At 42.5% G+C, this 288,358-nt stretch overlaps 3 protein-coding genes across 8 annotated transcripts; all 3 read right to left on the bottom strand.

Annotated features, from left to right (window-relative positions):
- Nucleotides 1-58,664: 58,664 nt before the first annotated feature.
- On the bottom strand, nt 58,665-169,022 carry LOC120304141 (lethal(3)malignant brain tumor-like protein 4). 4 transcript variants are annotated; one of them, XM_039334356.1, is made up of 21 exons: nt 168,935-169,022; nt 168,074-168,179; nt 118,309-118,406; nt 115,636-115,783; nt 115,000-115,054; nt 111,539-111,627; nt 108,142-108,246; nt 107,489-107,624; nt 106,318-106,409; nt 99,582-99,733; nt 98,713-98,789; nt 95,231-95,316; nt 94,580-94,690; nt 93,264-93,378; nt 93,043-93,142; nt 91,486-91,650; nt 90,474-90,608; nt 83,906-83,970; nt 81,691-81,857; nt 77,773-77,835; nt 58,665-61,031 (listed from the first exon to the last, which is right to left on the bottom strand). In XM_039334356.1, the coding sequence occupies exons 1-21, from the start codon at nt 168,967-168,969 to the stop codon at nt 60,903-60,905; spliced, it is 2,229 nt and encodes a 742-aa protein (XP_039190290.1). In that variant the 5' UTR covers nt 168,970-169,022; the 3' UTR covers nt 58,665-60,902. The 4 variants fall into 4 exon arrangements, 3 of the variants coding, with proteins under 3 accessions (XP_039190290.1, XP_039190291.1, XP_039190292.1); XM_039334357.1 differs by lacking the exons at nt 168,074-168,179; nt 168,935-169,022 and adding an exon at nt 167,815-167,972; XM_039334358.1 differs by lacking the exons at nt 168,074-168,179; nt 168,935-169,022 and adding an exon at nt 135,521-135,545.
- Nucleotides 169,023-195,619: 26,597 nt separating this feature from the next.
- SRSF4 (serine and arginine rich splicing factor 4) lies at nt 195,620-209,925 on the bottom strand. Of its 2 annotated transcripts, XM_039334359.1 has the most exons (6): nt 209,608-209,925; nt 204,107-204,249; nt 203,127-203,239; nt 199,206-199,420; nt 197,329-197,418; nt 195,620-197,005 (listed from the first exon to the last, which is right to left on the bottom strand). In XM_039334359.1, exons 1-6 carry the CDS (start codon nt 209,712-209,714, stop codon nt 196,219-196,221), a joined length of 1,455 nt encoding a protein of 484 aa, XP_039190293.1. In that variant the 5' UTR covers nt 209,715-209,925; the 3' UTR covers nt 195,620-196,218. The 2 variants fall into 2 exon arrangements, with proteins under 2 accessions (XP_039190293.1, XP_039190294.1); XM_039334360.1 differs by lacking the exons at nt 204,107-204,249; nt 209,608-209,925 and adding an exon at nt 203,590-203,790.
- A 24,653-nt stretch (nt 209,926-234,578) lies between these two features.
- MECR (mitochondrial trans-2-enoyl-CoA reductase) lies at nt 234,579-275,577 on the bottom strand. Of its 2 annotated transcripts, XM_039334361.1 has the most exons (11): nt 275,390-275,577; nt 255,504-255,601; nt 254,396-254,527; nt 253,715-253,858; nt 250,551-250,742; nt 245,926-246,028; nt 243,082-243,184; nt 240,098-240,171; nt 239,047-239,107; nt 238,391-238,463; nt 234,579-236,472 (listed from the first exon to the last, which is right to left on the bottom strand). In XM_039334361.1, exons 1-11 carry the CDS (start codon nt 275,533-275,535, stop codon nt 236,309-236,311), a joined length of 1,290 nt encoding a protein of 429 aa, XP_039190295.1. In that variant the 5' UTR covers nt 275,536-275,577; the 3' UTR covers nt 234,579-236,308. The 2 variants fall into 2 exon arrangements, with proteins under 2 accessions (XP_039190295.1, XP_039190297.1); XM_039334363.1 differs by lacking the exon at nt 250,551-250,742 and having other exon boundaries at nt 275,390-275,574.
- Nucleotides 275,578-288,358: the final 12,781 nt, after the last annotated feature.

Below are 288,358 nucleotides of genomic sequence, written 5' to 3' on the forward strand. Positions count from 1 at the left end.
GGGTGGAAATGTAACGTCTGGGATTGTCGCTGGAAAGATGGTGGGGTTTGGTGGAGCATCTGGGGACCCCTTAAAATCTTGAACCATAGGGCTTGGGCCCCAGGTCCTGTCCAGAACGCCTGCAACCATTTTCTCTTAATAAAGGATGCCTGTTGGAAGAAATATTCTAAGAGTTCTGTCTTCTTAAGATGCAAAGTGGGGTGGGTCCTTACAGGTGGTGAGACTCTCAAGCGTCAGCGTGTCTTTGTCAACATGAAATTCAGGATTTTGTGGGCTATGCCAATCATGCATTCCCACTCTCCTCCCATGTGGGATGCATGGGGAAGATTGAATGTCATACACAGTTTTGGGCCTTTAGGTATTTGTCAATTGCTGAATCGAGGTGAGTGCCTTCGTTAATTTGTAATGCCTTGCAGGCTCTTACAAAGTTAGTTCCGCAGTCAGATCTAAATGCCTTAACTGGGCCTCTATAGGCTTGGAACCTTAGAGCATTGATGAAGTAAGAGGTGTCCATGGATTTGATGATTTCAATGTGAACGGCTTGAATGCTAAGACATGTGAAGAGGACGGCCCAATGTTTGCTGTTGAATTGACCACCTCTGGTCTGACGAACAGTCAAGGACCAAGGGCCAAAGATGTCTAGGCCCACGTTGGTGAATGGCAGTTCGGGACTAAGACGCTCAGGTGGCAGGTCAGCCATCAGCTGGTGGTGTGTCGTGCCCCGTTGTTTGCGACAATGCAAGCACCTGTACAAGATGGTAGCGATGCACCTTTTGGCTCCCACAATCCAGAATCCAGCAGCTCTGATGGCACTTTCTGTGAAGTGCCGGCCTTGATGGTGTATGGTTTCATGGTAGTGTTGGAACAGCAGGTGCGTTACATGTTGACGAGTGGGAAGAATGATAGGGTGTTTCATGTTTGGGGCTATTTTAGCCTTATCTAGATGCCCCCCTATTCGAAGTGAGTCATGGCTATCAAGGAATGGGTTCAAGTTCAGCAGTGAACTAGACCCCGGGATAAGCTTCTTAGCTTTCAGACACTCAAATACTACCGGGTATGCATCTTGTTGCACACTTCGTAGAATCCCTCTCTCGGCTTGGAGATAGCTGTCTGAGAAGCTTATCTCACAATGCAGGAAACTGCTACACCCAATACGACAGGTCTCTATCTGGAGAAGTGTTCGAAGCAGGCTGGTTCTAGGTAATGGTTAAAGGGCAGTTTCTTTGTCTCCTTAATCATTGTTGACAAACAGATTGCCTGGACGATCATTTTCTTGTCCTGTCTGAGCAGTTTACTGGGTGCTTGAGGTCGAACGTTGGCATCTTGATCTGGATCTAGAAGCTCATAGTATTCTGCTCTCTGTGACATCAGACTGTCTGGACGAGTCAAGAACTCAGGGCCCTTTAACCAGATTGATTCTGCCAACTGTGATGCAGGAATGGACCACGTAGCCTGGTCCGCAGGGTTCTGATCTGTTGGCACATACTGCCACTGCTCAGGACTTGAAGATCTTCTAATCCTTTGCTTACATAGACCTAGAAGTGCCTGCTTTGGTTGTGAATGTAGCCCAACACCACCTTGCTGTCTGTGTAGAAGGTGATGGATTGTAGCTCCAGGTCTATCATTTTCGTTATCAGGTCTGCAAGTTCTACAGCCAATACGGCACCGCAGAGTTCCAATCTTGGCATGGTGTGACCTTGTTGAGGTGCTAGTTTCGCCTTTCCCATGACAAAACTGACGTGAACGTCGCTCTCTGTGCCGTGGACTCTGATGTATTCTACAGCTGCTATTGCCTTCATCAACGCATCTGAGAAGACATGTAATTCTTTCTTTGGTGCGGTGGCAGGTGAGATGGAGATATGTGCATTGCATGCAGATGATTTGGAGACAACTTTGGGATGTACGCCACGTCTCCCAGTCTTGCTTCTGTTCTAGTGGAAGCAGATCATCCCAGTCTGTGGTGCTTTGGGAGAGCGCACGTAGAAGGAACCTCCCTTGGGCTGTTACTAGTGTGGCAAACCCTAGAGGGTCAAGCAGGCTATTCACTGTGGATAGGACTCCTCTTCTTGTGAAGACGGTGTTCTGTGCTGGAGCTCTAAAAGTAAAGACATTTTTCTTCAAGTTCCAACACAGACCGAGACTGTGTTGGATAAAAGGAACATCGGTGCCAAAATCGAGGTCCTGTAACCCCTTAGTGTGGTCTTTGGGATTGAAGGCTTCCAACACTTCTTCACTATTGGATGCAATTTTGTGCAGCCTGAGGTTGGCTTTCACTAACATCTGATGTGTCCTTTTTAATAGGTCTATGGGTTCTGCTGGAGTGGGTATAGATTTCAGGCTGTCGTCAACGTAGAAATCCCGTTCTACAAGGCATCTGGCGTCTGCACCATATTTGGCTTTGCCCCCATGAGTGGTGTGTTGCAGGCCATAGTTAACAATTGCAGGGGAAGAACCATTTCCGAAAATGTGCACTCGCATTTTGTATTCTGTTATCTCCTGGTTGTGCTGTTCATCACTGAACCACAGGAAGCTCAGGTAATTGCAATGATCTTCCCTGACATAGAATGAATAAAACATCTGTTGAATGTCAGCCATGACTGCTATAGCTTCCTTTCTGAAGTAGATAAGCATGCCGAGCAGACTGTTGGTAAGGTCAGGCCCTGTAAGAAGGACTTTCCTCAATGAGATGCCTTGAAACTGCATGCTGGCATCAAAGACTACACGTATCTGACCTGGCTTTTGTGGATGGTACACTCCAAGGAATGGTAGATACCAGCATTCTTCATCTTTCCTCAGGGGTGGGGCAAGCTCAGCATGTCCGTTCTGGATCATCTTGTCCATGAACTCCACTAGATGAGCTTTCATTTTGGGCTTCCTGTTCAAGATACTCCTCAGACTGTTGAGGTGAGAAAGAGCTTGCTCATTGTTGTTTGGCAGGTGTTGCCTGGGTGTGCGAAAGGGTAGTGGGGCTACCCACTCCCAGTGGCATCCTGTAGAAATTCCTTATTCATGAGCTGCAGAAATTGTCCTCTATCAACAAGACCAAGTCTTTGTCCTCTTTGCTGGTCTGGAACACTGTCGCTCCTAAAGCGGGTTTGATTGTCGAAAGCATGAAGTGTTCTTGGCATGGTTTCAAATGGGATGCTCTCCCATTACTAAGAATGGAAGTTGCTGAGACATTCATCTGGGTTGGAGCTTGCAGCCGATCAAGACAGACCATTCCTGAGATGCCCCATCCAAGTTCCGTCTTAAAGGCAATTGGGGAGCCTGTTGGGCCTCTAACCATTCCATGGCAAGCAAAGGTGTCAGGGGCGTCTACTCCCAACATAAGCAGGATTTCAGCTTCAGGATCTAGGGCAGGAAAGTGATCAGCCATGTGCTTCAGATGAGGTATGGTGCTTGCTACTTCTGGTGTTGAAATCTGACTGCCATTATCTGGTAAAGCGTCCCATTCTAGCAATAGCAGCAGTGGGAACTGTGAACTCCCATCTAATGACTCTATGCAGAGTCCAGTGACTTTCCTCCCCACCGTGCTCTGGGGCCCAGTGCACGGTGATATTGTGAAAGGCGTTTCTTCACTTTGGACATCAAAGAGGTCGAAGAATGCTGACCTAGCTAATGAGCGATAGCTTTGTGTGTCCAATATTACATACATCTTCACGGCTTCTTCTGGGCGTCTGACAGGGTAGACTTTAGTTAAGCAGATTTGGAGGCATGAACAAGGGAATGGTGAGTCACCACATACTGATGTGCAGTTGACACACGCGGTCACCTCTTGGTGCGCTTTAGAGCCATGCTGACCATGCTAAGGCTCCTTGGTCGAAGGAGGAGTAGAAGTTGCTTGTGTAGCTGCTCAGAGTCTGGATGCAGGGCTCCCAGGTGCTTGTCACTCTTGCATAGGTGGCATTTCACCTTAACTGCGCAGGCTTTGGCCATGTGTTTCGTAGACTTACAGACCTTGTACTCCCTGATCAAAGCTTTCCTTTCATCCAGGGACTTCTTTCCAAATTCTCTGCACTTGTTCAGAGAATGTGAGGACTTATGAAATGGACAGATCAGGTCTTTCTTTATTTGCAGAGCTTTAGGTTGAGCTTTCTTCGACAGCTGCTCGTCTGAATTCTTCCTGGGCAAGGTAGCGACCTCTGTTTTATGCATGGATACAAGGGTTTTTCCCTTTGCAGTTTGTAATGGACCCTTCTGCATCAAGCAAGAGGCAGATTAACTCCACGGAAGGGTTTCATGCAGACTGCTTTAATTCATCAGGAATTCTCAAAACATTACAGTTACTGAAGATACATTTGAAATTCATTGCATAATCTGTACCCATCACATAGGTAAAAAAGGATAGCTTCTTCCATGCTAACAAAACAAACAGATCTCATGGCTGGACTTCATAGAGACCTCACTGACTGGCACGTAGCCAGGAAATCCGGTAATTAAACAGAAGTCCCTCCCAGTGGCCAGTCCGAACACAGATATGACCAGGTAACATAAACTACATTTCCCAGAAGGCTATCCCTTAAGAGGACAGTTCTTAATTCCTAAGATAGCTATATACTCTGATCAGCACACTGAATTCAGCGATGTTGCAGAACTTTCTTGAAATTTGGCGTTTTCTCGGATGAAATGTGGGCAATTTTTCCAGACTTGTAGGAAGAGGTTGAGAAAGGTTGATTGGTTGAAAATCTGTATCAAGTTGGATTCTCCTGGGGTGAAATTAAGGTTTGTGTGAAACACTTCCTTTTGAAAGTTTTTAAAAACAACCAGCCTGAAAAATGATGGGATTTATGTAAGCAAACAACTCTTTGATAGAGCCAGGACTTTGTATCATGGAGAAAGAATGTGTTCCTAGACAAACTGCCCAATTTGGAGTAGGCAGACCAGGCAACTGCTAGTCTGTTGTGGCTAAATTTCTGGAAAGCAACAGAGATCTTTCTTAGAAGAACCCCTTGTTCTGTTCTCACAGTTAAGTAACCAGGTTTATTCTCTGCTGAAATAGATAGTTTATTGATTGCTCAGTCTTACAACCGTATGAAAAATACAGAAGAAATATAAAATACAGGATACAGTATATGTCCAGGGTAAAATAAATGAAAGAAAAATACAGAGATAAAATACATATGTGAGGTGCTTGGCGCTCTCTGAGCTTGGTAGTTTTTTTTTTTTTTGCAGAAGTTTCATTACCAAACTAGGTAATATCATCAGTACTGATAATGTTACCTTTTATTGCAAACATTTGGCAATGAAACGTCTGCAAGAAAACCATCAAGTTCAGAGAGCACCAAGTTCAACCCTGAGCTACAAATATTCTTTCTATAAATACATATGTGGTACAAGGAATCAGCATCCAGATAAATTCATTGCATTTACAGGATACCCCCACTCTGTTCAATATAATGGGTTCTTAGATCAAATGCCTTAGTTATAATCTTAGCTGTTCTGCTCAGACTTATAGATTAGAATCCAGGAGATAAGACAATAGGAAGACTCAGTTCCCGTGGGCTGTTTTTTCAAGTAGCAATGTTAAGTATCTAAGCTTAAGAAAAGCATATAGTTGATAATCAAACAAACATGAGCAATATCTTGGATGGCTGGAGACCCCACATACGTGGCATGATATGGCAAGTGGTGGAAGCATCCATATTTAGCCATGAAATACAACCACTCAAATCTGGCTCTGTGCCGAAATAGAAAGGAAAATGTGGTGTAGAGGTGCAGGTGCGGAACTGTTCCAAGTAGGGAAACCTAGATTTAGCAGGATCCAATCTGGGTTGGTCATCGGGACCAGAGGTTTAGTCTTCCAAGCTTTAGCCTTCATGCTGGAGCCCATCCTGAGGGAACACCACATTCTGGTGAGAGAGAAGTTCCCTGAGGATGGGTTCCAGCATGAATCCAAAAGCTTGGAAAACTAAACCCCAGGTCCCGGTGACCAACCCAGATTGGATCCTGCAACATTATCCTGGGACAAGTATATTTGCCTTCATCTGTGACCTAGATTTAAGTCAACTTTCAACCATGGAGTCACACTGGATGATTTGGGACCACTGAGCCATGGAGTCATGCTGGCTGACTTGGGGACACTGTCTACCAATCCATCCTACCTGACAGAGTTGTTGCCATGGTGGGGGGGAGGAAACCCTGCTGTGTATATGATCATCTCCATTCTCTGTAGAATGTCAGATCCACAAGGATCCACATCAAATGTTGTGTGAATACACTATAAGAAAGACATCTGGGGACTTCACAGTGTGGGGGTGCTTCAGCCCAAATCCTCAAACTGTTTTTCATGCATATTTCCATTCATTAAAACTGTTATCTTTCCCTGTCACTGAGAGAATAATTATCTCTAAATATTTTAATACATCCTGGGAACTGACCCAGGAACCTGAATTTGAAAGATATTGAGGCTGAGGGAGAGTTATTACATATTTCCCAGCTTAACTAGGTTTCCCTAAAAGCACAAACATCACCTCTGCTTTTAATCTGAAACCCAAACGTGGAAATAGTGTGGTTCCCCCCCTTTGATTAGATTGTAATATACTTCAAATCCTGCCTTTTGTAATCCCAGTTAATTTTGTAGAGCGAAGTGGACATTAGTGTAGATGGTGGAATATCTGGACTTTGTAGACCCCCAGGTTTTGCCCCATTTTACAACCTTTCTTGCCACGGTTTTTAAGTGAATCGTTGCAGTTGTTACATTAATGGTTATTAAGTGAATCTGGCTTCCCTACTGATTTTGTTTGTCGGAAGGTCACAAGAGGTGATCACATGACCCTGGAACACTGCAACCATCGTAAATATGAGTCAGTTGCCAAGCATCCAAATTTTGAATACGTAACTGTGGGGATGCTGCAACAGTCGTAAGTGTGAAAAAGGGTGATAAGTTACTTTTTTCAGTGCCGTTGTAACTTGGGACAGTCATTAAATGAACTGTTGTAAGTCGAGGACTATCTGTAGTAAAATCAAAGTAAAATATTTTAAGATGCTGTGGCTCTTTAGAGTAGAGATGTCCAACCTTGACAACTTTCAGACCTGTGGACTTCAACTCACAGCCTTGCTGTTTTGAAGTCTTATAGTTGCCAAGGTTGGCTACCCCTGCTTTAGAGCTCAGGAGTCCTTCTGTCTCAGGGACCTTGTTCCCCCATGCCTTTCAGCTCTGGAACTTTTGGTCCTTCAAGAGGAAAGATAGCTTGAAACCTTTTAGCTTCCTCTCTCGTGATCTGCTGGGATTTTTTCTTTCTTTTGCATGCAATCTGCCTCAAGGAGAAAGTTAAAGGGGTAAGTCAAACCATTTATTTTGTATGGAGTGGAATTGAGGTGAATGTCTTGTTTCTGCAAGACTCAAGAAATTTGGGACAGTGATATTGTGTCTGGAGAATTTGGAGTCAGCAAAACGGAAGGCCACCTGGGAACGGGCAGTGGAGCATGGTGGCTGTCAGAATCCAATTATATTTCATCTTTAATTATCAAATATAGAAACTCCCAATTCTGCCTTCTCTGGATTCTGCCATAAGAGGGAGAGAAGGGGGAGAACAAAGGGGCTTTATGGCCCTCACTTCCTTCAGTATACTTCTAAGGAGCTGAATGCTGAATGTGTGTTTATTGCAACCTCAAGGAGTTAGCACCAAAGAACCTTACCATAACAAAGAAGGTTATTTGCCTTTCATGTAGTTTATCTGAAGTCTCCATCCAGATGGAAGAAAGAAAAAAGGGGATGGAATTGTGATACCTGAAACTATCACTGGAAGGGGGGGGGTGATTTGGTGGACTACTGGGGAACCCCTTAAAACCTTGAATGGGAGAGCTTGGACCCCAAGTCCTGTCTAGCACGCCTGCAACCACTTCTTCTTAATAAAGGATTCCTGTTGGAAGAATTATTCCAAGAGTTCTGTCTTCTTAAGATGCAAAGTGGGGTGGTCCTTACATTAGACAGGACTTGCAAAATTAATCCACCTGGAAGGGAGACCCTTGCCGGGGGATTTTGCAAAAATTTTACCATGTCAGACAATGGAGCAAGAGAGGGGGAAAACTCCCTGGAAAGAGAGCCGCTGACCCAGTTGGAACCTTGCCAGATGTTGGGATCCAAGAGGTCAGATTCCTCAGGAGAAGAAGTGGTGGAGACACGGGACCACAAGCCTCGCTGGTCAATGGGCGTTGGAAAGAAAAGTGAGTGGGGAAAGGAATCAAGAAAGGTGACCCTGAGACGGGGGACCAAGCAACCAGAATGGAAGCAGGAGATGGAGAAATCCCTGCACGCAAGTGCAGAGGGAGGAAGCTGGGCACCGTACTCAGACTGGATCCTAGAGAAAGCTATTGACCTGATGAAGAGAACTCTCAGCTCCCTAAGAGAGGAGAATCCTGAGCCCTACGGCCGCCCCAGCTCCTGGAGCCGCAAAGGGAGAGACACCGAGGGGGACGTGGAACCTTCAACCCCGGGGACATCTGCTGATCCAGTAGTCCCCACCCCCTACCGGACCACAGATGGCAATCTGACGGAAGACACTACCACCAACAACGGAGGCACCAATCCATTCCAAGACGTCTGCCGTTGGAGGTGAAATTCAAAGGGGAGCCAACACGCTTGGGGTTTTTCCTAACCCAAGTCCTCAGCTACATGGAGGAATACGGGCAGGACATTCCCAGCAACAAAGCCCGCATCCGGATCATGCAATCTGCCCTGGATGGACCGGCTGCAGATTGGGTGGTGAACTTGCATGACTCTAATGCCCCAGAACTCAGTAACTTCAACCGTTTCATGTCCTCTCTGAGAAGGCGATTTGAAGACCCCCTGGCTGATCGCAAACCCCGCGAAAGGATAAAAACGATGAGGCAAGGCAAACGCCCGGTGGCTGAATATACACAAGAATTCCGGGCCATTGCCAGCAAACTGAATTGGCCAGAAGACATCCTCCTTAGCCATTTCAAAGACGGACTAAATTATGATCTATATGACGCTTGCCTTCCCCGAGGGGACCCACACCGACTTGAGGAATGGTACGTCTTGGCAGAGGAAGCAGAGATCGACATATTGAAGAGGCACCGCCGAGGAAAACAATGGAGCCGCCCCCTGCCTGAGCTGACACACGGACCGGTGAAATCATCGGCTACAGCCAAGAAGCAAATGGGGTGTTTCAAGTGCGGAAGAGAAGGGCATCGAGCTGTAGAATGCCGCTCCAAAGCCCCCCAGCACAACCCAGACAGATCCCCAATCAACAAATCCGGAAAGTCTTTAGCTAAGCCAAAAGAAACGGCCATGAGAATGATGGAAATTGCAGAACCCCCCACTTCTGCTCACCAAGGGGAAAGAACTCCAGCCTACACCACAGGGCGGTGGATGCGTCAGATGACAGCTCGGAGGGCAAAACCCTGGTAAGTGGATGCATCACACCCATCTTCAAAACAGTGACTATATTAATCCCCCCCATGCCCGAAGCTGTGAAGGTGAAAGCCTTAATAGACTCTGGCTGCACCTGCTGCCTCATTAGCCCAACACTAGTGGGAAATCTGGGCATCCCATCCAGGAGACTGGAACAACCAATCTCATTTGGCCAGTTAGATGGATCCATAGCAGGGGGGGTGCCAGCTACCCTAGCCACTCTACCAATACACCTCTCCCTGGGCAAACATGAAGAGGACATAACGTTTGTGGTGACCCCAGGTATGGAATGCCCAATGATTCTAGGGATGGAATGGTTAAAAAAATGGAACCCCTGGGTAAATTGGAGGACGACAGAAATCAAATTCCCGAAGGGGGACCCTATGGACTTAAAACCCCAAGGGAGGCTACCACAATCAAGAATAGAAAAAGCATCCATAGGAGAGGAATACCAGAGGAATACCGAGACCTTGCTGAAGTCTTCAGTGAGGAGAGGGTGAATGAGCTTCCCCCCCCCACCGACCCACAGACTTTACCATTGAATTCAAGCCTGGGGCAAAACTCCTGAAGCCCAGATTATACTCCATGAGCCCAAAGGAGAAGGAGGAAATGGAAAGATTTATAAAAAAAAAACCCAGAGAGAGGTTTCATTGAGCCAGCCAAGCCTAAAGTGGCTGCCCCGGTACTCTTTAGAGAGAAGAAGGATGGCTCTTTACGCTTATGCATGGATTACAGGGCCCTGAATACAATCAGTGAAAGCAACCTATACCCTCTGCCCCTCATGAAAGACATGCTGTCACACCTATCGAAAGGGAAAAATTTTTCTAAACTAGATCTAAGGGAAGCTTACTATCGCGTGAGAATTAAGGAAGGGCACGAATAGAAGACTGCATTTAACTGCCCCATGGGGTGCTATCAATTCAAAGTCTTGCCATTTGGATTACAAGGGGGCCCTGCAGTCTTTATGCAATTAATCAATGATGTTCTAAGTGAGCACCTGTTTAAGGGGGTCCTTGTTTACTTGGACGACATTCTTATCTTCACCGAAACAAAAGAGGAACATGTCAACCTTGTCAGAGCAGTTTTAAAGAAGCTGCGAGCCACCCACCTATATGCCAAACTCTCAAAATGCGAATTCCACCAGGAAAGGATAGACTACCTAGGTTATCGCATATCCCCCCCCCGGGCATTGAAATGGACCCAGAGAAGGTCAAAGCAGTATTAGATTGGGCACAAGAAAGCAACTGCAAAGTTTCCTGGGCTTTGCAAACTTTTACCGCCAATTCATCCCCTCATTTGCCCAGATAGCCTTGCCCCTCACTAACTTACTAAAAATGAGGGAGCATCCTCAGTAAAACCTAGCCAGCCACTAACATGGACAATGGAGTGCCAAGCAGCATTTGAGAGACTAAAGAGACTTTTTTCTGCCGAACCAGTACTAAGGCACCCAGACATGGACAAGCCCTTCGTAATACAGGCAGATGCAAGTGATGTGGCAGTGGGGGCTGTGCTATTACAAGAAAATGATGATGCAGTATTGCAACCCTGTGCATATACATCCAAGAAACGCACGGAAACAGAACAGCGCTGGCCCGTATGGGAGAAGGAGGCTTATGGGATACGTTGGGCATTACTCACGTGGTGACAATTCCTGGAAGGCAACAAAATCCCCTTCCAGGTGTGGACCGATCACAAAAATTTAGAAGCCCTGAAAACGTCCAGGAAACTCAATCCCAAACAAGCCCGCTGGTCTCAGCATTTTCACCAATTCCAGTTTAAGCTCAAACATTTACCAGGGAGAAAGACCTTCCTGGCAGATGCTCTATCTCGCATGCCTCAATATAACAGCGCACGAACCACAGACTCTAGACCAATAATGGCAGAGTCACAACTGGCAGCACCAGTAACCACAATAACCCAAGCCAAATTAAAACCACAACTGGACAGCCAAACTGGAATTGAATTCAGAAAAAGTTTGGAAACAGATGAATGGTTCCAGAAAAACAAAAATGTGTGCACAATGAGAGACGGGTTGCCTTGGGTAGGGGAAAAGTTATACATACCAACAACCCAAAGAATCACGTTCATGCAGCTTTGCCATGACACAAAATCAGCAGGGCATTTTGGATTTGTAAAAACTTTACACTTAATTAAACGGCAATTTTGGTGGCCATCAATAAAAAAGGACATAGACAGTTATGTTGCCAGCTGCCCAACCTGTGCATCGGCAAAGAGGTTGCAAGGGAAATCGCCAGGGCTATTACAACCAGTGGCAAGTCCCTCAGCCCCCTGGAGGGACATAGAGAAATATAGTGGAATTGCCAGAAAGCAATGGGAATACTGTGGTCTGGACGGTCACGGACTTGTTTTCCAAACAGGTGCACTTTATCCCTTGCCAAAAGATTCCCACTGCAAAAGCCTTAGCAAAACTTTTCATCCAGCACATTTACAGATTGCATGGGGCACCCCAACGCATCATCTCTGACGGGGGTGCAATTTACGTCTGCATTTTGGAAGGAATTTTTATCCCTCTTAGGAACCACTCAGGGACTGACATCTAGCCACCACCCACAAGGAAATGGATCGGCTGAAAAAATGAACTCCGTACTTAAGCAATATTTAAGATGTTTTCTTAGTTTCCAGCAGACTGAGTGGGCAGACTTACTCCCTTTTGCAGAAGTGGCCTACAATAATGCAGTCCACTCCAGCACAGGTTACACTCCTTTTCAAATAGCCACCGGTCAAAGTTTCAACCCCATGCCAGAGTTAACCCCAAACGAACCAACGATCCCTTCACTGAAAGAATGGATGAAAAAATTACAAAACACCTGGCCAATAGTTAGAAAAGCACTAGATGAAGCTAGGCAGGCATACAAAGCACAAGCCGATAAAAAAAGGGTTGAGCCTACACCATTCATTATAGGAGAAATGTTGTACTTATCTACAAAATACCTAAAGTCCCTACAGCCCTGTAAAAAACTTGGACCAAAATATATAGGACCTTTTCCAATTAAAAGAATCATAAATCCAGTAACAGTAGAATTAGAATTACCCAAAAATCTCAGGCAAATACACCCAATTTTTCATTGCAGCTTGCTGAAAAGAGAGCATCAGTCACCTCTACGGCAAAAAATCCCCCCACCACCACCTCCACTCATGGTGGAGGGTGAACAACACTTCGAAATAAAGGAAATCCTTGATTCTAGGAGATATCATGGAGCAACTCAGTACCTAGTTGCCTGGAAACACCTCCCTCCCTCACAAAACGAGTGGGTCCATAAACGTCATGTCAGAGCCCCGAAGCTATTGAAGAAGTTTCACACAGAGTATTCTAACAAGCCTGACTAAATTTTATACTTGTTTTGGTTTCTTTCAGGTGGATCTCTCTTATTTTTAAGAGGGGCCGGATGTCAGAATCCAATTATATTTCATCTTTAATTATCAAATATAGAAACTCCCAATTCTGCCTTCTCTGGATTCTGCCATAAGAGGGAGAGAAGGGGGAGAACAAAGGGGCTTTATGGCCCTCACTTCCTTCAGGATACTTCTAAGGAGCTGAATGCTGAATGTGTGTTTATTGTAACCTCAAAGCGTTAGCACCAAAGAACCTTACCATAACAAAGAAGGTTATTTGCCTTTCATGTAGTTTATCTGAAGTCTCCATCCAGATGGAAGAAAGAAAAAAGGGGGTGGAATTGTGATACCTGAAACTATCACTGGAAGGGGGGGTGATTTGGTGGGACTACTGGGGAACCCCTTAAAATCTTGAATGGAAGAGCTTGGACCCCAAGTCCTGTCTAGCACGCCTGCAACCACTTCTTCTTAATAAAGGATTCCTGTTGGAAGAATTATTCCAAGAGTTCTGTCTTCTTAAGATGCAAAGTGGGGTGGGTCCTTCCAGTGGCCGTGTAAAAGTGTCCTTTGCATTCTAATTGCTTCAATCTGGTGGATTTCTGGATTCTCCATCCTTGCCTCCATCCCTCCCTCAAATAGCAAGAAAAGGGACAGTTCTGCCCTTTGGAATTTACTACCCCAAATGTCTCTTTCAGGAAAGATGTCTCCTCCAGTGTCTTTAACAAAGTTGGTTTTAATTGCTGTTTTATTCCTCATTTTAACTGTTCTGGAAAATATTGGTGGGAGGCAAGGAAGGAAAGCCACAAGGCACTTGCTTTGGCAAGGTGACAGGAGTAGAAAATCAGCAGTTTTTGACCCATAAAGCCTCTGGAAAGAAAAGATTAATCTTTCTCTTGTAATCCATCAATATTTGCATGACAAACAAATCTTCCTGCTTCCTTTCCTCATCACTGACTGGAGGATTTGTCTCAGAATAAATAACAGAATGCTGTAAAGCCAAACATGCATGACAGACCTTAGGCTGCCCAGATTTTAAAAAAACATACAGCTCAATTACACCTCTTTTTAATAATATAGGTTTTCTATCTAGGCTGCTATTTTCTTCTGGGTGGGGTAGCTATATCTTCCCAAATGATTTTCCCACAGATAAATCTCGATAGCAGAGACTGGATTCCTGTGGGCTGGGAGATTTTTAAATGCACTGGGGTTTCAGAAATGCCAGGAAAGGCTCCAATCAATTTTCTTAGGGGGCAACCATAAATTGCAACTTCCAACTCAAGGTGTCAGCTGAGCCCTTACTTTCCATACAGGTGTCTAATGGAGATTCTCAGTCATCCAGGTCACGGTCGTCCCAAAAGTGCTTTTCCAAAAGGCAACTGGACTTTCTGTTTCTCTTGAAGATGTTTCACTTCTCATCCAAAAATCTTCTTCAGTTCAGTTCTTCAGATGAACTGAAGAAAATTCTTAGATGAGAAGCAAAATGTCTTCAAGAGAAAAAACATAGAAAGTCCAGTTGCCTTTTGAAAAAAACCACCTTTGGGATTTCCGTGCAGCTGTTTTGTCCACATTTACTATGAAGCTCCATTTGATATAGTGCTGATACGCATTATTCACACTTTTGGGGATGTTTAGGAGGAGACAACCTTCAGCTTGACCCAAACACAATACAGATGTATGGTAGAGATGTACATATGCCTACAGATTCAGAAGGAATTTGGTAATACATCATGTGAGCAGAGGCCATTTTTGTATCTTTACTTAACATTATGGCAGAATTCACCTAATAAACTTGATTAGACTACCTTAGACGGGGGATGGAGAGTCCACAATTCAGTGTTTTTGACTTCTTAGAGCAGGGGTGTCAAACTCAATTTCATTGAGGGCCGCATCAGCATTGCGGTTGCCCTTGGGGGGGGGTGGCCAGGGTGGGTGCAGCCTACTGGGTGGGTGTGGATGGAATGGGTGTGGCCTACTGGGTGGGCATGGCCAACTCTACATTGTTTGCGTCAAGGGTGCCTGTGGGGGCCTGGGCAGGAGTGGGACAGATCTGAGGGTCTCTGGCAGAAGGGGGCGGGACCAGGGCAAGTGCCAAGGCATGATCCACTGGAGGAGCCTCACTGCCTGCTGAAACCTTCCCCCCGGAGCCCATCAAGCCAGATAGGTGAAGTAGGCGAGGGCCATTTGCTGGCCACTTCCAGGCGATGGTGCATTTCTTCATTCCTCACAAAGGGTGACACCTCCCCAGCATGCCCCAGGGGGTGGGGCCGACACGGCAGGGCTGGTTCCTCGCTGTTTCCAGATGGCCTTGTGGAGGTAAGACTGAATGCATTTCAGCATAGATGGCCACCACAAAATTGTACATTGGCTCCCTCCTGGCCAGCCTGGGCCAGGGCCAAGGCAGTGGGGGCCATTCTCTCACTGTTTCCAGGATGGCTTCACGGGCCACATGAAAACACTTCACGGGCCGCATCTGGCCCCTGGGTCAGGTCGTCCTGGATTGGTGCTCCACAAACCAGCCGGCAAACAGGTACAATCGACAATGGTAGTTTTATTCACTCCATCTGGAACAAAGTCAGCACTGGGAGTGGTTTGCTCCCAGTGCTGTATATAGGCCACGACCGCACCCCACACCCTCAATTCACACCCCACCCACCAAACCAGCATCCGGTCTATTAATTGCCTGTGCCCCGCCCCCACCAGTCCGTCCATTGGCGTGAACCGTCCCATATGGCCAGCAAGCTGACCGCCGCAATCATCCAGCTCCTTCACGTTCATTTAGTGTTGGCCTGGCGAGGCGCATGTTGATGACGTCATCGGGAGGCGAGGCGCACGTTACTGATGTCATACGGTGGCCTGTAGCATAGCCATCACAGTACAGCCTCCGAGGCCGCTCCCGGATGCCGAAGGGACACGCGGTTGAGCCAGGAAGCAGTGCAGAGACCGGGTGAGCTTGTTCCCTGAGTCCCCGTACGGATCGGCCTTGCTAGGCACGACATGCAGCTCCCCCTACCAGGGGTCCCCTGGAACAGAAGCAAAACAGGTTTAATAATCCTAACCCACTAGGTCCCCCCTGACAGCCCCTGGCTTGCCGGGATGTTTGCGATGGTACCTCTTAAGTAGTCGGGGGGCATGTACATCCGTACCCAATACCCACGAAGCCTCTGATAATGGATACTCCTTCCACAGTACAAGGTAATACACTCTGCCTTTCTGTTACTATGAATCCAGGATATCCTGGACCTCATAATGACCAGGCACCACAGGGCCTGGTGCATCCACTAAATGGTCGTCAATTACAGGTTTTAGCAAACTGCTGTGAAAGACAGGGTGTATTTTACCAAGAAATCGAGGGAGGTGAAGCCTCACTGTCACTGGATTGATTACTTGGGCTATGCGGAAGGGGCCGATGTACTTCGGTGCCAGCTTCCTACAGAGAACCTGCAGTTGGATATACTTGGTAGATAGGTATACTCGATCACCCACCCTCCATTTTTTGTCTGCTTGTATTTTAACGGCATCCCTCACTTTTGTCAGGGCTTTCCTAACCGCCCCCCACACCCCAGTAAGCTGGGTGATCCAGTCCCCTGGCTGACAGGGGTGAGTATCAGGACTGCTACACTCTGGCATAGGCACAAACTCCCTACCCGAAACCACCCTGAAAGGGGTAAACCTAGTACTATTGTGGACAGCATTATTGTAGGCAACCTCAGCAAACACTATCAGGTCAGCCCAGTCTGTCTGCTGATATGATACATAGCTCCGTAAATATCGTTCCACCGCAGCAGTGGCCCTTTCTGCAGCTCCGTTGGTACTCGGGTGGTACGCCGAACTCAGTCCCTGGAATGCTCCGAGGAGCCGTATGAAATCCCGCCAAAACTGAGCGGTAAACTGGACCCCCCCGGTCCAAAATGATCCAACATGGGGCACCGTGAATTCTATATATCTGTAATAGAAACATGCGGGCCAATTTCCGGGCAGATGGTAGTCCTTTACAGGGAACAAAATGGGCTTGTTTGGAGAAATATGTCCACCACAGTCCAAACCACTGTATATCCCTGGCTGTTGGGTAGGTCCATGATAAAATCCATGGCTATGTCTTGCCAGGGCTGGTCGGGATCAGCCACCAACTGTAACAAACCTAAAGGCTTTCCCGGACTGGTTTTTGATGATGCACACACCGGACAGTGCCCCACATATCGTTCCACATCTTTCCTTATGTGGAGCCACCAGAATTGGCGCCTAGCCAGATGTAGAGTCTTTAGGTAACCAAAATGGCCTGCAGTTTTTGAATCATGACAACGGTAAAGCACCTGATTCCGCAGTGGTTGCGGGATATACAGTTTACCACCAAACCACGCCAGTCCTGCACATCGGGTTAAGAATCTACTATTCTCACGCAACCAGGGTCATCGGTAAGTGCTGTCCTCAGTGTATTCTCAAACGTTTCCACTTCTGAATGGGAAAGACCCTTTGCCTCATCCTGTCTATATGGAGGCATAATAGCCTGTACCACCTGCTCACGTTTGCTATCATACTGCGGCAGTCGAGATAACGCATCTGCGAGGAAGTTCTTGCCGTCTGGTACATACTTCAGACAGAACCGAAAGCGACGGAAGTACTGAGCCCAGCAAACATGCTTCGGGGATAGTCTCCTGGGTGTCTGCAGGACTTCTAGATTTTTATGATCTGTCCAGACCTTGAACTGATGTTTGGCGCCCTCCAACAAATGTTGCCAGGTAGACAAAGCCCATTTTACCGCAAAAGCCTCCTTTTCCCAGATTGCCCAGGCTTGCTCAATTTCCGGGATGTATAGGCACATGGTTGTAACTCACCTTGCTGATTGCGCTGCAGTAACACAGCCCCAACTGCTACATCACTGGTGTCCGCTTGCACCACGAACGGAAATTCTGGGTCTGGATGCAATAGTACCAGTTCCCTTGCAAACAGCCCCTTCAACGACTTGAAAGCTGTCTGGCACTCTGTTGTCCAGGCCAATGATTGGCTGGGACGGGGTTTTGTTGCAGACATCCATGTTCGTAGCAAATTAGTGAGAGGCAATGCCACCGCCACAAAGGATGGAATAAAGTGTCTATAAAAGTTAGCAAACCCTAGAAAACTTTGCAGCTGGCGGCGTGTTTGGGGAGCTTGCCACTCTAATACACTTTGTACCTTTTTCGGATCCATCTCCACCCCTCTCGCTGATATCCGGTATCCCAAGTAGTCTATACAGGAACGATGGAACTCACATTTTGAGAGTTTTACATACAATTGGGCATCCAACAGTTTCTGCAATATCTCACGCACAAGGCTAACATGCTCTTCCATGTTCTTTGTATAAATGAGTATATCGTCAAGATATACGAGCACCCCACGATATAGGTGTTCATGCAGAACCCCATTAATAAGCTGCATGAATACTGCAGGGGCCCCCTGTAGACCAAAGGGCATTACCCTAAATTGATAGCTACCAAGAGGGCAGTTGAACGCTGTTTTCCACTCATCCCCAGACTTGATCCACACCCGATAATAGGCCTCACATAAATCTAGCTTCGTAAAGACCCTTCCCCGGGCCAAATGGGCCAGGAGGTCTTTCATTAATGGGAGGGGATACATATGTTCTACACAAACAGCATTAAGCCCCCTGAAATCAACACAAAGGCGTAGGCCCCCATCTTTCTTTTCTTGAAACAACACTGGAACAGCTATCCGAGACTGTGCTGGCTGTATAAACCCCCTCGCCAGGTTTTTATCTATATATTGGCGCAGTTCCTCCAACTCCCAGGGAGTCATGGGGTACATACGCGGCTTCGGTAGCTTAGCACCTGGTAATATATCTATAGCACAGTCGGTTAGTCTGTGAGGTGGAAGGGTGTCGCATTCCCGTTCACTAAACACCTCGGCAAGGTCAGCGTATGCAGCCAGAAAGCCTAACTCTCCATCTCCTGATTCTGCTGCTATCTTAGATCCTCCAACTGCCTTATCCTTCTCCTCCGTCTCTGTCCTTAAGGGCCGGGGACCCACACTTAAATGCTTTTGCCTACATCCCCCTTCCCACCAAATAGTTGGACCCCACTTGTCCAACCAGGCCAAACCTAGAATTACATCCTCCGTCATAGAGGGAACTACAATAAATCTGAGCATTTCCCAATGGTCGTTCATATTGAGCCTCACCGGCTCTGTCACTACTGTTGCAGGTACCCCTTCAAAAGGGAGCCATCAACCTGTTCAAATCGTATCGGACGAGCTAGCCGATGAACCTTAATGCCCAGTTTCTTAACAACCCCCCTGCTAACCAAACAGTGGGTGCAGCCCAAATCAATTAATGCCTGGAATTCACCGGTATGGCCGGTCGTGGGGCTCGTCAGTGAGATCGGGATGGCAAAAGGGCAGATCGGCTGGCTTACCATAGGATCTTCATCAGGGTCGGCATTGTTGTACTCTACCAGTGATTCATCAGGACTGGTCGGTGATGTTGTGATTGGCACCTGTTGGGGAATGCTTTCCTCTGTCTGACGTGCAGCCCGTGACTGTTCTGGGGTTTTCTTTTGCATAGGACTTGGTTTCTCCTGACTTCTTGGGGTCAATTCTGGGACTGGACATTCCGCCACACGGTGCCCTGGCCGGTTGCACCTGAAACATCTAAAGGTAGACCTCACAGAGGGTGTAGACATTTTTGGTTGTCCACTTACCTCTGTGGGCCGGGGTCCAGTCCGTCCGATAAAGGACTGGTCACTCAAAGATACCCGGAACTCCTGCATAACTTCGGTTATGACACGGAATCAGTCTTGGAGCCGAGATGGCACACCCCTCATGACACAGGCCTGTTGCATGTCCTTGTCCAATCCCCAGTGAAAATGATGTACCAGGAGACATTCCGGCCACGTACGTAACCAACCAGCAACCCGTTGAAACTCCCGTACGTACTCTCGTACAGGTTGCCCCTTCTGACGCAGGCCCAGGATCTCTGCTTCAGCTAGCTGAACTCAGGAAGGGTCCTCGAACCGTGCCCACAAAGCTTCCAGAAAAAATCCCACGTCACCCAATTCCCTGGCATGGTCGCTAAATAAATCAGCGGCCCAGGCTGCCACTTCACCTTGTAAACTTGCAGTGATGGCTACCACCATTGCCCAGGGAGATGAATACTGCAACGTAAACCTGTCCAAATGACTCAGAACGTGTCCTAGAAACATGGCCAAGTGGTCCGGATCGCCATCAAAAGTCACTTCAATGGGCAGTGGCATCCACATGGCACTGGGCGACCATGTAGCCCCAGCCTGTCCGGTCCATTGACTGCCCTCCACTGTACCACGTCCACCTCCTCTCTGCCCTGACACCCAAGACCCTGACACCCCAGACCGAGGTGCAGGTTGGGCAGCGTACGTAGCCGTTGAGGCCCCTCCAGTCTGGTCCTCACCAATGGGTAACTTAAGCCTTGGACTGGCCAATCGGAATTTGGAGGTACTAACATGAGGCTGGGAAGATTGGGTGCTGCCTGACCTGGATGGGGGATAGACATATCCAGGCTCCCCAAACATGTCCCGAAGCACATCTAACGTATACTGCCCAGGAGCTGTTGAATAGCTCCAGTCTTCCTCATCATCACCGGTAACCCTCCTTTCTCTCCAGCCAGTCAGAATGTCCCCACTACTAGTCACCCCTGTCCCACCAGCGTCTGAACGCCTCAAGGCTGGACTCAGCCACCAGTCCCCTGAAACAGCCGAGGGGGCTTGCTGGCTTGACCCTTGTCCTTCCTCTGCCAGTTGGGTCCTTTCTTTAGGCCTCACCGAGGCCGAACGTCCCCTTCCTCTTGCACAATCGGCATCACCGGTTCCACTGCTGTCTCAGTAATCCCTTCTGCTGGCACGGCCTCCTCTTGGACTCCCTCAGCCATCGTTCTAAGCAGCCACCTCCAACCAACAGGAACAAACAAGAGACAATTTTGAAAGCAGAAAGTGTGAGTGCTGACTTACTGTCAAGTCCTGGATTGGTGCTCCACAAACCAGCCGGCAAACAGGTACGATCGACAATGGTAGTTTTATTCACTCCATCTGGAACAAAGTCAGCACTGGAAGTGGTTTGCTCCCAGTGCTGTATATAGGTCACGACCGCACCCCACACCCTCAATTCACATCCCACCCACCAAACCAGCATCCAGTCCATTAATTGCCTGCGCCCCGCCCCACCAGTCTGTCCGGTGGCGTGGAACCGTCCCATACGGCCAGCAAGCTGACCGCCGCAATCATCCAGCTCCTTCACGTTCATTGAGTGTCGGCCTGGCGAGGCGCATGTTGATGACATTATCGGGAGGTGAGGCGCACATTACTGACATCAGACGGCAGCCTGTAGCATAGCCATCACAGCACAGCCTCCGAGGCCGCTCCCGGACGCCAAAGGGACACGCGGTTGAGCCAGGAAGCGGCGTTCCCTGAGTCCCCATACGGATCGGCCTTGCTGGGCACGACATCTGTCTTAGAGCATCTTTAAACCTGAAGGTTCCTGTGAACAAGCTGGAACATCTGTGTGATTTTCTTGGGCAACCACACAGAAAAGATTGCCCATACTCTATGTCTGAGAATTTTTTTAAAAATATTATATTGTATTCTAATGTTGCTCCACTTTGTCCTGCTGAGGAATTCCATACATGTTACATTCCACACATCTTAAAGTTGCAGAGGTTGAAAAACATAGACTAGCCCAGGGGTAGGCAACCCAAAACACTCAAAGAGCCACTTGGACCCGTTTCCCACCAAAAACAAAACACCGGGAGCCGCAAAACCCTTTTGATATCTAAAATGAAGATAACACTGCATATATCCTTTTTTACCTTTATTATAGGTGTGTGTGTGTGTGTGTTTGTGTATGTATGTGTGTGTGTGTGTATGTATACACACACACACACACACACACACATTAAAAATAAAAGTAAAAATATCACTCTTGGGAATATCCATACTATTAAAACAATGATCACCAAGAGAATGCTTTAAGAGAATAAAATTACATACACACACAGGGGATATATGCAGTGTTATCTTCATTTTAGATGTCAAAAGGGTATCTGCTCTCTCCTGCCCTTTCCTGCTTCCTGCTTCCTGCAGAGATGCAGCAAAGGGAGGAGCTCTGCCCAGTAAGTTTTTCAGCTCCTCGGAGAACACTGTGAGTGCACTCTCTTTTACACACACACACACACACACACACAGAGAGAGAGAGAGAGAGAGAGAGAGAAAAGCAGGGAAGTGCAATTGCCTCTCTCTGTCTCTGTCTCTCTCTGCAAAGGCAGAGGAGGCTGGGAGCCACAGGGGAAGGCTCAAAGAGCCACATGCGGCTCTGGAGCCGCAGGTTGCCGACCTGTGGACTAGCCTATAATCCTCAGGCAAGCAGCTCTCACTAGCTCTCAAGGCCTTCAAAGAGCCACATGCGGCTCTGGAGCCGCAGGTTGCCGACCTGTGGACTAGCCTATAATCCTCAGCTTTCTTGGTAATTAGTTTCAATTTTACTTAAAAGCATTTTTTTAGCTGAGCTCAGAAGGTGGGTTGGTGCTAGAGAAGGACTCTCAAGGAAAGTTTAGAGGAGTTGTTGTTATTAAATTTATATTGCACCTTAATTTTCTACAGTTCAAAATGGTGTATGTCATGATCTCACCTACTCTTTTCTCCAAAACAACAAGTGGACTGAGCAAAGGGAAAGTACCCTTCTGACTTCCATGGCTGTGGTGGATGTAGTCTGGATTCCCAGGAGGGAGGGGCCTGCATTCCAGAGGGCAAAGAGGCAGCAAAGGTTAGATAGTTTGGTGAGAGAGAGTTAAGAAAGTTCCTCTGAAGCATTTGACAACCATATGTGGTACTGATAGAAGAGAATATTTGTAGCTCAGGATTGAACTGTAGGATCCTTGGTTCTTTCTGAGCTTGATTGTTTTCTTGCAGACATTTCATTACCCAACTAGGTAACATCATCAGTGCTAGTAAGGAGTGGGATTTTCTCCCTGCTAGCACCAAGGACCTCACAGAAGGCCCCCCGTTAGCAATTCTCATTAGTTACTTTAGTATGGCAAGGTTTGTGTCTATAGCAATAGACAATAAAGAAAACTGCTCAAAAGTAACTCCCTGTGTCTTTCTTGGTTCTTGGGGCCTAACATTAAGTAAGGGAGGATTAGAACTCACAGTCTCCTAGTTCCTAATTCAGCATCTTTACCACTGCATCAAACTGGCTTGCATTCTTTGCCCTTATTTTTGGGGTGGCCTTAAAAAAACGAGGAAGGGATTTTATTAGTTTTCCACCTGAACATTTTCACAGGCTACCAGCAGGCTTTGACTGTGTGAAGAGCAGATTCCTTCTTCTCCCATTAGCTCCATTGGGATGAATTTGTGACTGTTTCAGCTGTCACTTCATATTGGCAAATGCAGAAAAGCTTCAGAAACTGCTTCTGTCATTTGATTAATTAGTGGAAGGAGCTGGTATAATAGTGATGCACTGATTGCTGAAAATGCATTGATTATTTCTCGAGGGAAAGGACAGAGCTGTCATACTAGCTAGCATCTGACTAAATACAGTGGTTATGGTACTTGATCATTAGAATGGTTATTGTTTAATCCACTTAATAATGGATGTTCTCTGGGAAGATTTTCAGACAATGCCTTAATACTATGTGAACTGCAAAACCCCAAAACAGGGCAAGCAACTAGCATATAAAAATAACAAACCCCACTCCCTTCTAGCACTGATGGTGTTACTTAGTTTGGTAATGAAACATCTGCAAGAAAACCCCCAAACTCAGAGAGCACCAAGGACCCTACAATTCCCTTTTTACAGGTGTTCTTAAAAGGGGTGGGGCTTCAATTACATTTCTATGGCAACCATGTTAACTATTTTGACTTTCCTCCCCTCTGGCTGTGACATTTTACTTGATATTTTACTCTCATTATGACAATCTGTTACTTGTCTAAGACAAGACACAGTCTGGGCATAGCATGAAGCTTTTAGCATAATGTGATGGGTAAAGCCAGCCAGCCAATAGTGACTTCTCCAGCAAATTATAATTAAAACATATTATTCAAATTATCTGGATCTAGCCAGAGCAGTGACTGGATACAGTTCCCAATAATTCATTAACAGACTATATACAGTATTATGGTTAAATTTACAAAGCAAGCCAATTTTTGTGCACAGAAAGTATAAGACAAAGGGTGAACAATTATGGCAAATTTTTGACCGGTGGACTTCAATTCCCAGAATTCCTGAGCCAGCATGATTGAAGTTCACAGGCTATAAAGTTGTCATAGTTGCTCAACCTTGATATAAGATCATACTTTAATGACCTTACAGAGGTCCCCTCTTTAGATGGAAACATCTGCAGATATGCTTAAACATTTCAGTTGTATTGGGGTGAGGCAGAGATTTTACATTGAAATAAATGGCAGCATCCCTGAATTGAAGAATAAACATCCTTTGAAGTTCAGTGCTTTAATAAAAGTGCTTGTGTAGAGTTTATTTTCACACAGTGTCAGAATCCAATTATATTTCATCTTTAGTTATCAACTATAGAAAACCCCATTTCTGCCTTCCCGGGATTCTGCCATATGGTGAAGGGAAGGGGGTGAACAAAGGGGTTTTATGGCCCTCACTTCCTTCAGTACACTTCAAAGTGACTGAATGTGGATATCGCCAAAAGGACTAACCATAAGAATGGGGCTATTACCTTTCATGTAGTTCTCTCTGAAGTCTCCCTCCAGCCGGCAGTAAGGAAAAGGGGGTGGGAGTGCAATGCCTGAGACTGTCGCTGGAAGAAGGGGGTGATTGGGTTGGGCTACCCCTTAAAACCTTGAATGGGAGAGCTTGGACCCCAAGTCCTGTCTAGCACGCCTGCAACCATTTTCTCTTAATAAAGGATGCCTGTTGGAAGAACTATTCCAAGAGTTCTGTCTTTTTAAGATGCAAAGTGGGGTGGGTCCTTACATTAGACAGGACTTGCAAAATTAATCCACCTGGAAGGGAGACTCTTGCCAGGGGATTTTGCAAAAAATTACCATGTCAGACAATGGAGCAAGAAAGGGGGAAAACTCCCTGGAAAGAGAGCCACTGCCCCAACTGGAACATTGCCAGATGTTGGGATCCGAGAGGTCAGATTCCTCAGGAGAAGAAGTGGTGAAGACACGGGACCACAAACCTCGCTGGTCAATGGGCGTTGGAAAGAAAAGCGAGTGGGGAAAGGAATCAAGAAAGGTGACCCTGAGACAGGGGGCCAAGCAACCAGAATGGAAGCAGGAGATGGAGAAATCCCTGCACACAAGTGAAGAGGGAGAAAGCTGGGCACCGTACTCAGACTGGATCCTAGAGAAAGCTATTGACCTGATGAAGAGAACTCTCAGCTCCCTAGGAGAGGAGAATCCTGAGCCCTACGGCCGCCCCAGCGCCTGGAGCCCCGGGGACATCTGCTGATCCAGTAGTCCCCACCCCCTACCGATCCACAGATGGCGATCTGGATGGAAGACACTACCACCAACAACGGAGGCACCGATCCATTCCAAGACATCCACCGTTGGAGGTGAAATTCAAAGGGGAGCCAACACGCTTGGGGTTTTTCCTAACCCAAGTCCTCAGCTACATGGAGGAATACAGGTGGGACATCCCCAGTGACAAAGCCCGCATCTGGATCGTGCAATCTGCCCTGGACGGACCGGCTGCAGATTGGGTGGTGGACTTGCACGACTCCAATGCCCCAGAACTCAACGACTTCAACCGTTTCATGTCCTCTCTGAGAAGACGATTTGAAGACCCCCTGGCTGATCGCAAAGCCCACGAAAGGATAAAAACGATGAGGCAAGGCAAACGCCTGGTGGCTGAATGTACACAAGAATTCCGGGCCATTGCCAGCAAACTGAACTGGCCAGAAGACATCCTCCTTAGCCATTTCAAAGACGGACTAAATTATGACCTGTATGACGCTTGCCTGCCCCGAGGGGACTCACACCAACTTGAGGAATGGTACGTCTTGGCAGAGGAAGCAGAGATCAACATATTGAAGAGACACCACCAAGGAAAACAATGGAGCCGCTCCCCGCCTGAGTTGACACACGAACCAGTGAAACAATCGGCTAAAGCCAAGAAGCAAATGGGGTGTTTCAAGTGCAGAAGAGAAGGGCACCGAGCTGTAGAATGACTCTCCAAAGCCCCCCAGCACAACCCAGACAGATCCCCAATCAGCAAATCCGGAAAGTCTTCAGCTAAGCCAAAAGAAACTGCCATGAGAATGATGGAAATTGCGGAACCCCCCACCCCTGCTCATCAGGGGGAAAGAACTCCAGCCTACACCGCAGGGCTGGTGGGCGCCTCAGATGACAGCTCGGAGGGTGAACCCCTGGTAAGTGGACGCATCACACCATCTTCAAGACAGTGACGATATTAATTCCCCCCATGCCCGAAGCCGTGAAGGTGAAAGCCTTAATAGACTCTGGCTGCACCCGCTGCCTCATTATCCCAACACTAGTGGGGAATCTGGGAATTCCATCGAGGAGACTGGAACAACCAATCTCATTTGGCCAGTTAAATGGATCCATAGCGGGGGGGGGGGTGCCAGCTACTCTAGCCACTCTACCAATACATCTCTCCCTGGGCAAACATGAGAAGGACATAATGTTTGTGGTGACCCCAGGCATGGAATGCCCAATGATCCTAGGGATGGAATGGTTTAAAAAATGGAACCCCTGGGTAAATTGGAGGATGACAGAAATCAAATTCCCGAAGGGGGACCCTATGGACTTAAAATCCCAACGGGGGTTACCAGAATCAAGAATAGAAAAAGCATCCATGGGAGAAGAAAAGGGACTAACAGAAATACCAGAGGAATACAGAGACCTTGCTGAAGTTTTCAGTGAGGAGAGGGCAGATGAGCTCCCCCCCCTCCTACCGACCTACAGACTATGCCATTGAATTCAAGCCTGGGGCAAAACTCCCGAAGCCCAGATTATACTCCATGAGCCCAAAGGAGAAGGAGGAAATGGAAAGATTCATAAAAAAATACCTAGCGAGGGGTTTCATTGAGCCAGCCAAGCCTAAAGTGGCTGCCCCGGTCCTCTTTAGAGAGAAAAAGGAGGGCTCTTTTCGCTTATGCATGGATTATAGGTCCCTGAATACAATCAGTGAAAGCAACCTATACCCTCTGCCCCTCATGAAAGACATGCTATCACATCTCTCGAAAGGGATTTTTTTTTTCTAAACTAGACCTAAGGGAAGCTTACTATCGCGTGAGAATTAAGGAAGGGAACGAATGGAAGACCGCATTTAACTGCCCCATGGGGTGCTATCAATTCAAAGTCTTGCCATTTGGATTACAAGGGGGCCCTGCAGTCTTTATGCAATTAATCAATGATGTTCTAAGGGAGCACCTGTTTAAGGGGGTCCTTGTTTACTTGGACGACATTCTTATCTTCACCGAAACAAAAGAGGAACATGTCAACCTTGTTAGAGCAGTTTTAAAGAAACTGCGAGCCGCCCACCTATATGCCAAACTCTCAAAATGTGAATTCCACCAGGAAAGGATAGACTACCTAGGTTATCGCATATCCCCACAGGGCATTGAAATGGACCGAGAAAAGGTCAGAGCAGTATTAGATTGGGCACCACCCCGCACAAGAAAGCAACTACAAAGTTTCCTGGGCTTTGCAAACTTTTACCGCCAATTCATCCCCTCATTTGCCCAGATAGCCTTGCCCCTCACTAACTTACTAAAAACGAAGGGAGCATCCTCAGTAAAACGTAGCCAGCCACTAATATGGACAATGGAGTGCCAAGCAGCGTTTGAGAGACTAAAGAGACTTTTTTCTGCCGAACCAGTACTAAGACACCCAGACATGGACAAGCCCTTCGTAATACAGGCAGATGCAAGTGATGTGGCAGTGGGGGCTGTTCTATTACAAGAAAACGATGATGGGGTATTGCAACCCTGTGCATATACATCCAAGAAACTCACGGAAACAGAACAGCGCTGGCCCGTATGGGAGAAGGAGGCATACGGGATACGTTGGGCATTACTCACGTGGCGACAGTTCCTGGAAGGCAACAAAATCCCCTTCCAGGTGTGGACTGAGACTGTCGCTGGAAGAAGGGGGTGATTGGGTAGGGCTACTGGGGAACCCCTTAAAACCTTGAATGGGAGAGCTTGGACCCCAAGTCCTGTCTAGAACGCCTGCAACCATTTTCTCTTAATAAAGGACGCCTGTTGGAAGAATTATTCCAAGAGTTCTGTCTTCTTAAGATGCAAAGTGGGGTGGGTCCTTACACACAGGTCACTTTTCTGGAAAGGTTACATCCCATGGGAGTTTCAGGACAAATTGGATCCTTGTGTACCAAATTCTTTAGTTATTATTGATGAGGTTTTTTTTCCAGCTGCTATACCTCCAGTTACTAAATGAAAGTATTTCTTTCAGGATGAACTATCTGAAAAGATGCTACGGTGTAAAAACTACAGGATAGCTTCATGAAACAAGTTCAAATCCATACTAGGGCTGAGAACATAGAACTGCTGTATTCACACAGCACGATGCCCAAATATAGAATTTTAAGCCTTAATCGTGGCTTGGTTCATGCAAGATGCTAAGACAGGGGCTGGGTTTCTCCGACATGATAAAATACAAAGTATTCTACTCCAGTTTATCTTACTTTAGGACTGGTAGGAAGCAACCAACCCTAGAGTTTTTCTGCCTTGCAGAACAGAAAAAGAAGCTGAGATGAATTTCCATACTTCTATTCATTTCAACAGATGCCCTCTGGAAATGGTCAGATGTTCACAATGGAAAAAAAAATTGGAAAAAAAGGGGGGGGGGCAGAAGAGCAACTTAGCCCCAACCATTAGCTGAAATGACTTTGGAGAAAACTATCCAGTAGTGCTCTGCCCTAAGACCAGACTGGCATCTGGCAGTTAGAAGTTGGTGGTGATTGTGAAATAAGGTGACTTTAAATCATAAGTTTCAGATCTTGAAGGATTAAGGAAATTTCAGCTTTCTTATCTCTTGTAGGCAAAGCTCACCCTCCTCAGATGTTCAAGGGGGATCACATTAGGGAAGGGGTGTCAAACTCGCAACGTCATGTATCGCAACTTTTTTTCCAGTGCCAGCAATGGGCTGGGTACGGTTTTGCCATTATGTATCCGGCCATGGGCCAGCAGTTTGATACCCCTGCATTAGCAGGAAATCTTCTTCTCCTTCCCCTTCCCCTTCCTCTCCTTCTTTTCCTCCACCACCACCACCACCTCCTCCTCCTCTTCTTTTTTTCCCCCTCTTCTTCCTTCTTTCTTCCTCCTCCTCCTCCTTCTTTCCTCCTCCTCCTCCTCCTCCTCCTCCTCCTCCTTTTTGTTCTTTGCTTGGATACCAACATCCCCTCCCTCCCCCATCCCTTCTCACAGCCTACATCATGGAAAATGCTTCCAGGCGCCAACCACGTCCACTGGCCAGCCTCCATCCCACCGCAGATTCACTGATGCTCTTGCCAGAGGCTGCCTGTCAACCACACAGAGTGTTCTTTCTGCCATCTCCTCCTCTGCAAGCTCCTCTGGCTCAAAGGCCCCTCCTGGTCCCTTTCTCCTCTCCCACCCCACTGCTTAGGAAACCTCAGCAGTTCCTTGAAGGGGAGGTTTTCAGCAAGGGTTATTCCTTGTCCATGTTTTGAACAGATTAGCCTTTTATTTTGTCATTTTAAAAACGTCAGAAGTAGTTATGGGAAAACATGAAAGGATTCCTAATGTCAGCTGAATGTTAGAAAATGTCATGAATAAAGCAGGAATGTAGCTGTAATCAAAGTCTGGTTGATGTAGTTTTGTTTTGCAATAATTTGGAAGTCATTTGGCGCTTTCCTTTTCCAACTTCTCAGTCTGGTCTACAATCTTGAGACTTCCAAGTGGTCACTCATCCAGGTAATAACCAAGTCAGGGAACAACCAGTTCCAATGATAACTGACTCGGTTAGCCCTTCCAAATGAGACATACTGAAGCAGTTAACTATCAGGGTGCTAACGTCCCCAATTAGGATATGTTGAAGAAATCCAGCTGATCAATTTGTTGAGTTTCTTTACTGGGTTGGTTTGACTTGGATTAGGTTTTTGTCCTCCAGTAATTCTTTGGCTTTTGAATGTGTTATATGGTGTCCAATTGTGGTTCGGCCTTTGTCTGTGGGAAGATGGGGATGGTTTGGTTTTTGAGGACTGCTCTATCCTCTGCTTTGAGTTGGTTCTGCTTCTGTATTCTACTGGTCTGTGGTATGATTGTCTGCCTTATGTTTCCTTGGGTTTCTTGGTAAATCCTGTGATTTTCAACGCTGTTTCGAAAGCTGCAAAGAATTCTGATTGATTAACTATACCATGACTATAACATATATAGTTATAGTTCCTTGGAATATATAGTCCTTGACTTACAACCATAGTGGAGCCTAAAATTTCCATCATATGTCATGATGGTTGTAAGTCGAGGCACCCACATGACAAGATCTGATTTTGCACTTTTTTTTGTAGCAGACATTAAGTCGATGCTGCAGTTATTAAGCAAATCAAAGGGCATTTTGTACCAAAAACCATCTGAAAAGACCAAAACCCAACAAAAACCATCATAAATCATGGTTATGTGGGGCAAGCCAGTTGCCAAGCACCCGAAATGCAATCATGTGACTGCAGGAAAGATGTGTGCAGCTGTCGTAACTCTGGAAATGGGCCATAAGTAGCATCTGAAAGTCTATTATAACTCTAAACGGTCACTAAATGAGTGATTGTAAGTCAAATACTGTATAGTTGCCCATCTCAGCATCATGACTGTGAGCATTGAATAACAGTTCAAGACACAGTTACATTAATACAGGTAGTCCTCAACTTACAACAGTTCATTTAGTGACTGTTCAAAGTTACAACTGCACTGAAAAAAGTGATTTATGACCATTTTTCACATTTATGACCATTGCAGCATCCCCAGGGTCACATGATCAAAATTCAGACTCTTGGCAACTGACTCATATTTATGACAGTTGCAGTGTCCCCAGATCATGCGATCTCCTTTGCAACCTTCTGACAAGCAAAGTCAATGGGGAAGCCAGATTCACTTAACAACTATGTCACTAACTTGACAAGTGCAATGATTCACTTAACAACTGTGGCAAGAAAGGTCGTACAATGGAGCAAAATTCACTTAACAAATGTCTCACTTAACAAGAGAAAATCTGGGCTCAACTGTGATTGTAAGTCAAGGACTACCTGTAGCATGGTGTATGTATATGTATGTGTATGTGTCTACATACATACATATACACATTGCTTACTTCTAGGATATTTTCCCCAGGTCCATTAGTAATAAAAGGCCTATGTGGTGAAAGTCAGGGAAAAATCTTATGTTAATTAGAGGCACCCAAGCACCCCAAACCACCTTAGGGAAAATATCATGAGAATCTCATAAAGAGATAATGTCTATTTGTAGGCACGGCACATGATGCCCTAAATACTGAAGATGCATTATGCAGAATATATGGCTAATCCATCAACTGTCCGGAAGCTGCATCATCTTCCCTGTTTGATGTTGCCTCAGAGTCAGACATGAGAAGAACTGACAATGCCTCCAAAATGTCACAGCAATGACATACCCTGAGCCTACCCTTCTTTTATACTTGTGCAGATTAACCAAATATGGATCACGTGTGGAAAAGCCACATGGGGTTAAGTTTGTGGAGACCTCACATGTGTACTAGGCCACAGAGTTGCATGGAGGGGACTTCCAGGGCAGGATCTTGCAGCTCTGCGTAGAACATGCCAGACCTAATACAGAATGCAGAGTTGGAAAGGACCTTGCAGATCTTTTGCCCCCATCTCTGCTCAAGCAGGAAACCCTATACCAGGGGTCTTCAAATTTGGCGCTGGCTGAGGAATTCTGGGAATTGAAATCCACAAGTCATAAAAGGGCCAAGTTTGAAGACCCCTGGCCTATACCACTCTGGACAAATGGTGGTCCAATCTCTTCTTAAAAACTTCCTGTGATGGAACATCCATATAATTCAGGTTTCTCTATGGCCCCATGAAGAATTCTTCTCATGTTTCCCCTAACATAGGAATTTCAGTTAGCAGGGTCTAGGAAAAGAGCCTTCTCTGTTGTGGCCCCTGCCCTCTGGAGCGTCTCCGGAGGTGAGATCCTCCCCTGGCCTTCCAGAAGGGCCTTAGCATCTGGCTCTGCCAATTGGTTTGGGGCCTCAGTGGGGATCTGCTATGCTGGAGGTGGTTGATTGAGTGAAAGACAAAATCCGCCCCTTTACTCCCACTGCACATCCCTGTGCTCTTGGTTTGACCCTTTTATTAATTGTTACTAATTTTTAATACTATTAATGTTTTTATATTCAGACTTTTATGCTATTGTAACCTGCCCATTTGAGACAGTGAGGCAGGCAGCATATAATTTAAATATAAATAATAAGCAAACATATAAATACATAAACTTGATTCCCTGCCTATGACTAGATTATTCTGACATTCTATGTCATTGCATTCTCATTGCTTGAGTTCACAGAATAGGCTAGACTCAATTGGGATTGCATTGTTGGTGATTAAGTGTATTGCGGGAAACACAGCTGTTATTTTACCACAGTGGTTCTCAACCTGTGGGTCGGGACCCCATTTGGGGTCGAACGACCATTTCACGGGGGTCGCCAAACAACGCAGTCCGCCATTTTTCCCCCTTTTCCTTAGCTGTGCTACTCCCTTTTATTCTATTGGCTTTCAAAAGCCAATAGGAATTGTCCAGGCTGTCTCTGCCCTGCTGAGTCCTCCAAAAGTCCCATTCTGCAAACGGTGCTGCACCAGTTGAGTAGTGCTTGACTTACGACCAGTTAAGTAGTCCTTGACTTACGACCGGTTGGGGGTGGCAGCATTAAAAAGGTTGAGAACCACTGTTTTATCACATTGTGTGAACCAGGCTTTCACACTGATCCATGATAGGGAGGTGGCTTGTTATGAGAACACAGCAACTGTGCTTTCTTCATCTGGTTGAGAGTTTAAACCCAATCTCTTGGCATAGAGTTAGATTTCACCTTTCTCTGTGTTGGGCAGCTTCCTTGTATTGAGAGAAAAATCTTCACCAGGGTCCAGTCCAAGCCAGGAATAAACAAGATGGAGACTGCTTTAGAAAGAAGGTTGCAGTTTATTGAAGAGGAGACCACATGTAGTAGGGAGTTGGTTTTTATTATAGACAAGATTATCACATCTGCATTTCTGTAGAACTGGTTTCTGTTTGGGACAGAGAGATTTGAGGGGGGGTGGTTTCTGCCTTTAAAATCCTTTGGGGAAAAATTTCCTCAAAATTTCCCAAAATATTTCTTTCTCTGGATTAGCGGTTCTCAACCTGTGGGTCGCGACCCCATTTGGGGTCAAACAACCATTTCACGTGGGTCGCCAAACAATGCAGTCTGCCATTTTTCTGCCATTTTTCCCCCTTTCCTTAGCTGTGCTACTCACTCTTATTCTATTGGCTTTTGCTATGCCTTGGCTGGCACAGGGGGCGGCACCACGCATGCGTGGCGCTCCCGGGCCGGGAAATACAGGTAGTCCTCGACTTACGACCGGGGTCGCAGCTATAAAAAGGTTGAGAACCACTGCTCTGGATTCTTCCCACACTTGGGTTGAGGTGCTCAACAGTTCAAGGGACAGTGATGACAGAACTTATTATTAACCTGTATCCACCTTTCTCCAAGGGGCACTGAAAAATGTCATCCTCCCATCTGTAACCTTACAACAGCCCTGTAAACAGATGAGGGCAGAAATGTCAATGACTAAGCAAAGGCCTCTCAGGAAAATAGATAGCAGAATGGATATTACCAGCACATAGCAGTACAGGTTGCCCTTGACTTATGACCAAACGTGAGCCCAAAATCTCCATTGGTAAGCAAGATATTAAGTGAGTTTTGCCCTGTTTTACAACCTTTCTTGCATAATTGTTAAACGAATCACTGCTGTTGTTAAGTTAGTAACATGGTTGGTAAGTAAATCTGACTTCCTCATTGACTTTGCTTGTTAAACGGTCATAAAGGAGATCACGTGATCCTGGGATGCTGCAACCATCATAAGTACATACATGCCTGTTGCCAAGAGTCCAAATTCTGACCACGTGACCGTGGGGATGCTGCAATGGTCGTAAGTGTGAAAAAAGGTCATAAGTCACTCTTTTTCAGTGCTGTTGTAACTCTGGATGATCACAAAACAAATGGCTGCAAATCAAAGATTATAAAGGTTACAGACATTGTAATGTTACTGATGTTTTTCAGAATTGTGGCACAACTCCACCCATGGAAAACAACTTACATTTTGACTGTTTTTCATTCAGTCCTGGATCCTCTGACTATCCCCGTAGGAAACCAATCGCTTTCTCCCTTGGGTGGCAAGTTGACAAAAACCTGGTCCTGCTTGGCTGGACTGGCTCTGCCTGGCGACAGTTTCTCCTCTCCAGAACCAGCTACGTTGTCTTAAGTGGGCACCACAATACAACTGCAGAATCCTATAGTAGCAAAAGCTTGACCATCTTTTATTAATTGAGCTATTTCATTTAGCTTTCAAGTGTTATTGAATACAATTGTGCTGAAAAATCTCTCCAATTTATGGTCAGCAAATTAATTTTAATGCATATTGATGTGCTTCCTCTGCTACTGATGTAGCTGCCAGTTTTAAGATGCAAGAAGTCCTCAACTTACAAACACAATTGGGACCAGACTTTCCTTTGCTAAGCAAGGCAGTTGTTAAGCGAGTTGTGTCCAATTATTTTACAATCTTCTTTGCCATGGTTGCTAAGTGAATCTCTGCAGTTGTTCATTAAACAAATCCAGCTTCCCCTGTTGCCTTTGCTTGTCAGAAGATGGCTGGGAGGGTTGCAAATGACATTCACATGACTTGGGACACTGCAATGGTTATAAATACATGCCAGTTGACAAGCATTTTGATTGTGTGACTATAGGGAGCATGCAACAACTGTAAGTGTGAGAATCAGTTGTAGGTCAATTTTTTCAGGACTGTTGCAATTTTGAAGTCTCTAAACCAGAGGTCCCCAACCCCCAGTCTGTGGACCAGTACTGGGCTGCAGCATGCCAGCAACCAGTCCACACAAACAAGCGAATCCCCATTTGCAGGATGCAGGCAGCACACAAAACCATGCACTCTCTGGTCCGTGGAAAAACCTTTCTCCACGGAACAGGTCCCTGGTGCCCAAAAGGTTGGGGACCTCTGCTCTAAATGAATGGTTGCTAATCAGGGTCTACTTGTATCATACTAAGCATTGTAAAAAACAACAACAGGTCCATTTAAAGGGGTAGGGCTTGTGTTGTAATGACACAATGCTGCTTTTGTTTAAAACAGGGGTCTTCAAACTTGGCCGTTTTAAGACTTGTGGACTTCAACTCCCAGAATTCCTCAGCCAGGCATGCTGGCTGAGGAATTCTGGGAGTTGAAGTCCACAAGTCATAAAAGGGCCAAGTTTGAAGACCCATAGTTTAAAAGCAACTACCGATCAAAGCCACTGGGTTAATTTGTTGGGAAAGACCAATAAACATTGAGTCCAACTTTCTAACTGACTGTTCTGGAAGGAAAATTTGTGTTGAAAACCACACCAATCCCCAGTGGCCTTCTCTTGTCTGGGCAGCAGCTGCCGTACACCAGATTCAAAAATAGAAAATTCTCCATGGCAAACCCACACAAACTACCTCGATGCCTCATCTTACAGGCTGTCTCACCTATTGGGGGGGGGCACTATTCCAATACCTGTATTCAGGTACAATTTAGTTGCCAGCTTTAATATACAGGTAGTCCTCAACTTACAACAGTTCATTTAATGACCGTTCAAAGTTACAACTGTACTGAGAAAAGTTACTTATAACCATTTTTCACATTTCTGATCATGTGATCAAAATTCAGATGCTTGGCAACTGACTCATACTTATGACGGTTGCAGTGTCTCTGGATCATGTGGTCCCCTTTTGCGACCTTCTGACAAGCAAAGTCAATGGGGAAGGCAGATTCACTTAACAACCATACTACTAACTTAACAACTACAGTGATTCACTTAACAACTGTGGCAAGAAAGGTTGTAAAAAGGGGGAACTGTCATGCTTAGCAACAGAAATTTTGGGCTCAATTGTGATCGTAAGTTGAGGATTATCTGCATAGAGTACAGCAGAGTGTATATCTTAGATGCAGAGAGATACAGAACTAGATTCCTTAAGAAATAATGATGATTTGTGGTGAAGCATAGCAACTGGCTAGACTGGTTTAAAGTGAGATTGGATAGTTTGTGGCCCATCCTGTTATGAGAACCTGACTACCATTTTAGGGGGTTGTGTGAATTAGGCCATTGCGGTAAGCCATGCTATGTCATCACAGCAATTTTGGTTTATTAGCTGGATTCTGCACTTAGCATGTGGTCTGAATCCCACCACACTCTTTTTCTTTTCTTTCAAATTGGAGGTAATCAAAATTGAACTGGACTGTTTTTTCCCCTTGAAGAAGGGGAAGAAGATGTTTCGCTTCTCCTCCAAGAAGCTTCATCAGTTTGGCTCAGTTCAGTTGGATCAGTTCAGCCAAACTGATGAAGCTTCTTGGAGGAGATGCAAAACATCTTCTTCCTCCTCAAGGGGGAAAAAAAATAAGTTCAGTTGCCTTTTGTAAAAAGCACCTTTGAGACATGACTTGGATGACTGAGAGTCTCCATAGACCAGGGGTCTTCAAACGTGGCAACTTTAAGACTTGTGGACTTCAACTCCCAGAATTCCTCAGTCAGCATGGCTGGGAGTTGAAGTCCACAAGTCTTAAAATTGCTAAGTTTGGCTGGCTGAGGAATTCTGGGAGTTGAAGTCCACAAGTCTTAAAGTTGCCAAGTTTGAAGACTCCTGCCATAGACAATCAAAACTGAACTTTTTCTCCTGAGCGAAGGCCATGTAACAAAAAAAAAAAAAAAAAAAAAAATCCCACTAGGCAAACAATGAGCAAAGGAGGCCTTTATCTCACTGCAAACATGCTTGTTATCGTTGTTCTTTCCTTTAGTTCCAGCCCCTATCTCTAGCCACTACTTGGAGATGTGCCCAAATCCTTCAGGCAAGGCAACCTCCAAAGGAAAAGTGGACCCACATGGCAGCAGTTTTGAGCTGCTTGTACAGTTTGAAATTCCCCCATTGCCATGTGCAGCACCTTGAGTTGACTAATGAGCTGCATATGTGTGGTCTTAATAAATGGCTTTACTAATTCATGTTACTAGCTGCCTAATTCCCTAGCAGAATCTATGGATTCTTTTAGCAAACGCAGGTGGATGGTGGAAGACTGACAATCTTGGCATTCACCTTGAATAGGGTTATAGAAACACACTGAGGGCATCTCTTAGTATGAAGTTTCCAGATCGATTGATATAGATTTACCATCTGGAATAGAGGTAGAAATGAAATACTCCAGATTTTTCCCCTGGAACTATTTGAAAGGGTTCATCAGCTGCATGGTGAGCAATGAGGCATGATGGGTAGGAGCCACCTGTACACAATCTCTAAGATGTCCAGGTTGTGTAAAGATTCGTGACTAAAGCCTTCCAGAAAGTCTTTGACAGCTATTGTTACAATGATTGCATGATGCATCCCACTGAACAAAGATTTTTTTTTTATTGTGAGCTGTGGAATAAGCTGAGTTCCATGAAGTTCCACTAAATGGTAATCATGGTTTATAAGCTGCAATGGCTGTGTTCGGGTAGGAGTGGCAGAACCTGGAAGTGGAATCTACCTAGACTAGAATCTCTACATAACCATAAATGGACCAAGTCCAATCCCTCTTGAATTCCATTGACCCTTATCTAGCACCAAAATAGTGTTAACAGTTGAGTAGATTGCTATGCATAGGCAAAAGTAATAATAAATCACTTTAATTGGAACTTCATGCATGGTTGTAGACTTTCAGACCTGACCATTTGTGCAGCATATTAAACCAAAACTGACTAAGCCACATACAGTAATGGATGAATGTGATGTGTTATTTCTGGCAATATATAAGAAATAAAGTCTACTCTGAGTCAAGCTTAATTCCCAATGAATTAATGGACCCAGTATTGTAATTTTCTTGGTAAAAACACAAAAATGGTTTACCAATGCCTTCTTTCAGGATGGTTATTTTTTTTCAGGCAGTGGACAGCAAAATGCCATAATATATCTGTACCTACAAAGATCACAATCATGCAAGCTGTGGTACTCCCTGTGACCCTCAATGGAAGTGAAAGTTGGACTTTAAAGAAGCAGAATAGGAAGAGGGTTGATGAGAAGATTCATAGAACAGAGAATAAAACAGTTGGAAAAGACCTCAGAAGTCTTCTAGTCCAACTCACTGCTTGAGCACAAGACCCTATATTATTTCAGACAAATGGTTGTCCAGTCTCTTTTTGAAAGCTTTCAGTAATAGAATACCCACAACTTCTGAAGGCAAGCTATTCCATTGGTTAACTGTTAGGAAATTTCTCCTTAGTTCTAGGTTGCTTCACTCCTTTGTTAGTTTCCAACCATTGTTTCTTGTCTTGCTTTTTGGTGCTTTGGAAAAGAGTTTGAACCCCTCATCTTTGTAGGAGACCCTCAAATATTGGAACACAGCTATCATGTTCCCCTAAGTCCTTCTTTTCACTAGACTAGACAGACCCAATTCCCATAACCATTCTTTATATGTTTTAGCCTCCAGGCTCCAGCCCCCAATCATTTTCATTCCTCAGAACACCATGCTTAGGACAGCCAAGAAAACGATGGATGGATCATTGAACAAATTAATCCAGAGTTCTCACTCAAAGCACAAATGAACAGGCTCGAATTATCCAGTTTAGACCTATTATGTGAAGACTCAGATCTTCAGAGAAAGCTGTAATTCTGAGAAAGATGAAGGAAAAGATGATGATCACCAGAAGCAAGCTGGATGAAATCGGTTATGGTGGTGATGAGTGCCCCATTGGGAGACTTGAAAGAACAAGTTTAGAGGCATATCATGTGGAGAAAGTCTATCTGTGTGTTCTCTAGGAATTGAAAATGACTTGATAGTACTTAATCAGTCAAGACAGCAACTTCACACTCTGCCATTTCATCCCTAGGTGAAAGGTTCTCCAGCTGTGGATAGATCAGAGAGCAAGTGATGGGAAGGCAACCACAATCCCTGCTTAAATGAACCGTACATAATCCAATGGAGATCAGGGCATTAAAAACCAGCATGTGCCAATTGCCAAGCAAAAGAGAAAGGGAAACCTTATTAGACTGGAACAAAAGTGGGTCAAGGCAAGATTTACAGGTAAGCATTATGTGCAAAGAATACCAAACGAGGACACAGTCTTGGGGATGGGGGAGGAGAGCCTTTTCTACTGCATTTTTTTTATTACTCATCTGTCTCTTTTTTAAAAAAATATATTTTATTGGTTTTATAGTTTTAACAAAAAGTGTTTAAGACACACCGTGGTGTTTGGGTAAACAAAGATTCCAACATAAAGTCACACAATAACAGCTCAACTTAATACATTCGCTATCATCTCTCTATTTCCCTCAAGTAACATAGTAAATTTAATATATTTTATTTCTATCCTAAATATCTATTACTACTAAACCTGTTTATTAAAACTTTAAATCAATTTCAATTACCATAATCAGATAGTGTTTTACATCAACATATTATCACTTCAAATACCTCTTGCAAGTATATTCAAGTTCTTAATCCCTCTCATCCCTTTTTTATCACTAATCTTATTTATTTTTTCTTCCAATAATAACTAGTTTAATTAAAAAAGCAATATTATCATATCTTATCAAATCATATTATTATACACAAACATCTCTTAAGTAATTAAACATTACACATGTATATAGTTATAGTTTTTTTTTTTTGAAAGTTTTATAAATTTTACAAAAAGACAAAAACAATACAAAACAAAAGGCAACATATACAAAAAAGAAACTAAACATTACATATATATAAACCCCCCCATCCCCCACCCCTCACAAAAACCCTCCCTTCCCCCCCCCTGAGCTTCCCAGAGCAGAATATAGGCTTAATTAAAAATTAAGAAATAAAAATAAAAAATTAAATTAAAAAATTATATTTATATATATATATATAAAAAATATCTATATATATATATAAAAATAAAACTTATAAAAAAGCTATGTGATATTTTTGTATACCCAATCTAAATTGTATAAATTTTATCCATTTGTCCCAAACAGCAAGGAACTTCTCTTGCGTTTGTTGCTTTAAGAAAGCCGAAATCTTTGCCATTTCCGCCAGATAAGCTACTTTAAGAAACCATTCCTGCAATGTAGGCAAAGATTCCTTCTTCCAATATTGTCCTACTAACAGCCTAGCGGCTGTAATCAAATTTAACATCAATACAACCTCCTTTGTATCACAATCTGTAACAATGCCTAACAAAAATAATTGCGGAGTAAATTTTACCCTCCTTCTAAAAATTCTCTGGATATTCCACCATATTTTGATCCAAAATGCTTTTATCTCTCTGCATGACCACCAAATATGATAATAGGAAGCATCCTTATAACCACATCTCCAACATTTGGGTTGCACGTCAGGGTACATAAGAGACATTTTTTGTGGATCAAGGTGCCATCTATAAAACATTTTATAAAAATTCTCCCTAAGGTTCTGTGCTTGTGTAAATTTGACATTTCTCACCCAAATGGTTTCCCAAATGTCCAATGAGACTGGGACACCAAAATTCTGCGCCCATCTAATCATACAATCTTTAATTAATTCCGTTTCTGAGTCCATTTCAACTAATACCCCATAAATTCTCTTGATATGGGTTTGTCTTTGATCCTTGACTTGCTTAATAAGATTTCCATCTTCTCTAAGAAAACCCAATTTACAATCCACCTTCCATTTATCTACTAGTTGCCTATATTGAAACCAAGAATAAATAATATTTTCTTGCGCTAAATCTTCCCGTAATCTTAACTGCCAGTTTTGCCCATCCCATCTAAGTAACTGACTATAAGACACCATGTCCATTTTTACTCCTCTTTTTATTCCTTCTATCGCATGCCAAGGTATAGCCCATAATGGAACTTTAAAATCACTTTTATAATATTTTCTCCAAATCCTAAGTAAAGAAATTCTTAAAATATGAGATTTAAAAACCCAGTCCATTTTTTTATTAAATATTAAATAGGCATGCCACCCATAAAGTAAATCCCATCCCTCTAAATGAAGTATCTCAGGATTTGTCAAATTTACCCAATCACTGATTAGTGTTAAGACCACCGCATCGTAATATAATTTCAAATGACTTAATTCAAATTAAGTCCACCCCTCTCACGGAAGTCTTGCATAATTTTAAACTTAACCCTTGGCTTTTTCCCTGCCCAAATAAATTTATTAAGACCCTTCTGCCACTCACTTAAATTAATCTCATTTTTCAAAATCGGTAACATTTGAAACAAAAAAAGAAACTTGGGTAGAATATTCATTTTTATCACTGCAATTCTTCCCATGAGGGATAATTGCAACTTCTCCCAATTCTTCAAGTCCTTCTGTACCCTGACCCACAACCTTTCATAATTATTTTTAAATAATTTTACATTAGAAACAGACAACATCACCCCCAAATATTTTACCTTATTAACAATCTCAAAACCCGTCAAGTTAGCCAAAATCTGCTTCTCCTGACTAGACATATTTTTAGGTAAGATTTTAGTCTTATTTACATTAATCTTGAAACCCGAAACCAAACCATAATGATGAATCAACTGTAATAAGTTTACTGCAGAATAATCAGGTTGCGACAAAGTAACAACCAAGTCATCCGCAAAAGCTCTCAACTTATATTCTTTTTTGTTAACTTCTATTCCTTTAATTTCCTGAGACTCTCGAATTTTGATCAATAATATTTCCAGTGTTAAAACAAACAACAATGGCGATAAAGGACACCCCTGTCTAGTACCTTTCTCTATTGTAAAAACCTCCGACAAACCTCCATTAACAATAAGTTGTGCCATTTGTTTTTGATATATTACCGTAAGAGCTTGTAATATCTTTTCGCCAAAATTCATTTCTTCCATTACTCTTAGCATAAAATGCCAATTCAATTGATCAAATGCTTTTTCAGCATCTAAAAATATGAGCCCTGCAGGAACTTGGTTGTTCTTGTCTAAATATTCTAATAGATTAATAATTTGTCTAACATTATTTTTCATATACCTTCCTGTTATAAACCCTGATTGATCTTTATGCACAAGATGATGCGCCACCCTCATAAGCCTATTTACCAAGATTTTTACAAATATCTTATAATCCACATTTAAAAGAGATATAGGCCTATAATTTTTTGGTAAAGTAAGATCTTGATCCTCCTTTGGAATCAATGATATAAAAGCACTACGCCATGAAGGAGGAATCTCTAAACCCTGTAAGATACCATTAAAAAGATCATTTAATGGTTGGATCATCTCCTCCATTAAAGCTTTATAATAAACAGCTGTTAACCCATCCGTACCCGGTGCTTTCCCTAGTTTCAATTGTTGAATTGCTGAGGCAATTTCCTCCTTAGTAATTAAGCCATTAATTTCATGTTTCTGATCCTCAGTCAGTTTAGGAAAACTTGCCTCAGCTAGATATTTATTTATATCTAGCAGTTGCACATTAGTAGATTTGTATAACTTTTGATAATAATCCAAAAAAGATTTTTTAATCAATTCCTTCTGAGAAACTAATTTACCCTTGTAATTTATTTTCTCTATTATTCTCTGTCTCTGTTTCTTTCTTAATTGATAAGCCAACCATCTCCCAGGCTTATTAGCATTACAAAATGTATTTTGTTTCATAAACAATAAATTGGTTGCCGCTTGATCTGCTATCAACATATTAAATTGTGACCTTAGTAACTTTACAGATTCTTTAATACTTTCATCAGAAGGATTTAGAATCAAGGCCCTTTCTTTTGATTTAATTTCATCTTCAAGTTCTCTACGTTTCTGAATCTGCTTCCGCTTATGACAATTATTCATTTTTATCAAAACACCACGCATAAATGCTTTACCTGCATCCCATACCATTGACATTGAAGTCCCCTTATACATGTTCAAAGCAAAATAGTCCTTTAAACACTCCTTTAACTTTTGAACATTCTTCTCTTGTCTGAACAAATTTTCATTAACTCTCCAGGATCTCCTTTCCTCTTTCTCTTGAGTCAGCTCCATCCAAACTGGGCTATGATCCGTCAGTGATCTAGGAAAAATCTTTACATTCTTTACTTTATTATACAAATCCGTAGTAATCAAAAAAAAGTCAATTCTTGAAAAAGATTGGTGTTTATCAGAAAAAAAAGTGAAATCTCTCTCCTCTTGATTACATTCCCGCCAATAATCCCTTAATTCCCAGTCTTCCTTCATATCAAAAAAAGCTTTAGGTAACCTTGCTTGTTTAAGAAAAGGAGAGGAACCTTTCTTGTCCCTTTGTATATCTAAGACACCATTCCAATCACCCATTAATACCACTGATCTATAGTCAAGCAATGTTATTTTTTGATGTAACTGCTTATAAAATTGTTCCTGTTGTTGATTTGGAGCATAAAGTCCCACTATAAGTACTTTCTTACCATATATACCAAGTTCAATCATCACATATCTCCCCTGGGGATCTGATTCTACCAGACAAGCTGGTAGGTTTTGTTTAACATATATAACAACTCCCCCTTTCTTCCCAGGAGCAGAAGATATAAAATGAGATCCCAAACGAGCATTGACTAAATATTTCTGATCTTTAAGTAAAATATGAGTTTCCTGTAAGCAAATAACATCATTGGTATGTTGCTTCAAATAATAAAAGATTTTTTTCCGTTTCTGAGGAGAATTCAATCCATTAACATTCCAGGTCAAAAACTTTGCCATCTCCCTTGGCACGCAGCCTGGAGAAGACACCATCAAGATCTGAAAGAGCTGCATGTGTTGCATAACTCTTGGGTCTTGCTCCTCCCACCGGCGATGATGCACTTCCAGAAGAATTCTCTTTAGGCTCTTTTTTACGTTGCTCCTTCTCTTTACGCTTATAAGCTGCACGAGTCATCCTCTGCTCTTTAACCTCCATCTGGCGTTGCCTTTCAGCTTGTATCATCCCAGCGGAAACCAAACCTAATGCCTCAGATTGCTGCTCGACTTCCTTGCCACTCGGAGATTTCTGACCAGATGGAGTTGAGCCTGCACCCAGGACCGAAGTATAAAACTCTCTAGCTTTGTCAACTGTATTCAATCTGTAGCGTGTCCCCGCATGGCTCAAAACAATACCCATCGGAATTTCCCATCTAAATGGCATCAATCTAGCTTTGAGCTCATTGGTTAAAAAAGCGAAGTCTTTCCTGCTTCTTAAAATTTTGGATGGGATTTCCTTTAGAATGATAACATCTTGGGCAGCAATCTGAAATCTTTTGTTGTAAAAGGCTTGTATAATCTCATTCCGCAGGGACTTCTTTGTAAAATAAATCACCACATCTCTAGGCAAATTCTTCTGCTTAGCAATCCAGGAGTTAAGTCTATAAATTTTTTCCACTTCTCTATGTAATTCTCCTTTATCCATATCCAAGGCCACTGCCAGATCAGTAAGGACCACCTCCACCAAATCTTGATTCATATCTTCCTTGAGGCCTCTAATCCTCAGGGCATACTCCATCTGTCTGTACTGAAACATCAAAATATCTTCTTGTGAGGACTCCACCTTCCTTTCCACATCTTGAATTTTATCATCAAAGGAATCAACTTTGTTTTCCACTTCCTCAAGCCTTGCATCGAGCTTAACCACCACAGTAGCCAAGCCTGAAACTGCTGCAAGTATATCTTGTCGTAAATCATTATTATTTTCTTGCAATTTAGTCTTTATCCCCGTTATCTCTTCTTTAAGATCAGATTTAATTTCTGATTTAATCTGTGAGGCAAATTGCTTCATTTCCTCTCTCATTTGAACTACAATCTCTCCCATTATGCCTCTGACCTCTTGTGCTGAAAGTCCAGGCAGAGGGGGGGAGGGTGGTGGCTGAGCCGGTGGTACATGTTTAGATTGTTGTTGTAATTGTGCAGTGGAAGTTATAGGAGAAGAAACAACCTTAGGTATTGAAGCAGGCTGCTGTCTCTTTGAAGCCATTTTAAAAAGCGCAGTTCTCACTTCCCTTTCCCCTCCACACAAGAAGGGAGGAGGAAAGAAAAAGAAAAAGAATTTAAAAAGAGACAAACTATAGTCCTTGAAAATCCAGAGAAAATCCAAAGAATAAAAGATAAAAGAGCAAACAATTCAAAAGAAAAAATTCTAAGCCAAAAGCAAAAGCAAAAGCCAGTCCTTAAAAAGGGAAAGTAAAACAAAAGGGAAAGGAAAAAAAAACTCCGACACTTTCAAAACGCCATCTTAAATCCTTTCACTAATATAACAAAGAAAAGGAGGAAAAATAGTAAAAATCAAATAATAAAAAAAATAAACACCTAAAGTATATAACAAAAATCCTTTAAACTGCTCCGTCCGTTTAAAAATTACTCACCAAAATACTATAAACACGGAGATAGAAGCGGCGGTTTCTTTTGCTTCCTAGGAAGCAAAAACAGCTGGGAGGCGGAGATCAGCAGGAGCTCCGAGGGAACACTCCTTTCACCCCCTCTAGAAATAAATCCAGAGGGGGTTTAGGGGTTCTACCTCTATTCCTGCGTTCTCTGTCCCTTCCCTTTGCCCGGGAAGGGAATTCCGAGCCGCGGGCCAGCTGATGCGCGCTGTGCTCCGCGGCTCTGACACTTCCCCAGCTGGACGGCTAAAAGATAGCCGCCATCGCCGTCGCCTCGTACCGGAAGCCAGTCCTATAGTTATAGTTTTCTTACTTCTAAATCTAAATCATTATCCCTTACCTTTCAGCCAATAGATCCATTTTTGTTACTTATAGTAGTCTTTGACTTAATTTATTTCCATTCATTAAAGAAACCAAATTCCATCCAATTAATTATCATACCATATCAAGACGTATTATTATACACAAAAATCTAATTAAGCATTTCAAAATTCCAGTCTAAATCAATCTATTATTCCAAGGAATGCATTCTTAGTCTCTATAAAGCCAAGTTTCTTTTTTCACTCCCCATTTAACTTTCATATTTCCATATCAAATTTCCATAAAACAAAAAAGTCATCAAAGTAAATTAAACACACATAAATATAATTGTAGATTTCTTACTTCTAAATCTAAATCATAATCCTTAAAACAATCCATAGAACCAACATTGCCTTTTAAATCCATTAAACAGTTTTTACTAAATTAAACACGCACATATATAATTGCATTTTTCCGTTCTAGATCATTATCCTTAAAACAATCCATGAAGTCAATATTGTCTTTTACTCCATTAAAGATTTTTAAATTTGTTTTTCAATCTAATTCTGGGTTTCTTTCTATGCCACACAGGCTTCTATAAAAACGCTTCCCTTTCAACCAATAAGTCCATTCTCAATGCTTGTAATAATCTTTGAGCAAATGTACGTCTCTTTCTCTGCAGTAAACGTCTTTTTTCTCTTTCAACCAATAGATCAGTTCTTATTGCTTGTAGTAGTCTTTGAGAGAGTATAGATCTCTTCCTCTGCAGTAAACGTCTTTTTCTGTTCTCTTTGCAATATAGTTGCTTTGTATTTTGAAGTCTTAGTCTTTGCTTCTTCTGGTTCTCTAAGTTGCTGAAGAGGGGATTGTCAGATAAAGTAAATTCCACTTCTATCTCTGAAGATTCCTCTTCTGGTACATTTTGATTTATGACATGATCAGTTGTAACCTGGACATCAGTTTGAGCAAATGTAGTAGAGTCTCTGGATCTTAATTCTAAAGTACAGTTTTTAAATGTAGCACAAATTTCTGCAGTGGCCTCATGGATCTTTTCCAATATAAGTGCACAGTTCAGTTGTATCTGAGGTTTCTCCATTTTAATACTCTTAAAAGGAAATCTCTTTTTCTTTTTTGTAGAGGCTTTGTTTAATGTAAAAACATCCACCCCCACAGCATCACAGGTGCACAGCTTATCTTTAATGGTTGAAGTTCATAAAAAAAGTAAGCAAAGTTACAATATTAAATTTTTGCCACTAGATGTCCCTAGTGAGTTAGGAAAGTCTTTTCCAAAAATCAATTCTTTTTTTTTTCTATCTTTTAAGGTATAATATGTATATATATATATATAAAAAAGTAGAAATAATAACGTTCTTAAAAATAGAGGAGAGAGGAAACCTTTTCCTTCTTTTTTTTCCTTTTTCGTGTCCAGTTTATAGCCTTTCAGTGTTTGTAAAATGCCTTTCTTCCCCCCCAAAAAGCAGAAGCTGCCTTTCCAAGCCAGGGAAATAATTTCAAAAGCTCTTTACAGGCACACATACAAAGAACAAAGCAGAATAGAGAGAAAAATAAGAAAAAATTCTCACCCGGATTCACCACGGGGGCACTAAAAGCTTAGATGTTTTCTGACTTACGGTCTGAAGCGGCAGGGCGATCGGCCATTTTCATGGCCTATCTTCTTCTCTGTCGGACAGCTGGAGGAGCCGCCACCCCTCCGTAACTGGACCGCAGCCTCCTCGACAAAAGTCGCACCCTCCAGGGCGACTTTGAACCCGTATCAAGGTCCACCGACGAAGGGAAACCTAGTCGACGAGGGGAGGAGTCTCTCCGTATGACTAGTGACACCGCGAACCGGAACTGGAAGTCACTCATCCGTCTCTTATGGTGGATGAATAACATGCGTACAAAATGTTCTAGTTTTAAGCCGTGGGATTTCTAGCTAAAAGGGATCTACTGATGGGAAAAATGCAACAAAAATCCCTAGCAGGGAACTGCAGCTTGTCATAGAAGATGTATAATTCCTAGGTAAGAGGGGGATTATACCTTCACCCTCGGTGCTGTTGGTCTTTGCCAAGATATCTGGAGTTGGTAAGACAGCCCAGAGGTTTAGAGAGCTTACCATCTCTCTTGTCCAATATTTGCACCTGTTCTGAGGCAAATGTTTGAGAGGATTGGAAATGTAAGTCTTTCACTCTTGCTCTGCATTGTACCAGAATAGGAAGATGAAAGATTGAGCAATGTGTTGCACCAGAAAATTCTGCTATCTTCTTAAACTATACATTATATTCCTTTGGGGCAATCCCTCCCTATGCTTATCTGCAATGCTTAAACTGTAATGGTGCAATGATTAGAATGCAGTATTGCAGGCTAATTCTGCTGGCTGCCAGGGGTTTGATCCTCACCGGCTCCAAGTTGACTTCCATCCTTCTGAGGTTGGTAAAATGAGGACCCAGATTGTTGGGGGCGATATGTTGACTCTGTAAACTGCTTAGAGAGGGTTGTAAAGCACTGTGAAGTATTATATAAGTCTAAGTGCTATTGCAATTAAACAGCTTCCCTGGGAAGAGGGAGGACTAAACCAGGACATGGGACAAGACTGAGCCAAGGTATTGTGCTCCCTGGCAAAAGGCAAACACGGGTCTTGGATGGCACAAGAATAGTATCGATAGAAGAGAATATTTGTAGATGCGGGTTGAACTGTGGGGTCCTTGATTCTCTCTGAGCTTGTTGGTTTTCTTGCAGATGTTTCATTACCCAGCTAGATAACCTCATCAGTGTTAGTTGGGTAATGAAATGTCTGCAAGAAAACCACCAAGCTCAGAGAGCACCAAGGACCCCACAAATATCTTAAGTGCACCCAATACCTCTTGTACCTACCTTCTCCCAAAGTCAGGTAGGTGGAGGAACAAACTTTTGAATGTTGCAGAACATAAAAGCTGCTTCCTGGGGGAGTGAGATCTCTTTGGCTGTTTGCATAATAAAGAAGGATCCTGCTTTCCCTGACATGGTTTCAATTATATAATAGGTTTTTTAAAAAGGAAAAGAAAAAAATGGGATATAATTATGTCAGCATTGTGGTATTGTGGAAAAAAAAATGTAATTATGTGTGCTTTGCATTCTTAAGGGAAATATTTTAAAACAAATGCAAACAACTTGTCTAGGCAACTTAAGCTCCAGGCTATATTTTTACCTGTTTTGATTTCAGGGTTTTCCTAATAGTGTTTTAAATTTATAGTGGTGATTCTGGCTAGGAATATGACTTTGAGCATGAAAGGACAAAGCCCTTTGCCAAATATCTACAAATGGAGGGAAATTTGTGCCTTGCTCCATTTGTTGGATGCGAAATTATGTGCATAAATCCATGGGGTGCATATGCTTGTTTTTATTGTACATATATCTATCTCCTTTCTGTTGAATGCAATGACAAATGGCTAGAAACCTGTAATTATGTGAACATTTGGTTTTGGATCCAATTTACATCCATAATTGTATTTTTTTTCTCAATCTCAAATTCTATGGATTAGATCTTCCAGAGGCTAACAACTGAGTGCAAATTCAATCAGCTACAGCAGTGGTGGCAAACCTATGGCACGGGTGCCAAAGGCGGCACTTAGAGCCCTCTCTGTAGGCACGCGCGTCGTCGCCCCAGTCCTAGGCCTTCAGCTGGGTTTTAGAAAACCTTTTCGCTTTAGGCCGCCGCTGCCATGTGCAAAAAAAAAAAAAAAAAGCTTCAATCAGTCAATTTCAGCTCACAAGGGAAAAAAAGATCTTGCAAAGTTGGAATTGATTGATTGAACTTTTTAGTCCTACCCAGTCTGCCATTACCACTGCAGCCACACCCACCCAATTGGCCAAGCCCAGCCAATGGGCCACACCCACCCGGCACTCGACGATGCATAAATGGGTTTTGGGTTGTAGTTTGGGCACTTGGTCTCTAATAGGTTCGCCATCACTGAGCTACAGCATACTCAACGTGATTATAGCCAAGAATTATGCCAATTAACAGTCAAAGCATCTGGAAAGCTACAGGTGCTGCATCCTTCCTATAATCTAATACACCTCTATTTACTTATTAGATTTTTATCCTGCCTTTATTACTTTTAAGTAACTCAAGGCAGCCAACATTCCTAACCTCCTCCTATTCTCTCCACAACAAAACCCTGTGAGATGGGTTGGGCTGAGAGAGAACTGGCCCAAAGTCACCCAGTTGGTTTTCATGGCTGAGGCAGGATTAGAACCCACAGTCTCCTGGTTTCTAGGCTAAGCACCTTAACCACTAGGCCAAATTATATGGCAAACTATGAGCTGGGCATCTTCCAGAGATCAGATTTCAAGTTGCAGGATTTTCTTCAATGGCTATGATGCAGTGGTGGGAGTCAGCCGGTTCGCACCACTTTGGCAGAACCACTAGCTAATTTTTTGTTACCCAAGCCCAGAATGGACTTCTGGAAGCGGCATCCACACAGAGAACCGGTTTTTTACATATTTGAATCCCACCACTGTTATAATGGTAATGGAATTCAGGAACTGAAACGCTAGATTTAATTTGAGCATAGTGACAGTCAACGAAGCACAAAGAGCTGAGTTTGAATTTCTAAAATCTACCTATGGTGACATGATGGGCTTTGGTCACCTGTGCCTCTCTTAACACTTTATTTATATATTTGTAAAAAATTGCAAACATCTCAAAATCCCAATCACCTTGTTGTGTGATCTGTTTTCAAATTTTCTTGAGATTGTTGGTATTTGAAAACTTGGTGATCTTGGTTATAAACAAAGTACATTTCATTTGGAACCTGGCCTTCTAGAAAACCAAATTACAACCAGGTTAGAGGAAAAGAACACGATGCTACTTCTGTGGCATTTAGATGAAAACCAAAAAAATATATCAGCAAAGGAGAATATTTCTAGCTCAGAGTTGAATTGAGAGACCCTTGGTGCTCTCTGAGCTTGGTGGTTTTCTTGCAGATGTTTCATTACCCAAATTAGGTAACATTATCAGTACAAGCACTGATGATGTTACCTAGTTGGGTAATGAAATGTTTGCAAGAAATCCACCAAGCTCAGAGAGCATCAAGGACCCCTCATTTCAACCATGAGTTACAAATGTTCTCTTTTATAAAACGTTGAGAATTCTAGGATTCAGCATATGAAGAATGATCTGGATAGGGCACTTAGCTCTTTATAATTTGGACCCCAAAAAAGAGTCTATTGACAAAATTGCTCAGAGCTTCTCGATGTACTTACTTCAGTAAAAACAAAACATTTAAAGATTTATAATTAGCATTCTGTTCCATAACCAAAATTTAGGGATCAAAGAAGCAATAGCTGAATGGAAAACTTCCCTGATTTACTTCAAGATAATAATATTGCTGCAGTAGTAAAGGAAATTATAATGATGGGGAAAGAAACAATTCCCTGTGCTACTTACATAATGCTCTCATCTAAATTTTATAAGGGAAATATAAAATTGCCTGTGCACTTAAAAAAAAAAAGCTTCACCATCAAATTGATAATATTGAACTTTGTAATGTTTTGATCCAAAGCCAAGCTTCTTCTCTTATTGGAAATGTAAATTATCCTTTTATCTAACATGAGTTCCTTGGGAATTTATAGTCCCATACTACTCTAAACAGACCTATAATTAAAAAGAAAAAATGTACAATTTTTTCCAAACCAGCTGTTACTACCAATTGGCAAATCCTACCTTTCTTATTCATTTCCTAGTTTAAATCATTGTGTTGCTGTGAAATGTTTGCAAGCATTCTGTAGATGGTAAAATTAAGAATAATTACAATAATCAGTATACAAGAGACAATACGATTAATTTAAACTAATCTCTTAACGGTAGCTTTCTGAACAATCCCACCCCCAAAGTTACCACAGAACTGTTGAATTAAACCCTTAACTTTAATTAATTTTAGAAAAATCAAAATTAAATGTGGGGTTTGTTCTTTGCCAGACCTTCCAATCATTGAGATTGTAGATCCCATCAAATCTCTCAAAGGTCAAGTAGGACTCTTGGCTTTGCAAAAAAATAAAAATAAAAATCAGGCTGTCCTGAATTATAGGTAGTCCTTGACTTACAACTATTCATTTAATGACTGTTCAAAGTTACAACGGCACTGAAAAAAAATGACTTGGGACCAATGTTCACAGTTATGATCATTGCAGCATTCCCACAAGCACAAGTATTTGCAATGGTTGCAGCATCCCAGAATTGTGTAATTGTCATTTGCAATCTTCTTAGGGAGTTTCTGATAAGCAAAACCACTGTGTGTGTGTGTGTGTGTGTGTGTGTGTGTGTGTGTGTGTGTGCCAGATTTATGTAACGACTGCATGATTCACTTTACAACTTCAGTGACTGCTTAACAAGCATGACAAAAAAGGTTGTAAAATGTGGTATGACTCATTTAACAACTGTCTTGCTTAGCAATGGAAATTTTGGGCTCAAATCAAGGACGACCTGTAATACTGGCCAATATCCCATTTTGGACAAAAATGTTTGACCGATGTGCTTTTTTACAGATTTGAAAGGGAGCGAACTGCACAAGGAAAATTCTGACTACCGGGAAGCAGGTTGGAGAAGGATCTGTATAAGAATACAGTTTATGTGCACTGAGTTAGACATCCAGTCTGAGCAGAGAAGAGACTAAACTCCTTAATTAGGAGGACTATATACAAGTTAGCAGAAGCAGCAGCCCTCATTAGTCTGGGGCACTGGCTGATCTGGAGTGTTAGGGATTCATTGGAAGTAATCCTCAACTTATGACCACAACTGAACCCAACATTTCTGTTGCTAAGTGAGACAGTTCTTAAGTGAGTTTTGCCCCATTTTCGACTTTTCTTGCTACAATTGTTAAATGAATCATTGCAGATGCTAATTAATAACACAGTTGTTAAATGAATCTGACTTCCTCGTTGATCTTGCCAGTCAGAAGCTGATCACATAAACCCGGACATTGCAATTGGCATAAATACGAACCAATTGCCAAGCTGGTCTGAATTTTGATCACCTGACCAAATGGGGATGCTGAAATGATCATACACGTGAAAAACAGTCATTAGGTCACTTTTTTTCCAGTGCCGTTGTGACTTCGAACAGTCACTAAATGAACTGTTGCAAGCAGAGGACTACCTGTACAAAAATACAACTGACATGCATTGAGTTAAGACTCCGATCTGGGATACCGAAGAGACTGAACCCCTTAATTAAAAGAACTATACAAGTTAGCAGAAGCAGCAGCCCTCATCAATCTGGAGCAGTGGCTGATCAGGAGTGGTAATAATTAAGCCAGATGCTGACCACTTCCCCAGGCCCTGCTGCTCCTCACAAGAAGAACATGGTCCTGTTTCAGGGACGAAGGAGATCAAGGACATCCCAGGCAGGAAGCCTAGAGCAAGGCCAGTCAAAGCTGGCCCTTGCAAAGGAACCGCCACATCTGCCTCTTCTGAGAAGACTTCAGGGCATAGAACAGGATATGTTTTCAAGGTCCACTTTTCAGGGCAGGAAAAGAGCAAGCTGATGTCCATCACTGAAACCCAAACTTCCTCTGACAGCTGCTTCTTGTTCTGCATGTATCTCAAATTGAAGTAATAGGACATTTCAGAAATGGACTCGCTCATCATCACATAGTGAAGAGACTGTCAAACACTTAAAGCTTTTTCTAGATGAGATCTCTTCCCCTGGGCACGGAATGAGCATGCCTGAAGTCTCACGGCCAGCTCGCTTCTCCCTCAGGCTGTTTTTTTTTCTCCTTTAAAAACTTTCCCTATAAAGTTTTCGGCTACTGCTGTTATTCCATGCAGATCTTGACATGAAGCATCTCCCAGAGCTGAAATTTACTAATGTCAGATGATGTCAATGATAGTTTCTGATAGAACAGAAAATTTTAATCAAGGCTCCTTGCTGAGAGGAAATTGGAGGGAAGGGTGAATCTAAATTTAGAATGTAATGCATTCGGAATAGAGATTTCTTCTTGTTTTTCTCATTGGAGAACAGCAAGCCTTAACCAAATCCAAAGTGTCAGAGCTAATGCATAAGAAACAAAAGTAGCTACAGGTAGCCCTCAACTTACAACCATTCGTTTAGTGACCATTCAAAGTTATGACAACACTGAAAAAGTGACTTATGACAATTTTTCACACTTCTGTATGTTGCAGTATCCCTATTTGGTCAGGTGATCAAAATTCGGATGCTTGGCAAATGGTTCATATTTAGGATGGTTGCAGTGGCCCGGGGTCACGTGTTCAACTTTTGCAAATTCTGAAAGCAAAGTTAATGAGGAAACCAGATTCACTTAACAATCGTGTTACTAACTTAATAATTGCAGTCATTCATTTAACAACTGTGGCAAGAAAGGTTGTAAAATGGGGCAAAACTCACTTAATAATTGTCTTGCTTAGCAAAAAAATTTTGGGCTCAATTGTGGTCATTAGTCAAGGATTAAAAAAAGCAAGTAAATCCAAGTCCAATAGTCAACTTTTTTTAAAAAAGCTTTCTTATCCCCTTTTCTATGTCCTTCACTTGCAGTCTCAATACAGATAGAAATGCTAGACAAGCAGAAACATTGAAGCCTTTGCAGAAGATTGATGCTGTGTAAATGCAGTAGGAATAAAGTTTTACTATATATGCATCACACAAAAAAGTGCATGTTGGCACATGGGAGAATCCAGAATAAGTCAAGATCTTAAGCTCTTTTCCACCCACTCATATATAAGAATAATTTTATTATAACTGGCCAAAATGTCATCCAAACATGGGTTTAGCTTTCAAGTTCTCCAGAGTTCTCCATCATGCAAAAAAACACAACATCATTTGGGGAAAAATAAAAATCTCCATTTTCTCTAGAGCAGGGCTTTTCAGTCTTTTCACCCATTGTACCACTTTTAGGATATGGCAACATCCGAGTGCCACCAATCACCTAGCAAGGTGTCAAAAACTTGTTGACAAAAAAAAGGAAAAAAGGGATAAAGTACAGGTAGTCCTTGACTTACAACAGTTCACTTATGCCAAACTCTCAAAATGCTAATTCCACCAGGAAAGGATAGACTACCTACGTTATCGCATATCCTCCCAGGGCATTGAAATGGACCCAGAGAAGGTCAGAGCAGTATTAGATTGGGCACCACCCCGCACAAGAAAGCAACTACGAAGTTTCCTGGGTTTTGCAAACTTTTACCGCCAATTCATCCCCTCATTTGCCCAGATAGCCTTGCCCCTCACTAACTTACTAAAAACGAAGGGAGCATCCGCAGTAAAACCTAGCCAGCCACTAACATGGACAATGGAGTGCCAAGCAGCGTTTGAGAGACTAAAGAGACTTTTTTCTGCCGAACCAGTACTAAGGCACCCAGACATGGACAAGCCCTTCGTAATACAGGCAGATGCAAGTGATGTGGTAGTGGGGGCTGTTCTATTACAAGAAAACGATGATGGAGTATTGCAACCCTGTGCATATACATCCAAGAAACTCACGGAAACAGAACAGCGCTGGCCCGTATGGGAGGAGGCATACGGGATACGTTGGGCATTACTCACGTGGCGACAGTGCCTGGAAGGTAACAAAATCCCCTTTCAGGTGTGGACTGATCACAAAAATTTGGAAGCCCTGAAAACGCCCAGGAAACTCAATCCCAAACAAGCCCGCTGGTCCCAGCGTTTTCACCATTTTCACTTCCTGGCAGATGCACTATCTCGCATGCCCCAATATAACAGCGCATGAACCACAGACTCTAAACCAATAATGGCAGAGTCACAACTGGCAGCACCAGTAACCAAAAGAACCCAAGCTAAATTAAAACCACAACTGGACAGCCAAACTGGAATTGAATTCAGAAAAAGTTTGGAAACAGACGAATGGTTCCAGAAAAACAAAAATGTGTGCACAATGAGAGATGGGTTGCCTTGGGTAGGGGAAAAGTTATATATACCAATAACCCAAAGAGTCACTTTCATGAAGCTTTGCCATGACACAAAATCAGCAGGGCATTTTGGATTTGTAAAAACTTTACACTTAATTAAACGGCAATTTTGGTGGCCATCAATAAAAAAGGACATAGAAAGTTACGTAGCCAGTTGCCCAAAATGTGCGACTGCAAAGAGGTTGCAAGGGAAATCGCCAGGACTATTACAAACAGCGGCATATCCCTCAGCCCCCTGGAGGGAAATAGCCATGGATTTTATAGTGGAATTGCCAGAAAGCAATGGGAATACTGTGGTCTGGACGGTCACGGACTTGTTTTCCAAACAGGTGCATTTTATCCCTTGCCAAAAGATTCCCACCGCAAAAGCCTTAGCAAAACTTTTCATCCAGCACATTTACAGATTGCATGGGATACCCCAACGCATCATCTCTGACAGGGGGGTTGCAATTTATGTCTGCATTTTGGAAGGAATTTTTATCCCTCTTAGGAACCACTCAGGACTGGCATCTAGCCATCATCCACAATCAAATGGGGGGGCTGAAAAAATGAACTTTGTACTTAAGCAATATTTAAGATGTTTTCTTAGTTTCCAGCAGACCGAGTGGGAGGACTTACTCCCTTTTGCAGAAGTTGCCTACAATAATGCAGTTCATTCCAGCACAGGTTACACTCCTTTTCAAATAGCCACCGGTCAAAGTTTCAACCCCATGCCAGAATTAACCCCAAACGAACCATCGATCCCATCACTGAAAGAATGGATGGAAAAACTACAAAACACCTGGCCTATAGTTAGAAAAGCACTAGATGAAGCTAGGCAGGCATACAAAGCACAAGCCGATAAAAAAAGGGTTGAGCCTGCACCATTCATTATAGGTGAAATGGTGTACTTATCTACAAAATACCTAAAGTCCTTACAGCCCTGTAAAAAACTTGGACCAAAATATATGGGATCTTTTCCAATTAAAAGAATCATAAATTCAGTAACAGTAGAATTAGAATTACCAAAAAATCTCAGGCAAATACACCCAATTTTTCATTGCAGCTTGTTGAAAAGAGAGCATCAGTCAGCTTTACGGCCAAAAATCTCCCCCCCACCTCCAATCATGGTGAAGGGCGAACAGCACTTTGAAATAAAGGAAATCCTAGACTCTAGGAAATATCACGGAGCGACTCAGTACCTAGTTGCCTGGAAACACCTTCCTGCCTCACAAAACGAGTGGGTCCATAAACGTCATGTCAGAGCCCCAAAGCTTTTAAAAAAGTTTCACACAGAATATCCTAACAAGCCTAACTTTTATACCTGTTTTGTTTTCTTTCAGGTGGATCTGTCTTATATTTGAGGGGGCAGGATGTCAGAATCCAATTATATTTCATCTCTAATTATCAACTATAAAAAACCCCATTTCTGCCTTCTCGGGATTCTGTCATACGATGAAGGGAAGGGGGTGAACAAAGGGGCTTTATGGACCTCACTTCCTTCAGTACACTTCAAAGGAACTGAATGTGGATAGCACCAAAAGGCCTAATCAATACAAAGGGGACTATTACCTTTCATGTAGTTTTCTCTGAAGTCTCCATCCAGCCGGCAGTAAGGAAAAGGGGATGGGAGTGTAATGCCTGAGACTGTCACTGGAAGTAGGGGATGATTGGGTGGGGCTACTGGGAAACCCCTTAAAACCTTGAATGGGAGAGCTTGGACCCCAAGTCCTGTCTAGAACGCCTGCAACCATTTTCTCTTAATAAAGGATGCCTGTTGGAAGAATTATTCCAAGAGTTCTGTCTTCTTAAGATGCAAAGTGGAGTGGTCCTTACAGCCTAATTGCTTGTGGAATAATCCACCAATGGAGATTGTACTTGCCTGGAGCCAAGCTTTCAACGTCTGACCAGTGGGCAAGATCAGTCAAGACTGGGATCTCGTGGTTCAGGACGGGCGTGGCAACTTTGGCTGACTGATCTGATTGGGCAGGAATACAGTCTCAACCCATTGTTGGATTATCCATCTCCAGTGCTGGAGAATAGGAGAAAGGTGTATTGGATATGTTCATTGTCCTGGGTTGCTTGTAAAAATAATAAAAGTGAGATAAAACTAAATAGATAAATAGTATTGCTGTGGGGTGTCATTTGGAAGGCTGCAAACAGCATATGGTCTGCATGCTTCAGATTCCTCTTTAGGAAATGACTCCTACCCCAGCTCTTCTGCCAGGAGAGACCAACCAAGCTTCATTGTTCCATCAATACCCCCAACCCTTCCCATTGGTCAGATGGCAACAGGAACCTAGGCTTGACTACTACAGCAGAGTCTGGAGCGTGGATTCTGGGAGTTCCAGGTTTAGGAAGCAAGTTTACTACTGTTTTTGCAGATGCTCTTTCTTTCTAGTTTTTTTTTTCTTAGTGGACTAAATAGGCAATCAGGCTTAGATGTCCTCAAGGCAGAATTAACTCCAGAGGAACCGAAGTAACATTGCACATGGCTGGGTATATGCTGATTTAAATGTAAATCCCCGGGGATAGCAACCGATCAAGTCAACCATCCTTTTTTTGTGTGTTTCCTCAACTACTAACCCTTCCATTGACCACGTGCTACAAGAGGGATAGGGGAAGCTTGATAATCTGTTTTGTTAGCAACCATCATTTTAATCTCACATAGCCACAAACAACCATTAGAGTATTCCTACATTTAAAAACCTAATTAGCAAAATTGTCCTAGAAGTCAGTTTAGTGAAAAGAAACTCACTTATGACGGTTCTTTTTAAAAAATACTGCTTTGTAAAAGAATTCTGAAAAACATAATTCTTAAACATTTGTTTTTTTTTTCAAATAAATATGGCTAGAGAATATTAAAAGGAATACCTTCTACAATTCTTCTCTCACATCACTTTAACAGTTTTTTTTTAAAATGTTCTCCTAGTAGAAGAGAAGCTATATAGGGCTACTGTTCAATGCATTTGTCTAGGGCAGTGTTTCTCAACCTCAGCAACTTTAAGATGTGTGGACTTCAACTCCCAGGATTCCCCAGCTAGCATCTTAAAGCTGCCAAGGTTGAGGAATATTGCTCTATGGCATATCAGCATCTTCTTGTTGAGCCTCTCTATTCTTGTCCTTAAGTGATGGGTGTAGGTAAGGCTTATATTCTTTAATGATTTATATACAAATAGAAAGTTACGAGACATATTGCCACTGCAGATTTATTCAATATTGTTCAGATTCAGCAGCCTGGATTGTGCAACAGTTACACATTTTTGTGTCACCTTGATTTTAGGAAGGGAATCTTACAAATTTGGAAAATCAGAAGCAGAGATAGCTGTGAAGAGGCTGTAACTCAAATGCCAACATCATTCCTGTTTTCTCTCAAATTCATTTATAAGGCTGGTTTCATATTCACTTGTAAAGCCAATGATAAATTATCAAAAGTGCACTGCCACTAACACACCAGAATACATGCATCCCTTGTTAGCTCATGCTTTAGAAAGGGATAGTGACACTTACAGTAGAACACCATCATTTTTATGCCACCCAAAACCTTTTTGAGACTGATATTCACCCAACCAACAAGTGGCCTCTATAAAATAAATAAAAGACCTCATTTGATTAGTTCAAGAATTTTTGTTTGCAAAAAACCAGATCAATTAATGTACAGATCATAGGAAGAGCAGGCTATGTGCCAGTAACAAAGAATGCCTTGTTCCCAAGTTATGCTTAGGTGGTTAATGAAAAAAAATCTCTGTCTAGTGTTAGATGTAAAGGATACTTATTCAGTCATCACTTGCACAAGACTAACATCATTACAAACAAATCAGTTGTCAAAATTATGGTGTCCTTTTATAAGACCATGGAAGACTTCTGCCAGATTGGTCCATTTCCATGTTCTGCTGAAGCCTTATGTTTCAGTTTTCATTTTCTCATCCAACCAAATGGCTCTGCTCTATCAAAATCTCCCATAGAGTATTCTCTAGCATAGAGGTCTCCAAACTTGGCAACTTGAAGACTTTTGGACTTCAATTCCCAGAATTCCCCAGCCAGCATGAAATATAAAATGTATTCCATTCAGTATGGATGGCTAGAGAATTCTGGAAGGTAGAAGTCTTCAAGTTGCCAAGTTTGGAGACCTTGCAGAATAAAATATTTGGATTTTGTTCTCAAGACTGAGAAAATGATAGCAATTGTGTTAAATATTTCCATTTTTTTTCTGCACTGTGGCACAAATGCTTCGTTAGAACCATAGGTCATCGGAAGGACAAATATGAAGGGATTAGGCCTAGGACAACTGGCCCTACTGCTATGCAGGTGGAATATATTTTATATTTCAGCAAGACCTGAGAAACTCTGTCAAAAGCCCAACTGAAATGACAGGCAATGCTCTGTAGCTGGTATGCTTAGCTCTTTCTGACTTAAAATGAGAATATGTGCAAGCTAATATACCTGTTCGTAAAACAATAGTACTTTCAACAACAAAGAAATAAAGACTGTTAGTATTTGTTTTACGAAACCTCCCATAAATCTTGCCAGAAATACATATCATGACAAAGCTGGATGTGCCTCTTTATATATCTCACTCTACCTTGCACTGACCTGCAGGAAGATAGAAACTTAAAAAAAAAAAAAAAACTAAACAAAACACATAGTCTCATAGTTTTGTTACTCTGATCCTATACCTAAATAGTTGGTCTACCTTCCAGTGGAACCATATCCAGTGGTCTTCATTAAACAGTTTTAATTTAATATTTTGAACTCTGAAATAGTGCAGTGTGCAAAACAGGCATAATAACCTGAAAATTCATGTACTTGGAGATGGAACTCATTTCTCCAATTCATCAAATATTAATTCTCAATATTTAAATAGCTAAACAAGATAGATACGAGGACAAGGATTAAAACTAACTGGCTACAAACAAAGGACTTTGATGAGTAATTCATCTGCACTGCTTTGAAATATCTCACTCTTCCCTTACTCTCTTAAACCCAAAGTTGTAAGTTTAGAAGCACATCAATGGTGAGCTGGACTCTCTGTTAGGCACTACAATAGGTAAGTGAGTTTGTTTGAACATAGCTTCCCATCAATAGAAATACTCAGGATTCCTCTTATAACTAGAGGCATCATCAAGATCTTTACAAAAGATCAATATAACCATATCCAAATTCAATTAGGAAAAAATAAATAAACATCTCTTCCTAGAAGGGAAGCCATCGCATCCGTTCCAAGCTGCCAACCAGACTGAATTTCAGAACGCTTTTAGTATTCTCTATCCACAACTGTGTGAAATATGATCTGGCCACTTTCTTTCCGAGTTTCTAATCAATTCAGTCTTTAGGAACAAACAGGAGACTGGGCGCTTTGCTGTTGAGCTGCACTTGGAGGTCATTCACAGCTCTGTCCCCCTGACCCAGTCTGGCCCAGGGGAAATTTCTCCATCAGTCTTCTTCTGCTGTTTTAAACATGAGGATTGCATTATATATTTTCAATGCGGGCCCCAGTTTGATGCTAAGGATTTTAACGATGTCTGACTGATTCAGGAGAAGAAAGGCTTCACCGTCAATTTGCTGTAGAATGGAAAAAAGAACAATGGAATTAGTGTGTTGATTAAGGGAACCCAGCTCCTGCATCCTTAAAGTTAACAGCAAGTGAAGGACATAAGTAGTTACGGTAGTTATGATTGCCTGGTTCATATATTACAATAAACCCTAATTTGGGAAGATGTTTTAAAAAGTGAACTGAATCACTAAGGATGATAAACATTCTATGTTTAGAGTAACATATGAAGCCACTTGCATCTTTTAATATCTTCCCTTTCCACATTAATATCTTCAAATGTATTTCAATTCTTTGATGATAACCCCTTTGCATAAATGGATTACAGGATTCTTGGTAGAAAATATAGAAGTCTTTTGATTTGCTTGTTTTGTCTAACAGAGTTAAGTAGGAAAGTAATCCTAGGAAGAAATAATCCACATGGCGAAGAGCTCAAAAATCATTCTGATAATGTTATACATGCTGCCCAAATGACCACAATTAGCACTTACAAAATTGATTAGCATTAGTTATGCATAATTACCAAGAAGCTTTAAATCTCAGAGTCCTAGTGGACAATCACTTAAGTATGAGCCAGCCGTATGTTGCAGCTGTCAAAAAAGCCAACACAGTGCTAGGCTGCATTAACAGAGGGATAGAATCAAGATCATGTGAAGTATTAATACCACTTTACAATGCCTTGGTAAGGCCACACTTGGAATACTGCATCCAGTTTTGGTCACCACGATGTAAAAAAGATGTTGAGACTCTAGAACAGTGGTTCTCAACCTGTGGGTCGGGACCCCATTTGGGGTTGAACGACCATTTCACGGGGGTCGCCAAACAATGCAGTCCGCCATTTTTTTCCACTTTTCCTTAGCTGTGCTACTCCCTTTTATTCTATTGGCTTTTGAAAGGCAATAGAATAGACTCTCTTGAATAGAGTCTAATTCTATTGGCTTTCAAAAGCCAATAGGAATTGTCCAGGCTGTCTCTGCCCTGCTGAGCCCGCCAAAAGTCCCATTCTGCAAACGGTGTTGCACCAGTTGAGTAGTCCTCGACTTACGACCGGTTGAGTAGTCCTCAACTTACGACCGGTTGGGGGTCGCAGCATTAAAAAGGTTGAGAACCACTGCTCTAGAAAGAGTACAGAGAAGAGCAACAAAGATGATGAGGGGACTGGAGGCTAAAACATATAAAGAACGGTTGCTGGAATTGAGTATGTCTAGTTTAATGAAGAGATGGACGAGGGGGGACATGATAGCTGTGTTCCAATATCTCAGGGGCTGCCATAAAGAAGAGGGAGTCAAGCTATTCTCCAAAGCGCCTGAAGGCAGGACAAGAAGCAACGGATGGAAACGAATCAAGGAGAGAAGCAACCTAGAACTAAGGAGAAACTTCCTGACAGTTAGAACAATTAACCAGTGGAACAAGCTGCCTCCAGAAGTGGTGAATGCTCCACTGGAGACTTTTAAGAAGAGACTGGACAGCCATTTGTCTGAAATGGTATAGGGTTTTGTTAGAGAATTTTAATTTCTCTATTGGTGAAAAATAAATCAGAAGCTCTCACAATTGACTGCATTTAGCTGATTCAAAATAACTTCTTTATATTTATATCAAAATATTTACAATACCGTACATTCTTCTTTACAGCAACATAGCTCAATTGAAGACTTCTTACAGAGAGATACAGAGACAAAACCTGAGACTGGAAATCCAGCTCCTAACTCAATACCTTTTTGCACAGACTCAGTAGCACTTTCTTCACATTGGCTGACTGAGTTACCACATGACTCTTCCTGCTCATGAATATTCCAACACTCCTCCCTTCATGACAGGAAGAGACACCAGGCCTATTGACTTAATACATTCTCCATAGTGAACACTACCCAATGGTTTAGTCATCATGTCTGCCAAATTATCCTCAGAAGAACAATGATGTAAACTAATCAAATTTCCTTTTACAGCTTCCTTGACATTACAATACTTAATGTCTACATGTTTACTTCTGTTCTTCACCCTGTCACCAGGTGCCATTTTTATACAGGCAGCATTGTCTTCAAATACCTTTACAGATTCTTTTACATTAATATTTAAATCTTGCAACAACTGTACATCATTATTTGGCAATACCTTTTTCTTATATACCCACTTACAACCCACAGCTTTGGTTCCCTGTGGCAAAGTCACTGATTTAAATACTTCATGGTCTCCCATGGATTTCATCTCTTTATCCATGGCCTCCTTCCATCTTTCTTGTTCAGCTTTTGGTAATGCCAATACCTCTTTATAACTTCTTGGCTCATACCACACATTGCAAACCTTTACCTTGCTGGCAGAAAACCTGTCAGGCGGAATTCCTTTATTACATCACTCTGACCTACGTGGTATTAACTGCTCCTGTGTCTCAAGTCTTTCTGGCTTCATGTCTTGTTCAGCCTCTCCTCCCTGAACACGGACATCTTCAATAATCATTTTTTTATCATTAGATGAGTTATTGTCACTAAACAGATCACTGTCATTAAGTGAGACATACCCAGAATTTGCATTAATTCTGTCCCAATTTTGTTCTGCAAAATTAGCAGACCTTGAAATTACAATTCTTTTACTTCCATCACTAAAGCGATATCCTTTTGACCCTGGCTCATAGCCCACAAACCTGAACTTTCTTGCCTTTTGCTGTCCCTTTCTTCTGATTGCTTTCAGAATATGTACCCATGCAGTACTTCCAAAAATTCTCAAATGTGCCAGTGATGGCTTTCTCCCATATAGAATGGCATATGAAATATTATTAATGGGGGAACTCCACAGCCTGTTAACTATATAATTGGCAGTTAATATGGCTTCTCCCCAATATGACCTGCTCATACCAGAATCCTCTAATAATGAATCTTTCACTGTTTGCAAAACACCATTCCTTCTTTCAGATACACCGTTCTCTGCTGCTGTGTAAGGATTTGTACGTCTGTGTCTTATCCCCAACTGCCCCAACCATTGTTGGAATTCAGTTGACATAAATTCAGTACCTCTGTCAGTTTGCAACTGACACACTTGTTGTCTGTACCTTCTCTTTACAAAACTTACCCACTGTTTGAATTGTTGTAGCACTTCTGTCTTACATCTAAGCAAGTAGCAAAACGAATACCTGCTATACTCATCAACAATTACCAGTGCATATTTTGCTCCTCCCAAACTGGCTTGCATAGGTCCCACCAGATCTGCATGGACCAGCTCTAGAGCTCTTTTTGTTTGTCTTGTGCTATAGTTACTAACTGGGAATGGCTTTGACTTCGATGCTTTACATACTGCACAGTCCAAATATGTTTTGCATTCCTTCAAATTTAGCCCTTCTGCAAAATCTTGCATTTGCTGCAAAACTTTAAAGCTTGCATGGCCAAGTTTTCTATGTAGAAGATGAACACATGAATCATGCTCTGCAACATTCTTAAATATATGGGAACATTGGACCTTTTGTCCCTGCAATACATATAGATTATTTTCCTTTATGCCTTCTGCACAAATATTCCCATTCCTTTTGATGAGACACTTCCCATTTACAAAAATGATCTCAAAACCTTGTTTGTCTAAATTAGACACATTTAACAAATTATGTTCCATCTCAGGTACACAAAGCATACTGGTAAACTTTGATTCCAAATATGGAATTTTTACATTGCCTCTTCCAATGACATTTGCTTTCTGGCCATTTGCCAAAGCCACAGCTTTTTCTGCTACTGAAACAAACCTGCAAAATAATTCAGTCATTAACAATTGTTTGACTTGCCCCACTATCTATTAGCCACTTGTCTCTGTTGTTGCTATAGCAAACTTCTGCCACACCAAAATGTTCCTTTTGCAAATCAGTCCTTTTTGCTTGTACAAATGTCCTTTGCTGCAAATTGTTCCTTTGCAAACAGTTCCTTTTCAGATGGTTGTTTGCTCCACAAATGTAGCAATTCTTTTCTTGCTTAGCTCTCTGCCTGCAAAATGTTTCTTCTTCGGAGACTTGCAGTCTGGACCCCCTCCTCAGGAATTTCACCTCCTCAAGGCTGCTTCTACAATGGCGCTTTTCTTGTTCATTAAGCAAACATGCCTTTAAAGCCTCAAAATTTAATTCTTGCTCTTTACACTCAAATATCGCAGAAACTGTGTCCCAGGTTTTATCTAAACTGTTCAACACCAATAAAACCTTCTGGGACTCAGGGAATTTAATTCCACGTTGTTCTAAGTCCAAAACTAAACTTTGCATTTTATTTAAATGCTGTTCCACATTCACCTGGTTGCAAACAGGCCCTGTAAAGTTTTCTTGACAATTGCACTATATTGCATGCAGAAACATTCACATGCACAACTCTCAACAAATCTCCTTTGCAGTCTTTAAATTTGCAACATTTAGAAATTGTTCATCATCTAAATTCAAGATGAGATAAGCCATTGTTTTATCATGACTTTTCTGATCAACAGCTGCAAATACTTGTGGTGGATTTTCTACAATATACCACAGCTCTTTTGCTTTGAGCAAACATTCCATTTTTGCAGCCCACACAATGTAATTCTTCTGGCCCAAACGAGGCACAGAGTTTTTCTTAAATTCCATTGCAGCCATTCTGCTAATTCTGCCTTGTTCTTATACTTTCTAAACAAAGGCAATTTCTTCCAGCTTTAAATTACAATGCAGTCCTTAGTAAGCTCTGGGCCCATAACCTGTTAGAGAATTTTAATTTTAATTGGTGAAAAATAAATCAGAAGCTCTCACAGTTGACTGCATTTAGCTGATTCAAAATAACTTCTTTATATTTATATCAAAATATTTACAATACCATACATTCTTCTTTACAGCAATATAGCTCAATTGAAGACTTCTTACAGAGAGATACAGAGACAAAACCTGAGACTGGAAATCCAGCTCCTAACTCAATACCTTTTTGCACAGACTCAGTAGCACTTTCTTCACATTGGCTGACTGAGTTACCACATGACTCTTCCTACTCATGAATATTCCAACAGGTTTCCTGCCTGAGCAGGGGGTTGGACTCCAAGGTCCCTTCCAATGGTATTATTATTATTATTATTATTGCCATCATGACAGATGTTTGTACAGTCTCTAAAAATTCCACGACATGTTGCTTGGATTATATCTCCTTCCTGTGATGTTAACTAATTTTGTCTCTCTTGTTTTGATATATAGCATTACTGTAGGAGAAAAATAATGCATTCTTTAAAGCAAAATTTTACCTAGACCTGTTTTTGGCTAAACTGCTGGGCTAACTTCTACTTAAATAATATGGACAAATTCATCACTTTAAAAGTGGTTAAGTTTGCAGTTTTAGGAATTAATCTGGGGGAAAAATGGATAGGAATATAGCATAATAAAACCTCTCTTCTTCAGATCCTTTCCTTTAAATATATATCTTATTCATACTTTGTGACTGGGTACACATATCATGCTGAGCCATGACTTTGAACCAGGATTTTTAAGAAACCTTAATTCTTGATTAAATAATGACCATTGTGCTAATGGCTTTAATGGAGCTTCCAGTCTGAGGCTGCAAAATCAAAATGACCACTAAATGGCAGCAAAAGCACACAGAAAACTAGCTTTTCGCTGCCACCTCATGGTTATCTGATTTGTTTGCTTAACAGAATATGTCCTGCCAGCCTGCATGTTCTATTTTGGGAAAGCTCATTATTTCTCATAATTCACTGACTGGTTGGTTGTATTTATAATTATATTATAAATAATGCAATATAGTCCATTATAAACTACGTGAATTTCCTGCAGGTTATAGCCTTAAAGCATAAATCTACAAAAAATGTTAAAGACAGAGCACTAAAATGTAAAAGGAACAATCAGAAAATAAAACTGCAGACCCCAAAATGGCTTTAGATTGACAAACTGGGAGTCCGGGATCTCTGCCTCTTGTTGCGGTAGGTCTAGGTGCTCAAAGCTCTTAATCACCATGACTTGGATTCCTCTGGTTAGTTTCACCAACATTTCACAACATTTACATTTCCTTTTCCTGCATGTGCCTCAAACCCTCAACATTGTCCACATCTGTCTGAACTCTTATCATTATATTCCCATGTTAAATTTAACAACTTAACAACTCACTTCCTAACCACTACCATCTAACTGCTCAACCATAGGCTTACTGTATTATACCATTTATGCTGATTAATACCAATTCTAGAACTACCTTGGTGGGATAAAGCTGAAATGATGATTACAGAATACCTTTTCATAGTTTCTTTTTACATTCCCAAGATTACACTAGAACTTTTATGAAGGATAATTTTATCTAGCTGTTAAAGACACTGTCCAGTTAAAGACACTGAAGAGCTGACAGCCTGGTTTGAGACCCGAGCTCTGTGTAACAAGATGAGTTCCAATCCCTTGTCCCAGCTCCTGCCCACCTAGCAGTTCAAAAGATGCAAATGCAAATAGATTAATAGGTACCACTTCAGTGGGAAGCTAACAGTGTTCCATGTGCCTTTGGCGTATAGTCATGCCAGCCACATGACCATGGAAAATGTCTTCAGACAATGCTGGTTCCCTCGGCCAAGAGACAGAGATGAGCACCCCACCCCACCTGACTGATAGGGAAATGTTTACCTTTTTAAATCTGATTCTGTTACATTATGACCCATATTGGTGGCAATGGACTGAATTAACACAGGCAATAATAAGACAGTAGAAAAATAGTTGGTTCCTTAGCTGTAACAAGTTCATCAAGAGATTAGCCATGAAATTCATATATAAGGGGTCTGTGCTAGTGCAATAGGCTATTTGGATATCCCCAGATTCTATGATTTTTTTTGTGAGAGCCCTTCCACTCCAAAACACACGTTATCTACTGTTTTATGCTAAAATCTAAATTTCTCTCAGTTCTGAACACTCCTGCAGACCCTAATCATGATAAATGGTCACTGAGCTTAAGGAGTGCAGAGAATGGTTTGTTGTTGTTGTTAATTGTGAAGTCGTGTCTGACCCATCGTAACCCCATGGACAATGTTCCTCTAGGTCTTCCTGTCCTCTACCATTTTCTGGAGTCCATTTAAGCTCACTCCTACTGCTTCAGTGACTCCATCCAGCCACCTCATTCTCTGTTGTCCCGTTCTTCTATTGCCCTCAATCTTTCCCAGCATTAGGCTCTTCTCCAGTGAGTCCTTTCTTCTCATTAGATGGCCAAAGTATTTGAGTTTCAACTTCAGGATCTGGCCTTCTAAAGAGCAGTCAGGGTTGATCTCCTCTAGGACTGACCGGTTTGATCGCCTTGCAATCCAGGGGACTCGCAGGAGTCTTCTCCAGCATCATAGTTCAAAGGCCTCAATTCTTTGGCGCTCAGCCTTTCTTATGGTCCAACTTTCACAGCCATACATTGCAACTGGGAAAACCATGGCATTGACTATACGCACTTTTGTTGGCAGGGTGATGTCTTTGCTTTTTAGTATGCTGTCTAGATTTGCCAGAGGATGGTTAGTTGGCCAAAAAACTATGATATATCAACTCTTTACTGTGGCTCTGTGTAGTTTATTTATTTGAAAAGAAAGAGCAGCAAAGACATCAACCAGATGAAAAATCAGTTGACTTGAGGACAACAGATTTTTCAATGTGGCCATGAAGGGGTCATGGTCTTTACCAAATGACTCTGATTACCCACAAGGCATGACTGCTTAATTAGGTTATAGCATAGCCTAGTAAGGGCTGTGACCCATTTAGCAAAATATTAAGGAGGAATTATGTAATTTGCCTTGACCCAAATAGTAATAGAATGAGCACAAAGGAACCAGCAGAATGGAGATAGAAAGCCATAACCCTCCAAACATCAAGAGCATGGAGAAAACTCTCCAGAGTTGCTTTTAAAAAAGTATAGGAAAAGTAAATTGTTGGTATTCGAAAACTTGGTGATCTTGGTTATAAACAAAGTACATTTCATTTGGAACCTGGCCTTCTAGAAAACCAAATTACAACCATGTTAGAGGAAAAGAACAAGATGCTACTTCTGTGGCATTTAGATGAAAACCGAAAAATATATCAATAAAGAATATTCCTAGCTCAGGGTTGAAATGAGAGGTCCTGGGTGTTCTCTGAGTTTGGTTGCTTTCTTGCAAACGTTTTATTACCCAAACTAGGTAACATCATTAGTGCTAGTAATGAGTGGGGTTTATTCTCAGTTTGTATTCTAGTGGCTTGCCCTGTCACTGTTGACGGGGGTGGTCTTAGAGGTTCTTTGGTTGGGCTTGTTTAGTAGTTCGTTGATTGGGTATTGTTTACTTGATTGCTGATCTGATGATAATCTTGGTGTTAATCTATGCTCATCTGGGTGCTGATTACTAAAGGGAAGGTGTTTTGGATTTTTTGTTCCCTTTTTGGACACAGATTAACCACCAGGCCACAGGCTCTCCTCCCCTCTTTGTCAGCCGAGTCAAGGGAGTATATACAGAAAGTTTCTCAGACAGAAGGTCTGATTGATTGCACCTTTGACATTTTGACTGCTATACTGCAGTTCTACTTTTTATAATCTCTTTTGCCTTGTAGCCCCCCAACTAGAGGCGTTAAGCAGGCTCAATTCACTACTGCAATACATTACAAATTCAGATTTCTTTTTGCTGACAAGAGTTAAAGATTTAAGTGGGAGACCAGTATAGCTATTTCTTTTCACCTGCAATCAATCAGACTGTCTGTCTGAAAAACTTTCTGTATATACTCTCTTGACTCAGCGGACAAAGAGGGGAGGACAGCCTGTGGCCTGGTGGTTAACACAACTGCCTAGCATGTAGACTGCCCAGGTTCGAATCCCATAAAGGGGTGTGGCTAGCTGATGAGGACAAATGAGTCCGAAATAGCTATACTAGTCTCCCACTTAAATCTTCAACTCTTGTCAGCAAAAAGAAATCTGAATTTTTAATGTATAGCAGTAGTGACTTGAGCCTGCTTAATGCCCCTAGTTGGGGGGCTGCAAGGCAAAAGAGATCATAAAAAGTAGAACTGTAGGGCTTCCGGTGGCTTAGTGTTGGTGATGGCGGCTACTTTGTAACTGTCCTCCTGGGAAAGCGTGAGAACCGCGGAGAACAGCAGGCACCAGCTGTTCCACGGCTCAAAACCTCCCTCCTGGGCGAAGGGGGGGAGGGGAGTATCACCCGAATAGAGGTAGAGCCTCTTGAACCCCCCAGGAATCTTTCCCTGGGGGGTGAAAAGAGAGCTCCCTCGGAGTTCGGGTTGCCTCCGCCTCCCAGCTGTCTTTGTTCCTTTGGGAACAAAGCAAAACGCCGCTACCACCTCCACGCTTAAAGGGACTGGGTGAGTTATTTTAAAAAAAGCGGACAGAGTTGGATAAAGGATTTTTTTATTGGATTTCATTTGGACTTTAGCTTGAAAGATTGACTTTTATTTCTTTTCTTTTTCTCTTTTTTCTTCGTTTTTTTTGTGTGGAGAGTGAAAGTAAAATGGCGATTGGAAAGTTTTTTTTTGAAAAAAAAAGTGACTGAAACGGAACATTATGGATTAGATGGTTTTTTTTTTCTTTCTCCTTAAATTTTTTCTTATGGTGGATTTGTGTTTTGGGAAGATTTTTTTTTCTTTTTGTTAAACTCTCCTTTGTTATTTTTCTTTCCCTTTTAAGGGATTTTTTTATTTTTTATTTTTTTTAAAGAGGGAGGAAAGAAGAAATAAGATTTTTTTTTTTTGATAATGGCTTCAAAGAGGCAAGCAACTTCTATAGTCCCTAAGGTGGCTTCTTCTCCTGCGATCTTACCGGCACAACAACCTAAAGCTACACCACCACCGTCTCCTCCTTTGCCAGCAATAACGGTACAAGACATGAAAGATATAATGGGAAATGCTGTAGCCCAAATCAGAGGGGAAATGAAGGAGCTTTTAGTTATATATTATTAAGATAGTTAATAATACTATCTTGAGGCAAGATATAGTTATGGCCTTAACAGGACTTGCTTCTGTGGTTGAGAAGTTGGATTCTAGAGTGGAAGAGGTGGCAGACAAGGTGGATATTCTGGAAGATAAATTTGAAGGCATGGAAAAAAAGATGGAAATTTCACAAGATGACATTGTTATGTCTCAGTACAGAGAGATGGAATATGCTTTAAGAATCAGGGGTCTGAAAGAAGACATGCAGCAAGATTTGAGAGAGATTGTGGTAAATGATTTTGCTGTTATTCTGAATAGAGAGAAAGAGGAAATACGCAGAGAAGTTGAAAAGATATTCAGAGTTAATTCCTGGATTGCAAAACAGAGAAATTTACCAAGAGATGTGGTGATTTATTTTGGAAAGAGATCTCTGCGCAATGAAATATACAAGCTTTTTATAATAAGAGATTTCAGATTGCTGCTCAAGATGTTATTATTTTAAAGGAGATCCCATCCAAAATTTTAAGAAGGAGAAAAGAGTTTGCTTTCTTAGCTAATGAACTTAAAGTTAGGTATTGTTTCTGATTGTGATACTAAAGAGACTACATTGATGTTAAATTTAATCACAGCGGCAAGGTTGTTAGTAGGGCAATGTTGGAAGAAGGAATCTTTACCTACTTTGCAAGAGTGGTTTTTAAAAGTTTCTTATTTGGCGGAAATGGCAAAGATTTCGGCTTTCTTGAAAGACCATTCGCAGGAGAAGTATTTTTTGGTATGGAAAAAATGGATAGACTTTATACAATATAAGTTGGATATAAAAATATTATTTAGCTTTTCAATAACTTATATTTAAAACTTAAGATATTTCATAGATTTTATAGACTTTTTAGACTTTTTCTTTCTTTCTATTTTCTTGTATTTCCTTGTATTTTCGTCTTTATATATATATATTATTGTTAACTATTTTATAATTTGTTTAATTAATTTACCTAGACTTGTTTATGGTTTATATCTGTTTTAAGACTTTTTGAATTTTTTTTAATTAAGCCTGTATTCAGCTCTGGGAAGGATGGGGGAGGGTAGGGGAGGGTTGGGGGGGTTCGGGGAAGGGATTTGTATTGTTTTGTAAAATTTTAAAAATTTTCAATAAAAAAAAAAAGTAGAACTGCAGTATAGCAGTCAAAATGCCAAAGGTGCAATCAATCAGACCGTCTGTCTGAAAAACTTTCTGTATATACTGTATATGTATGTATGTATAACAAATAAAAGAAAAAACAAACACCAGGATATAATAAACCAGCCTATTTAATATAAACAAGCCTGTGGTTAAGAAGAGTCACTAAGCTTTTGTCCGGCCAAAAAACTGCCGGCATCATCAGTTAGAATAGCAGGAGATTGGGAAGGCAGCTCATATAGCCTCCTGCCTCTGCGCCCGGCTCCTTGAGCGTGTCATTGGCCCGTTGATTGTGTTAATCCGTATCGCACAGAGTTGTTCCGCATCAGGCAAACTGTCTTTGACTCCACTGGTTGTTTTATGATCTTCAAGTGCTCTTTTAGAGCGTGTGCAAGCACTTGGAGGGCGGCTGTCAATCCGTCCTTGAACCCAGTCCCCCTCCCTCCCAGGGCCATTATCCTCCCCCACCCCCAAGGCCGTTGTCGTAATTCCTCCGCCCCAGTCCTGCAACAAGCAGCTGTTCCGGCATTCCTGCTCTCTGTATTCCCCCTTCCTCCCCCTCCTTCCAGATTGCCTCAGTGCTTCCGTCCCTGGCTTAGGGCCATTTGGTCCATCATCTCGGTCCATGGGAGTCGTGGTCGTCCCATTTATAGAGCCATTGTCCCAATTATGTAAAACGCTGTCATCTTCTTCCTTAGAGATCGTGCCTGTCTCATCCATCATTCTACCACCCCAATCCTGCCAAGGAAGAGTTAAATGTCTTCTCAGCATGTATGTATGTATGTATGTATGTTGGCCTCTTGCAATGCTTGATACAAAATGGGCAGATTTTCTAACTAAAAACCTAAACTTTGTACTACTATGTATATAGACCAATGTGCAAATCTGTATCCGTATGGACAAAGCAGAGAAACTAGAATGAAGAAACTGCCTTCAGATCCTTTGCTTACCATACTTTTTGGTAATTATAGCACCAAAACTGGGAAATTTAAAACTGATAGTGTGTGACTGAATTTTTTAAGCAGGTCTAACTAAAAACATATTTTAAGTAGCTAACAAAAGCCTCCCATCTGTATATTGCAATATGCTTTTCAGCTTAGATACAGAATATCAAACAAATCAAACAAAAATAACACTCAGCATTACAATCCCTTTTCATTAAAGAACAGAATTTCATAAAGCTAAATAATATGCTTAAGATCACAAACTTAAAACACCCAAAATAATGGATTCTGCAAATGGATGTAAGCAGGGGTGTCAAACTCAATTTCATTGAGGACCGCATCAACATTGCGGTTGCCCTCCGGGGGACAGGTGGGTGCAGCCAGGGTGGGTGTGGCCTACTGGGTGGGTGTGGCCTACTGGGTGGGCATGGCCAGCTTTACATCGTTCGTGTCAAGGGTGCCAGTGGGGGCCTGGGCAGGAGTGGGACAGATCTGAGGGTCTCTGGTAGAAGGGGGTGGGATGGGGGCAAGTGCCAAGGCACGGTCCATTTCTCCATTCCTCACAAGGGTGACACCCCCTCAGCATGCACCCAGGGGACGGGGCCGACACAGCAGGGGCTGGTTCCTCACTGTTTCTAGATGGCCTTGTGGAGCTAAGACTGAATGTGTTTCAGCATAGATGGCCACCACAAAATTGTACATTGGCTCCCGGCCAGCCTGGGCCAGGGCCAAGGCAGCGGGGGCCGTTCCCTCACTGTTTCCAGGATGGCTTTGCGGGCTACATGAAACCACTTCGCAGGCCGCATCTGGCCCCCAGGCCTTGTGTTTGACATGTCTGATGTAAACAGATCAAATCTTTGCAAAGCTCTGATTCTAATGCATGTTAAAAAATAGGAGCCAGCTAAATAAAGCTGATTCTATAAAACAGTATATAGGTAGTCCATGAGTTACATCCAGTGGTGGTATTCAGCCGGTTCGTACCACTTTGGCAGAACCGATGGCTAATTTTTTGTTGTCTGAGCCCAGAATGGACTTCCGAAAGTGGCATCCACACAGAGAACTGGTTGTTCACATATTTGAACCCCACCACTGGTTTACAAGGATTCATTTAGTGAATGTTCAAAGTTACAACTGCATTGAAAAGAGTGGCTTATGGCCATTTTTCACACTTATGACTGGAATTTCTGCATTCACATTATCTTTTCAAAAACCACTTTAAGTTCTTACTTCTTTGTTTTAAATATTTTAAAGGGTACAATTCCCCAGAACTTTTTGGGATGGAATTGCATAGCAAGATGTGATTCTTGGGGTTTGAGGGCAATAATGTGGAAGGCCAGTATGTTTAAATGGTATGCATCAGTCATCACGAGTGCCAATAAAGTCCCATATATCCACACAATACCTACCCACTTCTAATTGCGGGTAATCCTCGACATACAACCACAATTGAGCCCAAAATTTCTGCTGCTAAGTGAGGTATTTGTTAAGTGACTTTTGCTCCATTTTATGACCTTTCTTACCACAACTGTTAAGGGAATCGCTGCAATTAAGTTAGTAACACGGTTGTTAAGTGAATCTGGCTTCCCCATGACTTTGCTTGTCAGAAGGTTGCAAAAGGTGTGCAGCTGTCATAAATATGAGTCAGTTGCCAAGTGTCTGAATTCTGATGATGTGGATGCTGCAATGGTTATAAATGTGAAAAACCATCATAAGTCATTTTCTAAGTGCCATTGTAACTTTGAATGGTCATTAAATGAAGTGCTGTAAGACGAGGATACTTTTATAATAGAACTGGAGAGGGGAGGAAAGAAACCAGATGTACAAAGAGCACATAAGCCTCAAGGGTATGATTTTTTTAATAAAAGGACTGTGCAGCAAATACGGTCCAAGCACCAATCTGTCAAATCAGCAATTCAGTCTCAATATTTGCAGAGCACTTCTATTGTTCCCAGAAGTAAACTGGAAAGGTCTGGACATCTTGAGCTTAAATCTTGCTTAACAACAGACATTTGGGGTTCAATTGTAGTCGTAGGTTGAGGACCATCTGTAACACATATCCCAACACACATCCCATCACCCTTACCCTTGCCTAGACTGTAGTTCTCCCAGTTGCTATAGCATTGGTTGCAAACACAGAAAGAAGGGAACCAATTCATTTTTACAGTATGTAACAGATGTTTACATATTTTGCTTCAGATCTCAAGTTCTAGAAGGGCTGAAGCTTTTGAAAAATAAGAGCAATGTGGGGATTGTGACCTCTTCACTAAGGCTCTCTTTGTCTCTCTGCCAGACACCTCCTTTTATGTATACTCCTATTATACTACATAGGTCCCCAAATTCCAATCATGCAGAGCTAATATTGTAGAAAGTTCACCTTTCAATTTCTTTTTAACCCGACTATCAAGCCCTGCTATTCAGAGACACTATTTCAGAATATGACTTTATATATAAACCTCATTCTCTAGCTAGACCTCACTAGCAATTTTGTCCAATCCCTTTGGATTCCTTTTATCATTTTCACAAATTGTTTTTCCTTCCACTGTTGTCATTTAGGAAATAAAAATAAAAATTAAACTGAAAGCACCACTACCTGTGGTGCCTAAAGTTATTTATTTAAAGATAATATGCCTGGGCAGCTCAATTGCTTCTAATGGGCTATTATAGCAGAGTTCAGTAGTTCTGTCATTTACATCTTAGTCCAAGCCAATTCTCTTTCTTAAAATAGATTTCATTTCAGTCCAACATTTTTAATAGGCTGGTGAGAACTGCATCTACTTCATATAAGGTGTAGAATGAGGTGTGTTCTATAAACCATATTTTTGCTTTGTGAAGCCTGATGTTCAGGATCTGGTTCTACATACACATACCTGTTTCCTTCTTATAAACTCTTCTCTACTTTTATTAATTTATGTTTGAGACCCCCTATAGGTTCAATTCCAGATAGCAAAATATTTTGCAGATTAAGTCCAGCTTTGTACTAATAGCTTTTGATTTGTTATTATAGCTGCTTATCCCTTGAACAATATTTTGTAGTCCTTTTGGCATGGCCTCTGGAATTAGAACTGTGCCCATCCTTTATCATTCCACATACCTTTGCCCCCTTGGAATGCTACAGGTGTCCACTATCAACTGTAAAACCTGAGATCTATCCATTTCAGGATCGCTGAGATAAATTAGACACCACAACCTACAGGTCTGTTCTGGTGTAACTTTCAATGGTATCAGAATAATGTTGCAATTGTCATGCTAGGCCAGTGATGGCGAACCTTTTAGAAACCGAGTGCCCAAACCGCAACCCAAAACCCACTTATTTATCGCAAAATGCCAGGGGCCCATCAGCATTGTGGTGCCCTTGGGGGGGCAGGCAAAAACCAGGGGCACAACAATGGGCCACCGTGCTGCAAGGCGCAAAAACAGCCACCGCTGCACTGCGGGGTGCAGATACAAGGCGCTGCACCAAGCAAGAATGGGGCAGGGCTAGTGAGTATCATGCAGGCACTACCCCCTCTCATTTGCAGTGCGTGCATACTCGCAGCCCCGTGCGTGCATACGCACGTGTAAAATACTTCCCCCTCCCTTTTCTTCCAGTCCGCCAATCAACAATGGTTGGTGACCTCTGCTCTACCACCTCTACTCGAGCTTGATAGTCAGCCACTTCACCTCCTTTGTGGCAGGGCTCTGGGCAGGGCTCTGCTCCGGGCGGTGGTGGTGGCCTGATGGACCTGCTGCTGGCGGCGGCACGTGTGCCAGTAGAGAGGGCTCTGAGTACCGCCTCTGGCACGTGTGCCATAGGTTTGCCACCACTGTGCTAGGCCAAATGTAAACACTGAGCTGAAAGATGAATAATTCCTAAATTATTTTGGTATAATTTTAATTTCTTGAAACAAAACATTTTCCAAATCTGGGTAAGCCATTAATCATGGCAGAGATGCCACTCTATTTTTAGGCTGATACACCATTGTTTATATACAGCCTGTTTCTAGTATGTGGAAATGAATAGTTGAGAACAGTGGTTAACTACATGAATAATGAAAGGTCTCTCCAGTAAATTTGGGAGACTATTCCTGGTTTCTCTAAGAATATGATAATAGATGTACCTTCCTCTTAGAAGGTAGAGAGTAAAAAATATAAATCGATACTCTAAATGGTTCTTAGAGTAAACCATTGATCAACAGTAGATGGTCATAGCCAGGGCTTTTTTTCTCATAGAACGCCCAGAACAGAGTTCTGGCACCTTTTTTGGATGGAAACTTGTAGGGTAGGCAAGGTGGGTTGTATGACGTGTGTGAGTTCCGGCACCTTTTTTTTTTTTTTTTTTTACAAAAAAAGCACTGATCATAGCAATCTACTATTTTAGCATCTTACTTAAAGTTGTAACATTCTAAAAGCACCTATCTTACAAATAAGTTGGTTGTTCTACAAAAGTAGATCACTTTATCCCATTTTTCAAATACAACTCAAGATTAAATGTCCACTGAAAACAATTGAGTATTCTAGAAAGCCAAAGCAAATCCTTTGTACAACAGGTATTAGATGCCAATATAAGTTTCTGTTTGTTCAAAGCAACTGGACATTGACTCTATTCTACATGGCAACTTTTGCCAATGACTACGAAATGAATAAAAGAGTAGGCAGATCCAGTTTGTTTGCAGAATGCAAACAACAAACTTTCTCTGGAACTAAAGCTGGGTTAATTTGGTGCAATTTTTAGTCTCCAATACAATTCTGAGATCATTCCTTGTGCAAGAAGATTTTATGACTCTCCATCAGCCTAAAACAAGATAATTTACCTCTTGTCGGAAGAGTGAGGCCTGTTCTTTGCAACCGGGCAGACGCTGAACAAAGCCAGCCACCTGGACAAATGTCAGAAATAAAAGACAAAAATGTTATAAGGATAACCAGCAACTTTACCATTTCATTAACTTGAGCAAAATATTGTAAACATAAAGGGTTTTCTTTCCTTGTTCCAAAGAATTCTGCAGCTTATAAATAAAAAATATATTATACTTACTATGAAATTGGCAGAAATATGTAAAGGTTAGCTACATGGGACACTAGAACCGTGGCAGGTGGGCAGACAGGCCCAAGGCAGAGCCTAGACTATTAGCCAAATACAGACTGTGTAAGGACCCACCCCACTTTGCATCTTAAGAAGACAGAACTCTTGGAATAATTCTTCCAACAGGCATCCTTTATTAAGAGAAAATGGTTGCAGGTGTTCTAGACAGGACTTGGGGTCCAAGCTCTTCCATTCAAGGTTTTAAGGGGTTCCCCAGTAGCCCCACCCAATCACCCCCCTCTTCCAGCAACAGTCTCAGGCATTACACTCCCACCCCCTTTTCCTTACTGCCGGCTGGATGGAGACTTCAAAGAAAACTACATGAAAGGTAATAGCCCCATTCTTATGGTTAGCTCTTTTGGCAATACACACATCCAATTCCTTTGAAGTGTACCGAAGGAAGTGAGGGCCATAAAGCCCCTTTGTTCACCCCCTTCCCTTCATTGTATGACAGAATCCATAGAAGGCAGAAATGGGTTTTTTTATAATTGATAACTAGAGATGAAATATAATTGGATTTTGACAGACTGTCTGGCTCAGCCTGCATAGCTATTTTGACCACACACTTCAGACAGCAGCAATGGAGCTAGTATTATATTGGCCCCAGAAGGCTAAATATGTTATCCCCTAGAGGAATCATTCTAATCTAAACCACATTTTCCTGAGTTATGACAGGCACAACATTCCTACCACAAATATGATGAGACAAACCATTAAATGTAAAAAAAAAAACAACCCACCACATTTCTTTCCTTTAAAATCCTTGGTTGTGGAGTCTGAACCTGGTGGTTTTCTTGCAGAAATTTCATTACCAAACTAGGTAACATCCTCAGTGCTTTTTCTTGGTTATTTGTTTCCTTGCTTCTGAGAAATCTATCTATTACAGATTCTTAATTCTACTTGCATTGTTCTTTTCTATTTCCTTCAAAAGATTCTACTCATTTTTTAACTTATTTAATTTTCTTTTGGTGCTCAAGAATAAGGCACTCAGGAAGAAGGTCTAATCCTAAGAAGTGGGGAAGACCTGCAAGTTACACTGATTTACGCATGATGATAATGGTAGTTCTTAAATATATGACCCATATGAGGCTCCTTATACTGTCAGATGATTTGTTTAGTTCAATATAGTCTCTACTGTTAGTTGAGGCTTAGAGACAGCAGATCTGAGAGCAGGTAAGTCTGTTACGACAACAGCTCCTTCCACAAAGAAATAACCAACTCACAGTGTGTTAAGGTGGAGGAGAAAGAGACATAAAATATGAAGTTTGGAACTGCTATTGATATAGCCTGATTCTTTTTTTAAAAAACGTAATTATTACTGAAGATGTTTTTCAACAAATTAAAAACAGTACCAATTTTGAAATAAGGAAGAATAAAGTAATAAGAAAATGAAAAATTATAGAAAAAGAAAAAAAAGGACCCTTAAGTTCGCTTCTTATAGATTTCAAAACAATTCAATTCCATGCCAGTATCTCTATTATAAAAAAAAGGTTTCTTGGTCCTTCTAGCAATGTTTCAAATTATGCTAATCGATACCCAACAATATGCCTTTTCTTTTTTTACAAATCTAAGTAGGCTATAGCAGGATTATTCTGAATTTTTACAAAAAGGAACCAGCCTAGTGAAGCTCAGGAGAGGATTTATGCTCCCATATTGTTTCCTGCAGAAGGAATTAAACAAGTTTCAAACAATTAAAACTGTCACATGGGACACAAAGTGTCCTTTCAGAGAGTTGGACAAGACTTTGGAGAAATACGCAAACAAACCTCAAGAGATAGTTCTTGTTTGTGGGAAAAAAGCAAACTATCTCTTATGTTCCCCGTGGGTTGCTAGCACTCTCATTACTACAGCGATTTGTGAAATTTAAAAAAGAAATCCCCTTGCTTTTGTTTAATATAGATATAATTCAAGAGGTTTTCTTTCTCTTTTTTTGAGACAGAGGTGGTGAACTCTTTGGCCAAGGCACTTTTGAATCTACGTCATTCCAGTCAAATTTTGAGTTCATATGTAACAAAACAAGCTATGTCTATATTATGCTCTGGCCAATATATAACATTGATTCTACTATATTAGAAATCTAAAAAATAAAACTAAAGAAACTAATCTTACTTTGTGATGTAATGGTTACAAACCCAGGGACACTTTTTAGAGAATGAGCTCCCTTGAAATCAGTGGAAGTTAATTTTGTGTTGCAGGGCTAAAGGCAATATATTAGTGTGGTCTTAGAAAACCTTTTGTATAATAAATGTTCTTCACTGTCAATGATCCATGTTTTCATTTCCTTTGAAGTAGAAGAAAATTTGTATAAAGGTTTACAAATTGATCATTTGCCCAGAGGACAAGAAACAAGCTGAACACTTATCATTGTGAAAATAAGTTGATTAGCTTAATCCTAATAAATAAGACTGAAGTTACATTGTGATGCATTCAATATCTAAATAAAAGTATGCCCAAAACTGCAGTTTTGTTCTTTACATGCATGTAAGATCTATTGAACTCAATGGGACCACTATTCAAATAAACATGAATAGGGTGAGTTAAATGTAGAAGGGTTTCAAGATATAAATTGAATGTCACTTGTAAAATAATCTCACATATCTCTGCAAAAGTCTACTTTAAAACTCAGAGCAACCGTTCCATATTTGCAACAGGTTTTGTCTATACTCAGAAGAGCCCAGGTACAAAGTAGCTCTGTTAGCAAAGCTGGAAGAGATCACCAGAAACCCTCTCAAAATAAAACAAGCCAACCTCCCCCAGCCTTATGGTCTCTATGTACACAGAGCCGATCACTCTCACTAATCCCTATCAGCAGCAATGTTGATGGTGCCGGTTGGTGATGACAGGTGCTGCACATCTGTATGATATGAAATTGGGGGGGCTTGACCAGCTGGACCCTTGCTCTCACTTCAAGGAGTTTGCATGATGCCTCTAAAAAGTACAAGTCAGAGGTCCGAAAGTGAGCCCGAACTTCACCTTTCTTTCCCCAGCACAACAACAAAGAGCTCCAAAATGTTTGGTTTGGTACTGCCCATAATTTAATATCCAACTGAAGTTGGATTTCCATCTATCACCTGGCTATGCATAGCTCCCCAACAGAACCATTCAGGACCATGTTTAATCCCTCACTCAACCATTTCTAATCCCCAACAAAATTAAAAAGAAATGGACTGTGCATACAGGTAAGGATGCACAGCTAAAGCCAGCTGGAAGGGAAAATACCACATTTTGTGGCCTGGCCCCCAAATAAGCTTTCACTATAAAATGACACTCTTGGCAGAACAAGCCCATGTGTCAGCAATCCCTGTTACACTTTAGGGATGGTTTGTGATGCAGCCATGCAAGCATGCACAGGGCCAATGGCAAGGGAATGTGAGTCAGCAGCCCAGAGAACCACAGCAAAAGCTATTGTCAATGGAGGCCCCCAAAGGGGCAGCTGCTTAAAGGGGAGGGTTCACTGCAACACCAGGATCAATATCTATCATACATTCCAGATCCTGACTGATTAAAAGTTCTGGCTGGCTTAACCCTTATTCCCAAATTTAACCACAGCTGTAAAGCAGAGCAAGGAACAAAATCCCTGGCTGGGGTGGTGGTGGTGGTGGTTTAGGATGCTTTCCCATGAGAGAGAGAGAAGAAAAGCAGAACTTACCTCTTCCACGCTCCATTTGGCCACATTCTTAGCAGTGAGGCCAGAGACCTCCGGCAGCAATTTGCAGTGCTGCTCCCAGCAGAGATGAAGACGGTGGGTCGGATTGGCAGACAGGGAAGGCATGAAGACAGACTGGTGGAGGGCCTGCTGCAGAGCAAAGGCAGTGTCTAGTAGGAAGGCGGGGGGGGGGGGGAAGAGAAAGAAAAATAAGGAAAAATAAATCTGTTAGTCCTGGTTCAGATGCACTTTGGAAATCAAGTCACTTTCTTCAAAATATCCCTCTTCCCCCTCCCCCCCCCAAAATGGAAGATCAGAACCCTTTGCTGTTCTGGCAGCTGTTAGAGATGTCCTGATGCTAACACGGGAGGAGTTGCCAGCCAGAGAGGAGGCGGCTGGGCGACTGCATCTTCAGCTGAAAATTAATGGCACCATTCCAGCTTACGGTCTGTTCCCAGCTGGCTAAGAGTACTCGGCATGCCAGATAATGACAGGCACTGGCCAATTCCCTGGAGACCAGACTCCATGGTCAGGGAGCCTGGCCTTTTCTTCCAGATGTTAGCATCATTCCCCATGAGTGAAATGACTGGAGATGTTAAGAAATGGAAAGCAGTTTGATCTTTTCTCCCTCTGCCCCTCCTTGCCCCTTCCCTCTGATGTGACGTATGTGTAATCCTTCAGTTTTTGCTGTCTCATACTGCGGTAAGAATTGGGGGCCTGACTCTATATAGAAAGAAGAGGAAGTGTTGATTAACACAGCATAGCAACACTTCCTTGATTGACAATATTGGCTAATTAGGCTTTCTGCTTCTCCTCCTCCATGGACAGACAAAAAGGAGGTAATATAACTGAATACTGAGAGGTTTTTTTTCCAGATATGCTTATTGGAAACAGCTCTGGTGACATCTAGCGGCAACAGAAAAGGATTGTTGCTTGTCCCTTCCCTATTCTTAGCTTCACTCCTAGTTTTAAAATAATAAACCTGGCCTGGTTCATAAAATGAGCTGAACCAATACTAAAGAGGTTTTTTTTGTCAGAACTATCCTCAGGGTAAAAACATGAGACATCTTAGTACAGGAAGCCCTCAAGTTACAATCGGAATGGAGCATCTCCATTATGATCGTTAAGTTGTGATATAAACAGAGTCAGATGTGATCAACTTGACTGTACAGTGGTCATTAAGGGAACGCTGCAGTCGTAAGCGAGAATGGCAAGGTTTATTAAGCGAATGCAGGGGTTGTTAAGCAAATCAATTCTTTTCTATGGCAGTTTTGCTGAAATCCGGAACTGCAAAACCATCATAAAATGTGATTATGTGACTATGGGAAGCTGCAAGTGACTGTAAATTTGGCCATTTGCCAAGTGCCCGAAGTGTGATTACAAGGGAGGGGTTGTGGGAACTTTGTATCCGGGTCATATGTCCCAGGTAGATCATAATTTTGAACTATCATTAAGCAAACAGTTGTAAGTTGAGGACTAACTGCATGCTGATTGACAATTTAGGCCTGGATAACTTATTTCAATCGGAAGCACATTTGGGGCGATTTAAAAATCAGGTGAAGAGATTACAATGGGTGATGTGATGGGAAGGATAAAAAAAGAAAAAAGGGGATGTGGTTCACTCAAGTCCAGAATTGGGAATGTTTTTGGAAGAAGGATATTTGATTATGCTAGAAATTGACTGAAGTCCCTAGAACAGTGTTTCTCAACCTTGACAATTTTAAGACATGTGGACTGCAACTCCCAGAATTCCACAGCCAGCAATGCTGGCTGTGGGATTCTGGGAGTTGAAGTCCACATGCCTTAAAATTGTCAAGGTTGAGAAACACTGCCCTAGAAGAATCACTCAGCATTAAAAGCTAGGAATATCCAGCAGCATTTTATTATGGGTCCCACTTTTTTGCTTCCTTACTCCAAACCAAGTTTTAAAAAATTCCCAATTCAAGCAGCAACATCTTTGTAGGAAAGACAAAACTCTCTGGGGATTGAATTTGTTTTTACTGATTCTGGCAGAAACACAGCAATTCCTCTCTGGTGGATCTTCAAGATAATAGTGGCCTTTACAGATCAAGAAAGGAAGAAGCAGCAATGCAAACTTGAACTAACAGGCAAAATAATGGGGCTCTAGTTATTATGGAACCCCCTATTTCAATATTTAGAACTGATCAGCACAGAAATTCACAGTAGATTCAATAGGCACTAAGACAGCTTAACTAACCTCTTCCGCCGTCAGCCTCCTGCTTCACTAGCTGGAGCTTTATATAGCTGTGTGAACAGCCAATTCTAAAAAGTTAAATTGGAGTGTTAATGCAAGAAAATATTAATCAAAGTACATTGCAGTTTGTTTGTCAACACTGCTAACATCAGATGTTTTTGCTTGACAATAGTTGGAGATGCAACCATTTTCTTCTTATGTTTTACTCTTAGAGTTAGAGTTAGAGTTAAATGATGCTGGGGGAGGAATGTGCATGAGAGTTTAGTTAGACATAACAATACTGGACCTAGTGTGTGAACCAAGGTTATTGAAATAAGAGATGACAAGAATTGGCTGAGCTGGAGAACTGGAGGGAAAGCCTGCATTTCAAACTAATTGGAGAATGTGATTTATGACTGTTAATTGGAGGAGAGATTGTGCTTTGATACTATGTGCTCAGGGGAGGAGAATCCAATTTTTGGCTTCGATTATGTTAGTGCTGATGATATGTTTCTCTAATAAAGATCTTTAAGGTAAACAAAGTTCTATGAAGAGTTTCATCTGACATTGACATTGTTAAAAAAAAAGTGAGTTTTTAGCCAGGGTGTACAGGTAGTGCTCCATTTACAACTGTTCATTTAGTGACTGTTCAAAGTTACGACACTGAAAAAAGTGACTTATGATCGATTTTCACATTGTATGACCATTACAGCATCCTCATGATCACATGATCCAAATTTGGACACTTGGCAATGGGCATATATTTATGACGCTTGCAGGGTCCTAGAAAGTCCCAGTTTTGCAACCTTCTGACCAGCAAAATCAATGGGGAAGCAGATTCATTAACAACCATGTTATTAACATAACCACTGCAGTGGTTTATTTAAAATCTGTGGCAAGAAAGTTTGTAAAACGGGGCAAGTTTACTTAACAATTGTCTTGATTGAATGGAAATTTTGTACTCAATTGTGGTCGTAAGTCAAGAACTACCCATATAACCTTTAAAACAGGGGTCCCCAACCACCGGTCCATGGACTGGTACCGGGCTGCGGCATGCCAGCAATTGGGCCGCATAAACAAGCAAAGCCCCATTCACAGGATGTAGGCAGCACACAAAACCACGTACCCTCCAGTCCATGGAAAAACCTCTCTCCACAAAACCAGTCCCTGGTGCCCAAAAGGTTGGGGACTTCTGCATTAAAATATTTCCTGAAGATGATACTTCAAAGAGTAACAGGAATATTTTGGCCTGCAGCTGCATTAAGGCTTATTTTAACCAGCATCTGATCAAAATAAGTACACAAAGGTATAGTCATTTTTACAGGCTTCAAGATTGATGGAAGCAACTGGGGGACTTCCGGTGGTGTCGTTCTGTGCCGATGGCGGCTACATTGTAGCCGTCCTCCTGAGATCGTGTTAAAGCCGCCGTGATAGTGAACATCAGCTGTTCCGCGGCTTCAAGCTTCTCTCCCGGGCAAAGGGAAAGAAGTGAGGTTTTTTGCCTTGTGGATAGTGGTGGAGCCACTAAGATCCCGAGGGTTTTTTTCGGGATCGAAGGGTGAGCTCCCACGGAGTCCTAGGCAAACTCCGCGACTCAGACGCCTTTGTTCCCTTTTTTCTTTGGGGACGAAGCAAGATGCAGCCCCCACCTCTGCTACTTATGTTAATTGGTGAGTTAATCCTGAATACGGACAGAGCTGATCAGGGGAACGGATTTACAGCTTAATTTGAGCTTTAACTCCTGGAAGAAGTTTTTCTTTTGTTCTTGTTATAAGGGGGAAATAAAATGGCGATGAGTTGCTTTTTCTTCTCATGTAACTTTTTTTGATTGAACTCTTGAATTTTTAGTGGCTACATGAGAAGGGTAATTATATTATTTCTTCCCTTTATATATATATATATATATTTAATTATAAGAGGTTTTTTGTCCTCTCTTTTTTCTGCTTTTTTTCTGGTCTTTTGGACTTTTTTTTGGGAGAAAAGTTTTTTCTAAAATGGCTTCAAAGTGTCAAGCAATTTCTGCAGTGCCTAAGGTGGCTTCCTCTCCGGCAATACTTACAGTGCAACAACCTAAAGCTAAATCAAAGGCTAAAGAGTTTTATATGTCAGTCCTGGGAGCACGCTCACCACCATCCTTACGTTTCAAAGTTCATGAAGTGAAAGAGGGAGAACAACTGGTTGAAAATGCTGCTTTAATGAAAGCTGGAAAATCACAGGCTGTGCAGCAGTCTGTTGAGGTGAAAGAGCAGAGAATGACCTGAGCAGCTCACAGACGAAGAGAAAAAGAGCAACATGAGATGGATACAAAAGAGTTTACTCAAGAATCGGTTTCTGAGCCTGTGGGAGGAGCAAGACCTAAGAGATCTTCGATTCGATCCTCGATGTTAGATCTTCAAGCAGTCTTCTCCAGGCTTGCAGCTGGAGGAGATGGCAAAGCTCCTGACCTGGAATGTTAACGGCTTAAATTCTCCTCAGAAACAGAAGAAAATATTTCATTATTTGAAGCAACATAATAATGACATTGTTTGTTTACAGGAAACTCATATTACTTTGAAGGATCAAAAATATTTGATAAATGCCCGATTGGGCTCTCATTTTGCATCTTCTGCTCCAGAGAAAAAAGGGGGTGTTGTTATGTATGTTAAGAACGTGTCAGCTAAATTAATAGATTCAGATTCTCAAGGAAGATATGTTATGATTGAAGTAATGTTATATGGAAAGAAATTGCTTGTAGTGGGTTTGTATGCCCCTAATCAACAACAAGAACAGTTTTATAAGTTTTTACATCAAAAATTAATCTTATTGGATTATAAATCTGTGATTTTGATGGGAGATTGGAATGGTGTTTTGGATACATATAAAGATAAGAAAGGATCTTCCACTTTCTTCAAGCAAGCTAAATTACCAAAGTCTTTTTTTGAACTGAAAGAAGATTTGGAATTGATAGATATTTGGCGGGAGCGTAACATAGATGATAGGGACTTTACTTTCTTTTCTGATAGACACCAATCATTTTCAAGAAATGATTTTTTTTTATTACCACGGATTTATACTTGAGTAAATGTAAAAATTTTTCCAAGGACACTTACTGACCACAGCCCTGTATAGTTGGAACTAACTCCTGAAAAGGAGGAAAGGAGATCATGGAGGTTGAATGAAAATCTATTTAGATATGAAGTGAATGTATTGAAACTTAGAGAATATTTAAAGGAATTTTTTATTTTAAATATGTCTAAGGGAACCTCAATGGCAATGGTTTGGGATGCAAGTAAGGCCTATATGCGGGGGGTTTTGATTCAAATGAATAATTCTTATAGGCGAAAACAAATGCAAAAATGTAAAGAATTAGAGGAGGAGATTAAAATAAAAGAAAAATATTAATTATGAATCCTTCAGATAAGAATGTAAAGGCTTCTATAAATTTGCTTAAATCACAATTTAATATGTTAATGGCTGACCAGGTTGCAGCCAACTTAAGTTTTATGAAACATAATACATTTTGTACTGCAAATAAACCGGGTAGATGGTTAGCTTATCAATTAAGGAAAAAACAGAGGTCGAGAATTATAGATAAAATAAATTATAATGGTAAAGTGGTTTTTCAGAAAGAATGGATAAAAAAATCTTTTTTAGATTTTTATACAAAATTATACATGGGCCAGAAGGTCCAGAGTTTGGATATAGATAAATATTTACAAGACGCTCATTTTCCTAGATTAACAAATGATCAAAGAGAAGAGATTAATGGGCTAATCACTTCACAGGAAATTGTTAAGGCAATTAAACAACTAAAAGTTGGTAAAACTCCTGGCACGGATGGATTGACATCAATTTATTATAAAACTTTAAATGAGGAGATGATTGAGCCCTTAAAGGAACTTTTTAATAGTATCTTATCAGGTTCGGAGGTACCTCCATCTTGGAGAAGGGCTTTTATATCTTTGATTCCAAAAGAGGATCAAGATTTTACTCTACCTAAGAATTATAGACTTATATCTCTTTTGAATACAGATTATAAAATTTTTTCAAAGATTTTGGTGAATAGACTCATGGTTGTACTGAGTCAAATTATACACACAGACCAGACTGGTTTTATAACTGGGAGGTACATGAAGAATAATGTTAGACAAATTATTAACTTAATTGAATATTTGGACAAAAACAACCAGATCCCTGCGGGTTTGATCTTTTTAGATGCGGAAAAAGCTTTTGATCAGTTGAATTGGCAATTTATGTTGAGATTGGTTGAAGAAATGAATTTTGGGGGAAAATTTTTTGCAAGCCTTTAGAAGTATTAATCAAAAACAATCAGTGCAACTTATAATTAATGGAGGCTTATCTGAGGTTTTTCAAATTGAGAAGGGCACAAGACCTTTGTCTCCATTGTTGTTTGTTCTAACATTAGAGATTTTGCTGATTAAAATTCGTGAATCATCTAAAATAAAGGGAATAACGATTAATAAGGGAGAATACAAATTAAAAGCTTTTGCAGATGATCTGGTTGTAACTTTGTCTCAACCAGTTGACTCAGTAGTAGAATTGTTCCAGATTATAAACCAGTATGGGCGAGTTTCTGGTTTTAAAGTCAATAATAATAAGACTAAAATTTTAACAAAAAATATGTCTGATTTGGATAAGGAAATGTTAGTTAATTTGACAGGTTTTGAAATTGTAAAAAAGGTAAAAATACTTGGGGGTTTATATAACTGCTTCTAATGCAAAACTTTATAAAAATAATTATGAAGTATTATGGCTTAAAATGCAGAAGGATTTGAATGATTGGAAGAAATTGCAATTATCTTTATTAGGGAGAATTGCTGCAGTGAAAATGAATCTTCTGCCTAAATTTCTTTTTTTGTTTCAAATGATACCTATTTTAAAGAAAGAGGTAAATTTAGAAGAGTGGCAGAGGGGGATTAATAGATTCATTTGGGCTGGGAAAAAACCAAGATTCAAACTCAAAATTATTCAAGATGTTCGAGAGAGAGGTGGACTCAAGGTGCCGAATTTAAAATTGTATTATGATGCAGTGGTTTTGACTTTGATTAGTGATTAGGTTAACTTAACAAATTTAGATATACTCTCTTTGGAAGGATGGGATTTATTATTTGGATGGCATGCGTATTTAATTTATAATAAAAAGGTGGATAGGGCCTTTAAGTCCCATGTTTTAAGAATTGCTCTACTGCGTGTCTGGAAGAAATATTATAGGGTAAATTCTAGAATACCATTGTGGGGAATTCCTGGACACGCTATAGAAGGGATAAGGAAAGGCGTGAAAATGGATAGGATTTCTTATAAGCAATTGACTAAGTGGGAAGGGAATAAGTGGCAATTAAAATCGATGGAAGATTTATTGCAAGAAAACATTATTTATTCTTGGTTTCAGTATAGGCAGTTATTAGAAAGATGGAGTATAGATCAAAAAATGGGTTTTATTGTGGAAGACGCCAATTTGGTGAAAAAAATCAGAGATCAAAATCGAGCCCATATAAAAAGAGTTTATAATGCTTTGGTGGAATTGGACTCAGAAACAGAATTAGTTAAGGATTATAGGGTAAGTGGGCTCAAAATTTTGAAGAGCCGATTCTATTAGATACCTGGGAGATAATTTGAGTTAGGAATGTTAAGTTTACCCAAGCTCAAAATTTACGAGAAAATTTTTATAAAATGTTTTATAGATGGCACCTTGATCCACAAAAGATGTCTCGTATGTATTCTAATTTACAGCCCAAATGTTGGAGATGTGGTTGTATGGATGCAACTTATTATCATATTTGGTGGTCTTGTAGAAATATAAAGGCTTTTCGGATCAAGATTTGGTGGAATATGCAAAAAATTTTTAATAGAAAGATAAAATTCACACCACAATTATTTTTGTTAGGTATTATTGAAGATTGTGATGGTAAAGAGATTATTTTAATGTTGAATTTTATTACGGCAGCAAGGTTATTGATTGGGCAATATTGAAGAAAAGACTCCTTGCCTACCTTAGAGGAATGGTTTCTTATTTATCAGAAATGGCAAAAATATCGGCTTATCTGAAAGACCATTCACAAGAGAGATACAACTCTGTATGGAAAAGATGGGTAAATTTTGTTCAGAACAAATATGGGATTAGAAAGTATTATTTAGCTTTTGAATAACTTATTGTATAAAGGTGTTATGTTTAGATTTGTTGATTTTATTGTAATGGAGTTAAAGGGGTTTAAAAACTTTTTAGGATTTATGTATAATTGTTTGATGTTTATTTAATTTTTTATGGCTTTTTGTTGTTTTTAGCTCTGTATTCAGCTCCGGGAAGGGGGGGAGGGTTAATGGGAGGGGGGAGGGAGAGAGGTGGGGAGGGATGTAAAATGTTTATAAAAATTTCAATAAAAAAAAAAGATTGATGGAAGCAACTTGAATTTATTTCAAGATTGTTTGCATATAAACCCATTGAAAGTGCTTGAGCCCACTGAATGCATTTGTCTCATTGAATGAACGACTCCATGCATTTGTAAATAAAGTCCTTAACTGCAGCCCATCTATTTCCAAACTTTCTTCAAACTTAACTCCTTGATAGTTAGACTGGTTGAAACATTTTGCTTACCTCTTTGCTTTGATTTTAGTAATAGTAGATGTTTCCCCTTCAGTCCAGTCTTTCTCTTGGCTGGTCTCAGACTGCTCAGAAAAACTATGAACGCTGCTTCTCCCTGACCTCTCTCCTTCTTGCGTAGATGACTTTCTGATAAGAAAAATATGCATTCTATATACACACATCCATATCTGTCACTTTCAACCCATCTATCTATCTACCGTGTTTCTCCAAAAATAAACGCACCTGGAAAATAAGCCCTAGCATGATTTTTCAGGATGCTCGTAATATAAGCCCCACCCCAAAATAAGCCCCAGTTAAGATCTTCAGCCAGACAAGTGCATTCAGTACTGTATTTCCCTGAATATAAGCCCTAACCAGAATATAAGCCCAATGTGTTTTTTGGAGCAAAAATTAATATAAGACCGGGTCAGATTTTCGGGAAAACACAGTAGAGAACAGGACCCAGAAGAGTTTCATGCAAATGGCAAGATTGATAAGGTTTGACTCAGATGTCAGTCTCATCTCATCAAGTTCTTTGAGGCAATCTTGTATTTGGGAAATAACTGGAATAAACAATGGTTCTTAACCTTTCCTTCACCACAGACCCCTTTTAAATGTGGCCATGGACCATGGCCATGGACTCCCAAGGCTTAACTCAAGACTTAAATCATAACATTTGTTCAAGGATTTGCAGACCCTCTGTGACAACATCGCCCCCCCCCAGTGATCTGCAGACCACAGGTTGAGAACCACTGCTTTGCCCCATTTCAGTTTCCTCAGCTAGACTTGTATTATATTTCCTATCATATGTCAGAGAAGCACAGAGAAGAACAGTGCCACAAAAAAAAAAATCCAGCTCAAAGGTATACAAAGTTTTGCCAAACTTTACAAATGAAATTTACAGACATGAGAGAATAAAACCCAGCAAAATGGCGAAAATCTTTTGCAGTAATCAGACCAAATAAAAGCTTAATAAACAAGGCCAACATTAAAACAGGTCTTAGGATGCAATCTACAGCTTCACCTGGACTGTGGAGAATCTTCTTGCAAATCTGTAAGTTGCACAGAAATGTCAGATTTCTTGGGTTTGGGAGCACTGCTACCAGGCAATGGTTTTTCTCCACCAAGGCGATCCTGTAACAAGCCCTCTCGGGTGCGGTTGGTTTCAGAATAAGGGCAGCCAATTAACCTACATCAAAAGCAAAACGTTTTCACAACAAAAACATGTTTCTGATTTTTTTTCTTTTTTACAGAACGCTACATTAAATAGACAAGCTAGTATAACACATCAACCCTAAAAGAGCAAAATAATAGTAGGATTAGTAGGGAAAGGGAGCTTTGGAAGGAAATTTAGAATTTACTAAATAAGAAATTCTACAGAGAGAAGGATGTTTTCAGACCTAGTGAGAAGAAAACAAAACAAATGCTGTTTAGGAACGCTGAGAATCTGGCTGAACTGAAAACAATATTAAATAAAAGCAAAATCTTGCATGGAATAGAGCAGAGGTCACCAGCCTTTGTGGTTTGGCGGCCCAGAAAGGGAGGCAGGCACCGTCACACACGCGCACACATACACACACCAAGAGCGCGTGTGCAAATGGGACTGTGCAAGTGGCGCAAAGCTAGCGCTGGTGGGACGCTCAGGGGTGAGGTGATGCTAGCGCCAGCAGGGTGCTTGAGGCGGTGCTAGTGCCAGTAGGACACTCAATGCAGGGTGATGCTATTACTGGCGGGATGCTCGGGGTGGCGCTAGCCCAAGTGTGTGTTGGGTAAGTGCACACAGCCACATGCATGCACTGGCCATCCCTTTACGTGGTCCAGTGGCCAAGAGGGGCTTAGAGCATCAAAAGGTCTAGCTAGAGGCAGCATGCATGAAGAATGAAGAGAAGAATGATTTAACAAGTGACTTTGAAAAAGTTTAGAAGACAGGAGCAGGAGAATAAAACAATAAATTCTGGTTTTCTCTTCTTCATAGCCATCAGCAAGTTTTCCATGCTGAACATAAAAGGATCCAAGTTCCTCAAAGCTGATCTCTTATCATTCATAGTCATCCATGACACCAGATTTCTTCTGGACCTTTTTAAAAAATTGCTACACAAACTTTGGTGTGTTTTCTCTCTCTGTGTGTACACACAAACACACACCACAGACAATACATACTCAACCAAGATCTGGAATATATATTCCACCTCTAGTATTTCATTGCATATTACCATTATCATGGAAGAATTTGTGACACACAACTTCTTCTCTAAAGCAAGGAACAATTCTCTATTATTTGGCTAGATGGGAAATAAGTATGAGAAGACCACTTTGCAACTTTAAATTTTTAGAGCTAGTAAATAATCACGTGAATCGCTCCAACAAGTAGACAGATTTTGATACTGCTTTTCTATCATGCTAAAAGTATTTGCCTGGTGGTCGAGGGAAGCCAAATACAAAGCACAAGAGGGCACTACAACACAACACTTTAGAACTAAGATCCGTATATGTATTTACAGCTGACTGAAGCTGTGCTGTTTTAAATACAGGAGATAACACTCCTCTGGAAACCTGCCCTATAACTTTCAGAAATACATACGTGTAATGAGTTCCGTATCTGGGTCCCCTGACATGACCCAATCCCTGACAACCAGGAGTAGGGCATACTTTTTCTGCTGGCATTGCTGCATTGACAATCCCTAGAAAAACAAAGTCAGTTCAGGAATATAAATATTATATAACTGACCTTGTTTCGGTCTTTTTTTTTAAAAAAAATTACAAGATCCAGAAGGGGTAAGAAAAGGGTATTTCTCCTCTTACCTGGTGGAAGTTGCAAGGCATGTCCAGTTTTGACAGACCAACCAATGGGATGAATATCTGGACTGTCAGCATCAACCCAAAAATCAAAGGCATGATCCCAACCATCAAAGTGTATCTTAATAAATCAGATTAAAAAGGGATAATAATGTTTACTTAAATAGGTAGTACAATGTACAATCATTTGTTTATTGACAGGTTTGAAGTTACAACAGCACTGAAAAAAGTAATTTATGACCGTTTTTCACACTTATGACCATTGCAGCATCCCCATTCAGTCATGTGAACAAAATTCATATTTATGACAGTTGCAGTGTCCCGGGATCATGTAAACACCTTTCACAACCTTCTGATAAGCAAATCAATGGGGAAGCCAGGTTCACTTAACAACTGTGGCAAGAAAGGCCATAAAATGGGACAAAACTCACTTAACAAATGTCTTACTTAGCAACAAAAATATTGGGACTCAATTGTGGTCATAAACTGAGGACTACCTGTAACTCACATTTACACTCATGATTCTTGTGGAATTGGACCTAACCCATTTTCTAGCAGCTGAATAAAGAGAAGAATCCAACTACTGATAACACAGGAAGATTCCTATTATATTGTAGGTCCAAATAACTCAGTTGGCTCCAGACTAGTCTACCTAAGGTGTCCCTACCTGACTTTGATAATCAATAAATGAATAATAATAAACTATACAAGTAGCTCTTTAGATCACTAGATTTAGCCTTTAGATCATTATAGTTCCATGCCTCCAGATTCCTTCCCATTTGCAACATAGGAACGTCAGAGTTGTCACTGTAACTGAAGGAACGGTATAAATATGTGGGTTTTTTGCACACTGAACCTCATGGCATAGAAATTGTCAGGTGTGAAAAACCAGATCCTCATGTGAAGAGTTCAATTACCTACTATATTGCTCAATGCCTATTTCACAGGAATCTTCCCAAACTGGCAATTTGTTCCTGAACCAGACTAGATAAGGTTCAATGGCATTCAAGGAAGGTTGGACCTTGCCTTTATGTGCTTATGTAATGATTCCAGACTAATTCCCTGCTTGATTACTTCCCTGGCTCAGCAACAGAAATAAACCCAACTTTAAGTTCCTTGGAGAACAAATTCAAAGCAAATTCTACTTTCTTTTCCAGTTCTCAACCCCTACGTCCTCCCCACCCAAAATAACCAAGGCTGATTGGCTTTGACTTTTTACAGTTCACCATCATCTGAAGAATGAAAGTAAAACCAGGTTTCACTTTCCAATTATTAGGATATTTTTATGAGGTTCACTGCTTCTATTTGAATGGGATACATACCTTGACACGATGATCATCCTTTTCAGTTATGGTTGCTACTCTAATTAGCATGGGGTTTCTTTTGTCTACAGCTTCTAGTTTCATGTTAGTCTGAAATCCATGAGCTGGGCGCTATAAAATAAATTATATATGGAGTCAGAGGCAACTAAGGATAATACCTATATTATTTAAAGGGCATATTTGAGGACTTCATTGCATCATAGCATTAATGGAACAAGAAGGGGGCAGTGCCCCACCTCTGCATCACACATTTCAAGAAAAGATTGAAAATGTCCATTTTCTGCTTTAATTTAACTGCAATTTGCTGTTACACGCAATTGGGTTATTTGTGAATATGGGAATTCAATTTTCATTTTTGTATGTCACAACAAATTAGCTTGTTCAACTGCAGAAATCAGCGCTTCCAACTTTCTTTTCTGGCATGTGTGTTATATTAGTATCTGGCATTTAAGGTCAAGATTGCCACCTAATTTATCTAGATATTTTTTAATGTGATAGGGAAATTGATAACAATGATGACAATCATAATCAAAATAAATGTGCCCCAACCATGGTTATCCAGGAGATAGTATAAAAATGCAATTACATCATTCAGTGATACGGTTCATTCAATATAAAGAAGAAAAAAAAACAGAAAAAATATTGACCAACCAGTTTAAATGCTCTTGCTGGTGCTGCCTGAGAACCAGTTTCTTCCAGGTATTTCTCCCATGAGAAGCTTTTGAAATCTTTGTATGCTGTAAAGAGATTTCAGATGGTCCTCAGTCTATTCCTATCCTTGCAAGATTAATTAATTATTGGATGGCTATGATAAGAACTGAGCTTCTGAGATCACATGCATACATTACACATGACTTGGGTTACTTAGCTGAATTGCAGCCATAGAGAAAAACAACTTAAGCAGTAAAATAACGTCATAAAACCACATTCATTATGCAATTGTTCACTTGTTTTAATTACTGTAAGCTTCCACTTTGCAACTACACAAATGAACCTTGTATTCAAACATACTTTCTCCCTCCCTATGCTTCCCCATGTCTCTCTTTTTCTGGCAAACCATTTGCTTGCCATTGCATCTGCAACAGAGGCCAATGGTTCATATTTCCTCCTCCACAGCTGTAAATTATAGTTTGTCAGGAGAGAAATAGAGTGCGAGGTAAAAAGAGAGTAAGAGAGAAAATAAGAACACAAATCAATTCCAATTCTGATATGGAGAGGCCATCTTAGTGTTGCACATTAAGCTGTTGGTTTCTGAAATACATCAGTGAGCAATAACAGAAGTAGCATCATAAATGCTAAGAAGTTGACAAGGAGTTTCCACCACTATCTTTCTCTAACAGCTGGTTTTAAAGGTTGTCTTAAGTAGGTACTCTCTACACCAAACAGTGCAACTAGCAATAGTTTTTAAAGATCTTTTAGGAAGTAATTATATTTAAAACTTCCAAGTGAATTCCCTTTCAAGTTATTCTACGCTCATCATGGCAGGTGGGATGGGGGTCCCGTTTTTGCCTCAGCTCCTGCCAACCTAGCAGTTCAAAAGGATGCAAATGCGAGTTGATAAATAGGTACCACTTTGATGGGAAAGTAACAATGCTCTGTGATGACATGCTGGCCACATGATCACAGAAATGTCTTCAGACAGCGCTGGCTCAATGGCCTTGAAATGGAGATGAATACCAAGACTCACAGTCAGACGAGGAGCCCAGCCCCTCTACTCATGCTCAGGCAGAGACACAGCTGTTTCAGGAGCCTGAGTTGGGCAGTGATCGGGAACAGTGGGGCCAATCCCAGATGCGTGGATGCGCAGAGAGGAGAGGCGAGCAAGACAGAGGAAGGCAGTAGGGCAGCTCCAGAGGCAAAAGAAAAGTCATTAAGAAACCACGCCCTGGCAGGACTATAAAAGGAGGAGGTATTGGAGATGCTGGTTGCCAAAGGCAACTGTTCACACTGAGGCTTTGTGTTTTGTTCATTGGGTTGTTTGCCTCCGAAGTCTTGGACATTGAGTCAGGTGTGTAAAAATAAAAAGGGGTTTGTTTTTCTTGTGGATCCTGCCTGGTACAATGAAGAGAGGTTTTTCCTCGTGAATAAAGCAGCTGAGCAAGTACTCACGTAGGCTGAGACAGAACAGTAGGAACATGAAACGTAAGATTCGCTGGGAGTTGGATGCCTTTAAATTGTATCAACCAACCAACCACGCAATCAACCAATAAATCAGCATGAACGTGGAAACGTTCAATATGGTGAAAGATGAAATGAATCAATGGAATATTGACTCTTAGACATCAGCAAATTGAAATGGACTGGAATTGGACGCTTTCCGTTAAAAAGATCATTTATTACTCAAGGGCATGCTTTCCTACTCTGGAAGGGTATCTCAAGGACAGGATTTGGATACTGTGTCCTCAGTGCTTCTATAATACTGTACAGACTTCGGTAGTGAATCTTTGATGCAATTATTATCCAAGTTCATGCTTCACCCACTGAAGCCAAAAAACAGTTTGTTGACAGGTTTTATAATCAAGTTCAATTTGAAATTCACAGAACAAGCAAGATATTTATTTATTTGATTTTTATCCTGCGTTTATTACCTTACAGGTAACTGAAGGAGGCGAATATATATAATACTTCTCCTCCTGTTTTCCTTATAACAACAATCCTGTTATTATATGTTGCTTGTGGTTGGAGACTGGAATGCTAAACTGAGAAAAAGTAAGGAGAAAAATGTATTTGGAGTAAGTGCCTGGGAAATAGAAATGAAACAGGAGAATTTACCAGTTTTTGCCAAGCCAATAATGTATTCATTGCTAATAGTTTTCAATCAATCAAAACAACACGGAGAATAAAATTAACTACAATATTGGTATGAGAAGGTGGAAAAAAATTAACAAAGATACAGTCAGGAGCTGACTGTGGAATAGATCACACTCTGCTCATTTGTAAATTCTAACTCAAGTTAAAGTGGAAGAAGGAAGTTACCTTCCACAGTATGATCTGGAGTTAACATTTTCAAGGAAAACATCAGGAATTACTTTTATAGAAAACCATAGGAATTCACTGAGTGGAAACCAGAACAAATGTGGCATGAAATCAAACAATAAAAGATCAAGAAACAGAAATGAGCAGAGTCAGAACTAAAGACAAGAAAGAGAAATATCTTAGGAAGGAACTTCAAAGAACTGTTAGAAAAGACTAGAAGAATATAATGACATTTGTAAAGATATAAAAAGATGGAAACAAACGTGGAAAATCAAGGAAAATATTCCAAAAGATTTCTGAACTCAGGAGGAGGTTTCAAGCTTGAAGTTCAAAGCTGCCAATGGACAGATAGTAACTGACTGAAAGAAGATCAAACAAAGATGGAAAAGGTATACCAAAATTCTATACAATGAAATAGCAGCATCTAATGTTATCTTAGAAGGAATTCCCTATTTACAAGACCCTATATTAGTAGTTTTAACCATTCAGTCATATCTGACTCTTGGTGATTTTATATAATTTACATCCTATAATTTATAGGCAAGTGCTTTCCATGCTATCTTGTCAAGCACAGCTTCTCTCAATTGTTGGATGTTCATCTTTGTATCAGCTTTGATGGTATCAAGCCAGCGTGTTCTTTGCTTGCCCTTATTCTTGAACCACTAACTATTCCTAGCATCCTTCTAGTATTCTAGTCTTACTAGATTAAGTGAGATTAGCATTCCAGTCATTACCAAATCAGAAACTACAGGATGGAATGATGGAATATCTGCACCAATATGACAAGCAACAAAGTAAGAATCAGTTAAGGTTCTAACCAAACTGTGCCAGGAAATCTGAAGAACTTAATGGAAAAAGTCAGTCTTTCTCTTTGTCCTGCTCTTTAAGAAAATATTCAGGTCCTGCATTCTCCTTGTATAATACTTTTGTTAATCAATTTCTGCTGAAACCCCTGGATAGAATAGTCAAATTCTGTCTAGTATTCCAAGGATTCAGAATTTGGTTGGGACACATAATTTCTAAAAATATTGGTAGAACATGCACTACAAGTAAGTAGGACTTCCTCAGTGTGACTGAAATAAGTCTCATAACATGATAAAATTAATATTCCTTGCAGATATTTTCATACTGCTGAAAATGATGTGTTTTTAACCTACCGGCTGGTGTTGTTAAGGCAGATCCAGTTTCTTGGCAGTAACCAACAGGTCGAATATATGGACTACTTGCATCACACCTGCACCAAAGATATACATGATGAAATATAGCTATGCAAACTTGGCCTAATGTTTCTATACTGAACTTTAATATCAAGGATGCAATAGGGCAGGCCAATAGCATCTCTTTTGCAGCCTTCAAGATCCATAAATGATAATCCAGAGTTGAGGTGATTTTTTTTCTTTTGTATTTATGGAATATAGAGAACTTTAACTGAAAATTAGACTTCCAGAAAGTTAAAACACTCATTTTACCCCTTATACTCCCAAACACAGATTCTTGAGGCAATTTACATTGTATATATAGAATCCTTGATGCTCTCTGCTTAGTGTTTTTCTTGCAGTACATCAATGCACTGATGATATAACCTAGTTTGGTAATGAAATGTCTGCACGAAAAACACCAAGCTCAAAGAGTACTGAGGATCCCACAGTTCAACGCTGAGCTACAAATATTCTCCTCCATCAGTAAATTATATAATCCTGTATTATCTCATACATGGTAAGCTATATGGTTTGAATTTATATTTCTACATTTTACTAAACTAAATTTAGATTTTAATTCTTTATTTGTTACAATTTGTTGACAAGCTACATGGTCCAAATATATATTTACCTGGAGGGAATGCAGCACATATTTCAACATGGGCTTACAATCAGAACTTCAACAAATTGAATTATGAGTAGAGCTGAGTGCAAATGAATATAGAACTGGCTCCAGAGGCTTCCTTATCTCCAAATGATTTTACATTCTGCAGTTCCGGGGCAAATAACTCATTACTCTCACCAATATAATGAATTCTTGTTCTTACCAGTAATCATAGCTTTCACCCCAGTTGTCAAAATGAACTAGCAGTCGATTATCCAACATGTCTGCAATGGTGGCTACACACATCAGGGAAGGATTTTTTTTGTCTACTGCCTCTAACTTCATGCCCACCCGAAAACCAGAAGGTGTGACTGGCTAATGGATAGGAGAAAACAGGGAAAAAAAACATTGCCATTAGATGTATTTAAGTCTGCATTGAGTTGAAGAAAATCTGATCTTGCTGCTGGATTCACATAAGATTCTAAATCAAAATAGGACATGTCTGATTTTGGCTAGATTGTGGGAATTGTGTTTTGTTTAAGAAATCATAATTTAACTATTGGTTCCATGAGATGTGTGACCTTGATCATAAGTCTTCCCAAAGCTGTGAAACTCTGAATGCAAAATTTAAAAAAATCTTTTTAATTCACTGAAATTTAAAGGATTGGCTAAGGTGGTACAGTATATGAGTGAACAAATGTGCCTGCTTAACAGAGCAGACACCAAAGGAATAAAAATACCTGAAAAACACCAGCTGTGCAACTAGAAAAGATATTCAGATGAGCAGCAGGAACATGAATCAATAAATGTTTTCAGCCCAAACACTGAACAAATGCCGGAGGGTCTGTGAACCAGGTTAATGTAAGAGATAAAAAGCAAGCTACTCTGTGCCAGCTGTGCTTGGCTAATTTACTCCTCTGCTCAGATAAATGCAAACCAATAAACTCTGAATTCTAAACAAACAAATACAGGCAATAAACTCTGAATTCTAAATATAACGTGAGAGATAATAGTTCCTATTGTAAGGACCCACCCCACTTTGCATCTTAAGAAGACAGAACTCTTGGAATAGCTCTTCCAACAGGAATCCTTTATTAAGAGAAAATGGTTGCAGGCATGCTAGACAGGACTTGGGGTTCAAGCTCTCCCATTCCAGGTTTTAAGGGGTTCCCCAGTAGTCCCACCCAATCAACCCCCTTTCCAGTGATAGTTTCAAGTATCACAATTCCATCCCCTTTCTTCTTCCGTCTGGATGGATACTTCAGATAACTACATGAAAGGCAATTACTCTTCTTTGATATGTTAACGCTTAGAGGCCACAATAAACACACATTCAGTCCTTTGAAGTGTGCTGAAGGAAGTGAGGGCCATAAAGCCCCTTTGCTCTCCCCCTTTTCTCCCTCTTATGGCAGAATCCAGAGAAGGCAGAATTGGGAGATTCTATGTTTGATAATTAAAGATGAAATATAATTGGATTCTGACATCCGGCCCCTCTTAACAATAAGAGAGATCCACCTGAAAGAAAACACAAGTAAAGAATTTAGTTAGGCTTGTTAGGATACTCTGTGTGAAACTTCTTCAATAGCTTCGGGGCTCTGACGTGATGTTTATGGACCCACTCATTTTGTGAGGCAGGGAGGTGTTTCCAGGCAACTAGGTACTGAGTTGTTCCATGATATCTCCTAGAGTCAAGGATCTCTTTTATTTCGAAGTGTTGTTCCCCCTCCACCATGATTGGAGGTGGTGGTGGGGGGGATTTTTGGCCGTAGAGGTGACTGATGCTCTCTTTTCAGCAAGCTGCAATGAAAAATTGGGTGTATTTGCCTGAGGTTTTTGGGTAATTCTAATTCTACTGTTACTGGATTTATGATCCTTTTAATTGGAAAAGGTCCTATATATTTTGGTCCAATTTTTTTACAGGGCTGTAGGGACTTTAGGTATTTTGTAGATAAGTACACCATTTCTCCTATAATGAATGGTGTAGGCTCAACCCTTTTTTTATCGGCTTGTGCTTTGTATGCCCGCCTAGCTTCATCTATTGATTTTCTGACTATTGGCCAGGTGTTTTGTAGGTTTTCCATCCATTCTTTCCGTGAAGGGATCGTTGGTTCTTTTGGGGTTAACTCTGGCATAGGGTTGAAACTTTGGCCGTTGGCTATTTGAAAAGGAGTGTAGCCTGTGCTGGAGTGGACTGCATTATTGTAGGCAACTTCTGCAAAAGGAAGTAAGTCCGTCCAATCACTCTGTTGGAAATTTAAAAACATCTCAAATATTGCTCAAGTACCGACTGGCACCGTTCCGCTTGTCCATCTCCTTGAGGGTGGTGGCTAGATGTCAATCCCTGAGTGGTCCCTAAGAGGGATAAAAATTCCTTCCAAAATGCGGACGTAAATTGCACTCCCCTATCAGAGATGATGCGTTGGGGTGCCCCGTGCAATCTGTAAATGTGCTGGATAAAAAGTTTTGCTAAGGCCTTTGCAGTGGGAATTTTTGGGCAAGGGATAAAGTGCACCTGTTTGGAAAATAGGTCCGTGACTGTCCAGATAACAGTATTCCCATTGCTTTCAGGCAATTCCACTATAAAATCCATGGCTATTTCCCTCCAGGGGGCTGAGGGCCTTGCCACTGGTTGTAACAGCCCTGGCGATTTCCCTTGCAACCTCTTGGCTGATGCACAGGTTGGGCAGCTGGCAACATAACTTTCTATGTCCTTTTTTATTGATGGCCACCAAAATTGCCGTTTAATTAAGTGTAAAGTTTTTACAAATCCAAAATGCCCGGCTGATTTTGTGTCATGGCAAAGTTGCATGAAAGTTAGTCTTTGAGTTGTTGGTATATATAACTTTTCCCCTACCCAAGGCAATCCGTCTCTCATTGTGCACACATGTTTGTTTTTCTGGAACCAATCATCTGTTTCCAAACTTTTTCTGAATTCAATCCCAGTTTTGCTGTCCAGTTGTGGTTTTATTTTGGCTTGGGTTCTTGTGGTTACTGGCGCTGCCAGTTGTGATTCTGCCATTATTGGTCTAGAGTCTGTGGTTCGTGCGCTGTTATATTGGGGCATGCGAGATAGTGCATCTGCCAGGAAGTTCTTTCTTCCTGGTAAATTTTTGAGCTTAAATTGGAATTGGTGAAAATGCTGGGACCAGCGGGCTTGTTTGGGATTGAGTTTCCTGGAAGTTTTCAGGGCGTCTAAATTTTTGTGATCAGTCCACACCTGGAAGGGGATTTTGTTGCCTTCCAGGAACTGTCGCCACGTGAGTAATGCCCAACGTATCCCATAAGCCTCCTTCTCCCATACTGGCCAGCGCTGTTCTGTTTCCGTGAGTTTCTTGGATGTATATGCACAGGGTTGCAATACTCCATCATCATTTTCTTGTAATAGAACAGCCCCCACTGCCACATCACTTGCATCTGCCTGTATTACGAAGGGCTTGTCCATATCTGGGTGCCTTAGTACTGGTTCGGCAGAAAAAAGTCTCTTTCGTCTCTCAAACGCTGCTTGGCACTCCATTGTCCATGTTAGTGGCTGGCTAGGTTTTACTGAGGATGTTCCCTTCGTTTTTAGTAAGTTGGTGAGGGGCAAGGCTATCTGTGCAAATGAGGGGATGAATTGGCGGTAAAAATTTGCAAAGCCCAGGAAACGTTGTAGTTGCTTTCTTGTGCGGGGTGGTGCCCATTCTAATACTGCTCTGACCTTCTCTGGGTCCATTTCAATGCCCTGTGGGGATATGCGATAGCCTAGGTAGTCTATCCTTTCCTGGTGGAATTCGCATTTTGAGAGTTTGGCATATAGGTTAGCGGCTCGCAGCTTCTTTAAAACCGCTCTGACAAGTTTGACGTGTTCTTCTTTTGTTTCGGTAAAGATAAGAATGTCGTCCAAGTAAACAAGGACCCCCTTAAACAGGTGCTCCTTTAGAACGTCATTGATTAATTGCATAAAGACTGCAGGGCCCCCTTGTAATCCAAATGGCAAGACTTTGAATTGATAGCACCCCATGGGGCAGTTAAATGCAGTTTTCCATTCGTCCCCTTCCTTGATTCTCACTCGATAGTAAGCTTCCCTTAAGTCTAGTTTAGAAAAAATTTTCCCTTTCGATAGGTGTGACAGCATGTCTTTCATGAGGGGCAGCGGGTATAGGTTGCTTTCACTGTTTGTGTTCAGGGCCCTATAATCCACGCATAAACGTAAAGAGCCATCCTTCTTCTCTCTAAAAAGGACCGGGGCAGCCACTTTAGGCTTAGCTGGTTCAATGAAACCTCTCTCCCGGTTTTTTGTTATAAATCTTTCCATTTCCTCCTTCTCCTTTGGGCTCATGGAGTATAATCTGGGCTTCGGGAGTTTTGCCCCAGGCTTGAATTCAATGGTACAGTCTGTGGGTCGGTTGGGGGGAAGCTCATTCGCCCTCTCCTCACTGAAGACTTCAGCAAGGTCCCTATATTCCTCTGGTATTTCTGTTAATCTTTTTTCCTCTCCTATGGATGCCTTTTCTATTCTTGATTCTGGTAGCCTCTCTTGGGGTTTTAAGTCCATAGGGTCCCCCTTCGGGAATTTGATTTCTGTCGTCCTCCAATTTACCCAGGGGTTCCATTTTTTCAACCATTCCATCCCTAGAATCATTGGGCATTCCATACCTGGGGTCACCACAAACGTTATGTCCTCTTCATGTTCGCCCAGGGAGAGGTGTATTGGTAGAGTGGCTAGGGTACTGGCACCCCCCCTGCTATGGATCCGTCTAACTGGCCAAATGAGATTGGTTGTTCCAGTCTCCTGGATGGGATGCCCAGGTTCCCCACTAGTGTTGGGCTAATGAGGCAGCGGGTGCAGCCAGAGTCTATTAAGGCTTTCACCTTCACAGCTTCGGGCATGGGGGGGATTAATATAGTCACTGTTTTGAAGATGGGTGTGATGCGTCCACTTACCAGGCGTTCGCCTTCCGAGCTGTCATCTGAGGCATCCACCGTCCCTGTGGTGTAGGCTGGAGTTCTTTCCCCTTGGTGAGCAGAGGTGGGGTTTTCTGCAATTTCCATCATTTTCATGGCTGTTTCTTTTGGCTTAGCTGAATCCCCTCTGGGTTTGTTGATTGGGGATCTGTCTGGGTTGTGCTGGGGGGCCTTTGAGCGGCATTCTACAGCTCGATGCCCTTCTCTTCCGCACTTGAAACACCCCATCTGCTTCTTGGCTGTATCCGATGATTTCACCGGTTGGTGTGTCAGCTCAGGCGGGGGGCGGCTCCATTGTTTTTCTCGGCGATGCCTCTTCAATATGTCGATCTCTGCTTCCTCTGCCAAGACGTACCATTCCTCAAGTCGATGTGGGTCTCCTCGGGGCAGGCAAGCATCATATAGATCATAGTTTAGTCCTTCTTTGAAACGGCCAAGGAGGATGTCTTCTGGCCAATTCAGTTTGCTGGCAATGGCTCGGAATTCTTGTGTATACTCAGCCACTGGGCGTTTGCCCTGCCTCATCGTTGTTATTCTTTCACTGGCTTTGCGATCAGCCAGGGGGTCTTCAAATCGTCTTCTCAACGAGGACATGAAACGGTTGAAGTTACTGAGTTCTGGGGCATTGGAGTCATGCAGGTTCACCACCCAATCTGCAGCTGGTCCATCCAGGGCAGATTGCCCGATCCGGATGCGGGCTTTGTCGCTGGGGATGTCCTGCCCATATTCCTCCATGTAGCTGAGGACTTGGGTTAGGAAAAACCCCAAGCGTGTTGGCTCCCCTTTGAATTTCACCTCCCACGGTGGACGTCTTGGAATGGATCGGTGCCTCCATTGTGGGTGGTAGTGTCTTCCGTCCAGATTTCCATCTGTGGTCCGGTAGGGGGTGGGAGCTCCTTGATCAGTAAATGTCCCTGGGGTTGCAGGTTCCACGTCCCCCTCGGTGTCTCTCCCTTTGTGGCTCCAGGAACTGGGGCGGGCGTAGGGCTCAGGAAACTCCTCTCCTAGGGAGCTGAGAGTTCTCTTCATCAGGTCAATAGCTCTCTCTAGGATCCAGTCTGAGTACGGCATACAGCTTCCTCCCTCTTCACTTGCTTGCAGGGATTTCTCCATCTCCTGCTTCCATTCTGGTTGCTTGGTCCCCCGTCTCAGGGTCACTTTTCTTGATTCCTTTCCCCACTCGCTTTTCTTTCCACCGCCCATCGACCAGCGAGGCTTGTGGTCCTGTGTCTCCACCACTTCTTCTTCTGAGAAATCTGGCCTCTCGGATCCCAACATCTGGCAAGGTTCCAACTGGGTCAGCGGCTCTCTTTCCAGGGAGTTGTCTCCCTCTCTTGCTTCGTTGTCTGACATGGTAAATTTTTGCAAAATCCCCCGGCAAGGGTCTACCTTCCAGGTGGATTAATTTTGCAAGTCCTGTCTACTGTAAGGACCCACCCCACTTTGCATCTTAAGAAGACAGAACTCTTGGAATAGCTCTTCCAACAGGAATCCTTTATTAAGAGAAAATGGTTGCAGGCATGCTAGACAGGACTTGGGGTTCAAGCTCTCGCATTCAAGGTTTTAAGGGGTTCCCCAGTAGTCCCACCCAATCAACCCCCCTTCCAGTGATAGTTTCAAGTATCACAATTCCATCCCCTTTCTTCTTCCGTCTGGATGGAGACTTCAGATAACTACATGAAAGGCAATTACTCTTTTTTGATATGTTAACGCTTAGAGGCCACAATAAACACACATTCAGTCCTTTGAAGTGTGCTGAAGGAAGTGAGGGCCATAAAGCCCCTTTGCTCTCCCCCTTTTCTCCCTCTTATGGCAGAATCCAGAGAAGGCAGAATTGGGAGTTTCTATGTTTGATAATTAAAGATGAAATATAATTGGATTCTGACACCTATTTCATTTTGCTTCCCTCTTTCTCAGCGGTTTTGTTTCAGTTCTAAGTATTAGCTGAAGGCACCTTGATATCTGTTTTAGAAAGGACTCGAAAGAGACAACTAGAAATTGATGTTGCTACTCACTGTGCTTAGGATCTTGAAAAGATTTTTGGGGGCGGCCTGAGATTTGCAGGTCTTCAAGTATGAAGCCCAGTTAAAGTCCCCATCTTTGTAACCTAGACAAAGAAAGAAAGAAAAAATGATTTTTTGATAAAAAGCCTGTGGGATAGCACAGGCTGCTTTCTCAGAATTAGAAACAGTATGGGAAGTATTTGAAATCTGCACGATAGCTGTGTTTGTTGAATTAGTGTCTCCAGGCTTCTATACATATTTCTCCCTTTTCTTACATATTGGTGCAGTTGTGAGTCATTCATCTGAAAATTCAGAAATCTCTATGAAACAAAATAGCTACTGAATTCATCTGTTAAATTATGTATCATTGAAAGAAGTTCCAATTATTTAACATTTCTAATGATCAACTTTAATGGAAAAACATGCATTACTTCTTAAATAACAGTGTGATGACATGCAAGCTTTACTTCCCATTAGATTCTCCAATATATATTCCTCAGAACAAAACAAAACTAATCGTTTATTTTCATGATAGCACAAATCTAGCTGAGTGACTTTGGGCCAGTCCCTCTCTCTCAACCCTAGGAAGCAGGTAATGGCAAATCATTTCACAAAATCTTGCCAAGAAAACTACAGGGAGTAGTCCAGGAAATCACCAGAAATCAACACTGATTCCAAGGCATGTAAACACAATAGAAAAATGTAGTTAATCTTTCATGAAAAATCTATATTCTGTGGCTATAATGCAAAGTGGGTGTCAGGATCAGCCTCACTTCTTTCCTTTTTAACCAATTCAGTGCTTTAACATTAGGCTAGTCTCTTCATTAAAGCTATTACTTGGTTCAAGCACTATTAGTTAAAATGAAATTTCTCAGAAACAAGCCTTGATCAGATTGTAGTACAAAAAGAGCAGAGCTCCTAGTTTGTAGAAAACGGGAATATACTGTTCTTTGGAAAAAAGGAGCAGATGTGTCCACTCCTTTCATCACAACATGGAGAAAGCTGCATCTCAAGATGATCAACCTAGAAATAAAATTTTCTCCTGAAAGATTTCATTCACAAGAGGCTCTGTAGTTCAAATAGGGAGATTAAGCAAACTGGATTCAGTTCAAAGTTCCATCTCTGATAAGAATGTTTATTAATATAAAACTATATAAACATATACACATACACACACACATACCTTTAGGAGGGAGCAACTTGTGGCCTGTTTTTTCACACCAGCCAACAGGATGGATATCTGTTGAATCAGCATTAACCCAGAAGTCGTAACACTCTGAATAACCATCAAAATGCAGTCGCATTCGGTACCCCTGCACCTACAACCAACCATAAATGCAAGGTTGTTACTTTTGCAAAACACAAAAAAAGCCTGTGTTAAAAAAATTCTGCTCCTATTTCATTTTCAACATGATTAACTTTTAATAGTAGATGCATTAATTATATTAATTATATTAATGTATTGCTGATGCTACAGTTCACAGACACTGTTTTGCACCCTTTACTTAGTAGAACTCAAGCATCTATATATAATGAAAGTAACACTAGAATGCACAAGGCTCTATAAAAAAAACACAAGAACTGTATAAAAAGCCAATTAAAGATGTTCAGATTGTTGGCCTTACCTGTCAATACCTTTTCAGGTACCAATACTCATTTACCAATGTATATCAACATGGCCAATATGTACAATATATTAAAATGTTTTTAGAAAAGCATGCCTTAGTCAGTCGGCATTTCATTAACTTCAGCCAGAAGTAATTAACTGATTATTGACATGCTTTTCATCCCTTTTCCAGTTATTTTCTTTGTTATTTTAAAAAGTCAAGCCAATACCTCAGCAACAGAAAGAACACAAAATAAAGATGGATGTTCAGGGTCCAGTCCTTCAAGCTTCATTCCAACTTTAAATCCATTTTTGTTTTGTGGAAAGGACTGAGACTACAGTAGAAAGAAATAAAATATTATTGTAGACCTAACAAACTCCTTGTTGCAATGTCAATACTCTGTGGGGAAAATAAGAAAATGAAGCAAGAATATCAAGTGTATAGTATTCCTTTTCTATAATTAAGCTTAATTGACTTTTTTAAATGTTTTCTTGTTTTTTATGTGGGAGTAAGCTGTTTATAGAAATTAAGGATTACTAAAGTTTAATTATCAGTTAGTGCAGTGTTTGAATTGACAGACTTGTGTTTCTAGTCTAAAATAATGACAACCCTTAATGACAACCCTTGGAGTGTTCATTTCTTAACTGATAAACCATAGATTGCTGTTATGACACAGCTAGTCCTTGACTTACAATTACAGTTGAGGCCAACATTTCTGTTGCAAAGCAAGACAGTTGTTAAATGAATTTTGTCCCATGTTATGACCTTTCTTGCCACAGTTCTTAAGTGAATCACTGCAGTTGTTAAGTTAGTAACACGCTTCCCCATTCGCTTTGCTTTTCAGAAGGTCGCAAAAGGGGATCATGTGACCCTGGGATCCTGCAACCAATATAAATATGAACCAACTGCCAACCATCCAAATTTTGATCATTTGGTCACGAGGATACTGCAACAGTAGTGAGTATGAAAAATGGTTCTAAGTCACTTTTTTTCAGTGCTGTTGTAACTTCAAATGGCCACTACATGAACGATTGTAAGTTAAGGACCACCTGTACTCAGAGACTGCTACGCTCTGGAGATGGAAATAAACCTAAGAAGTTAAATAGAACAGGGGAAAATGGAGGCAAATTGCTATAATGCTGAATTTGACTCTTATACACTTGGATACCCTAACTTCATATCCTAAATTTTAGTTAGCGCACAGCATAATATGATATAGTGTCTGAATTGAGCTTCCGAATCTGACCTGGAGAAGCATCAGATCAAGAGACAATATTATTCTGAAATTTAGACTCAGACACAGTAAATAAAACTCTGCTGATAGCTGGAAGACTTTTTAAAATCTTGCCCATTCATTCGTTCATTCATTCAATTTATATACTGCCCATCTCACTATCAAGTGACTCTGGACAGCTTATAATGTCATAAAATAGCAATATAAAACAATTGGAAAGTTAAATATATATATTTTGAAAATTCCTCTAAGAAGCTGAGCTTTACATACAAAACTGGGAGTGAAATATGGTTCAGATCAAGCATCTTCCCATTTTATCTGAAGAAACTGAAATAATTTAACACGGACAGGAAGGATGCTATGTTCACATTTTCTATGATTTGGTTTTGTGCATATTGTTAGAAATGGCAATTGGCTGCTACTTGTACCCTCACTTATAATGATTACTTTTAATAAGATAATCTACAACATGCTAAAAGTCAAGGACCAATTAATGTCAGCACTATGCTAATTACGAAAGCTAAAAACTAGCTTTCCACAGTTGCTGGCTGAGATATGATACTGGTGTTGAGCAATTTCATAGACACAAATTAAAACAGGGGTTGTGGGTAAAACTAAATATGAAGATTAAACTGCTTACAATGGTTAATTCACATATTATCCTTTTAACAAGCCAGATGCACAATAAAGCGCAAGTGCACACACACACACACACACACACACACACACACACACACACACACACACACACACACACACCAGCTCACATTGAATCCCTTTCCAGGCAAAAACTGATAGAGGTTTATCTTATTCCCTCCTTTTGATGCCCAGCATTTCCTCCCAATAAGAAACCTTATCCCTAGTTGCAACTTCTCTCTATCAAACTCAAAGTAAATGTAATGCGAAGATTATAAACATCCATGACTTGTAAGGAGTGCTGAGATGTGTTTCCCTGCTTGGATATCATGAGAAAATTAGTATCTCTCTTTTACAGGCAGTTATGCAAGACAAGAAGAGAGAATGAAGAAGGAGGTGAAGGAATATTCATCTCCACATCAACAAACTCTATTTGGAAAGACGCAAAACCAGCGTGAAACTCCCATATAATAATAATATGATAGACAAGCATATTTGTAAGTTTCTTAGGATTATGACGGACCCAGGTTTGTCTCTCTGCAGCACTGAAGAAGTCACCTTGGTCTTATTGCTTCCAATAAAAGAGCCCTTTTAAGAAGAAGATGTGTAAGATTTCAATGTTTTCAACATATTCCATCTCATTACAATATCTGGTTCTTTGATTTCCCACCCACAAAAGATTCTGGTTCTAAGGCAATACAAACATGTAGTTAGCCTCGACTTATGACCACAATTGAGCCCAACATTTCTGTTGCTAAGCAAGACAGTTGCTGAGTATGTTTTTGTTGTGATTCCTTGCCAGCCTGTGCTCCTGGCAGCTGAGTCCGGGGAATCAGAGGAGGAGGGGCCTGGAGAGCCATCAGAATCGGAGGGAGGGTCTGATGAGCTGCAGGACTTACAAACTAATGAAGAGGCTAGTCCTTTCACTCATGATTGAGCTGAGAGCCAGCTGTGCTGAGAAGCTGAGTCGGACTCGGAGGAACCACTGCTGGAAGACCTCAGAGATGCTCATAAACACAGACAGATCACACAAGTAGGACAGAGGGAGGAAATGGGGCGACTCCAGGGGAAGGGAGAAAGCAGTGAGAAGCCATGCCTTGGGGGCTGCGTAACAAAAAGGGAATGGCAGGGCTGGCTGCTGGAGGCAACCATTTGCAAAGAACTTCAGTGTCAAGAGATCATGGTCTGTTTATTTTGCCTGTGAGTTATTTGGCTCCGTTTTGCTTTTTGGACAAGTTCTCCGTTGGAAAAGTGTTCTATTGCTTTTGTTTTTCTGGGACAACTATCAGGTCTGTAACTCAAATAAAAAGGGTTTATTTTCCAGTCTACTGTTAAAAGAGGGGTTGTCTTTGTGAAGTAACAAGGATGTACTGTACATAGGCTGGGACAGAACAGTTTTGCTCCATTTCACAATCTTTCTAGCCACGGCTGTTAAGTGAAGAACTATAGTTCTTAAGTTAATAATACAGTTGTTAAGTGAATCTGGCTTCCCCATTGACTTTGCTTGTCAGAAGGTCACCAAAGGTGATAACATGACCCTGGGACATTGCAACCGTCATAAATACATGCTAGCTGCCAAGTGGCCAAATTCTGATCATGTGATCATGGGGATGCTGCAATGATTTTAAGTGTGAAAACAGTCATACGTCACTTTTTTAGTGCTATTGTAACTTCAAATAGTCACTAAACAAATAATTGTAAGTCGAGGACTACCTGTATTCAATATCCACAAGAAAACATTTAAGAGATTACAAACCTCTTTGAAAAGTTTTAAGGGAGCAGCTGGCATTCGTTCTTCTTCTAAGTATGTCATCCAGTTCCAAATGTTCTTCTTTGCAGGCACAGCTGAGAAATCAAAGATAGAATAAAAAAACAATTACTCCTTCCATGGATCTTTGTGGTTCCATACTCTGTTGAGTATGGAACCACAAAGATCCATGGAAGGAGTAATGTAGGACAAGTGATAGAACATTTGTCATAATGTACTTACGTGTACATTATGTACATGTAACAATGCATTTTACCGTTTTGGTATTATCATCTTTAAAAGTAAATACCTATGTATTGATCAGAGGGTTATATGTGTCTCTGTGTGTGTGTTTTCTGAGGTTTTCGTGGGTGTTTGTATGTAGGTCTTTGGTTATTCGGGTTTTTTCCCACGTCAAATTGGAAGTATCTTGGTGATGTTTCGACGAAGTCTCATTCATCATCTTCAGGCTGGTGTTTTCAGCTTCGTGCTTCTAGGAGCAATGCTTCCAATTTTACATGGGAGAAAACCCGAATAACCAAAGACCTACATGTGCTCTGATTGGATGGGGGGTTGGCAAACCCAAACCCACACCGATGATGAGGCACAACCACAAACCAGAAGCCAGACCACAGCTGCATCATTAGCCACTTTAAACCCCTCCAATCCATACATGAAGCAAACTGACACCCACCATGAAGATGAGGCATGACCACGAACACAAAGCCAAACAACAGCAATGCAGCTCACCATCTCAAATCCCACTGCAATTCAGACTAACCCGAGCACAACAAAGCCTCTCCCAAACAAAACACTCCTCCAGCCAATCAGAGCACAGCCAATCCCCCATCCAATCAGAGCACAGCCAATCCCCCATCCAATCAGAACACACCTCCACCCAATCAGAACACAGCCAAGCTCCCACCCAATCAGTTCATACCCCCACTGGCAGTCAAAAGGAAGAAACAGATACGATCACACATTGTTCCTAGAAGCATGAAGCTGAAAACACCAGCCTGAAGATGACAAATGGGACTTAGTTGAAATGTTGCCAAGACACTTCCAATTTTACGTGGGAGAAAACCTGAATAACCAAAGATATATATATGTGTGTGTGTGTGTGTGTGTGTGTGTGTGTGTGTCCCCTTAATGGTTGTAAAAATGCGAATCCCGGGCATATTTGTTCAATAATGCAATCTTCGATCTCCGGGAAGAGTATAACCTAGCTGTTTATTGTTAAAACAATATTTAAAACAATAAAAACAGTTATATACAAAGTTAAAAACAACTTAGCTTTCACTGGTCCTCTGCCAGCATCCTCAGAGTGAGGCTCAGGGGGTGGGGAAGTTCTTTTTATCCCCTTGCCGATCTAACTGCTTGCTCATTGCTCGCATGACAGGGCCACTCTTCCTGATTGCCTGTAACTGCCTTAGTTGCCCTGCCCTCTCTTTATTGCACCCCAATTTTGCATTTTTCTGCTCTGTCATCCTTGTCCAGCCTCCTCCTCCCTGTACTGTTGTTACTAATATACTCTCCAATTGCTCTTTCCTACTCATTGCGGGGTACACCTTCTGATCTGGTATTACAAGAATCCTGCCATGGGGTTTTCCCTTTTTATTCTCCTTGTTGGTCTACTGGTCTGCCTGCCGTTTTTGCGTTCCATTATCCGTTCCTATCCCATCTCCCTCCTCCGGTTTTTCTCCTCTCCTGACCTGCCGATGTGTATACCATTTCTGCCGTCATCCATTCTTATCAATCCTCCCTTCTCCAATTTTTCCCCTCCCCTGACCTGCCTACCTATATACCATTCCTGCCTACCATCATTCATTCCTATTGATCCTCCCTTCTCCAGTTTTTCTCTCCTCCTGGTCTGCTGGTCTACCTGCTATTCCTGTTTCCCATCATGCCTTCTTATCAATCCTCCTCTATCCGGTTCCCCCCCCCCCGGTCTGCCGATCTCCCTGCTGTTCCTGTCTTCCATCATCCATTCCTGTCCCTCTTTCCTTCCCCATTTTTTCTCCCTCCCTAGCCTGCTGATCTACCTGCCATTCCTGCCTTCCATCATCCATTCCCATCAATCTTTCTTTCTCCAGTTTTCCTCTATCCCTAACCTGCCAGTCCTGCCTTTCATCATCCATTTCTATCAATCCTCCCTTCTCCCTCTAACCTGCTGATCTACATACTGCTCCTGCCTTCCGTCATCCATTCCTATCGATGTTCCCCTCCTCAGTTTTCTTCCCCTCCTAATCTGCTGCTCTACCTGCTGTTCCTGCTTATCATCATCCATTACTATCCATCTTCCCTTCTCCAACTAGGTTATACTCTTCCCGGAGATCGAAGATTGCATTATTGAATATATGTATATGTATATATATTATTCTACTCAACATGTAAATATTTGATTGGATTGGCTTAACCTTTTTATCACACTAGCTGGATAGGTGATTCCAAAAATCAGAGTTCTGCCACGATCATAACTTTTTTTAAAAGCAATTCACGAATCTTCTCATTTATCACATTTGCAACACAAATTCATAATATATATATTTACTCAGAATTAAATTCTTTGAAATGGAACTTACTCACAAGTAAATAGGAATATGTTACTATACATATAATTTATATATTGTTACACTGCCCATTGTATCTCCCGACTCATAAATCAAATTATCAGAAATTTTAGTTGTCTTTCTGATCAACAAATTACAACCTTCCTTCGGCAACATTTAACCTGGACAACTATTGTAAAATGGGGCCATGTTTCCAGCAATGGCTATCGGTTTCAGGTTTGGATTTTTTTCTGTATTTCAAACTTTGCACTTGTGTTTGATGGACTGAGACCCTAAATAAACAATTCTGGCAACTTGGAGGAGAGGGGAACATAAGACTGCATATATAGTCTTGAGTTCACAGAAGAGACCATGGCTGGATGACATGAAGAGAAATGTTCCAATATTGTGGCCTTTCTGTTTTTAAGTAAAGCAGTTAAGTAAGTTTAGCACCACTTTATGAGCTTTTTTGCCACTGTTGTTGTTAAGTGAACCACTGCAGTTGTTAAGTGAGTAACACAATTGTTAAGTGAATCTGGCTTCCCCATAGACTTTGCTTGTCAAAAGGTCACAAAAGGTGATGACATGATCCTGGGACACTGCAATCATCATAAATATATGCCAGTTGCCAATTGTCTGAATTTTGATCACATGACCATGGGGATGCTGCAATGTGCAATGGTCATAAGGGTGAAATATGGTCATAAGTCACTTTTTTCAATGCCGTAACATTGAATGGCCACTCAACGAATGGTTTTAAGGACTACAAATAATACATTTCACGGACTATAAAGGTAAGTGTAAAATTGATAGAATGTTCTTTGTAACATTAGTACTGGGTCATTATAGAGGTTGCCAAAGTACTGAATTTATAGCAGCATTTTGTCGTGGAACAATTAGAGATCAGTTTTGCACTCTTACCTTGCTTCACTGATTTTGCATTCCTGTGGTTTTTCAGATTCAATTTATTCTTTTCCTAGATAACACAAACTAGATGAAAATACACTGACATTTTTCATATATAGTTGAATGTCACTTTCACTCTTTTGCAATATTTATTTTTTGCTTAGTATTTTAAACTACCAGCAGATATATTGTATATAAATGAAACAAATAAACTAAATATATTATATATATAAAATCTGCCATTTAGAACAAATAACCATTTTAAACTTTCTAGTGCAGTAGTATTCTCTGAATGGTAAATTTCAACATGTCAACTAATTTCTAATTTCCAGTAGTGAAATGGTGGTATGTGTTACTTTTAAAAATCTGATTTTGCAATATTTTTTTCTGATAAAAAGCAAAGCAAGATCTCCAATAATCTTCTTTGTTCCCTTTTGTTTTAATATAAAATCACAATGTTATCATATTTATATGTATACAATGTGTATATTTTGGTTTGGTTTGTTTGACACAATAAATAATAGTTAATAGTTCTAAAAATATTATAAATATGAAAGGATTGATTGAATTGACGTGGCAAATTCTTATCACTAAAAGTTTCATTATAGCCTTCTGGCTACTCTTTCAGTTAAAGAAATCACATTTACTTACCTCTTCCTCATCTGCATTTTCTTCTTCCTCTTCAGAATCTAAAAGCAGCTTTCTTTTCCTTCGAAGCCGCTTGGAGGGTCTATCAGTTTCACACACCTGACTGTTATTTGTCTGTTTTCCACAGTTGGTGGTATTGTCTTTAGACAGTCTACCAAAAGATGCAATTACATGCACTTAGAAAACATGGTCTTTAACAGGGGTCCCCAACCCCCGCGGTCCATGGACCAGGACCAGGCTGCAGCATGCCAGCAACTGGTCTGCACAAACAAGCAAAGCCCCATCTGCGAAATGCAGGAAGCACACAAAACCACGCACCCTCCAGTCTGCAGAAAAACCTCTCTCCATGGAACCGGTCCCTGGTGCCCAAAAGGTTGGGGACCTCTGGTCTTTAAGATGGCATCAAAGGTTAACCTATTTTAAATCTGTATCATTTTCTTCTCTACAAACCTAACAATTTAAATAATATTGTTGAGGCTCTACCTTCTTCGGAGGTAATGTGCATGGCAGTATATATGTGGCTATATCTGATATTACCTGCCTCATACTCTAATTCATTGTTAGATAATTTGAAGTTTTTAAGAAGAGACTGGACAGCCGTTTGTCTGAAATGGTAAAGGGTTTCCTGCCTGAGCAGGGAGTTGGACTAGATAACCTCCAAGTTCCCTTTCAACTTTTTTATTTATATTTATATTATTATTGTTGTTGTTGTTGTTTTAATTAACATTGGTACTTCAGCATGCATTTAGGGCTGTGCTCCATTTATCATTGCTGATTCTTCTGCATTACTGCTCTTTCATTGTTTTATATTATTGATTAGCCACTTTATTGAAGTCTTTTGAATTGGTCTGGCATAGACACCAAGGCTGCAATACGAGTGAATAGTAAGCCGCAAGAATGGTTTAATGTGGAGCATTAACTCAGCTGCTTAGCAAACAGTTGTCATTCTTAGTTCTACATTCCAATCTGATTTTTAAGGCTGTGTTGTCTGTTCAGGAAAATAATGGATATTCTCCATTTTCAAAGCACGTTACATTTACCCTAGTCCATTTACCTTGGCTCTTTTATGACTCGTGGACTTCAACTCCCAGAATTCCTAAGCCAGCAAGGCTGGCTCAGGAATTCTAGGAGTTGAAGTCTACCAGTCATAAAAGAGCCAAGGTTGCCTACCCCTGCCTAGCCTAACTAGAAAACTTAAATAAATCAACAATGAACTGACATATTACTCTGACTAAACACGATATATGAATGTGGTTAATTTGTTCAGTATTAATTCCCCCTAACCAGAAATGTATGGATTTTATGGACACAAAAACCATAGACAAAAATGAAGTCACTTGAAGCATTGGCCCAGAGTTGCACTGATGAGACAGGTGATCATATAAATGGAAATAAATAAATATATACATACATTGTGTAACTGCACACAGAATGTATGATATAATAGCCTACAATGGGGGAAATCCAAGAGGGGCATTGCAAAGTTAAGAAAAGAATTGCATTTTGTATTAATGCCATAAGATGTGGGGCTCCTTTTTCTATTTCCCTCTGAAACAATGTGTCAACGCTGCTAATATTGAATATTCTTGCTTTGACAAAATATGCAGAACTCTCTGGTACTTTTAGAGTTAATTCAGATGAGAATGAGAGAGGAGAGAAAAGCCTGTGGAAGGGAACGGAAGTGAATCTTTGCCCTCCAGATTAATTGGAATATGTGAATCATGACCCCAAAATAGGGGAGGGGAAATGCCTGGAATGTTATGTGCAAGGAAGGGAAATTCAGATCTTGGCATTCTCCATGCCGTGCTGATACTCCTTTACACTAATAAAGGCTTTTTAGGTTAAACCATGCCTGAAAGTTCTTTGAAGTGTTTCATTAGTCAGACACATGACACAATGATCACAATGCACACCTTCAATTTTTAATTAAAAAAATTAATTGAATTAAAGCAAACCGAGATCCCTCTACAAAAGAGGGATCCCACTACTGATATTGATTCTGATGATTGAGTCATTTGCACAGTCCCATTTCTTGCCCTTCTGTTGGTTCTCAATGTCCTTTCCAAAACATGGATATGAGAATCCAGAGGTCACTGTTCAATACTAGCCTTTTAGAAATGATTTGCACAGTTCAAAAACTGTGGATGTGAACCTTTCATGCTCTTATTTCTTTTAAAGAGAACTTTCCAACATAGACGTGCTCTATACTGTTATATGTTGAGGTAGTCCTCAATGTATTGCTACAACTGAGCCCAAAATTTCTGTTGCTAAGTGAGACATTTGTTAGGTGAGTTTTGCCCCATTTTATGACCTTTCTTGCCACAGTTGTTAAGTGAAACACTGCAGTTGTTAAGATAGTAACAAGATTGTTGCAAATCTGGCTTCCCCATTGACTTTGCTTGTCAAAAGATCGCAAAAGGTGATCACATGACCCTGGGACACTGTAACTGTCATAAATATTAACTAATTGCCAAGTGTCTGAATTTTGATCATGTGACCATAGGGATACTGCAATGGTTGTAAGTTTGAAAAATGGTCTTAAGTCTTTTTTTCAGTTTGGTCAGTAAATAAACTGATATAAGTCAAGGACTACCTTTAAATGTAGATTATGCCCAAGACTATATCCATGTTAAGATGTATTTTAATGAAACAAAGAAAACAAGCAAAAGTCATCACCTGTCTTTAATCTCTTGATGAGAATTCTCAAAGCTCTCCATTTGTCCAGGACGGGTGAGTTTTGAGTTCTGGTCTAGAACGATTCCTGTCTTTTGGTTCTGCAAAAACCAACAGTCACCGATGAAAAAAATACTTCAAATATTTATTATGTAACAAACACCCTCTCTGCTTTTTCAGCCTTTCATTAATTGAATCTCACAATCTAGCAACTGAATAAATCACCAGGGATCTTAATGAAAATGCTATGCCACTCATACCTAAGCCCAAACCACAATCAGCTGACGTATCCGATGATATTTTAATTGTGGAAGAACGTCTGAGATGAGGGGTCTGAAAATCTGTTAAACGCCTCAGGACACTCATTTACATTGAAAAATTTCAGAGGAGAAAACTATGCATATTCTTTGCAACTGTCAGAATCCAATTATATTTCATCTCTAGTTATCGACTATGGAAAACCCCATTTCTGCCCTCTCTGGATTCTGTCATACGATGAAGGGAAGGGGGTGAGCAAAGGGGTTTTATGGCCCTCACATCATTCGGTACAACTTCAAAGGGACTGAATGTGGATACCACCAAAAGGACTAAACATAACAATGGGGCAATCAGCTTTCACCTACTCCTCTCTGAAGTCTCCCTTCCACCAACAGTGAGGAAAAAGGGGGTGGAAATGTAACTCCTGGGATTGTCACTGGAAAGATGGTGAGGTGGGGTGGGGCTGCTGGGGACCCCTTAAAACCGTGAACTGTAGGGCTTGGCCCCAGGTCCTGTCTAGCACGCCTGCAACCATTTTCTCTTAATAAAGGATGCCTGTTGGAAGAATTATTCCAAGAGTTCTGTCTTCTTAAGATGCAAAGTGGGGTGGGTCCTTACTTTAGACAGGACCTGCAGAATTAGTCCACCTGGAAGGGAGAACATTGCCGGGGGACATTGCAAAAAATTACCATGTCAGATGACGGAGCAGGGAAGGGAGAAAACTCCCCGGGAAGGGAGCTGCTGCCCCGATTGAAACCCTGCCAGATTTCGGGATCTGAGAGGTCAGATTCCTCAGGAGAAGAGGTGGTGGAGACACAGGACCACAAACCTCGGTGGTCAATGGACGTTGGAAAGAAAGGCAAGTGGGAAAAGAAATCAAGAAAGGTGATCCTGAGACGGGGGGCCAACCAACCAGAATGGAAGCAGGAGATGGAGAAATCCCTGCATGCAAGTGAAGAGGAAGGGAGCTGGGCACTGTACTTGGGCTGGATCCTAAAGAAAGCTATCGATCTGATGAAGAGAACTCTCAGCTCCCTAGGAGTGGAGAATTCTGAGCCCTACGGCCACCCCAGCTCCTGGAGCCGCAAAGGGAGCGACACCGAGGGGGAAGTGGAACCTGCAGCCCCGGAGACATCTGCTGATCCAGTAGCCCCCACTCCCCGCCGACCCGCAGATGGCGATCTGGATGGAAGACACTACCACCGACAACGGAGGCACCAATCCATTCAAAGATTCCCGCTGCTGGATGTGAGATTCAAGGAGGAGCCAACATGCTTGGGGTTTTTCCTAACCCAAGTCCTCAGCTACATGGAGGAATACGGGCGGCACATCCCCAGCGACAAAGCCCATATCCGGATGGTGCAATCTGCCCTGGACGGGCCGGCCGCAGATTGGGTGGTGAACTTGCATGACTCCAATGTCCCAGAGCTCAACGAGTTCAACCGTTTCATGTCCTCTCTGAGAAGGTGATTTGAGGACCCCCTGGCTGATCGCAAAGCCCACAAAAGGATAAAAATCATGAGGCAAGGCAAACGCCCGGTAGCCAAATATACACAAGAATTCCGGGCCATTGCCAGCAAACTGAACTGGCCGGAAGACATCCTCCTTAGCCATTTCAAAGATGGACTAAATTATGACCTATATGAGGCTTGCCTGCCCCGAGGGGACCTACACCAACTTGAGGAATGGTATGTCTTGGCAGAGAAAGCAGAAAATGACATACTGAAGAGGCACTGGCGAGGAAAACAATGGAGCTGCTCACCGCCTGAGCTGACACATGAACCAGTGAAACCATCGGCTATGGCTAAGAAACAAATGGGGTGTTTCAAGTGTGGGAGAGAAGGGCATCGGGCTGTAGAATGCCGCTCAAAAGCCCCCCAGCACAACCCAGACAGATCACCAGCCAGCAAATCCAGAAAGTCTCCGACTAAGCCAAAAGAACCTGCCATGAGAATGATGGAGGCTGTGGAATCCCCCACCTCTGCTCATCAGGGGGAAAGAACTCCAGCCTACACCGCAGGGCCGGTGGATGCCTCAGAGGACAGCTCGGAAGGCGAACCCCTGGTAACTGGACGCATCGCACCCATCCTCAAGACAGTGATTATATTAATTCCCCCCATGCCCGAAGCCGTGAAAGTAAAAGCCTTAATAGACTCTGGCTGCACCCACTGCCTCATTAGCCCGATGCTAGTGGGGAATCTGGGCATTCCGTCAAGGAGACTGGAGCAACCAATCTCATTTGGCCAGTTAGATGGGTCCATAGCAGAGGGTGCCAGCTACCCTAGCCATGTTACCAATACACCTCTCCCTGGGCAAACATGAGGAAGACATAACATTTGTAGTGACCCCAGGCATGGAATGCCCAATGATCCTAGGGATGGAATGGTTAAAAAAATGGAACCCCTGGGTGAATTGGAGGACGACAGAAATCAAATTCCTGAAGGGGGACCCTATGGACCTAAAATCCCAAGGGAGGCTACCAGAATCAAGAACAGAAAAAGCATCCATGGGAGAGGAAAAGGGACTACCAGAAATACCAGAGGAATATAGAGACCTTGCTGAAGTTTTCAGTGAGGAGAGGGCGGATGAGCTCCCCCCCCCCATTGACCCACAGACTGTGCTATTGAATTCAAGCCTGGGGCAAACTCCCGAAGCCCAGATTATACTCCATGAGGAGAAAGAGAAAATGGAAAGATTCATAAAGAAAAACATAGAAATGGGGTTCATTGAGCCAGCCAAGCCTAAAGTGGCTGCCCCAGTCCTCTTTAGAGAGAAAAAGGAGGGCTCTTTACACTTATGCGTGGATTATAGGGCCCTGAATACAATCAGTGAAAGCAACCTATACCCTCTGCCCCTCGTGAAAGACATGTTGTCACACCTGTCGAAAAGGATTTTTTTTTCTAAACTAGACCTAAGGGAAGCTTACTATAGCATGAGAATTAAGGAAGGGGATGAATGGAAGACCGCATTTAACTGCCCAATGGGGTGCTACCAATTCAAAGTCTTGCCATTTGGATTACAAGGGGCCCCCGCAGTATTTATGCAATTAATCAATGACGTTCTAAGGGAGCACCTATTTAAGGAGGTCCTGGTTTACTTAGACGACATTCTTATCTTCACCGAATCAAAAGAGGAACATGTCAACCTAGTCAGAGCGGTTTTAAAGAAACTGCGAGCCGCCTACCTATATGCCAAACTCTCAAAATGCGAATTCCACCAAGAAAGGATAGACTACCTAGGTTATCGCATATCCCCACAGGGCATTGAAATGGACCCAGAGAAGGTCAGAGCAGTATTAGAATGGGCACCACCCCGCACAAGAAAGCAACTGCAAAGTTTCTTGGGCTTCGCAAACTTTTACCGCCAATTCAACCCCTCATTTGCCCAGATAGCCCTGCCCCTCACAAACTTACTAAAAACGAAGGGAGCATCCTCAATAAAACCTAGCCAGCCACTAACATGGACAATGGAGTGCCAAGCAGCATTTGAGAGACTTAAGAGACTTTTCTCTGTCGAACCAGTACTGAGGCACCCAGACATGGATTAGCCCTTCATAAAACAGGCGGATGCAAGTTATATGGCAGTGGGGGCTGTACTATTACAAGAAAACGAAGGGGTATTGCAACCCTGTGCATATACATCCAAGAAACTAACGGAAATGGAACAGCGCTGGCCTATGTGGGAGAAAGAGGCATATGGGATACGTTGGTCATTGCTCATGTGGCGCCAGTTCCTTGAAGGCAACAAAATCTCTTTCCAGATGTGGACTGACCACAAAAATTTGGAAGCCCTGAAAACACCCAGGAAGCTCAACCCCAAGCAAGCCCACTGGTCCCAGCATTTTCATCAATTCCAATTTACGCTCAAGCATTTGCCAGGGAGAAAGAACTTCTCGCATGCCCCAATATAACAGCACGCGAGCCAACGACTCTAAACCAATGGTAGAATCACAACTGACAGCGCCAGTAACCACCAGAACCCAAGCTTAATTAAAATCACAGCTGGGCAGCCAAACTGGGATTGAATTCTGGAAAAGTTTGGAAACAGATGAATGGTTCCAGAAAAACAAAAATGTGTGCACAATGAGAGACGGTCTGCCTTGGGTGGGGGAAAAGTTATATATACCAACAACCCAAAGAGTCACATTCATGCAGCTTTGCCACGACACAAAATCAGCAGGGCATTTTGGATTTGTAAAAACATTACACTTAATTAAATGGTAATTTTGGTGGCCATCCATAAAAAAGGACATAGAAAGTTACGTGGTCAGCTGCCCAAAGTGTGCAACTGCAAACAGGTTGCAAGGGAAATCGCCCAGAATGTTACAAACAGTGGCAAATCCCTCAGCCCCCTGGAGGGAATAGCCATGGATTTTTTAAAAAATATTTTTTATCGAATAACAAAAATTAAAAACATTGAACATGGTAAATCAGATTTGACATACATCACAGTTCATATTCACAATTAACTACTAATATATGAAAAAACCTTTACAATAACATCACTCTAATCTCAATCTTAACTTATCTCATTACAATGACTTCCATATTTTTCCCTCACCATCTATAAAATGTATTCCAAATTTGGTAAAAATCCATTTCATCCTGATTTTTGAGTCTCTCAGTTAACCTATCTAATTCTGCGCAGTGCATAATTTTATGAATTAAAATTTCCTCACTAGGTATAGCCATAGCTTTCCAATTGTGAGCGAATACAATTCTTGCCGCTGTAACCACATGAGTGAATAAATACATATCTTCTTTACTAACATTATTTTCAAGAATTCCTAACAACGTCTCAGGTTTATACTGGATGTTTTGCATACTCATTTCTGTTACCCATTCCCAAACCATATGCCAATATCTCTGTGCTTCCTTACATAGCCACCAAACATGAAAATATGTGCCCCTTTCTTTTTTACATTTCCAACATAGTGATGAGTATCCTTTGTACATTTTGGCTAATCTTGCTGGGGGGAGATGCCATCTGTAAATCATCTTATACGAATTTTCTTTGTATGATGATGCCAATGTAATTTTATTATTCCACATCCACACCTGCTGCAGGAAATAGCCATGGATTTTATAGTGGAATTACCAGAAAGCAATGGGAATACTGTTGTCTGGACGGTCACAGATTTGATTTCCAAACAGGTGCACTTTATCCCTTGCCAAAAGATTCCCACCGCAAAAGCCTTAGCGAAACTTTTCGTCCAATATATTTACAGATTGCATGGGGCATCCCAACACATCATCTCTGATAGGGGAATGCAATTTACGTCTGCATTTTGGAAGGAATTTTTATCCCTCTTAGGGATCACTCAGGGACTGACATCTAGCCATCATCCACAAGGAAATGGGCAGTTGGAAAAATTGAACTCAGTACTTGAGCAATATTTAAGATGTTTTCTTAGTTTCCAGAGTCTGATTGGGCGGACTTACTCCCTTTTGCAGAAGTTGCCTACAATAATGCAGTCCACTCCAGCACAGGATTTTTTCAAATAGCCACCGGTCAAAGTTTCAACCCCATGCCAGAATTAACCCCAAACGAACCGGCGGTCCCATCACTGAAAGAATGGATGGAAAAATTACAAAACACCTGCCAATAGTTAGAAAAGCACTAGATAAAGTTAGGCAGGCATACAAAGCACAAGCCAATAAAAAAAGGGTTGAGCCTACACCATTCATTATAGGAGAAATGGTGTACTTATCTACAAAATACCTAAAGTCCCTACAGCCCTGTAAAAAACTTGGACCAAAATATATAGGGCCTTTTCCAATTAAAAGAATCATAAACCCAGTAACAGTAGAATTAGAATTACCCAAAAATCTCAGGCAAATACATCCAATTTTTCATTGCAGCTTGCTGAGAGCATCAGTCATCGTTATGGCCAAAAATCCTCCCCCACCTCCAATCATGGTGGAGGGCGAACATGAAGGAAATCCTAGATTCTAGGAGATATCATGGAGTGACTCAGTACGTAGTTGCATGGAAACACCTCCCTGCCTCACAAAACGAGTGGGTCCATAAACGTCATGTCAGAGCCCCGAAGCTATTAAAGAAGTTTCACACAGAGTATCCTAACAAGCCTGACTAATTTTTATACCTGTTTTGTTTTCTTTCAGGTGGATCTATCTTATTTTTAAGGGGGCAGGATGTCAGAATCCAATTATATTTCATCTCTAGTTATCGACTATGGAAAACCCCATTTCTGCCCTCTCTGGATTCTGTCATACGATGAAGGGAAGGGGGGTGAACAAAGGGGTTTTATGGCTCTCACTTCCTTCGGTACAACTTCAAAGGGACTGAATGTGGATACCACCCAAAGGACTAAACATAACAATGGGGCCATCAGCTTTCACCTATTCCTCTCTGAAGTCTCCCTTCCACCGGCAGTGAGGAAAAAGGGGGTGGAAATGTAACACCTGGGATTGTCGCTGGAAAGATGGTGAGGTGGGGTGGGGCTGCTGGAGACCCCCTAAAACCTTGAACCGTAGGGCTGCAACCATTTTCTCTTAATAAAAGATGTCTGTTGGAAGAAATATTCCAAGAGTTCTGTCTTCTTAAGATGCAAAGTGGGGTGGGTCCTTACAGCAATAGTAGGAGGTCTCTAAAGAATAACAAAAGTCTATAACAGTTGTTACAGACACTTCATTAAAAATGCCTTTTAAGGATACATTCAAGAAATGAGTTTATTGAACTAAGTGTGATCACTTAATTGAATTACAGAGCTTCTTTCTAACCAAGATGAATCCTTTAAAATCAAGTAATATTTAATAAAATTGGGAGATACAGTATATTGTAACTATACTGTAACCCCTACAAAAAATGTATTATAGTTACGGGATTTTTTTTTTTACATAAAATACATGTATGGTAGTTGATTTTAGTCTTCTTTTATGCAATAATAATAATATTTGAACTGAAGAGTAAATTATATTCAACTAAGCAGAGGTTTCCAACTTGGGTGTAGTGAAGCATTCATTTATGGAAATGTACAGACCCTGGTTGAAGGAGAATATAAATTGGAAGCACAGGCTTGGGGATATAGGAGAAAGGAGAGTTGAGATCAGATTTCATTATTTAGCAATAAAAATATCCTGGAAGATGTCTCATTAATCAAAGCCAAAGATGAAGCCAAAACGAGTTTCCCCAAGAAAAATTAAGTCAGGAATGATCTTCTATATTCAAAAAGAATCTCTCTCTCTCCCTCTCTCTCTCTCCCTCCCTCCCTCCCTCTCTCTCTCTCTCTTTCTCTCCCACACACACACAGAGTAATAATAATAATAATAATGACTATGAGTTCAAGTTCTGCCAGTCACTCTTTCTCAGCCTAGCACATATCACAGAGTTGTGAGAAAAATAGGAGAGATGTGTTGGACATGTTGACCACCTTGAGTAATCTGTAAAAATAATAAAGGTGGGATATAAATAAATAAATAAATAAATGCTCTCTGGCACTACCCATAGTCTTCCTCCAACCTATTTTTTTTTCATGTCTATGCCAGGTCTTGGCTGTGAAAGATTCTGCTGATACCTGAATTGTTATTTTTCTCTGCAGATTCAGGAAAGGTGTTTTTTTTTCAATTTCCTGTCATTTAATTTTCTCTCTACTCAAGAAGAGAGAAACAAGATTTTTCTCAGATAAAAAAAGAGAAATAAGATTTTCTCAGATAAAAAAATTAGCTAAATCTTATGTCTCTTTCCAATCTATTTCCTAAAGTCTCTAAAACCAAAAACATATGGGGAAGGGCAGGGGCGGAGTGGGGTGTGTGTGAAGGGATCTATTATTAATCAACCACCTCCATTATGCTGATTCTCAACAATTTTGGAAGTACAGGAGACATTTATATCAAAGAAATGTAGGGCAAACTTTATTTTAATAACAATTTCTAAAGTATTACCACTATATCATAGACACACAGGGAATGTATATTAATTTTCTTCAGTGTTCGAAGTGCAAATGTTATTGGAATAACATGAACTAAACGACAAAAACATATGCAGGTATAACAGAGAATTCCATACTCATGGCCCTACAAATATAAACACATATTTAAATTTATATTCATATTTGTAGGATCATTTATATGGAATCCAAATCTGGAAAGAGAAAAATGACTGCCAGTATCTGGTGGATTTGAAATGGTCTCAAAAGACCAGGTTGATATATCATGCAACAGAATTCATACAGTTCAAAATGCCACCTTGGACTCTCCAAATGTGTGGGGTTCAGCTCTCAAAATTTTTAAAAAAGACAGAGGCTGAGAAATTCTAAAAATAGAAATCCATACCTCTGTAAATCTTCCAGATTGGGGAAAACTGTTTCAATATATATAGTAATAACCCAAAGAAAAAGAACAATGTTTTTTTGTATTAATCAAATAACAAGTTGTAATTATTTAGCTATCTTTAAATAGTGTAGATAACATTTCTACTGCATAATTTATATTTATACATAGACTCCTTTAAATACTTAATTAGTATCTGCTATTGTCTACCAAGTCATTATTTTTAATCAATGTTAAACATTAAGTTCTAATGATTTTCAGTATGAGAGATTTAAGAAGGTGCATTAATTCCAAGTTGATCTGTTTCAATTGGATGTTACCCCACTTCAGCAATAGACATGTTATCAAGTTTAAAGGACCATATCATATTTTAAAACTCAGAAATAAATGATAGAAAACTAAGTATGCAAACCCCTGAAAAATAAGAGAAGACTTTTTTTTTGTTTTAACCAGATTATAGCAACTAAATATTATTACAGAATTTGTTCCACAATTAAATTGATTCATCCCAGGTTGATATAACGGTGTCCTATTGAAAAATGCAGCCCAGACAACATTAGTCAATAGATATACACTGATGCAATTGTTTTTATTAATGGAACGACAAGAGAATGCACATGGGTGTGCGTGTGTGTGTGTGTGTGTGTTAAAATCTTGACCTCAGCACAATTATGCATAAAGATAAAATAAAATTACATGGAGGAGATGATCATATTATTGAACATTCTTACAATATTATTTTAAGATTATGCTAATCACATCATAAATTAACAAAGTGATTAAATATCTCTGGTATTATGAAAATGTGCCTAAACCAACTTTAAACATCATTCTCTATGGTCTACAAGCTTCAGTCCTGAATATGAGGTCAGAAGAAACACTCTCTAGATATTTTTATTATGGAATTCTTGGTGTTCTTTGAGCTTGCTTGCTTGCTTGCAGAAATCAACCATCAATAGATAACATAGAGATAAACTACATTTACATCCCATTCAAAAAAGAGAATAAAAAAGCTAAGAAGGAAACCAGAACATATCTTCTCCAGCAATCAACACCTAGATAAGCAGGATTAAGACCAGACAAACAATCAAGCAGAAAACAGTAATCTAATCAAAGAACTCACCAAGAAAACCACATCTCCACCAACACTGGCAAAACAAGCTATGGTACTGTATTTAAAAAGGGGGAGCAAACCCCACACTCCATCTCACTGACAATGTTACACAGTGAGTTAATGGAAAGTCTGTAAGCAATCAGCAAAGCTCAGAGAGTACCTTGCAAGGACTCCACAGTTCAATCTGAAGGGGCGTTGACTTACCTGAACGCCTTTTCTCAGCACGGAGATGGATAATCCATCAATGGGTTGAGACTGTATTCCTGCCCAATCAGATTAGTCAGCCAAAGTTGCCACGCCTGTCCTGGACCACGAGATCCCAGTCTTGACACGAGCGAAGCCACTGACTGACAGTAAGACGTTTTGACTCAACTAAATATCACTTACTATCCCTGTCTAGAAGGGTGGGTGTGGATTATCCATCTCCATGCTGAGAAAAGGCGTTCAGGTAAATCAACGCCCCTTCTCCAGCACTGGAGATGGATAATCCACCAATGGGACATACCAAAGCCTATTGTCCCTTGGGTTGGGGAATAGACTGGTCCTGTGTGTAACTTTGGTCTAGCACCTGCTGGAGAACCCTCCTACCGAAGGAAGCCTCTGCAGAGGAGTACTTGTCAATTTTGCAGTGGTGAATAAATGGAAAGGGCGAGGCCCAAGTGGCCACCCTGCAAACCTCTTCAACTGAAGCTTCCATGCTCCATGCTGCTGAGGTGGCAGCGCTCCTTGTGGAGTCAGCCGTGATATGTCTGGGGACCGGTAAGGCCTCCGCCTGGTATGCCCCAGTGATGCATGCCCTAATCCACCTACCAATGGTAGAGGATGAGACCTTCCGACCCCTAGTGGATGGGTGAAAGGATATGAAGAGCGCTTCTGAGTGGCGGAATTCTGCTGTACGTGAAATGTAATACCTTAGTGCCCTGTGTACGTCCAAGGTGTGCCATTGCCGTTCTAGGGCATGGGTTGGGTCTGGACAAAAGTCTGGTAGGACTATCTCCTGCGCTCTGTGAAAAAGAGTGTTGACCTTTGGGATGAAGGAGGGATCTATTCGCAAGACTACCCTGTCCTTGTGGAATTGACATAGGTCCTTCCTCGTTGAGAGAGAAGCTAACTCGGATATACGTCAAGCTGAAGTGATCGCTACTAAGAATGCCACCTTATGGGTCAGGTAGCGAATGTCACAAGTTTGGAGTGGTTCGAAAGGTGCTCTGGTAAGGGCCTGCAGTACTCGTGGCAGTTCCCACGATGGGTATCTGTGCACGGCTGGTGGTCTAATGTTTGCAGCCCCTTTGAGGAAGGATCGTATTAAGGGATGCTTACCCAAGGTTTCTCCAGGGCTGGCCGAAAGTATAGTTGAGGGAAGCGACCTGCCTGCGCAGCGTGTTTGGTGAAAGGCCCTTCTCTAAGCCGCCTAATAGGAATTCTAGGATTTTGGGGATCGTGATCCATTTGAGTGGCAATTCCTGTTTAGAGCACCACGATTGGAAACTTCTCCACCTGGCCTCGTAGATACGGGTTGTGGACGGGCGCCTTGAGGCCTGTATCACTCTAATTACACCCTGTGAGCAAGATCCCTTGGCTAAAATTGACCGCTCAAGTGCCAGACGGCTAGTTGTAGCCATTGTGGCTCTGGATGGAAGATCTCCCCCTGCTTGAGGGAGATTCTCTCCGAAGGAATCCGCCATGGATTTGTGCGGGAGATGTTCTTCAGGTCTGTGAACCAAGGCCTCCTTGGCCAATACGGGGCCACCAGAATTACCTCGGCTCTTTCCCGCAGGATCTTGCGTACTACCGCTGGAAGGAGAGGTAAGGGTGGGAATGCATATAGGAGCTCCCTTGGCCATGGGCTCCATAACGCATCCGCCTGTTCTGCTCCCCTGGATGGGAATCGGGAGAAGAAGCGGATCAGTTGAGCATTGGAAGGAGAGGCAAATAAGTCTACCTGGAGAGGGCCGAAGCGGTGGCAGATCTCCCTGAAGATCCTCGGGTGTAGCTGCCACTCCGAGTGATCTATTGTTGATCTGCTCAACAGATCTGCCTGGATGTTTGTTTCCCCCGATATGTGGTCGGCCTTTATTGAGGCCAGATTTTTCTCCGCCCAGGCTCCCAGTAGGAGAGCCTCGGCCGAGAGAGATCGGGAGTGTGTACCCCCTTGACGGTTTATGTGGGCCTTGGCTGTCACGTTGTCCATCAGGACTAATACGTGACTGCGTGTTAGGTTGCCCCGGAAATGTCTTAACGCTAGGTGGATGGCTCGGAGTTCGAGCCAGTTTATGTTGTGTTGGAGATCCGCTATTGACCAGCGGCCCTGAGTCCAGTTTTACTACTAATTTTAGGTCCACCTGAGCTTGTTGGACGGACGTTGATTGGATTAGAATATCATCCAGGTAACACTGGACTCTGACCGGAATGGTCCTTAGGTGTGCTGCCAGAACCGCCAATATCTTGGTGAACACCCTGGGCACTGATGAAAGACCGAATGGAAGCGCCCTGTATTGGAAGTGATGCCCCCTGTAGGCGAACCGTAGAAACCGTTGATGAGCCGGAGAGATGGGGATGTGCAAGTATGCCTCCGTGAGGTCGATTGATGTCAGAAGATCCCCTTTTCTTACGCTTCCTAGGATGGAGCGTAGTGTTTGCATTTTGAATTTGCGGTATTTTAGATAGAAATTTAGCCTTCTTAAATCCAGAATGGCTCTCCAACCCCCTGAGGGTTTCGGAACCACGAAGAGGATAGAATAAAAGCCCTGGTCTCTCTGGCCCATCGGCACCAGTTCTACGGCCTGTATGCTTAGGAGGTGCTAAACAGCCTCGTTCATGAGTATCCTCTTTTTTGGGTTCACGGGACAGGGACAGGGGCGGAAGCGGTTTGGGGAGGAATTCTAGGGATAGACCGTGACGTATGGTGTCTCTGACCCATACATCCGTGGTGGTCTCTTCCCACTGGAGGGCAAACTCTGCTAGCCTGCCCCCTATGGGAAGGTCTGGGAGGGAGTCATCTGGTACGACGGAAGGGGCGGTTGTTCCCCCGAAAGAGCCGTCTTCCTTGAGTCTGCCTATGTCTTGTGTTCTGTCTATCTGTCTGTCTTTCCTGTCTATCTTGTCTAGGTTGGAAAGGTTGGGAATTTTGGAAATAATTGAACCTGGTTTCCGCGCGAAAGGATTGTTTCCTTCTGAAAAAACCGGGTCTCCTGTCCTGTTTCTTAAGCATGTGTTTGAGGACCTTGCGCTTGTCCTTGTTTTCTGTTAGGTAGGGCGTTAGTGCCTCTCCGAACAGTTTGGCCCCTTGGTATGGAGCTGAGGCCAATTTCCACTTGGATTTGACATCGGCCTGCCAATTTTTTAGCCAGAGCAGGCGTCTGCTCGTGATGTTTGATGCTATTACCTTGGCTGAAAATTTGGTCGCTAAGAGTGTCGCGTCCGACGCATATTCCATGGCTGATACCATCTTGCTGAGCTCCTGGTGAGCATGGATGTCCTCCACAGGAACTCGGCCTTGTAATTCCCGGAGCCAGCAAAATGTGGCTCTGGTGAAAAAAGGAGGCAGAGGTAGCTGCCCTGGTAGCCCATGCTATTGCTTGGTGTGTTCTTCTATAGGCGGACTCACACTTTCGGTTCTCGGCCTTAAGAGCCTCTGCAAAATCCCCTGATATAGCTGTGTCCGATATCAGTGGTCCTATGGGTTCATCCACCGCTGGTACCTCCAACGTTCCCTCCAGCTCCCTGGCTACATTAAACAGCCTCTTCTCCATGTTGCTGGGAAGAGGTAGGGAGGCTGGTGCTGACCACTGTTTCCTTATTGTGTTTAGGAACAGGGTCGGGCATGGTATGCGGTGTTGAGTGGTTACCTTTTCGGCGAACGTTGGATCAGCCACCGTGTCGACTGTGATAGGTTCCACTGCTGTACCTTGCCCAAGGTGGGCTGTGGCCTCAGCCTTGCGTAGAATGGTGACAAAGAGAGAAGGGTTAAAAAGGCCGTTGAAGGAAGGCACCTGAGGTGAGTTGTCCTCCTCCTCCTCGGACATTTGGATCTCCTGTGACGTACCTGGTTGGTCAAGGTAAGATTCTTCGGAGACCGACGAGTCTGAGAGGGAAGAGGGGTCCTGTTTGTCCTTTGTTTCCTCCCGATGCCTCACTCTATGCCTTTGTGGCTTGGGCTTGGGGGCCTGAGCCCTGGCCTCCAACGCGCGGTCTACTGCCTGCGCTATTAAGGTAGCTAGTAGGTCCCCTGTCAGAGCAGGAGGGGTATTCATTACCTGCGACCCTGCCGGTGCTGTACTTAGCATGGTCACTGGAGGCTCTTGTGTTCTACGTGGTGAGGGGGATCGGGAGAGCGATGAAAATTCACCTATCCCGCCTCCTGCAGGAGACTGAGATGAATCCCCAGTAGACCAAACGCCCAATGGGGACAAAGAGAGCCCCAGCGGTAGTTCGGGAACTATTCCCCTGCTCTGACTATTTTCAATTCTGGCCCTTTTCTGGGCCCTGTTGAATTCTTTTTCCAGGGCTTGGTGCCTTCTGATTGCCTGTTTGTCTGCCTTTTTGGATGACTTCCTTGCAGCCTTGATTCTTGGGGCTGCAGAGGCTTCAGAACTCTCTGAAGCGGGTGCTCCAGAGGTTGTGGGCAAGGCTCCAGTAGAGGGAATGATTGCTTCCTCCATTCTCCACTAACACAGGGTCACGATAGGGGAACCCAGGTAGTAGGAGAGCTTCTACTCTGAGTAAGGACAGATGCACTACAGGGGGCACTTGAAACTCAGGAACAGACTCTGCAAGTGGTCTGAATTAGTCACTGTGCACGGATAAGGACAGGCACGCTAATGGGAATGCCTGGAATCCGGCTTCACTGTAGTGGGTAAGGACAGGCACACGACTGGGGATGCCTGGAACCCACCACTAAATCCAGAAAACATACGGGCCACTAATGGGGGGCCCGAAGTCCGGATGGAGCCAGAGGTAACTCAATTCAATTAGTTATGAAGGCCCTTTTAATTAATTTTGGAAGTGAAGACACCAAGTCCTGGAGTAGGAAGCTACTATTGTCTGCTTCCTGTATGATAGAAAAACTCTTTCAAGGTATTTATGTGTAAACAGTAAGGGCTCTAATATTCCTAGGTTCAAACAACTTACTGCTTAATGTCTGAGAGGTTAGGAAGGTCCGCAAGGGGTCCTATGCCTCCTGTCTCCTTCTAGTGGCCGATAAAGGTTGCGGAGAAATTCCTGACCACACGTGCATATACGCTAGCCGCGCACGCTCAGTTGTGTCCCTGACTTCAAAACAAAATGGCCGCTGCAGACCCAGACCTTCTGCGCATGCGCTCAAACTGGCTGTCGCGCCTACGCAGAAAGGTCTCCTCTATTGCCTGATTTCACGTGTGTCAGCAACAAAGGGATCGCGTGTGTGCTAAGTCTCTCCGGTAATGGTGGCTAATTTAAAGCTCCTCGGAGAATGCCCGGCGCTTAAAGGAATGGCGCTCCACTTTGCAGCTGGCTTGCCCGCCTGAAAAAAGGGGGGCTCCGCGGCTGCCTCCCCCCTCACGCGCGCCCCTCCCCCTAGTCCTCCGCTACCTCCGTGAGTTTTAGCCTTTTAGTTTTAAAAGCCTCAACTCAGGAAAAAAGCCTCAACTCAGCCGATCGGCCTTTTCTTTTTTTTTTTTTGAAGCCGTTGGCGAGAAAGCGGGGGAGTGGGGCTTGGTTTAGGGTGAGAGTTTGAGAAAAATCACCCTCCCCCCTTGCTAGTGGAAGAGGATATCCCTCTGGAAACTCTGGATTTCAGTAGGTAATTTGAAAGAATTTTAAATAATTCAGCCAATTAAATCCAATTTGTTTATCTAATCTCAGCTACTGGAAAGAAATAATCCACCAATGGGAGAAACTGTACCTGCCTAGGAGCCAAAGTTGAACATCTGATTCCTGGGCGAGATCAGTCAAGATTGGGATCTCGTGGTCCAGGACAGGCGTGGCAACTTTGGCTGACTGATCTGATTGGGCAGGAATACAGTCTCAACCGATTGGTGGATTATCCATTTCCACGAAGTGATTAAATATCTCTGGTATTATGAAAATGTGCCTAAACCAACTTTAAACATCATTCTCTGTGGTCTACAAGCTTCAGTCCTGAATATGAGGTCAGAAGAAACACTCTCTAGATATTTTTATTATGGAATTCTTGGTGTTCTTTGAGCTTGCTTGCTTGCTGCAGAAATCAACCATCAATAGATAACATAGAGATAAACTACATTTACATCCCATTCAAAAAAGAGAATAAAAAAGCTAAGAAGGAAACCAGAACATATCTTCTCCAGCAATCAACACCCAGATAAGCAGGATTAAGACCAGACAAACAATCAAGCAGAAAACAGTAATCTAATCAAAGAACTCACCAAGAAAACCACATCTCCACCAACACTGGCAAAACAAGCTATGGTACTGTATTTAAAAAGGGGGAGCAAACCCCACACTCCATCTCACTGACAATGTTACACAGTGAGTTAATGGAAAGTCTGTAAGCAATCAGCAAAGCTCAGAGAGTACCTTGCAAGGACTCCACAGTTCAATCTGAATTACATGTATTCTGTTCTATTGTATACTTGTATTTCATAATAGCTAAATGAATTCTGCATCAGATAAAATCTTGTAATGCTACTTAGCACTTAATGACACTATTTTTTAAAAAGCCTTTATCAGAGTAAAATAAATATATAATATAATGCAAGTTGCAGTATATGAAATGCTATCTGTCTATAGGAAGGCACAACTGCCCACTAGGTGACTGCAAAGAAATACAACCCGTCCATCCTCTCACCATCGAGGCTCAACTGTCAGTACCTATCCTTCCATTTCCCCCCAGCCCCCATGACAACTAATGAAGTTTCTTGATTGAGAAACAAAACATTTTGTTCTTCTTCCTCAAGGAAAATAACAGTCCAGCTGGGGTAGTCCTCAGTAGGTGGGGCTGCTAAGAGGTAACACATATGGAACAAGTTCTCAAACCAGATTCTGTGACCTGCTCAGAGCTACAGACTATTCCACAATCCTTCCCACTGTCATACATCCATGAATATCATAAAGCCAAAACTGTGTTTCAAATTTCTACAAATCTATAGTTGAAGGAAAAGTCTTCATCATGGTTCAGTTCAAGCTGGGAATAAACAACATGGTGACTGCTTTAGAAGGAGTATTGTCTTACCTGAACACCTTTTCTCAGCATGGAGATGGAGAATCCACCAATGGGTTAACTCTGCCTTCCTGCCCATTAGACCAAGTCAGTCAAATTTGCCACGCCCGTCCTTGGGTAACCATTCTTGACGAGGGCGAAGTGGCTGACTGCAATTCGACATGTTGGCTCCCGGTATTCCTGATATGAACTAGTTATTCTTAAGGGTGGGAGTGGATTCTCCATCTCCGTGCTGAGAAAAGGTGTTCAGGTAAGACAACGCCCCTTCTCCAGCACCGGAGAATGGAGAATCCACCAATGGGACACACCAAAGCCTCACTGTCCCAATGAGGGAGGGGGAAACGGAGAGACCGCCACCACATTCCCAGTAATTACCTGCTCGTGCAGATGCAAAGCGGTCTATCTTGTAGTGTCGGATGACTGGAGAGGGAGAAGACCATGTCGCCACCCTGCAAACCTCCTCAATAGAGGCCTGTGTGGCCCACGCCGCTGTGCTGTGATCTGCCCTGGTGCTGGTAGGGACAGAGATTGATACACTTCCGCAATGCAAGCCCTGATCCAACCTGTCTACAGTTGATGCAGACATCTTCTGCCCACTAGAGTTATGGTGGAACGAGACAAAGAGGGCCTCCAACTTGCAGAAGGGCGCCGTTCGCTTGATATAGCATCGTAGCGCCCTATGAACATCCAGTGTGCCACTCTCATTCCAGGGCATGGAATGGATTGGGGCAAAAGTCCTGTAGGACGATTTCTTGGGCCCTATGGAATGTGGAGTTGACCTTGGGAATGAAAGTTGGGTCCAAGCGAAGGACCACATGGTTTTGCTGAAAGGAGTAGAGGTCCTCCCTGACCAACAGTGCTGCGAGTTCAGATATGCACCTGGCCGAGGTAATCGCGACCAGGAAAGTGACCTTGAGGGACAAGTCCCTCAGAGTACAAGACTTGATGGGCTTGAATGGTGCCTTGGTGAGGGCCCAGAGGATTCATGGTAATTCCCAGGTGGGGTACCTGTGGACTACAGGTGGTTTTGTGTTGGTGGCTCCCTTAAGGAAAGCGCAGATCCTGGGGTATTGTGCCAAGGGAACTGAATTGGCACATGTAAGTAAAGTGGATAGTGCCGCGAACTGTCTGCGGAGAGTATTGGGAGCAAGTCCCTTGTCCAGGCCATCGAGCAAATATTCTAGGATGTTTGGGACTGTCAGGTTGCCTTTCTCACCAACCGCAGAGGTTCCTCCATGTGAAGTCATAGATGCGGTTTGTCACCGGTCGGCGGGATGCCTGAATCATGGAAATTACTCCTGGCGGGTATGATTCCCCACTCAAGATCCGGGCAGCTAACTGAAGCCATCGGGGTTCTGGATGTTGCAGAGCTCCCTGGCTGAGTGATATTTGGTCCGGGGGAATCCTCCATGGGGGAGAACTGGAGAGATTCACCAGGTCCACGAACCATGGTCTTCGGGGCCAATGTGGGACGAGTATGACCTCCACCCGTTCCTGTAGTATCTTGCGGATGGTTGCCGGGATCAATGGAAGGGGAGGGAATGCGTAAAGCAGACCCCCCCCCGGCCATGGGCATTGCAGGGAGTCTGCTCCCTCTGCTCCTGGCGATGGGAACCTTGAGAAGAACCTCGGTAGTTGGGCGTTCGCCGGGGACGCAAACAGATCTACTACTGGCTGTCTGAACTTCCTCCCTATTTCCGCGAATAGGTCTGGATGCAGATGCCATTCGGAGTGATCCACGGTTGACCTGCTTAGGAAGTCCGCTTGTCTGTTCGCTTCCCCGGAGATGTGTTCGGCCCTGATGGAGGCGAGGTTTGCCTCCACCCAGAATCCCAAGGCATGGGCCTCTGTCATGAGGGATCTGGACTGGGTGCCCCCCTGCCGGTTCACATGTGACTTTGTTAACACGTTGTCTGTGAGGACTAGGACGTGTTGTCTCGTTACCGTTGTGGAAATGGCAAAGGGCCAAGTGTATGGCCCTTAACTCCAACCAATTGATGTTGTATTCCAGATCCGCTTGGGACCATTGTCCCTGTGCCCACTGAGACTACAGATGCACTCCCCAACCAAACAGACTGGCGTCCGTCATAAGTGTAAGCTGGTTGGGTTGCTTGAAATGTGACCCTCTGGTTACTGCTGGTGATGCCCACCATTTGAGAGACCGCAAGGTTTCGGGTGGGACTCTTATTTGCCTGTTGGAAGAGCTGAGTCTCAGCCTCTGGAATGGAAGGAGAAACCATTAGAGTTCCCTGGAGTGTAGCCTGGCCCAAGGAACTATTGCAATGCATGATACCATCTTCTTCAGGAGCTGGGAGAGCATGACCAGTGGAACTGTTTGTTCCCTGCTTACCTTTAGTGCTAGGGACCATATGCTGTCACGATGCTCCTGTGACAGGTAGACCTGCCCCCTGAGGGTGTCTATAATGGCACCCAGGTGTAAGATATGGGTGGATGGGTTGGTCTGTCTTTTTTGAAAGTTGACCAAAAAACCGTGTTCCTGGAGGACCCTCAATGTCAGTGCTAGGTCTGATTGGGCGACCTGAGGAGAGGGGGATTGGATGAGAATGTCATCCAGGTAGTACTGGACATGCACCGGTATCGTTCGAAGGTGTGCTGCCAGCACCACTAGGACCTTGGTGAAGACCCTTGGGGCTGACGAGAGCCCAAACGGAAGAGCCCTGTACTGGTAATGTTGTCCCGCGTAGCAGAACCTGAGGAATCGGCGGTGCCTGGGAGCGATGGGAATGTGGAGGCACGCCCTCCTCCATTTGTTCCGCCTTTCTCCTGGCCTGCTTTTGCGCTTTGGAGAATTCTCTCTCTAGAGCCTGGTGCCTTCTTTTTTTTAAATTATATTTTTAATTAATTTTCTACACAAGCATAAGTCATTCAATAGTTGGTAAACAGTGTGATGTCTGGGTTACATTTGTAAAAACAGTTCTTAACAATTAATTTCTAGTCTGTATTCCATATATTAATTTTGTTTACTTTCTTCTTTCCCCGAAACATCCCTTTTTGCAGACATTGTGTTAATACAATTCTTGTTGTTTTAATAAATGACAATTTAGTATATATTTTTTCCAATATTCCTAAAAAATAATCATCATATTAATACATTTCTTTTCTTTCCATTCATTTAGATTGTCTTATCATCGATCCTGTTACAATCCTTACTTTAGTTTATTTCTCCCACCAAATTCTAAATATTTTTACTGGTAGAGGTTTTCTCAGCGATAAGTTACATTTATATTGACAGATAAGTTACATTTATATTGACAGATAAGTTACATTTATATTTTTTCCATATAAGCCATCTCACATTTTTATGTTTCTGAGAAGAAAGCAGTAAAAACAAAACATAGAAAAGGGGCGTTGTCTTACCTGAACGCCTTTTCTCAGCATGATGATGTAGAATCCACCGGTGGGTAATCTCAGCCTTCCTGCTCAGATGAGACTAAGTCAGAACTTTAGCCACGCCTCCTTCTGGGAGTGTCCTCCAGTTATTGATGAGGCGAAGCATCCATGACGAAGTCTGATGCAATGGCTCCAATTATCATGACACCTGCCTAGACTGCCTTAAGGGAGGGTGTGGATTCTACATCATCATGCTGAGAAAAGGCATTCAGGTAAGACAACGCCCCTTCTCCAGCTTGATGAATGTAGAATCCACCGGTGGGACATAACAAAGCCACTCATGTCCCTATGGGGAGGGAAAAGTCTAGGCTTGTGTCCCCTGAGAAGAAACTACTTGCTGCAGAACTCTTCTACCAAACGAGGCATCCGCCACTGCAAACCTATCAATCTTGTAATGTTTCACAAAAGAAGATGGGGAGGACCAGGTCGCTGCCCTACAAATCTCCTCGACCGATGCCTGAGCGGACCAGGCCGCAGACGCAGCTGCACTGCGCGTCGAGTGAGTGGTGATGTGCGTAGGAACTGGAAGTGACTGAGAAAGATAGGCCCTAGCAACACATGCCCTGATCCATCTACCAATGGTCGAAGAGGATACCTTTTGACCCATGGCAGAAGGCTGAAAGGACACGAATAAGGCCTCTGATTTACAAAAGGCCAAGGTCCGCTTAACATAATGATGCAGAGCCATGCACACGTCTAATTTATGCCATTGTCTCTCCAAACGATGTGACGGATTAAGACAAAAATCTGGAAGAACCAGGTCCTGTGACCTATGAAACCAAGTATTAACCTTTGGAATAAAGGAAGGGTCCAAACGAAGGACCACCCTATCCTCAAAAAAGGTACACAAATCACTCTGAACTGAGAGTGTGGCCAATTCCGAAATCTGCCTAGCCGATGTGATGGCCACCAAGAATGCTACCTTTAAGGAAAGACAATGAAGTGAATAAGACCTGAGGGGCTCAAACGGCGGAGAAGTCAGGGCCTGTAACACCCTAGGCAAGTCCCAAGAGGGATAACGATGGACCACAGGTGGTTTGGCATTAGCCGCCCCTTTCAGAAAAGCACTAACTGCCAGATGATGTGATAAAGGAACCTGGTTGTCACAGGTAAGGACCGTTTGCAAGGCCGCAACCTGTCTGCGGATGGTACTAGGTGATAAACCCTTATTCATACCTTCCAAAAGATATTCCAATATGTTAGGAATGGTGACTGATAATGGCTTGAGCTGCTGCTTAGTGCATCACGTGCAGTTCTTCCACGTGGCATCATAAATCCTATTGCTCAAGGGGTGCCTTGAGGCTTGGATCATCGAGATCACCCCAGACGAATAGGATTGCCTAGCTAAACTTTCCCGCTCAAGTGCCAGGTAGCCAACTGGAGCCACTGTGGATCTGGATGCTGAAGATTCCCTTGGCTGAGAGCCACTCGGTCTGGTGGCAAGAGCGATAGATCCACAAGGTCGGCAAACCACGGACGCCTTGGCCAGTGTGGAGCAATTAAGATTATCTCTGCCCTTTCCTGAATCAGTTTGCGGATGGTTGCCTGCAACAATGGGAGGGGAGGAAAGGCATAGAGCAGCCCCCCCGGCCACTTGCACCGGAGGGCGTCTGTTCCCTCTGCTCCCCTTGTCGGAAACCTGGAGAAGAACCTGGGGAGTTGGGCATTCATCAGGGAGGCAAATAGGTCCAGATGTGGATAGCCAAACCTGACCGAGATTTCCCTGAACAGTGCCGGGTCCAGGCGCCACTCTGAGTGGTCTACTGTGACCCTGCTCAGGGAATCTGCTTGCCGATTTGCTTCCCCCAAGATGTGTTCCGCTCTAATAGAACCCAGAGTGGACTCTGCCCACAGACTCAGCTCCAAGGCCTCCTGCATGAGTGACCAGGACCGGGTCCCTCCCTGTTTGTTGATGTGAGCCTTGGCTGCCACGTTGTCCGTCAGGATCAGGACGTGCTGTCCCGTCATAGGGAGGAAAACCGACGGAGTGCTAAGTGTATGGCTCTGAGTTCGAGCCAATTTATGTTGTGAGCTAGATCCGACCGGGACCACTGTCCCTGAGCCAGATGAGTCTGAAGATGGGCACCGCAACCGAACAGACTGGTGTCTGTAATCAAGGTGAGCCTGAGAGCTCCTTGAAAATCGTCCCCTTGGACATTGAGGATGAAGCTCGCCATAGAAGAGATAACAGAATGTGATGAGGAACCCTGACCTTTCTGGTGGATGAACTGAGGTTCCGATTCTGGAAGGGAAGGAGGAACCACTGAAGGCTTCTGGAGTGAAGCCTGGCCCACGGAACGATCCCCATGCAAGAAACCATCTTTCCCAGGAGTTGAGACAGCTGGACCAGAGGCACTGTTTTCTCTCTCCGAACCTGGAGCATGAGCTGTTGGATGCTGACCCGACGCTCTGTGAAAGAAAAACCTTGCAAAGATCGGAATCTATGATCACCCCTAGATGAAGGAAGGATTCACTGGAGAAGAGCCTAATGTTGGGAAAGATTGAGGGCAATAGAAGAAGGGGACGACAGAGAATGAGATGGCTGGATGGAGTCACTGAAGCAGTAGGTGTGAATTTAAATGGACTCCAGAAGATGGTAGAGGACAGGAAGACCTGGAGGAACGTTGTCCATGGGGTCACGACAGGTCGGACACGACTTCGCAATTAACAACAACAACAAGATGAAGGAGGCGCCTTGTGGGGATCATGTGGCTCTTTTTGAAGTTCACGGAGAACCCGTGAACCTGAAGAATATGTATCGTGATTTCCAGGTCTGACTGAGCCAACTGAAAGGAACTGGACTGTACTAGAATATCGTCCAGATAGCATTGCACGCGCAGCGGCATCTTCCTGAGGTGGGCCACCAATACTGCCAAAACTTTTGTGAAAACCCTTGGGGCTGAAGAGAGACCAAAGGGAAGGGCTCTGTATTGGTAATGCCGGTGTGCGTAACAAAACCGAAGGAACCTGCGGTGGTCTGGAAATATCGGAATGTATAAGTAAGTCTCTGTCAGATCTATGGAGGAAAGTCCCCTTTCCTGATGCTGGCCAGAATGGACTTTAGGGACTGCATCTTGAACCTTCTGTAGGTCAAGAAGTAATTCAGGCCCTTTAAGTCCAGTATCGCCCTCCATCCCCCTGAGGCATTGGGGACCATGAACAGAATGAAATAAAACCCTTCCCCTTCCTGTTCCTGTGGTACAGGCTCTATTGCCCTGATTTCTGCCAAATGGGAGATGGCCGTGGCTACTAATTCTGCCTTGGTTGTGTTTCGAGACACTGGGCATTGTATGAAATGATCTGGAGGAGGTGAATAAAACTCTAGAGCTAGACCGTGTTTTATGGTCTCTCTGACCCAAGAGTCAGTGGTGGTGACCTCCCAAATGTCGCTGAACAGTGCCAAGCGACCCCCTATGGGAGAGTCCTCTTTGGCGTCACTTCAACTGCCTATAGGGACGGCCCCCGGAGCCCCAGAAGGGATGCTTGGACTGGAAATGGCCCTTGGCTGCAAAGCTCTGGCAGTCCTGTTGACGATCCTGCCTGGGGGGAAAGGATCACGAGCCTCTGGGCCAATCCCAGGACTGCCCGGTCCGAAAGGGCTGCCTCCACTCCCAGAAACCACTGGGATGGAAGGCCTGCCTACGGAACTCCTACTAGGGCAGCCTATCCGACCTTTTGGATGGGTGTACCAGGATCTTGCGTTTGTCCTTGCCCTCAATTATGTATGGTTCGAGAACTGAACCGAATAAGTGAGTACCACTGTGTTTGGCCGTCGACAGACGCCACTTGGACCTTAAGTCAGTCCGCCACTGTTTCAGCCACAGTAGTCTGCGAGAAGCAATTGTGGCTGCAATGGATCTAGCGTCTAGCGGAATACTTGGCTGAATAAAGAGAAGCGTCTGCCATGTACTTTGACACTGCCACTAGCTTCCCTAGTGTCTCATGTGTCCAAACCTGATCAGGCGGAACAAGTGCCTGGAGTTCGCAGAGCCACATGACTGATGCCCTTGCGAAAAAGGAAGATGAAGTCGCAGCCCTGATTGCCCAAGCCGAGGATTGGTGAGCTCGGCGAAGAGAGAACTCGAACTTCTTGTTTTCCGCCTTCAGGGCCTCAGCCATATCCCCTGGAATAGCAAATGTGGAAAACAAAGAAGTTAGAGGAGTGTCCACAGAAGGCACATCTAAGAGGGAAGCAAATGAAGAAGAAACATTGAACATGGTTTCTTCTCTGTACTATTGGGAGAAGGTAAAGTGGCCAGAGATGACCACTGTTTCTCCACCGTAGTACGAAACACATGCGGACAAGGAATCTGTTTCTTCTCCTTCACAACCTGTTCTGCAAACAAAGGATTGGCTAGTGGAGGTGGAAGATTTGTCTTCCTGTGAGGTTGGCCGTGGTACAGGCCTTCATAAGTAGAGACCTGAAAAGAGAAGGATCAACTGCATTGCTATTGTTTGGCTTCATATTCGTGCTTGTGCCTCATCATCGGTGTGGTTGTGCCACACCGATGATGAGGCATGACCACAAACCAGAAGCCAGACTACAGCTGCATCATTAGCCACTTTGAACCCCTCCAATCCATACATGAAGCAAACTGACACCCACCATGAAGATGAGGCACGATCACGAACGCGAAGCCAAACAATAGCAATGCAGCTCACCATCTCACATCCCCCTGCAACTCAGACTAACCTGAGCACAACAAAGCCCCCACCCAAACAGAACACTCCCCCAACCAATCAGAGCACAATCAAGCTCCTAACCAATTAGAACACATCTCCATCCAATCAGAACACAGCCAAGCTCTCATCCAATCAGTTCATACCCCCACTGGCAGTTAAAAGGAAGAAACAGCTACGATCACACATTGCTCCTAGAAGCACGAAGCCGAAAACACCAGCATGAAGATGATGAATGAGACTTCGTCGAAACGTCACCAAGACACTTCCAATTTGATGTAGGAGAAAACCCGAATAACCAAAGACCTACAAACACCCGCGAAAACCTCAGAAAACACACACACACACACACACACACACACACACGTATATATTATGTGTGTGTGTGAGAGAGGTTATTTTATATATATGTATATGTATGTATGCAGGTATGTATGTATATATATTAAAATCAATAAATAGTTGAACACCAAGAGAATAAAATTATACAAAAGTTAAAAATGTTAAAATTTTTATTTACTAAACCTAGCTTTCGTCAAGAGTTCTTGACATCATCAGGGTATAAACGGCAGTCGTTGGGAGGGCTTATATGCAGCCTCCAATCATTTGCGCTCGGCTCTTGGATCGTGTCATAGGTCCCAGCTGTGTGCGTTGTAATCCAAGTGTGTGTCCTGCATTGGGGTGTAGTTGTTTCTCACCCTTTCTACGTATGCTGTTATGTGTGTCTTTCTCGCTAGTTCTAAAATTAGATGGGGTATTTCCCCTTTCCTTGCAGTTAGTGCATGTTTCACTAGTTTCCCATTTGAGATTCTGTCTGTCACGGGCAGTAGTTGCTGTTTTCTGCTTCCTTCTAGTTCCTCCAACCATCCCCTCCGAGCCACGTTCCAATCCTCCTGTTCTCTCAGATCGTAGCCCCCGTGTGCCATCCCGTCCTGCACCGCTCTCCCTCCTATTCCTTTCCATCACTCCCTTAGATCTATCATCACTCTCCTCCCTATATTCTTGGGAGGAGTCATTCTGGAGTGTGTGCATGTCAGTAAGGCATTGCCTAGCTCGTAACCGGTCAATCCGTTGCTTACTCCATTTGGGGCTTCTGTCCTCATCCTTCATCGGAGAATCTCTCAGGCATGCTCCGTTCGTAGTCTTCTGTCCTCCCAAGGGATCAATTACCACAGAGCTATTCCCCTCCCTCTCACAAACCAGCCCAACTAGCGTAACGAATGTGTCTGTTTCACTCCCCGGGGGGTAAATCATTCCCCCCGGCATGTGCGATTGTAGTCCGAGCGCTCTATCGTATGCTGTATTTCCTATTCCCCCCCCACAGTTGTTATCTCCGTTCGTATTTCTCCTATTGAACTGATTGGGGGGGCCTTGCTCTCTCTTTCCTGCTGCAATTCAGTTGTCAAAACACCTCCACTCGCTCCGTTCATCGGGAAGTTGTTCCATAATTGACAGTTCCAATTACCCTCCTCCCGCACGTGCTCAAAGCGTTCTTTGCTGTCATCTCATTGGGAGCGCTCCGTTGTTCAGTCCGTTGTCATTGGGCGTCACCTTCCTTCACCCCCAACTCCTGATCGTCACCTTTCTCAGGGCTCTTCTGCCTTGATCGTAGCTGTTGTTTAGTTACCAGACCTCGTGTCAAATGCACTGGAGGGGGGTGTCTTCTTTCATTTAGCCATGACCGAGTCACCATTGCATGCCTAACGATCCCATTGGGGGGAGGGAGTAGCTCATCTTCATCACCTTCCTCCAACTCCACCGTATCCCATCTACTTTCCGATCTCTCTGGTCCCAGGCTGTTATTCCGCATGCCAACTTTCCATTCGAAGGAGGGCTTGATTTCAACGGGTTGCGGCTGGTCCTGCAGGGATTGTATGTTGGGGCCGATCTGTTGTTGGTCCAATGGCAGTTGCCTTTCTAGTAAGTGGGGAGTACCATCCAAGAGTCTGCTAACATGGTGGGACAGGGAGGGATTCCGAGTCGCGTCCTTATTCCGTTCATACCATTCGTAATGAAGCTCCCTTTGGGCGTTAGTATGGTTACCCGCGCTCCACGTTCTTAAGGCTTGATGTGCTGTACATAGATCCATGTGCCGGTTGATGGAATCAACTCCTGAATACCACGCTTCCTTCAACAGGCTTCCTTCAACGGCCTCCGTTTGTAGCATCACTGGCCAAGACTTGGGTGTTCTCAAAATCAAAACGGTGGTCGTACTCGGCCATGTGAGCCCAAATCTGCGAGTATTGTTCGCCTCGTCTGATTGCCAATTTATGTTCGTGTAGGTGAGTTTTTAACCTCTTCGATGTCTCACCTACATAATTACTCTGGCAATCCATACAATTGATCTTGTACCGTTGATCTCTCAGTGGTAGGGACTTGATGCTTAGGGCGCATCACTTTTGCCCGCAGAGTCTGATTAGGCTTATGGGCCACTTTTATATTATGTGGCGCCAGCAACCTGGCGTGGCCTCAGACACATTGCTAATATATGGTAAGGGCCCCCGTGTGGCCCGTGTTGAGGGTTCTTCATCCCGCTGTCTGTTTCGGGGTGCTGGTACCATACTATGCTGTTTGATGAATCTTGAGGGGTATCCATTCATCCGGCAAAAACGGAACAAATGTTTCTTCTCCTCTGCCTTTGACTCAGCCGTGCTGCAGTGAGTGCACCCGTTTGAACAGGGTCCTGATACAGCTGGCTTTATGGGGGGGGCGGATGGTTGCTATAATAGTGGAGGATTCGATCTGTATGGGTGGGCTTCTGATAGACCTTGGTGTTCAAAGCTCCATCCATTGAGCACTGAACTAAAACATCCAGAAAGGCTATCGAGCCCTGGATCTCCTCCACCATGAACTTAATGTCCGGATATATAGAATTCAACACCCTCATAAAGCCGGCCTGATGACATCGTTTGATGACCACAAAAGTGTCATCAACATACCGTGCCCAAAATTTGGCCCAGTAGATGGTCATGGCCTCCCGTTCTAATTGTTGGAGAACCGCTTCTGCTACCACGCTAGATATTGGGGAGCCCATGGATGTGCCCTTTACTTGCTCATATATGACACCCTGAAAAGTAAAATACATAGTTAGGCACAACTCTATGAATTGTACTAAATCCTTGGTTTGCAGGGAATCTCGGTGGCCAGCTCCTCCCTGTTTTTCTAGCTGGTCTTTTAGGACTTTCACCGCTAGATGGATGAAGATTTGAACACCAAAGTCTATTGGAAGCGAGGCGAACAATACTCGCAGATTTGGGCTCACATGGCCGAGTATGACCACCGTTTTGATTTTGAGAACACCCAAGTTTTGGCCAGTGATGCTATAAACGGAGGCCGCCTGTTGAAGGAAGCATGGTATTCAGGAGTTGATTCCATCAACTGGCACGTGGATCTATGTACAGCACATCAAGCCTTAAGAACGTGGAGCATGGGTAACCATACTAACGCCCAAAGGGAGCTTCATTACAAACGGTATGAACGGAATAAGGACGCGACTCGGAATCCCTCCCTGTCCCACCACGTTAGGGGACTCTTGGATGGTACTCCCCACTTACTAGAAAGGCAACTGCCGTTGGACCAACAATAGATCGGCCCTAACATACAACCCCTGCAGGACCAGCCGCAACCCGTTGAAATCAAGCCCTCCTCCGAATGGAAAGTTGGCATGCGGAATAACAGCCTGGGACCAGAGAGATTGGAGAATAGATGGGATACGGTGGAGTTGGAGGAAGGTGATGAAGATGAGCTACCCCCTCCCCCAATGGGATCGTTAGGCATGCAATGGTGACTCGGTCACAGCTAAATGAAAGAAGACACCCCCTTCCAGTGCATTTGACATGAGGTCTGGTAACTAAACAACAGCTACGATCAAGGCAGAAGAGCCCTGAGAAAGGTGACGATCAAGAGTTGGGGGTGAAGGAAGGTGACGCCCAATGACAACGGACTGAACAACGGAGCACTCCCAATGAGATGACAGCAAAGAACGCTTTGAGCACGTGCGGGAGGAGGGTGACTGGAACAGACAGCAGACCCCTCAGTATGGTGCACGGGAAGGAAGATAGAAAGGAGAACAATATCGGGGGGGGAGAAGAATCTGTAATGCATCCCCAAGGGACGAATGAGCAGGACTGAGGTGAATTTGTGACTCAGGGGGATACTGGAGTAAATCCAACCCCCCCACACACCCCTTAGATGCGATTGCATGCAGGGTGATAGAGGAGCTGCACATGGGGGAGGGGGGAAGACCTTAGTCCTGAATCCACTTAATCCTGAAGCTACCGATCGAGTGGTATGTGAGGGAATGCGAGCTAGGAACAAAAGAATGTGTATTAAAGGAGACACGCTTGGGTTACATTCTAAACAGCTGGGGCCTATGATGAGAGGACGGGACACTTGATAATGGTATATGTCTACTCCCTATACTTGCTTTTTAACCCTGACAATGCCAAATGTATTTTGACGAAAGCTTGGTTGATTAATTAAATTTTATTCTCTTAAAGCATTCTCTTGGTGATCACTTTTTAATAGTATGGATATTCCCAAGAGTCATATTTTTACTTTTATTTTTGATATATATATATATACACACACACACATACTTTTCTTGAATTCAGTCACGTTTAAGTATCTAAAACATTTCATCCCTCTTAGAATGGTGTGTTTCAAATTTTTTCTATTTCTTTAACCATATTCAAACACATGTTTCTCTTTTAAATATTCTCTCTGGTATGTCCCATCTTTTTTCTTGGTTTCCATTTTAATCTCTTTTCTTTGCCCAGGATCTTTCTTGATCAATGTACTTTGCTGGATCCAAAGGTTTTCCCATACGATCGTAGGTGTTACTGTAGATGTAGAAAGTAAATCAATATCTCTGTCTTGAGCATTTGCCCTCTTCTTTCCATTTAAATCCCTTCTCTTGTCTTCCAGTTTGTTTTGTGATGTTGAAGTATGAGTTGTCTTTCCTTCCATTTGAATTAAATCATACTCTTCTATTTTGTGAAAGTCCATCCTTAAGTCTTTTCCCTCTAATTTATAATCAATCATCTCTGCTGTGTTCTCCTGGGGATTTTTTTTTTGAAGTGAACTTAAATTGGAGATAAGTTGATTTAGACTTTCAAAGTAATTTTGTATTTCTTTCTGGTTTAAAATCATTGTCCTTTGAATGGATTGCAGCATATCATATATTTCCTCCTGTAAAACATCCATTGTTTCTATAAATATCACTTTATCTGAACAGCTGTGTACTAAGACTTTGAAGGCCAAGCCTGGTGCCTTCTGCTAGCCTGTTTCTCCGCCAACTTGGAAGGTTTCCTTCCAGAAATGGACTTAGCTTTGGCTTTGATCCTGCCTGCCACCTCCTGCTTGGAGGATTTTTGTCTTTTGCGGTTGGTGGGAAGGGAGGCGGTGTTCTTGGGTTGAGACACCATGGGCTCCTCCATCCTGATGTGAGCTTTCTCAGTGAAACCGAGAGGGAGTTCCGGCAGGGGATCAGTTGGGGAGATGGGTACAGGTATAGCATGGAATGGTCATCCCGCTCTTCTGACCACTTGACCGGTGGTAGGAGGTTGTCCGGTCTTGTCTACTGTTGCAGCAATCCTGCTCGCTGTAGACTGCAGGTATGCTTAGCGTGGTCAGGTCAACAACTTGCACCAGATTACTGCGCAGACGTTTCTAAGGATGAATTATGATGTGTATGTCTGAATAATATTTTTTTTTAAATTTTGTTTTAAATTAATTAATTTATTATTACTATTAATTTATTATTTATTGGTTTTTAGTTGGAGATGCTTGCAGGATTCTAGATGAAGAGAGGGAATAAGGGGGGAGGGGAAGGAATGGTTTGGGTGTTAAGGAGAGCACCAGTCACGAGGACCTTGCTGTGCAGCTCTCCCCTCCTTATGGAAGAACGGAAGAAGAGGGATAAGAGCGGATTAGGTTCAATGGTTGAAAAACAAAAAACAAAATGGTTGCCGCGTGTGTTTTGGGATTTAAATGGTGACCAGAGCAGTTCCTGGTAAGGAAGAAGGGTGGTGCTTGCCAGGTTGCTGTTTCTGTGGCGAGAAACTTGAGGTGGAGGAAGAAGAGGCTGCCTCCTGCAGCCGCGGCGTGTTCCAGTTTCCAAAATGGCAACCGGAGCATCCAGAAACAAAGGTGAAGCGATCGCTCCGCTTAATCCAGCGATCGCTCAGAGCAATTCAGCAGACGAAGCCTCTGTGCTTCGCTAGGAAGCCCCACCCCAAGGGAACAAAAAACGCCAGGAGAGAAGAGGGAAATCCCAGGAGAATGGCTTAGCAACGCTTAGCAGCTGATCCGATCTTTCCCCGGCTTTCCCTTTGATCTGGCTGTTACAAGCCCTACCGGCTGCCGCACTGATTCTAGCGCTTAACAGCTGATCAGAGCTTTCCCAGAGGTTTCCCTTTCTTGCGACCAAAGCAGGACTAAAAAGGGGGGGTTCTGCTTCCTAGGAACTCCCTCCGATGGGTCGGCTGCTGTGCTGTTCCCAGCACAGGCAGCTGATCTGGTTCTTTCTTCCACCTCTTTAAAGCTGAAGTCTCAGAAAAGCTTCAGCTCTGTGGATGGAAAAGGAGGGAGAAAAACCCTTTCCCTGTCGTCTATTTCATCCAGCGCTGATCCCAGCGCTGCTGGAAAGGCTGTGAATTAGGAGAGAGAGAATCCACCAATTAATTAATATCTACTACCTGCCTTAAACTGGGAGCCAAATTTGTCACATCCGTCTAGGCGAAGACCAAGTCAAGAATGGGGAGTGGTTACCCAAGGACGGGCATGGCAAATTTGGCTGACTTGGTCTAATGGGCAGGAAGGCAGAGTTAACCCATTGGTGGATTCTTCATCTCCGGTGCTGGAGAAAGAAGGTTGCAGTTTATTGAAGAGAAGAGCCAGACAGAAAGATGGTTCTGGAAGAAAAGCGAGAGAGCACATGTAGGGAGTGGGTTTTTATACCCTCTGGAGCCTTTTGTTTGGAGTTGTTCTTGTGGCATGAACTTTGACCTGAGTCTGAGTGTGCCTTTCTGGTATTCTGATGGTGATGGGTTAATCCTATTATGTCCCAAGAGTCATATCCTGCTTCCCTGAGGCTGGGCTGATGACTCTTAGACTTTTGGTGTGAGAGGTTGTTGATTCTAGGGATCTTTCTTCCTAATTCCAGTTTCCTGATTCCAGTTCTAACAAGATTATCACATCTGCATACTTGGTTTTTGTTTGGGACAGAGAAACTTGGGGGGTGTTTGTTTTTGCCTTTAAAACTTTTAGGGAAATATATTCTGTCTTTTAAATATTTCCAAAAATATTTATTTCTCGGGGGGGGGAGAGAGAGAGAGAGAGACTGACTTCCCACAATATCAATGCAGAAGAAAGCACAGTGGGGGAAGATTGTGTATGCCAGCCAGTCCAAAGGAAAAGAGGCTATAACCCATTTACTACATAGACGGAGCAATGTAAGGACTTATGAGCATTGGTCAGAGACATTTTCGGTCTGACAAATTGCTTTTAGGACACATTTTTTTCTTCTCAGCTATTATTTAAGAACTGGAAAGGTATGAAACAACTTATCTCAGGGTAAAAACCAAAATGCATTTCTTAGGAGAAAACTTGTCTCCAGAAACTTCATATTTGTTGTATAGTGAGCCAACAGTGGACATCCATAAATTCTGTTCCCTTTTGTCTGCAAATTATGAAGGAGGGCAATACATTTTCTCTATTTAGACAAAAGAACATTATGCAACTTGTATCTCTACTACGACTAGACACTATTGGAGAACTGCTATCAGGCAGGATAAATAAAATCTTGCTAGATGGATAGTTGGCTAAGAACGGTCCTTAGATTCATTTCAGAAATTCTAAAGATATATTGTGAAAGTTCATCTGTACTCAAAGCACTGACTCACACACCATACTCTCTACTACAGACATGTCAAACACAGAAGGCCCGGGGGCCGGATGCGGCCCGCGAAGTGGTTTCATGTGGCCCACAAAGCCATTCTGGAAACAGTGAGGGAATGGCCACTGCTGCCTTGGCCGTGGCCCAGGCCAGCCGGAAGCCAATGTACAATTTTGTGGTGGCCATCTATGCTGAAATGTATTCAGTCTTAGCTCCACAAGGCCGTCTGGAAACAGGGAGGACCAGCCCCTGCTGCGTCAGCCCCACCCCCTGGGTGCATGCTGGGGAAGTGTCACCCTTTGTGAGGAATGAAGAAATGCACCATCGCTTGGAAGTGGCCAGCAAATGGCCCTCACCTATTTCACATATCCGGCTTGATGGGCTCTGGGGGAGGGGTTTCAGCAGGCAATGGGGTGCTCTCCTCACAGCGCTGAGAGGCTGAGCTGGGCGGTGCGAATCCAAAAAGAAGCGTGACACCACCCAGCCCTCAGCCTGCCTGGTTTCGGTAGGTAGCAAGGCGCTCTCCTCACAGCGCCTTGCTACCTACTGAGCCGGGCAGCGCAAATCCAAAAAGAAACACAAGGCTGCCCAGCTCCCACCCTGCCCGGTTTCGGCAGGCAGCAAGGCGCTCTCCTCACAGCACCAAGAGCTGAGCCAGTGGCATGAATCTGATGAGAAGTGCAATGCTGCCTAGCCCCCAGCCTGCCCAGTTTCAGCAGGCAGCAAGGTGCAAAGCTGATGAGCTTCGCACCACCCGGCTCAATCTCTCGGCACTGTGAGGAGAGCGCCCTGCTGCCTGCCGGGCACGCTGGGGACTTGGCGGCATTTCGCAGGTAACGTTGACTCTCACACTGCTCATGGCATCCCCTCCCCGAGAGCCCACCAAGCCAGATATGTGAAGTAGGTGAGGGCCAGGTGCTGGCCACTTCCAGGCGATGGTGCATTTCTTCATTCCTCATGAAGGGTGACACCTCCCCAGCTGCATTTCTTGCCTGTTTTTCTCCCTCCCTCATCTCAAATATTTTCCCACCACTCTGTACTTAGGAAGGAAGGAAAGAAGGAAAGGAGAGGGAGGATCTGAGGGAAGTCCTGCCTTAGTCCTACCCTGCTGCCCTTTCATCATCCCCTTGCCCCCTCCTCCTGGCCTATCCTGGGGGTCTCCCATCCTATTGCTAAGGAAGCTTTGGATACAAAGCCGGGTCTTCTCCCATGGAGACGGAATGGGCCTCCCTCTGACTTTGCCCTCGTACCCATCATAAGCAACCTGGGTAAGGAGAGCAAGCACAGCAGCAGCAGCCTTGAGGAGGAGGTAAGTGCAGCTGGGGGCCCCCTTGGGAAAGTGGGGCTGGGCTTGGTGCCGCGGGTGCTCGAAGGCCAGGCTGGGCATTTGACCTCTGCTGCCCAAGACTCTGGGCAACCCATGCCACTATCCAGCCCCCCCCCGCATGGCCTGAGTGGAACAGTGAGGCTCCTCCAGTGGACCATGCCTTGGTGCTTGCCTTGGTCCCACCCCCTTCTGCCAGAGACCCTCAGATCTGTCCCACTCCTGCCCAGACTCCCAGTCATCCTTGACGCGAATGATGTAGAGCTGGCTACACACACCCAGTAGGCCGCACCGACCCTGGCCACACCCACCCGGCCCCTCGAGGGCAACCGCAATGCTGATGCGGCCCTCAATGAAATTGAGTTTGACACCCCTGCTCTACTATGAATAATCCCTGTTCCCGCCTTTTTGGGGAGATGTCACTTCTCATTCCTGGCAACATGTTAACCACTCAAAATTTCTTATCAGTTTGGCTCTGGAAATATTACTTTAAAATTCAGAGGCTCACTCAGAAGTGACCTACAGGTAGTCCTTGACTTATGACCAGTCACTTCATGACTATTCAAAGTTACAATGCACCTTCCCAAAGCTACTTACTATTTTCATAGTTAGGATGGCCCCACAATCATGTGATCACATTTTGGGTGTTTAGCAGCTGGTTCACTTTTATGGCCACTTGCAGTGTTCTACAGTCACAGGACTGCAATTTGCAACATTTTTGCCAATTTCTGGTGTTACCTTCCAGTTTCTGGTCAAAAATGGCCACTGGGGAATATGAATTATCTTAATGTGCAGTAACCACTTAACAACCATAGTAAAAACTAGTCATAATGTGTTCACATGATGCCTCGACTTATGACCCCCAAAACTTATGATTGTAATTATGGTCTCAATCAAGTTGAGGACCAATCAAACCTATCAATCAAGTTTGATAAAAGGTGAATATGTACTCTATTTGAGCAGGACTCCATCCAGCATGGAACACAGGGGTAAGTTGGAATGATAAATGACAACACGTGTATAATGATAAAGCATGTGGGTTGTCATGGCAATTAAATGCTGTTGTCATGCAGTATGCTTGCCAATGCTGCAGATGTTTCCCATTACTTTCTTCTGGTACAATTCAGGCATCGTTTTTTTTAATTACTGACTTTTCAATAATAGACAAGCATGCTTGGTTCAATTTCTCCGGTGTGGTCTCTCCTACAGAAGGTGTGGACATAAGGGCTTATTTATCATAATCTATAAGTGTAAGTCATGGTTGCCATGCTAAACCAACCTTGGGAGGCTTTCTAATTTCCCCATAAGGGGAACCAATTGAATTTGATCAAGCATGAACTGAATTTGATCAAGCATGGTTAATCTATAAGATACTGTTCTAAAGAATACTGAACTCACCTGCCTTTATTTCATTATTGCATGAATATAAAAAAGTAATATAAAAATGTGTGGAGCTAGTTTTCTCTCTATTCAGCTTTGCTAATGGTATAATAGCTGTTTCCTGTCATAATGTTATGAGGACTATTATTGGATTATTGTGGCAAATAATTATGCAACTATTTTCTAGAAAATAACTGAATTGGAAAATATGCCATCTTAAATAACACTGATGAAAAATGACTACCTTCGCACAAATTCTTAATTACGTTTTGGTTGCAAATTGTAATACATTTAATCAAGAGAGGAGGTATGGATAGCCAATTAATTTCACCTGCTAGGTAGAAAAAACCTTGGGGGAATCAGACTGTAATTTCATTTGTATGGGCTCCATGTCTTTTATTGTCTTAAGATAGAACATCATATCACTCACTTTAATTAAAAAGACATCCTTTGAAACACAAAGTCCTCTGGTCTGAAGATCCATACATGATTAGAGATATTCAATCTATGTAACAACTTTGTTCAGTTATCATCAAACAGTTCCTCCAATTAGCTTGTAACACTTAAGAACTGTTGTCTTTAATGACAGCAAAGCATAATTTAAGGTTAACACAGTAGATCCATAAGTTCTATTTTCATTATCCAAACTAGGTAACATCATCAGTGCTTATAAGGAGTGGGGTTTGCTCTCAATTTATATTCTAGTGGCTTGCCCTGTCAATGTTGGTGGGGTGGTGTTGGAGGTTTTTTGCTGGGCTGTTTATTGTTGACTTGTTTGGCAGTTGGGGTATTGTTTACTTGATGGTTGGTCTGATGTTAATCTTGGAGTTAATATATGCTCATCTAGGTGCTGATTGCTGTTGGGGAGATGTTTTGGTCTTTTTGTTCCTTTTTTGCATAGTCTGTAGATATTGTGTCTATTGATGGCTAATTTGTCAGAGTGCCAGGTTTCTAGAAAGTCCCTAGCTTTTTGGATTTGGCTTGGTCTAGGATGGTCAGTTTCTCAATTGAAGCTATGGTCAACTATGTTCATATGTTGTGAAATTAGAGTTTTCATCATGTCTTCTGACTGCTACCTAGTAGACGTTCATAAATGTGTTTTGCCAATTTTCTGCCTGTTTGTCCCATGTAGTGACTGTTGCAGTCATTACACTATAATGTAAATCATTTAGCACTACTTTTTAGTATCAACTATCAAAGACTGACATCACTGTAATATCTTAAATCCAGACAGGTGTGATACGATATCAAGTCCCATGTCCCAAAAGTACTTTTCCAAAAGGCAGCTGGACTTTCTTGGGTTTTTTTTTCCTTGAAAACATTTAGCTTTTTATCCAAAATTTTCTTTAGTTCTGAAAAAGCTTTTTCAATAAGAAGCGAAACCTTTTCAAGGAAAAAAACAAGGAAGTCCAGTTGTCTTTTGGAAAAGCATCTTTGAGAGACAACCATGATCTGGATAATTGAGAATCTCCATAGGCATCAAGTCCTGTGGTTTCAGTTAGTACTGAAAGGTTCTGAAGAATCAAGTTGTAAGGACCCACCCCACTTTGCATCTTAAGAAGACAGAACTCTTGGAATAATTCTTCCAACAGGAATCCTTTATTAAGAAGAAGTGGTTGCAGGCGTGCTAGACAGGACTTGGGGTCCAAGCTCTCCCATTCAAGGTTTTAAGGGGTTCCCCAGAAGTCCCACCCAATCACCCCCCTTCCAGTGATAGTTTCAGGCATCACAATTCCACCCCTTTGTTCCTTTCTTCCGTCTGGATGGAGAGTTCAGATAAACTACATGAAAGGTAAATAGCCCCCTTTGTTATGGTAAGGTTCTTTGGTGCTATTTACATTCAAACTCTTTGAGGTTGCAATAAACACATTCAATTCCTTAGAAGTATACTGAAGGAAGTGAGGGCCATAAAGCCCCTTTGTTCTCCCACTTCTCTCCCTCTTATGGCAGAATCCAGAGAAGGCAGAATTGGGGTTTTCTATATTTGATGATTAAAGATGAAATATAATTGGATTCTGACATCCGGCCCCTCTTAAAAATAAGAGAGATCCACCTGAAAGAAAACAAAACAGATATAAACTTAGTCAGGCTTGTTAGGATACTCTGTGTGAAACCTCTTCAATAGCTTCGGGGCTCTGACATGACGTTTATGGACCCACTCGTTTTGTGAGGGAGGGAGGTGTTTCCAGGCAACTAGGTACTGAGTTGCTCCATGATATCTCCTAGAATCAAGCATTTCCTTTATTTCGAAGTGTTGTTCACCCTCCACCATGACTTGAGGTGGTGGGGGGGGATTTTTGGCCGTAGAGGTGACTGATGCTCTCTTTTCAGCAAGCTGCAATGAAAAATTGGGTGTATTTGCCTGAGATTTTTGGGTAATTCTAATTCTACTGTTACTGAATTTATGATTCTTTTAATTGGAAAAGGTCCTATATATTTTGGTCCAAGTTTTTTACAGGGCTGTAGGGACTTTAGGTATTTTGTGGATAAGTACACCATTTCTCCTATAATGAATGGTGTAGGCTCAACCCTTTTTTTATCGGCTTGTGCTTTGTATGCCTGCATAGCTTAATCTAGTGCTTTTCTAACTATAGGCCAGGTGTTTTGTAGTTTTTCCATCCATTCTTTCAGCGAAGGGATCGTAGCTTCATTTGGGGTTAATTCTGGCATGGGGTTGAAAATTTGACCGGTGGCTATTTGAAAAGGAGTGTAACCTGTGCTGGAGTGGACTGCATTATTGTAGGCAACTTCTGCAAAAGGGAGTAAGTCCGCCCACTCAGTCTGCTGGAAACTAAGAAAACATCTTAAATATTGCTTAAGTACAGAGTTCATTTTTTCAGCCCCCCCCCCATTTCCTTGTGGGTGGTGGCTAGATGTCAGTCCCTGAGTGGTTCCTAAGAGGGATAAAAATTCCTTCCAAAATGCAGACGTAAATTGCACCCCCCTGTCAGAGATGATGCGTTGGGGTGCCCCATGCAATATGTAAATGTGTTGGATGAAAAGTTTTGCTAAGGCTTTTGCAGTGGGAATCTTTTGGCAAGGGATAAAATGCACCTGTTTGGAAAACAAGTCCGTGACCGTCCAGACCACAGTATTCCCATTGCTTTCTGGCAATTCCACTATAAAATCAATGGCTATTTCTCTCCAGGGGGCTGAGGGACTTGCCACTGTTTGCAATAGTCCTGGCACTTTCCCTTGCAACCTCTTTGCCGTGGCACATTTTGGACAACTGGCTATATAACTTTCAATGTCCTTTTTCATGGATGGCCACCAAAATTGCCGTTTAATTAAATGTAAAGTTTTTACAAATCCAAAAAGCCCTGCTGACTTTGTATCATGGCAAAGGTGCATGAAAGTGACTCTTTGGGTTGTTGGTATATATAACTTTTCCCCTACCCAAGGCAACCCGTCTCTCATTTTTGTTTTTCTGGAACCATTCATCTGTTTCCAAACTTTTTCTGAATTCAATTCCAGTTTGGCTGTCCAGTTGTGGTTTTATTTTGGCTTGGGTTCTTGTGGTTACTGGTGCTGCCAGTTGTGACTCTGCCATTATTGGTCTAGAGTCTGTGGTTCGTGCGCTGTTATATTGGGGCATGTGAGATAGTGTATCTCCCAGGAAGTTCTTCCTTCCTGGTAAATGTTTGAGCTTAAATTGGAACTGGTGAAAATGCTGGGACCAGCGGGCTTGTTTGGGATTGAGTTTCCTGGAAGTTTTCAGGGCTTCCAAATTTTTGTGATCAGTCCACACCTGGAAGGGGATTTTGTTGCCTTCCAGGAACTGTCGCCACATGAGTAATGCCCAACGTATCCCATAAGCCTCCTTCTCCCATACGGGCCAGCACTGTTCTGTTTCCGTGAGTTTCTTGGATGTATATGCACAGGGTTGCAATACTGCATCATCATTTTCTTGTAATAGCACAGCCCCCACTGCCACATCACTTGCATCTGCCTGTATTACGACGGGCTTGTCCATGTCTGGGTGCCTTAGTACTGGTTCGGCAGAAAAAAGTCTCTTTAGTCTCTCAAACGCTGCTTGGCACTCCATTGTCCATGTTAGTGGCTGGCTAGGTTTTACTGAGGATGCTCCCTTCATTTTTAGTAAGTTAGTGAGGGGCAAGGCTATCTGGGCAAATGAGGGGATGAATTGGCGGTAAAAGTTTGCAAAGACCAGGAAACTTTGTAGTTGCTTTCTTGTGCGGGGTGGTGCCCAATCTAATACTGCTTTGACCTTCTCTGGGTCCATTTCAATGCCCTGTGGGGATATGCGATAGCCTAGGTAGTCTATCCTTTCCTGGTGGAATCCGCATTTTGAGAGTTTGGCATATAGGTGAGCGGCTCGCAGCTTCTTTAAAACCGCTCTGACAAGTTTGACGTGTTCTTCTTTTGTTTCAGTAAAGATAAGAATGTCGTCCAAGTAAACACGGACCCCCTTAAACAGGTGCTCCCTTAGAACGTCATTGATTAATTGCATAAAGACTGCAGGGCCCCCTTGTAATCCAAATGGCAAGACTTTGAGTTGATAGCACCCCATGGGGCAGTTAAATGCAGTCTTCCATTCGTCCCCTTCCTTAATTCTCACGCAATAGTAAGCTTCCCTTAGGTCTAGTTTAGAAAAAAGTTTCCCTTTCGATAGGTGTGACAGCATGTCTTTCATGAGGGGCAGAGGGTATAGGTTGCTTTCACTGATTGTATTCAGGGCCCTATAATCCACGCATAAACGTAAGGAGCCATCCTTCTTCTCTCTAAAAAGGACCGGGGCAGCCACTTTAGGCTTGGCTGGCTCAATGAAACCTCTCTCTAGGTTTTTTTTTATAAATCTTTCCATTTCCTCCTTCTCCTTTGGGCTCATGGAGTATAATCTGGGCTTCAGGAGTTTTGCCCCAGGCTTGAATTCAATGGTACAGTCTGTGGGTCGGTGGGGGGGGGAGCTCATTCGCCCTCTCCTCACTGAAGAACTTCAGCAAGGTCTCTATATTCCTCTGGTATTTCTGTTAATCTTTTTTCCTCTCCTATGGATGCTTTTTCTATTCTTGATTCTGGTAGCCTCCCTTGGGGTTTTAAGTCCATAGGGTCCCCCTTCGGGAATTTGATTTCTGTCGTCCTCCAATTTACCCAGGGGTTCCATTTTTTCAACCATTCCATCCCTAGAATCATTGGGCATTCCATACCTGGGGTCACCACAAACGTTATGTCCTCTTCGTGTTTGCCCAGGGAGAGGTGTATTGGTAGAGTGGCTAGGGTAGCTGGCACCCCCCCTGCTATGGATCCATCTAACTGGCCAAATGAGATTGGTTGTTCCAGTCTCCTCGATGGGATGCCCAGATTGCCCACTAGTGTTGGGCTAATGAGGCAGCGGGTGCAGCCAGAGTCTATTAAGGCTTTCACCTTCACAGCTTCAGGCATGGGGGGATTAATGTAGTCACTGTTTTGAAGATGGGTGTGATGCATCCACTTACCAGGGGTTCGTCCTCCGACCTGTCATCTGAGGCATCCACCGGCCCTGTGGTGTAGGCTGGAGTTCTTTCCCCTTGGTGAGCAGAAGTGGGGGGTTCTGCAATTTCCATCATTCTCATGGCCGTTTCTTTTGGCTTAGCTGAAGACTTTCCGGATTTGTTGATTGGGGATCTGTCTGGGTTGTGCTGGGGGGCCTTTGAGCGGCATTCTATAGCTCGATGCCCTTCTCTTCCGCACTTGAAACACCCCATTTGCTTCTTGGCTGTAGCCGATGATTTCACCGGTTCGTGTGTCAGCTCAGGCGGGGGGCGGCTCCATTGTTTTCCTCGGCGGTGCCTCTTCAATATGTCGATCTCTGCTTCCTCTGCCAAGACGTACCATTCCTCAAGTCGGTGTGGGTCCCCTCGGGGCAGGCAAGCGTCATATAGATCATAGTTTAGTCCGTCTTTGAAATGGCTAAGGAGGATGTCTTCTGGCCAATTCAGTTTGCTGGCAATGGCCCGGAATTCTTGTGTATATTCAGCCACTGGGCGTTTGCCTTGCCTCATCATTTTTATCCTTTCACGGGCTATGCGATCAGCCAGGGAGTCTTCAAATCATCTTCTCAAAGAGGACATGAAACGGTTGAAGTTACTGAGTTCTGGGGCATTGGAGTCATGCAAGTTCACCACCCAATCTGCAGCCGGTCCATCCAGGGCAGATTGCACGATCCGGATGCGGGCTTTGTCGCTGGGAATGTCCTGCCCATATTCCTCCATGTAGCTGAGGACTTGGGTTAGGAAAAACCCCAAGCGTGTTGGCTCCCCTTTGAATTTCACCTCCAACGGCGGACGTCTTGGGATGGATTGGTGCCTCTGTTGTTGGTGGTAGTGTCTTCCGTCCAGATTGCCATCTGTGGTCCGGTAGGGGGTGGGGGCTACTGGATCAGTAGATGTCCCCGGGGTTGCAGGTTCCACGTCCCCCTCGATGTCTCTCCCTTTGCGGCTCCAGGAGCTGGGGCGGCCGTAGGGCTCAGGATTCTCCTCTCCTAGGGAGCTGAGAGTTCCCTTCATCAGGTCAATAGCTTTCTCTAGGATCCAGTCTGAGTACGGTGCCAGCTTCCTCGCTCTTCACTTGCGTGCAGGTATTTCTCCATCTCCTGCTTCCATTCTGGTTGCTTGGTCCCCCGTCTCAGGGTCACCTTTCTTGATTCCTTTCCCCACTCACTTTTCTTTCCAACGCCCATTGACCAGCGAGGCTTGTGGTCCCGTGTCTCCACCACTTCTTCTCCTGAGGAATCTGACCTCTCAGATCCCAACATCTGGCAAGGTTCCAACTGGGTCAGCGGCTCTCTTTCCAGGGAGTTTTCCCCCTCTCTTGCTCCATTGTCTGACATGGTAAATTTTTGCAAAATCCCCCGGCAAGCGTCTCCCTTCCAGGTGGATTAATTTTGCAAGTCCTGTCTAATGTAAGGACCCACCCCACTTTGCATCTTAAGAAGACAGAACTCTTGAATAATTCTTCCAACAGGAATCCTTTATTAAGATGAAGTGGTTGCAGGCATGCTAGACAGGACTTGGGGTCCAAGCTCTCCCATTCAAGGTTTTAAGGGGTTCCCCAGAAGTCCCACCCAATCACCCCCCTTCCAGTGATAGTTTCAGGCATCACAATTCCACCCCTTTGTTCCTTTCTTCCGTCTGGATGGAGACTTCAGATAAACTACATGAAAGGTAAATAGCCCCCTTTGTTTTGGTAAGGTTCTTTGGTGCTATTTACATTCAAACTCTTTGAGGTTGCAATAAACACATTCAATTCCTTAGAAGTATACTGAAGGAAGTGAGGGCCATAAAGCCCCTTTGTTCTCCCCCTTCTCTCCCTCTTATGGCAGAATCCAGAGAAGGCAGAATTGGGGTTTTCTATACTTGATGATTAAAGATGAAATATAATTGGATTCTGACACAAGTATTCTTTTCATATAGTTCTCAGCAGGTCACCAGGAATAAAACATCTAATACTTTGCAGTGGATGCCAAACCCAAACTGGTTAGCTCTATTCCTATGTAAGTATCAATTTCCCCCAAAGTTATAGAGCTTAGAATCTACTACTCTCTTCAATATTGTTGATGCATCTATTTAAAGTCAAAGTATCTAATAATGGCTCCTTTAGTTCAAGGTGAAATTTAAGACCTTTTGAAGTTCTCACAAATACAGAGGATCAGTGGTAATATATGCAATAGAATGTCACTATGTAGCACAGCGGTTCTCAACCTTTTTAATGCCGTGACCCCCCAACCGGTCATAAGTCGAGGACTACCCAACCGGTCATAAGTCGAGGACTTTCCCTGCCCGGGAGCACCGCGCATGCGTGGTGCCGCCCTCTGTGCCGGCCGAAGCCTAGCTGGCAAGGGGCAGCGACGGCGCAGGGCGACCATCGGCTGGGCCACCAGCTGGCCCAGCCCAGGCAGGTAAGGCACCCACCGGGCCCCACACACTCCAGAAACCCTCCTTGCGCCCACCACTGCTCCGCTAGCCTTACCTTGGCCAGCGCCCATTCGGGGCGGTGGCAGGAAGGCCCAGGTGCTCCTGGGCGGCCACGGCAAGCGGCAGCGACGGCGCAGGGCGACCACTGGCTGGGCCCCCAGCTGGCCCAGCCCAGGCAGGTGAGGCACCCGCCGGGCCCCACGCGCGCCAGCAACCCTCCCCTCGCACCTCCCACCTCCCACCCCTGGCCCTCTTTTACTTATTTTTAGTAGTTGCTCAGCAAGGAGGGAAGCTTTCCAGAAAGTTGCCTTGCAGCACCGTTTGCAGACTGGGGCTTTTGGCGGGCTCAGCAGGGCAGAGACAGCCTGGACAATTCCTATTGGCTTTTGAAAGCCAATAGAATTAGACTCTATTCAAGAGAGTCTATTCTATTGGCTTTCGAAAGCCAATAGATTCTATTGGCTTTTGAACGCCAATAGAATAGAGTCTTTTGAATAGAGTCTATTCTATTGGCTTTCAAAAGCCAATAGAATAAGAGGGAGTAGCACAGCTAAAGAAAAGGGGGAAAATGGTGGACAGCCTTGTTTGGCGACCCCCGTGAAATGGTCGTTTGACCCCAAATGGGGTCACGACCCACAGGTTGAGAACTGCTGATGTAGCACTATGTCAGAAGTGAATATGAAACTAATAAGAATATTTGTAGCTCAGATTTGAAATGAAAGGCCCTTGGTGCTTTCTGAGCTTGGTTGTTTTCTTGCAGACATTTCATTACCCAAACTAGGTAACACCATCTGCTGTTACCCAGTTTGGGTAATTAAACATCTGCAAGAAAACAACAAAGCTCAAAAAGCATCAAGGAACACACAGACCCCAAATGTGAGACTCAGCCCAGAGCAAGAAACATAAACTATGTGAAATTAGGGAGCAGCTAGGAAGAATTGCTAATAGACATACTCATTATTAAGATATCATACATTACTTCCTTCTATATACAAACATTTAAATTTAGAAAATTTGACAATAATATGTAAAATGTTAAAAGACCAATTGACTGCATTTAAAATAATTTCCTCATATGGCTTAAGTTATTATTTATTTAGCGTAAGGCATATGGCTTTAGTGACAGTAGTAAATAAAAATTGGCTTACTTCTGAGTCTACCTTTAAGTAATTACTGTGACTAGGTAATGCTGATACAATACCACATATAATTATTTAACTGACATACTAATTTTTGCATCAACAAGGTACTTTATAAAATGCCCCATATGTCTATTATCTTCCTTTTATTATTGCTAAAAGATTACTAAGATCTAGAGCAATCACAGATAAAAGTAACATTTGTTTATCAGCCTGTACTATAAATTGAAAGGAAACAATAGAAGGTTCTATAGCAGTTGGTTACAGTTAGACATATAAAATGTAACTAATTTGTAATGCTCTGAATAAATGTAGAGCTACAGAGTACAAGTACAGTCTGCTATAAAAAGAAAGTTTTTGTTTTTATACTTATTGAACTGTGATTAAGGTACAATTTATTTGTGAGTGTTCTGACAACCCTGTTATTCTTTTATTTGTAAACACATTATACCAGTATTATCATAGGTATATAATAGCTGTTGAAATAATTTACAGACATTTCTAAAATTCTGTTTTCACTTTGTCATTATGGGGTACTGAGTGTAGATTAATGAGGTGAAAAAATGAGTTTCAACAACTTTAGAATCAGGCTGCAGCATAACAAAATTGACAAAAGTGAAGGGGGTCTGAATACTTTCTGAATACACTGTATTTTAAATTCAGGGTTTTCATAGCTCTATTTGGAAAAGAATCCAAAGTTTCAAAGCAGACTTTGGGAACAGCTTGCAAACTGAATCAACTTTGGTCTCAGGTGTGCTATCTGAGCCTTTACTAGAGCAGCTCATGAGTCTACCTTACCAAGTATCATTACTACCGGTAATCTACATTTTTAAATCTAAGATTGCTCACTACAGTATACAGAGAAAGCCTTTTTTTTTTTTTTGAAAGCCCTAATTAAAACTATTAAGCTATCAGCCTAATTTCCAACGGTGGAGTTTAAACTATTTCCAAATCAAGAAATAAGTAAGATATTAAAAAATTAGAGTAGTGGTAATGTAATATGCTAAAAGCAACACATTTGAGAGAGATATTTACTGCTTGTAAGAATACAGACTGTAATGCTCTGCTGTTCATTAATATTCATTTCATTAAATTTAACAGTGCTGATTGTTATTGCAATGAACTATAATTTCATTCATAAAATGATAAAAGTTTATGCTAATCAGAGTAAATGAAAAGTAATCTTCACCATATATTTTACACTGAAATTCCATATAGCTTCAAATTCAGGTATCTGTTTTGGTACCATTAAATACATTTCCCAAGAAACTAATTTTAGTGTGGAACATTTGCGTAGTGAAGGACTACTCAGTTTATTCATGTGAAAACCTGTCACAGGCATTTTACAATCAAAAGATAAACACTAATTTCCCTGAGTAAACTAACTCCCTCATATTGATGAGTATCATTGACCTGCAAAGCCTTACATTGAATTAATTACCTAGTCATATAATTAGAAACAATTTTCAGTATTTAAAGTCTTAATAAAAAAAGGCTGAAAAAAGATTGTGAAAGGGGAAAAATATGACAATAAACTACCTAGCACTTTACTCAGTGACAGTTTCTACCATTTTATATTCCTTCCACTTTTACTTACAGGTCCTGTAAGTAAAGACAAATTTTACATTAAAAATGCAAACCATAACTTCCATTTAATTTATTTCCTATATATTATCACTATTACTCTACACTAAAGGTAGATAGTAATTTCAATACAAAAATTGCAGCAGAGAAAAATGTCCTTAAAGATATACAATTATTTCTGCTGAAAATGTTCGCATGCACAATTACTGTGGCCAGTATTAACAATACCCCTTATTTATTAAAGAACACAGTAATAAAACTAAATTTAAAGATGTTTTTCATCAAGATGTATGTTAGTTAATACCAGGACTAGAACAGTTTCATCAAAAGAGCAATTTCAATTAAACTAATATTTCTGCTAAACAATTCAATAATATATATATATATATACATATACATATACATATATATATATATATATATATATATATATATATATATATATATATATATATATATATAAAAATAAAAACAAAAATGCGACTCTTGGGGGTATTCATATTGTCAAAATAATGATCACCAAGAGAATATCTATCAAAAATAGAATTTTAATCCACCAAGCTTTCGTCAAATACATTTGACATCGTCAGGGTTAAAAGGCAAACGCCGGGGGAAGTCTTATATACAGTTGTTTAATGCCTGTTTCCGGCTCTTGGAGCGTGTCATCGGCCCCAGCTGATCGAGTTGAGTCTCAAGCGCACGCCCCACATCAGCATCTATCCTCTTTCCATTGCTAATTTGCATTCTGTCATACGTTACTCCATTAGCTGTTTCAGAGTTGGGGGTCAGGATCTTTTTGTCTCCCCTGCTCATAACTCCCCCACCATCCCACACACGCCCTAAGGGAAGCCGTGGGGGAGTTATGAGCAGGGGAGACAAAAAGATCCTGACCCCCAACTCTGAAACAGCTAACGGAGTAACGTATGACAGAATGCAAATTAGCAATGGAAAGAGGATAGATGCTGATGTGGGGCGTGCGCTTGAGACTCAACTCGATCAGCTGGGGCCGATGACACGCTCCAAGAGCCGGAAACAGGCATTAAACAACTGTATATAAGACTTCCCCCGGCGTTTGCCTTTTAACCCTGACGATGTCAAATGTATTTGACGAAAGCTTGGTGGATTAAAATTCTATTTTTGATAGATATTCTCTTGGTGATCATTATTTTGACAATATATATATATATATATATATATATATATATATATATATATATATATACATACACATATATATTATTGAATTGTTTAGCAGATATATATATATATATATATCAAATATCTCTTATGTATAAGATTAATGCATACATGTACATGAATAGGCACATGGATATGTGTATACAGATATTAATGTGAGCTTTGTAGCACTTTATAGGTAAAAAGATTAAGATTTAAAGTTTTACAGATCTCATTTCGTTAAATGTATCAAATTGTACTCTATATGTACAAAAGCACAGGAGGAAACCCAAAACAATTTACTGAATATCATTACTACTAGAATACTTCTTTCAGGGGCAGGCCAGGGGGGAACAAGAGGAGCCCTACAAAAATTCACAATGGGATCACTTTTCAGAATAAGCTTCAAAGTTTTTTGATGTTCAAATACATATTCATATGTAAAGAACATTCTGCAGATGCAAAAAGTAAAACATTTATGCTTATTTTAATTTTGGACACAAAGTTCTGCTATTTATTTTTGTGGTTTGTTTATGATACAGGGATAGACAATCTGTTACCTTCCAGGTACTGTTAGTTTGTAACTAATTCTGGCTACAGCAAATGGGAATGAATTTAGTGAGCTCTAACTATCATCAAGGAAGGGGATTGTACAAAAAAATGCAAAAATTTAATTCCTGGCATCCTACTAAAAATTCTAAGAAAAATATTTTGATGAAACTCCAAATAGCTGGTGCCTGTTGGAATAGATGGTTATAAGACAATTATATAGACACAAAATTATAAATGATGGGGTCATTAGGCCATGAAGTATGGTTTATGAGAGTTCTTTATTAGAGACAGAGATATCCATAAAACATTTCATAACCCATCTGTCCCTCTCTGTGAATGTTTTAGTATGCCAACAGAGAGACAGATCAAATGCAAGTGGAATGCTTGAAGAAGCAAGTGCTAATCCATGCCATCTTTTCTATGAACAGAACAAGAAAATGTTATGCCCCTCTATTCAGAAATAAAATCCAGGGACACATCTCCAAGGATCTCAACCAAGGATCTGGGCTACAAATCTCCAAGCAATCACTGGATGGCAGCCAAGAGATATAACATTTCCCCACTTTGTTGCCACCTGGTGCCTGACTCCATTTTTATAGCCCAACTCTGGATGCTTTATCTCAGATAAGAAATTAATTTTGTTCCATGACCAGATACAGTGTAAAGCCCAACACCTATCAACCAAAGAGAGCAAGAACCATCCTCACAAACATCATGATGCCCCCCCCAACCTTCTCACACCTCATGTGTGAGTGCAACAGCCTTTTTCACACACACCCTTTCCAAATAAATGCTGTGGTTGGGGAATAACAGAGTTGGAAAGGACCCTGAAGGTCTTCTAGTCCAACCCACTTTCAGGCAAATGGTTGTCCTCTCTCGTTTTAAAAACCTTCAGTGCTGGAGCACCCACAACTTCTCGGGATAAGTCGTTCCGCTGAAGATGGGGGTGGGAGCCCATTTTCATCCAACCAAAAGTGGCCATCCAATTCAGGAAGGCCTGAGACTAATCCCGACCATCAGTCGAGCTGGGCTCCTTCCTCTGCCTACATTTGTTTATGTCATAATAATCGCGGAGGGGGGAGGGTAAAAGCAGCTCCTCCCGAGAGAACAACTTGCCACGCTCCCCCAACTTCCCCAGCCGATTTTAGCCCCCCAGGGGTCGCGAACCGGCCCCTGGGGAAGCGTCAAAAGAGCACCCACCGAGCCGGCCAGAAGGGAACCTCCATGGGCTTCCCCGTCTCCTTCCCCACCTGGCTCGTCTTCCCTTGCCTCTGCCCTGAGCCGGGTAGGGGGGCACCATCTCCCCCGAACACCCCCCTCCCGCGTTGGGCTTCTCCCCTCCAAGCACAAAATGGCGGGAGGACGCGCAGCCTAACGGTGAGAGGGGGGCGCTCGGCGGGTGGGGTGGAGGACGGCAAAAAGGTTTTAGGGGGAGAGAAGGCCGAGCAAGTCCTTTTGCACCGCCTCGCACGGAGTCCCTTCTCCATCCCACACCGAAGTTCAAACTCCAAAAAGTTCTGAGACAAAGGGGGAAAGGCGAAGAGCGCTCCCCTGCTTCCCCCACTTGGTACGCTCTAACTTTCCCTGCCAGTCCCCACTTTCTTTTGACTCACCTCCTCCTCCGCCTCCCCTCGGCTCGATTCTTCTTTAAACTCCCACAACAATTTTTTTTTTTAAACGAGCGCAGCTCGGAACAGCCAAGGCGCATGCGCGAAATAACTGGGGCGCGGGCCGTTCCGGCCGGCTTGTGAAAAACCGAAGGGATGAAGAGGCCGGAGGAGGGAGGGGGCGCGCGCCAGCTGAGCGTGGGCGCATGCGCATCGTGGCTGGCGTTCCTTTTGGCGGGCGCGGCTCGGGATGGAGAAGACTCACCTTGAGTGCCGGTCGTGGAGATGCGCGCGGGGAAAAGCGCTGCAACTCGACACGGGAGTTAGGCGCAGAGCGAGCCCTTGGTTTCGATGTAATCCGTCCAGAGAGCCTGCGAGCGGACGAAAAAAGTAATATTAAATAAAAGGCTGGTCGATTCAGTGGTTGCAGGAAAGGACTGTGCTTGTCTGTTGCTTGCAGCAAAAATCCCTATCACCAGGGTTGTTTGCACAATTTATTCCTCCCCCTCATCCTTCTAGGCCTACACCTCCTGCCCTCCCTCTCAAAGGACCCCAAAGCAGTTTGTGAGAGAGCAGTGAAAAAGTCTTGATATAAAACTTGACAAATCAACAACACTTGCAATAAATACATTTTTTAAAGTACTTAAAAAGTCAATAAACAACTGTTGTGAGACTATGGAGTTGATGGTATAAAATACTGAATATAAACACGGATCTGTGGAAATTGTTCTAAGTGCTATAAACAAGTTGATTTCAATATTCTTAATTCTTACTAAGGTCTTTAGGTCAACTACCTACCCTTCAAAGGAAGCAAAATGGGTATATCTTCTAGAGCTGGACATACAAAAGATAGCTCTCCAACTCCCACTGGTAGATTTTGCTTTGCTGTTCAGAAACTTGTCACGTAGGAGCTAAAGATGCACCTATTTATACTATCTTTTAAGTACACTTAAAAATAAGAAAGCATATCCTACTCTTGACTCCATGGATATACTGTATACTACAAATGGCTAGGAACAAGTACCACCATTATAATATCTGAATCCAAGACAATAAAGAATAAAAACAAGCCTAAAAGACAGTTACAAAAAAAGTCTTCATAGAGATGGAAATTGTCTAAAGGTACCTTTGATCAAAGCCTTTGGGATCTTTAAAAGCCATCCTCAAGATACTTAACTCTGCCTGGAATCAACATTTTTGCTGCTGCATCCTGGACATAGTTTCTGAAGACTCTTCAAAAGCAGCCATTTGTCATTCAGTCTGTCACTATAGCCAAAAATGACCTCAACAGTGCATCATTATAAAACATGTTTGGTGCATCAGTATAAGATGAACAAAGCAAGTTGCAATCACCTGAGCTGATATTATTTGCCTGAGATTTTTGAGTAATTCTAATTCTACTGTTACTGGATTTATGATTCTTTTAATTGGAAAAGGTCCTATATATTTTGGACCAAGTTTTTTACAGGGCTCTAGGGACTTTAGGTATTTTGTAGATAAGTACACCATTTCTCCTATAATGAATGGTGTAGGCTCAACCCTTTTTTTATCGGCTTGTGCTTTTTATGCCTGCCTAGCTTCATCTAGTGCTTTTCTAACTATTGGCCAGGTGTCTTGTAATTGTTCCATCCATTCTTTTAGTGATGGGATCATTGCTTTGTTTGGGGTTAATTCTGGCATGGGGTTGAAACTTTGACCGTTGGCTATTTGAAAAGGAGTGTAGCCTGTGCTGGAGTGGACTGCATTATTGTAGGCAACTTCTGCAAAAGGGAGTAAGTCCGTCCAATCACTTTGTTGGAAATTCAAAAAACATCTCAAATATTGCTCAAGTACTGAATGACAACGTTCCGTTTGTCCATCTGTCTGAGAGTGATGGCTAGATGTCAGTCCCTGAGTGGTCCCTAAGAGGGATAAAAATTCCTTCCAAAATGCAGACGTAAATTGCACCCCCCTGTCAGAGATGATGCGTTGGGGTGCCCCGTGCAATCTGTAAATGTGCTGGACGAAACGTTTTGCTAAGGCCTTTGCAGTGGGAATCTTTCGGCAAGGGATAAAGTGCACCTGTTTGGAAAACAAGTCAGTGACAGTCCAGATAACAGTATTCCCATTGCTTTCTAGCAATTCCACTATAAAGTCCATGGCTATTTCCCTCCAGGGGGCTGAAGGATTTGCCACTGGTTGTAATAGTCCTGGTGATTTCCCTTGCAACCTCTTTGCAGATGCACATTTTGGGCAGCTGGCAACATAACTTTCTATGTCCTTTTTTATTGATGGCCACCAAAATTGCCGTTTAATTAAGTGTAAAATTTTTACAAATCCAAAATGCCCTGCTGATTTTGTATCATGGCAAAGGTGCATGAAAGTGACTCTTTGGGTTGTTGGTATATATAACTTTTCTCCTACCCAAGGCAACCCGTCTCTCATTGTGCACACATTTTTGTTTTTCTGGAACCTTTCATCTGTTTCCAAACTTTTTCTGAATTCAAGTCCAGTTTGGCTGTCCAGTTGTGGTTTTAATTTAGCTTGGGTTCTTGTGGTTACTGGTGCTGCCAGTTGTAACTCTGCCATCATTGGTTTAGAGTCTGTGGCTCGTGTGCTGTTATATTGGGGCATGTGAGATAGTGTATCTGCCAGGAAGTTCTTTCTCCCTGGTCAATGTTTGAGCTTAAATTGGAACTGGTGAAAATGCTGGGACCAGCGGGCTTATTTGGGATTGAGTTTCCTGTGCATTTTTAGGGTTTCCAAATTTTTGTGATCAATCCACACCTGGAAGGGGATTTTGTTGCCTTCCAGGTACTGTCGCCATGTGAGAAATGCCCAACGTATCCCGTATGCCTCCTTCTCCCATACAGGCCAGTGCTGTTCTGTTTCTGTGAGTTTCTTGGATGTATATGCACAGGGTTGCAATAGTCCATCATTGTTTTCTTATAATAGAACAGCCCCCACTGCCACATCACTTGCATCTGCCTGTATTACGAAGGGCTTATCCATGTCTGGGTGTCTTAGTACTGGTTCGGCAGAAAAAAGTCTCTTTAGTCTCTCAAACGCTGCTTGGCACTCCATTGTCCATGTTAATGGCTGGCTAGGTTTTACTGAGGATGCTCCCTTCGTTTTTAGTAAGTTAGTGAAGGGCAAGGCTATCTGGGCAAATGAGGGGATGAATTGGCGGTAAAAGTTTGCAAAGCCCAGGAAACTTTGTAGTTGCTTTCTTGTGCGGGGTGGTGCCCAATCTAATACTGCTCTGACCTTCTCTGGGTCCATTTCAATGCCCTGGGGGGATATGCGATAACCTAGATAGTCTATCCTTTCCTGGTGGAATTCACATTTTGAGAGTTTGGCATATAGGTGGGCCGCTCGCAGCTTCTTTAAAACCGCTCTGACAAGGTTGACATGTTCCTCTTTTGTTTCGGTGAAGATAAGAATGTCGTCCAAGTAAACAAGGACCCCCTTAAACAGGTGCTCCCTTAGAACGTCATTGATTAATTGCATAAAGACTGCAGGGCCCCCTTGTAATCCAAATGGCAAGACTTTGAATTGATAGCACCCCATGGGGCAGTTAAATGCAGTCTTCCATTCGTCCCCTTCCTTAATTCTCATGCGATAGTAAGCTTCCCTTAGGTCTAGTTTAGAAAAAATTTTCCCTTTCAAGAGGTGTGACAGCATGTCTTTCATGAGGGGCAGAGGGTATAGGTTGCTTTCACTGATTGTATTCAGGGCCCTATAATCCACGCATAAACGTAAAGAGCCATCCTTCTTCTCTCTAAAAAGGACCGGGGCAGCCACTTTAGGCTTGGCTGGCTCAATGAAACCTCTCTCTAGGTTTTTTTTAATGAATCTTTCCATTTCCTCGTTCTCCTCTGCGCTTTGAGAGTTTTGCCCCAGGCTTGAATTCAATGGTACAGTCTGTGGGTAGGTGGGGGGGGGGAGCTCATTCGCCCTCTCCTCACTGAAAACTTCAGCAAGGTCTCTGTATTCCTCTGGTATTTCTGGTGGTCCCTTTTCCTCTCCCATGGATGCTTTTTCTATTCTTGATTCTGGTAGCCCCCCTTGGGATTTTAAGTCCATAGGGTCCCCCTTCGGGAATTTGATTTCTGTCGTCCTCCAATTTACCCAGGGGTTCCATTTTTTAACCATTCCATCCCTAGAATCATTGGGCATTCTATGCCTGGGGTCACCACAAACGTTATGTCCTCTTCATGTTTGCCCAGGGAGAGGTGTATTGGTAGAGTGGCTAGGGTGGCTGGCATCCCCCCTGCTATGGATCCATCTAACTGGCCAAATGAGATTGGTTGTTCCAGTCTCCTCGATGGGATGCCCAGATTCCCCACTAGTGTTGGGCTAATGAGGCAGCGGGTGCAGCCAGAGTCTACTAAGGCTTTCACCTTCACGGCTTCGGGCATGGTGGGAATTAATATAGTCACTGTCTTGAGGATGGGTGTGATGTGTCCACTTACCAGGGGTTCGCCCTCCGAGCTGTCATCTGAGGCATCCACCGGCCCTGTGGTGTAGGCTGGAGTTCTTTCCCCTTGGTGAGCAGAAGTGGGGGGTTCCGCAATTTCCATCATTCTCATGGCAGTTTCTTTTGGCTTAGCTGAAGACTTTCCGGATTTGTTGGTTGGGGATCTGTCTGGGTTGTGCTGGGGGGCTTTGGAGCGGCATTCTACAGCTCGATGCCCTTCTCTTCCGCACTTGAAACACCCCATTTGCTTCTTGGCTGTAGCCGGTGGTTTCACTGGTTTGTGTGTCAACTCAGGCGGGGAGCGGCTCCATTGTTTTCCTCGGCGGTGTCTTTCAATATGTCGATCTCTGCTTCCTCTGCCAAGATGTACCATTCCTCAAGTTGGTGTGGGTCCCCTCGGGGCAGGCAAGCGTCATATAGATCATAATTTAGTCCGTCTTTGAAATGGCTAAGGAGGATGTCTTCTGGCCAGTTCAGTTTGCTGGCAATGGCCCGGAATTCTTGTGTATATTCAGCCACTGGGCGTTTGCCTTGCCTCATCGTTTTTATCCTTTCGCGGGCTTTGCGATCAGCCAGGGGGTCTTCAAATCGTCTTCTCAAAGAGGACATGAAACGGTTGAAGTTACTGAGTTCTGGGACATTGGAGTCATGCAAGTTCACCACCCAATCTGCAGCCGGTCCATCCAGGGCAGATTGCATGATCCAGATGCGGGCTTTGTCGCTGGGGATGTCCTGCCTGTATTCCTCCATGTAGCTGAGGACTTGGGTTAGAAAAAACCCCAAGCGTGTTGGCTCCCCTTTGAATTTCACCTCCAACGGCGGACGTCTTGGAATGGATCGGTGCCTCCGTTGTTGGTGGTAGTGTCTTCCGTCCAGGTTGCCATCTGTGGTCCGGTAGGGGGTGGGGACTACTGGATCAGCAGATGTCCCCGGGGTTGCAGGTTCCATGTCCCCCTCAGTGTCTCTCCCTTTGCAGCTCCAGGAGCTGGGGCAGCCTAGGGAGCTGAGAGTTCTCTTCATCAGGTCAATAGCTTTCTCTAGGATCCAGTCTGAGTACGGTGCCCAGCTTTCTCCCTCTTCACTTGCGTGCAGGTATTTCTCCATCTCCTGCTTCCATTCTGGTTGCTTGGTCCCCCGTCTCAGGGTCACCTTTCTTGATTCCTTTCTCCACTCACTTTTCTTTCCAACGTCCATTGACCAGCGAGGCTTGTGGTCCCGTGTCTCCACCACTTCTTCTGCTGAGGAATCTGACCTCTCAGATCCCAACATCTGGCAAGGTTCCAATTGGGTCAGCGGCTCTCTTTCCAGGGAGTTTTCCCCTTTTCTTTCTCCATTGTCTGACATGGTAATTTTTTGCAAAATTCCCCGGCAAGGATCTCCCTTCCAGGTGGATTAATTTTGCAAGTCCTGTCTAATGTAAGGACCCACCCCACTTTGCATCTTAAGAAGACAGAACTCTTGGAATAATTCTTCCAACAGGAATCCTTTATTAAGAGAAAATGGTTGCAGGCATTCTAGACAGGACTTGGGGTCCAAGCTCTCCCATTCAAGGTTTTAAGGGGTTCCCCAGTAGTCCCACCCAATCACCCCCCTCTTCCAGCGACAGTTTCAGGCATCACAATCCCATCCCCTTTTCCTTTCTGCCAGCTGGATGGAGACTTCAGAGAAAACTACATGAAAAGTAATAGCCTCCTTTGTTTTGCTAAGGCCTTTTGGTGCTATCCACATTCAATCCCTTTGACGTTGTACCGAAGGAAGTGAGGGCCATAAAGCCCCTTTGTTTACCCCCTTCCCTTTCTTGTATGACAGAATCCAGAGAGGGCAGAAATGGGGTTTTCTATAATTGATAACTGGAGATGAAGTATAATTGGATTCTGACATATTCCCTTGATGAATGACCAGTACTGTATTCCTTATCCAACTTATTACGGTTTCAGATCATTATTATTGCTTTGGAAACAGATGAACAAGAAATATTGCTGTTGGAAAAGTGATTAAAACACCAACAAATTTGGATTGGTAAGAAAAGAGTTTATTCTGCAGAAAATAGAAAAGCGGTATGCAAAGCGCGTGGATCCTGGTGAGAGACTTCAACAGGAAGTTCTAAACCCAGAGACCACACAAAAATATTCAAACTCATAACATTATATACACTCCTATCGTGATGCCCCTGTCCCCTCCCCTTAGGTCCCATTTGAGAGGACCTCTGGGGGCATAATCTGTCCGATCTGCCTAGCCAGAATACATCATCCCTCCCCCTCGGTTACATTGTTCCAAACTTCCCTCTGTCATCCTTTTGTCTTATTAAGTGTATCTTCTAGCCAAGCCTCCTGGAATCTAGTGCCTACTAATTTAAAAATATTTTTTTCCTCAAATGGTTTTAAACTTTCACGGATCTCCTCTGCATTCTCAAAGTCAAGTATTACAGCATGTCCAGTCACCTTGTTTAGCATCAGCATTTGTTCGTCACTCTTATTGGTTGCATTTACCATTCCCTCCACCGTGTTTTATACAATACTTCTTATTATAGGGATCAAGCAGGGTAAGCACATTAACCCAAAAAATACAACTGCTAACATGAATAAAGCTTGTTTCCAGTTTCTAAAAATTCCTCCCAAGAACCCCTCATCATCAAGTATTCCAGTCCAGGTTTGGACCAGTACATGGGCTATTTTCCTCATCCTGTTTGTTATTTCCTCAGTGGCTTTCCTTTCATCGTCTATTTGCAGACAACAGTTGGTTAAATTAAATTTTCCACAGACCCTTCCTTCTGCCAATAAATAATCCAATATATAAATCCAAAATATAAATAATCTATATTTTGCTTTTCCTTATTATCAACTTCAAAGGGTCAGGTTGAGACACATGTTTCCACTTGGTTGGAGCGTCCACTGGTCCTTTCACACGGGTGTAGTGGGTCCAGCCCTTCTCTGCCATTCATACTGCTGTTTCGGATTTCAGCAGCACCTGGAAAGGGCTTTCCCACTTCGGAACCAGCTTTTCCTCCTTCCAACTCCGGATCAGCACCCAATCTCCAATCTGGAATTTGTGGACTGGAAACTCCAAGGGAGGAGTTTGTGCCAGCAATCCTTGTTTCCTGAGAAAATCAAAATATCTGGACAGTTTATGTACGTATTGCTTCAGTACTCTATCTCGAGTCTGGAGTGAATCTATACAAATTTGTCCTGGGGTAAAAGCAACTCCAAATAATAATTCATAGGGTGACAGTCCTATGTCTTTCCGTGGCTGAGTTCTAATTCTCAGCAGTGCCAGTGGCAGACACTTAGTCCAGGGCATGTGGGTCTCTAAAATTAGTTTGGTTAATGATTCCTTTATCTTTGCATTAGCCCTTTCAGATTTTCCACTGCTGGCTGCATGCCAAGGAGTGTGAAATTTCCAATTTATTCCCAAGGCTTCCATAATATTCTGCAACATATTTGCCGTGAAATGGCTCCCTTGATCGCTATCAATTTGAGTGACCATCCCATACTTGGGAATAATTTGATCTAGCAATACCTTGGATACCACCTTGGTAGTGGCATTACTACATGGGTAAGCCTCTACCCATCCGGTTAGATGGTCGATTATAACCAACAAAAACTTTATTTTGCCTATTCTAGGTAACTCTGTGAAATCTACCTGAATGCATTGGAATGGTCTAGGGCAGGTGGCCTTCCTCCTAGTTGCTGTTTTCTCATAGCTTGTCTGTTAGTTTTCTTGCATATGAGACATTTTTCAGTGATTAGTTTGGCCAAGGTATAAATTCCAATGCACCCATAATGTTTCAGGAGTTCATTCACCAATGTCTGAACCCCCCAGTGGCTTCCTTCATGTAATTTCTCCTATAATCCTTGTGCTATGGGTTTATTGATTACCTGCCTCCCATCTGGGAGAAACCATTTACCCTTCTCTCCTTGTTGTCCACCTATGTGCATTATTTCTTTTTCCTCTGTTTCTGAAAACACAGGGATCTCTTCTAGTGTTTCTACAATGGGTATTAAGACATTTATGCTTTCTTTAGTTGCTGCCCTCTTGGCTTCCTCATCCACAATCCTATTTCCCACACTTTCAGAAGGATTGCCCCTCTGATGTGTACTCACATGGATTATGGCAATTCTTTTTGGTAACTGGAGGGATTCCATTATCTGTTTGATCAACCCTTCATGAATCAGTTCTTTTCCTTTGCTGTTAATCATTCCTCTTTCCACCCAAATTTTTTCAAAACTATGGACCACCCCAAAGGCGTACTTTGAATCCATATAAACAGTTCCAGCCTTGTTTTCTAACAATTTTAGGGCCTGATTTAATGCATACAGTTTGCAAGTTTGGGCTGACCAGTTCTTTGGCAGGCTACTGGATTCTACCAGCTCTTTGGTGTGTCCATTTATGATTGCATACCCATTTTTCTTTAACCCATTCTCTACCCGGGAGGAGCCATCTATAAATAATGCCTCCCCATCTTCTAGTGGGTATTCTTCCAGATCCGATCTGATTTTAGTTTGCAAATCAATCACCTCTGTACAATAATGTTCCAAACCCTCTTGATCTATTTGCCTAGTGTTGGCCAGAAACTGGGCAGGGGTTAAATTGTGATCAGTGGTAAGTACCAGATCACTCCTTTGCATTAGTATGGTTTCATATTTTAGAATTCTAGAAACTGTAATCCACCTTCCTGCTTTTTGTTGCAATATTGTCCTGACTTGGTAGGGAGTACTTACAATAAGCACTCCTCCAAAGGTTAGTTTCCTGCTTTCTTGAACCAAAAGCGCAGTGGCTGCTATTGCCTGTATGCATATGGGCCACCCCCTTATTACAGAGTCCATAATTTTTGAGAGGAAGGCGGCTGGCTTCCTTTGTCTAGCCCAGTTTTGGGTCAACACACCTTGTGCTATTCAATCTTCCATATTTACAAACAAATGGAAAAGTTTTTCCAAATTTGGTAGACTTAAAACTGGGGCTTTTACTAAAGCTTGCTTCAGATTTTCAAAGTTTTCTCTTTCGTGGCCCTCCCACTTTAAACCCCATGGTTCAGTATCTATTAATTTAGAATATAAGGATTTAGTTAAATCTGCATACCCATTGATCCACAATCTGCAATATCCCACCAATCCTAGGAATTTTCTCAGTTCCTTTTTGTTTTTGGGTAGGGGTTGTGAGGCCACCCCTTCCATTCTGTCAGAGGTGATTTGCTGACTTCCTTCACTAATTAAATGTTCTAAGTATTTTACCTCCCTTTCCACATATTGCAATTTGGTTTTGGAAACCCTCAGTCCCTGTCGTCCCAGAAAGTTTAGTAATGCATTGGTAGCATCAATAGTTTCCCCTTTCCTTTTCCCAGAGATTAGAAGATCATCCACCTATTGTATTAAACATGTCCCCTTGGGCAACTGCAAGACTTCCAGAACTTGTTCCAAGACCTGTCCGAATAAGTTGGGAGATTCTGTAAACCCCTGAGGGAGTACAGTCCATTGGTATTGTTGTTTCCTTCCTGTATAAGCATTCTCCCATTCAAAGGCAAACATGGGCCTCGACTCATTATCTAGAGGACATGCCGAGAAGGCGTCCTTCAGGTCCACAACACTAAACCATTGGTGGTCTGGGGAATTCTTCCCATTAATGTATAGGGGTTTGGTACGACTGGGTGTCAGGTTTGGATAATTTTATTCAGGAGCCTCAAATCCTGGACAATTCTGAAGCTCCCGTCTGGTTTCTTTACTGGTAATATTGGAGTATTATAAGGTATCATAGAGGATTCCAAAAGACCATCCTTTAAGAGGACATCAATCACTGGCTGTATATCTTTTCTTCCTTCCATTGAAATGGGATATTGTTTTTGCCTAATTATTTTGTTGGGTTCTTTCAAGTGGATTTTTAAGGGGGGGATCTGTAACACCCCTTGGTTCCCCTCCCTCACCCAAACAGATGGGTTGATCTTATCCTCCTCCTTCTGGGTCAGTTTTCTCATGAATGCTTCAGGCTTGAATTCTAATTTTAATTGTAATGCCATCAGAGCATCTCGCCCTAATAGGTTTACTCCAGCCTCAGGAATATATAACATCTCAATATTAATTTTCTGTTCCCCATCTTTTACTCTGATTTCCAGGGGATTGATTTTGGGGACTTCAAATCCTTCCCCCTTTACCCTGGAAACTCTGATCACTTGCCCACTTAATTTCATTTCCAGAGTTAATACAGAAACGGAGTTCGGGCTGCTCTTGTATCTATTAGAAATACTAATTCTTCTTCGCTGGGTCCCACTAATAAATTTATCAAGGGCTGTCTGTGGGATTTAAATATAAAGTGCCCCTGACGTCTCTAATATTGATCCTCATCCTCTTCCATTAACTTGTACACTTGTGTTTCTTTCTGTTGCATGGGACAATCCTTCTTAAAATGTCCAGCTGGCCACACTCAAAGCATCGCCTTATGTGTTCCTCCTGGCCTGTGCTGTTCCTACTTCCCTGTATCCTTCCCCTGAATCCCTGATTCTGACTTCTCCTGTTCCAATCTGCCTTCCCACGTCCTGGTCCTCCTTCCGGAGCTCGAGGAGGTGGGGGTTCTTGCTGCTTTACTCCCTTTCTGCTTTACTTTCTCCGCGTCCCTCTGGACATATACTTTCTGAGCTTCTTTTAATAGGTCATCTATAGGTTTGGTAGTCCAATTATCCGGTCTTTGCAATTTCTTTGAAATATCTGGACAAGCCTTAGTCACGAACTGGATCCTAATGAGCAGCACATTTGCCGCATCGTCAGGCTCCATTCCTGAATACCTTCTCATCGTGTCTTTTAATCTTTGTAAGAAGGCAGCGGGGGATTCCTCTTGTTCAATGCTTAGAGCTTTTGTCATATTTTGTGCTTTTGGGACTGCCTCTTTTATTCCCCTTATAATTATGTTCCTCATATCCTCCATATTTGTCCTATGTGCTTGATTGTTATTATCCGAATTAAGTCTCATAGTGGGAATTTCATCCTCCCCCTTTATATTGTTATTAGTTGGAGGGGGTGATCCCGCTCCCATACTCGTATCGCAGCGGCCCAGATCAATTGCCTTTCTTCCCCGCCAAGAACGTGTTTTGTATAGCCATTAACTCATCCCATATATAAATGTTTGGTCCTAATAAATTGTCTAACTGTTCCGCTGCTCCCAAAGGGTCCTCTATCATATTTTTCATTTCTTTCTTAAAAGATCTCACTTCAGATGCTCAGAGTGGATCCTGTACAAACTTATTATTGGCTGGCCCTGGGCATTTATTCCGTTCGGAACGTCTCAAGGGAAACATTGTATCCCTTTCCTCTATGTGTTTAAACGGAAAGTCTTCTATGTCCTTTTTACATTGTTCCAATTCTTTCTGTAAGGCTTTATACTGATTAACTTTTTGTCTTATTTGAGGGCTCCCTGGGTGTGGCATAACAGGTGGAGCCTGGGCTATGTTAATCAGACCCGGATTATACGGTGAGGGTAAATGCTTTCTCTTCTCATCTTCTTCCTCTTCTTCATCTACTAAGAAGACAGGAGAAGGGATTTTTTCTGATATATTTGCCCATTTGCCTGGATTCCAGACCAGGGCATAATCTAGTTCATTATCGAGAGATTCACAAGCCTTAGTTCTAACGTAATCATATAAGTTTTGGCAAGTGAAATAACTGTTAGTTCCTAATCGGGGCCACTCAATTTTCTCGTCCTCCCACCATATAAAGCAGCACAAATTTACCATGTCTTCTTTTATTAAATTTAACTTAGTAATCAGTTTGTTATATGGTGGTTTCCCCCAGTTTTCTAACCGTTTTCCTAATGGACTGTGGGGATCTATTTTTAGTTTTGGATTTTTCCTAACCTTTTTCACACATTTCTTCTCCTGGGACCCTCCCAAATGGTTAGTTTACAATACAATTCTCTTGTCCTTACCAATCTAATGAGACCACGATTCGCTTCACCAAGCCTCTTTCTCCTTTTACTCAGGAGTCTGCTTTCACTCCGCCTTGCCAGCCCTTATGGCCCTCGGGCGTCTTACACACACCTCTCACAGATCTCAGACTCGAACTGTTCTACCCAACCCTCCGACCGCCTAGGTTTTATTCCTTGGTTTACACCAAGTTTTACTCACCTAGGTTCGTACACGAAGTTGCCCGGTCCTTGTCCTGGTAATTCTCTGGTCCCCTCTCCTCAGTTCTTACCAATCACCATTTGGTCTGTGGGCCTGGCTCTGTTTCGCTTCCTCAACCTGCAGCTGCAACCTTGGACCATTGAAATCAATGGGGCATGCCGTCCTCAGTTGACCTCACCTCCCGAAGATGCAGGAACAGATGTCCAAGGCTCCACGTTGGGCGCCAATTTGTTGGAAAACTGATTAAAACACCAACAAAGTTGGATTGGTAGGAAAAGAGTTTATTCTGCAGAAAATAGAAAAGCAGTTTGCAAAGTGCGGTGGATCCTGGTGAGAGACTTCAACAGGAAGTTCTAACCCCAAAGACCACACAAAAATATTCAAACTCATAAAATTACATACACTCCTATCACGATGCCCCCATCCCCTCCCCTTAGGTCCCATTTGAGAGGACTTCCGGGGGCACAATCTGTCCGATCCACCTAGGCAGAATACATCATCCCCCCCCCCCTCGGTTACATTGTTCTGAACTTCCCTCTGCCATTCTTTTGTCTTATTAAGTGTGTCTTCTAGCCAAGCCTCCTGGAATCTAGTGCCTACGTGCAGGGCTTGGCTAATCCTTCTATTGTTAATCAATTGTAACCATTTTATTTTTAAACTTCTCTGTTTCTCACAATACTGTGACAAGACCTCCACCCACCCCCCAAGCCCCCTGATGATATATCTCAACAGTTTAATGTAGATATTAAATAACCTGGGATATGAGTGAACTTTAAAAACTAAAAAAATATTTCATAATTTTATTAGTTTTTATAATGCCGCAGGTGTCTCTTCTTTTTTGTTTTGTTTTGTTTTCTGCTGTCCCTCTAGAAAAGGAAAGAAAAAGTCAAGAATCATAGTGGGGATTCCATACATTTATTAGGCCAAATTAGTTTTTGAATGGGTTTGAACATTTTTTTTTAATCTTGATTTAGTATTGAAAAAAATCACACTTAGCAGTAGTTGACATGATGTATGGCTTATCTGGGGGTACCAGAAATGGCTGGGTGGCCACTATAAAAGCAGCAACAAACATTTCCCGCATAATTTTGCTACCATGTGAGTGGCTGTCTGGATTCCTACAGTCCAGATCTGGTAGCCCTACTTATCATATTGTATGAAGCTAAATGTTCACTTCTCCATTTACACCCTCTAGAAAGAAGCTCTTCCTGTCTAAAGGACCATTTAGAATGCATGGCTATAGTGGCAGATAGTTTCATCACCTCAGTCTTATTCAATAATTTTCATTACAAGTCCAAATGTTTGTGACATGTTTTAAGTAGTCATCTCATAAGTATGAAAAAAATGCTTTTTTATTTATTGATATCCCTCCTTTATTAGTTATTTGTAAAACTAGGCAAGGCAACAAACATATCCAACACATCTTCCTCCTCCTATCTTCCCCACAATAACAATTCTGGGAGGTGAATTGGGCTGAGAGAGTGAGAATGACTGCCTCAAGGTCACTCAGCAGGCTTTCATGGCTAAGGTTGGACTTGAATTCACATCTCCTGCTTTCTACGACTAGAGTCCAAACTGGCTATGCTTGTAATTCATATGCTGGTGATCAGTTTGATTGCTTTGTCTACAGTTCTCATCTTGACAATCATTTTTGAAACAAGGGCAACTTTCAAACCATTTTTATTTATTTTTATTCAATTTATACATAGGCAGTCTTTGACTTACAACCATTTGTTTTAGTAACCATTCAAAATTACAGTGAACTTATTTCCAGTCCTTACTATTACAACCATCACAGCATCCCCATAATCATGTGATTAACCTTGAGACACTGTAAATACATACATGTATTTACAACAGTTGCAGCATTCCAAAGTCATGTAATTGTCTTTTGCAACTTTCCCAGACAGCTTTCAACAAGTAAAGTCAATGGAGGAAGCTGAATTTACTTAACAACCGTATGATTCGCTTAACAACTGCAATGATTTGCTTAACAACTGTGGCAAAAAAAAGGTCAACATCAGGCACAATTCACTTTACAAAAGTATCTCTTAGTCACAGATGTTCTGATCCCAATTGTGTTCATAAATTGAGGATTACTTGTATTCTTTTTTATTTGGGAAACCTTACTTGGGAAATACAATTTTGTCAAGACTTACTACTTTTGAAGCATCATATTTTTGTCTTTCTACTAATTCAAAATGTTTACCTTCAAAATTGGAAATGTTCTATTCCCCAGTTAAAACAACATTCCCTTCCCTTGGTTAAATGCTGTCCAACTCCATCTCTAAACTTTTGAGTTTTAACAAAGAAAAATAAAACCCTGGGGAGATATGAAGCTGGGGCAATTTAAAAGAAATTGAAGTTACAGAGGAGTTAGTGAGGAGTTAAAGGTTCAACTGAAGTAAATAAAACATATCCTTGATTGCCAGATAATTTTGAAACAGCTATTAACATTCACAAAAATATATTTTGTCTAATTTGCAAGTCTGATTTGAACATAAGATCCTGATTCTGCAAATTATTAGACACATATTTATACAGGTAAATCTCTCCCCATGTACACACATTTAAATAAATAAATATACATTTATTTATTTATATTCCCAACTACGTGGATCTAGGTTTGACCATATATATAGAAAAGTCCCACTGAATTCACTGGAAACTATTTTTTTCTTGTGCAAAAGGTGCTTTTCAAAAGGCAACTGGACCTTCTTGATTTTTTTCCCATAGCAGTCTTGATTATATTCCTTAGCAGTCATCTGGTCATTAGTACTCTTAGCATTCTGAAGGTCGGTCATTAGCTCTCTGAGAATTGTTGAGGTCACTTGGGGATTTATCTGTACTCTCAGAGTTACCTGAATATATCCTTCCATTCCCTACCATTCAGCCAGAACTGAAGAAGCTTCCTGGATGAAAAGTGAAATGTCTTCGAGAGGAAAAAAAACCTATGAAAGTCCAGTTGTCTTCTGAAAAGCATCTTTGAGACAACCATGATCTGGATGATTGATATTCTCCACAGACATTTAGGTTTTCTTACATTCAAACAGCTTCCAACATAGAAAGAAAGAAAATAAAGTCATTTATGTTAACCAGATGAGAAATGTACATATGTGATTGATTTGAAGAGGGGGAGAGGAAGAAGACACATTAAGTTTGTCCAAAGTAATTTATTCAGGATCTTCTCAAATGATCCTTAATTGATAATTGTACTTACCGTCTATATCAGTGGTTCTCAACCTGTGGGTCGGGACCCCATTTGGGGTCGAACGACCATTTCACGGGGGTTGCCAAACAACGCAGTCCATTTTTTCCCCCCTTTTCCTTAGCTGTGCTACTCCCTTTTATTCTATTGGCTTTTGAAAGCCAATAGAATAGACTCTCTTGAATAGAGTCCAATTCTATTGGCTTTCAAAAGCCAATAGGAATTGTCCAGGCTGTCTCTGCCCTGCTGAGCCCGCCAAAAGTCCCATTCTGCAAACGGTGCTGCACCAGTTGAGTAGTCCTCAACTTACGACCGGTTGAGTAGTCCTTGACTTACGACCGGTTGGGGGTCGCAGCATTAAAATGGTTGAGAACCACTGGTCTATATTGTAAGGTGTATCTAGTAAGCTAAAGCCAGCTAATTACTAAAACTACTAATGATATTCAGACATTTACCTTTTAACCTATTAATCTAGTCTCAAAGATACCTTTTCAACTTTGTTTTTTTTTCTTGAGAAAGATGTTTTGCTTCTCATCCAAGAAGCTTTTTCAGTTCTGACTCAATGACTGAGATGACCTGGATGACTGAGAATCTCCATAGACATCTTGTAGTCTAAGTGCTATAAAATTTGCCAGGTGACAGCAGCTAGTTGACCTTGGCTGCTGTCAAAAAACTAAGCACATTTGGACTTGTTTATCATGTGGATGGAAAACAATCCAGAAATTTTTGGGCTGTAGGCTAAATTTGGAAATAAAAAAATCATTTTGGAAGAAAGCAGTGGCAAATTGCTTTTGTATGATTGCCAGGAAAACCACATGAAGTCCTACAAGATTGAACAAAACTACAAGAAGACTGCTGTAAAAATGAATGTTCTACCAAAGTTTCTTTTCTTGTTTCAGATGATACCTATTTTTAAAAAAGATGTAAATTTGGAGGAATGGCAGAAGGGTATCAATAAATTCATTTGGACTGGGAAGAAACCAAGGGTTAAGTTTAAGATTTTGCAAGATGCCCGAGAAAGAGGAGGACTTAAAGCACCTAATTTGAAATTATATTATGATGCAGCCACCTTAACTTGGATAAGTGATTGACTTAATTTAACGAATAAGGATATTCTCTCTCTTGAAGGGTGGGATTTAATGTATGGTTGGCATGCATATTTAATTTTTAACAAGAAAGTTGATCGGGCTTTTAAATCACATATTTTGAGGAATGCTTTACTTCGAGTTTGGAAAAAGTATTATTATAGGTTAAATTATAAAACACCTATCTGGGGGATTCCTGGACATGCAATTGAGGGAACTTCTAAGGGGATGAATTTTGATAAAATCTCGTATAAAGAATTATTAATTTGGTCAGGTTCGGATTGGCATTTAAAATCCTTAGATGTATTAAGGCAAGAAAATATTCTACAGTCATGATTTCAATATTTACAAATAGTGGACAGGTGGACTGTAGATAAGAAAGAGGGAATAACATTAGAAGATGAAAACTTGGTAATTCAGATTAAAGATCAGAATCAGGCTCATATAAAAAGAATTTATAATGTTTTAATAGAATTAGATTCAGAAACAGAATTGGTTAAAGATTGTATGATTAAATGGGCTCAGAATATCCAGGAACCAATCCCATTGGATTTATGGGAGACAATTTGGATTAGAAATGTTAAATTTACACAAGCTCAAAATTTGAGGGAAAATTTTTATAAAATGTTTTATAGGTGGCATTTAGATCCTAAAAAATTATCTTGTATGTATTCTAATTTACAACCCAAATGTTGGAGATGTGGTAATACGGATGCAATTTATTTTCATGTTTGGTGGAATTGTAAAAAGGTAAAGGCTTTTTGGATTATGATTTGGTGGAACATTCAAAAGATTTTTAAAAGGAAGATAAAGTTTACTCCTCAATTATTTTTATTGGGTATTTTTGTGGATTTAGATGATAAAGAAACCACTTTAATGCTGAATTTATTAACTGCAGCAAGGTTACTAGTAGGTTCATATTGGAAGAAAGATTTGTTGCCTACTTTAGAAGAATGGATATTTAAAGTTTCTAATTTAACAGAAATGGCAAAAATTTCTGCTTATTTAAAGGATCATACACAAGAAAGATATATTATTGTATGGAGAAGATGGATAGATTATATTCAGAAGAAGTATGGGACTATAAAGTTTCATTTATTTTATGAATAAATTTTATAAGAGATTTGTTTATGATCATGTAATTTAAGGGGAGTTAAGGGCTAAGTATGATTTTTTTTCTTTCTTTTTCTTTTTTCTTTTTTATTGTATATTGTTAATTTTGCTATTAATAACCCTGTACTCTGCTCTGGGAAGTGAGGGGGGGTTGAGGGTGGGTGGGTGGGTGAGTGGGTGGGTAAATAGGTAGAATAGGATAATATAGATATGGTAATTTATGAGAGAGGTGCTGCTTGGGCGTTTCCCCTATACTGTATTCGAGAGGGATGAGAGGGGAGGAAGGTGAAGGGAGGAAGTAGGATGGTAAGAGGAGAAGGGGAGGGGAAGAGAGTAGTGAGGGGAGGAGAGAAAGAGGAGGGAAGTAAGGAAGGTATTAGGAAGGGTGGATGCAGCTTGGGGGGAACGAGCAAGCGGCACCTGTGGTTATGGTTATGGTTATGGTTATGGTTATGATTATGAATTTATTTTATTTTGTAAAGTGAATTTTGTTGTATAACTATGTTGGATAAATGGAAAATAAAAAAAATTAATAATAAAAAAAACTACAAGAAGACTGGATGTGCTGACTATACAGAATGTCTGTCCTGATGCAGAATATTCTTTCTTGTCCTAATATTGCAAGTACCTGTAGCACCATAAAGGGACTGTGGGAAGAATCCAGAGAAAGAAATATTTTGGGAAATATTAAAAAGGCAGAATATATTTCCCCAAAGCAGAATATATTTCCCCAAAGGACTTTAAAGGCAGAAACCAACCCCACCCCCAAGTCTCTCTACCCCAAACAGAAACCAGGTCTGCAGAAATGCAGATGTGATAATCTTGTCAGAAAGATTGGTGTCAGGAAGCTGGGATTAGAAAGAAAGATCCCTAGAATTAACAATCCCTCACACCAAAAATCCAACAGTCATCAGCCCCAGCCCCAAGAAAGCAGGATATGACCTTTGGGACATAAGAGGTTTAACCCACCATCATCAGAATACCAGAAAGGCACTCAGACTCAGGTCAAAGTTCATGCCACAGGAACAACTCTAAACAAAAGACCAAGAAGGTATAAAAACCCACTCCTTACTACATGTGGTCAGTTTTTTTCCAGAGCCATCTTTCTGTCTGGCTCTCCTCTTCAATAAATTCAACCTTCTTTCTAAAGCAGACGCCATGCTGTTTATTCCTGGCTTGGACTGGACTCTGATGAAGATTTTTCCTTCAATAGGACTATGAAATATTTGGAGAGAAAATTGTAGATGGACTGTTAGTAAAGGGTAAAGCACTAGACAATGACCATCTATTGCAGTGGTTCTCAACCTTTCTAATGCCGCGACCCCTTAATACAGTTCCTCATGTTGTGGTGACCCCCAACCATTTTCGTTGCTATTTCATAACTGTAATTTTGCTACTGTTATGAATCGTAATGTAAATATCTGATATGCAGGGTGTATTTTCATTGTTACGAATTGAACATAATTGAAGCATAGTGATTAATCACAAAAACAATATAGCAATGCTCGATGGAGAAGTTTATTCTTCCTTGCTCAAAAATGTTGGGAGGGAGGGAAGGGGAAGGAAGGAAGGAAGGAAGGAAGGAAGGAAGGAAGGAAGGAAGGAAGGAAGGAAGGAAGGAAGGAAGGAGAGAGATTGAAGGGGAAGGGATGGAGATGGAAGGAAGGAAGGAAGGAAGATTGAAGGGGAAAGGAAGGAGATGGAGAAGGAAGGAGATTGAAGGGGGAGGAAGGAAGGAAGGAAGGAAGGAAGGAAGGAAGGAAGGAAGGAAGGAAGGAAGGAGAGAGATTGAAGGGGAAGGGATGGAGATGGAGATGGAGATGGTAGGAAGGAAGGAAGGAAGGAAGGAAGGAAGGAAGGAAGGAAGGAAGGAGAGAGCGAGATTGAAGGGAAAGGGATGGAGATGGAGATGGAAGGAAGGAAGGAAGATTAAAGGGGAAAGGAAGGAGATGGAGAAAGAAGGAGATTGAAGGGGAAAGGAAGGAAGGAAGGAAGGAAGGAAGGAAGGAAGGAAGGAAGGAAGGAAGGAAGGAGAGGTTGAAGGGGAAGGGATGGAGATGGAAGGAAGGAAGGAAGATTGAAGGGGAAAGGAAGAAGATGGAGAAGGAAGGAGATTGAAGGGGAAGGAAGGAAGGAAGGAAAGAGAGATTGAAGGGGAAGGGATGGAGAAGGAAGGAAAGAAGATTGAAGGGGAAAGGAAGGAAATGGAGAAGGAAGGAGATTGAAGGGGGAAGGAAGGGAGGAAGGAAGGAAGGAAGGAAGGAGAGAGAGATTGAAGGGGAAGGGATGGAGATGGAGATGGAAGGAAGGAAGATTGAAGGGGAAAGGAAGGAGATGGAGAAGGAAGGAGATTGAAGGGGGAAGGAAAGAAGGAAGGAAGGAAGGAAGGAGAGAGATTGAAGGGGAAGGGATGGAGATGGAAGGAAGGAAGGAAGATTGAAGGGGAAAGAAAGGAGATGGAAGAGGAAGGAGATTGAAGGGGGAAGGAAAGAAGGAAGGAAGGAAGGAAGGAAGGAAGGAAGGAAGGAAGGAAGGAAGGAAGGAAGGAAGGAAGGAGAGAGATTGAAGGGGAAGGGATGGAGATGGAAGGAAGGAAGGAAGATTGAAGGGGAAAGAAAGGAGATGGAGGAGGAAGGAGATTGAAGGGGGAAGGAAAGGAAGGAAGGAGAGAGAGAGATTGAAGGGGAAGGGATGGAGATGAAAGGAAGGAAGGAAGGAAGGAAGATTGAAGGGGAAAGAAAGGAGATGGAGGAGGAAGGAGATTGAAGGGGGAAGGAAAGAAGGAAGGAAGGAAGGAAGGAAGGAAGGAAGGAAGGAGAGAGATTGAAGGGGAAGGGATGGAGATGGAAGGAAGGAAGGAAGGAAGATTGAAGGGGAAAGGAAGGAGATGGAGAAGGAAGGAGATTGAAGGGGGGAGGCGCTGCCAAGGACGCACAAGCAGCTCCACACCATTGCCCAGGGAGGGTAGGAGGCTCTGGCAGAGAGCCTGGTGGAGAGCCAAGCTTAGTGATTGTTCAAAATTACAACGGCACTGAAAAAGTGACTTATGACCATTTTTCACACTTATGACTGTTGCAGCATCCCCAGGGTCATGTGATTTACATTTCGATGCTTGGCAATTGATTCATATTTATGGTCACATTGTTCCAGGGTCACGAGATCCCCTTTTGCAACCTTCTGACAAGCAACGTTAATGGGGGAAACTAGATTCACTTAACAACCATGTTACTAATTTAATCTCTCTCTCCCTCTTTCTTTCTCTCTCCCTCTTTCTGTCTCCCTCTTTCTCTCTCTCTCTCCCTCTCTCCCCATTTCTCTCTCCCTCTCCCTTTCTTTCTCTCCCTCTCTCCCTTTCTTTCTCTCTCCCTCTCTTTCTCTCTCCCTCTGTCTTCTTTCTCTCCCTTTCTCTCCCTTTTTCTCCCTTTTTCTCTCTCTCCCTCTCTCCCCCCTCTATTTCTCTACCACCCTCTCTTCCTTTCTTTCTCTCTCCTTCTCCCTCTCTCTCTCCCTCTTTCTCTCCCTCTGTCTCTTTCTTTCTCTCTCTCCCTCTCTCTCTCTCCCTTTCTCTCCCTGTCTCTTTCTTTCTCTCTCCCTTTCTCCCTTTCTCCTTCTCTCTCTCCCTGTCACTCTCTCTTTCTCTCTCTCCCTATTTCTCTCTTTCTCTCCCTCTCTCTATTTCTCTCTCCCTCTCTTCCGCTCAAAGATCCTTAAAATCCTTAAAGGTTATGCTTGGGTGGAAGATTTTTTATTTTACAGATGGGGTGGGTTGGCAGACAAGTACTCAAAAAAAAAAAAAAAAAAAAAAAAAGAAAAGAAAAGAAAAGAAAAGAAAAAAAAAGTGCGAATAGGTGTCTAGTAGCTAGCTTGAAGTTTGAACGACTTCTTTCTCTTGCCACCGGCTTCTAGGAGTAGCGAAAGACATCCAGCATTGCAACCAGGCGCCCTGGACTGGCCATTCTAGGGCTTCCTGTACTGGCTGACTTAGTTGTCTGCAACCTCCTGTTGACGCTTGGGGGGGGGGGAAAGGACATCCGAGGAGGGAAGTTATGTTGGACCATCGACTCTGTGTTGAGCCCCGTGGGCCTGACATTGGCGGGCAGGCAGGAACCCACCCGCCGAGCCGCCATCTCCCCATCGCCCTCCATGCTGGCCGGCTCTGTTGCCAGACCTCCCAGCTGACAAGCTCACATTCAGAGGGTAGCCAGCTCATGGGCGCAGAAGATCAGCGCTGCGGCAGCCTCCCAGCCACCCGCTTCTTCAGCTGGAGCAATTGCCAGGGCTTGCATGGTCGCTGGCGGCGGGGAGCGTGTCAGTGGCTTGGGGACGCCAGCGGTTCGGTGCAGGACACGAAGCAGCGTGGTGCCATGGGAGGCGGCAGGACAGGGGGGAGGGGTTACCTGCATCCTGCTGGCCGAACTCTGGAAGCCTGCCTGAATGAAGAATTTTAGAGGGAGTTTAAAGTGAGACAGGTTCCTAAGAGTATGATGTGTGAGGCATGGGGGGAACGGTGGCGGGCTGCCCCCCAGAGCTGGAGCAGCTGGCGCAGCTGGCGCAGTCACTCCCGCCCCCATACCCCAGCCTGCAGCCGCCCCACCAGCCCTGCCGCCTACCCCGCACAGCCCCGCCGTGTAGAGCAGACCCCACAGCTCCCACAGCACCAGCTGCACACCACACTGATGGTGCAGAGCTTGCGGTTGCTGAGCCAGACGCCAATGCAGGGTGGCGGGAGGGCGTGGGCTGCGGGCAGGCCGAGGTGGCGGCAAGCATCGTGGGCCAGACGCTCCAGGGCAGCCATGTAGGCACACAGGGTGAGGCAGTGACAGCGCAGGTTCAGCACCGGCTAGGCCACCAGCTGGCCCAGCCCAAGGAAGGTCAGCCACCCGCCCCGCCAGCACCACCTCTGCCACCACCTTTCCCGCACAGCCGCGCTGTGTCAAGTGGGCCCCGTGGCTCCCACAGCAGCAGCCGCAATGCACACCGATGGCGCATGAGGTGATCACGAGACAGGCAAGCACATGTTTTCCATGCTTCAGTACCAGGCTCTCCATGTAGCAGCGCAACATGGAGAGCCTGACTGACACGGGTGAGCACGAGGCAGGAATTAAATGCTGCTCCCCACCTCCCACCCTTGGTCCTCTTTTACTTACAAGTAGGAGATGGCATAGTTGCTCAGCAGGGAGGGTTGAAAAGTTCCTGCAAACTTGCTTTTGCTGCAGACAACTTGCATGTGCAACATTTTCGGGCTGGGTCTTTTGGCACGCTCAGCAGTGCAGAGACAGCCATTAACGACCAGGTCTGGATAATTCCTATTGGCTTTCGAAAGCCAGTAGAATAGAGTCTATTCAATAGAATCTATTCTATTGGCTTTCAAAAGCCAATAGAATAAGAGGGAGTAGCACAGCTAAGGAAAAGGGGAAAAAATGGCGGACTGCTTTGTTTGGTGAACCCCATGAAATGGTCGTTTGACCCCAAATGGGGTTACGACCCACAGGTTGAGAACCGCTGATCTATTGGGTTACTAGCATTCTGTTTTATCATATATGTATTTGTTTATTGATTAGATCCTTATGTTTGAAAATATTACAACCTTGCCATATTGAATCAGGAATTGGTGTGGAAGATTTTGTTTGCTCTCAGGCCTTCCTTAGTGGTGAGAGAAAGAAGAAAAAACATCTCAGAATGAGTGGGACATTTCTATTCTTTCACTCGAATTCAGGAGACTCAAAATGCTCCAAAAACATTTTTGCATTTTTGTACATGCTCCTATGATTTGCATTTGCTTATCTTAGAGGTACACTGAGAAACATACCACATTTGTCATCAGCCTGCTGAGGTTTACTGGACTTCAACTACTTCAGAACAATTGGATTATAGAGTTCTGAACAGAATATTGTCTCTATGTATTGCTATCCCATTATTGCTTTTCCTATTCTTTTATTGACTATGAAGGCTACTCCATTTCTTCTGAGGGATTCTTGCCCACAGTATTATACCTGATGGTCATCTGAGTTAAATTCACCCATTCCTGTCCATTTTAGTTCGCTGATTGCTAAGATGTCGATGTTCAGTCTTGTCATCTCTTTTTTGACTACGTCTAGCTTGCCTTGATTCATGGATCTTACATTCCAGGTTCCTATGGAGAAAAAATCTTTACAGCATCGGACTTTCCTTTCACCACCAGATATATCCACAGCTGAGTGTCCTTTCGGCTTTGGCCCAGTCGCTTCATTCTTTCTGGCACTACTAGTACTAGCCCTCTGCTCTTCCCCAGTAGCATATTGGACACCTTCCGACCTGAGGGGCTCATCTTCCAGCGTCATATCTTTTTTCCTTTTAGTACTGTCCATGGGGTTTTCATGGCAAAGATACTGGAGTGGTTTGCCATTTCCTTCTCCAGTGGATCACATTTTGTCAGAACTCTCTGCTATGACCTGTCCGTCTTGGGTGGCCCTACACGGCATAGCTTATAGTTTCATTGAGTTACGCAAGCCCCTTTGCCACGACAAGGCAGTAATCCAATTTGCCAGCAAATTTGGAAAACTCAACAGTGGCCACAGGATTGGAAAAGGTCAGTTTACATTCCAATTCCAAAGAAAGGCAATGCCAAAGAATGTTCAAACTATCACACCATTGCACTCATTTCACATGCTAGTAAAGTTATGCTTAAAATCCTACAGGCTAGACTCCAGCAGTATGTGGATTGAGAACTACCAGAAGTACAGGCAGGATTTCGAAGAGGCAGAGGAACTAGAGATCAAATTGCCAACATACGCTGGATCATGGAGAAAGCTAGGGAGTTCCAGAAAAACATCTACTTCTGCTTCATTGACTATGCAAAAGCCTTTGATTGTGTGGATCACAACAAATTGTGGCAAGTTCTTAAAGAGATGGGAGTACCAGACCATCTCATTTGTCTCTTGAGAAACCTATATGCGGGTCAAGAAGCAACAGTGAGAACGGAACCACTGATTGGTTCAAAATTGGAAAAGGAGTCCAGCAAGGCTGTATACTGTCGCCCTGCCTATTTAACTTATATGCAGAGCACATCATGAGAAAGGCAGGGCTAGATGAATCAAAAGTTGGAATTAACATTGCCGGGAGAGATATCAACAACCTAAAAAATGCAGATGATACCACTCTAATGGCAGAAAGTGAAGAGGAACTAAAGAGCCTCTTGATGCGGGTGAAGAAGGAGAGTGCAAAAGTAGGCTTGAAACTCAACATTAAGAAAACCAAAATCATGGCATCCGGCCCTCTCAATTCCTGGCAAATAGATGGGGAAGAAATGGAGGTAGTGACAGATTTTATTTTTCTGGGCTCAAAGATCACCTCAGATGGGGACTGCAGCCAAGAAATTAAAAGACGCTTGCTCCTGGGGAGGAAAGCTATGGCAAATCTAAACAGCATTCTAAAAAGCAGAGACATCACCCTGCCAACAAAAGTGCGTATAGTCCAGGCCATGGTTTTCCCAGTTGCAATGTATGGCTGTGAAAGTTGGACCATAAGAAAGGCTGAGCGCCAAAGAATTGAGGCCTTTGAACTATGGTGCTGGAGAAGACTCCTGCGAGTCTCTTGGACTGCAAGGCGTTCAAACCGGTCAGTCCTAGAAGAGATCAACCCCGACTGCTCTTTAGAAGGCCAGATCCTGAAGTTGAAACTCAAATACTTTGGCCACCTAATGAGAAGGAAGGACTCACTGGAGAAAGGCTTAATGCTGGGAAAGATTGAGGGCAATAGAAGAAGGGGACGATAGAGAATGAGATGGCTGGATGGAGTCACTGAAGCAGTAGGTGTGAACTTAAATGGACGCCAGAAGATGGTAGAGGACAGGAAGACCTGGAGGAACGTTGTCCATGGGGTCGCGATGGGTCGGACACAACTTCGCAATTAACAACAACATTGCTATTCGAACTTCAAAACTGAACAAGTTGAATTTCTGCACTTTTATCTTCTAATCTACTATACAAAAAACTCCAAATCCAAATCTTACATTTGTGTTGAGTTAATGAAGATATTTTCTCAAATAAATTACCTTGCTCCTGAATGAAAATGGTAATAAAGACAGAATCTTAACTCTATTACATCAAATTATCATTTAATTTTTAGATCATTAAAAGCAATCTTACCTGGTGCTTTTGAATATTGAAGATGCACAAAGTAAACACACATAGTTTTTAAAATGTTGATTAGTTACCACTAGGTGGAAATACGAGCAAAGTATTATTTTCTTGTCTCTTCTACCAAATTTTCTTAGCCATAGGGCAGTGGTTTTCAACCTATGGGTCGGGACCCCATTTGGGGTCGAACGACCATTTCACGGGGGTCGCCAAACAAGGCTGTCCACCATTTTTTCCCCCTTTTCTTTGGCCACGTCCCTAGCACCTGGTGATGTATAAGTGGTTGGGGGTCACCACAACATGGGGAACTGTATTATGGGGTCGCGGCATTAGAAAGGTTGAGAACCACTGATCTAGTCTATCTATTGTCCTATTAAAATCGTTATGTGAAATGTTGGTTATTGGAAGTTAATATTTAGGGATCCAGTAGGTTAGAAGAATGTTGAAAATGGTAAGGCTGCAGGTAAGTAATGGTGTAACTGGAAAAATGTTAAAATATGGGTACGATTTACTTACAGAATAACTTTGCTATGCAATCTTAATGTGTGAAATTTTGAGCCCAATAATCGCAATAATGCTATTATTGGCTTCTTTACAAAGATAGCAAGAGTGAATGCAAAAAGTAGAGGGATTCATTTCATATACAGGCCTGGCACACACAGAAAAATGTTTACACTTTAGTTGTGTTGTTCTTTTAGGTAATGAAGGTAATATTGTAACACTGTTGATAAAACCTGCCAATATTGATGACACTGATCTTGTAGCCAATCCTTGGTGAAGCCAAGACTTGATATAATTCCCATACATCCCCCCATGATGTATCAGTTGGAACTCTGTTCTTCTGAATAGTTTGCTGCTATTACAGCAAAAGCTTTGAACATCTGCAAAAGTCTGTATGTAGCAGCAGTTCCTTCCCAGATATATAAGTCAATAACCATTTGTCCAAATAGTGTATTCCACTTATGGAGAAATCTAATTATGCTTGAAGTTGTCATTTGATTATCACAGTAGGAGGCAGATTTCAGACTTAATTGGAGCAGTTTCCTTTTTGAACCATGTGCAAATGATCCAGGAAAGTGAACACAATCTTCGTTTAGCAACTGCTTTGCACAATGACTGTTCAGTACTACAATGATGAAAAAGTAACTTTGCAGCCACTGCCCACATTTACAATCTTCGCAAATTTGTAAAGCAAAGGAATAGTGCAGTAAGATCGTAAGCACAGTTGTGGTTTCACTTAACAATCACTTTGCTTAACAGAGTTGTGATAGCTAAATAAGGACTACCTGTACTGAATTAAAAAATGGGATGCCTCTGAGAACACCTTCAGACCAGGACTTTGTTTTCAATATCACAACTAGTTGGAAAAGCTGCACAGAAACAAACCTACTTGGGAATCTCAGGGCTGCAATTGGGGAAAAATGTGTAAAAGTCACTTCCATACTATGGCTAAGGAAAATAAATGGACCCATAAGTTGAGAATGATATCAGGGAGACTTCATCAGCACAAATTGTTCCCCAAGTATACTTTCTTATTTTTCCCTTCCCCCAGGTGGCAGAGAAATTTGGGAAGGAAAAAGACAGTTGTAATTTTTTGTTAAATAATTAAATGTCTGAAGTCTTCGTTGCAAACTCTGCCTATAATGGGCTACATGACTGACTTTGAAACTTGTACATTTTTTAAGGGAACAAAGCAGCATAACTTAAAAGCATTACAACCACTGGTCAAGCAAAAATAGTCTTTATTCAAATTTAATGGAAACAGGGGTCACTGTACTTTGCAAGATGGGGAAAAATAAAAAATATAAAACAAAGATATTGTCACAATACCAGAATGTGGAGCTCTACTTTTGTTTCTTCCCTTCCTATAGTTTACTGTAGGTATCTATTTTCCTGACTGTGCTATTCACATACTCTGCAAGTCCAAAATATGAAACAAAAAAAGTATTATGAAATTTAAGACTTTTCACTTTTCACTAAATGGCTTACATCAAAGGGCATCAATTTAAAGGGCAAATTGTTGAAATTACCATACCTACCTAGGAGTCCTCATCCCAATCCTAGAAGCCCAGCAATGCAGTGCTCCTTCTCTATGGCTGTTCTGGAAATCTAGGATGCACCGTACCTGAAGTAAAGCCCTCGGTCTCTAGTACCAGAATGTGCAACAGAGAGGCAGCACTGGATCCAAACACTTACAAACACACCACTGGGGGTATTAAAAATGTACAGCAGTGACATGTGTTCTACTCCAATCACTTATGCTACAACTACCAAACATGTACAAAAGACTTCTCATAGAGCTCTAAATGTGGGTTGCAGCAAGTTTAGGATCTGGAACGAGATCGCGACCTAGATCGAGAATCTGATCTAGAAGCAGATCTCGATCTAGACTTCGACTGGGATCTTGTTTTTGAAACTGATTTGGATCTGGAGCGAGATTCTGATTTGACATTTTGCTTAGACTTGGAATTTGATCTTGATCGAGATTTACATCTGGTGTCCATTTCCTCACCCTCGCCTTTGGCATCTTTTGTGTCAGGTTCTGTTTTTATTCGCTCTTTTTCCTTGGATTGAGACCGAGACCTGGACCTAGACCTGGACAGCTCTTGGTCTTCTCTCTTTTTCTTCTTGCAACTAGATTTGCTGTCACGTTTATTCCTTCTCTTGTTTCTCTCATTTCTGCTGTGACTCCTGCTCCTGCTGGCCTCCCTGCTCCTCTTCCTACCTTTCCTTGTGTCCTTGCTCTTGCTACGGCTTCTACTCCTGCTTTCTTTACTCCTGCTCCTTCCCTTGCTGACACTCTTTTCTCTTTCTTTACTCCGACTCCCCCTAACGCTTCCCCTTTCCTCCCTTTCTGCCCTCTCTTTACTGCCACTCCTACTCCGGCTTTTACTCTTACTCTTTTCCTTGCTGGGACTTCTGCTTTTTGATTGGTGGTCACCATCATTTTCAACTATCTCCTGTGGTTTGTCTTTACTTTTACTTCGAGATTTCTCAGCACTTCTACTGCGGCTCCTGCTTTTGTCATCTTTGCTTGGACTCCTGCTTTTTTCCTTTTGGCCTCTGCTATGACTTTTGCTTCGACTGCGGCTCTTGCTTCTGGAATGAGATCTAGACCCGGTAATCAAAAAGAAAAAAAAAATAGACAGTTTTCAGACGTTCAATGATATAATAATTCATCAGATGTCTCAGACAGCTCAAATTCCAGATTATAAATATGCCAAGTACTTAAATAACACTGTTTAAATTTTCACAACTATGATTTCAATGATATTCTAAATGCTTAATAATCCCCTGTATCAGGCATATATAACTGTTGATTATAATACCATATCCTGAAGAGCAATTACTACAATACTGCCAACTTTGTTAGAATGCATATTACTGGAGCATAAGCTTAAATTATGTCCATTATTAATTAAACTTTACTGTACCTGGATCGTGATCTGCTCTTTGAATGGCTGCTTTTACTACTGCCACTACGACTCCTGCTTTTACGGGAATGTCTGCTTCGAGAGCGAGACCTGGAGGTAATACAATCGTGTTACATTCAAGAGAGCCAGCTGAGCATGGCATAGAAATTCCCTTTCAAACTGCATAAAACAATATAACAGAAGGCGCTATCTCCCTAGAGCATTTCTCAGGCAGCATAGTTCTGGCTATATATTACTAAAAGATTTAACAACTTTTTGCAGATGGGCTCCATAAAGCCTCCTAATGTCAGCGATAAGATTAGTTTAATTAAGTGTCTGAAAAACAAAAGCCAGTTTTGACAAACATAAATAGATAAAATAAAGAGAATGCAATTGTGGTCAGAGGGATCACTGGAATAAGAAAAGAAAGCAGGAGGAAGGAAGTTATTTAGATAATAATTTTGTTATGACAACTCAAACTACAAGACACAAGGCTTTTCCAATAGTTTTACATTGCAGAGAAAGATCCAATCTATTATTTTACTAGCTGTACCCAGCCACGTGTTGCTGTGGCTCAGTCTGGTCAAAAGGAAAAGAAAGAAAAGAGAAAGCGCACGTTTATAATATGTTTAATTTCACAATGCTTGTTCCATTGTCTGTGCAGATATAGATTGTCTGCAATCGTAGCATGTGTTGCTTTTACGTCCAACAGATGGCGCTGTTTTTTAAAAAAGCATGTTTTTACTTGTCACAGGTGTGACATCTATATAATATAGGTATATAAAAACACACGCGTATTCGAATGCAATGTTGTGTTAAAATTTCAAAGCAATCGGTGAAGAACTTTCGGAGATTTAAGATTTTGAACAAACGAACATATACATTTTTATTTATATAATATAGATAGATAGATAGATAGATAGATAGATAGATAGATAGATAGATAGATAGATTTGCTTTTTATCTTCAAGAAAAGTTATGTATTATTTAATAGACAGTTTCTATGCTTGTAGTAAAAACCAATTTTTGTACATTCAAATATTTCTGCATAACCTGGAACCTCCTTCACTATAAGGTTTCCAACTGATATACATGGAGTTAAAAAGCTGCTCAGTACTACTTAAGTGTTGACCTGAACATGTGATGGAAACCCTTGAACAAAACTGAAGTCATTGATCAGCTTAGCTATTATTCTCTGCAATAATTGGTAATAACTTTCCAGGCCATTTTTCAAAATTCTATCTAAACATGCCAGGGAATGATTTTGTGACATTTTACAACCTAAATATATGTTCCGCCAATGAGATACTGCCATTCTTATGTTGGACCCGACTTCTGATTCTAGCTTGCAAAATTATACCATATTTATACGTTTCTAAATAAAAAATAAAATGTATCAACATTTTCAATATATTAAAAGGTGGCTTCAAAACACAGTTGTTCAGTTTCACCAGATTCCAGCTTTTATACAGAGATCCTCAATTAATATAATTTCCCCATATAAAACTCCATTATCTGCTTCTCTATAGAACAGCTTTATAGCAACGCCTCCTGAAAGGATCATACATCCCTTTCCTCAGACAGATGATTTATCTGCTTCCTCAAATGAAAAGACTATGGTTTGCCTCAATGGCAAATGGAGGGTGGAGATATAGATTCCATACATGTAAACGTGACTGTTCTGGTTACTCAACAGTATAATGCCAAGTCATAACTTGCCAAGTCATTGACATTATTCCTGAACCATACTCTATTTCTTTATCATCAGCACAAGTCATTATGATAATTTCAGTTCCTTTAACACTTCAGTGCTTTTCCTGCAAGGGAATATCCTGTTATTTTTCATTGACTACACTGAACTATTGCCCTAGTAAGCATAGTATTATGAACAAACTTACCTTGAATGAGTGCGACTTCTGGAATAAGAACGGCGGCGCCTGGACCCAGGCCTGTCTTCCACTAGTCTTATCTTTCTACCATTTACTTCGGTCCCATCCAGTTTTTCAAGGGCTCTTTTCATGTCTGAATAAGATTTGAATTCAATCACACCTTCATTTTTTCTTCCCTTGTGTGCGTCAGCATATGTCACTTCACCTGCCTGACGCATATAATCCTAAGAACAGATACAGGGTTTCAGTATTTTGTCTAACTCTGATAGTGTCGATGGATCATGTTTTGTTAAAGGCTACAAATGAAAAAATGAGACACACACACACACACACACACCTGGGCATGTACTGATATGAACACATGCGGCATCTATATGTCTAAAACAAATTACTGATTTATTGATCAAGATTTTCTCATTTCTATTATCTCTATCTACCTCTCAATTTCTAGGCATCATAGATAATTGCTAATTAAACCTAAAATATCAACACACTTACTTTTCAGGGCAGCAATTTTTATAGAATTTTAAAAGGAGACGGAACACGACAAGAAATCAATTGGGGGGAGGGCAAAAATGGAGGTAGTTATAAAGGCTGGAGTTTGCAAGGGGGAAACAAGACCCCAACGACTAGATAGTACCACTGGGTATACCAGGGGTAGGCAACCCAAAACACTCAAAGAGCCACTTGGACCCGTTTCCCACCAAAAACAAAACACTGGGAGCCGCAAAACCCTTTGATATCTAAAATGAAGATAACACTACATATATCCTTTTTTACTTTTATTATAGGTGTGTGTGTGTGTGTGTGTGTGTGTGTGTAGGTCTTTGGTTGTTCGGGTTTTCTCCCGCGTAAAATTGGAAGTGTCTTGGCGACGTTTCGACGAAGTCCCATTCGTCATCTTCAGACTGGTGTTTTCAGCTTCGTGCTTCGAGCAGCATTGTGTGGTCTTAGCTGTTTCTTCCTTTTAACTGCCAGTGGGGGTATGAACTGATTGGGTGGAGCTTGGCTGTGTTCTGATTGGGTGGAGGTGTATTCTGATTGGTTAGGGGCTTGGCTCTGCTCTGATTGGCTGGAGGGTTGGCTGTGCTCTGATTGGCTGGGGGGTTGGCTGTGCTCTGATTGGCTGGGGAGTGTTGTGTTTGGTTGTGCTCAGGTTAGTCTGAGTTGCAGGGGGGTTTAAGATTTTGGGCTGCCTTGCTATTTTTTGGCTTCGCGTTCGTGGTCGTGCCTCATCTTCATGGAGGGTGTCAGTTTGCTTCATGTATGGATTGGAGGGTTTAAAGTGGCTAATGATGCAGCTGTGGTCTGGCTTCTGGTTTGTGGTCGTGCCTCATCATCGGTGTGGCTTTGGGTTTGCTTTTTGCGTGGATGTGTCATTTTTTGTGATACCAGACCCACACTCAAAAATGATACACAAAATGATACACAAAAAATGATACCAGACCCACACTCACAAAAACCACACAGGATGTCACCACCACACATCCACGCAAGAAGCAAACCCAAAGCCACACCGATGATGGGGCACGACCACAAACCAGAAGCCAGACCACAGCTGCATCATTAGCCACTTTAAACCCCTCCAATCCATACATGAAGCAAACTGACACCCTCCATGAAGATGAGGCACGACCACGAACGCGAAGCCAAAAAATAGCAAGGCAGCCCAAAATCTTAAACCCCCCTGCAACTCAGACTAACCTGAGCACAACCAAACACAACACTCCCCCAGCCAATCAGAGCACAGCCAACCCCCCAGCCAATCAGAGCACAGCCAACCCTCCAGCCAATCAGAGCACAGCCAAGCCCCTAACCAATCAGAACACACTTCCACCCAATCAGAACACAGCCAAGCTCCCACCCAATCAAATCATACCCCCACTGGTAGTTAAAAGGAAGAAACAGCTAAGACCACACAATGCTGCTCGAAGCACGAAGCTGAAAACACCAGCCTGAAGATGACGAATGGGACTTCGTCGAAACGTCACCAAGACACTTCCAATTTTACGCGGGAGAAAACCCGAACAACCAAAGACCTACATACAAACACCCGCGAAAACCTCAGAAAACAAATATATGTATGTATGTATGTATGTATGTATGTATGTATGTATGTACACACACATTAAAAATAAAAGTAAAAATATCACTCTTGGGAATATCCATACTATTAAAACAACGATCACCAAGAGAATGCTTTAAGAGAATAAAATTACATACACACATAGGTAAAAAAAGGATATATGCAGTGTTATCTTCATTTTAGATGTCAAAAGGGTCTCTCTCTGTGTGTCTCTCTCCCTCCCTCCCTCTCTATCTGCCCTTGGTCTGCCACTCCTCTTCCCCCACTCTCTTCCCCCACTCTCTTTCTCTCTCTCTTTCTCTCTCTCTCTCCCCCCTCCCTCTCTTTCTCTCTCTCTCTTTCTCCCCCCCCCCCCATCTGCTGCTCACCTGGCAAGCTTCAAGCTGTTGTCCAACAAGCTCAGGGGTAAGCAACCTCATCTCTTTTATGACTCATGGACTTCAACTCCCAGAATTCCTGAGTCAGCCTAGCTGGGCTAGCTAGCTCTCTCCTGCCCTTCCTGCTTCCTGCAGAGATGCAGCAAAGGGAGGAGTTCCGCCCAGTAAGCTTTTCAGCTCCTCGGAGAACATTGAGTGCACTCTCTTTTACACACACACACACACACACACACACACACACACACAGAGAGAGAGAGAGAGAGAGAGAGAGAGAGAGAGAGAGAGAGAGAGAGAGAAGCAGGGAAGCACAATTGCCTCTCTCTGTCTCTGTCTCTCTCTGCAAAGGCAGAGGAGGCTGGGAGCCACAGGGGAAGGCTCAAAGAGCCGCATGCAGCTCCGGAGCCGCAGGTTGCCGACCTGTGGGGTATACCATTACAAAAAAGGTATAATCAATAGTCCTACAAGAGAAATGCATTGTAAGCAATCCAAAAACAGTTTACGATTTATAACATGAAGAGGCAGAAAAATACACACATATATGCATAGCTAGTTTTTCTGAGGGCTATCTGTATCTGTAATAAAGATACCAATCTACTCCAGGAAAGTACAGATAGTCCTCAACTTACAATAGTTCATTTAGTGACATTTAAACTTACAATGGAACTGAAAAAAGTGACTTATGATTATTTTTCATATTCGTGTCTGTTGCAGCATCTGAATGGTCATATGATTAAAATTCAGATGTTGGGCAACTGATTCATATTTATAATGGTTGCAGTATTCCGGGTTAATGTGATCACCCTTTTTGACCTTCTGACAAATGAACTCAGGGAAGCCAGATCCACTTAACAACCGTGTCACTAGCTTAACTGCAGTGATTATTTAACAACTGTGGCAAGAAAGGTCGTAAAATGAGGCAACATTCACTTAGCAACAGAAACTTTGAACTCCATCGTGGTCGTAAATTGAGGACTGCTTGTACTTGAGAACAGTTTGAATCCCTAGAGATAAAGAACTATTACAGTGGCCTGTAAGTAACTGTGACAAGTAGTTAGCCAATTCAAATGCCAAACAGTGAACCAATCTTAAACAGAAGGGCAAGCCACTGCAATAAGTGCCTCAAAGAAGCAGTGGTTCTTAGCTTTTCTGAATAGCTTCTAAAACATCAAGGTCATGGATGAAATTTGATATAGAGACTTTTATTCAGTTGAAAACATTTCTCTGTACTTAATAATGTAATATATGTAATAAAAAGAGCATAGACAGTGAACACTTCGTGCTCAATAACCTCACAATTGCACTTAGTATATTGCACTAAGATTTCAAATAAAAACTATAAAGAATTTCTTTGGGAAACAAATATCTATTTCCTTTGGTATGGATCACACAGCAAGAATTAAGGCTTCAATTTATGTTTGCACTATCTATCACTAAATCAGAACTGGCAGAAGTCCAGACACCATTTACCTTCAAATCCTGCCAACTGCAACGGCTTGACAGATTTTCAACGATCAATCTGTATTCAGTACGGGTTGGAGGCCCGTACTTATCTCTTCCACTTCTTCTATAACCATATCCACCTTGAGAGGTGATAAGCAGATGCAGTACTTTAGCTAATAAAGTGGAGTTAGGAATTAAATCTACATTCCCCCCGCCTCCCCCCCCCCAAACAATGTAAGAACTAGTCTATCCAAAAGTTATGTTAACAATTTCCCGCCCCCACCCCTAGGCTAAACTACATTCTCCTTGCTTTAAATATTATACTAATAGAGCCAGCCAGAAATCTATGTACATATGTCTAGAATATTATCATACATTTTACATTAACTACTAATATTGAACATGCATCTACAATTACGTTTTTTAAAAAATAACATTTTTTGAAAACAAAATAACCAAATCACTATAGTCAGTTACTAATGTTACTTACATTGATTTAAAGTTTTCTGAATATCTGACATGAATAATGGTTTTCAGGCACCTATTTCAGATTAATCACATCTGTCTCTAACCCTTGGGGTCCTCACCACCCAGGTCTAATGGGAAAAAGTTGCGGTCGTCACATGGCTTCCTTTTGGTCAGCCAAGGGCCACAAAGGTCAAAGAGCCACTCATGGAAAGGCAACCCAGGGTCAGCAAATGGAACAGGCAGTCATCTTAGCCTCAAAGGACTCTTAATTGAAACATTGAGGTCTTAGTTAAGTCTATGTTAAACAAATATTAACATTACAAATAAGCCATTTAAATATTTACAAAAGTAAGATAACAAAAATTAAATCTCATTTATTTAATTACATTAAAAAAGTTTAATATAAGTTAACATCCAGATATTATTTTAATAGAAACCACAGTAGTCAAACTTTACATTTAAAAAAATTATACAGTTTTAAAAATATTCTATTTTAAATAGAAAGAAGAATCACTGATACAATGGTATGTAGTGCTTACTGCGTCCAGAACCATAACTGCTGTCACGACGAGGGCCTCGAGCATGCTCAACAATTACACGCTCCCCACAAAGATCTTTGCCGTTTAGTTCATAAACAGCATCATCTGCATCACGCACATCATCAAACTCAACAAAGCCATACCTGAGAAGAGAAGAGACTATTCCAGAATCAAATATGTCACCAATTACCTCAGCAAGCGCTGACAGTAGGAAATATTTTGAAACTTAGGGAATGTGGGATACTTATTTCAGAAAGCATCTTCCTCCAAACAAAAACTAAGCCTGTTGGTGGCCACAAAAGCTTTTCCTATCAGGAAGAGCATGATGTAACTATTTAAAAAGGGTACAAAGCATAAACTGGGTTATGGCAGCAGGTATTAATAGCTTAAGAAATCACAAAGAGACAAATCGCTCTTTGGAATTAAAGCTTTTATAACTTTTTCTTTCAAAAAGAAAAAAAAACATTATTTAAAGCACATTATAGATAGGAAGTAGACCACACAATATAACAACACAATTAGGAGGCTGGTAACTTTAAAGAAGCCACTCTGGCTCTTTTGAAATTTTAGGCTACAGATGGAGCTTATGGAAATTCTGTACAAGATCTTCCTGTGTTTCCCCTCAGTTAGAAGACCCTGGGCAATTGGCATTGCTTAAAGGCTAGTAGTCAGCAAAGAAATAAAGGAGGGTCTCTGGGCTGTTGCAAACAGCTTCTGGACAGAAATTCTCACTTGAGTATCTGATAAGTAAGAAATTCTTACAGGGCTGACTGACTAGAGTGAGCTGCTGTTTGCAAATATGAGAAAAGGAAGGAAAGAACAAAAGAAGCAAACTGAGGCAATTTCAGGAAAATATGCCTTCTACATTTCCCTAATTGCTTTCTTCTATTTCCCCAAAGCAGAAGCAAAAAATTAGTGGAATTCTTAAAAAAATGCCTTATTATGAAACATATCTTTTTAAATGAGCAAAATATTTTCCAAATGTATAAATCATCCATTTAAAAAATATTAGAATGTTTAATGGAAGGAAACCTTTTACATTAATATTTCATTACTATTTTTTTTAATTCTAGAACATTTCATAACACTCAAATATGCTTTTTGTTTTTAATACCATGTTTTTGTTTACTAGAGACATATGCTTGGGTAGCATATGGTGAAACAGATTGTAGCATTCTCTAGAATTAAATGATACAAATTACCAAAATCTGTAATTTTGGTTGCAAAAGGTTAAAGCATTTATTCTTTTGAGTCTGTAATCCTATGCTTGTTTAACTGGGAATTAGCTTCACTAACAGACAAACATATAAATATATCATCTAAGTAAATATATAGGCAGGATTCTTTTCTATAAATTATCTTGAGATGGTTCATCCACAAAGGCTTCTAAAAAAGTTTTTATTCTGAACACATTACAAATAAGCCAGATAGTACAAATGTATATGCTAGCTGAAATAATTAATGTAGTTAAAGTAAATATTTGGGTTAATAGCAAAAAAATAATAAAAAAATTACTTTTCTACCAAATGGAGAAAAAATGTTTTTTCAAACTTTCGAATTACCAGAATTATATTTCTAGTTGCAATCCTTCTTCTGCCCGAGATAGATTTTGATGACATTCATCTCCTGAAATCTGAGTTGTTAAAAGGCACTAGTGGTCTTAACCATCAATATCTGACAGAAGTCTAGAAGATGCTTTAGTTGCATAACAGTTGGTATTTTGAATGGTAAACTAGTACAGCAGGAAAACAAGTTTCTACTGCCTTAATATTACTGCCAACCAGAGTAAAACAGTTGTATCTGAGACTATGTTGCCATTTCAAAGCTTCAGAATAAGGTAAGGGATTAGACCCCGGCAAACAAAAATATTATCTGGACATTAAGGCAAGTCAAAAAGTATGGACTTTTTAATGCTGTGACCCCAATTTAGTTTTTCTCCTATATATCCCAACTTGTTTTACCCATATTGCCAATTTCTCACAGAATAAGCAGTTACAATCTATTGGTATATCATCCTCAGTTTGCTAAGCATTACTGTATTAAAATTCACAAACATTAGAACAAAGCCAACAAATTACTTTTCAAAAAGGTATAAAATACTATTTTAGCTACTAAAATTCCAGGCCCTTTAATAACAATTAACAGAAAAATTAAATTTGGCTAATTACTGAAAGTAATTAGTCTCAAATTTAGTGTAATATACAAAACTTCTTAAATAGCCCATGAAGTTTTACTGTCAGTGATAATTTGAAAAAAAAAAACAACTTCTATTTTTAAGCAAACTCTATTTCCTATTAATTTTGAAGTTGGCTTTCTGAAAATTAGCCAGTTACCTTTACTCAATTTGTTCCATTAGACAGCACAGACCTCATTTAATCAAAAGTAAAAGGGGATGCTTCCAAAGCATTATTCTCCAAAGCATCATGTGATATCTGAAGATAGGCAAAGAATAGAAACCACCTTCAGAAATCTATGTTCAAACTGAGATCAACTCGAATGTTGCTTGAATACCAAGAACTGATCCTATCTGAATACTTTTATTAATTGATGACATTGATAAATCTAGATGGCATCACCATTAGTTTATTATTAAGTGCAAGAACTTTGGCTTGTTTGCTAGTTGTTCATATAGTAAAACCTCAGTTTAGCATGCTATTACCGAACATCTGCATCAGCCTGCATCATTTCTATAATTACATTATGCATGATATGTTATAAAATATGACTAATATAATTTTTGTCATTTGTATATCACAAATGTAATAACAGAGATAAATATTAATGCTTGCAATTAAAGACTATTAAATAGGGGGCTTTACAATTAAAGTTTTATCTTATATCCCAGTGATGGCAAACCTTTTAGAGGTTGAGTGCCCAAAAACCACCCCCGCCCCATTCCATCCCATCCCGCCCACTCTGCCTCCACCCCGCCCATCTGCAGGGCCACTCACTGCCATGACCCACCGCAGATCACCCAGGTGGCCCAGCAGTGCCATGGTGGCCATGCCCTCTGCCCTCACCCTGCAGCATCATCTGTACACAATGGAGTGCGAGGGCGGAGTCTTGTCCCAGCTGCCCGGCTCCATGTCCTTGGCTGCGCTGCTCTGCGTGGGCCGCACTCGGGGGTAACTCTCCTCTGGTGGGGCTGCTGGTGAGTAGGGGGCCACGGGGGAAGGCAGGGCTAGGGCGACAACATGTGTGCCCACAGAGAGGGCTCCAAGTGCTGCCTCTGGCACGCATGCCATAGGTTCGCAACCACTGTTATATCATATAAGGAATAACTAACATCTTTTCATCTTCCGATAGCTGTTAGAAGTGTTTGTGCTAAAAAGAACCTGCTCAATCTAAAGAAATCCATGCAAGATTTAGTCATGTATAATTCATACATTCTAGAACATTTATCCCAATGTGGCAATGATTTCCTGGTTAACCAGCTACTAGCAGGGATTATGGACACCTGTCTCCTGTTGTACCACTAGTATTGTTATCAATTTCACAGTGCTCCTTTACCGAAAAAATAGTTCAACTATATAATTATTTTTGTAAAGTTGCCATTTTTTTCAGAAATACTTTAAAATGGGTATGCATATTTACATGAGAATATACCAGAGTAGATTAAATAGTATTTCAAATAAAATACACCTAGTGCTGCTCTATAAATCATGTTGCAATTCTATCATGAAATAATTCTTCATGAAAGGAATGATGCCTACTCCCTTTAAACCCAGGCTTAAGCCCTCTCATGAGGCAATATGTTCTGTAAAAATGCAATGGATTGGTTTTAAAAATGTACACATTTGATTGTACTGTTTTACAAGTGCTAAAAATGCATTTTACATCAGATTTATTTAAATTCTACAATAAGTTAAGACAGCATAGCATTTATTTTCTAACCATTACTTTCCTGATCCAAGTCCAAAATATCAAGCACTATATCATAATTATTAAAATGGCTACTGATTAGATAGAGCACAGTTATCAAACTCACCACGTCACGTGATGTGTCGCTATGTGTTGCGACTTTTTTTGCATTGCTGGAGCTGGGGTGGGTGCAGCCTCCGCATGATGCAACTGGCCCGCGGGCCGGCTATTAAAAAATCTCAGGTGCAACATCTAATATCTCCAGTTAAACCAAAAAAGACAATACTGAAATTAGACTAATGGTCCATGCAAGATGCTGTTTACCCATAGTACAAAATGCCACATCAAAATTGGTTTGCCTACTCTTGGTTTGGCATGTTGCCTGAATTGAATCACTGTGGTTTGTAAACCATAGTTTGTGGCTTACCATATTATTGTGGATCTGGCTGTTAGATGTTAAATAAGCCATGGTCAATCAAAGCACAGCACAATGCATGAACCCAGACAGTACATGGCAACTTCCAGTACTGCTCGTTCATTAAGAAAAGGGCTTCATCCAGGACCCCTTTCAGTTCCAGAAAAGAAAACATTTCATTTTGTCCTATGATAGATTTTAAACACGAGATGAAAGCAAGAGAGCCAGTTTGGTGTATTGGTGAAGGTGCGGACCTTGAGCCTATGAGTTCTAGGCCTCCCTTTGGCATGAAAGTTGGCTGAGTGACTTTGGGCCAGTCACTCTCACAGCCTAACCCACCTCACAAGGCAGTTGTGGGGAAATCAGAAGGCAGAGGTTTAGGTATGCTTGCCTCTGCCAGTTACACGTATTTTAAAAAATGTAATAACATCCAAGCTTTGGGCAAATGTAACAGTTAAAGCAGAGCTAGTTTGATGCAGTGGTTAAGGCATCAGGCTAGAAACTGGGAGATCATTTGTTTTAAGTCCAGCCTTTAACAAGAAGCCAGCTGCATGACTATGGGCCGGTCGCTCTCTCTCTCAGCCCTAGATGGCAAACTAATTCTGAAAAACTTTGCAAGGAAAACTGAACGAACAAGTAAAAAACCGACTCAAAGGCCCCCTGCCCCAAAACACAACATCTCAAATAGTTAAGGTGCTGGAGGGAAGAAATGCAGGTTCAAGTCCATCCTCAGTCATTGAAATTCACAGGGTGACTTTGGGCCAGTCAATCTTTTCAACCCAGAGTTCGAGGAATGAAAACTTTTGCTCTTGCATAAAAGTTGGGCTAGAAACTCAGGGAAGCGCGGCTGGATCATGCGTGACCCAGGTTTCCTCGCCTGCCTTGACCCGGACAGGAGCGCGTGGGTCTCCTCCAACAGCATCGCACGGACCACAAGACGGGTCGACACGGACCTTGGCCCAGAAGCGACTCCAAGGATTCCCCGGAGGGATCTCGGCGAAACGCACGAGTATCGCTTTGGGGGGGGGAGGAGAAGGGGGAGGGCAAGAGGGACTGAGAGGCGCGCGCGGGAAAGGACAGAGAAAGGGCGCGCATGCGCTTTATGGGGACAGGCCGTGCTGACAGGAGGAAACGCGGCATGAAAGTCCGGGCCGGGCCAGGCCCAGAGAGGACCTTCCGGCCCCGGGCAGGCGGAGGAAGGATTAAAGCTGCCGGCACGCCTCACCCGTTTTTGAGATCCACTTCGAGGATTTTTCCGTAGCCCTTGAAGAAGCGCTCCACGTCCCGCTCTCGGGCCTGGTAGCTAAGGCGCCCGATATAGACCCGAGGCATCTCCCCCTCCAAAAAAGAACCAGCACGGGACCCCGCGCCGGGGACGATGACGGAGGGGCGGCGGTGCACGCGCTGAGCTCCACGCGGGGGCAGCCGGGTGAGGGGGGGCGGCGGCAGCGGCAGCGGCGATTATTTTTCGCCCCCCTCCCTCTCGCTGCCTCTCGCTGGCGTAGTACACGCACGCAATGGCGTGCGCGCTGACGTAGCACGTCACATGACACCGCGAGTCGGGGAGCTTCCCAAGCAGTTTTTGCGGCGGCGCTTTCGAAGTTCGCCTGTTTCTTCGGGCACGCGGCGGCGGTCTTAAAGGAGACGTGATCCTTTAACCAGGAGAGAGAGCTCGTCCCAGTGTTGGATTTAATCCGAGGAGGGGGTTGTTTCGTGCCTCCGGTTATGGTACCTTGTAGGTGTGATGGGCTACCACGGGCATGATAAATTATTAAACTTGTAATTTAAGAATTCAAAGATGTCTCGACGACTCCTTTATTATTATTATTATACAGGCAATCCTCGACTTACAACCACAATTGAGCCCAAAATTTCTGTTAAGTGAAACATTTGTTAAGTAAATTTTGCCCCATTTTATAATCCAGAGGTCTTCAAACTTGGCCCTTTTATGACTGGCTGAGGAATTCTGGGAGTTCACAAGTCATTAAAGGGCCGAGTTTGAGGACCCTTTACAACCTTTTGTGCCAGAATTGTTAAGTGGGTCACTGCAATTGTTAAGTTAGCACCACAGTTATTAAGTGAATCTGGCTTTCCCATTGACTTGGTTTGTCAGATGGTCGCAAAACGGAATTGCATGATCCTGATTTAGGACTGTGGCCATCATAAATATGAGTCAGTTGCCAAGCATCTGAATTTTGATCACATGACCATTGTGATCCTATATCAGTGGTAATTGAAATAAGCTCATAAGTCACTTATGTTGCCCTTTGATAGTGTGATTCTGTTTATTTAAAATATTTCAGCACATTTAATTTATTATTTCCCCCAAAAGTAAAGAGTTTACAAACAAATTGAAATACTTGTGATTTGTGGAAAAACATGCAGCGGCAAATCATAGTGAATGCTTCACTGTATGCAGTCCATACAAATGGAATGTAATTCTGATAAAGGGATATATCTACACAGAGAACCTCAAAGACGGAAAGAACTGGAAAAAGTTGGACATCTGATTACCCTGGCAGAATGATAGCTGCTTCACTGGTAGGTTCCATGGCAGTCAAATATTACATCATTGTGAGCTTTCCCCTTAATATCTATCTACCTATCCTGGGTGTAAACAAAGCCTGGAATGAGGTCAAGCAGAGAACTTTTAACCCTGATGTGCAAAGTGATAGATTTAGCATCTCAGCATTCTCCTGTGGTAGGGTCATATATCCACCTTTCAGTATCCCCAAATACTTTATTATATACCTGTGCCTTCCCATAAGTTGACATTAACACATGTTTACGTGCTGTGCCTCATGGTACTGACTAGGAGATTCTATAATAACCTCTATGTAGATCACACACACAGACACACAGATAAGTTCAGATATTGAAACTGAAATAGTTGCATATATACTTGAACTGTCATATTAGTCCTAGAGGAGTAATCACAAATGAGCAGGGCTGATTCCAGCAGGCAATTATGTGTTTCCTATTACCACACTAAGACTGCTCAACTGTTCGAGTAACTAAAAAAAAAACTGTTCAAAGTGGTTCAATTCTGTGCCATAGTAATGTGGAATAATAATAATAATGAAAAAAATCACATCATTAGAATAATAATGATGTCTCTGCATAATTACTAGAATAATGCTGTGTTAGCAATATGTGACTGACCTAATGTGCATTGCACTCGGATACAATGTATGTAGCAAATTCTCCATTGTATGCCCGTGAGAAACTAACCTAATGTATCACAATGTGTGTAGTTCTTTGTTCCTGAGAAAAGGGGTTCAGAATTGTTTGTCTCTATTGCTTTTGAACCTGTGCAATAAATCTCTCTACTAAAGCCTTTGGAATTCGTAAGAGTCCTTGCGTTTTTCCACAAGATTTATGGCAACTCCGCCGGGACATTTAGGAAGAGGCTGTTGACCTTCCAGACGGACTGCCCTGGTGGGTAGCCCCTATCCTAACGACGACTCCTCCAAGCCAGCTCCGTGGCCTTTGTCTACGGGGAGACCTCGACGGGAATGGAGGGGAACTCACCCGCCAGCGAAGCACTCCAGTCAAGGATCCACCGAGGGTAGCAGACGGGTCTTTAATCCGCGGAAGGATCTGGAACGCCTGCAGGCAAGTATTGCAAAAGGGGATACCTGATCCCGTTTGGATCAGAAGAGGGGACTGATCACCCCCTAGAAGACAAGGCAGCGTCTTTAAGTCTTCAAAAGGTAGGATTGTGTGGGTGGTTAAACCATCGCATTTCCTGAAGAGTGACCATTGGAACGTCCGGCACTCCAGGTCAGTGATAGTGTGTTAGGGAGAAATGGGAGGGAACCAGACTAAGAAGGGCATTGGTCAGACGCGCTTCAGTGCATGTTAGGAAATTTCAAAAAGGGTTTTTCTAGGGATTATGGGGACCCACGACCAAATCCAGCCATGTTAAAAAGATTCTGTGAATCTGAATGGGCCACCTTTGGCATAGGGTGGCCCAAAGAGGGATCGGTGAATCCTGAACTTGTGGCACGGGTTCATCAAATTGTGACTGGAAATGGTCATTGGGACCAATATCCCTATATAGACCAGTGGCAGATCAATATTGAAGAAAAACCTTGATGGTTAGCAAAGTGTCAGATAGAATGTGCTAAAATATATTTGGCAAGCCAAAAAGCCAAACCTCAGACAAAGCTAAGATTTTGAGCCAGGAAGAAACGAAGGAAGTTGCCAGGCCCCCACCCTATGTTCCTAGAAGAGAAGAAGGGGGGATACATCAGCAAATTCCACTCCCTCCGGTTGAAAGAAATGAAGTCCATCTTCAACCAGAAGCCGGTGTGAAAAGAAAGATTAAAAAAAGATAAAACTGTTCAGAAGAAAGACCAGGACTTGGATAGCGATGACAGCAAAACATCAGTTTCTAGTCGAACTAGAAGTAAAATGGGGGTCAAAACAGAAGAAATGATAGCCCCTTTAAGAGAAATTTTGGTCCCTGGACCAAATAACACCAATATTCCGATGCTCCAGTATGTTCCCTTTACGACCACTGATCTATTTAATTGGCGTCAGCAATATGGACCATTTTCAGAAAAACCTCAAGAAATAATAGACCTATTCTCCACCATTATTCAGACGCATAACCCCACTTGGGATGATATGCAACAACTTATTTCTACTTTACTAGATATGGAGGGGAGAGAAAAATATAGATTAGGGAAATTAAAAGTGCTTGCCACCCTGAAGGGGGAGTGAATTATCAGGCAAGCAGAGATGCTGAAGCAGTAGAAGAAAGACCAAACTGGAATGCTAACGATGCACAACACCAAACTTTGTTGAGAAGTCGCAATTCATCCAGTTAATTATGCTGCAGTAACTAGTATTTGGCAAGAGAAAAATGAGTCACCAACCGCTTTTCTCAGCTGACTGAAAGAAGCTTATAAAGTGAACACAGGTCTTGATATGGAAGTAGCTCAAAATCGCCCACTCCTAATTGAAAGATTTATCACCCAAAGTGCCCCAGACATAAAGAAAAAGTTACAATGCACAGAAGGGGCCTTAGGGAAAAATGTAGCAGAGATCATGGAAATAGCTCAGAAAGTGTTCCGTAAAGTGAAAAGGAAGAAGAGCGTAAGTCAGATCAGAAAGAGAAAAAGAAGGTTATAATGTTAGCAGTGGCATTGGGGGGAATGCGTATTGGACCCAACCAATGTGCCATCTGTAGACAGGACACAGGCAAAGGGAGTGCCCTCAGAGGACTGGCCAATCTAGGGGACAATATCCAGCATGGAAGAGGATTTAGAGGGACTTTCCAGAGAAGTTGCAAGGGAAGCTTCAGGGGAAGAGGGCGTCCAGCCTATCCCAATCAGACGGAAGAAAGAGAAGAAAACATGATCGGCTTAGCCGACATGGAATGGGGAGACTGAAGAGGACAGGATTCTATGGTCCCACCCCCGGAGCCCATTGTTAAAATATGGGTGGGAGGATAGATTGTCCCAATGTTAGTTGACACGGGAGCCACCAGATCAGTCCTAAATAAATCTATTGGCAAGCCATCAAACCAGACCATCCAAATTCAGGGAGTATCCGGAGAAACTCAATCCTGACCACTCCTGGAACCCCTAACATGCCAAGTGGGACAAGGAATCATTAAACATCAATTTCTATATGTCCCAGACTGTCCGGTCCCATTATTGGGAAGAGACTTGCTTAATAAGTTAAAAGCAACCATTTCCTTTGACAGTGGGAAGCAATTAATTCAAGTACGCCACCCTGTGGAAGAAATATGGTGTTTGATGATAGTGACAGAAAAAGAAGTAGTAAATGGTAATAAGTGGCAGCAGTTTAATGTCCCACTCCTGTGGGCAGAGGATAACCCCCCTGGATTTGCAAAATATGCGACACCCATTGTGGTGGAACTAAGGCCACTGGCATATCCTGTTAGAGTACCCCAACAATATTGTACTCCAGAGGCTGCTACTGCCATTCAAGAATTAATCCAAAAATAGCAAAAATCATTAGAAAAATTCAGTCACCCTGGAATACTGCAATTCTACCTGTTTGTAAGCCTGATGGACAGTGGAGACCAGTGCAAGATCTCCACCCTGTTAATAAATTGACCTTAATCCTATACGCGACTGTTCCTAATCCATATATTCTTTTAAGTACAATACCTGCATCCGCTAAATGGTTTTCAGTTGTGGACTTAAAGGATGCATTTTTCACCATACCTTTAGCTGAGAATTGTCAGCCGATCTTTGCATTTGAATGGGCTAATCCAAAGACACAAGTTAAGACTCAATATACCTGGACTAGACTACCACAAGGCTTCAAGAATTCACCTACGTGTTTTGGTCAAGCGTTAGCCCAAGATCTTGCATATTTGAAGTTAGTCAGACAAGAGGATTGTTGTCTTCAGTATGTGGATGATGTTATGATAACTGGACAAAACAGGGAGGATTGCTTTGAAAACACATCCAGACTGCTCCGATTGTTACAAGACTGTGGCTACAGAGCGTCCAAAAACAAAGCACAATTAGTTCAAATGACTATAATGTATTTAGGCTATGAACTATCACAAGGACAAAGAACTCTGGGCCCCCAGAGAAAGCAAGCTGTGTTACAGATTCCCATCCCCCAAACAAAACAGGAAGTTAGAGCCTTTTGGGGAATTACAGGCTTCTGTAGAATTTGGATTCCTAACTTCATTCTCACAGCTAAACCATTGTACCAAGTTTTAAGGGGACCAGAAAAGGAACCACTTTTGTGGCAACCAGAGCAGACCCGAGCAATGAAACACTTCAACAAGCTCTTACTACAGCACCAGCTCTAGGACTACCTGACATATCTAGGTCGTTTTCACTTTACGTTGATGTGAGACAGAATGTGGCTTTAGAACAGCAGTTCTCAACCTGTGGGTCACGACCCCATTTGGGGTCGAAAGACCATTTCACAGGGGTCGCCAAACAAGGCTGTCCACCATTTCCCCCCCCCCTTTTCTTTAGCTGTGCTACTCCCTGTTATTCTATTGGCTTTAGAATAGACTCTCTTTCAAAAGCCAATAGGAATTATCCAGGCTGTCTCTGCCCTGCTGAGACCGCCAAAAGCCCCAGTCTGCAAACGGTGCTGCAAGGAAAGCTTCCCTCCCTGCTGAGCAACTACTAAAAGTAAGTAAAAGAGGGCCAGGGGTGGGAGGTAGGAGGCCGGCGAGCGCAGGGAGGGTTTCTGGCATGCGTGGGGCCCGGTGGGTGCCTTACCTGCCTCGGCTGGGTCAGCTGGTGACCCAGCTGGTGGTCGCCCTGCGCCATCGCTGCCCCTTGCCATGGCCGCCCAAGAGCGCCTGGGCCTGCCTGCTGCCGCCCCGAATGGGCAGTGGCCAAGGTAAGGCTAACAGGGCAGCGGTGGGCGCAGGGAGGGTTTCTGGTTCACGTGGGGCTTGGCAGGTGCCTTACCTGCCTGGGCTGGGCCAGCTGGTGGCCCAGCTCGTGGTCGCCCTGTGCCATTGCTGCCGCTTGCCATGGCCGCCCAGGAGTGCCTGGGCCTGCCTGCCGTCGCCCCGAATGGGCGGTGGCCAAGGTAAGGCTAGCGGGGCAGCGGCGGGCGCAGGGAGGGTTTCTGGCACGCGTGGGGCCCGGCGGATGCCTTACCTGCCTAGGCTGGGCCAGCTGGTGGCCCAGCCAGTGGTTGCCCTGTGCCATCATTGCCGCTTGATGTGGCCGCCCAGGAGCGCCTGGGCCTGCCTGCCGCTGCCCCGAACAGGCGGTGGCCAAGGTAAGGCTAGCGGGGCAGCGGCAGGTTCAGGGAGGGTTTCTGGCACGTGTGGGGCCCGGCAGGTGCCTTACCTGCCTGGGCTGGGCCAGCTGGTGGCCCAGCCAGTGGTCGCCCTGCGCCATCGCTGCCCCTTGCCAGCTAGGCCTTGGCTGGTGCAGGGGGCAGCACCACGCATGTGCGGCGCTCCCAGGCAGGGAATGTCCTTGACTTGCGACCGGTTGGGTAGTCCTCGACTTACGACCGGTTGGGGGTTGCGGCATTAAAAAGGTTGAGAACCACTGCTTTAGGAGTTCTTACCCAAAAGCAGGGTAATTGGAACCGCCCAGTCGCTTATCTGTCAAAACAATTGGATATGGCCGCTCAAGGTTGGCCACAATGTTTAAAAATTCTAGTGGCAGTTATGCTGTTACTATAAGAGGCAAATAAGTTAACCTTTTCAGCTTTCAGCTGTTTGTACTAGTCATGCCCTGAAAACAATTATTGACAATAAGGGACATTTATGGATTAGCAATCAAAGGATGCATAAGATACAGGCCCTTTTATTAGAAAATCCACAAGTTACACTGCAACCGTGCTCTACTCTCAATCCGGCCACACTTATGACAATACCAGATTCAGTTATGCCCATGCGTAACTGCATGCAAACAATAGAACTACAATATTCTTGCAGACCTGACCTTACGGACCAACCATTGCATAATCTAGACTTTCAGTGGTTTACTGATGGATCCAGCTTTATGGATCAAAGAATTAGATACTCTGGTTATGCAATTGTTTCTCAAACTGCAGCTGTAGAATCAGCACAATTACCTAGCCAAGCAAGTGCACAATTTGCAGAAGTATATGCCTTAACCCGAGCATTAGAAATAGCTGCAGGAATGATTTTAAATGTATATACGGACAATAAATATGCATTTTTGACAATTCATGCACATGCAGCAATCTACAAAGAAAGAGGATATTTGGACTCCACAGGCAAGATCATCCAATATGCAACTTTGATTAAAAGACTTATTAAGGCAGCTCAATTGCTGTCCAAAGTTGCAATTATCCATTGTCCTGGACATCAAGAAGACTCAAGCCTTATTACCCAGAGCAATAGGAAGACAGACAAAGAAGCCAAGAGAGCTGCGTTAGAAGGCCCTCCCCCTCCAGTCAGATGTCACCAGGTTCATGTATTTAGACACTTAGAACAACTTGATCCTACATATACGAAAGAGGAAAGCCAAAAGTTGAAGCAGGATGTACAAGCTGAACTGGTTAAGGGCTGGTACACCCTTCCCAATGGACGCATTGCTGTTCCTCTTGCGCTTGCCCGCCCCCTTATTTTTCAGGCCCATAAGCAACTTCATTTGGGGAAAACTGCATTATTACAGCAGCTTGAACGATTTTTCTATCTTCCCTTTGCTTCTTTGCTAACGGCACAAGTATGTTCTCAATGTTCCATTTGTGCCCAAACCAATGCACGCCAAGGACCGATGGTATCGCATGGTTGACAACCAATCACTTATTTTCCAATGGACTGTGTCATTATTGATTTTATGGATATGCCTAGGAGTAAGAAATATGTAGCCCTGTTAGTTATAATCAATACCTATTCAGGGTGGATCGAGGCCTTTCCAACTGTAAATAAGAAAGCTATACAGGTTGCCAGAATCTTTCTTAAAGAAATTATTCCTAGATTTGGTTGCCCTTCTAGGATTTCATCAGATAATGGCCCTGAGTTTGTACACCCAATTAATAAGGCTTTAGCCCAGGCATTAGGAATTAAGTGGAGATTTCACTGTGCCTTTCACCCCCAATCAGCTGGAAGGGTGGAATGTGCTAATCGCACGATTAAAACCCTTATTACCAAATTTTGTTTGGAAACTCATCTCCATTGGCCAGACGTTTTGCCTATGGTTTTATATGCAATCAGACTGCCCCCCCCGCACTAAATTACAACTTAGCCCTTATGAGCTCATGTTTGGCCATCCCCCTTGTCTATTTAAATCTGACAGTCAGGGCTGGCTGGACTTGGCTCATAAGGGGGGAATAGATCAACAGAAATTGTTACATCAGTTACAGCTTCATAATTTAGCTGTTTCAAATTTGTGCCATTATATAATGGAACAACTACCCCCTCCAGTAGTCACGGCAACACATGGGTTCAAACCAGGAGGTAGAGTATGGGTAAAACACTGGAAATCAGATCTCTTGAGCCCAAGATGGAACTGCTGTCATGTGTTCTCCTTTGTCAGTGAAAACCTTGGAGGGAAAGTCCCGGATCCATTGGAGTAGATTGAAAGCACCTGCCGATCCAGTAACTTACAAGTTGGATAAAACTGACAAACCTTTAGTGTTGAAATTTACACCCTGTCGAACCCTACCAGCAACGGGTTCTCAACACACGGTGTGAACAACAAACCTTGCTGAGACACTCTGGAAGCTGTCTCTCTACGCACGGTGAAAGATATGAGGATTCTACAGCTCATAATATCTGTTAATTATTTAATATGGGGAATATACACACACATTCCTACACAAATCAGTGCAATGGCTACACGAGAGGTCATACCGCAGAAACCTTCTAATAGAAAACTATTGAGCAGTACACACAAAGAAAGAACAAAAACACAGGGAAACCAGGGTTGTCATAACTGCATCAAGATTACAAAACAAGGAAGCCAGATAACTAAGACTTTGGTTTATTATACAATGAAACCAGAAGGGTGCCAAGATAGCTCCCCTAGCTCCTGTACATACAGTAGAACTACATATAAAGTTTGCAGAAAAGGGGTCCAAGATCAGTGTTAAAACCCGAAGTCTGTTCCTGATAGTTGGGCCTTACAAATCCGAACACATAGAACAGATAGGAGCTCTAGGGACCAGGCACTATTAGGGATCTCTCAATGGAAATCCAACCCACACTCCAGTTTTAGCGTCACCTTTGATGTTTGTAAGGCAGCTAATTATTGGGCTGCAATAGATGGTTGCAGAGGGATCAGTTATATCCACAGCTATATCCCAAACCATAAGTACTTGTGCCTACCGGATGGATGTGCAGTCTCCACGGTCAGATGTAAGTGGTGGTCATGTATTAAGTGGCATACCCAAGACCCAAAGGAGATGGAGCACATCTTGTTTGAAAAGAATAATACAAAAGCAGACTCCTGTGGAACGGATAACTGTAATTTGGTGACTCTCACAGTCATGAATGGTAGTTGGTTCCTGGAACAAAATAGATGGGAAAGACAAAACTGGATGTTTCGGAGGAATAGATGCCAACGGCTACGACCCAATATCAGAGGTGGAAATCAAAATTATAGCTGCAACCAAAAGATCAGAACAAAAATCATTATTCTGGTCATATTATGAGGAAATGGAGAAAACAAATATTCCTGAAATACCTAGACAGGTAATCAATACCTTTGTTAAGTTAGCTGAAGATATTGCCCATACTTTAGACATGTCCAACTGTTTTGTGTGTGGTGGAACAAATATGGGAGAAAAATGGCCAGGGGAGGCACAAGAGTTAAATTATACCAAGGTACTAGAAATGTCTGAAAATAGTAGTTTAACCTATACAACTGGGAAAGATGGTGATTGGACTGTCACTTCCAATCTGGTAGGACATGTATGTTACTCAAGGACCAAAACAGAACCTTGCGTAGCAGTAGATGACCTCCTATGCACAGGAACTTGTGAAAATGGTAAATGGTGTCTGGAACCAACGAAACCACTACTATGGATCATTATGCACTTACTAACGTATCTGGGATGCCATATCTAAAAGACCCCACAAATACCAGGCTCCTTTGGCTAGCCCCAGATGGAATGTACTGGATTTGCGGAAAAATGGCATACGGACAACTACCTAAGAACTGGTGTGGCTCTTGTGTATTGGGAATAATTCGACCAGGATTTTTCTTGTTACCATTAAAAACTAAGCAAGTTCTTGGAGTTCCCATCTATGATGAAGTTGGCAATATAAGACAAAGAAGGGAACTAAATGCACACATCCAACGGACAGGAGTCACTTGGCAAGAACATGAATGGCCACCTTGCCACATCATCCTAGTTTATGGTCTGGCTACTTGGGCTGAGGATGGAATATTTGGATACCGTACCCCTATTTATATGCTCAACAAGCTCATTCGGTTACAAGCGGTGGTAGAGTTAATCACTAATGAGACTGTGAGGGGACTAACTGAATTGGCCAAAGAAAATGTGAAATCAAGGACATATATTATGCAAAATAGGTTAGCCTTGGACTATCTGTTGGCCAAAGAAGGAGGGGTATGTGGAAAATTCAACCTAACAAACTGTTGTATCAAAATAGATGAAAGTGGAAAAGTGTTGAAGGACATAACAGACAAAATGGTCAAACTAGCTCATGTTCTGGTGCAAACCTGGAAAGGATTTAACTTGGAAGACATATTTTCGGGATGGTGGCCAAAGTTACCAGGCCTACAAATCATCATAGTTAAAGCAATCTTGTTAATTCTAGGATGTATTTTGATTCTCTGCTTACTCCCCTGTGTTATAGCAATGATTTGAAGACTCTCAGAAAGTACAGCCCAATTAACTGCAAAACATGAAACAATGTTAGCTTTATGGGAATATAAAATGTTGCCCACTAAAGATCCTGAATTGGAGATAGAATGATGGAAGTTTAAGGAAGAAAACTTCCGAAGGGGGGAATAATGTGGAATAATAATAATAATGAAAAAAATCACTTAACTAGAATAATAATGATGTGTCTGCATAATTACTAGAATAATGCTGTGTTAGCAATATGTGACTGACCTAATGCGCATTGCACTTGGATACAATGTATGTAGCAAATTCTCCATCGTATGCCCGTGAGAAACTAACCTAATGTATCACAATGTGTGTAGTTCTTTGTTCCTGAGAAAAGGAATGTATAAAAATGAAGTCTGAACCTGCCCTCAGGGTTCAGAATTGCTTGTCTCTATTGCTTCTGAACCTGCGCAATAAACCTCTCTGCTAAACCCTTTGGAATTTGTAAGAGTCCTTGCATTTTTCCACAAGAATAGCAATGGCAGTCAGAACACACATTCTTCCCTTACTTTATCATTAGGCAAAAATGAAAAACAGAAATAAGATGCACCAAACAACGCAGGGCTGAGTATAAATCTGTATATAAATAAAAATGTGCATTAAAACTTCAGGGACGTTTTGCTTCCGCTTTAATTTCCATGTAACCATTTGTCAAATATTGCTATGTCTCCTCAGTTCTGCATAATGGGGTATATGATGGGGAGCAATCAATGCAGGATATTTAAGACAGGGGTGTGGGTTTTTTGAGAAGATTTATGGATGTTATTCAGACTCCTCTGCCTGTACCTCCCCAAAGTAGTTTTTCTCCAATTGCCCAGGGCAGTTGAGCATGCTTATTCCTATTTTAGGGTACACTTTGGTTGTGGCACAATGATAATTATATCATAGGCCATTAATCACAAATAGCAATCCCATGACCCCAGGATGCTGCAATTTTTGTAAATACATGCCAAGCACCCAAATTTTGCTCATGTGACCATGAAGATACTGCAATGATCCAAAGTGCAAGTACTGGTTATAATGCTACTCTTTTTGGTGCCACTGTATCTTCAAACATTCACTAAATGAATGATTGTAAGTTGAGAATTACTTGTATTTGGCAACCTTAAATTTTTCAATCTTTGATATCTACATATTTAGAAAAAAATAAAGTAATTAAGCAAACGCTTGGATAACATGTGAAGTGTTAATACCACTTTACAATGCCTTGGTAAGGCCACACTAGGAATACTGCATCCAGTTTTGGTCACCACGATATAAAAAAGATGTTGAGACTCTAGAAAGAGTGCAGAGAAGAGCAACAAAGATGATCAGGAGACTGGAGGCTAAAACATATAAGGAACGGTTGCTGGAGTTGGGTATGTCTAGTTTAATGAAGAGAAGGATGAGAGGGGGCATGATAGCAATCTTCCAATATCTCAGGGGCTGCCACAAAGAAGAGGGAGTCAAGCTATTCTCCAAAGCACCTGAAGGCAGGACAAGAAGCAATGGATGGAAACTAACCAAAGAGAGAAGCAACCTAGAACTAAGAAGAAATTTTCTGACAGTTAGAACAATTAATCAGTGGAACAACCTGCCTCCAGAAGCTGTGAATGCTCCAACACTGGAAGTTTTTAAGAAGAGACTGGACAGCCATTTGTCTGAAATGGTGTAGGGTTTCCTGCCTGAGCAGGGGGTTGGACTAGATGACCTCTAAGGTCCCTTCCAACTTTATTATTATTAATAGGGAGCACCCTATGCTGCTTTGTGGGGGCTGTTTGGATGACAGCCCCCGCAGGCCCCTTGTCCCCTGCTCCTGTATCTTGGTGCATTTTATCAAATGATGATGGCTTACCTCAGGAAGTCATGGGTGCTCCATCACTGGAGGTTTTTGAGAAGAGAGCGGACAGCCATTTGGAATGGTATAGGGGAAGGGTGTCCAACCTTAGCAACTAAGATTTGTGGACTTCAACTCCCAGAAATCTCCAGCCAGCATAGGGTCTCCTGTTTGAGCAGGTTAGACTAGAAGACCTCCAAGGTCCCTTCCAACCCTATTGTTATATGTTTTAATTTTCCCTCACTCTTCATAGATCTCTCTCTCTTGTCTCAGGAGTATCAAAAATGGAAACTGTTTTAAAGCAAGTGTAAACACTGCTAAGAAAGTTGTTTTAGATGGGTTTAAAATAGCTTTGGGGGCCATCCCCCCCATTCCCGTCCTTCAGCTACAGCATTGTTCTGTCCCATTAATTCCTGTGCCATGTGGAACCAATTCTTCCTTCCATTGCTGCCATGATGGGTACATCATGGCAGCAATGATAACAGGAAAATGGTACTCATTTCTCTTGCAATACCAATAAAGACAGCCATCACCATCTGTAGCCTGCTGGTGCTAATGGTCTGGAAAGAGACCCACCATAGTTGTCGTCATCCCAACGGCTATATGTTTCTGCCAGACTGTTGTGGGGGGAGAATGTTTATAGAAAACCTAATTGCTTGCCCATAAACAATGCCATTCTGTGAAGAGGGAACACATTGGCTTTTTAGCCCTAGTTGTCAGTGCTCGCACCCCCACCGTCAACCTCGATTAGGGACACCGAATCAGTTTCCCAACTCAGCCATGTTTTGTGTTCACTGGTTCATGTATGATAAACTGCAGCTGCTTCTGTTGCAAAAGCAAAGTACCTGTGCTTACTTTCTCTCTCCAAGTCTCTGGTTAAATGAAGACAAACTCCTGTGTACCAAGATTGAGATTAATGGGCCAAAGGAGTAAGAGGCCATTTAAGAGATGATGGATGAGCTAGAACAAGGAATGTGGAGCAGCTGCAGAAAGAGATGGATGAACTCACAAACAGATAACAAATCCAGTCACCCTGGTTCATCTATGCCAGAATAGCACAGTAGTCATCTACTTTCCTAGCAAACATAGGGACAGCAGCTCAATCTTTCTGTACATTCAGATGGAAGGCAAAAAAACAAAAACAAAGCAAAAATAAAGAAACCAGAAGCTGGCAGTTGGCTTCAAATAGTCCGACCAGCATTAGGTGATTTAATTTTGATGAGATGTGTTTTGGTTGGCAAAAATTTATGGCTTAGCATGTGGGGTGAGCCCAACTAACTGTAATTTATTCAGTAAAGCAAGCAATCCACAGCTCAATAGGATGTGACCCAGTAAATTAAGTAATGGTGCTGTTGGTGTGCTTGTGTTGTGTGAGAGTATGGTTTTAGCACATTGTCATGAAAATTCAATCAAGGCTGGCTTAGCCAAAAAAAAAAAAAAAGTTTAATGCAAGGTGCACTCACTGGGTCTAAGAAAAATAAAATCTTTTGAGTTAAATTCTAATACTTTAAAGACAATTCATATAATTTTCCTGTCCTTGTCATTTAAAATTACTTTACTTTTGCTACTAATTTAATCATTTATCCATTAAAGATTACCCTTTTAGAGGCCTGTTAGAAAAATAGGAGCAACATACAGTGGGGCAAAAAAGTATTTAGTCAGCCACCAATTGTGCAAGTTCTCCCACTTAAAAAGATGAGAGAGGCCTGTAATTGTCATCATAGGTAGACCTCAACTATGAGAGACAAAATGAGAAAACAAATCCAGACAATCACATTGTCTGATTTGGAAAGAATTTATTTGCAAATTATGGTGGAAAATAAGTATGTAATCAATATCAAAAGTTCATCTCAATACTTTGTTATATATCCTTTGTTGGCAATGACAGAGGTCAAACGTTTTCTGTAAGTCTTCACAAGGTTGGCACACACTGTTGCTGGTATGTTGGCCCATTCCTCCATGCAGATCTCCTCTAGAGCAGTGATGTTTTGGGGCTGTCGCTGGGCAACACAGACTTTGAACTCCCTCCAAAGGTTTTCTATGGGGTTGAGATCTGGAGACTGGCTAGGCCACTCCAGGACCTTGAAATGCTTCTTACGAAGCCACTCCTTCATTGCCCAGGTGGTGTGTTTGGGATCATGGTCATGCTGAAAGACTCAGCCACGTTTCATCTTCAATGCCCTTGCTGATGGAAGGAGGTTTGCACTCAAAATCTCACAATACATGGCCCCATTCATTCTTTCCTGTACACGGATCAGTTGTCTTGGTCCCTTTGCAGAGAAACAGCCCCAAAGCATGATGTTGCCACCCCCATGCTTCACAGTAGGTATGGTGTTCTTTGGATGCAACTCAGCATTCTCTCTCCGCCAAACACGACGAGTTGTGTTTCTACCAAACAGTTCTACTTTGGTTTCATCTGACCATATGACATTTTCCCAATCCTCTTCTGGATCATCCAAATGCTCTCTAGCAAACTTCAGACGGGCCCGGATATGTACTGGCTTAAGCAGGGGGACATGTCTGCCACTGCAGGATCTGAGTCCCTGGTGGCGTAGTGTGTTACTGATGGTTGCCTTTGTTACGTTGGTCCCAGTCTCTGCAGGTCATTCACTAGGGATTTTTGCTCACCGTTCTTGTGATCATGTTGACCCCACGGGGTTAGATCTTGCGTGGAGCCCCAGATCGAGGGAGATTATCAGTGGTCTTGTATGTATAATTTTCTAATTATTGCTCCCACAGTTGATTTCTTCACACCAAGTTGCTTGCCTATTGCAGATTCAGTCTTCCCAGCCTGGTGCAGGTCTACAATTTGGTTTCTGGTGTTCTTCGACAGCTTTTTGGTCTTCACCATAGTGGAGTTTGTAGTGTGACTGTTTGAGGTTGTGGACAGGTGTCTTTTATACTGATAACAAGTTCAAACAGGTGCCATTAATACAGGTAATGAGTGGAGGACAGAGGAGCCTCTTGAAGAAGAAGTTACAGGTCTGTGAGAGCCAGAAATCTTGCTTGTTTGTAGGTGACCACATACTTATTTTCCACCATAATTTGCAAATAAATTCTTTCCAAATCAAACAATGTGATTGTCTGGATTTGTTTTCTTATTTTGTCTCTCATAGTTGAGGTCTACCTATGATGACAATTACAGGCCTCTCTCATCTTTTTAAGTGGGAGAACTTGCACAATTGGTGGCTGACTAAATAGTTTTTTGCCCCACTGAATTACAATAAGCAGTACACTGGTGAATAAGTTAGAAAGTATTTTGTACCCTAATTAATGGCAAACTCTTGCTATCAGTGGAAGTACCGAGTTTTAGTATATATATATATATATATATATATATATATATATATATATATATATATATATATATATATATATATATATATAAAAGATATGTAGGTCTTTGGTTATTCAGGTTTTCTCCCGCGTAAAATTGGAAGTGTCTTGGTGATGTCTCGACAAAGTCCCATTCGTCATCTTCAGGCTGGTGTTTTCAGCTTCGTGCTTCGAGGAGCAATGTGTGGTCTTAGCTGTTTCTTCCTTTTAACTGCCAGTGGGGGTATGAACTGATTGGGTAGGAGCTTGGCTGTGTTCTGATTGGGTGGAGGTGTGTTCTGATTGGTTAGGGGTTTGGCTGTGCTCTGATTGGATGGGGGGTTGGCTGTGCTCTGATTGGATGGGGGAGTGTTCTGTTTGGGTAGGGGCTTTGTTGTGCTCAGGTTAGTCTGAGTTGCAGGGGGATTTAAGATGGTGGGCTGCCTTGCTATTTTTTGGCTTCGCGTTCGTGGTCGTGCCTCATCTTCATGGTGGGTGTCAGTTTGCTTCATGTATGGATTGGAGGGGTTTAAAGTGGCTAATGATGCAGCTGTGGTCTGGCTTCTGGTTTGTGGTCATGCCTCATAATCGGTGTGGCTTTGGGTTTGCTTTTTGCGTGGATGTGTGGTGGTGACATCCTGTGTGGTTTTTGTGAGCGTGGGTCTGGTGTCATTCTTTGTGTTAGGGAGTCGTTTGTCAATAAGGGCGGGTTTCCAAATGGCTGGTAGGCGGGAGGTATCATCTCGTTTGTTCATGCTGTATGGGCATTTTTCTATCTCAATGGATTCTCTGATTATTCTGTTATTAAAATGTTCAGTTTTGGCGATAGTTCTGGTATTTTTAAAGTCAATTTCATGTCCTGTGGCTTTAAGGTGTTGGACCAGGGAAGATGTTGGTTCCTCTTTTTTGACTGAGTTCTTAAGTTCTTCAATGCGTGCAAACCAACATAAGAACTCAGTCAAAACTCAGTCAAAACATAAGAACTCAGTCAAACGAACATAAGAACTCAGTCAAAAAAGAGGAACCAACATCTTTATTTATTTTATTTATTTAAAACCGTCTGTTAAATTAAGATTATTCACACAATGACAGAGGAATACGGAAATTCCTACAATGGAGGAACGGGTTATGAAGATGTCAGAAATAGCAAAATTGACTTATTTGATCAGGCATAAAACAAATATTTTTATAAGACTGTAAACCTTTTTATGGACTTTTTACTGAAAATGGGAAAAAAAGTAAGTGATGATGTATGCTTTTGATTATTCCAATAGGACTAAAAAAGAGGAGGAGGCGTAATGAGTTTGTAATTGTTGAAAAGAAGGTTGGAAGCTGTGCATTTTTTCATTTCTTTTTTATTTTTCTTATTTTGCTTTGCTTTTTGCACTTTTACTTTTTTCTTCTTTTCTTCGTTACATTTGCTTTACAGTTGCTTTAAGTTTAAGTAAAATATATATATATTTATATGTAAAAAAAGACCTGAATTGTAGTCCATGTATTAGGGATAGCAATCCAGTATCATAAAACATAGAATGTGATTGGAAAGGATATTGAAGGTCTTCTAGTCCAACTCCATCACCCATGGCAGAATTCCTTATATCATTCCAGACAAACCTCCAGTGTTGGAGCATCCACAACTTCTGGAGGTGAGTCATTCCACTGATTGTTCTCACTGTCAGGAAATTTCTCCTTAGTTCTAGGTTGATTTTCTCTTTATTGATCTTCCACCCTTTACTTCTTGTCATGCTCTTGGGTGCTTTGAAGAATTGATTGCCTCTTCTCTGTGACAGCTCCTCAAGTACTGGAATCACCCCTAGTCCTTCTCTTGATTAGACTAGACCAGGGGTCTTTAAACTTAGCCCTTTTATGACTTGTGGACTTCAACTCCCAGAATTCCTCAGCCAGGCACGCTGGCTGAGGAATTCTGGGAGTTGAAATCCACAAGTCATAAAAGGGCTAAGTTTGAAGTCCCCTGGACTAGACATACCTAATTCCCTCAACCGTTCATCATATGATTAGGCCTCCAGACCCCTTATCATCTTTGTTGCTCTTCTCTACACTTTCTGGAGTGGACTGGATGCAGCATTTCAAGTGTGGACTCACCAGTGAAGTATAAAGTGCAGTATAAAGTGTAAACTGTCGCTTCACATGATCCTGAAACTATATCTGTCAAGGTTCCAACTAATGAAACACTTCAAAGAACTTCCAGGCATGTTTATCCTAAAGTCTTTATTAACAGTGTAACAAATCGACGGCACATCATGGATGTTTATGCCAGAATCTGAATTTCTCTTGCTTGTGTCTAACTTTACTTTCTAAACCCCTCCCTTATTTTACAGTCATAAGTCACATCTTCCAAATAGCCCGGAGGGCAAAGATTCACTTCCATTCCTTTTTCCCGGGCTTTCCTTATGAATCTCCTCCCTCATTCGATCATCTGAATTAACTCTAAAAATACCAGACACTTCTGTATATCTTGTCAAAGCAATAATATCATATATTAACAGCACTGACATCCGGCCCCCCTTACAAAAAGGACAAATCCTGTAATGTAAACAAAAGCATATGTTAATGACTAGTTTTCGGTTTGTTGGGGTATTTCACATGAAATCTTTTGACGAGCCTGTCAGCTTTCACCTCACTGGATTTCACCCAGGTGGCTTCAGACAATGGGTATCCCTTCCATTGTACTAGATATTGCAATTTCCCTTTAAAAATTCTAGAGTCAAGAATACGTTTCACTTCATAGTAGGTGCGTCCTGCAACTACGAGGGGCCCAGGTGTCTTTTTCAGGAGAGGTCTTAAAGTGGAGCCCCGACAAGGTTTCAACAAGCTGCAATGGAAAACTGGGTGAATTCTCCCTAAAAGTCTAGGGAGATTTAGTTCTATGGTGACCGGATTGATGATCCTTACTATGGGGAAAGGCCCCAAGAATTTTGGTCCCAATTTCTTGCTGGGCAATTTGAGGCGTAAATATTTAGTTGACAAATAAACCTTTTCCCCAACTTGGAATTTCTTTGGGGAGCCCTCTTTCTATCAGCCTGCTTTTTATAGGTTTCAAAAGTCTTTTTTAAAGCAGTTTTCGTGTTTCTTCAAACTTCTTCCCACCCCCTCACCCACTGGTCAAGTGTCTGGGAAGTGGGGGGCACCTGAGGGTATTCAGATATTGGGCTGAATTCTTTTCTTGTGGCCACTCTGAAAGGCGTGTAGCCGGTGCTGGTGTGCACAGAATTATTGTATGCCACCTCCGCAAAAGAGAGGAGGTCAGTCCAGTTCGTCTGTTGGTAAGAAACCTAGCATCTAAGATATTGCTCCACCATTTTGTTAGCGGATTCTGCAGCCCCATTGGTGGCCGGATGAAAAGCAGATGATAACCCTTGGGATGATCCAATTAATTTAAGAAAACTCTTCCAGAACTTCGCTGTGAACTGCACACCCCTGTCCAAAATTATTTGTTTAGGGGCTCCATGCAGCCGGTAGATGTGTTTCAGGAACAATTTGGTCAGTCATTGGGCAGATGGGAGTCCTTTGCAGGTGATGAAATGAGCCTGCTTCAAGAACAGGTCTATCACAGTCCAGATGACAGTATTTCCTCTACTTTCAGGTCCATAGCTATTTTTTCCCAGGGTTGAGAAGGGTCTGCCACCGGCTGCAGTAACCTGGGGGTTTTCCCTGGGATTCTTTTCATTGTGGCACATACAGTACAACTTTTTACAAAGTTTTCTACATCCCGTTTCAGCCCCGGCCACCAAAATTGTCGGTGGGTGAGGTATAGGGTTTTCAAATACCCAAAATGTCCAGCTTATTTTACATCATGGCTGTGTTTGAGAGCATTAAGACAGAGGGCTTTGGGCAGATATAGTTCCCCCCCCCTTTGTAAGCCAAGCCATCCCTGCATGTCAGGGAGGTTTGATTGTCTTTGAACCATTGGTCGGTGAGGAGCTCTCGTTTTATTTTCTTTACTCCAGGGGACCCTGCGAAGTGTAAGTTGAGCGGCAGTTTGTGGATTGGGGATAATAGCCTCGTTAATCTCTTCCTGTTCGCTTTTGTATTGGGGTAGCCGGGATAGTGCATCAGCTAGGAAGTTTTTTTCCTCCTGGTATGTACTTTAGAGTGAAGCTGAAGCAATTAAAGTACTGTGCCCATCGCACTTGTTTTGGGGACAATTTACGGGGAGTTTTCAGTGCTTCTAGATTTTTGTGATCTGTCCATACTTCAAATGGCACCTTGCTCCCTTCTAGATAGTGTCCCCAGTTTAATAGCGCCCATCTGATCGCGAAGGCCTCTTTCTCCCAGATTGCCCATCTCCACTCGCTCTCAGTAAATTTCTTAGACGTGTAGGCGCAGGGTTGCAGGACCCCACTTTTGTTCTTTTGCAGTAACACAGCTCCAACTGTTACATCGCTGGCGTCGGCTTGAATTACAAAGGGTTCCCCTGGGCAGGGGTGCTTTAGGACAGGTTCAGCAGCAAATAGTCTCTTTAAATTCTCAAAAGCTGTTTGACAGCCCATTGTCCATGCTAGTGGTTGGCCCGGCCGTGGCGTCCCTCCTCCTTTGCCTGTTTTGAGTAGTTCTGTAAGGGGTAGGGCAATCTTGGCAAAAGAGGGGATGAATTGATGATAAAAGTTGGCAAAACCCAGAAAGTTCTGGAGTTGTTTGAGAGTCCTGGGGGGCTGCCATTTGATTATAGCTTTCACCTTGGCTGGATCCATTTCAATACCTTTGTTGGAAATTCTGTAGCCAAGATAGTCTAATCAGGTCTGGTGAAATTCACATTTTGACAATTTGGCATAAAGCTTGGCATTCATTAGTTTCTTCAATACTTCTCTCACCAACTTTATGTGATCAGTCATATTCGTGCTGTATATCAGGATATCATCAAGATACACTAAAACCCCTTTGTACAAGTGATCATGTAGAACCCCATTAATCAACTGCATAAATACGGCTGGGGCCCCCTGTAGTCCAAATGGCATGACTTTGAACTGATAGCTCCCCATAGGACAGTTGAGGGCAGTTTTCCACTCGTCTCCCTCCTTTATCCTCACCCGGTAATATGCCTCTCTCAGGTCTAATTTAGTGAAGACACTCCCCTTAGCCAGATGGGTTAATAAGTCCTTTAGGAGGGGGAGGGGTATTTGTTTTCCACACTCACAGCATTGAGACCCTTATAGTCTACGCAGAGACGAAGAGACCCATTTTTTTTTCTTTGAACAACACAGGGGCTCCCACGTGGATTTGGCCCGTTCAATGAACCCCCTTGCTAGGTTTTTGTTCATGTATTGCTGCATCTCCTCCATTTCGAGGGGGGACATAGCATACATTCTTGGTTGTGGGAGTTTGGCTCCTGGCACCAGTTCAATGGAGCAGTCATTGGGTCTGTGAGGGGGTAGGGCATCACATTCTTTTTCACTGAATGCCTCTGCCAGGTCCAAGTAGTCATTGGGAATGAGTGGTTCATCTGGTGGCAATGAAGGAGCCATTTGCGCTCATTCATTGGGTGGCCTAAGGTGCCCTGTAACATTTGTTGAATCAATGGGGGATTAGGTCCTATAGGTAGTCTCACGGTTCTCATTCCTTTCTCCCACCAGATAAACGGTTTCCATCTGTCTAACCAGGCTAGCCCTAGGATCACTGCCTCAATCATTTTTGGAGCCACCAGGAAGCGAATAAACTCCCAGTGTGCACCTATTTCTAGGCGTAAGGGCTCAGTTAATTATGTGACAAGAGTCCCTCCCATCAGGGAGCCATCAGCTTGTTCAAACCTCACAGGTTTGGAAAGCTGTTTTGCCCATATGCCTATTTTCATGGCAAACGGCAGACTATTAATGCAGCAGGTGCATCCAGAATCAATTAGCACGTTTAAGTCCATTTGTGCCCAGACGTAGGGATTATAAGTTTGGCGGCCAGTGAAAAACGCGGGATTTGTCGACTCACCATCGGGTTGTTCTCTCCTTCATCGTCGCTGTCAAAGGAGGACAGAGCAGGGACGGATCCACCCGGAGTCTCAGAGTTCTCCTGCGTGGGGGGTGTAATCTGGGCAACAGGTTCCTGCGTGAGCCGGTTGGATTTTTCTCTCGTTAGCCGCTGAGCAGGTTTCTTTCTCATTGCTGGTGCTGGTCTGCTCTGCAGTCAGGGGTAGGGGACTGGACAGGTGGCCGCTCGATGTCCCTCTTGTCCACACCAAAAACAATTGATGGGCCTGTAGGTGGCCTGGGTCTCTCATCCATTGCAGTAGTTGAAGGTTTTTGTGGGGGTGATTGCTGTCCGTGTAGCTCTGGTTGCTGCTCGGGTTCACGTGGGGGAGGCTTCTTATAGCGGGCCAGCCAAATGTCTAGCTTCACTGCTGCCTGGTACCATTCGTGCAGCTGATCAGATATGGCTCGATAGATGCATGCCTGAGAGAGGTGATCGTCTAATCCCTCAATGAAGTGTTGGATCAGGGCTTGCTCAGGCCACCCCTCTATTCAACCTGCTATCTTGAGAAACTCTCGCACATACTCCAGGGCAGGCCTGCTGGCTTGTTTTATTTTGTGGATCTGTTCTGCTACTTTGAGTCCAATGGATGGGTCCTCAAATCTTTTCAGTCCTAGGAGAAAAAGGTGGGGATCTTCCAGTTTGGGGGCTTGCTCACTATGTAAATTATTCAGCCATTCAGATGCTTCTCCGTCTAGGTTGGACACAATAACATCGACCATGGCACCTGGGTCCGGATAGAGATAGGCCCAGTGATTCAAGTGAGAATGCACTTGGTTCAGAAAAAAAATCAGCTTCTCTGGGTCCCTATCGAAAGTTGCTCTGAAAGGTGGTGCAAATACAGGCTGTTGCAGCCCCCACTGGGACTGTTGTTGCTGGCCCCACCCTGGTCGCTGGTTCCACAGCTGCTGGACTCCCCTCTGCGCTTGTGGCTCTCCCAGTTGCTGTTGGCCCCATCCTGCCTGCTGATCCACCGGCTGCTGAGCTTTCTGCTGCTGGCCAGTGGGGGCTGGTGGTGCCCCCTGCTGCTGTAGTCCTCTCAATGGCTGCTGGACGAGTGGGGGTTGTTGCTGGGCCTCCCTCATCTGCGGACCCACTGGCTGTCGCTCTCCTGGCTTTTGCACCACCCCAAGCTGCTGCAAGGCCTCTATTAGCTGTGGTATGCTCAGCTGCTGCTGCCAATCTACCTGTGGAGGGTGCCAATCTACCCATTGCTGCAGAGGCCTCAGTCTGGGACTCCCCGTCTTCAGGACTGCAGTTCCTGGCTGGGGGAACCAGGGTCTGATCTACGAGGGAGGGGTTGTAGGCTTCTCTCTGCAGGAATCGATTTCTGCCTTTTACATCTGGGGTTTGAAATCTGTCCAGTGACTCACGCAAAACTTCGTTATCTCTCCATTTTGCTTTTGAAGTCTTTACTCCCAGCTGGGAGATCTGCCAGAGTTCTTCCTCCCCCGGCTGGCTGGCTGCTGCTCCACTCCCTGGGGAAGCTGCTGCTGCTGAGGGGCTGGCCTCAAGCCATCTCTCCCCTTCCATGAGATCTTCCCCGAATATTTATCAGTCTACCCCTTAGTTTAGGAATAGTGATTGGAGTTCAGGACCCCTTAATTGGTTTGAAAAATTTATGGATTCTAGCATGATGTCAAGGTTCCGACTAATGAAACACTTCAAAGAACTTCCAGGCATGTTTATCCTAAAGTCTTTATTAACAGTGTAACAAATCGACAGCACATCATGGATGTTTATGCCAGAATCTGAATTTCTCTTGCTTGCGTCTAACTTTTCTTTCTAAACCCCTCCCTTATTTTGCAGTCATAAGTCACATCTTCCAAATAGCCCGGAGGGCAAAGATTCACTTCCGTTCCTTTTTCCCGGGCTTTCCTTATGAATCTCCTCCCTCACTCTGTCATCTGAATTAACTCTAAAATTACCAGACACTTCTGTATATCTTGTCAAAGCAATAATATCATATATTAACAGCGTTGACAATATCATTGAGACATATCTAAAATTATTGTGATGAAGCCAAATTCAGGCCTGACCTCCTAGGTTGCCCCTGCAGTTGGCCAAAGAGTACCGTGGGACATTTTCCAGGTTGCCTCAAACTCCCGGAGTGGAAGTCATCCCATTCATTTCTGAGTCTGCAGCATCCCTTCTCCAAGCAACTGGGGGTCCTTACCTTTTGGGGAGGTGAGCAAAAGGATCTTTGGATTTGGACTAGGCTGCCAAGGTCTGCTCATACTCATTTAATTCCTCTTCGAGCTTAGGCTTCTTCTCTTCTTTCTTCTCTGCCTTCCCCTCCCCTCCTTCTTCCCCCCACCCTCCTTGTTGTCTTCTCTTTCTTGGAGGATTCCATTTTAGATTGATTTTTTGCAATCTTCTTGGCTGCAACCCCACAATAAGCCAAATGAAAAAGGAACAGGGTTTCAATGCCAGAGTGTCAATTTCTGGCATCTTGGAGCACTAAAACAGTGCTTCCCAACAGTTTTCTTAGAGTTCTCTCTCCAGCTTCAAAGGGAACATGACCAGGACTGGAGCATTTAAATTTAAAGGAAGAAGTATAACATTGCTTTTTTTCCTTTCAAGTAAGCCCTCAAATAATCTATTTTCAAATGGAGGAATCCCAGATCTGAGTAATATGGCTACAGTCAAGGCATATAAAGCTCTTCCATTTGCCTGCTATCCTTTGAAATGAAGCAAGAGGGTAGATCATTTTCAGAACAGGTCTGCAAGCTATGCAACAATAAATGCAAACCATACTAAAGTAAACCAAAGCCACTCAAAACTAAAATGCACATATGGCTTTATTGTGCTGTGCCACACTTATGTAGGACCAACCTAACATTTCATTATAATCATGCCATGCATTTGTTTAAGTCCAGCACCTTCACTATCTACATTTTGCGCATAAGAGCACAAGACTCCTACATATCAAATCTAATGTCTGAAAACCTGACACTAACAATTAAACCAGTACAGCAGAAGAGATTCGAAACTGATGCAGCAACACTGTGCAATTGAAGGGCTTCAAGGCTGTCATTTGCTATTACTAAGGCCAAGGAAAAATCTCATCGGTGATCAGAGCTAAAACACTTTATTGGAGATGAAAATCACTGACATTTCAACAGCCATTGTATGATTTTGCAAGAACAGGTTTGTAATCAAATGCAATTTGCTTTCATCTCAGTTACAGCCATCATAACCAATTCAAAACTGTTCTTTTTCCGACATTATATCCCAAAGAGGACTTTCGATGCTGCAGGCTACAATTGATCCATCCTGGCTCTCAAATTACACTGCAGCTGTTTAGAAACTCCCCTGCGAGCTGGCTGCTCCAAGGAAAATGCCTTGATGGGCTAATTACTCATCCATCTTTAATAAACTAACATTAGAATGAAAAGGAGCTGCTAAGAAATCTACTAAGTGAAGCTAGTTTCCCTTGTTGCATATTACTGTACAGATCACTCTATTTTTAGCATCTGCTGCTGCTTTTAAAATACATCTCTGAAAATGCATAAGAATGGCTTAGAACAGTGTTTCTCAAGTTTGGCAACTTGAAGATGTGTGAACTTCAACTTGACTTGGATGGACTTGGAAACTTCAATATATGGAATTCTGGGAGTTGAAGTCCATACATCTTCAAGTTGTCAGGGTTGAGAAACACTAGCTTGGAAAACTCTTCTCCATCCCAAATATTTTGGACTTGGTCATATATTTGCCAGCCAGCATGAGGATCAGTTGTGTGGGCCAAGAGTTATGAAAATCAAATACGAAGTTGGGGAAAGTTACCTCAGAAGCCACAGAACTAATTTTGAAGCTGAATGCATTCACCATGATTTTCCTGCTCAATGACTAACTTGTCAAGAGTCATTTCGCTCAGGAAAGAAAAGGATCTGGCTGCAAAGACTGTTGACAGCATCCTATGCCAGTAAAAGAGGAAAATACTAAAAACCTACCTAATTCGTTATAATCTGCAGAATCAGAGAGAGATTTATACAAAGTCTTTAACCCCAGTGGGACCACCATCTGTCCCATCTCATTTCACTCTTGAGGAAGTCTTATCACACTGTATATTAGTAAATATTCTGAGTGTGCACACATACATCAGCATAGATGAAAGAATTTCCAAGATAAGAGCTGTTGCGAACAGATCCTCCATGGGCTGAAATGTCTCTTTGTTTCTCCAGACTTCTATCAAGCTGCCTAAAGTTGTCTCTGGCCTGATGGATGCCATATAAGTTTAATAACAAAACAAAAAATAAAAAGAGAAAGTCTACAAGGATTCCCTGGTTGGGTAGAAACCAAAATTGCTTTAGCTCCCATGCCATCACTGATATTGGATAGTGATTTCCCCTCTATGTTAAGCCTGCACTGTTTGCTCCCCACTCCTCTGTCTGTCCCTGTTGAGCCGGAAGATGGACATGAGGATATAAATCACTTCGGTTCTGTAATGCTGAATCATTCAGGCCTTCTGGGACTGAACATGCTTGTCTGTTATTTTCTCATCAGATGATCTTCACATCCGGAGGATCTGCTTAACTGATACATATGGTTCCTGGGAAATCTTCAAAGCTGCTTGGTAATCTACCAAAGGGACTTCTTGGCAGGCAGGAGCAACCAACTGACCCTTTCGAATGAGAGTGCACAGATCTGCTATCATTGTTTCCAGCTTGTCTTTGCCTGTGTATAGAAAAAAAGGCAGAAAGTAAATCATCAGTTGTTCTTTCTTTCTGAACTACTGAGTTTAGATCAGGGGTCTTCAAACTTGGCCCTTTTATGAGTGTGCCTGGCTGAGTAATTCTGGGAGTTGAAGTCCACAAGTCATAAAAGGGTCAAGTTTGAAGACCCCTGGTTTAGATTTAAGAGAATAATAATCATTGGTACAATAAATTCTGCTGGAATCTCCTCTGCCTGCCCCTCTGGAATGATATTCTCACCAGAGCTTTGTCTTGAACCAACCCTGCCATTTTTTAATCCAGCCTTTTTCTCCAGGCCCTGGTAGTTTTTTTGTATTATTGAGTCTTGTTCTTTTTTGTTTTTTGTTTTTGTTTTTTTGCTACTTTTATTGGATCATGTCATTTTAGTGGAGATTTTTTATCGGTTGTTTTTACTGTAAGATACTGTAAGCCCAGAATCCATTGAATTAGGCAAATCTACATGGTGGATAAAATAAATAAATTGCTCTCATGCAACCTGAAAACAAAAATCAGCAATACCAAAAAGTTCAATACATGATACAATTGGAATTATCTTTTTTAATTAGGAAAGGAATAAACAGACTCCAAGATTATGGGAAGTGCATAATGTGTTTTTGTAATTCACAGAGGCTTAACCCCCTAACCCACAGGTCGGCAACCTGCGGCTCCGGAGCCGCATGCGGCTCTTTGAGCCTTCCCCTGCGGCTCCCAGCCTCCTCTGCCTTTGCAGAGAGAGACAGAGAGAGGAATTGCGCTTCCCTGCTTCTCTCTCTCTCTCTCTCTCTGTGTGTGTGCTTTTCTCTCTCTCTCTCTGTGTTTTTTTTTTTGTGTGTGTGTGTGTGTGTGTGTGTGTGTGTGCCGAGGAGCTGAAAAGCTTACTGGGCGGAGCTCCTCCCTTTGCTGCGTCTCTGCAGGAAGCAGGAAGGGCAGGAGAGAGCCAGCTAGCCCAGCTAGGCTGACCCAGGAATTCTGGGAGTTGAAGTCCATGAGTCATAAAAGAGACGAGGTTGCCTACCCCTGATCTTGTTGGACAACAGCCTGAAGCTTGTCAGGTGAGCAGCAGATAGGAGAGGGGGGGGGAGAAAGAGAGAGAGAGAGAAAGAGAGAGAGGGAGAGAGAGAGAAAGAGAGAGAGAGGAAAGAGAGAGAAAGAAAGAGAGCGGGGGAAGAGGAGTGGCAGACCAAGGGCAGATAGAGAGGGAGAGAGAGAGACAGAGAGAGAGACCCTTTTGACATCTAAAATGAAGGTAACACTGCATATATCCTTTTTTTACCTGTGTGCGTGTGTGTGTGTGTATACATACATACATATACATATATATACACACACACACACACACACACATACATACACACACAAACACACGCACCCCTATAATAAAGGTAAAAAAGGATATATGCAGTGTTATCTTCATTTTAGATATCAAAATGGTTTTGCGGCTCCCAGTGTTTTGTTTTTGGTGGGAAACGGGTCCAAGTGGCTCTTTAAGTGTTTTGGGTTGCCTACCCCTGCCCTAACCCAACATTATAAATTGGCCAGCAGAGTATCATCAAGTATATTTATTTTATCCAGTGTATAGAACTGACTAACTCAATTGATTAAACTCAACCCATATCTCTAACAGTAATATTTCTTTCACTTTTGACTGGAGATGCGTCAGATCACAGATGTTCTGCTATAACCCTTTTCACTAAGCTAAGGAAACAGTGTCTTTTCCCATAGCTTTATTTTTCTAGTATACTCAGCCCTCTTTCAATTGTCATGTATGGAGTTTTGTTTTCATTGGCTGCAGATTATTTCACATGCATTTTAATCCACCGAATGAGAGAGATGAGAAATTTGGAGCTGAAGGCAGATTTCATCAGTTCCTAATATAAAAACAATGCACACATGCCACTTACTCTGGGCATTGGCCCTCTTCCACTGGGTCATCCAAAAGCCACAAAGTTTGACATCCTTAAAGATCAGTGCGCTCTGCAGAGGAATTACAATTCACAACTTCTGAAATTACAGTTTTGGGATGGGGGGAATTTATCACAATAAGGGGATATCAGAATGTGTTTCCTCTTAAGAGATATTGCTCTAACAACTGGGAAACCTAAGGCACAAACAGAAATAGTGTACAGGTAGTCCGCGATTTAAAACAGTTCACTTAGTGACTGTTTGAAGTTACAAAGGCACTGAAAAAAGTGACGACCATTTTTCATACCTATGACCATTATGGCATCCCCACGGTCATATGATCAAAATTCAGATGCTTGGCAACTGACTCCTACTGATGACGGTTGCAGTGTCTTGGTGTCATGTGATCCCCTTTTGTGACCTTCTGACAAGCAAAGTCTATGGAGAAGCCAGGTTCACTTAATAACAGTGTTACTAATTTAACAACTGCACTGATTCATGTAACAACTGTGGCAACAAAGGTCATGAGATGGGGCAAAACTCACTTAGCAACAGAAACGTTGGGCTCAGTTGTGGTCATAAGTTGAGAACTACCTGTGTTATCTCAGGAAAGGGAACATGTGCACTCTGGCCAGAAAACTTTAGGGCTACTCACCACAGGGACTGTCACAGGCTGCTTTGACATCCCACCGTAGGTAACCATGGTCCCACTTTGCCTAATGGAAGAATCAAGGCAACGAAGTAGGAAAACTACCTTCATTCAGACCCTGCTTTACTGTCCAGCTTCCTCAGCCTTTCGGCACCTGGTTAATTTCTGAAACTTTTAATTGGAAACCATGCAGTTCAGAGGTTCAGAGCAAGAAGCAGGACACTGCCCTTTCCTGGAGGGTTCACTGGATTAAAGTGTGGTGAGAAATCCAAAAAGGGCTCTCTTCCAACATCTCACTAAAATCTTCAACATAGCTGTCCTTCACAGAAAACCTTTCCCTGTGGTTCTGATTCAAAACTTCTTGAAATACAACATTAGGGGTGGCTTCATGTTGGGTATCAGGTTTTAAAAGCACTCTCAAGTGAATCCTTTAAATTGTAAAATCCAGATTAATTTTGATCTATTAAAAACCTTGGAATTCTGGGAACTGGCTTAGAATACCATTCTCCTTCTCCTGTTTAATAATGACATTACATTTGCTAAAAACAATATTAATACACAGTAAATTCATATTACTACAGTGAAATGATGATACAAGGATCTATTCTGACTATTCCAGAGCTATGGAGCTGGATTTCACTGAAATTATAAAGTTTAAATATTTTTCAGAAGCAGCACAAAATCCTTCAACCTTCACTGGCATTTGGCAGCTTGCTAGCTGGGCAAATAGGTTTGTCATGAGGTTTTTAAGCGCCTCTTAATTTTTTTCTTCAATGTCACACAAGCAAAATCTTTTGGACAGTATTCAATACAATTGCAAAATTGTCATCTTCAAGACAAGAATTCAGACAGTAAAAAACTGCACTATTAAACAGCAAATCTTTGTACTAATCCATAATAGCAAATTTAAGGGCGTTTGCATGCCATGCTTCAAAAACACTTTTCTTAGGCAACTCATAATCCAAATGAAAATTAAAAACAAATTGCCCAGTAAGCATTTAAATTGAGTGAAACAATTACTATAGATATAATTCAAGCAAACAAAAGCTAAATTTACCGCAAGTGACGCATCAGCTCAGTAGCACTTTTCCCTCCAACACCATTCAGAGCTAACGAGGGTTTAGGAATTTCCTGGAGAACAAAATTGTAAAACAAAACAAAAACAAAAGAGCACAGAAAACAAGTTGCTTCCTGCCTTAAGTCCTCCAAATTATTCATAGAAATAAATGTCTGATTTTGCTAAGTAGTTCTTAGATTTCTGTCTTACAGTCATCTTTTCAGCATAGAATGGGAAGGCAGACATCTGACTGTAACATGGTGTGTTTAGAAACAGCAGAACTAAGAAGGATTATACTGCTAGTCCTTGACTTATAACACTTCATTTAGTGAAGGTTCAAAGTTACGTCACTGGAATAAGTGATTTATGACCGTTTTTCACACTTACAACCATTGCAGCATCCCTAGCATCACGTGATCAAAACTCAAGATGCTTGGGAATTGACTCATATTTATGACAGTTTGCAGTGTCCCCAAGACATTTGATCCCCTTTTGCGACCTTCTTTTTTTATATAAATATTTTATTAGGTTTTATATAGGTAAGGAAAAGATAGGGTCAATACAGGTATGAGGAGAATGGGAATGGGAATTTGGGGTAGGATAAGGGAAGGTACAATAATGGGGTAACCCCCCATAATAATCCCAAGCTTTAACAAAAAAGCTACCATCTGGATCTAAATATTAAATAAACATAGTTTGTATAATACTAAACAATTGTAAAGATAAAGTTAACTATAATCATATAACTAAAATTAGATAAGTAAGTAAAATTCCTCTAAAGTTAACTATAATCATATAACTAAAATTAGATAAGTAAAATTCCTCTAAATAAATATTCATACTTAATAACGTATCAACTAATTCTAGTCACCACCATTAATATTTAAAATCACTAATAATAAAACTATTATTAATCTAAGAAATAACACTTAGCTAAGAGCCTATCATTTATTCTATTCAATTTTAAGATTCAATTCAATTTTAAGTTCTGATTGTATTCTAGCGTATTTCTAACCATCGATAGAATTTTTCCCAAGTTTTGAAATAAATTGAATCTTCCTTCTCCTTCATCTCCAAAGTTAATCTATCCATTTCTGCACAGTCCAAAATTTTCAAAATTATAGCCTGATCAGATGGTAGATTTTCATTTTTCCAAAATTGGGCGAATACTATTCTTGCAGCTGTTAATACATGTAGTATTAAATAGTCATTCTCTTTACCATAATTAGATCCTACTACTCCTAGCAAAAACAATTCCGGTTTAAATTCTATCTGTATTTTTGTCATCTTTTCCAGCCATCTATGAATCTTAAGCCAATATTTCTTTGCGTTAGGGCATATCCACCAGGCATGGTAATAAGTGCCTGGTTTTTGTTTACATTTCCAGCAAGCATTCGACACATTTTTAAACATTTTCGCTAATCGAACTTGTGTCATATGCCATATATAAAACATTTTATATAAATTTTCTTTATATGTTACCCTTTTGCGACCTTCTTATGGGCAAAGTCAATGGGAAAGTCAGATTCATTAATTAATAGCTGCAGTGATTCACTTAACCACTGTGGCAAGAAAAGTCATAAAATGGGACAAAATCCACTTAACAAGTATCTTACATAGCAACATAAATGTTGGGTTCAATTGTGGTCGTTAAGTCGAGGACTGCTAGTACGTGAAATGCCAAAACATATGTGGCTTGGGTTCATATCTGGCAAGGCAAACCAGAAGCATGAGGAAAGTTTTGTTGATTTTGCTCATTAAGCATTTTATTAGGGCCATATCACTGTGTGCCACCTGTAGGTATTGAGCATTTTTATCTGGATTCTGGAAATTATTTCTCTGCAGAGTGGCATAAATAGGGAACAGTCTGAACCAAAGAGGGAAGACAGAGGAGAGTAAATTATGTACTTGCCTCTAATTCCAATCAGTCTGTCTCATTAAAGAGGACTTTAATGTGCAACATATCCTGACATTTTATTGCACAACTCAACATCCATATCTACATCTATTGCCTGTCCATTTTGTATTTCCTTTGAAATTCAATCTATAATTCAAAATGGTAAAACTGAACAGAAAGAACGTTTGTAAAAATAATCAGTAAGGAAACAGCACCCATATGAGTTCTTTTCTGTTGTTTTCCTAAAACACCCATCTGGAGTTTTCATTTCAATCTTTTGCAGTAATAAAAATCTAAAGATTAGAGATTTCTCAGTGTTGTAGATCCAAACACAACTTGGCTCTTAACAAGAAGCATTTCCCTGTGTTTTCTGATACAAACTTGGCAGTTGTTACATCAGAGTTGTGAAGAATTTAATCCATAAACTATTCATGGGAAAGAAGACTGAAAGCCTCATTTCTCAGCTGTATTCAATAGTCATTCTAAAAGGTCTCTTTCTCACTGCCTGTGTGACCTTGTATGTTTCCTTGAGGTTCTACAAGACTGCCTGGGTCCTCATAGCATACTAAGATTCAAATCACAAGGATTAGGGTTAGATAGTCCTCAACTAGTGACCATAATCAAGCCCAACATTTCCACTGCTAAGACAGGAAGTTGTTAAGTGAGTTTTGCTACATTTTATAATTGTTTTGCCACAGTTGTTAAGTGAATCACTACTGTTATTAGATGAATCATGGGGTCCTGGCTTCCCCCATCGACTTTGCTTGTTGGAAGCCAGCTTGGAAGATTACAAATGGTGATCACATAAATACATGCCAGTTGCCAAAGCCTGAATTTTGATCATGTGTCCACAGGGATGCAGTTATAAGTGTGAAAAACAGTCATAAGTCACTTTTTTAAATGCCATTGTCACTCTGAATGGTCACTAAATAAATGGTTGTAAGTCGAGGACTACCTGTATATGCAAAACAGTAGGATCAAACCAAACAAACTAAAATGGCTTTGTGGGAAAGAGGTAACTAACACGATCCAATCGACTGCAGCAATCCTGTTTCCTTGGGCTCATTCATAGCCACAGCATATATACCTTAAACAAATCTTTCATTTCTGGTTTTCTTAGCATCTCCTCTGTGATAACATGGTCTGCTCCAAGGGACTTGAGTCTGTCTATAAGATCCTGGAGATTTGGTCTGTGGAGCCAAAAATAGAATCAAATGAAGCCAATTATTTGATGGGGCACAAAAGGGAAGTGTGAACATTAAATTGATATGGGAATGCACATTATCAATATTCTCACTCTTGCATCACCCGAGTCAATTTTCAGCAATAAAAAAATACCTTTCTTCGTCCTTTTACACTTAGTCATTAAAGAAGCTAGCTTGGAATAAGCTGCTTGAGTCAGGTGATGTACAAGTAACAACATTTGCCAACTGTTGAAGTGGTTCAGGAGACAGCTTGTCATTTGGCTACTTATCAGCCAGATCACTTCTATATGCATGTTCTACAAAAGGAGACTTCTTCTGTGAAGACAACTGCTGATAAGACAGCCCTCGTTCAGAAACAAAGAACGCTTGCAGTCAAGAGTAAATCTATCAATTGCTATGAATAAAAAAATAGCATCAAATAACTCTAAAAGCCTGAAGCTTTTAGATAAAGTTCTCCACAACTGCTGTTCAATTTCAGGGAAAAAAAAATCTCAGCTGTTTTAAGGAACTGCAGACAAGCACTACATTTGTGCCCACACCTACACAAAAGAATATTTTCAGATCAAATCCAAAGCATATTCTCATTTTAAAGGCCTGCATTCAAATTAAAAATACATCATCTCAGATATAAATTGGAGACCTTTATATGTGCCTAATGAAACCCAATGTTCATCATTATCGTGTTGGAAGGGACCTTGGAGGTCTTCTAGTCCAACCACCTGCTCAAGCAGGAGACCCTATACCAGGGGTAGGCAACCCAAAACCTCAAAGAGCCACTTGGACCCGTTTCCCACCAAAAACAAAACACTGCATATATCCTTTTTTACCTTTATTATAGGTGTGTGTGTGTTTGTGTGTGTGTGTATGTATATATGTGTATGTGTGTATATTAAAAATAAAAGTAAAAATATGACATTAAAAATAAAAGTAAAAATATGACTCTTGGGAATATCCATACTATTAAAACAATGATCACCAGGAGAATGCTTTAAGAGAATAAAATTACATATACACATAGGTTAAAAAAAAGGATATATGCCGTGTTATCTTCATTTTAGATGTCAAAAGGGTCTTTCTCTCTCTCTGTTTTTCTCTCTCCCTCCCTCTCTATCTGCCCTTGGTCTGCCACTCCTCTTCCCCCACTCTCTTTCTTTCTCTCTCTCTTTCCTCTCTCTCTCTCTCTCTCTCTCTCTCTCTCTCTCTCTCTCTCTCCCTCCCTCTCTCTATTTCTCTCCCTCTCTTTCTCCCCCCCTCCTATCTGCTGCTCACCTGGCAAGCTTCAAGCTGTTGTCCAACAAGTTCAGGGGTAAGCAACCTCGTCTCTTTTATGACTCATGGACTTCAACTCCCAGAATTCCTGAGTCAGCCTAGCTGGGCTAGTTAGCTCTCTCCTGCCCTTCCTGCTTCCTGCTTCCTGCAGAGACGCAGCAAAGGGAGGAGCTCCACCCAGTGAGCTTTTCAGCTCCTTGGAGAACAGTGCACGCTCTTTTACACACACACACAAAAAAAAACACAAACACACACACACGAGAGAGAGAGAGAAGCAGGGAAGCGCAATTGCCTCTCTCTGTCTCTGTCTCTCTCTGCAAAGGCAGAGGAGGCTGGGAGCCACAGGGGAAGGCTCAAAGAGCCGCATGCGGCTCCGGAGCTGCAGGTTGCCGACCTGTGCCCTATACCAATGATGGTGAACCTTTTAAGAGACTGAGTGCCCAAACTACAACCCAAAACCTACTTATGTATCATCGGGTGCCGGATGGGCGTGGCCCATTGGGTGGGCATGGCCCATTGGGTGGGTGTGGCCCATTGGGTGGGCATAGCTGTGGTGGTAACGGCAGATTGGGTGGGACTAAAAAGTTCAATCAATCAATTCCAACTTTGTGAGATCTTTTTTTTTCCTGTGAGTTGATTGAATCTTTTTTTTTTTTTTTTTGCACACGGCGGCGGAGGCCTAAAGCAAAAAGTTTTTATAAAACCCAGATGAAGGCCTAGGACTGGGGCGATGGGGCGCGTGCCCACAGAGAGGGTCTGCATGCCACCTGTGGCACGTGTGCCATAGATTTGCCATCACAGCCCTATACCCTTTCAGAAAAATGGCTCTTTAGTCCTTTCTTAAAAGCTTCCAATATTGGAGCACTCACAGCTTCTGAAGGCAAGCCATTCCAACTAATTAATTTTTCTCACTGTCAGGAAATTTCTTCTTAGTTCTAGGTTAGTTCTCTCTTTGGTTAGTTTCAATCCATTGCTTCTTGTCCTGCCTTCAGGTGAGTTGAAAAATAAGTTGACCCTCTCTTCTTTGCGGCAGCCATTCAAATATTGGAGGACTGCTATCATGTCTTCCCTATAGTATTTCTTTTCCCTAGGCTAGAGAAACCCAATTCCTGCTACCGTTCTTTATATGTTTTAGCCTTCAGCCCTTAATTATATTAATTGCTCTTCTCTGCACTTTTTCCAGAGTCTCAACATCTTTTTTATATCATACATAGTGACCAAAACTGGATGCAGTATTCCAAGTGTGGTCTTACCAAGGCTTCAAACTAGCAATTTTTTAAAAAAACCTTATAAACATCATATAATACCATTTAGGAGTCATATCATCTCCATCTGAATAAAAGGCATCTGAGAATGTCCTGTTTGTGCAGATTTAGCATAAATGAAAGGGATCGGACTGTGTAAAAGCAACAGAAAAAAAAGAAAAAGAGGGAAAAACAGTTTTATTACACACTCACCTATCTCTTACTACATTTATTGTTTTGATGCCCTTGGCTGCTGCAATCTGGATTACAGCCTGTCCCACTCCACTATTGGCTGCATTTTGGATGATAGACTCCCCTACAGACAAACAGACATATCATCTCTGGCTCCAAAAATATTTATTTCCTGTTCCTTCAAGTGGAAGACACTCTCGTCATTATTGTGTGTTGGAGAAAATAGCACAGCCAATGGAAATTCATATCATCTGACACATTTTATTCCCAATTTAAAAATAGGCCTTAGAAAAAGAGAAGGAAATTCAATTATGAATTGTTGTACAAACTCTTAATGGCATATGAAGCATTTTGTTAGTCTGGTGGTGATGGTTTGGTAATGGACATCTTTGTCAAACCACTATTACACACATGCAATGAAAGCAATCTCAAAAAGAGCCTATATATAGCAAGAAACAGTACTAGAAATACAGCCTAAGTCACAAATTTGCAAGAGGATAAAAAAATATCTTGCAAAAAAAATCAGTGTACAATCCCAGTTACAATTATTTGTCTACTCATATTTCATATTGCCCTTTCTTATTCCTGGCCATCAAGAACCACTTGGATAAAACTTTTTTCTGGATTATGCTCAAACATTGATTCCGGCAGGTTTTCTAAAGGGGCCAAATTAACAATTAATGTATGATATCCTACATACCATTGAACTTTAGATTTCATTAGTCACTAAAATGAACAAATCAAATGAAGACATTATTTGTACTTTATTCCTACTCCGTCAAGCACCATTGTTGGAAATTCCACAGACATTTCAAAAATGGTTAAAACAAGCCTGCTGAGTCAGAATGAAGGCCCCTAAAAAGACTATTCCTGAGGCCAAATATTTCTTGGAAAGGGGCGTTGTCTTACCTGAATGCCTTTTCTCAGCATGATGATGTAGAATCCACCGGTGGTAATCTCAGCCTTCCTGCTCACACGAGACTAAGTCAAATTTAGCCACGCCTCCCTCTGGGTGTGTCTTTCCAGTTTTTGACGAGGCGAAGCATCCATGACGAAGTCTGACACACTGGCTCCAACAATCCTGACACTGGCCTAGACTGCTCTGAGGGAGGGCGTGGATTCTACATCATCATGCTGAGAAAAGGCGTTCAGGTAAGATAACGCCCCTTCTCCAGCATGATGCTTGTAGAATCCACCGGTGGGACATACCAAAGCCATTCATGTCTCCACCGGGAGGGAAAAGTCTAGGCTTGTGTTTCATGAGAAGACACTACCTGCTGCAGAACTCACCTACCAAAAGCGGCATCTGTCGCTGCAAATTGATTAATCTTATAGTGTCTTACAAAGGAGGAAGGGGAGGACCAAGTCACTGCCCTGCAGATCTCTTCAATTAATGCCTGGGTGGACGAGGCCGCGGACGCTGCTGCACTACGCGTGGAATGAGCAGTGATGTGTGCAGGAACTGGAAGGGATTGAGAAGTATAAGCTCGAGCAATGCATGCTCTGATCCATCTACCTACGGTCGAAGAGGAGACCTTCTGACACATGGCAGAAGGTTGGACAGACACAAACAAGGCCTCCGACTTATGGAAAACCGAGGTCCTCTTAATGTAAATACACAGGGCCCTGCGTACATCTAACTTATGCCACTGTCTCTCCAATTGATGAGACGGGTTTGGACAAAAATTTGGAAGAACCAGGTGCTGGGACCTGTGGAACCAAGTATTGACCTTCGGAGTAAATGAAGGGTCCAAGTGAAGGACCACCCTATCCTCAAAAAAGATACATAAATCACTCCTGACCGAGAGTGCCGCCAATTCCGAAATTCATCTAGCAGATGTAATAGCTACCAAAAATGCCACCTTTAAGGAAAGAAATTGAAGGGAACAAGACCTGAGTGGCTCAAAGGGTGGGGAAGTCAGGGCTTGTAAAACCTTAGGTAAATCCCAAGACGGATACCGATGTATAGGTGGTAGTCTGTCATTGACTGCCCCTTTCAGAAACGCGCTGACTGCTGGATGTTGTGCCAAGGGAGCCAGGTTATCGCACGTCAAGACCGTTGATAATGCTGCCACCTGCCTACGGATGGTGTTAGGTGATAATCCCTTATTCAATCCGTCCAAAAGATAGTCTAATATATTAGGGATGGTGACTGAAAGTGGTTTGAGATGTTGCTTAACGCACCATGTGCAGAAATTCCTCCACGTGGCATCATAAATTCTGTTAGTTGAAGGGCATCTTGAAGCCTGAATCATTGAGATCACCCCTGACGAAAAATGTTGCCTAGTTAAACTTTCCCACTCAAGTGCCAGACGGCTAACTGGAGCCACTGTGGATCTGGATGTTGAAGGTTCCCCTGGCTGAGAGCCACTCGGTCTGGGGGAATCTTCCACGGTGGTGAAAGTGATAGATCCACAAGGTCAGCAAACCACGGACGCCGTGGCCAATGTGGAGCAACTAAGACTATCTCGGCCTGTTCCTGAATTAACTTGCGAATTGTTGCCGGTATCAAGGGAAGGGGAGGGAAGGCGTAAAGCAGACCCCCCGGCCACCTGCACCGGAGAGTGTCTGTTCCCTCCGCCCCCCGTGTGGGAAACCTGGAAAAGAACCTGGGGAGCTGCGAGTTTCGTGGAGAGGCAAAGAGATCTAGTTGTGGATGACCGAATCTCATCAAGATCTCCCTGAACAGTTCCGGATCCAGACTCCACTCTGAGTGGTCGACCTGGACCCTGCTCAGGGAATGTGCCTGCTGATTTGCCACCCCCGATATGTGTTCTGCTTTGATGGAGCCCAGATTGGACTCTGCCCACAGACCCAGAGCTAGGGCCTCCAGCATGAGTGACCAAGACCGGGTCCCTCCCTGCTTGTTGATGTGAGCTTCTGCGACCACGTTGTCCGTCAGAATGAGGATGTGTTGTCCCTTCACAACAGAGGAGAACTGACAGAGTGCCAGGCGTATAGCCCTGAGTTCGGGCCAATTTATGTTGTGAGATGACTCTGACCGGGACCACTGACCCTGCGCCAGATGAGTCTGCATATGTGCGCCCCACCTGAACAGACTGGCGTCTGTGGTCAGAACAAGTCTGGGGGGCTCCTTGAAGATGGTCCCCTTGGTCATGGCGGATGAAGCCCACCATAGAAGAAAGAGTGTGGTGAGGAACCTTCACCTTCTTTGCGGATGAACTGAGGTTCTGTTTCTGGAAGGGAAGGAGAAACCATTGAAGGCTTCTGGAATGAAGTCTGGCCCACGGAACGATCCCCACGCAAGAGACCATCTTTCCTAGCAGTTGAGACAGCTGGACCAGGGCAACTAACCTCTCTCTCCGAACTTGATGTACTAGTTTCTGGATGCTGATCCGGCGCTCCTGAGAAAGATAGACCTTGCAAAGATTGGAATCTATTATCACCCCTACATGAAGGAGGTGCCTTGTGGGAGTGGTGTGACTCTTCTTGAAATTTACGGAAAACCCGTGGACTTGCAGGATGTTGATTGTAATTTCCAGGTCTGTCAGAGCCAACCTGAAAGGGCTGGACTGAACCAGAATGTCGTCCAGATAGCATTGCAGGCGCACCGGAATCATCCTGAGGTGGACCGCCAATACGGCCAGGATCTTCGTGAAGACCCTTGGAGCTGAAGAGACGGGAAGAGCCCTGTACTGGTAATGCCGGTGCGCGTAACAAAACCGTAGGAATCTGCGGTGTTCTGGGAGGATTGGGATGTGTAAGTAGGCCTCTGTCAGATCTATGGAGGCTAAGAAATCCCCTTTTCTGATGCTGGCCAGAATGGACCTTAGGGACTGCATTTTGAACCTTTTGTATTTTATGAAGTAATTTAGACCTTTTAGATCCAGTATCACCCTCCAACCTCCTGATGTTTTGGGAACCACAAACAGGATAGAATAAAACCCCTGTCCCACTTGTTCCTTTGGTACCTGTTCTATTGCTCTGATTTCTAACAGGTGGGAGATGGCTGTGGCTACCAATCTTTCCTTTGACGGGTTTCTTGAAACTGGACACCTTATGAATTGGTCCGGGGGATTTGAGATAAATTCTAAGGCAAGACCCTGTTTTATGTTTCCCTGACCCAAGCGTCGGTGGTGGTGACCTCCCAAATGTCACTGAATAGCCCCAACCGACCGCCTATGGGAGACTCGTCCCTGGCGTCACTTAGACCGTCTGAAGGGACAGCCCCCTGCACCCTGGAAGGAACGTTTGGATTGGTATTGGCCCTTGGCTCCAGTGTTCTGGCAGTCCTGCTGGCGATCCTGTTTAGGGAAAAAGGATCGTGAGCCTCTGGGCCATTCCCAGGACTGCCTGGGCCGAAAAGGCTGCCTCCATTCCCAGGAGCCACTGGGGTGGAAGGTCTGTCTACAGAAATCCTGCTGAGGTCATCTATCCGACCTTTTGGAGGGAATTTTGCGTTTGTCTTTACCCTCAATTATGTGTGGTTCAAGGATTGGACCAAACAAATGTGTGCCACTGTACTTGGCTGTCGACAGATGCCACTTAGACTTTTAAGTCTGTCCGCCATTGTTTGAGCCACAGGAATCTTCAAGAGGCAACAGTGGCTGCAATAGATTTGGCGGAATACCTGGCTGAATGAAGCGAGGCGTCTGCCGTATATTCTGATGCTGCCACTAACTTACCCAGAGTTTGATGAGTGCGAACCTGGTCAGGGGGAACGAGGGCCTGAAGTTCGTGGAGCCACATGATAGAAGCTCTTGCAAAGAACGAAGATGAAGTTGCATCCTTAATTGCCCATGCCGAAGCCTGGTGAGCTCGGCGCAGGGAGAACTCAAACTTCTTGTCCTCTGCCTTCAGAGCCTCTGCCATATCCCCTGGAATAGCAGATGTGGAGAATAAAAAGGTTAGTGGAGTGTCCACAGATGGCACCTCTAAGAGAGAAATGAAAGAGGAAGAGACATTGAATAGCTTTTTTTCAGTGCTATTGGGAGGAGGAAAAGTGGCCAGGGATGACCACTGCTTTTCCACCGTAGCCCGAAATACATGCAGGCAGGGGATCTGTTTTTCCTCCACAACCTTGTCTGCAAACAGGGGATTAGATTCCTGATTGGTGGAGGTGGAAGGTTTGTCATCCTGTGACAAAGAAAGGTTAGCTGTAGTAACTGCCTTCATAAGTAGAGATCTAAAAAGAGAAGGATCAAAGAGACCCGAAGTGTGTGCTTGTTCTGGCTCTGCCTCCTCATCCTCTGACATGGGCAGGTTGGCTACCTCCAGGTCCACTGACCCTTCCTCGCCTAATTGTGAAGAGGTCTCAGAGACACCAGAGTCAGGAACCGTGACACGTCCCGTTTGCGAAGGAGGAATGGATGGAGGAGGTGGAGGTTGTAAAGATCTTTGATTCCTAGAAGAAGACATAAATTGTGTAAATGCCTGTTGCATGAAAGCATGAAACTGATCTGACCACAGCTTCTGTTGGTCCTCTGAACTGGCCCCAGCCGCAGTTGAGGCTTGTGTGCCTTCATGACTCTGTTGCATGAAGGAAGAAGAGGATGAGCGGGGGGGGGCAACCTGTTAAGTTTCCCCCTGAGGAGACCATGCCCTAGGGGCATCATGTGAAGGCGCATATGGGGGCTCAAACGGAAAACGGTCCAATGGAACGGGGGGAACCACTTCAGCCTCACTGGACATGAGCCTTTGAGCTTTGGAGAATTCCCTCTCCAGCGCCTGGTGTCTCCTCGAGGCCTCTCGCTCGGCTGCTTTAGAAGTCTCCTTAGATGCCAAATGCTTTGTCTTAGCCTTTTTCTTCCCCCCCCCTTCCAAATCAGCTGATTTGCGTTTTGATTGTGCTTGTGCGGGGGGAATATCAGTGTCTTATGTTGCCTGGGGCGAGGCACTGTCTGCCATTGCAATCAGGATATTCCAAAGGAAATACCCGTAAGTGGAGGGAGCCCAAACACGCAGATCTGGTTGTCAGAGAGGGAAAACAACCCACAGTCTGAACAACAACAATGGCAAGACAGCCAGACAGTTTACTAAAACTGCCTGTCCAGGCCTGTGGCACAGTGCCACAAACTAAGTGGAACAGGTGGATCTAGATAAACCCCTCCCCCACTCAATATATCACTCTAGCAAAAAAGGAGTAAGACCTGAACTTCAGAGAGTAAAAATAGAATAATCAACAATGCAATAAATAGTCACAAGTGACTATGATAATACTCAGGATTCTAGAACGCAATAATATATCTCCCCCCTGTAAGGATCAGCCACAGCAGACCGGTCAATAAAAGTGCAGGCCCAAAGGAACTGCTAAAAAACACGAGGTCCCTGCAAGATGGCGTCAGTGCCTGAGGCAACCAATCAAAATGGCGGCCGCACTCTGAGCACGCGGTGAAATGGCGGCCGTGCTTGTATGTTTAACAATTATGATGGCTTTGAATGGAAAACCCCTTTTACTAGCCAGACTGGGAGGGAAATACTGTAAATCTTCTACCCCCCCTTCTCAAATCAATGACTTGCTGTTCGTCGTGCAGCATCCGCTGCGATCTGTAGAGAGCCTGCTTCCAGGAGGACCTCGTGGCGTCAAAGCACAATTGAAATGGCTGCCGTTGAGAAGAAAGGAAAACCTCTGATAAACCGAGCCTCGTAGAGATTGCAAACCTCCTGAAGCCAGCTGCTCAGCGGTCTCGCTGATCAGCTAGTTGAGGCTAAAAGCCCCGTTTACGATCGGCCTGGAACGGCTCACAAGAGAGCCTGGTAGACTCGCTGGAGCCTAGAGACCAGATCAAATCCTCCAATAAATTGCAATTTGGTTCCAAATTATAGCACAATGATGTAGAATTAGCCAAAAAGAAATCCAATTAAAATTCCAATTAGAAATTCAACTAAGCTACTAATTAACCTAATCTAGCTGAGGAGCCTAAAATCTTGCGTCCAGCGAGCTGAGACTAAGTCAAAAAACTGGAAAGACACACCCAGAGGGAGGCGTGGCTAAATTTGACTTAGTCTCGTGTGAGCAGGAAGGCTGAGATTACCATCGGTGGATTCTACAAGCATCATGCTGGAGAATGTGCTAGAGCTTCTGCTCACTAGCATGCCTATCAAAAGATGAATGACAAAGCCCAGAACAACTTGTGCAAAAAGTTGCATGAAGTAGTGCCAAGTATACAGAACCGACCATTGCTCAAGTATGTAACCTATCTTTGGAATGTTAAATTACCATTAAATCTTGCATTATTAAAAAAAGGCCCAGTTTTTTAAATGAAATAAAAATATATAAATCTCAATCCTTAATTTCCCTTTGCCTAACCAATCATAACTAACACAAATGTTCACATCAGTAAAGGTGAACTAATTCTAGTCAGCTAGAGAAAATATTTCTGGAAGGAGATCATGTAGGTCAGGAAGTGCAAGAAAGGGTGTCTACATCAATCTGAATTGCCCATATTCTTTTCATTTTGGATTCAGCCTAGGATATTGTACTGAGACAGTCTTGGTCACTCTTTTCAATGATCTCTGGTGGCACCAATATGAGGTACTACATCTATTCTGGCTCTCCCTGATGGTTCAGCAGTTTTCAGTGCCGTTGACCACAATATCCTTCTGGCCGTGATCCTACTGGCATTGAAAAAAAGCCCTGCCTTTTTCTTCAAATGTGGGGCTAAGGATGACTGGAGTTGATAATCATATGGAGAATTGTTCATCTATTAATATTTACTGGATTTTAATTGGGATTGTTTACCATGTGGGGTTTTTGTATGTTTCCCTATATGGTGCCCAAAGCTACAATTTTCAAGTTGGGCCATCATACAAATTCTACATATGTACACACACACACTTACATACTTACCTGGATCCAAAGTCTCAAAATCACACAACATCCGATAAGCTGTGCAGGGGTTAACACCCAGTGTGGCAGCACAAGTCAATGGAATATCTGGGGGGATTTTCAGCAGAATTTTCTCATCAAATACTGCTTCTGTTCGCCAAGTTCCTTTTGTAAGAGATTAAAAAAAGACATGATTCCAGTTGTGGAACAGTTAATCACAATTTGGAAGTTCTCAGCTCTCAGAAGAGACCCTAAAATATTGTCAAGAAACACTCAACAGATAAATCATTGAAAAGATTGGGTTAGTACAGCGGCTCCCAACCTATGGGTCGCGACCCCATTTGGGGTCGAACGACCATTTTACGGGGGTCGCCAAACAACGCGATCCGCCATTTTTCCCCCTCAGAGGGCGGCGCCGTGCATGCGTGGCGCGTCCTTGTGACGGGAGTCGCCGTCACACAAACGTTGAGAACCGCTGGGTTAGTACAACATACTAAGTTATAAACTCCGGTTTCCAAACAACCACCATGCTTCACACATTGGGCTATGCTACAAAATGGTTTCCTCAGCTTTGACTTGGCCTTTTGTGATAATCTGGCCATGACAATTTGTAGTCAAAGATTTAAGACTCAGCAGAGGGACTAGACAAAAGGGAAATACGTGTTTTGCTTCAATTCCTTCCCCAAAAAGTTAAAAATTCACCAAGTCCCGCATCAGCTGGAATCACCCAGTCTCCTGGTTTCAAAGTTGTCACAGAATTTCCTGTGTCCATCACTTGCCCAACTCCTTCGTTCCCTCCAACTGCAGGTAAGTTAGCAAGAATGGCATAGGATCCTGTAAGACAACAGGAACAATTTTGGGATATGAATTAATTAATTCAAACTTGCTTTGGCATGTACGTTATTTTCTTATTCTGGAGCAAATTACAATAGCACATAACTTATATAGTCATAAAGTTTTTCAAGGTAGATTTCAACAATGTAATAATACTGAATTAGTTCACTTATCGCTTTAAGCCATGGGTCCACAATCTCTTTGGCCACACTGAAGCTGCATTCTTAAATGGGCAGGTTTTCAATCTTGGAAGAGGGATTTTTAATGGAGTAAATGTTCTATAACTTAGTTAATTAATCCCATTAAGCTAAGCTTTAGATAATTTTACTTCTTAAAACACAATTGAATTGTAACCGTAAGCTATAAACTATAGTTAAAAAAATATAACAGTTCACATATGAAAAATCTAAATCAAGCAAATCGTATTATAGCTCAAGGTAATCTGTGAATCCGGGCATGGAGTGGCTGAAATCTTTCCCTAGGTTTCCTAATTTTCTTAGCCAATTAGATCTGGTGACTGGTTAGCAAAGATCCTGCAGGATCGATAGACAGCTGTATTTCCACAAACAAGAAATAATTCTCTTATCTCTTCTTTAATCTTTGGTATAATAGCCATTTCCAAGTTGATGCAGATAATACCACATTATAGATAGCATGTATATTATTATATAGCTTTGCTATTTAGGTTGCCATCATTATTTTAGAGGCACTCTGCATGCGGCAACTTCCAAATATAGAAACTTAATTAATGATTCTTAGGAATGTTTCCAGAGATTGCACAGTAATATAGCCTAAGCTGAACTGATGAAGATAGCAGCAGCTGTAGGGAAACTAACTCTGTCAATCCTGTGTAGTATCTCACTGGGAATACTATTAAATGTGGACCATCTAGAGGCTTAATTTTCACTTGACAGGACCATATAAAGGAAGAATATGGGAAGCAAAAATTAAACAATGTGCATTATGTCAAGGTTACCTTGAATCATATTGATGTCTGACGGGTTGATAGGAGCTGCAATTATTTTCATGTGGACTCCAAAATCCCCCAGTTTGGCTAAAGCTACATCTTTTAGGCTGCAAGGAAAAGCAGACAGAATAGATTTATTATTCTTAAGCTTCTCTTTGCAAAGACATTTGCAAACATTTCACTTGCAGGTAGTTTGTCAGAAGACAAGCTCCATCAGCTTGTCCATGGCACCAATCTTTTTTTTTTTTTTTTACAGAAAAGGAATCAGACAAAAGGTGCACATACAGATTATACTATAGTATTGTCTGCTTTTATATCATGTGCATCCACTTAAACACCATACCTCCTTTGAAGCCAATGCTGCTATTTATAAATTTTTATTCTTTCACTTGAAAACCAGTTTCATATATAGTTACAGATAGTCCTTGACTTATGACCGGTGGTTTAATGACTATTCAAAGTTATGATGGCCTCAAAAGAGCATTTCCATCTGTTTCTCCTCTCCCCCAGTCACATGACCATATTTTGGGGACCTGGCAACTGACTCTCATTTACAACTATTTGCCAAGTGCCCTGTGGTCATATGACTACCATTTGTCACCAACTGCCAGCTTCCGTAATAAGTCAATATGGAAGCTGGAAAGGACAGTTGCAAGTGAAGGGTATGGAGGAGAGCTGAAATCCTTTGGCAGGCTGCAGGAATGGGGCTGAATTTCAGCTCTATTTTTCCAGTCTTTGAAAGATTCCCCCTCAGAGCACAGAGGAACTCTTCATGAGACCTTAGGAATAGATTCTGAAGATTTCAGTCATTCCTGCAGCCCCCTCAAAGGATTTCCCCTCCATGCATGGAGAGGAGCTGAACTCATGTGGGCTACAGGAATGTTTGAAAGCAAAAGGGCTGCCTGCTGGGAGAGTTTCAGCTCCACATGGACCTGAAATCTTCCAGCAGGCAGCTCTTTCACTCTATTTGCTTAATGTCCTGAGAGATCATTTACTGGCTACAACTGGGGGTGCAGGGACTGCAGTTACTGAGCAAAGCAGTCACATGGGCATCTTGCTTAATGATTGCTTTGCTCAAAGACCAAGATTTCAGTCCCAATTGTACTCATAAATTGAGAATTACTTGTACAGATTTATTAGTGTAAGATGAATTCACTTGATTTTGACAGGCAAACAATCCAGATAATACTGCTGCCCCTTTTTCTAATGTTGCCCTTCCAGTTTTTTTCTTTAGAATTAAATTCCTGATTATTCTTTTCCCCCAGTTCAGTACAATGTCAGTTTATTAAGTGCTACCAAGATACTACTGAAAATGTTTAATTTTGTTTTGTAATAAAGAAATGAAGACTCCAATCTGCAGTAGCAATGTTAACATCACATCTCAGTAGAAATATCAGTTTGAGCATAGAGGACTGGGGAATACTGTTTTAGTATATTTATTTCTCTTAGGTGCTATCTTATTCTATTAAGTGCTAAATTAATTCTATTAGTGCTATAATTATTTTTAAATTCTTAAAAATTGTTATTTGATAGCTGGTTTTATCTTCCTGATTTATTTCCAAAGGAATATCTCCAAAACCAGCCCATTATATTACAAAATAAAAAATAATTCTCAATAAGCCTGGAAATTCACAGGTTGCATTAAAATACCTACTTGTGGGTTTTAATCTCTCAATGCAAAATTCTTAGCCAGAACCAACATATAGAAAGCAATGTATAGAAAGAACACATTCCAGCTCTTTAATCTTAGCATTATTAAACACAATAGGTTGGTAAAATCAATTCAAATCAAACCAGAGGACTCTCTAACCTGCTATCAGATTATAAAGCAATCTAGTTTTAGATTACTATATTTTTCCCTTTCATCACACCAGTTTTTAGACATATGAGATATGCCAGATAACACAAGTCCTATTATTTCTTAGGAGATCTGAACATAGAAAGTATTGTTTCATTTCTTAATAAAGAAAAAAGTCACATACTGCTGGAATTAAAATGACACTGGCAGGTTCAACAGAACAGTCTTGATAACTCAATGTTCAGTTTGAGATAGTTTTAAACTAATTGATCACCAACACAGTTGTTCAGCTTCGATTATTAATGCCATAGGAATGTTTATATAAGCTTTTCAATACAGCAACCCAAAGCCTTTTTTAAATTCCAAGTAACATCTGTGCTGCACTCAATGAGGTTTCATGGCTTACTTCAATCTGGAATTATTGCTCATCTGTTTGAACTTAATTAGAATAGAGTTATCCATCATCCACATGGCTATGGTGTTACTCTTCCTGGACCACAGCCTTGCTCTATCATTAAAATGAGTACTATATATTCCCCTGCTTTTCAATTCTATCCTCTATCATTGTGCAGCTCCAACTTTCCCTTGGGTTGGAGCTGCACAATGAAGGTGACGTGACTAAAAAAATTAATTTTCAACGTCTACCAAATACTTAATATTATACCCACGTCAACTAACATGTCTCTGATACCAATTTTAAACTCAAGGAAGTTTATTTAGTTCCAATAAAAAAAAATCAAGGGTAATAGGTAGGTATAAGATAGGGCAAAAAGTAAGCATGTACGCATGCTAAGTTTTCTAGAAATAAGATAATTTTGAGGTGGGGAATAACACATTTAATTTGTTAGTAGGGTAACATTCAATTATACTAATTTTGATGACTTGCAATATAAAGAGATACAAATACAGGAAACATCTTTAACAAAATCTTATACTGTGGTGGTGCAAATGGTTTGAATGCAGTATTGCAGGCTGGCTCTGCTCACTGCCAGGAGTTCAATCCTAACTGGCTCAAGGTTGACTCAGCTTTCCATTCTTCCAAGGTTGGCAAAATGAGGACCCAGATTGTTGGGGACAATAGGCTGACTCTGTAAACCTCTTAGAGAGGGCTGTAAAGCACTGTAAAGCAGTATATAAGTCTAAGTGCTATTGCTACCCTTCCCACCACTAAACTGTTCTAACCTTCCTCAGAAATTGCTTCTTGTCATCTGAAAATGAGGACCTTCTACTTCTACTCTCCAGAACTGCAGAGAGCAAAGTTGAAGTTTTGTAAATGACTATGAAGCAGTCTACAAGTCTAAGTGCTATTGCTAATGTGTGTCCTAGTGTTAAACTAATAAAGCACATGCTAAATTTTTAAAACTTTTTAAAAAAGTATCTATTCTGCAGTGATAGCTCTCTCTCTCTCTCTCCGTCCCCCCCTCTCTCTCACCACCACCTTCTTAAACATCACAGCCTAAGCATTCCATTGCTAATTGTAGACAGGTTTCACATATTTCACTAATCATGTGCTTTGTTATGAATCTAGTCATTGTTAGCAAACCATAATTTGTAGTTTGTTGTGATAAAACAGTTTTGGCCCATTCAAACCCAGGTCAAGGCAAAGCAATTCACAACTTAATCAAAGACTGCTACAAATGGACATTTTAACCCAGTAATGTTGATTAAGTCTTTTACTTTTGCAGCTTAATTCTACGGTTTTTGTCAGCTACGTTCCAGTCCAGAACAAGTATGTGGCTAATTTCAATGTTCTTAAGAAATGCTGGATGAATAGGTTTTGTGGCTAATGAAGAATTAAATATAATAAAACCAACACAGAGAAAAATTCCATGAGACACATCTCATTATGTTGCACAGACCATCTTTTTTCTTTTTAAAAACACATTTTATTGGTTTTTTAATTCTTAAGAAAAAGTACTCAGGACACACCGTAGTGTTTGGGTAATCAAACATTTAAAAGTGAAAAGATATATAAACAACTCAACTCAATACATTCACTGTCCCCTCTCTATTTCCCTCAAATAGCATAATACGTTTAAAATATTCCATTTCTAATTTAAATTTCTATTACTGCTAAACCTGTTTTAAAACTTTTATCAGTTTACAATTACCATAATCAAATTTAACTTTAAATCAACAAGTTATCAATTCAGGTATCCCTTCCAGATATATTCTAATTCTTAATCTCTCACATCCCTCATTTTATCACCAATCTCATTTATTTCTTCTTCCACTACACAATAGATATCCTAATTAAAATAAAATATTAATCTACCCTATACATATATAATCCCAGTCGATCAATCTCTTTAAGATAACAAAATAATGTTAAACCTTAAACCATTTTAATTCATTAAACAAAATTCAAATTTTATCCAATTGATTATCATGCCTTATCACATCTATGTTATCATACAGAAAGGTCATCTTACTCATTTAAACACTCAGTTAATTATTGAAACCATCCAAATCTAGAAAGTCAACATTTTTTCAATTCCAATGCATAATAATTTTCATCAAAATAAACCTATTATTCCAAAAGGTACATTCTTAATCTATTTAAAATATCTATTCTAATAATCACCCTCCTATATTTTTTTCTTACTTCTAACTCTAAATCTTAATCCTTAAAACAGTCCATAAATCCAACATTGCCTTTTAATCCATTACACAATTTTAAATTTCTCTTTTCAGTCTGATTCTGGCTTTTTTTCTGTGCCAGACAGGTTTCCATAACCAAGCTTCTCTTTCAGCCAGTAGATCTATTTTTGTTGCTTGCAGTGGCCTTCGAAAGGATAGGAATCCCATCCTCTGCATTAGGCATCTATTTCTCTCATCCTTAAAGCATTGTTGCTTTGTAGTTTCAAATCTTAGTCTTTGCTTCTTCTGTTCCTCAAAGTTACAGATAGAAAGTTGATAAGATAAAATAAGTTCCTCTTTTATCTCTGTTGATTCCTCTTCTGATATGTTTTGATTTATAGAATAGTCAGATGTAGTCTGGACATCAGTTTGAATGTTTGAAGTGAGATTTCTGGATCTTAATGCTGTAGTAAACTCTTTCATTGTAGCACATATTTCTGCAGTAGCCTCATAAATCTTTTCCAATATAAGTTTACAGTTTAATTATAACTGAGGTTTCTCCATTTTGATAGTAATTAAAAAGAGTCTCTTTTTTCTTTTTTGTGGCAGCTATATTTAATAAAGGTTAGGCAGTGTCCACCCACACAATTCCCACAGTTGCACAGCCTATCTTTTCTCTTCAAAAATAATTTGAAGGTCAGGTCTATTCCATCTTCAAAGAGTAACCAGAAGTTGCAGTATTAATTTTTCACCACTAGATGTCCTCAGTAGGTTAAAAAAAGATATTTTCCAGACACCATTTCCTTTTTTCTATTTTTTAAAGTATAATGTGAAAAAAGAAATAATCTTCCAGCATAAGATAATAGTACAGTTCTTAGAAAGAGAAAAAAAAAGATTCTGTACCCCAAAAAATATGAAAATAAAATATAGTCTTTAAAATTTTGTTCTATTTTTATACAATGCCTTTCTTTCCAAACATGTAGAAGCTGCTTTTTCAAGCCAGGGAAATAATTCCAACAAGGCTCTTATAGGCACAAAAAACAAGATAGAATAGAGAGAGTAGCAAGGAAAAGTCTCACCCGGATTCACCATGGGGATTCTTACAGCTTAGATGTTCTTTGACTTGCGGTTTGAAGCGGCACTGTTTGAATTGTTCAGTCCCACTTTCTTACCTTAGACTTTATTTACAGCATTTCATTTTGCTGGTTCTTTCTCTCTGGGGACTGGAAGCTAAAACATATGAAAAAATGGCTGTAGGAATTGGGTTTGCCAATCGAATGAAAAGAAGGACTAGGGGTGACATGATAGCAATCTTTCATGTTTCAATGGTTGAGCATCCTGGTTTTGATTGAATATTTCAACCACTACAATGGCTCTCTAGTATACATTGTTTTATCCATCTAGAAGTAATGTATATATACCTCTTGACTCTTTTTACCATTTCTTGAAAAAAGAGCGTTGTCTTACCTGAACGCTTTTTCTCAGCAGGATGGTGTAGACTCCACTAATTGGGTAATTTAATCCCACCTGCTCAGACTAAGACAAAAAAAAAAACTCTGCCACGCCTCCTTCTGGGTGTGGCTTCCCAGTTTTGTCGAGGCGAAGCTTCCAGACGCAAGGCTCCAAACAAAAAAGAAAGACACAGGCCTAGACCAACACTAACAGGGTGGGTGTGGAGTCTACACCATCCTGCTGAGAAAAAGCGTTCAGGTAAGACAACACTCTTTTCTCCATCAGGATGGATGTAGACTCCACTGATTGGGACATACCAAAGCCGCTCATGTCCCTATAGGGAGGGAGTCTAGGCCTGTGACCCCTGAGAACCCACTATTTGCTGTAGGACTCTCCTACCGAAAGCAGCCTCAGCTGCTGCAAATTGATCTATCCTATAATGTTTTATGAATGAGGAAGGAGAGGACCATGTCGCTGCCCTGCAAATCTCCTCGAGTGATGCCTGGGTAGACCAAGCCACTGAGACAGCGGCACTACGTGTAGAGTGAGCGGTAATATGTGAAGGCACCGGAAGGGACTGGGAAATATAAGCCCTGGAAATACATGTCCTAATCCAACGACCAATGGTGGAAGAAGAGACCTTCCGACCCATAGTGGAGGGTTGAAAGGACACGAATAATGCCTCGGACTTCCTGAAGGCCGAGGTTCGTTTAATGTAATGGCGCAGGGCCCTGCGCACGTCCAAGGTATGCCACCGTCTTTCCAGATGGTGGGAAGGGTTAGGACAGAAGTTAGGAAGGACTAGTTCCTGAGAGCGGTGAAACCCCGTATTGACCTTTGGAACAAATGCAGGATCCAACCTGAGGACCACTCTATCCTCATGGAACATGCACAAGTCCTCCCTGACCGACAAGGCCGCCAATTCTGAAATCCTCCTGGCCGACGTGATGGCCACTAGGAAGGCCACCTTCAATGTAAGGAAATGAAGGGAGCAAACTTTCAGAGGTTCAAATGGAGAGGACGTTAAAGCCTGTAACACCTTAGACAGGTCCCAGGATGGATAACGATGAACCGTGGGTGGCCCTACATTTGCCGCACCCTTGAGAAAGGCACTGACTGCTGGATGTTGGGACAGGGAAACCTGGTTGTCACAGGTGAGAACCGTCGACAAGGCTGCTATCTGCCTACGTATGGTGCTGGTTGACAGACCTCTAGTTAACCCCTCAAGTAAGAAATCTAATATGTCTGGGATGGAGACAGCGAGTGGTGAAAGCCACTTTTTGGTACACCAAGAGCAAAAACTTCTCCAAGTGGCGTCATAAATTCTGTTGGTCGAGGGACGCCTTGAGGCCTGGATGACGGAAATAACCCCAGAGGAGAAAGACTGTTTGGTCAGACTCTCCCGCTCAAGTGCCAAGCGGCTAATTGGAGCCACTGTGGATCCGGATGTTGGAGATTCCCCTGGCTGAGAGCTACTCGGTCCGGGGGAATCTTCCATGGAAGTGAAAGTGACAGGTCCACCAGGTCGGCAAACCACGGGCGTCTTGGCCAATATGGAGCCACTAAAATGAGCTCTGCCTGTTCCTGGATGAGCTTGCGGATCGTCGCTTGTATTAGTGGAAGAGGAGGGAATGCATAAAGTATGCCCTCCGGCCATCTGCTCCGGAGGGCGTCCGTTCCCTCCGCCCCCCTTGTCGGAAACCTGGAAAAAAATCTGGGGAGCTGTGTGTTGTTCGGAGAGGCGAAGAGATCTAGGATGGGCTGTCTGAACCTGCATGATATTTCCTGGAACAGGACTGAGTCTAGTTTCCACTCTGAGTGATCCACTGTAACCCTGCTCAGGGAGTCTGCCTGTTGATTCGCCTCCCCTGATATGTGCTCTGCCCTGATGGACCTCAGATTGGACTCTGCCCACAGCCCTATGGCCTGGGCTTCCTGCATGAGTGTCCAAGAATGGGTGCCCCCTTGTTTGTTTACATGAGCCTTGGCCGCGATGTTGTCTGTCAGGATTAATACGTGTTTCCCTGATACAAGGGAGGAGAATCTTTGGAGAGCCAGGTGGATGGCCCTGAGCTCCAGCCAATTTATATTGTGAGCCAGGTCTGAACTGGACCACTGACCCTGGGCTAAGTGGTTCAGAAGATGGGCTCCCCAACCGAACAGACTGGCATCTGTGGTGAGGGTGATTCTGGTGGGTTCCTTGAACAGAGTGCCCTTGGACAAGGTGGACGAGGTCCACCATAGGAGGGAGGACAGAGTGTGATGGGGAACCCTGACCTTCCTGTGGGAGGCGCTGATGTTGCGTTTCTGAAAAGGAAGAAGGAACCACTGGAGGTTCCTGGAGTGCAGTCTGGCCCAAGGAACGATGCCCAAGCAAGAGACCATCTTCCCCAGGAGTTGGGATAATTGTACCAGGGGTACTCTTTTTTCCCTTCGGATCTGCAGTGTCAGCTTCCGGATGCTGACTTGGCGCTCCTGGGAGAGATATACCTTGCATAGGCTGGAATCTATCAGAGCTCCTAGATGGAGCAGACGTCTTGTGGGTGTGATGTGACTCTTTTTGAAATTCACGGAGAACCCGTGATCCTGAAGTGTTTGAATAGTGATTGCCAGGTCCGACTGCCCTGATTGGAAAGATTTGGACTGTATCAGTATGTCGTCCAGGTAGCACTGTACCCGTACGGGTATCATCCTTAGATGAGCCGCCAGCACGGCCAAGATTTTTGTGAAGACCCTCGGGGCCGAGGATAGGCCGAAGGGGAGAGCCCGGTACTGGTAGTGTTTGTGTGCGTAACAGAACCGCAGGAACCTGCGGTGTTCCTGGATGATCGGAATGTGTAAGTAAGCCTCTGTCAGGTCGATGGAGGAAAGGAAATCCCTCTTCCTGATACTTGCCAAGATGGACTTTAGGGTCTGCATCTTGAACCTCTTGTAAATGAGGAAGTAATTTAGACCCTTTAGGTCCAGTATTGCCCTCCAACCGCCTGAGGCTTTGGAAACTACAAACAGGATGGAGTAGAACCCTTCCCCGATCTGTTCCTGAGGAACCCTTTCTATGGCTCTGATCTCTAATAAATGAGCGATGGCTGTTGTGATTAGTTGTGTTTTTGATGTATTGTTTGAAACCGGGCACTGTATAAAACGATCTGGGGGAGAAGATCGAAACTCTAGGGAGAGACCCTGTCTTATGGTCTCTCTGACCCAGGCGTCTGTGGTTGTGTTTTCCCAAACATCGTAAAACAGTGCCAGTCGACCCCCAATGGGGTAGTCCTCCTTGGCGTCACTTGGACCGCCTGTAAGGACGACTGCCCGATCCCCTGAAGGGACGCTTGGTCTGGAACTGACCCCTGGCTGCACTACTCTGGCGGTCCTGTTGCCGGTCCTGTCTGAAAGAATAGGATCGCGAGCCTCTGGGCCAATCCCAGGACTGCCCTGCCCGAAAGGGCTGCCTCCAATCCCAGGAACCGCTGGGACGGAATGATGGCCTACGGAAGTCTTGTTGGGGCTGTCTATCTGGTTTTTTAGAGGGATGGGCCAGCGCCTTGCGCTTATCCTTGCCCTCAATAATATGCGGCTCTAGGACCGGGCCGAAAAGGTGAGTGCCACTGTATCTAGATGTTGCTAAGCGCCACTTTGCCTTTAAATCCGTGCGCCATTGCTTCAACCAGAGCAGCCTACGTGACGCCACCGAGGCTGCAATGGATCTGGCCGAACATCTAGCCGAGTGTAAGGATGCATCCGCAATGTATTCGGATGCTGCCACTATTTTCCCTATTGTTTGGTGCACTCTGACCTGATCTGGTGGAATGAGCGTCTGGAGTTCCTGCAACCACATTATCGCCGAGCGTGCAAAGAAGGAGGATGAGGTTGCCGCCCTTATGGCCCAAGCCGAAGATTGGTGAGCTCTACGAAAGGAGAACTTGAACTTTTTGTCCTCTGCCTTCAAGAATTCAGCCATGTCCCCCGGGACGGCGGTATTGGAGAACAGAGAGGTCAGCGGAGCATCTACAGATGGGACTTCTAGAAGAGAAGCGAAAGAAGAAGAGACATTGTAAAGTTTCTTGTCTAAACTGCTCTGTGAAGGAGTGGTAGCAAGGGATGCCCACTGCTTCTCCACCGTAGACCTGAAGACTAGAGGGCATGGAATCTGCGGTTCCTCCTTGACCTTTTCCGCAAACAGAGGGTTGGCTTCCCGGTTGGATGAGGAAGAAGGTGTCTCCTCCTGGGCTGAGGTAAGTTTTACCGTGTCAATGGCCCTTACGAGGAGTGACCGAAAAATGGACGGATCAAAAAACCCGGAAGAGGTCACCTGTTCAGGAGCTGGATCCTCCTCCTCAGACAAGGGAGTGTCTGCTACTCCCAGTTCCACTGATCCCTCCTCCCCTAATTGTGAGGATGTCTCCGAGACAGCAGAGCTAGGTCTAGTATCATGCTCCACCTGAGGTGGGGGAACAGATGCGGGAGGAGTAGGATGGGACTGCACCTGGCTACTCTCAGTTGATGACATAAACTGCCTGAATGCGTGGTGCATGAAGGCCTGAAATTGAGCCTGGGACCACGTTTCCCCTTGGTCCCTGGAACTGACCCCAACCTCCGTTGAGGCACACCTGGTCTCAGGTGGTTGGTGTGCTGATGAAGGAGAGGAGCGAGGAGGACCTACCTGCTTGGTTTCCCCCCGAGGAGACCAAGGTCTTGGGGCATCCTGAGATGATTCAAATTGAGTTTCTGTCAAGGGAGTATCCAGTGGGGCGGGGGAAACCATTTCAGTCCCACTGGATCGGAGCCTTTGTGCCTTGGAGAATTCTCTCTCCAATGCTAAGTGTCTCCTTGTGGCCTCTCGCTCGGCTGATTTGGAAATATCTTTGGAAGACAGATGTTTGGTTTTAGCTTTTTTCTTCCCCCCCCATGTCCAATTCTTCAGATCTGCGCTTTGCTTGAGCGGGGGGGACACTAGACTGAGAAGCCTGGGGCGAGGAGCTGTCTGCCATTGCCGTCTAGGTATTCCTGGACAGTAGTACCTAGAAATGGGGGGAGGAACCCAACACGCAGATCACAGTCAGAGATGGAAAACCGATCCTCGCTCTGAACAGAAGTCAATGGCAAGAACAGCCAGACAGTGTTCTAATGCTGTCTGTACAGGCCTTGTGACAAAAGGTCACTGGCTAAATTGAGAAACAGGTGGTTAACAAAGGAATCTCTTCGCTCCTCTTTCTAGGCCTTAGGGCCAGTTAATAACACCTTGGTCTGCTCAATGCATCCAAGGCCCACACCTGGAGTAGCCCCCACAAGTTTCACCACAACCACTGTGGATGCAAGAATATCTTCCCCCCTGAACAGGTCTGCTCACAGACCAATTGACACAGGCAACAACTATGAGTCTGCAATAATGCAGGAATAACTGCCAAGGATTTTAGTTAGGCCTCCAAAATGGCGCCCGCCACGTGGGCCCTCCTAGTAGCAGCCGCACTAAACCATGCGGCCAAAATGGCGGCCGCCAGGCCTTTAAGGCCTGGAGAAGCAAAACCCTGTCCTGTTTTAAACAGGAGAATCAATTACGCAGCAGGGGAGCCCAAGGCTGATTTGGGATTCCTCCCCCAGTCCCCAAGCACTTGCGATTAGTAGAGCAGCCTCAGCTGCGATCCGGATAAAGCTGCAGTCAGGAATTCTCCCTCAAGGCCTCGACGCGTGTAAATCACTCAGGAGGTCTCTGAGTCAAAGGCCGACCTCCGCTCCCCAGCTGACTTGGCAGAATTGCGAAGAGGCTACAGATCGTCAGAACGGGAGCTCCCTAACGAACGAGGCCTGCCGCCACCTTTTCAAAGCCCAAAGGGCTGCAGGGGAGGGAGGACAGAGTCCCTATCCCCCCCCAACGCAATCCTCTTAATTTGGAAGTGAAAGCCAAATTAATCTAATTGTTAATCAATTTGAATTTAAAGTGTCCAATTTTAATTTGATTAGCCTAAAAGAAAAAAAGTAAAGAATCAAACTTAGCTAAGGAGCCTTCTGAAAAGCGTCTTGCTGAGCACGAGACTAAGACAAAACTGGGAAGCCACACCCAGAAGGAGGCGTGGCAGTTTTTTTTTTTTGTCTTAGTCTGAGCAGGTGGGATTAAATTACCCAATCAGTGGAGTCTACATCCATCCTGATGGAGAAAGTAACATTTACAACCTTTAAATATCAGTCAAGGCACATAGCAAGCATTCAAATCAAACACAAGCTGTTTAATATAATTTGTTAGACTAAAAAGGTGCTACCAGACTCCTCTTGACTTTGGTTATCCTAAACTCGCATATTCTATAATATCAAAATGTGGCATAATTTCTTTAATTCCCTTTTTATAACTTCAGGCCTTCAAAACTTACTATACTGGATTTAACACCCATTCTCCAAGCAAATGGAGACTTTTGGCAAATTAACAATGGCAACTTAGAATTTCTGCAAAAAATTCCACCCCCCCCCCCAAATGTAGATTCAGATTGGACAGAGAAGAATTACATTCAATATTTGAGCTGAATCAAAAGCTCTATTCAAAAGCTGCAGATGTTTTTATCAAGCCAGAATAATCTATATAGAACATATTTTAATAATATAACAATCAGAATTTAAAATCTCATCAAAGCCAGAGAAAGTTCTGCTGTTTTTTTTAATGTGTTATCTCAACAGAGATTATTACTGTGCACAATATTCCTGGTAATTAAGCTATACCCTTTACATTTTCTGTACAGGAGACCTTTGCAACACAAAAAGAGCAAGAACTACCCAATTCAGTATTATCATGTAAAAATAATACAGGTGGAATACAAATAAATAAACACAATACTACTGTACCCCTTTATGGATTACTGTCTTGTCGTGGCGAAGGGGCTTGTGTAACTCAATGAAGCTATAAGCTATGCCGTGCAGGGCCCCCAAGACGGACAGGTCATAGCAGAGAGTTCTGACAAAATGTGATCCACTGGAGAAGGAAATGGCAAACCACTCCAGTATCTTTGCCATGAAAACCCCATGGACAGTACTAAAAGGCAAAAAGATATGACGCTGGAAGATGAGCCCCTCAGGTCGGAAAGTGTCCAATATGCTACTGGGGAAGAGCAGAGGGCTAGTACTAGTAGCGCCAGAAAGAATGAAGCGACTGGGCCAAAGCCGAAAGGACGCTCAGCTGTGGATATATCTGGTGGTGAAAGGAAAGTCCGATGCTGTAAAGATTTTTTCTCCATAGGAACCTGGAATGTAAGATCCATGAATCAAGGCAAGCTAGATGTAGTCAAAAAAGAGATGACAAGACTGAACATCGACATCTTAGGAATCAGCGAACTAAAATGGACAGGAATGGGTGAATTTAACTCAGATGACCATCAGGTATACTACTGTGGGCAAGAATCCCTCAGAAGAAATGGAGTAGCCTTCATAGTCAATAAAAGAATAGGAAAAGCAATACTGGGATACAATCCCCAAAATGACAGAATGATCTCAATTCGAATCCAAGGCAAACCATTCAATATCACAATAATCCAAATCTATGCCCCAACCACTGGTGCTGAAGAGGATGAAATTGACCAGTTCTATGAAGCCCTACAGCACCTTATAGAATTAACACCAAAAAATGATGTCCTTATCATCATGGGGGATTGGAATGCTAAGGTAGGAAGCCAAAAGATAACCGGAATAACAGGCAAGTTTGGCCTTGGAGTACAAAATGAAGCAGGGCACAGGCTGATAGAATTTTGTCAAGAGAATACGATGGTCATAACAAACACTCTTTTCCAACAACCCAAGAGACGGCTCTACACATGGACATCACCAGATGGTCAACATAGAAATCAGATTGACTATGTGCTCTGCAGCCAAAGATGGAGAAGCTCTATACAGTCAGTAAAAACAAGACCAGGAGCTGACTGTGGCTCAGATCATGAGCTTCTCGTTGCAAAATTTAGGCTTCAATTGAAAAAAGTAGGGAAAAGCACTAGGCCACTCAGGTATGAACTAAATCATATTCCTGATGAATATACAGTAGAGGTGACAAATAGATTTAAGGAATTAGATCAGAGTGCCTGAAGAACTATGGATGGAAGTTCGCAACATTGTACAAGAGGTAGCAACTAAAACCATCCCAAAGAAAAAGAAATGCAAGAAAGCAAAATGGCTGTCTGAGGAAGCTTTGCAAATAGCTGAGGAAAGAAGGGAAGCGAAAGGCAAAGGAGAAAGAGAAAGATACACCCAATTGAATGCAGAATTCCAGAGAGTAGCTAGAAGAGATAAGAATGCCTTCTTAAATGAACAGTGCAAAGAAATAGAAGAAAACAACAGAATAGGGAGGACCAGAGATCTCTTCAAGAAAATTGGAGATATGAAGGGAACGTTTCATGCAAAGATGGGCATGATAAAGGACCAAAATGGCAGGGACCTAACAGAGGCAGAAGAGATTAAGAAGAGATGGCAAAACTACACAGAAGAACTATACAAGAATGAGCTTAACATCCCAGATAACCACAATGAGATGGTCACTGACCTCGAACCAGACATCCTAGAATGTGAAGTGAAATGGGCCTTAGAAAATCTGAGCAACAACAAAGCTAGTGGAGGTGACAGTATTCCAGCTGAGCTATTCAAAATTTTAAAAGACGATGCAGTAAAAGTGCTACACTCAATTTGCCAGCAAATTTGGAAAACCCAACAGTGGCCACAGGATTGGAAAAGGTCAGTTTACATTCCAATTCCAAAGAAAGGCAATGCCAAAGAATGTTCAAACTATCGCACAATTGCACTCATTTCACATGCTAGTAAAGTTATGCTTAAAATCCTATAAGCTAGACTCCAGCAGTATGTAGATCGAGAACTACCAGAAGTACAGGCAGGATTTCGAAGAGGCAGAGGAACTAGAGATCAAATTGCCAACATACGCTGGATCATGGAGAAAGCTAGGGAGTTCCAGAAAAACATCTACTTCTGCTTCATTGACTATGCTAAAGCCTTTGATTGTGTGGATCACAACAAATTGTGGCAAGTTCTTAAAGAGATGGGAATACCAGACCATCTTATTTGTCTCTTGAGAAACCTATATGCGGGTCAAGAAGCAACAGTGAGAACTGGACACGGAACCACTGATTGGTTCAAAATTGGAAAAGGAGTCCGGCAAGGCTGTATACTGTCGCCCTACCTATTTAACTTATATGCAGAGCACATCATGAGAAAGGCAGGGCTAGATGAATCAAAAGTTGGAATTAAGATTGCCGGGAGAAATATCAACAACTTAAGATATGCAGATGATACCACTCTAATGGCAGAAAGTGAAGAGGAACTAAAGAGCCTCTTGATGCGGGTGAAGAAGGAGAGTGCAAAAGTTGGCTTGAAACTCAACATTAAGAAAACCAAAATCATGGCATCCGGCCCTCTCAATTCCTGGCAAATAGATGGGGAAGAAATGGAGGTAGTGACAGATTTTATTTTTCTGGGCTCAAAGATCACCTCAGATGGAGACTGCAGCCAAGAAATTAAAAGACGCTTGCTCCTGGGGAGGAAAGCTATGGCAAATCTAGACAGCATACTAAAAAGCAGAGACATCACCCTGCCAACAAAAGTGCGTATAGTCCAGGCCATGGTTTTCCCAGTTGCAATGTATGGCTGTGAAAGTTGGACCATAAGAAAGGCTGAGCGACAAAGAATTGAGGCCTTTGAACTATGGTGCTGGAGAAGACTCCTGCAAGTCCCTTGGACTGCAAGGCGTTCAAACCGGTCAGTCCTAGAAGAGATCAACCCCGACTGCTCTTTAGAAGGCCAGATCCTGAAGTTGAAACTCAAATACTTTGGCCACCTAATGAGAAGGAAGGACTCACTGGAGAAGGGCCTAATGCTGGGAAAGATTGAGGGCAATAGAAGAAGGGGACGACAGAGAATGAGATAGTTGGATGGAGTCACTGAAGCAGTAGGTGTGAACTTAAATGGACTCCAGAAGATAGTAGAGGACAGGAAGACCTGGAGGAACATTGTCCATGGGGTCGCAATGGGTTGGACACGACTTCGCAATTAACAACAACAACGACAACAATACTACTGTTCAAATACTGTAATCACAATGCTGATTCTCACAATACTGTGGAACTTAAATGCTTAGTTTTCCCTTTACATTATCACAAATCATAAAGCTTCATTTCAATTCACATTATGAATCTAGCCACTGATTAATAAACATTCCCTAAGATTTCAGACATTTTCAAAACTGAACCAAAGGTGCTTTTTCAAAAGGCAGCTGGACTTGCTTTGTTTTTCCTTGAAGATGTTTCGCTTCTCACCCAAGAAGTTTCTTCAGTTCTGACTGAATAGTGGAGAACGGAAGGATTTACTACTACAAGGCTAGCAAAATATCTCCTATGGGTCTATTGAGTTTGAACATTATAGATGGAGAGATGAATAGATGCATATCCAACATCATGCAAAATGGAAGATTCAAGATACCTTTACTCATCTGCCAAGCCATGAAAGAAAGCCCAAAAGCGACTTAAAGCTCTGTTCACCTCCACAGTAAGCCATTTTTGCTTAACTGATTCAACCATAATTTGTCTGTTCATACATATCATCCAACCCTAAGTCATGATTTGCAAACCACGGTTCATGGTTCTCAACTGCAGCAGGTATTACCTCATAATTATAGGAAAAACAACAATATTCTACCCTGAAAGTAAACACACCACAGAACAGCTTAGCAAATTGAGAAACAATCTATGGGACCACCCTATTTTCCTGCTGTAATCCACATCTCTTGAAAGTAATGTTGATCCAGTGATCCTTTGTTCATTTACAGCCTGCTTTCACTACAACTCTAGCTAATATTGAGCCCTGAGGAAAAGGTTAGCAATACAAACAATAGAGAGGCAGTTTGGTGTAGTGATGAAAGTGCTGGCTTAGAAACCAAGACACTTTGAGTTCTAGGCCTCCCTTAGACATGAAAGTCGGCTGGGAGATTTTGGTCCAGTCCCCTCTCTCAATTCAATCCACCTCACAGGGTTCTTGTGAAAAATAGGAGTAAGGAAGGAATATTAGGTATGTTTACTGCCTTGAGATAGGATAGAAAAATCATCAAATTATTCAAAGCGCAACTTGTGCAAAGAAGTAAAATCAACAGATCATATAATCAGCTCATGGAAAAAAGGTGAGCAGCATCAAATTCCTGGGTATGCAACTAACAAGTAGGCTGGCTTGGTCACTCAACAGTGAGAAACTGGTGAAGCGGGCACAGCAGCGCCTGCATTTTCTGTGTCGCATGAGAAAAGCACACCTTCCTTCCCCTGTCCTGACCACTTTCTACAAGGGGACGATCAAGAGCATCCTGTCATATAGCATCACAGTCTGGTTTGGAAGCATCACTGCTTCAGACAGGAAGGCGGTGCACTGAGTGGTGAGAATGGCTGAAAAGATCATTGGCAGTTCCCTCCCTCCCATCCAGGACATAGCACAGAAGTGCTGCTTGAGCAGGGTCCGTAAGATTATCTGGGACATTACACATCCTCTTCACAACCTGTTTTCCTTGTTACCTTCTGGGAGACGGCTTTGTGGTATCCGTAGCAGAACATCCAGATTCAGTCATAGTTTCATTCCATACAGCATTAACCTTGTTAAGCTTCCTCCTTCCATTATATATTCAATATGGACAGTATTTAATATTTATTTGCTATGTATATGTAGGGGTGTGGGTCTATACATATGTTGTACATAGTATGTTTAGGTGTGTGTCATGTATGTGTTTCACTTTGAGAGCGGGCAACTAAATTTCATTTTTGATGTGTGCCGTTGTGCCCACAGTAAAAAAATGACAATAAAGGTTATCTTATCTTACAGTCAACAAACAACATAACACACTAAACTGATTCACTGGAACATCTGTAAAAAAATTCCATGTGCCAATAATGAAAAATTGGTGGGGACATATAGTTGAAAAAGTAGCAAAAAATGAGGTTAAAACATTATGGGATTTCCAAATACAAACAGATAAGTCTTGGCATGTCACACACCAGATGAAACTGTGGCTGAAAAGAAGTGTGGAAACAATGGTGCATTGAAAGATCTGCAAAAAATATCATTTGCCTGTAAGCAAAAACTGGTGGGATCATAAAATAGAGAAAGTCATAGAAAATGATAAAATTAAACTGCTCTGGGACTTCAACTTCAGAATTCAAACAGACAAGCACCTGCAACATAACAATTGTCGATAAGACAGAAAAAAAAGTCTGGATAGTGGACGTGGCAGTGCCTGGAGACAGCAGAATAGACAAGAAAGAACTGGAGAAGATAACACAATACAAAGACCTACAATAGAAAGACTGTGGCAAAAGCAAGCAAGGGTAGTACCAATAGTGATAGGCTCCTTGGGTGCAATCCCAAAACAACTGGAGCACCACTTGAACACCATTGGCATTGACAAATTCGCTATTAGTCAATTGCAAAAGGCGGCCTTACTAGGAACTGCTTCCATCCTGCGACGATATCTGTAATACCATCAAACATCCACATCTGCCTATCCCAGGTCCTGGGTAAGGACTCAATAGGTAAACAAAATGCCAAATCCAGTCTGAACATATGGCTTACTGTGCGATTATCCATAATATTAATATTAATAATAATAATGTTGGAAGGGACCTTGAAGGTCATCAAATCCAACCCCCTGCTCAGGGAGGAAGCCTACACCATTTCAGACAAATGGCTATCCAGTCTCTTCTTAAAAATTTCCAGTGTTGGAGCATTCACCGCTTCTGGAGTCAGGTTGTTCCATTGGTTAATTGTTCTGTCAGGAAGTTTCTCCTTAGTTCTAAGTTGCTTCTCTTGATCAGTTTCCATCCGTTGCTTCTCATCCTGTCTTCAGGCGCCTTGGAGAATAGCTTGACTCCCTCTTCTTTGTGGCAGCCCCTGAGATATTGGAACACTGCTATCATGTCCCCCCTCGTCCTTCTCTTCGTTAAACTAGACACACCCAATTCCAGCAACCTTTCCTTATATATTTTAGCCTCCAGTCCCGATCATCTTTGTTGCTCTTCTCTGTACTCTTTCTAGAGTCTCAGCATCTTTTTTACATCGTGGTGACCAAAACTGGATGCAGTATTCCAAGTGTGGCCTTACCAAGGCATTGTGAAGTGGTATTAATACTTCATGTGATCTTGATTCTATCCCTCTGTTAATGCAGCACAGCACTGTGTTGGCTTTTTTGGCAGATGCAGCACACTGCTGGCTCATATTTAAGTGATTGTCTACTAGGACTCCAAGATCCCTCTCACAGTTACTACTATTGAGCAAGGTACCCCCTATACTATACCTGTACATTTGGTTTTACTTGCCTAAATGTAGAACCTTACTTTTTTCACCATTGAATTTCATTTTGTTAGACAGCGCCCAGTGTTCAAGTCTGTCCAGGTCCTCCTGTATCTTAAGCCTGTCTTCTGGAGTGTTGGCTGTTCCTGCCAGCTTGGTGTCATCTGCAAATTTGATGAGTTCCCCATCTATCCCCTCATCCAAATCATTGATGAAGATGTTGAAAACCAAGAAATGGAGTTTCAAGATCTGAAAACTGAAAGATTATAGCATAAACCAGACAGGGTGGTCCTATTAGCTATCAGCACACTGGGTACCCATACCAAAAAATTTTTGGATGGCACTTAGAAAATCTGCGCATGGACAAAATTCTCATTGTCAATTGCAAAAGGCCACCCTGGCTAGACACGCAAAAATACCACATTGATATATTAGGACAGGGGTCTTCAAACTTGGCCTTTATGACTTGTGGACTTCAACTCCCAGAATTCCTCAGCCAGGCACGCTGGCTGAGGAATTCTGGGAGTTGAAGTTCACAAGTCATAAAAGGGCCAAGTTTGAAGACCCCTGTATTAGAACATTCTGGGTTCTTGGGAAGAACTCCAGACATAGAAGGCCAAACGCCAGCTAAAGAATTGGCAGCTGTGATTTCACACTGTTGTGTATATAATAATAAAAACCATCCTAATCCAATTTGCGACTGATGCCTCAATAACACAGCCCCAGTTCGGGGGCCAAAGGTCGCCAAGCCCAGCCTTTCTCTGCTTACTGTAGGACCTGAGCAGGCTCTCCATGCTGCTCGTAGACCAGTCCTCGAGGCCCCGAGATCGTCGCTGCGACGGCTGACCGAGCGCGGAGGCCGTAACCAAAAAGGAACCGCAGCGCCCGAGTTGGTGACCCTCCGACTGCCGCCATGCTAATAGCAACAAACACTAGAGCCCGCGGCGCGGCGGTGATGACGACACGCCACTTTACTCGGGCGGTTTAAATTATATCATCGTAGTACTAAATGAACGTACTGACTCCGCCCCGATCCCGCCTTCTGCGCAATGGCCCCGCCCCCTCGATGCTAGCAGCGATGGAGAAATTGTGAGGAATGGGAAATACCGTATTGCCCGCACATACATACATACATACATTTATTGTCCGCGCTTGTACGCCTTCATCAAATTCTTGGGCGATTTACAATAACTGTAAAAGAAATCAGTAAAATAATGCAGTCGTAAATCGCAACCTATATCGTCGGGTGTGGGTATCTCCTCGCAGAATGAAAACGGCCTCTTTATACCGCCGCGAGATGTTATTGAAAGGCAACTAAGTTTTATGGTGGGCTCGCAGTAGCAACCTATAATAATAACTGACAAACCTAAAACGGAAATGCAAAGGTAATTGCAAAGGCAAGAATATATACAGCAGCATGCGCGTTTCAGCAGAGAAAAAAACGATCGGTCCGTTTGCAGCGATATTTTAATTAAGTTAAACCAAGTTCCGGGGATGACTTCCCACAGCTGAACAATAAAACGCAGCCATAAAAACAAGAACGTATCAATAGCCGCAGAGAATGAAAACCGCATCCCAGAACAGCAATATGGTTCCAAGCTACTTACCTCGGTGGTGCCCTTTTTTAAAAAATAAACCTTTTAACCTGAGCTTGTTAAAAGCGCCCCTCTCCCGAGTGGTTGCTTTGTGTGGTTACCAGACTTGGGAGTACAAAATAGGCGATTTTTATTTCCAACTCAAAATATCGAAAAAGCAATTTCATAAAGGGTTCTGGACTGTCAGTTGGGGCAACTGACCAAAATCAGAATAAAACTGAAACCAATTTTGATACGGTGGGAGAAGGCAATGAAAGAGAGATTGAGTTCAAACATGGGCAGTCCAGAAAAAGAAACTCAGAATCAATTCCTTCAATAGTAAATGATTTTGTATGCTTCAGGCTGTGTTGCAATATTGGGAGGTCTCCACTCTAAGCTTAATAGTCTAGGTTTCTCTCAATACCTTGTGCAAAAGGAAAATATATCATCTACTTTTGGCCTGCTGTACATTGTTTTATAAACCTCTACAATTTCCCCTTATTTTGTTCTGACCTAAATAGTGCCAACAGGCTCAAATCATCTTACTTTGGACACATTATGCAAAGGCCAGCTCTGGAAAAGCCTCTAATACTGGGAAAAGTGGAAGGAAAGAGAAGAAGGCTACTACTGTAGCAGCAAGGTGGAATGATTCAGTTACAGAGGCCGTGGGAGCACATTTTGAAGACCTAAAGGCTCAGGTTAGGGATAGATGGTCATGGAGAAAATCTATTCAGTAGATTTAGTTGTTGAAATTGACTTGATGGTACAAAATCAATGAAACAAACAAAAAATAAAGATAATCCTCAATTTACAACAGCTCACTTAGTGACCATTTTAAGTTACAATGGCACTGAAAAAATGACTTAGGACCTCTCCACACTTACGACCATTGCAGCATCCCCATGGTCACGTGATCAAAATCCAGACACTTGGCAACTGACTCATATTTATGACGATGGCAGTCTCCTGGTGTCATGTGATTTTCTTTTGTGACCTTCTGACAAGCAAAGACAATGGGAAAGCCAGATTCACTTAACAACTGTGTTACTAATTTAACACCTGCAGTGGTTCACGTAGCAACTGTGGCAAGAAACATTATAAAATGAGGCAACACTCATTTAATAAATGTCTCACTTAAGAACAGAATTTTTGAGCTCAATTGTTGTCAAAACTCCAGGGACTGACCCAAACAGTCCCAAACCATCAGTTTTCAAATAGAGGCTATTTCTGCCCCTTGATTTTATTTTTCTTTGGGGGTTATTTTTTCCTGCAATTTTTCCAACATTCCTGGTGACCAGAACGGTATTTTTTTCCAAGATAGGTGTCAGAATCCAATTATATTTCATCTTTAATTATCAAATATAGAAACTCCCAATTCTGCCTTCTCTGGATTCTGCCATAAGAGGGAGAGAAGGGGGAGAACAAAGGGGCTTTATGGCCCTCACTTCCTTCAGTATACTTCTAAGGAGCTGAATGCTGAATGTGTGTTTATTGTAACCTCAAAGCGTTAGCACCAAAGAACCTTACCATAACAAAGAAGGGTATCTGCCTTTCATGTAGTTTATCTGAAGTCTCCATCCAGACAGAAGAAAGAAAAAAGGGGGTGGAATTGTGATACCTGAAACTATCACTGGAAGGGGGGTTGATTGGGTGGGACTACTGGGGAACCCCTTAAAACCTTGAATGGGAGGGCTTGGACCCCAAGTCCTGTCTAGCACCCCTGCAACCACTTCTTCTTAATAAAGGATTCCTGTTGGAAGAATTATTCCAAGAGTTCTGTCTTCTTAAGATGCAAAGTGGGGTGGGTCCTTACATTAGACAGGACTTGCAAAATTAATCCACCTGGAAGGGAGACCCTTGCCGGGGGATTTTGCAAAAAATTACCATGTCAGACAATGGAGCAAGAAAGGGGGAAAACTCCCTGGAAAGAGAGCCGCTGACCCAGTTGGAACCTTGCCAGATGTTGGGATCCGAGAGGTCAGATTCCTCAGGAGAAGAAGTGGTGGAGACACGGAACCACAAGCCTCGCTGGTCAATGGGCGTTGGAAAGAAAAGTGAGTGGGGAAAGGAATCAAGAAAGGTGACCCTGAGACGGGGGACCAAGCAAACAGAATGGAAGCAGGAGATGGAGAAATCCCTGCACGCAAGTGAAGAGGGAGGAAGCTGGGCACCGTACTCAGACTGGATCCTAGAGAAAGCTATTGACCTGATGAAGAGAACTCTCAGCTCCCTAGGAGAGGAGAATCCTGAACCCTACGGCCGCCCCAGTTCCTGGAGCCGCAAAGGAAGAAACACCGAGGGGGACGTGGAACCTGCAACCCCGGGGACAGCTACTGATCCAGTATCCCCCACCCCCTAGCGGACCACAGATGGCAACCTGGACGGAAGACATTACCACCAACAATGGAGGCACCGATCCATTCCAAGACGTCCACCGTTGGAGGTGAAATTCAAAGGGGAGCCAACACACTTGGGGTTTTTCCTAACCCAAGTCCTCAGCTACATGGAGGAATACGGGCAGGACATTCCCAGCGACAAAGCCCGCATCCGGATCGTGCAATCTGCCCTGGATGGACTGGCTGCAGATTGGGTGGTGAACTTGCATGACTCCAATGCCCCAGAACTCAGTAACTTCAACCGTTTCATGTCCTCTTTGAGAAGACGATTTGAAGACCCCCTGGCTGATCGCAAAGCCCGCGAAAGGATAAAAACGATGAGGCAAGGCAAACGCCCGATGGCTGAATATACACAAGAATTCCGGGCCATTGCCAGCAAACTGAATTGGCCAGAAGACATCTTCCTTAGCCATTTCAAAGACGGACTAAACTATGATCTATATGATGCTTGCCTGCCCCGAGGGGACCCACACCGACTTGAGGAATGGTACATCTTGGCAGAGGAAGCAGAGATCGACATATTGAAGAGGCACCGCCGAGGAAAACAATGGAGCCGCCCCCCGCCTGAGCTGACACACCAACCGGTGAAATCATCGGATACAGCCAAGAAGCAGATGGGGTGTTTCAAGTGCGGAAGAGAAGGGCATCGAGCTGTAGAATGCCGCTCAAAGGCCCCCCAGCACAACCCAGACAGATCCCCAATCAACAAATCGGAAAGTCTTCAGCTAAGCCAAAAGAAACGGCCATGAGAATGATGGAAATTGCAGAACCCCCCACTTCTGCTCACCAAGGGGAAAGAACTCCAGCCTACACCACAGGGCCGGTGGATGCCTCAGATGACAGCTTGGAGGGCGAACCCCTGGTAAGTGGATGCATCACACCCATCTTCAAAACAGTGACTATATTAATCCCCCCCATGCCCGAAGCTGTGAAGGTGAAAGCCTTAATAGACTCTGGCTGCACCCGCTGCCTCATTAGCCCAACACTAGTGGGGAATCTGGGCATCCCATCCAGGAGACTGGAACAACCAATCTCATTTGGCCAGCTAGATGGATCCATAGCAGGGGGGGGTGCCAGCTACCCTAGCCACTCTGCCAATACACCTCTCCCTGGGCAACCATGAAGAGGACATAACGTTTGTGGTGACCCCAGGTATGGAATGTCCAATGATTCTAGGAATGGAATGGTTGAAAAAATGGAAACCCTGGGTAAATTGGAGGACGACAGAAATCAAATTCCTGAAGGGGACCCTATGGACTTAAAACCCCAAGGGAGGCTACCAGAATCAAGAATAGAAAAAGCATCCATAGGAGAGGAAAAAAGATTAACAGAAATACCAGAGGAATATAGAGACCTTGCTGAAGTCTTCAGTGAGGAGAGGGCGAATGAGCTCCCCCGCCACTGACCCACAGACAGTGCCATTGAATTCAAGCCTGGGGCAAAACTCCCGAAGCCCAGATTATACTCCATGAGCCCAAGGGGGAAGGAGGAAATGGAAAGATTTATAAAAAAAAACCTAGAGAGAGGTTTCATTGAGCCAGCAAAGCCTAAAGTGGCTGTCCCGGTCCTTTTTAGAGAGAAGAAGGATGGCTCTTTACGTTTATGCGTGGATTATAGGGCCCTGAATACAATCAGTGAAAGCAACCTATACCCTCTGCCCCTCATGAAAGACATGCTGTCACACCTATCGAAAGAGAAAATTTTTTCTAAACTAGACCTAAGGGAAGCTTACTATCGCGTGAGAATTAAGGAGGGGGACGAATGGAAGACTGCATTTAACTGCCCCATGGGGTGCTATCAATTCAAAGTCTTGCCATTTGGATTACAAGGGGGCCCTGCAGTCTTTATGCAATTAATCAATGACGTTCTAAGGGAGCACCTGTTTAAGGGGGTCCTTGATTACTTGGATGACATTCTTATCTTTACTGAAACAAAAGAGGAACACGTTAACCTTGTCAGAGCGGTTTTAAAGAAGCTGCGAGCCGCCCACCTATATGCCAAACTCTCAAAATGCAAATTCCACCAGGAAAGGATAGACTACCTAGGCTATCGCATATCCCCACAGGGCATTGAAATGGACCCAGAGAAGGTCAAAGCAGTATTAGATTGGGCGCCACCCCGCACAAGAAAGCAACTACAAAGTTTCCTGGGCTTTGCAAACTTTTACCGCCAATTCATCCCCTCATTTGCCCAGATAGCCTTGTCCCTCACTAACTTACTCAAAACGAAGGGAGCATCCTCAGTAAAACCTAGCCAGCCACTAACATGGACAATGGAGTGCCAAGCAGCGTTTGAGAGACTAAAGAGACTTTTTTCTGCCGAACCAATACTAAGGCACCCAGACATGGACAAGCCCTTCGTAATACAGGCAGATGTAAGTGATGTGGCAGTGGGGGCTGTGCTATTACAAGAAAATGATGATGCAGTATTGCAACCCTGTGCATATACATCCAAGAAACTCACGGAAACAGAACAGCGCTGGCCCGTATGGGAGAAGGAGGCTTATGGGATACGTTGGGCATTACTCACGTGGCAACAGTTCCTGAAAGGCAACAAAATCCCCTTCCAGGTGTGGACTGATCACAAAAATTTAGAAGCCCTGAAAACTTCCAGGAAACTCAATCCCAAACAAGCCCGCTGGTCCAAGCATTTTCACCAGTTCCAATTTAAGCTCAAACATTTACCAGCACGCCTGCAACCACTTCTTCTTAATAAAGGATTCCTGTTGGAAGAATTATTCCAAGAGTTCTGTCTTCTTAAGAAGTGGTTGCAGGCGTGCTAGACAGGACTTGGGGTCCAAGCCCTCCCATTCAAGGTTTTAAGGGGTTCCCCAGTAGTCCCACCCAATCAACCCCCCTTCCAGTGATAGTTTCAGGTATCACAATTCCACCCCATTTTTTCTTTCTTCCGTCTGGATGGAGACTTCAGATAAACTACATGAAAGGCAGATACCCTTCTTTGTTATGGTAAGGTTCTTTGAACAAAGCAGAGGAAATTATGCAAAGCAGGGCTACTTGAGTTCTTTCCAGCCTTTTTACTAGTGGTGTCCATAAGAGGGTTTGACAGTTTTTGCTTCCCCATTGAATTGTGTTTGGATATGTCTGTTTACTGGAAAGGCCTCTTTCTCAGGGCGATATATGCTACTATAGGATTCCCATCCTATTCCCCATAGTTGGTGTATATATGATAGGTTCTCCTGCCTGAACAGGGGGCTGGTCTAGAAGACCTCCAAGGTCCCTTCCAGCTCTATTCTATTCTATTCCATTGGGTAAGTGTCTTATCCAAACCAGGACTGGATTTGCATTTCTAGTTAGCATTCCCTGGAATTGTTGAACCCATGAGTCCTTAGCGCGCTCTGAGCTTACTTGTTTTCTTGCAGACATTTCATTATCCAAATTAGATATGATGATATTACCTGGCCTGGGCAATGAAACATCTGCAAGAAAACAACCAAGCTCAGAGAGCACCAAGGACCCCTCATTTCAACCCTGAGCAACAAATATTCTCCTTTATTGTTGAAACCAGCCAACAATGTTCACAATAATTGTTTTTAACTTCTTCTTACTGCTAATTGGACACAATGATTGTTCTACAGAAACGAGTGTTTCTCAACCTTGGCAACAAGCCGGCTGGAAAATTCTGGGAGTTGAAGCTTATAACTCTTAAAATAACCAAGGTTGAGAAACACTGTTCTACAGTCTTAGTTTGCAGAAAGCTATCAAATATACAGTAGTCAGGGTGAAACAGAGATTGGGTTTTTTCTGTTTCCTGATCATAATATGTGAATACCCTTCCAGGCCTTGAAAAACAGATAATTTATCTATTTATTTCCATTTGTAATTGCTTTGCTAGAAATATCCTGGGAGAGATTATAAATGTCTGCTATTTCATGGTGTTCCATTTTTGGACTTTTCCTTATCAGGGGAAATCAATTGCTGACTTGCATCAAAAAATAGCAATACATTTCAAGGTCCCAATCTGAGTTGCTTGCGCTCAAGCCCAAGCATTTCAACTCCTGTTGCCTGAATAAATATATAAATAAATCAGATGGATGAGCTCCAGAAGTTTGAGAGAAGCCGAGTTATTACTGTGGTTAAAATCTTTCACTTAGTAATTTTCTGACTTAGCTGTAAAAAAATGAAACATTAATGACCTATTTTGCTTTAATGAAAGTTCAAAAACACATTATTTTCATAATACCTCTAAGTCTGCTGCATGCAAATGTGCTACTTTCCTTGGACCAAATGAAGCCCATTAGCAGAACACTCAGCACCAAGAAGCTAAAAAAAAAAAAAAAGACATTCTGTTGAAATCTTGCTCTTCTGCGTATAATAAGCAGAAAATGGGGCAAAGGAATGGTGTATTTATACAATATGGTCCCCCTAGCATGCAAGCTTCATAGATCAGCAGCTGGGTTCACATTTAAGGCAACAGTGTAGGCTACTTAGTTACTTCAGTAAGTTTACTGAATAATCCAGAACTGGTTAGGCTTGCACAACTATATTGAAAAGCCTAGCTTGGTTCATCCGCATGCAAAGTCCAAACTGAAGAAGCCTGTAATGGTTGGTTCCCAGACTGATCATAATCCAGTAGAAGAGGCTCGATAACTGAGTGGCTTAATGATGCTGGAGATGGCCTTTACTCCAGTGGTTCGAGTCCTAGCACTGTGTGGCGGGCTGAGCTGCCATCACTTGCCTCAGCTTCTGCCCACCTAGCAATTCTATGCGAGTAGATAAATAGGTGGGGAGATGACCTGGTACTCTGTGCAGGCGGTCAAATTCCTACTGGCTCTGAACCTTCCCCTTTGCGATGTCTGTGTGGCGGCTCTGGTGTAGGGAGGGGGCCTTGGATGCTGCTGCAGAAAGAACCACTCATTTTCCTTTCTGATGTGAAGCTAGCTCGACCTCCTGTGGCACACCTTTGGAAGTCCATGAGCGTGTACCACAACAGAGCTAGTAACTTGGAAGCCAAACTATTAATCTGCATTAGCATTGTAGTCTCCTGGCTAATGTGACAACACTATACACTAATATTAACAATAACAATGATCCAGGAGACCAAGCAATCAGCTGCAAGCTCCTTTGTTGTCAGTGAAGGTACACCATTTTGCTAGTTCAAAAAAAGGTAGAGAGGAAATTAAGAATGTGCTGCCTCAGTGTCCTGTGGGATATATGAGTGGAGATAAGAGTTGTCCAGTTGCACCATTTTTTTTTGTGTAATCCTGGTCCTTTCTTTTCAATAAATCTTCTTAAAGAGACTGCAAGAATCATGCTTGGAAAAAAATATTTTTGGTTAGGCAGATGACAAGAGCTTGACAAAACCTTATGGCTTAGCACAATATGGGAACCTAGCCAAATTCTTCATAGCAGGGCTACTCTGTTTACATTCATTGCTTTGATGCCACTGCTTTCTAATAGTAAAAAAAAAACCTAAGGGGCACTCAAATTGTTGCTTCCATACATATTCTTTTTACAGGCATACGGGAAGTGAGCTTGTGAATTTGAGAAAATACTTGGCAGGACTGACTTTGATATAACAGAATAACAGAGTTGGAAGGATCTTTTCAGATCAAATTGAAAGCATATTCTCATATTAAAGTCCTGCGTTCAAATTAAAAATGCATAGTCTCAGATATAAATTGGAAACCTTTTATATGTGCCTAATGAAACCCAATGCTCTTCTTCATCATCAGAGTTAGAATGGACCTTGGAGGTCTTCTAGTCCAACCCACTGCAGGAAATCTTACACCATCACAGACACTTGTTGTCCAATCTCTTCTTAAAAACCTTCAGTATTGGAGCACCCACAACTTCGGGAGGCAAGTTGTTCCGCTGATCAATTGATCTGTCAGGAAATTTCTCCTTCTAGGTTGCTTCTCTCCTTGATTAGTTTCCATCCATTGTTTCTTGTCTTGCCTTCTGGTACTTTGGAAAATAGGTTGACCCCCTCTTTGTAGTAGCCCTATCGAACATCAAGATAGCCATCTTCTTCAATCCCTCCAACAATGAAATATTACTATTCCCAAGCAATCAATTGAAAGAGGACATGTCTTCTCCACATGAGAAATTTTTCATTAATATTGTGATTATTAGCTATTGGTCCATTTCCTTCAGCCATTACTATTTAAGATGGGCATTCTTATCAGCTAGAAATTGCTTCACATTCAAGCTGTTTGCAAGATACACTGAGCCACAAATTAATTAATTAGACTGTTTTTATTTATTCATTCAATTTCTATTGCCACCCATCTCAGCCATGTGACTTACAATTCTAAAACTATAAAACTGTTAAAAACAATAAAAACATCTAAAGAATTTTGCTCTGGGATGAATTTTGCTCCAAACACAGCCCATGCTTGTTGTTAGTCCAGTCAGTTGTGGAAACCTAGAAAACGGGATCAATTCCATGAACTATAATTGATTTAACCATGGGTCACCAAATTGTCTGAATGCAAATTCATTTTTCAGGAGTCAAAATGTCATCCCTGCATAGTAACTGGGCAATATTTCCCAGCTTTCCAGGATAATGCGTGCAATCTAACACACCTATAGATGGAGTCGTTGGGATTCTCTGAGCTTGGTTGTTTGCTTGCAAGCATTTTCTTACCCAACTGTCATTACCACTGATATTCCACAGTTCAACCCTGAGCTTACACATTCTCTTATATTGGTAATACCTATAGATTACTCTGATGGCAAAAAGCTGCACTGGAAAGGCTGATGGAAATTCAAATAACTTTTTCACCATTAAGCATGTTGTAGCTGCTTTGAACCAACTCTGACTCATCTCAAAGTAATTCCATAGGCTGTAGACAGGCCTTGAAAATTTAAAAAAAAAATCCTGGAAAGTGACAAAGATAAGTCGTTTCCTAACTATTAAAGAAAATCCTGCCAAGATTGTGTCCACCAGGAACTGGGCTCAGTTGTAGAGAACAAGGTGTTCTTAATCTAATTACTGTCAGAAATGGGTGCTGTTATGTGCATTAGTACAGGGCTTTTCAACCTTTTCACCCATTGCACCACTTTTAGGATAAGGCAACATCTGAGTACCACCATTCGCTCAATAAGGTGTCAAAAACTTGATCCCCCCCCCCAAAAGGAAAAAATGATAAAGGAGTCCTTGACTTACAACAATTCGCTTAGTGACTGTTCGAAGTTACAATGGCACTGAAAAAAGTGACATGATCATTTTTCACACTTATGACTGTTGCAGCATCAACAGTTATAAGTGTGAAAAATGGTTATAAGTCATGTGATTTACATTCGGATGCTTGGCAACTGATTCATATTTATGACATTCACAGTGTCCCAGGATCATGTGATTACCTTTTGCAACTTTTTGACAAACAAAGTCAATGGCTGGGGGGGGGGCGCGTTGCCAGCTCATCACTCAGGTTGCAGGGTGCCTATGTGGGGGGAATCCATGGGTCTCTGGTGGAGGGGGGGGGGTGGGACTGGCTGGGGGTTTTGGGGTGGAGACATGTGAGCCTTCCTTCATCTTCTTGAATCTGGCATTCATGAACCTGGCCGGAGTAAAAGGGAAGCAGAATCAAAGCCAGATTCAAGAAGATGGAGGAAGGCTCACATGTCTCCACCCCAAAACCCCCAGCCAGCCTGCTGGCCTTTCGGACCACTCTGGGGTTAGATCTGGCATTCATGGACCCGGCCGGTGCGAAGGGCAAGTGGGATCAAAGCCCTTCTTTTGGCCACAAAGAATGTAGCCAGGCAGGATTTGCCTGCGGGTTGTGCTGGCTCTTCCTTGGGGCTGGCTGCAGCAATAAATGAGCCGCTTCCCTGCTCGCTGCTTTTCTCCAGCTGCAGCCATGCGCAACACACCAGAGGGAGTCTCGCAGCCATGGCTCTTTCCCCACCCCATGCGCTCCTCCGCTGCCTGCGCTCTCCTCCCCCTGCAGCCAAGGAGAAGCAGCAGGCAAGAACTGCAGCAGCTGCTGTTGCACAGCCATCTGGCTCAGCAACAGCAGTGGTGGCGGCAGCGGCAGCCAAACTCCAATTGCCTCCCCGCTCCGGTCTGGTGAAGGTCAGTCAGGACCCCTGCAAGCGAGCGAGATGGGCAGGGGCGCAAATCGGCATGTGCTCAGAAACACCGATCTCGTGCTCCTGCCCATTTCGCTCGCTTGCTTTCCACTTGCTTTCTGCAAGCAAGTGAGATGGTCAGGAGCTCCTGGGCCCCCTGCACCCACTGTTAACCCTCATGCCACCTTGCAGGGTAAGGTTGGCGCCCCTGCCCAGATGCCCTCGCCTTCCCCAAGCATTTTTTACTTACCTGCTTTCAGCTGCACTCCCTTTCTCCTTTTGCTTCTCTGCCTTTGTTTGCTTCTCTGCCTTCACCACGTGTTTGTGGGTAAAAAAGAAAAAAGTTCCATGAGACTTTCTAACTTCTCGCGAGATGTTAGAAAGTCCCATGGAACTTTTTTTTGTCTCACAAACACATGAAGGCTGAGAAGGACAGGAGAAAGGGAATGCTGATGAAAGCAGGTGAGTAAAAAATGCTTGGGGGAGGTGAGGGCGTCTGGGTGGGGGCGGGGGGGACCCAGGCAATGCGTTGCACAGCTCCAACAGAATCTCCACTGAAGACTGCTTGAGGCTGCCTGCTACCCTCAAGGCCGCCACCAATCAGCTGGAGCTCCGCGCTTTGATCCTGGGCTCTCAGTAGGATCCAGGCAATGTGCAGTTCCAGCTGACTTTGCCACAAGCCTGTGTGGTGCTGCTGCTGCTTCACCTCATCCACGTTTACACTTTTTAAACATTTTTAAACATTTTTTAACATTTTTTTACATTTTTTTTACATTTTTTTACATTTTTTTCAACTGTCCTACGCGTACCACCAGCCAGATGCTCTCATACCACTGGTGGTACGTGTACCACAGGTTGAAAAGCCCTGTATTAGTAGACAAAAAAGATGAAAGGAGCTGGAGTGACAGGGTTGAATAAATGGGATGAAACCCTCTCCAGAGACCCTCTCTGCCTGTTGCACCTTATTGCCTTGGTGCATTTGCTATCACTGGCAATATTTGTTTTTTAAGGATATGCCTTACCTCTGCTGACACTAGTTCAGGGGTCTTCAAACTTGGCCCTTTATGACTTGTGGATTTCAATTCCTCAGCCAGTGTTCACAAGTTATAAAACAAATTTGTTTGAAGCAAAGGGGAGTGGGTGGAAGGGAGGAAAAACAATCCTTGTTAACTTTAAGCATTTGCACATGAAATAACCAGAGGCAGAGGAAATAAAAGTAGAAGGATATGATGCTCACAGAGGGATCTCAAGATAATCTCCAATGGAAAAAACACATACACTAAGTAAGATTGGTCTGTTATCTAAGACATACAGCTTCTAAGCTTGCATAGAAAATAAACATCAGAGAAAACAGATATCAGAGACCATAAATCTTAATAGCATACCACACTGGAAATGAAAGTAACCTTATACCATCTTTCCAGTTCAAACTTGTTACCTATCCCTTAGAGATAAAGGAATTATTGCCACAAACTTTTCTGCTTGCTTCTCTGAAATTTTCCAGATTCTAGGAGATTCTGATCTTTAATCAGAGGCTCAGAAACAATTGCTTTTTTCCCAGGCCCTGGTACACCGTTGCTTTAATTTTTAAAAGATTGAAAGGAATAAAGTATTATTCAAAAATTTCTAATGAGTCTAAAGATTGTCAGAAGAAGCAGAAGCCAACTGAAGATCAGAAATAATAATATATATCTTATCTAAGTATTGACAAGTACAAATGTGAAAAGCAGAAGTT

Source organism: Crotalus tigris, unplaced genomic scaffold, assembly GCF_016545835.1.
Source record: "Crotalus tigris isolate CLP2741 ecotype Arizona unplaced genomic scaffold, ASM1654583v1 scf7180000017628.32516253702:7417878, whole genome shotgun sequence".
In the NCBI taxonomy this organism is placed as follows: Eukaryota; Metazoa; Chordata; class Lepidosauria; order Squamata; family Viperidae; genus Crotalus; species Crotalus tigris.

Coding starts and splice junctions, on each gene's coding strand:
- LOC120304141 (XM_039334356.1), bottom strand. CDS start 168,969: ATGGCTTTTAAAGATCCCAAAGGCTTTGATCAAAG. Junction 115,784..118,308: donor CATCAAGAGATTAAAGACAG/GTGATGACTTTT, acceptor ATCTTTTGGTAG/ACTGTCTAAAGACAATACCA. Junction 99,734..106,317: donor TTTTCAAGATCCTAAGCACA/GTGAGTAGCAAC, acceptor CCTATCCATTAG/CCAGTCACACCTTCTGGTTT.
- SRSF4 (XM_039334359.1), bottom strand. CDS start 209,714: ATGCCTCGGGTCTATATCGGGCGCCTTAGCTACCAGGCCCGAGAGCGG. Junction 203,240..204,106: donor CAGTTATGGTTCTGGACGCA/GTAAGCACTACA, acceptor TCACCTCTCAAG/GTGGATATGGTTATAGAAGA. Junction 197,419..199,205: donor AGAAGTCGCACTCATTCAAG/GTAAGTTTGTTC, acceptor TATTACCTCCAG/GTCTCGCTCTCGAAGCAGAC.
- MECR (XM_039334361.1), bottom strand. CDS start 275,535: ATGGCGGCAGTCGGAGGGTCACCAACTCGGGCGCTGCGGTTCCTTTTT. Junction 246,029..250,550: donor TCGCACTCATCAAACTCTGG/GTAAGTTAGTGG, acceptor GTTTGTCTGTAG/GGGAGTCTATCATCCAAAAT. Junction 240,172..243,081: donor AAATGAAAGATTTGTTTAAG/GTATATATGCTG, acceptor TTTGTTCTCCAG/GAAATTCCTAAACCCTCGTT.